The sequence below is a fragment of the Cyprinus carpio genome, chromosome A15 (genome assembly GCF_018340385.1).
Source record: "Cyprinus carpio isolate SPL01 chromosome A15, ASM1834038v1, whole genome shotgun sequence".
Taxonomy (NCBI): domain Eukaryota; kingdom Metazoa; phylum Chordata; class Actinopteri; order Cypriniformes; family Cyprinidae; genus Cyprinus; species Cyprinus carpio.
Window position 1 is genome coordinate 27,693,849 of NC_056586.1, and position 256,831 is coordinate 27,950,679.

Here is a 256,831-nt window from a genome sequence, read left to right on the forward strand (position 1 = left end):
ATGCTTGTTAAAAACTTGCTATTATGTTCAATTATATGCAATCTTATGCAATAGTTCAATGTAATCCAGTATTATAAATTTCAAGTGTATCCTGGGCACTAGTATGCTTGTGAAATGAGTTTAACAGCAGTTAGCACATGTTCGTCAATTCTGCACCAGCTGGCACAGACTTTTGAAAATGTCATGTAGTTCCCAATGAACATTTCTGTTTTCAAATAAATTTGTTTCATTTTCTATTCTTTTTGTATATATTTCTATTACAAAAAAAGACTTTCCATCTTAACTAGCACAATCACACTGTATAATGGTCTGTAACTGTTATTTTTGACCTAAAACTCTATACTTACTAAAATTTCTTAAAATATTTTGTCTGTGTATTTACTGTGGCCCAACTCAAAGCCTTATACTGTGCCTGTGCCTGCAAGCTTCTGAAAACAAATATTTTCTCCAGAAATGAAAGTGAAAGCATAAAAGTTCATTAAAAATTATTTCCAGTCAACTGAGGCTAATTTCATGGTGAAATTCTGACTAAATCAGATCTCCAAAATTCCAAATTGTGTAATATAAGCAGCACATAAAGCATGAGTCATAATTTCCTGAGCCTTCCTTGTAATTATTAAAACTAATAAAAGTAATATATATATATATTTAAAAAATCCCCTATGGCATATATCTATGCAAACTGAATGAAAACTGACTAAGTTCAAGTTCAAGTTGAGCTTTATTGTCATTCTACTACATGCGTGGACATACAGTGGAATGAAATGTCGTGCCTCACAGGACCACGATGCTACATAAATACAGACATACAAGAATGGAAGTAAACACTAACCTACTGACAGATTTTGACTATAAATATACTATATATAAATGTTTATCTATACTTAAGATAAAAAAGACTATACGAATGCTTCACATAATACTATACCTATACACAACTATCCTACTGACAGATTTTGACTTTGAATACTATACAGTACATACTGTAAATGTTTACCTATACATAAACTAAAAAAAATACAAACTATACAAATGCTACACATAAACTTTACCTATACACAACTAACCTACTGACAGATTTTGACTTTGAATACTATACAGTACATACTGTAAATGTTTGCCTATACATAAACTAAAAAAAAAATAAAAAATACAAACTATACAAATGCTACACATAAACTTTACCTATACACAACTAACATACTGACAGATTTTGAATATGAATATACTATATTAAATGTTTACCCATACATAGACTGAAAAGGAAAAAATATATAGACTGTACGAATGCTTCACATAATACTGTACAGGTGCAAAGAGAAACATCGTACATCAAGCAGCTGGCTGGGGAACAGTGCAAGATGATTTGTAGTGCACGAGCATGTAAACACATATTTGAGTCTTTGTAGGATTATGTACACAGCAGTGTGTGTGAAAAATGTCTAGTGCGCATAGAGGAGAATTTCGCAAAAAAAAAAAAACAATGTATCACACAGTTTTTCTGTAATGTGGTAAGGCTGGGGTGTGGAGGAGGTGAGATGGTCCATGTTTCTGGAGGTATGTGGTTTGTGTGGGGTTTCAGAGGAGGGTGGGGTGATTTGAGTTCAGGGCTCTCACAGCCTGGGGGAAAAAGCTGTTGAGCAGTCTGGCGGACCGCGCTCTGATGCTCCGGTACCATCTTCCTGATGGTAGGAGCTGGAAGAGACTGTGGGAGGGATGGGTGACACAGGAAATGGGTGGGTCCTTCACGATACTGTTGGCTTTGCTGAAGCATTGTGTAAGGAAAATGTCCAGGATGGAGGGGAGAGGGGCACCAATTATCTTTGCAGCTGTGTTTACTGTCCGCTGGAGGGTCTTGTGGTCTGCTGCACTACAGTTCCCGTGCCAGACAGTGATGCATCTGGTCAGCATGCTCTCTATGGTTCCCCTGTAGAATGTGGTGAGGATGGGTGGAGGGAGACTTGCTTTTTTTTTAGCCGGCAGAGAAAGTGTAGCCACTGTTGTGCCTTCTTGGAGAGTGACATGGTGTTGGTGGTCCAGGTGAAATCCTTTTGTGATGTGCACCCCCAGGAATTTAGTGCAGAGCTGTTGATGGTCAGTGGGGGGTGGTCAACAGAGTTTCTCTTGAAGTCCATCACAACCTCCTTTGTCTTCTCCACATTGAGGGAAAGATTGTTAGTGCCACATCATTCAGCCAGCTGTGCCATTTCCTCTCTGTAGTGCGTTTCATCGCTGTTGCTGATGAGACCTACCAGAGTTGTGTCATCCGCAAACTTGATGATGTGTTTGGAGCTGAACTTGACAGTGCAGTCATGGATCAACAGTGTGAAGAACAGTGGGCTTAGCACACCACCTTGTGGGGCACCTGTGCTCAGTGTGGTAGTGCTTGAGGTGTTGTGGCCACCACGGACTGACTGAGGTCTTCCAGTCAGAAAATCCAGGATCCAATTACAGAGGGAATAGTTAAGGCCCAGCAGGTTTAGTTTATTAATGAGCTGTTGTGGGATTATTGTGTTGAATGCTGAGCTGAAGTCGATGACTATTCTGACATAGGAGTTTTTATTTTCTAGGGGTGGAGGAAATTGCACCGTCTGTAGAGCGGTTTGGACGGTATGCAAACTGGAACGGATCAATTGTGTTAGGGAGACTGGTTTTGATGTTGTGCACGACTAACCTCTCAAAGCACTTTATCATGATTTACAGTAAGTCAGCGCTATGGGACGATAGTCATTTAGACAGGACACAGGTGATTTTTATGGGACGATGTTTGTTTGTTGTTGATTTGGGTGATTTTTGGAAGATTGAATAGATAAGTTTTGTTTTGTTGTTGTATGTTAGTATATATTTTTGCTGTTCAGCACAGTCTTTCAGTACACAGCCAGGTTTGTCGTCAGGACCCGCAGCCTTGCGTGGGTTAATCCTAGATAGGGTCTTCCTTACGTCGACTGGAGACAGACAGAGTGCCTGGTCATTGGGAGGTATGGGCAGTTTTTCTGCAGGTGTGTCATTCTGCATATCCAACCGTGAATAAAAGTGGTTGAGTGCATACGGGAGGGATTTGTCATCATCACAAGCCTGTGAGCAGGGCCTTGTAGTCTCTGATGGTCTTAATGGCTTGCCACAGGCTTTGTGATATTTTCTTGGCACACTTTGGGCCCCTTGGTACCAATTGAGCATCGTTTAAATGCCACAGCCTACCTGAGTATTGTTGCTGACCATGTCCATCCCTTTATGACTACAGTGTACCCATCTTTTGATGGCTACTTCCAGTAGGATGTCACAAAGCTCAGATCATCTCAGACTGGTTTCTTGAACATGACAACGAGTTCACTTTACTCAAATGGCCTCCACAGTCACCAAATCTCAATCCAATAGAGAAGCTTTGGGATGTGGCGGAATGGGAGATTTGCATCATGGATGTGCAGCCGACAAATCTGCAGCAACTGCGTGATGCTATCATGTCATTATGGACCAAAATCTCTGAGGAATGTTTCCAACACCTTGTTGAATCTATGCCACAAAGAATTAAGGCAGTTCTGAAGGTCCAACCCGGTACTAGCAAGGTGTAACTAATAAAGTGGCCAGTGAGTGTGTATATATATCATTTTTATTTTATTTCTTCTTCCTCTTCTTCTTCTTCTCTAAACAGGAGATTGCTAGCTCTAATATTGTGCATTGTGCATTTTTTGGTCCCCCAGGGAAATCGGGAAATGGCCTGATATTAACTTGAAATGGATGTTCTGATTGGTATATTTAAATTCTCTGCAAATATGGTGCACTGTAAAAGACTCTTTTGACTTTTTTACTCGGGTGCATATACTCAGGTAACAGTACGCTGTATGTAGTCTGCAGTATGGGATTGGCTAATGAACGGTCAGATGAAAAACAGGAAACCGTCCCACCCAGTCAAAAGCTGCCTTGGTCATTTGGCACTTCATCAGTGTATTGTTTAAGGAAGGGTTTTTAGTGTTACTTGAGTATATGCACTCAAGTAAAAAGTCAGAATAGTATTTTACAGTGCACCATATATCCAGATAATTTAAATATTAAATAGATATTCAATCATAAATAAACTGAATTAAAAGAATACAAAAAAAAAAATCTCAAAATACATTTTGGTAAAAATGCAAAATCTTGGTATGTATTTGATCATGGTATAATAATCAGAGGTGTCATGCACATTCAAACAGAGCGGGCACTATGGAAGGCCAAAAGGCCCAAGAACACGTGAATTTTAACACATCAACAACACGTTAATACGTGTATTGAAAAATCAGCTCGCGTATTTAACATGTATATAACGTGTTAAATTTGCATGAAATATGCTTTAAAAACCGGTTGAATGGGTCAGTGTCATTGGCTGCTGAAGACTTGGGTCAAACCATTTCTATGAGCTTAGGGTGGTGTACCATTCATAGACTAGGCTACCACTATTTACCATACAATAGATCAGCTTATTCAGCCTATTTATTTAGTCCTTTTTTGTCTTTTTTGTATAGCCTACATAAATAATATATTTAAATTGCAATTTTATGAAAAATTAGATAAAAAAAATAAAATTGCATAATTTTTCTCCATTTTTCTCTTTTTCTCCACCTTTTTGTAAATAAACATATTAGTGCAGTGGTTCTCAACCACATTCCTGGAGGACCCCCAACGCTGCAGATTTTCTATGTCTCCTTAATCAAACACACCTGATTCAGATCATCAGCTCATTAGTAGAGACTCCAAGACCTGAAATTGGTGTGTCAGACAAAGGAGAGATGCAAAATGTGCAGTGTTGGGGGGCCTCCAGGAACGAGGTTGGGAACCACTGCATTAGTGGACATTCTTTAACAGTGATCAAACTTAAGTAAGCGTCAAAGCATTATCATTTGTGTGGTGAAATCAGGTAAGCAATCAATGCAGGTTTAAGATACTGAACATTGTAGTCAATATCTGTCATTGGAAAACAACATGAGCTTTTATTGTGCCTACATTTACAGCTATCGCCAGCAGGTGGCACTTATTTAAAACCTCTTTTTGTTCAGAGATTATGCACTCATCAGACAAACAGTTATTAGGTGCACTGGTGATGTTATCCATTTAAATGAGTTTAAAGACTTAAAGTATTTAAATATGGTATTTAAGACTTTATATAAGAATTTCGGGAATAGAATGAGAGCTTGTACTTAGGTGAGGACAGGTATAAAAACTTGATTTGGCTTTACTGACAAGATAAGTATTCTACTGTACTAAAGTCCTAGGCCACCCTGAAAATTGTTGTTAAATCAATTTATCTGTGAAATGATGAGGTAATCTGTTAAAGCACTTCATGACATTTAAGTTAACAAATAAACATAAAAATACTAAGTAGCTCTGTTTTTTTTTTTTTTTTTTTTGAAAAACACATATATAGTCTATTTGTAAGTAATCTACTGGCTATGGCAGAATACTAATTGTACTGCAAACTGCTCAATGATGTATACCATCAAGGTAGCTGAACAAACTCAGGGTTACAAGAATAGTTTTGAATTGACAAAACCAATGCAATCAGGCTTTGTTGATACCATGAAGCAGCTCATGAACTTTCTCTGTCAACTTTGACCTTAAAGCTATTAACCAAACCCCTGAAACAACTCAGTGTTATTGGCAGCAGATCAAGAGAAAATATAATTTACACCCCTGCAACAACTCAGTGTTGCCTTTGTTGACCCGCCACCCTAACCGGCAGTTTACTCACATGAGACTGTGCTATTTATGCTAACTCATTTTTTTCAGTTCCCCACTTACTTTACCTTCCTCAAGCACTGACAAAACACAGACTCTGACTGAGCCAGGCCAGTTGACCTCCAAGCTTGTGATCATACTTCATACAAATCATCTATTGTTCTTATGACTTTATGGGGAGGGATGTAAAACTCTGTTCCTGGAGGGCCACTCTCCTGAAGAGCTTGATTAGCTGGTTCAGGTGTGTTGGAGCTGGTCTAAAATTATATTTTAAAGGGGTCATATGATGCAATTTGTCCTTTCTCTTTAGAGTGTTACAAGCTCTTGGTGCATAAAGAATATCTGTAAAGTTGCAAAGACTTAAGTCTCAAATCCAAAGAGATATTCTTTATAAAAGTTAAGACTTGTCCACGCCCTCCTAAAACACCTCCTTTAAACATGCCCCCACATGTTTACATCACTGTGTGGGAAGATTTGCATAACACCGTCCAAATGTTTACACAAAGAAAGAAGGCGTAACTTTTATTCTCGCTGTAGTATTGTTGTTGCCGCTGCTACTTTGTTTAGCTTTCCAAAAAAGGACAATATCCACTTTGTCATGCCTAGAGCTGATCCATGCTGGTCGCTGAGGAAATACATCAACTTTGCACTGTGGATCACCGGATCGGCTTTCACCGTGGACAAAACAGAGTCCAGACTGGGGTTGTCACATGTGGTTGCTGCAAGCCCGCCGGCCGCGCCATTTTCTAGCCCGCCAGCCATTCCTCACTCAAGCCCGCAGTGTGTGAAGCTGTGTGACGCATTTTATGGAGGACTGTTTCCTGACCCTGCAGAGTAGCTTACAATGGGTCTGTGCTCAAAGGCTGTTTAATATAGTGGAGCAGTTCCAAATTTGCAAGGACAGTCTGGTGCTTCTGACTCACAGCCTATAAGTAATTTTTTTTTTATATTTAAAGAATTTGCCACTGATGATTAGAGTAGCGCTTGTTGTTTGTCATTTCTCTGATCACAAATGCAGACATGGTTTTATGTTTACGTGGCACGATACACAACGCAACGCATAAAAACGCAGTATAAGTATTATAATCAGTAATTATGTCCCCACTGGATGTCAGTCACACGCTTGAGGTATTCAAGCAATCAAAGCACACTGGATAGCTGGCCAATCAGCATACAACTCGCTTCTCAGAATGATGAGCATAGGGGATCAACAATAATGTACACTGTGTGGAAAATAATGTTTTTTTTAACCTTAAACCGCATAAAAACTGCATTACACCAAATACACAACATAATGTTCTTTTTAGCAACGTCATATGACCCCTTTAACAGTATAACCATTTTTGCTTACCTCCACTGTAACTGATTTCTCCACAAAAATGTTAATGCTTTGATGCTAACTTTATTGCTAAACACTAATGCGTTTATTTACAAAAGGGCATGAGTGTAGAAAAATTAGGTAATTTTATTTTTATCAAATTTTCCATAAAACTACTGTTTTAATATATTATTATACTATAGGCTATACAAAAAAGGACAAACTAAAATAAGCTAAATAAGCTGATCTATTGCATGGTAAGTGGTGGTTATGTGGTCTATGAATGGTACACCCCCCTAAGCTCACAGAAATTGTTTGCAGCAACCAATGACACGGACCCGGTCAAAGTGATTTTTAAGGGTATTTCACACGTATTTAACTCATATTACACACATATTTAACACATTATATACATGTTGAACACGCGCAAACAACATGTATTTAACGTGAAATATGCATATTTAACGTGTTGTTGACATGTTAAAATTCAGTGTTTTGTCCCTTTTGGCCTTCCATAGGTCAAATCTGCGTTCGCGTTTTGGCCAGAGACAGCCACGTTTTTACATAGCTGTGCAGTAAAACCAATCACACACGATTCTTTTGAGCTTATGAATTCAATGGCTAATCAAAGACATTCAGATGAGACATCGATGAAACGCCAGTGTTTTGTTCAGTGCGCACTCTCACTGATTAAATTCTGCTCTCTGGTGAATTCTCTCATCAGAAACAACAATGTGCAGATGTGTACAATGTAAGCAAGATATCAATTTCACAATGTAAACAGCTTAATTTTAGTGGGAGTTTCTGAGAGTGCTTGAACTTCAGCTAGACTGAAGTCAATAATAATGTTCTTTGATAATGTAAATGATATTTGCTATCTTTCTGCAGAATAAAAGTGTTATAATTAGTCACTTAATGTATTTATTTATTAATAATTGCCATTAATAGTATTCATCATCTGTTTGATTACGTCTTTGATAGATTTTTACTTAAATTTATTGAACTTGTAAATTGATTTAAAGTTGGTGTAGTGAATCATATACTAAATATATTGTAGAAACATAATTTTCTGTAAAGTTGCTTTGCAACAATTTGTATCGTGAAAAGCGCTATACAAATAAACTTGAATTGAACTGAACTGAACTGAAATTTATTAAATTCACATTAAAAGAAAAAGTCATTCATATTAAAAATATTTTATTATGTGATACCCATATCTGGTAGGCCTACTTATGTAAAAAGAGTTTTATTATTTTTTTGCATAGTTAATAGATTTCACTAACATTTGGCTACTTAACCTTTTGTCATTTCCACTTCAAACTGTCAAACTAGTATGAAAATAAATTAATGGGAGCCATCTAGTGACCGATTGCAAAAGTTTATTTAAAAAGGCCTAACTATGTTTTGAATCATTTTTCAATCATTAAATTAATTAAGGATTTAAATATTTTTAGGGTAATGAACAATTAAAGGGAAAAGCACAAAAAATGTATTTAAAAATATATTTTTGTAATCAAATTATAATGACTGTAATATTTTTTATAAAGATTTTTATAATGATGAAAGCAATATTTTTATTAAAAATATGCAGCAAAAAAAAAAAAAAAAAAAAAAAAGTTGTATGCACTTGATATTACTTTTTGCCATTTAACATTTCTGTCATAAAACAGTGGTCAAATATGAAATATTTAACGTTTCGATCGCCCCAGGTGGCTGGCCCCAGTATAGGTCATAAACCCCAACCTCTTCATGTAATCTAATGGGATGTGAGACAAACTAAATAGTCAAATTACACTTCAAATATTTTTTTTTTCAAAGATTGTTTATATTATTTTAGGTAGTTCTTATCATACTGTCATGTATGTTCAAGGGTTATTTTTTCTAATAAGTTTTTTTTTTTAATCAGTTATTTGATGTTATAAAAACGGGGTGTGGTGTCATGACTGTGATCTTGCAATTGGGTCTGTTTGATACCACGGCTCCACCTCACGATCAATACTGTGCAGACTCGGGCTCCAAATGATGTCATTTTCGCAAGATGAGAGCGGCCATACTGAGACCCTGTCCCAAACTGCACATTTCATGTGCACTTGCAGTCTTGTGGTCTTAATGGACGCCGCATGCACATGTCTGTTAAGTCTACGAGACCGTAGGGTGCCCCATTCCTCATTTTAGCTTTTCGCATTGATTTCATTCATTTTCGCAGCAAACTTCTACCTGACAGTCAAAGCAGCATTACGTCACGAAAGTTTCAAGACTCAGAGGAAGACTGCAAGGGTTTAGGGTGTGATTTGGGACAGGGCCTGAGAATGTTTTGGCTTTACTTTTTATCGTGGAAGGAATATATTGCACTTGCACCCATCTGTTCTGAAAACAAGGTTATTGGCGCGTTGCTATTTTGAGGCAACTGAAAATGATTGCACCACTGACCAACTAAAACCTGGTCTAAAGTCAATGGTGCAATATTTTATTTTATTTATTTAGAGGTCGCGTTAGTGATAAGCGCTTATAGGCAGATGCACAACGAGTGTACACTCTGCTTATTACACACACAGGGACGTGGAGCATCACACAAACGTGCCAAATATTAAAAATTAACGGATTACAATGTAAGAGATTATTATTGTGCCCTGTAGATGGTAGATGGTGCACTTTCACCTTGCGCATGAACAGAACCGTTTCCTCTCTGGAGAAGCGTTCAGTCTTTGCTCTTGCAAATTCTGCCATGTAAATAGCGAATTTGAGTTTTTGCTATTTTAACTGGCTTTTAAAGGGAGATGAAACTCTTATTGGTTTATTGCACGTTACGCTCATCCAATTAGCAGCTACACTCAGGAAAGAAAGAAAAGAGAGAGAGAGAGAAAAGAAAAAAAGAGAGAGAGAGAAAGCAGGGGCTGGTTACACAGGACTTTTTTTTAATATAACTCAAATTGTATTAATCTAAAAGAAAGTCATATATACCTAGGATGGCTTGAGGGTGAGTAAATCATGCATGGAGTAATTTTCATTTTTGGGTGAACTATCCCTTTAACCCTAACACTTATTTGTCTTTAGTTCTTTACTTCTAAGTTCATTATAAGCAGCTGACATTCTGCAATCTTTTACTTGGTCTCGTTCTAGTGGTGACAAAATGTGCAGTTTCATTATCAATATTAATATGAGCTTGCATGATTGCTGAATCTTTGCTCGACAAGATTCTATCTTTCCTTTTCCCCAGATGAAATGGAGGCTAAATCCAGAGTTTACATGCTTTTCCAATTTCTTGTTTTAATTGTTTTATTATCTAAACTTATTGTGTTTATATTTATGACTTCGGTCACACTTTTTTCTCCTCATTAAATCTCACTGTTTTTTTTGTTTACTCTGTGCAAGGCAAGTTTAATTATATAGCACATTTCATAAACACAATGGTGATTCAATTGCTTAAACTGGCAATTAAGAGAGAAAAATATTATTTAAAATATATGCTGTCAAATTTTAAATAGTTTAACAATAAAAATGAGTAAGGGATAAAAGGTAGTAAATATATAAATAAATGTAAAATGTTACATTTAAAAATTATTAAAAGAAATGCGAAAGAAACTGTATATACAGTACTATTCAAAAGTTTTTCACTTGATCAAAAGTGACAGTGAAGACTTTTACATTGTTACATGTAAATATTCTCTATTCATCAAGGAATCCTGCAAAGAAATTATCACCGTTTCCACAAAAATATTAAACAGCACAACTGTTTTCAACATTGATAATAATAAAAATGTTTCTTAAGCAGCAAATCAGCATATTAGAATGATTTCTGAAGGATCATGTGGAAGATCTGAATCATTTTGGTCGTATTAGCTCCCACACGGTGCTGTACCCGGGTCTTTAGACGACCAGCAATGGCTACATTCATTTCACAAGAAAATGTTTCCTGTTAAGTTGTACCAGTGATGACAGAAGTAAATAATTGTTTTCCAACATAAAATGCACTTGTGTACCACCTTCGTTTGAGGTCTGATATTAATACTGAAATCCGTGGTCCTACTTCATATGGCATAATCGCTAAAAGGAGACGATTGTAGTTCAGTCACCAACAGATTTGTTAAACTTTAATTAGAAGCTGTCAGTGACAAAAAAAAAAAAAAAAGAAAACCTTTGCTGACATACAGTAGGCGTTTACTGCATACAAATCAATGGAAATGGGCATAGAGAATATTCTTAATTTTTTCTTATGTCTCATTTTTTCATCAGCTGTGGGATGTTGAATATTATGTTCCATTATATTATAAATATGATTATTATTACACTCGTTATCAACCTAATCCAACACTGTGGGTTCAAACATATAAGTTGTGGTTAAACAAAATGATAGTGTGTATTTAATTTAATGCATAATGGAATAGTTCACCCAAAAATGAAAATTAGCTGAAGATTTACTCACCCTCTGGCCATCCAGAGTTTTTTCTTCAATTTAGCATTACATCACTTGCTCTCAAACAGCTCTGCATAGTTCTAAACGTACATGCTGGTGGATTTTGAAGTGAGAGGACAACAGGGCATGGACTTTGTCCCTGGATGAAGTGTTATGAATTATGTACTATTTTGGCCAGAAGAAGTTAAAGCACGTTTAATGATGAATTTGTTTCTCACAAAAACGCCACTTAAACCTTTTCCTACTCACCACATGGGGGAGACATTGACCTTTATGGCCACAGCGGTTTCAGCTCCAGGGCCTTGAGATAAGCCTTGAGAGAGAGAGTGAGTGAGTGAGTGAGTGAGTGAGTGAGTGAGGGTGTTAGGCTTAACAAAATCTTTATTAGACCTTTCTCCTTTTACATCAATACAATTTTCTTACAAAAAATTCCATGTCATAAATCACATTTCTATTTATATCTACACATTTAAAACCAACATTTCATTTTCTCCAATTTGACAAAGTGCTCCCCCTACCGACCACATTTCGGAAAACATTACAATGTCACTGACCAATTTGTAATATGTATACTCTATCTTGATTCTAGCAGTTATCATCCCTCTTAGTACCATTTCCGCATTAACTGGACCTATACCTAACATTTTATTTTTTCTTGTTTTCCATATGGACAACTTAGCTGAGCCCATCAGAAAATTCAGTAAACATTTCTTCCTCCTTTCTTGAAAATTATAAATTGGACCACTTATAAACTTCTGATAAGAAAAATTCTCCCCAAACTTTATAAACACTTGTGTTAAAAAATTAAACATTCCCTTCAACCTAAAACAATCAATAAATAAATGATTAACCGTTTCTTCTAAGCCACAAAATAAACACTCTATCCCCACTGCCGGATTGAGGTTTGCAAATTTGTTGTTTGTATTTTTTGTCTTGATTATAGGTGTTATCTGCAAGTCTGCAGTACGCTTCTCCACAGGCAACTTATACAGAGACCTCCAACATGCCTTAAACTCTGTCCCAAACACTTCTGACCACCTCCAAGTCTTCACTCCTCTTAGTACAGTCTGATGCATAACTTTTACACACGTTACATAGATTTCCTTCTTCTTAATATCTTGAAAACTCCCCAACTCGGGGTACTCAAAAGATAAAATTGAATGTCCAGTTTCCTCCATCTCCTCTTGCACAGCAGCAGATACTTTGATGGGTGGAAATGTATAGAGCCCATCCCAGTCCTGTGACAGTGCCTCTCTGCAGGCCCCCGGTAGAGCTGCCCACACGTCCTCCATTATTCGTCTCATGAGTCGAAGAGATCTCAACCCTGTAACACTCTGCAAAGACTCAGCTGTTTTCCAAGTCATCACCACTTCTCAGATCTCCCAACTTGACATACCCAGCCTTCACAAAGAAGCTTTCCACAGATTTAGAGGACAAAATCCTTGTTCTTATTAATGGGTTGTGGAACAGCGGTTCTCCCCAGATCCAGTCCTCAGGTTGTAAAATATCTCTGTGTATAATAAATGTCTTTTTCCAACCTTTTATCATTGACTTATAAAAAGGTGTCAACTCTTTCAAATCCACTTCATCACTTTTCAGTAAAAAAAGCTGTTTATCATACAATAATCCAGATGTTTTCCGCAGAAGAGCACAAGCAACATTAATCCACCCACCATTCTCCTCGTACAATAGTCTCTGGGCTGCTTGCAATCGAAAAGCATTTATGCGGCTTCGTACATCTATTAGGCCTTGCCCTCCTTCAATCACTGGTAGATAAAGTGCCTGCCGAGGAATCCACTTTTGACCAGACCAGAAAAAGTCCACCAGTTTCCTCTGAATCTCCTTAATAAGGTCATCTGGTGGCTCAAGCACATTCAGTTTGTGCCATAACATAGAGGCCGTCAGGTTGTTTGTAATTAGGACTCTGCCTCTATAAGATAGTTCGGGCAATAGCCAGTTCCACTTAGACAACTTAGCAACAACCTTTCCAAGCAGACCCTCCCAGTTCTTTTCTTTATACTTATCAGTGCCTAGATACACCCCTAAAACTTTAAAACCTTCCTTTCCCCATTTCAATCCTTCAGGAAGTTGAGGTGGTCCCTTACCATCCCAAGACCCCACAGCAAACCCATCACACTTTGCCCAGTTTACCTTGGCTGAAGAAGACTTTTCATAAAGGTTTAAATTTTTACAAAGTATCTGAATATCATTTTGACCAGAAATAAAAATATTTACATCATCTGCATAAGCAGACACAGAATACCTTAGACCTGAATTATCTCCTGGTATCATTAAACCTTGCAACTCATTTCTTAGCTTACACAGTAAGGGTTCTATAGCTAAACTATAAAGTTGTCCTGATAGAGGACATCCCTGCCTAATTCCTCTTTTAACAGGGATTGGACAACTCAGGCCACCTCCTATCTTAAGCATAACTGAAGCATCTTCATACAGTATTTTTATCCAAGAAATAATATTCTCCCCAAATCCAAAGGTTTTTAAAACAGTAAAAAGGTATTCATGACCTACCCGGTCAAAAGCTTTCTCTTGGTCAATAGATAAAAAACCCACATCAAGATTGTTTCTAATAGATAAATCAATCACATCTCTCATAAGAAACATATTGTCCATTATTGTCCGACCAGGAATACAGTAAGTTTGTTCACTTTTCACCACAACATGCAAAATATTTTTTAGTCTGTTTCCTAAACATTTAGACAAAATTTTATAATCGAGACACAATAAAGACACTGGTCGCCAATTCTTCAACAAGCCTAGGTCTCCACTTTTTGGCAGAAGTGATAACACAGCTCTTTGACAGCTGTTTGGTAGACAACCTCTTTTAAAACATTCACAAAATACATCATACAAATCTTCTCCTAAGACACCCCAAAAAGCTTTATAAAATTCTGCTGGCAACCCATCAATTCCTGGTGACTTTCCTGTAGAGAGCTCTTTGACCGCCTTCGAAAGTTCATCAAAAGAAATCATTACGTCCACTGAATTTTTTTCCTCAGGCCTTAATTTAGGAAGATCTCTTAAGAACTGGTCCATAGATTCAACATCACAGCCCATATTTCCAAACAGTTCTTTATAAAATTCAATGCCCATTGTTCTCATTTCTGTTGGGTCTGAAGTAATAGTTCCATTTCTTCTTTTAAGATGAAGCATACATTTCTTTTGTGCTTCCTTTCAAGTCCAAAAAAATAAGCAGTTGGAGCATCCATTTCTTTAATTGATGATATTCTAGCTCGAACTAGTGCACCTTTCACTCTTTGTTCCAACAATGACTTCAATTCAATTTTTTTCTTTTTTAAAATATTCACTGAACCATCATTAACAACATCAATCATTCTTTTTTCCATTTCATTAATCTCAAACTCCAACATTTTCACATTTCTCTTCATTGTAGCAGTAGCATTATAAGAAAATTGTTGACAAAAAACTTTAATCTGCGCTTTTCCCACCTCCCACCATTGAGTCAGATTTTCAAAATTATTTTTCCTCTGTCTCCAAATTTCCCAAAAACTACAGAATTTCTCATAAAAATCTGTATCCTGTAATAGTTTTACATTAAAATGCCAATAAAATTTTGGTCTTGACATTTTCACAACATTATAATCTAAAGTAACCATATGATGGTCCGAAAAACCATTTGGTAAAATATTAGTGTTAGTTACTCTATTTTATTTCTGACTTACTTATATATAACCTATCCAGTCTTGCTCCTGTCATAACAGAATATAATATCTTTATCCAGGTATATTGCTTCACTAACTCATTTCTACTTCTCCACACATCCACCAACTTTAAATTATTTGTTATATCAAGTAATAACTTACTAGATTTTGAGTGAGGCTCATCCCCATTCCTATCTAATACGAAATTTGTTGTACAATTCCAGTCACCCCCTATAACAACACATATATTGCCATCATCATATTGTTTTATTGCATCATTTAATTTTTTATATGTTATTTCACGATGCCATCCTATATTAGGAGCATACACATTAACAAAAAGGAATTTAACACTTTTAATTTCTGCTATAACTAATAACACTCTACCTTTTTCTACCTCTATTGTGGTCACAATTTTTAAATCCAAATGTTTTGAGAAGAGAACTGCAACACCCATACTTAAATTTGTTCCATGACTTAATTTACACTCTCCTTCCCACCATCTATACCACTCCAATTCATTATTACTATCGGAATGTGTTTCTTGTAAAAAAGTTACTTTGACATCATTTAATATAATAAATTCAGAAATCAGTGCTCTTTTGACCCTATCTCTTCCTCCATTGATGTTTAAGGATCCTACTCTTATAGACTCCATAATAAGGTTCCAATGGAGGAAAAAGAAAGACAGAGAACAAAGAAGAAATAGAAACACCCTTAGTGAATAATACATCATTTAAATTTCCTTTTTTTCGGGGCTTTCCCCCTTCTTATTTTCGTGACAAACTTTCTCAATCGATACCTCTTCCTCCTACTCAGTTTGTCCTCTCCAACTCGTTTCATCCAGTATAATGCAGAACTTTCAAATTTCTTAGTGTCAGTAAAGTAATCCTTCACTTCTGCTACCTTCCCGAAAGTCTCATCCAGAAAAGCATCTATTTCCTCCAAAGTGTAAAACTGGTCACCTCCCATCTGAGATAAATTTGACACATCTGATACATCTGACAAATCATCATCACTTTCTTCCTCTCCTTCATTTTCAATTCTCTCTTCTGAATTCTTACCCTCTGAATTCACAATGCTATTACTTGATTGATCTCTATCAACTGACATCACTTCCTCACCATGCTCTACCTTCTCCACTTGCTCTGTATTCTTCTCAGTTTCCTTCATCACCATCTCCTCAATCAGCTCTATCTCACCATTCACATTCTCTACCACTTCAGTAGACACTTCAGTATTATTAGACTCGCTCTCAGCACCAACACTACCTAAATCCTTGTTATTAAGCACATTTTGATCTTCATTTTCCAATTTTTCTTCCACGGTTTGCTCTGCACTACCATTCGTATCTGTCTCATTCGTCACTTCTTCTCTTTGCGGGCATGTCAATCTTACGTGTCCTACAGCCCCGCAACCATAACAGCGCAATTCCCCAGCGTTCGCATACAACATGTACGATTTTCCTTCGTACACGCAACGAAAAGACACGTTTAATGTTGGGGCATTCAAAAACATAAACACCTGCCGTGTGAAAGACAACACATGCTTCAAAGACTCATTTTTACATCCAAGCGGTATCATCTTAATTCCACTTGCAAATTTCCCATACCTCAAAAGCTCACGCTGTATATCTTCATCAGGAATAAATGGCGGCACATTTGAAATTACTACTTTCACAGTTGGAGACATTAAAGGTTGAACAATGACAAACGCTCCACTTACCACTATGCCGCTCTCAACCAAACGATTGACTAGTAGTTCCTCCTTCAAAAAGACCACCACGGCCTTGTTCATTCGAGACGCGGAAATGATGTTTTCATGTCCCACTTACTCAGCTACATCCAGCAACACATCCTCCACTGTTATACCAACTTGAGTGATGCATCTAATTCCGTGACGAAGCGACAGCGACGGCGTTCGCACACCCAGGTGCGACGCCATCTCTGCACTTGCCACGTGAATACTGATTCCACAATGCGTCAACTAACCTCAAACTAAACTCAAACTAATAATCGATTTAATATTAGACTTAAACCTCTAATTTACCCGAAAAAATAGTAAGAAAAACAATAGAAAAGTTTAGCGACTCTCCATAAAACCCCTCACCACCACCCCAAACGCTCGCAGCCTCCACCGGAAGTGAGAGAGAGAGAGAGAGAGAGAGAGAGAGAGAGAGAGATCTTTAAGTCATATGACAGGGAGGAGGGGTGTGCTCACTATCAAAACACTTTCTCGTTCTTCTAAAATGAGCTTTCGAATACACCGCCGAGGACTCACGACAACTTCAATGCCTGAGAGAAAGAGTATTCAAAGGATTTGACAAAATGCTCGCATCTTGTGATGAATCACATGTAGAAGGGAAAGATAAAAACCATCTGGACTGTTATGGACCCGTTGGGAAGTTGAAGGGAATGAAGTGCAGCGTCTGTCAGTCCGTCGCACCTGTGATCTCACCTGAGTCTGCCTGCGCGAGCATGTCGCTGCCAGGCGTGATGGACGCAGAGGGGCGAGTGGACGAATCCAGGCTCAGGATGCATATTTTTAAAAACGGTAATACCTAAAGAACCGGTATCATGACATAAGCAGGTTAAGCCATTAGAAGCCGGTTTTGGGTTACAGATGCACTTTGCAAAATATATTGATTGGTTATATATAAAATAATATTGGCACAACAAATGTCTGGATAAAATTAATTCTATGGAATTTTCATCAAAATTTGTAACCAGTTCTGCTATGGATTCTATTAGAATCACAAAGTATGAATTATGAAAGATTATAAACGATGTATATATATACAATATATATATACAATATATATATATATATATATATATATATATATATATATATATATATATATATATATATATATATATATATATATATAAATTGTATTTCCAGTAGAATCTTGTCTTGTTTGGTGCCTGTAGGGCTGTAGGGTTGATTTCAAAGTATGACATTTTTGTTGCCAAATTTTTTTAAACGGCTTAAAATTTAATTAAATGTGTCTTAATGAAAATGTGAAAATGCAGAAGGGACTTTGTGAGTTTTATGTATAGGGGTATAGAATAAAAAAATAAATAATAATAATTATGATATAATACAATAACTAGGTCAACATAAAAACAACAGATGTCCATAATCCCTACTATTGTAAACAAATGTGTGTATTTTCTGATACTGTTATCTCTAGCAATCAATTTCAATAGCATTTTATTGTATTCAAAGGGAAGTCATTAACATTTAAAACAGCTGGATGACTGTCTGGAATTACTGTCTTACTCAAAGGTCCTCCTCTTGTCAAGAGATTTGTTTTCCTACAAACAGATGAATAATGGCTTTTTAGTAATCCTGAGAGCTATAGAATCTGTGCTGTGTAGAACTATATGATTCATGCTAACAGGATTAGTCATACTTTAGACAACAGACAGCATGGTTGCTAGCTGAATTCAATGCTCTTTTAGAGTCAAACAAGACTCTAGATACAGTAGGTCTAAAATGTACTAGCAGCTCACCCTCAGGCCACCCAGGATGTAGATGAGTTTGTTTCTTTATCAGAACAGATTTGGTGAAATTTAGCATTACATCATTTGCTCACTAATGGATACTCTGCAAGTGAATGGGTGCCGTCAGAGTGAGAGTCCAAACACCAGTGCTTGATCTTTGCATGTTTCTCTCCTGATTTAGACAAAATGACTTTTTTACAGGAGCTTTCAGATAGAGGGCTTGTATTTTGGCTGGAAGCAATGGTTTGAAGTTAAAAACATCTTAATGATGGATCTGTTTCTTAAAAACATGCAGCTTTTCACTTCATGTGACGTTAATTGATGGACAGGAGTCATGTGGATTACTTGTGGTTTATTGTGATGATCCTGACGGCACCCATTCACTGCTTTCACTGGATTCATTTATGAGCAGGTGATATAATGCTAAATTTCTCCAAGTCTGTTCTGATGAAGAAACAATTTTGTCTACATCTTGGATGGGTTGAGCGTAAATAAATGTACATTTTCGGGTGAACTGCTTTGTTTTTCAACATTTTTATGGATGGAATTCTTTGGTATAGATTTGGCTATTTCAATTAATCTTGTTTAATCAGCTTATTTTAGCAGCTTTGTTTTTTTGTTTTTTGTTTTCGAGATAAGTGATTTGATTTTTCTTGATGGCCTTGTAGTAATCTATTCAGTGGGTTTCTAAAGTAACTCAGATCTGCACCTATTAGCATTCATGAGATCCGGTCACATTTGAAACTTAATATTCACACCCTAATCCTACAACACAAGTATGTGGCACGAGAGTGTGATGCAAATGTGACCACATCAATATTTTTTAAACACATACAACATCCTCCTTCAGTGTATCTTCTGCTGTGCATGTGAAGGTCTCTCATTTACAAAACACAATCCTCTTATTCGATGAATTTAGAATTTGTAGTGAACAAATTACATAATCAGCTCTGTAAGAAGAGGATAAAGCTGATGTAGAAGGGCATTAGAGGTTGTTTTGTTCTGTGTGGACCCTCAAACTCTCTCTTGGCTGACTGTGCCAGCTCATTGTGAAATGCTGAATTGCTAATGCGATGCGGACGCTGAGGTTTGTCTTGCTCTCTTTGGTGTAACACATTCCTTTAAGGTGATGCAATTAAAAGTTGGTATCTTAAAAGTGATGACGCTCTGTTTGTTTAGTCAGTACATTTGTTTGGACTGTGTATATGTTTAATACTAATGTATTGGCTTTCCAATCAATTGTACAGTATTTAAGGACACTGACAATATCAGCTGACATTCCTTTGTAAGCAAGTTATCAGTTAGCAGCTTTAAATGGAGATGTGACTGGGGGTGTTTAAAAAAAAAAAAAAAAAAAAAAATAGACTTACTTCCAGTGTTATTTTAGAAACATTAAGATACGACCATAGTTCTTCTTAATATTTTGATTCAGTTTTTGTTTTTACATTTTTATTTTAGTTACGATGTTAGTAATTTTATATTGGTTCTAATATTTTGTGTGGTTTTGTAAATATATATGTCTGTATAGTTTTTATTTCAGTTTTAGTTTTAGTTGTTTTAGCAGGCCTATCATTTAACTAAATTAAAGTGAGAAATGTTGCCTTGTCAACTAGCTGGAATAAAAATGTTTGTATATTTTATTTCAAGTAACATTTTATTTAAATGTTTTATTGTTTTAGTTAACTATAATAACCCTGCTTACTTCAATAGAAAAGGACATTTTCAATTTTATTTTATTATTAATATTTTTCTCTCTTTCTGTAATGCATTTATATATATATATATATATATATATATATATATATATATATATATATATATATATATATATATATATATATATATAAATTTTCTGTAAATTACAGCTCTCAAAAATAGTCAATATTCTTGCCAATTAAAAGGAACTGTAATCAATCATTTTAACATGTCCGAGGTTCTCAGGAGAAGTTGTCAGATCTGGGTAAACTTCTATAGTGGTGAGCGAAAACTACATCAAATATAATAGAGTTTGGATTCACTCCAAAAATAGCAATAGCAAAAGAAAAAATCCACAATAATTTTTCTCTGACCTTCCAAATGATTAGTTTGATTACGTTGGTCAAAAATGAGAACGATGTCAAACTTACAGGCACTCCCTCAGCCAGTGTGTTAGAAACATTAGTGCAGCAGCGTTAACCAGTTTTCTATAAGTTATAAAGTTGAGTTATAAAATGAAGAAAGAAAAAAAAATTACAATATAAAAAACTAAATTTATGATGTTAAAAACATCATCACAGTCTGTGAAAAGGGTCCATTGTGAAAAGTGCATGTCCCAAGCCATAGTTTATAGTATATCATCTTCAGATGAAGTTGATTTGTGTCCTGTTTGTGTGATTCAGGTGGCATTTCGCCTGATGAACGTGGTCTGGTATGGCGCTTTCTGTTTGGCATGTACCCCTGCAGCTCTACGGCTCTGGAGCGCCCCCTGCTGCTGGAGCAGATGGCGGTGCGCTATCAGGTCATGAAGAGGAAGTGGCAACAGCTGCTTCCTGGAGCCATTCATCTGCGTCTTAATGGCACTGATGGTAAATTATATTTCTGAGCAGAACAAACACTTTTAATATGTAATGGTTATCCCATATCAACTCTTACTTCCTGCAATAAAAGTCAGTGTTGATATTGAAAACCTAATAATAAATAAATATTCTTTTTTCTCTCTATTTCTGCCTGTTTTTTTTTTCAGCTGAACTGCTGACAGCAGTGAAGTTTTTTGAGCAGAGGCAGGACAGAGAGCAGAATAAACAGCAGTATGATTCAGAAGAGGCCGGAGAGAAGATGTCCTTTTTGCAACTGCAGGCTCAGGTAAAAGAACCTGCTTAAAATGATAGCTCAGCCAAAAATGAAAATTCTGTCATTATTTATTCCCCCTCATGTTGTTCCAAACATGTATGAGTGTATGACTTTGTTTCTTCTGTGGAACACAAAAGAAGATACTTTGAAGAATGTTGGTAACCAAACAGTTTTGGTTCCCATTGACTTCCATAGTATGGACCAAAAAAATACTATAAAAGTCAAATAGAAACAAAACTGTTTGGCAGAATATCTTGTTTTATGTTCCACAGAAAAAGAAATGCATACAGTTTTGAAACTCATGACAATGGTTAGAGGAGCTAAAAAATAAAAGGGCTTTTGATTTCATTTGTATTCATTTTTTTAAGTTATTACAAAGAGAAAAAATCACAATAAGACCAAGAAAGTGTATTAAGAAGTTGGATCCATGTTGATTTCATGCTGACTTTAATGTGCAGGTGCTATTTAAACGGGTAACCTTTGACCTGGAAGAGCTTCAGGAGGCTGTACGCATCATTGACAAAGATGTTCCTCGAACAGACCGAGATCTTCCATACTACCGGTGAGAACTTGTTTTATTTGTGCATTTTAATAAAGAAGATGCCGGTCGTGGAATAGTGGAAAAGCACTTAGGGTCACAATCCTTTAAGAACCTTTTTAGAAAAATAATCTATTTTTTAAAGTTGTATATTGACAAATCCTTATGGCAAGAGGGTGATGAAAATATATTTTGTTGGCTCTTATTATTAACATGACTTTTTATTGCGCTCATTATCCACCCTGCAGTCCTCATTTATGCCTGTTTAATTTCTTATATCTGCTCATTTCCTTTCAGGAAAGATTTCCTTGTTCCTTGTTCCTTGTTCAGATTTCTGTGTTTAATTATTCATCTCTATGGCTACATAAATCATTTCTTTGGATCTTTATCTACAACCCATGTTGTTTTCTCTTTCAAACTTTCTTTTGTCAAAAAGCAGAGTTCCTCAGTGATCTTCATTTCTGCTGAAGAAAGTAGAAAGTCAGTTCGCTCTCATGTTTGTTTAAACAAACCATAAGGAGTTGCCTCATGTATTTGCATCACTCATGTGAGTTGCCAGCTCAAAGTAAACATGTCATTGTCACACCAATTTATCAAACAATCTTGGAGCTCAACGTAAATAACATGCAGGAGTCTGTCTCATCATTTTACTGTGGTTAAACAGTAACTAGATTTGAGTATGGTCAACACGGCTCACTTTGAAAGCATACTTCAGTATCCAAGTACACAGAGAATCCACAGAAAGAGCAGAAATGTATAATAAACTGCAATTATAGGCATGCAGAATAATTACTCATAAAACATAAAGACATTTAAAAAGTATAAATGATGTTTTAGAAGGAATATGGTCGCGTAATGCTTTTCCTATTAAGTATTGTAAACTTTTTTTATTAAAATAATGCTACTCTTATTTAAAATAACAAATGATAATTATATAAACTTATATAACATTAGCCTATTTTGCTGCTGCAACATCAAACACAAACTTTCAACATACCAATCATATTTTTCCTGATAACAATAGACCAAATTTTAAAATACCAGCAGACATGAAATGATAAAGGACTAATTTGATTTAATTTGAGTGTTTTAATAGACTAAAAGCAGATTTGGTATCAAAGTTGTTTTTACTTTGTTAAAATGCTCCTAAATTAAATTAAATTAGTCCTTTGAAGAATAAAGTATTGGCTGGAGAAAGACTTTCTAATCACTTGTGTTTCACCACAGGAATGAAGGTTTGGGTAACCTGCTTGTGTTGAGGGATATCCTAATCACATATGCTGCTTTTCACCCAGGTATGTGGTTGTAAATACACTTTTTGGTCAGTATTTTTTTTTTTTAAGAAATTAATACTTGAATTTAGCAAAGACACATTAAATCGTTTACAATTAACAATAAAGATAAATGCTGTTCTTTTTGTTATCAATAATCCTGAAAAAAGAGATCACTTTATCGCAAAGATATAAAGCAGTGCAACAGTTTTCATTATTGATGATAATAAGAAGAAATATTTCTTGAGCAGCATATTAAAATGATTTCTGAAGGATCATATGACACTGAAGACTAAAGTAATAGCTGCTGAATATTCAGCTTTAACATCACAAGAATAAATAAAAATTTACAATATATTAAAAAAATATATTTATAATTGTAATAATTTTTCATAATATTGCTGTTTTACTGTATTTTTTTTTTTTTTTTTTTATTTTTTTTGAGCAAATGAATGCAGACATATTATGAAATCTTGCTGACCCCAAACTTTTTAAATGTAGTGTTTATTTACACTTCTTTATTTGGCTGTATATGATCTGATTTTTGGGCGACATCTAGTGGTTAAACTGTGAAGCACTGTGTTCGCAAATTCATTGGCTAACTTAAAGGGATACTTCACCCCAGAATGAAAATTTTGTCATTAATCACTTACCCCCATGTTGTTCCAAACTCGTAAAAGCTTAGTTTGTCTTCAGAACACAATTTAAGATATTTTGGATGGGACATTCACGGTCACAAGCCTCCAGGTTTTCATCCAAAATATCTTAAATTGTGTTCCGAAGACGAACAGAGCTTTTACGGGTTTGGAACGACATGGGGGTAAGTGGTTAATGACAAAATTTTCATTTTGGGGTAGAGTAACCCTTTATTGAAACGACATGGGGGTAAGTGGTTAATGACAAAATTTTAATTTTGGGGTATGAATGATCTGTGTAGTCGCTTTCTGGAGGTGCTGGACTCAGAAGTGGACACTTACTGGAGCTTCTCCTGCTACATGGAGAAGTTTTCCAAAGACTTCCGTGCTGATGGACTGTATCGCAAAATGGGTGAGTTTCCTTTGTTTTTCCGAACCATTTAGATCTGTTATTAGCACTAATAATTGCACAATTTCTCACTGGATCTATTGGTAATGATGGTCAAATGCTGTTTCTGTTGTGGTGTTTATCAGAGTTGGAAGCTGCTTTACTAAAAGAGCTGGATCCTCAATTACACTCCCATCTGGTCACAGACAACATGGAAAAAATCACTTTTTGTCACAGGTGGGTTTTGATTTTCTTTTTCTTTTTTTCTTCTCTTTCTGTCACTTCATAAATCTTTCTCTCGTCTTCCATTCAGGTGGCTTCTGTTGGGTTTCCAGCGGGAGTTTGAGCACAGCGATGCTCTGCGTCTGTTTGAGATTTTCAGCTGTGATCATCTGGAGCTCATCTCACAGCAGGTGGATCGGGCTCGATATCAGGAGAGACTGGCACGCAAATACAGCCTGGGTAAAAGTTCTTTCAACTTGCTTTTTAAGAAACCTTTTTCCTAGGTCTTAAGCATTTAATGCCTTTCAAACACTGTTTATCATAAACACTAATATATTTCAAATGATTTTGATTTATGACTGTGATCTCCAGAGGATGAACCTGTGAAGGAGCTCCAGGCCGTAAACACAGACTTCACTTTTGAACTCTTCATGTGTGCCACCATCTTGCTGGAGAACCGAGAAGCTTTACTCAGCTGCAGGAACGAGGCTCAGCTCATACAGTTTACCAGCAGGTGTGTGTGTGTGTGTGGTGTAGACTGGTTAGTAGATTGGTAGATTGGGATGGTTCATTGTAATGTAGATTAAATTGATCTCTACAAGTAGAGTTATTAGTTAACTAAAACTAAAACAAGCAATTTCATTATTTGAAATGAACATGAACTGAAATAAAATACTTGTAAATACAAATACTTGCTAGTTGCAAAGGCAATATTTCTTATTTTTGTTTAGTTAAGGTTATGTAAATGAAATGCTAAAACTTAATAAAAACTTTTGAAGTAGTATGGACAAAGAATACATTTCTTCGTGAAACTGCACTTAACATTCTAAATTGCATTGCATTAAATACAAAATTTCAAACCAAGTGACTTATAGGAGTTGATCAAAGTTAAAAAATTAATAAAAAAAAAAAAAAAAAAAATATATATATATATATATATACACACACATACAGTATATATGTGTGTGTGTGTGTGTTATATATATATATATATATATATATATTACAAAAGGTGTTTTTTTTTTATCTAATGCAATGCCTTAAGTGTCTATATAAGTGCAATTTGGTTTGGGGCTACTATATAATACACAGTCTTAATTCATTGAGCACAAGGATCTAATCATGCTGTCCATGGTCAGTCTGCAGGGCAAGCTGGACTTGAACAGCACCCTGAAAAAAACTGAGGAAAATTTTTACAACTACTGCAAACGCTCAGCCTGGGACTATTTGAGAGGTCGCTGTTGCATGCGCAAGAGCAAAGAGGACCACTTTTTATATCAACTCCGTAACCTTTTCTCCTGAAACCAAAAGGCATGCAAGGAATTTTCCAGAAAACAGTTTTGTTGACAGAAACTCGGTAAAAAAAATGTGACATTATGTCCCAGCGGGACTTTCGTTTTATTCTAAAGAATGATGCTGCTTTTAACCAGGGTTTTGTGGGAACCAGCTGATCTCCTTCCAGACAGTTCATTCAGTATTTGATCTTAATTTATAAGGCTTCTATTATTGTGCCAGAATTTTTGTGAGAACAGCTCAAAATACTAATTTATTCACTCTAAGATAATCAAATAAGTATTTTATATCACTTTTACCCTGATTGTGCTTGAACAGATATTTAATAGTACTGAGGACTTGATTAAAGGAATAGTTCACTCTAAAATTGAAATATTCTGAAAATGTACTCACCTTCAGGCCATCCGAGATGTAGATGAGTTTGTTTCTTCATCAGAACAGATTTGGAGAAATTTAGCATTTGTTCACTAATGGATCCTCTGCAGTGAATGGGTTCCATCAGAATGAGAGTCCAAAAAGCTGATAAAAATATCACAATAATCTACAAGTGATCCACACGACTCCAGTCCATCAATTAATGTCATGTGATGTAAAAAAAAATGCCTGTTTATAAGAAACAAAGCCATCGTTAATGCATTTTAACTTTAAATTATTGGTAAGTACTGTAAGTGATACTTAATTTCTCCAAATCTGTTCCCACAAAGAAACAAACATCTTGGATGGCCTGAGGATGAGTACATTTTCAGCAAATTTTCGTCAAACTATTCCTTTAAGCCTATTGACTGCAGAGATGCATTGCATGTTAAGGTGAAGCATGCAATGTCAAAATTCACTTCATTTTGAACAGAATTTTGTACTGCGTTACAGCTGTGCAAAACAGAAAGCGGAAATCCTTATTGCTGATCTAAGCAAGATCTGACAGTCTCAGAAACATCTTGTGTCTGCGTATTGGTCACATTAGAGCACAATATAATAATAAAATCATAGTCTCTGTTCTGAGAAGCTCTAGAAGACCCTCAGTGGTGTTGTCTTACTAATGTCTTACTGATCAGAAATAGTACGTCGAACCAGGACACCCTTCACTGTGAGACCACACTGCATTAGTTTTATTATGTAAGAGGCATAAGAATATGGAATATTGCACATTTGGTTATTATTTATCAGAAACTGACACACTATGACACGATTAGTGAGGGAATGCTGTTAAAGTTGTTTTCTAAGAATATGAAATCACTGACCAACACACTTTGGGGAATGGGTACTGTAATTTTGATGCTGTTTACTGATGTTTGAATTATATTTAGAAATTTGCACAGCATGTTTATTGTGTTTTAATTAATGTAGCAATAATGAAAAGACATTGCAATGTCAAACCGAATCAATGAATTTATCTGCACATTTTAAATGAGTTGAGTGTTCATGTCATGCATGAGCTTTGTGTGTGTGTGTGTGTGTGTGTGTGTGTGTGTGCGAGAGAAAGAGAGAGAGAGAGAGAGAGAGAGAGAGAGAGAGATAATGAGAGTGAGTTTTATTTTAATATTACTGTGTGACTTATAAGCAGTCAGTTTCTAGCGAGTCACTTCATAAAGAATACTCATGCATGCTAGCCCAGTCTACTGCTACAGAGACTACTGTTGTATTAAATGTTTTTGTGAAATAAAGTGTGGCAATTTTAAATATGTGAATGACTCTTATTTTTTTTTTTCTCTCTAAATAAATATTTTTACTGTTGAAGCTGATCATCTTCTATGATGCATGGCTCTTTCCTCTAATTACAAACCAAAAATCCTAGTATTAGCCATGCAACCCTGTTTCCACATAATTTATTAATTTATTCATAATTATTTTTTTTCCTAAAAATTCTGACACATAGTGACCGACATCCTTTGGGCCTTTCCTAAAGTATGATGTGAAGACAAGTAGATAGTCTTATTCCATGTCATTTTTACAAATATTGTTGTTTTTGACAGCATTCGCCAAGTTTTTTTTTATTTTTTTTATTTTTTTTATTTTTTTTTTTTATACACCAAAGTTATTCTAAGAAATTCTCAAATAAATATTTTCTTTAATTTATATGAAATATAAAATATTTAATTTATTCAGTTATTTTAATTAATTTGAGCTAAATTTGCAACACTTTTGCTCTAATAAATTTTTATGTTGATTTTAAAATAAATTACCACAGTTATTGTTAAAAATTCTCAAATATTTTTTCTTTAATTAATAGGAAATATTTATTTAGTTATATCAATTAATTTAGATTAAAATTGGCAATTAAATTGCGACCCTGTCACCCAGTAATTGTAATGTTTTTGTTTTTGTATTATTGTTATTATTATTGTGTTATTTATTTATTTTTTACTCTATTTATGGAAAGTGTCACATTTTAGGATACAGGGTTAGATGCACATACACTGAGGGCACTGTTTTGGATTCACTTTGTTTATGACGGACACATCCCTTCAAGAATGTCTTATCCATAAGTTTTTCAATGCTTAACACTGTCTGGTGAACTTATCTTGTGAGAGCATGCTTTTATCTAGCATGCTACAGCACCCCAGGGCATTTTGAGGCAAAAAGCACCATAAAAAGAAAAGGTGAGGACACTGCACTTATTGAGTTTGTGTCATACTTAATGAAGGCTGAATGACCCCATGAATGAAAACAAGTGCCTTCTGTGTTAAATTTCTCTGGTGTTAGCAGTAGGTTGTTAATTTGAGTGCTTGCTCTGAATGGCAAACGTTGGCGAGGCAGGAGCAGATGAGATCTGCAGACTGGAACTTTCTCCGCACTGTGAGGTCAGGTGACTTCATGCTGGAATCCCTCCGGCCACCATGGCTATATACACACAAGAGTTCAGGGCTACTGCCTCTGAGTCCAGCAGTGCAAGACTGCAAAAGGCACCAGGACAAGCTCTAGCAGGGCTTTGGCCGAGGGCAGACCCCATGCTGAGTAAAAGGACAAACATTACACTTCATTACCTCTCAAGTACAACTTTTACTTTGAAAAGTAACATTTTTCTTTGAAGCATTGCATGCAGGATGGCCTGGTGTTCTGTTCTGTCTGCTTGTGTTTGTTTTAGATTTGGACTGTTTTGAAAGTCCTGCGTTAATATTTTTAAGTTTATTATTAGAAACGTGTCATCCATATGGATAAGGGAGACATCCAAAATGTTCTGGGGAAATGTTCTTTCTAAAGCAGCTGACAGCTTGACTGCATGACTGCAGAACAAATGTGGATGTAGCTGGAAACGTGCTCCATTCAGTCTACACATATTTTATTTAGAGACTAACTAATATTATTCTGATACTGATTATTTTTGTTCAGGTTGAATATGCAATATTTTTTATTCTTTAAAAAAATAAGTAAAATAAGAAAAATTGTGACCCTGTCTGTGCAATCCATGCTAAAGCCTCAAAATCTAATTATGAGATAACAAGCATCAAAGTTTGATTTTAACCATTAATTTCACTATAATTTCAGTCTTTGACATGGCCTTACTCAGTATTAAAGATATCAAGATTACATATTCACAGAATGTAATTTACGTTATGGAGGATGATTTTATCCAAAAAAACAGGCAGTCACATTTTTTTAAAATACAAAATATTAAATTATAAAATCAAATTATAAAAATTATAAAATCGAATCATTATTGTTGTTGTTGCTGTTGTTAATGCCATCATATTAATGCAAAGTATTGAGATCATTTACTAAGTTATTTTTTACACTGTGCTTAACAACCCCCCCTTAACACCCCCCCCCCAAATTAGGTTATGAATACACGTGATTAATTTTTGAATTACAGTATGACCAATGTGAAACGTGAAACAAGATAACCTAGGATTCCTTTAAAACCCTGAGTTTAGAATGATCCAGGGTTAACTATTTAAAGTGTGAAAAGCCCTTTTGTAGTTTGTCTAACTGTTAATTTTAAAATATGCGTTTCTCACTTGAGAATGAATGTTTTGTAAAAAGTTGTGCAATTTATGCAAACAATAAGTTAAATTACTTATAAACGCAGTCGTGTAATAACTGTTGGATGCTATATACACTGTTGGATGAAATATACACACAATGAAGGTGTGATTTGTAAACTTAGATATTCAAGAATTAAATTCTTTCCATGTCATTGTCAGTAAAACAGCTAAAAATTATTTATTCTGATACCTAAATTACCATTGGTCATCTGGTCCAGGCAAGATGTCAAAAGGTCCTGCAGTGGGTATTGATTTGGGCACCACCTTCTCCTGTGTGGGAATCTTCCAACATGGAAAGATGGAAATCATTGCCAGTGACCAGGGGAACGGAACAACCCCCAGCTATGTCACTTTCACAGACACCTAAAGACTGATCGGGGACGCAGCCAAGAACCAAGTATCCATGAACCCCAACAACACAGTGTTCAAGCAGCTCATAATTTGCCAGAACATGATGCATTTTAGTTGAGAGAATCAACAAAAGATTCACATTGACACTTGTTGATGCTACTGTTCTCCATTAGATGGCAGTGCAGTTAATATAAATATAAAACTAAAAATGAAGACATACTGTACATACTGTAAAGTCTTTGTTAGCAGCAACCAACAGCAGTTTTTGAAGCAATGCTTCTGTTTGTTGTCGTCTTTTATTGGTTCAACAGATGCCAAGCGCCTGATTGGTCGACGCTTTGATGACCCAGTGGTTTAGTCTGACATGAAGCACTGGCCCTTTAAGGTAATCAATGATGGTAGTAAGCCCAAGGTGGAAGTGGAGTACAAAGGCGAGATAAAGACCTTCTACCCTGAAGAGGTGTCCTCTGTAGTCTTCACTAACATGAAGGAGATCTATGAGGCTTACCTGGGCAAGGTGAAAGAAAACTATGCAAAAGCACTGTAAATGAGCACTTTTAAATCTTTTACATTTTTTTAGGACCCTTCATGGCCTATTTGTTTCACATATAATGTGCATTCAAGCATACCGGAAAAAGATGGCAAAGCTGAAGAGAGCAAATCTTCTTAGAGATCACATCATTTTTTAACTTTGTGAGAAAATGTGTGATGTGTTCACATTCAGAATCAATTTGTGACTTCTGGCTATGAGGATGTGGTAGAAATTCTGAAAATACTGGAAATATTGTGTACTCTGTTTATTAAGTAACATCCTTTGTTTTGAAATGATACATATTTTTGGACTGCCGTATTTGTTTGTACAACATTTGAAGTCTTTCCCTGAACTTTGAAAAACTGCAAACTGAGTTGAGTTGTGCGTGATTATAATGGATATAAAGCCTTTATCACATACTGTAGTAGTAAATGTCAAACCAAAACAGAGAAACACACATATTGTGGTGAACAGTAACATTTCTCTGCAGCACAACTTCAAAGTTCTGCAAACACAGCTTCACACATCGTATCTTAGTTACATCTGTAGTTAAAGTGGTTTTGAAAAATTCATCACAGATTAATATCTGATTCTGCAGCACACGTTCAATGTTTTCAAATATGTCTAGTACAGACTGAAATTTGTTTTGTGCATGTTATGTGCAGAATTATACCTCCACTTTGTAGGAGAGATATTTGGAGATAACGCTGGTTACAGGAAGTATGTGAACTTGATTGCAATCGTTAGTGTCAGCAATAGGCTTTTTTTTTTTCATTTAACTGTGCTGCTTCCAAATTTGCAAGAAATGTTCCTGAAAGCATGTATTGTTACTTCATGAGCAAAGCTAAACTGAACAAAGAACAGTAATAATTAATGCAAAGACTCTTTCATTAATAGTCACAAAAATCACTTCACTAAAAACCTCGTCTGAACCCTTTATATATGCTAAACAGGATCATGCTAATGAGGATTTGATCTTGTTATTTCAGGCTGTGTCAAATGCAGTCATTACAGTGCCTGCTTACTTTAATGACTCAGCGCCAAGCCACCAAGGATGCTGGAACCATTGCTGGCCTTAACGTCCTCCGCATTATCAATGAGCCAACAGCAGCTGCCATCACATATGGATTGGACAAAAAGGTACAGAGATATCCTAAACTATATTTTACCTAGGGTAATATCTGAGGGTAGTAAACTTGCTTAACTGTCTTGTAATGATGTCTGGATGAAGTTCCATCTAGTTTCTGCTGTCCAGTATCTTCAACTGAACTTTTAGCACAGCAAGTTTAAAGAGTTAGTAGGGTTAAACTGCTGCTTTATGGTAACAATTCACTACAGGTAGGTGGTGAGCGCAATGTCCTCATCTTTGATTTGGGTGGTGGAACCTTTGACGTGTCCATTCTAACAATTGAGGATGGTATTTTTGAAGTCAAGGCTACTGCTGCTGACACCCATCTGGGTGGTGAAGACTACGACAACCGAATGGTCAACCACTTCATTGCAGAGTTCAAGCGCAAGTTCAAGAAAGACATAACTGGCAATAAACGTGCAGTCCGTCGCCTGCGGAGAGCATGTGAGCACGCCAAGTGCACCCTTTCCTCCAGTACACAGGCCAGCATTGAGATCGACTCTCTGTATGAAGGTGCCAACTTCTACACTTCCATCACCAGAGCGCGTTTTGAGGAGCTCAATGCCGACCTTTTCCGTGGTACACTGGAGCCAGTGGAAAAGTCTCTGCGGGATGCCAAGATGGACAAGGTGCAGATCCATGACATTGTGATGGTTGGTGGCTCCACTTGCATTCCCAAGAACCAAAAGCTGCTTCAGGACTTCTTTAATGGCCGGGATCTTAACAAAAGCATCAACTCTGATGAAGTAGTAGCTTATGGAGCAGGTAAGAGGTTTCATTTCATCTCTAGATGGATTAGTAATTACTTTTGCTTTATGACATACTAATCTTTCCTCAAATTTCACCAGCTGTCCAGGCATGCCATCTTAGTAGGTGATAAATCGGAGAACGTCCAAGACCTTTTGCTGCTGGACGTCACTCCTCTCTCTCTGGGCATTGAGACAGCTGGTGGTGTCATGACTGTGTTAATTAAGAGGAACACCACCATTCCCACCAAGCAAACCCAGACTTTCACCACCTATTCGGACAACCAGCCCGGCGTACTGATCCAGCTAGGTTGAAAGTTGTTGTTGTAGACCCTTACTTGGTTTTCTTACCCTGCTTAAAGGCCAATTTCAGACGCATGAATTTCAATTTCCAGGCTGGCTTGTTGCAGGTCTAACTGGTGGACCATCAAAATCTTCTTGTTCAACAGCAAAAAAAAATATAGTGAATTAATGAAACTGCTTGACCAAGGAAAGCCTGGTAGGGGGACCAACAAACCAGCATCCAAAGCACAACATATGCTGGTGTTAGAGTATTCAGGAAAGTCATTGAAATCACTGAGATGTTGACATCAGTTTATCCAGAATCCATGGAGGCATGTGTTACCAACTGGAGTCTGTTTTAATGATCCAGTTTTTCTTATCTTTAGGTATACGAGGGGGAGAGAGCCATGACAAAGGATAACAACTTTCTAGGCAAATTTGAGTTGACTGGCATCCCTCCCGCTTCTCGTGGTGTGCCACAAATTGAAGTGACCTTCGACACTGACACCAATGGCATTCTCAATGTGTGACAAAAGCACTGGCAAAGAGAACAAGATTACTATCACCAATGACAAAGGTAAAATAATTTGCCCTGGCTTTGGATAAAGAGTTGGCTTTATACATATTGGCTTATTGATTCTGGAATTCAAAAACTGTTTTTCAAAGTGAGCTTCTTACTAATCTTTTCTTTCAGGTCGTTTGAGCAAGGAAGAAATTGAATGTATGGTACAGGAAGCCGACCACTACCGAGCAGAGGATGAAGCCCAGATGGAGAAAGTCACTGCCAAGAACACTTTGGAGTCCCTGGGCTTTAACATGAAGAGCACTGTGGAGGATGACAAGCTGAAGGACAAGATCAGTGCAGAGGACAAAAAAACTATTACTGACAAATGCAATGAGGTCATAGCCTAGCTGGACTGGAACCAGGTAGGTAACAACTGTAAAACTTGCATGCCAATCTTCAGGTTACATTTGTTTACGGAATTAAGGCTATCCCTTTCAGTTATTATTATGTCATTGAAGGAACTTATTCGATATTCTCACCTGAGGAAGTCAAACCTGTTTATGTAGCCACCCAGAGGGTTTCACCCAATAACAAAGAGATCATTAAGCCAGTGTTTTCCAACCCTGTTCCTAGAGGCACACCAACAGAACACATTTGGCACATCTCTTTTATCTGACGCATCAATTTCTGGTCTTGGAGTCTCTACAAATGAGCTGAGTTGAATCAGATGTGCTTAGTTAGGAAACGTTAGAAAATATGTACTGTTGCTGTGCCTTCAGGAAAAGGGTTGGGAAACACTGAATTAAGCAATGAGATACCTCACAGAACAAAGAGAATCTTCTAAGAAACTTCTTCTGATGTCTTGTACCACAGACCACAGAAAAGGTTGAGTACGAGCACCAACAGAAAGAGCTGAAAAAAGTGTGCAACCCCATTATCACCAATCTCTATCAGGGTGATGGTGGCATGCCTGGGGGATTTCATGCAGAGGCAGGAAGTAGTTCCTCCTCTGGTCCTACCATCTTGATCAACCAATCTCGACACTAGAACATCTAGGTTCACACATAGACAAAAACCAACGCAAAATTAGATTTACGTCAACTTGCTGCATCTCAAACAGGCTTCTTACTAATTCACATTGGTCAGATGTGCCAGATGAGACCAACTTCTAGCTTGTGAACAAAACAATATGGCACTTACAAAAAACAGCATTAGCATATTAACTTATCTAAGCATCATGTTTCTGAATCTGTAATTCTATCTGTAAGCTATTATTTAATAGTTACAAGGTTATAATTACAACAAAATACCTAGCTGAGGTGAGGCCTGGTAACTTGTTCAGTTAGCAGTTACACTCATTATTGATAATTATTCTACAGGGAGGGTTGTTTACACCTATGCTAGACAGTTCATTCATTCATTCATTCATTCATTCATTCAGTGTTTCCTGTATAATCCAATTAAAAATGAAGCATTTTATTTCCTTAATATATCATCTCATCTTTTATCATGTCTCATCTCATGCTAGAATGAATGTAATGGTCTGTTAGAATTGTTCAGAAAATTCCAGAACAGCCTACTTTAAATGCAACATTCTCATTTGTGCAATTGGATGCATTCATGGAGAAAGAAAGGTAGTTAGAAAGAAAAATAGTTTGTTTTCAGAAAGGTAGGTGATATTCCTTTTTTTTTTTTTTTGGCTGACCCACCTATTTCAGTCAATTGCGTAAGGAAAAGAATAATATTTTTTTTCCTCATATGACAAATACAGACATTCCTGAGCTCCTCCTAACTATATGGAAACACCTGTATGAATTGCGAAATTTAACAGGTCCTAGAGAGAATATAAAGCAGGAGAGAGACCTAAAGGGAACAACAGCAACATATTAGGTGCCTGTGTACATCATGATCTGGATCATTAGCTTCTTGGCTTTGGTGTCTTCCACTCTGGGTGAGTTTTTATGAGGATAAAAAATTATAGGTTTCAGACACGCGCACACACACACACACACACACACACACACACACACACACACACACACACACACACACACATATACTTTTCTAATTTGTTTCTTTATGAACTATGGTAATAGGATGTGGGGTGCGTCAGTTTATGGTGCGTCAGCCGGCAGGTGAAATTGCCAAAAGATCTATACGCATTAAGGATGAGCCAGTCCCAAGTATTGTTGGGGGACATAATGCAGGTATAATTAATGGAAATGAGGCAACCCCTTGGCCCTGGCAGGTCTCTATCCAGGTAGTGTTATACGTTTTAATGACACAATCTTTGTTTATACTAGTGGATCCATTTCTCCTTGTGGTGGTGGGCCTCATTCTCTGCATAATGTTGTACTTGTGAAATTCTTTATATATAATACAGACATCCAGAGGTGAGCACTTCTGTGGTGGTTCCCTGATCAGCACAAACTGGGTCCTCACTGCTGCCCACTGTTCAGTTCAGTAAGAACCTATCCGTCCGTCCATCCATCCATCCATCCATCCAGGTATTTTTATACATCTGTTTTTAAGATTTTTATGCCTTTCCCTGTCACTGTCTTTCTAGGACTGGATATCACTATGTAGTCCTTGGACAGTATGACCGTGGATCTAATGAACTTGTTCAAGTCAAGAAAATTGCAAAGGTATCATGTTTAAAATCTAAAATGAAATCTTATAATTTTATTTCTATTTGAATATACTTTAAAATGTAATTTATTTCTGAGATACAAAGCTGAATTTTCAGTCTCATTACTCCAGTCTTCAGTGTCATATGATCCTTCAGAAATCATTCTGATATATTGATTTGCTGCGTAAGAAACATTATTATCACTGTGATCTATTTTTTTTTTTTCAGGATTCTTTCAAAGTTAAATGAATATATTTCTTTACTGTCAGTTTTGATCAGTTTAATATATCCTTGTTGAATAAATGTATTCATTTTTTCCTATTTAGGTCATCACACATCCTATCTACAACACACAGACTGATTACAACGATATTGCACTACTGAAATTGTCCAGTGCAGTAGAGATGACTTCCCGTATCTCTCCTATATGTCTGCCTAGCTCCTTAACTAACATCCTTCCTGGGACTCGTTGTGTCACCACTGGCTGGGGCGTAACTGAAAATGACTGTAAGTCCATTCTTATCACCTGTGTCAAATATAACAGAATGTTTTCATTTGTGCCTCTGTCTCCTGGATTTGCCTGAAAAAAGAAACAAAAAAAAACAGTTGGTCCTTGCTCAACCATTCAGTTACTTAATGTCTCATGTTATTCTTTTGCATTTAGTGAATCCTCGATTCCTGCAGCAGGCCACTCTGCCGATAGTGAGTCAGGCTCAGTGTAGGCGGTTTTGGGGTAAGAACACTATCACAGATGCCATGATCTGTGCTGGAGCCTCTGGAGCCTCGTCTTGCGAGGTATAAAGACAGATGCATGAACACATTTTACACACAAGCTATTAATTAAAAAAAAAATCAAACTAAATTAATTAAAATATGTGAAATAGCAGCTCACTGACAGTACAAAAGGGTCTAAACTTGAAATGTTAATCGCTGATGTCTGTGTGTCCACTGCAGGGTGATTCTGGTGGTCCTCTGATGTGTGAGAGTTCAGGTGTTTGGTATCAAGTGGGCATCGTTTCCTGGGGCCACAAATCCTGCAGCACTGACCGTCCAGTCGCCTACACCCGTGTCTCTTACTTTCGAAAATGGATCGATGAAATCATTCGAGTCAACTAAAGCACCAGCATGTCTCAGTTTCAGGTTCTCCTGTATCTGAACATTCAGTCATCAGTCCAGTGATCAAACTTCATAACACTGTTATGCTACGTCTTGGAATACTGAAAATACCTCATGACATAATGCCAACAGAATTATTAAAAGCACTTAATAACTTTATATATCAACAGTGTATTCATTTTAATTAACCAGTGATTATGCTAAACTTATGAATGCACATATACTTGTGGCTGAATAAATATTAAATAAAGCATTTTGGGTCTTCCTGGTATGCCTTGACTTTTTGTGACAACATACAAGCATAATAATTTGGGTTCAGTAGAAGAAATCAAACTGAGTGGCACCTTTTACCAATTTGGAATGACTTGGATGTTTTTGAGTAGATGTATTACATCAATTCCCTAACCCTGCGCTAGGTTTTACATTTAAATTACATAGTGCGTTAACTGAATTTCTCAGGATCAAATCCAACTAAACCAGAAGAGCTTGTCTGTTCATGCAGTTCTGTACATTGCCAATATTGTTTTAAAAGCTATTCGTCATATGCATTGATTGAGAAAATAAATTTTACACTTGTCTACTTGTCTGTGTTATCCTTGAGCATGATCAGGGTTCCAATACAAAACCTGTGCAGACCATGAGCATTCCCAGGGTGTCAGCATTACAATGATTAACTTATAGACATTTCCCTATAGAAACCACAGGGGTTAAATATCTTTTCATATTGTTTTAGTGTCAAACAACCACAAAACATCCTGCACAATAATAAAAAAAAATGTAAAAGATTATTTAACGTATAAGAAAGAAGTGTGTGTGTGTGTGTGTGTGTGTGTGTGTGTGTGTGTGTGTGTGTGTGTGTGTGTGTGTGTGTGTGTGTGTGTGTGTGTGTGTGTGTGTGTGTGTGTGTGTGTGTGTGTGTGTGTGTGTGTGCATTTTCTTTCTTTTATCTGTTGCTGAAAGATTATATGCGGTCAACAAGAACTTCAGGTTATATATTTACTAGGGCTGTCAGTTGATTACAGTTTTAATCTAATTAATTGCATGATGTTTCGATTAATTAATCCAATTAATCGCAAAATAAATTTGACAGTGAACATATCAACAAAAAATAATTTAAAGCTATTTTTTGTGTTAAATGTTAAAGTATCAAGTAGACATTACAAATTGTAGCTTTAAGAATATTTTATTTGGTTCAATATAAAATTGATCACACATAAACATTTAGGCTACAACAACAACATAAACTATGGAACATAGTTAAAAGAAGATAATTTGAGAAACATCTCAGTATTTTTTGTTCATACACTAAAAGTCATTGGTAACCAGAACAGCTTTGTTACCAACAGTCTTCAAAATAGACTACCTTCTTTCATGTTACACAAAGAAAGTAAGTCATTCAGGTTTGAGTAGCCTAAATGATGACAGAATTGAAATTACTTTGGGTGAACTATCCCTTTAATGTTATTATTATTTATTTATTTCTATTTTTATTTATTTATTTATTTTATGAAATAATACTCTAAATAAGAAACTAAATCTGCCAGCAGGTGGCTGTAAATATATTTATGACTCATTCATTTATTCGAACGGCTGATTCATTCAGGAATTCAGTAAACGGCTCTCTTTATGAATGGACCTTTGAATCATTAGTTCACCCGATTTGTTCAAAACATGGATTCATTTAGAAACTAAACACCACTGTGTTGCTTGGAGACGCACACCAATTCTGCCATGGCTTATGTTCTTTGCAAAACTGAGCAAAAACACATAATATTGCATTTAAAATATAACACAATATCAACTTCTTATTAACTGAACTATTGTATAGAATCCCATTTAAACTTGTGATATTCGGGACAAACAGCACTCCTGTGATATCGCTTATTATATCATGATATAAATATGAGACAAAACACATAGAGGGGCATTTTTGTACCAATATCTTGAATTTTAGGGCATGACTGTATTTATGGAGTTGTTGCTCCGCATCATATTTGTCAACAGTAAACTTTATAGACTGTATGACTGTACAGGTTTGGTGGTGGGGGCAGTGTGTTAACCATGTTAAAATATTTTAATTGCGTTATTTTTTCATAACTAATTAAGTTAACGCATTAAACTGACAGCCCTAATATTAACAGGTGAAAGAATAACATCTCAGGTGCCTCATTACTCAAACTGAATGCATTCAGAAAAAAAAAAAAAAAAAATGTTTCAACAAAGGTGGAAAGCTGACCTTTTTTCTCAGTCGACCCATTTGTTCTTGTCAATATTTCAACATACTTTTTGTCACATGACTGTACTGAACAAGATATGAACGTTCCTGAGCTCTGGGATTGTGCCAGCTGCATGGAAGCACCTTGAAGAATTCCCAGTTTATCAGATGATGTAGAGAATATAAAGCATGAGAGACACAGCAGCAGAACTTAAAGCGCTTGTCTTCACCATGCTCTGGATCATCAGCTGTTTTGCCTTGGTGGCCTCCACTCTGGGTGAGTTTTTACAATTTGCAAAGAGGGTAATAGAAGCCAGAAGATAAGTACTCTAAAACCAATTTCACAGCATTTTATGTTAATCCTATATTCTTTTTATTTTTAATAATTATTATTATTATAATTATTATTATTATTATTATTTAGAACTGCATATACAAGGAATATGTGTTCGTATATAAACTAAAATAAATTAGAAGGTGATTAAAAATTGTTAATATAACTACATTTTGATATTATATATTCTATATGCCAGCAGCTGCAGGTAGTTTTTTTTTTTTAGTGTATTATACATATGCTTCACTATTTATATTTAAACAATACATCATATATCAATATAGTATATACAATACAATACATCATATATCAATATAGTTTTAATATAAATAGTGAAGAAAATGTATAATACACTACAGTATAACAATAAAAAAAAAGCCAACCTCCAACTGCTTGCATAAAAAAAAATATCAGAGGACTTTCTGAGGTTCAAAATAATATATTATTATACTAAAAAAAAAAAAAAAGGATTAAGACCTGACTAATAACCCATAATTGTATGTTTTTGGATGTGTTTATTTTCCTTACCATAGGCTGTGGAGTGCCTGCCATTAAGCCAGTAATCAGCGGCCACAAAATTGTTAATGGAGAGAATGCAGTGTCTGGTTCCTGGCCCTGGCAGGTCTCTCTCCAGGTAACTTTTACTAGACTTAATTACACCTTTTAAGGGTCTTTATAATATAAAATGAGATGCATGGTAAATTTAATATTTACAATGATGTACTCATCATACCCAAAGTTCTATTATTTATTTTTGATAATGTATGAACCAGCAATCCAATGGCTTCCATTTTTGCGGAGGATCCCTGCTCAACCAGTACTGGGTGGTCACTGCTGCCCACTGCCGTGTCCAGTAAGAACCTCTTACCCAGTTTTCCTTTAAAAACATACCCTGCCTGATTCTTTTCCATGCTTCAATTTTCAACGCTTCCTGTTTCTTCCTCCTACCCCAGGGCTGGATATCACTATGTTATTCTTGGAGAGCATGACCGCGGCTCCAGCGCTGAGTCAGTTCAAGTCAAAAGCATCGCTAAGGTATCAGCTTTAATGATATCAGTCGAGCATCCCTTTACTTTGAGTCACTGTCTGCTGATAACCTTGCAGTGATTCTATGATATCTTTAGCATTACCTCAGGAGCCACAGGGTTTTGCCACAGTTAAAAATGTTGGTTGCTTACTTAGAACCAGACTACATGACAAATGCTCGTGTCAAACAGACTCTTTTAGCAATTGCGTCATCTTACTCTTTTTTTTCCAGTTTGTAACTAGATTTTTATTGTTTCTGTAAGTGTTTTTAGTATTGCGAGTAATTGACTATTATCACTTAAGTCTGTGAAAAAGCCTAGTTTTTAGTTTCCTTCTCTCTATTTTGTGTTTGAGTTCAGTAATATGTTGGGTTAAATAGTTTTCTATAAGAATTACAGTACCATTCAAAAGTTTGGGGTCAGTAAGAAGTTGTTAAAATTTTTATTCAGCAGTAGATTAAAAGTGACAGTAAAGATATTTCTAATGTTTACAAAATATTTCAGTTTCAAATATATAATTTTTTTTTTAACTTTCTATTCACTATCAGTTTCCACAAAAATATTAAGCAGCACAATTGTTTTTAACGCTGATAATAATTAGAGATGTTTTTGTGCAGCAAATCAGTATTATTAATTGTATTTTAAATTGTAATAACATTTCACAATATTACTTTTTGTGTTTCTACTGCATTTCTGATCACATAAATGCAGCCTTTCCAGATATATATATATATATATATATATATATATATATATATATATATATATATATATATATATATATATATATATATAAATCTTACCAACTTTTTGCAAACTTTTGAAAAGAACAACCCTACTGAGCAGCTTGTCTATATCTTCTCCTCACAATTTACAAATATAAACTTTTAATCGTCAAATTAAACAGACCATCTACTCTACATCTACATCTAAATCTATAAAGTAACTTTTAAAAGACATCTCATACATCAATATTCCTCCCACTGTAGGCCATCACGCATCCTTACTACAACAGCAATACCTTCAACAATGACATCACCCTGCTGAAACTGTCCTCTCCAGCCCAGCTGACGTCCCGTATCTCTCCTGTTTGTCTGGCTTCCTCCTCCACCAGCATCCCCTCTGGCACTATTTGTGTCACCACTGGATGGGGCAAAACAGGAACTACCTGTAAATTTATCATTATCATCACTCAAAACATTCAAATGACTTCTAAAAGGACAAAAGTGGTTTGATTTTCTTCTATTTGCTTTGTTTTTTACAGCAAGTCCTCGTATCCTGCAGCAGACTGCGCTGCCCCTTTTGAGTCCTGCTCAGTGCAAGCAATACTGGGGCCAGAGCAGAATCACAGATGCCATGATCTGTGCTGGAGCCTCCGGTGTCTCCTCTTGCCAGGTATATGAAGACAGAAGCCTAAATATTTGTATGCATTTATAGAGTGCTTTAGTCCTGATGTGTCTATATGGGCTTATCTGTCTACTACAGGGTGATTCTGGTGGTCCTCTGGTGTGTGAGAGCTCAGGTGTTTGGTATCAGGTGGGCATCGTGTCCTGGGGCACCAGCGACTGCAATGTTCGCACCCCAGCCGTCTACGCTCGCGTCTCTTACCTCCGCCAATGGATTGACCAGACTGTCGCCTACAACTAGAGTTCCAACTCTCTGAACACAGTCCCAATAAAAGTACTTAAAAAAACATACATACATTTCAAAGATGATGCTTAATGAGTCAAGCAATTAAAATAAAACAGTTTAAAGGTGCATATATATGTATGAGTTAATGTCAAAAAAATGTATTGATCATAACATGTGGTTATGGTGATGTAAGACCGTTTCAGGAAACCATGACCAAAACAAAATCTGTTTGTTAATAACAGTAAGGGTAATAAACAACAAAAACTAGCATTGAATAAATGACTGATAACTAATAACAATATACATTACTCTTCAAAAGTTGGTTGGTGAGGTTTTAATGTTTTTGAAAGAAGTCTTATCAAGGCTGCATTTATTTGATAAAAAAAAACAGTTCAAACAGTAATAATTTGAAATATTATAATAATTTAAAATAACTTTTTAATATTTATAAAATTATTTTTTATCATTATCAATGTTGAAAACATTTGTGCTGCTTCATATCTTTGTGGATTTCAATCATTGTGCCATGATTGGGGTTCCAGTTCTGTCTGATTTATTTCAAACGAATCATTCCTAAAGTGATTATCAAAAGTAGACGTTTAACTTCTTTACGTTTTAGAAGTTACTGTCTGCCATCTGTGTTTCTGAACGCGATGTCTTAATCATAAGCTCTGAGACCACAGGACTGTGTGGAAAAAAGTATGTCATGCAGAAAAGAGGAACATTTAAGTTGTTTTTCTCTAAATAACTTCCCTTCTGATGAAACGATTGCACTAACTTCATATACAGCAAGATTCATCATGCCAGGTGTGATATTTGCCGAGAAATTACATAGGAAAGAACCAATAATATTTTACACCACTGCAGTCAGGCATGGCATGATGCATATAAAAAGTTTTATATCTGATTGTAGGAGACACTCGTCGGCCACTTTATTGCACACACCTTTTTATCTGCTCGTTAGCACAAATATTTAATCAGCCATGGCAGCAACGCAATGCATTTAGGCATGTAGACATATGCTTCCATTTACCTCGGATGTTGGAGCTGGGAATGACATCACACCACACAAATATTGTACCATGTTCCAGTAGAGAAGCCAGAAAACCAAGACAGACACATCCATTGTTAGCAATACCAGTCGATTAAAAACACATAAAAAGCTGTATTTTGCACAGATAATGCCATAGTATTATGTCCACAAATAGAGGTTGGGTAGTATTGTGTGCAACACTGAGTTTATTGAGACACAGACAAACATTAGTGCTAATAAACAAAACATTACTACTGTTTATCTTCTGTTGATGCACTGAGCAGCCATATTGGATTCTAAAAATGAGATTCTTAAGAGTTGTTGAAATTCCTCCAAGATTCCGAGTCAGAACTCCGACTTGGGTGGGCGTTCCAGTTAAAAGTTCCTCCTGGGAGCTAGGAATTTCCAACTTCCGAGTTCAAATGGAATTGTACAAATTGGTGCGTGCCAATAGTCAAGATGATTTGCTGAAGGTTAAACCGAGCATCAGAATTAGGAAGAAAAGTGATTTCAGTAAACCTGAAATTGGACAAAAGAAGATTGGAAAAGGGTTGCCTGATCTGATAAGTCTCGATTTCTGCTCCAACGTTTAGGTAGTACACTCTAAAAAATGCTGGGCTGAAAACAACCCAAGTTAAATATGGACAAATCCAGCGATGGGGTTGTTGTGATGTAGCGGTTGGGGTTAAATGTTTGACCAACCTGCTGGGCAGTTTTATTTAACTCAGCTATTGTTTAAAAATTATTATATGACTGGCTTACAATGAACCCAAAATAGGTTGAAAAATAAAAATCAGACATAATTACTAGAGGCATCAGCAATAATCAAAAGGTGAATATTTATGAATAAGCAATTTATTAAATGTTTATTATTTAATTATTATTTATTAAACTTATTGATAAATTTTAATTTATTAAACATATTAATATTAATTTCCAAAATATTTTGGGTTCATTTTAAGCCAGCCATATAGTAATTTTTAAACAATAGTTGAGTTAAAACTACACAGCAGGTTGGGTTAAACATTTAACCCAAAATCCAAATTTAACCCTACTTGGGTTGTTTTTAACCCAGCAGTTTTTAGAGTGTAAGGTCAGAATTTGGAATAAACAATATGAAAGCATGGATCCATTCTGCCTTGTACCAATGGTTCAGGCTGCTGGTGGCAGGGACGTGCACAGACATTTTGAGGGGCAGGGGCTCAAGTGGAAAAAAGGGCACTTCTCATATTTATATATATATTTTTTTTAAACAAATGTTAAATATATTAGAGGTGTGTGATATTGACAAAAAAAATATCTCAATATTTTCTGGGATTTTATCGATAACAATAATTGGACAATATTTTGCTGAGTGTGTTATTGTGCTAATATCTTAAGGACTACCGTGGACAGCTGACTCCTTCAGTTTTTGATATTCTTCATATTCTGTGTGGTGATCAGTTCACAGCAGTGATAGAAAATCATAGTTTACTTTTTTTTTTTTTTTACCTTTTGGGCATTTTTACATTTATAAAGCAATTTTTATAAAAGTGTACATCATTTTTTTTTTTCAGTCAGATTATTACATTTAATCAGTCAATTAAAATAATAAGTCATTTGGGCTGCTACCAAGCAAATGAAATCAGTATTGACAAAATTAATCTTTGCAGAAAAAACACAGACGCTGCATTACAAGGGACATGAATGTATTTAACCTGCAGTTAAAAATGCATTAATACTCTTTTGATATTTTTAACATAAAACGTTGAATACTGATATTTGAAATTATATAAAAAAAATGACCAGATACTTTAAATGTGAAATTAAAACTGTCAGTAGATGGCAACAAGTCACTGTTAATAAGTGAGTCATTGCGACTGAATTGAATCATTTAAACGGTTGATTCATTCAGGAACAAAACACCATCATGTTGCTCAGAGACGCAAAATGAGCAAAAACAGTCAATATTGTGTTTAAACCGTAAACGTCTTAATATTAAATTCTTGTTTATTGAACTGCTGTATAAAATCAATAGGCCTATCACATTTGTAATCATGCTGCTTTTTGGTGGAAAAAAAAAAAAAAAAAAAAACGTTAACTTTCGCGTGATAGGCTACTGATTAACTATATGAAACGATATAAATATATACATTTCTGCCCCATATCATGAATTTTGTGTTCATTCTAAATGCATTTTAATAAACTGAAATATGCAGTGAAAGAACGCTCACGCGTCTAAGCTAACTTCCTATTTATGGGATGAAATTAGACTCAAAATGATTAATAGATGCACGTAAAATTATCCATACTGCATACATTTTATACACGTATCTTACTAATCACAAACAAATGCCTTTCAGTTTGATTCGGGATTAAATGATTGTGCAGTGATTTGTAAAAATACAGACAAGTTTGCGAATAAAAATGTTCTGTTCTGCATTAATATATCATAAATTGCTCATGCAAAAAGGAATCCATGCATATGTGGATCAGGTGACATGCGTGCATTAATTGACGTCTTGTTCGAGTCGATCTTGTTCGGTTCATTTGGATTTTGAGACTTAATTTTCGCAGTTTACAGCATTTTTACGTCCCACACACACACAACTACCAACGAACAAGGCCCAATGCAATTCATGAACGTGTACACGGTTTGAAAAATGTGCAAATGTGCGTCACTACACTGAAACAAATGCTTTTCATCCGGTGTCTGCAGAGTTAAGAATTACATTATGTGCAGCATTTTGTTCAAATAGAGACATATTTGTGAATGCAACTGTTATAGTTGTATTAAATTATCATAATTATCAAAACTCCCTTGTAAAAAGGAAGCAGGTGCTCAAGCCCCATTTGATGTCTATGAGTGCACGTGCCTGGTTGGCTGTGTAATAGTGTGGGGAATATTTACAGTCTAGGCCTATGCAGTTTTTTTTAGTAAATCAACCACAATATGCCCACAAAGTGCACATGCAACATCCTCAATCCACCCACGCACTTTTCATATAAGTAGAGGAGATCCTGTTATCAGCTTTTAATTATTTGACCAAGATGTGAGAATTGACAGTAAAAACCCAGATACAGAAAATATTTAAGAGTCTCATCTGTGCAATATTCCTATGATTTAATATGGTTGTTTATTATGGTTGTTTATAATTATTATTATTATTATTATTAATATTATTAATTACTAAATTAGGCACTTAAATGATAACTGTAGCCAGCTATGAGTCCGCGACGTCCGCGAGGTCCGGACCACTATACATTTTTCATGTTCAAAAATAAAACTTGTTATCTGGATGAATAATTTGCTGCTTAAAACTCCTCTTATGAGTGTCTGCATGTATAATTCAGTTTAGACCGTTTGCAAGGATGTTTAGCATCCATGATATGAAAATGATCACTGAGAGTCGCTGGCAGAGTGAACTTGAGAGAGTTGTGAGGGCGCGGGCACCAGATCCAGCTAATATAGGAGTCTTTGGCACTTTAGAAAGTTAATAAAGTGAGAATGTGGAGTTTAGGTTAATCGATTAACTTTATCTTATCTTATTTACAAAAGATTAACTAATTTCAGTTTATTTTTTATTTGTTGTTTTATTTTTCATAACAATATCTGGTAACACTGCATCGCCGGCAAACTGACAGTAATCAAAAAAGCCCACGGATATATTATTGTTGACAGGATACCACATTTGGTAAGGCAAATGAAAAAAACAACATGATATCATCTGTCAGAAACGTTATCAACATTATCAAAAACAGCAGCATAACACTAGTAGGCCTACACAGATCAGTAGAAAAAGTAGGTTACAAAATGAAAGGAAATATGCAAACACCAACCATTAAGAAGTCTATGCTATTTCATTCAGTATAGTAGTTACATTTTCAAGTAATGCAAAAAAAAAAAAAAAAAAAAAAAACTACTTTGGCTGAATATGTTAGATAAAGTGGACCTGTGGGGTTCAGGTAAAGTGGGCCGACCTTTAAGATTCAATAATTATACTCAAATTCATTAAGTAAATTAACATTCACTGATTATTTTATAGTTGACATGTATAATTTACTTTTTTTTTAGGAAACAGTGAGAGTGCAGTCAGGAAATTCAAGTCAGAGATGGAAGAAAGGAAAGAGAATAAAAATGAAGGAAGACATTTGGAGGGAACATTTACAACTCCTTATCTTCGAGCATGGTTTTTTGCATATGTAACTGGATTGTGTGTTGATGCAAAACTATTAGAGATTAGAAACACTATTAGAACACTAAGATGTGTTCTAATAGTTCAAACATGCTATAGGTGAGGTCATATATTAACTACAGATTCTATTATAAGCTTGCATAAAACAGTATACAATACAAAAGAAAATATACAAGAACAGCAATAATATAAACAATGACCTGGGGATATGCATCATATAGGAAGGACATAAAAAGGTTTGTCCATGAATTAATATGAGAGAGTCCATTTTTATGGGCATTATGTGTCTTTCCTATGGGTAAATGTAGTGACAGTTGCTCTGCCCGTATTCCTTTGTGCAATAAATCAGATGATAGCGTTATCAGATGATCTGTCTTTGGTTGTCATGGAACCTGAGGCCTGTTCTGCCTTTTTGAGGGGCAAGGTCCATAGACCCTCATAGTTGGCGTGTTGGTTTGGTGAGGGGGTGTTATGTTCAGAATAAATGAACCCCCCCCCCCCATTAAATGCAGAGAAGAATAAGCAGAAAGTCAGTGTAAGACAAGTAATATCTGAAACAACACATTTTGTGGTTTGCTTGGTTTTTCTAATCAGCTGTCTAAACCCCATTCTGTATGTGTTCATGTGCGAGGAGGTTAAACAGTCTCTGCTGCTGGAAACGACTTTTGCTGAAGAACATCTGGACTTTCTGGATCACAAAGACAAGAAAAGACACCAGTGCTTCCTTGACCAGCTGCAAAGACAAGAAAACAATAATAAAATCAGTCTCTAAGTAGCTAAAGTAGCTTATTGTTTTACAATGATTGATCTGATTTGTGTTGCAAATAGAAGTGTGACAAAGGTCTGATTTCTAGATAAGTCAATGTCCCAAACATAAATCTCTGGATATTACCTGTACAGTGAAAGTTGTCCCGTGTCACTGGATAGTGTCTTTCAATAACGCGTCACCTAGTAGGGAACACACTTTTCTCTGCACTCAAAATTCATTGGTTGATTTTCAGATTGCAGAAATAAAACTTAAAATTGCACAATTAGATTTCTGTAGAAGCATATTTCTCTTCCTACTCCATCACACTTAAGGGGAAATTATCATTAGTTGTTCACTGTCAATTGAAAAGAGAACATGCAAAGAGATTTTATGGCCTTTTACGCAAGAGAAAATAGAGAAAACACATAGAGAAAATGGGTAAGAGTTTAATTTGTGTATTTTATGCATAATTGATGTGTGCTGGAAGAATAATATTATTGTATCATTCTCTGTAAGTGGGTGAAAATGTCAATGTCGATTTATTTCTAGAGCACAGTTTAAAACAACTTAGAGTTGACCAAAGTGTTTTACAATTACACACTTAGAACAACATTCATACAAAACAAAGCAAAACAATTAAAAAGCGATTAAATTAGTCTCTACAATACATTAAAAGCCAGAGAAAACAGATGAGTTTTTAAATTTTGCCTTGAAGTCTGACAATGTTTTAGCAGTTCTGATACACATTTATATAACACAGTTTAGGCCCATTCACAGAAAAAGCCAATTAAAAAAAAAAAAAAAAAAAAAAAAAAAAGATTCAGAAGTTTTCAGAAGTTATTTTTCATATAAAACTGCAGCCAATGTCCCAATGGTTGGTTTTAGATTTTTTATTTTTATTTTGTTTTGTTTTATAAGGTTGCATTTATTTTCATTTTTATACTTTTTTTACTTATTTATTTGCTTGTTTATTGCTTGATTTTGTTTATGCTTTTTATTGCCTTCTGTACATAGATATTACTGTCTCAGACCCAGACCCTTCACTTCAAAATATAAATATCCACCATAAATAACTTAAAAATGAATTTCCAAACTATGATTATCTACACAAAGTGAAATTTTCATACAACATTTAATATGCATGAAAATTAGGTAAATATCACATTTAATTTTCAAAATGTCATCATGTTTTTATTTTTTCCTAATGCAAAAAGTGTGAGAATATTATTTAAATGGATGTACAATAACTACATTTACAAAATACTATTGCAGTTTGAAATCTGGTTAAAATGCACACTTTCCGATGAAAATGACAGGATCTTTCTTTAAATAAATAAATAAAAAGAAAGAAAGAAAGAAAAAGAAAGAAAGAAAGAAAGAAAAAGAAAGACAATTAAATGTGAAGTGCGAGTGTGAAACTATGCTTCACATAAGATGTTGTCCTGGGGAAAAAAAAAATTTTTGCATGTGAAATGTGGCATAAAAATATTCAGACTCCACAGACCTGTTTTGTGTAGCAGACACTATTTTTGGACCTCAAAATGTGACCAGATTCATTACCGACAATTCTACCTTGCAGACCGAGGGCATGAACGGCTTCAAAACCAGAATCATCTGCGAGATTGTGTGGGTTTTATCCATTGGCTGCAGAATCCCCGCTGGCATCCGTCACTCAACAGCAGAGTCTGAAGGAATCTGTAACTATCCAACTTCTATACAATCCTACAAGTCCTTGGTCACATATGGGTTCATAATGGGCTTCATCATCCGCTTCTTGTTCATTGCATCTTCATATATAGCTATCGTAGTGCGAGTCAAAAGCCTCAAAAAGGTGGTGCAGCTCAGGTCATTCCGGGATATTATAGCTGTGGTCCTGGCCTTTTTCATATGCTGGCTTCCTTATCATATCCACAAGTTTTATCACATACGTGCACAGGAGAATCAATGGAGTTAGTCGGCTAAAGAGGTTTTATTAACAACTGAAGCTGTAGTAAACTGCCTGGAATTTTTTAAACTGCTGTCGGAACCCCATTGTGTTCATGTGTGATGAGTATAAGAAGAAGCTTAAACAGTCTCTGCTGCTGGTGCTGGAGACGGCTTTCGCCGAGGATCATCTGGACTCAAAGCAAGCAAAAGACGTTACTATCTCTACACCTGCCAGCTGCCAGGATAAAAAAACCAAGCCATTAAAATTATCTACCTTGATGGCCGCACTGTTATGACATATACCAGTGGTTCCCAATCCTGGTCCTGGAGAACCCCCAAAACTGTACGTTTTTGGTGTCTCTCTTGTCTGTCCCAGTCCCGCCCACTCCTACAAACATTCTAATATTGCATATAATTTTCGCAATCACACACGCTCTGTGTAAAGAAGATCAGATATTTGTCAGTGAGCTCAGGATCTGTTGAGCAGCAAATCCTCCAACATGGTCTGTCAGCCATGTATCTCTCCTCTCAACCTGTGATCAATCAAATCTGACTCCTGCAGCTCGTGTTGGATGCAGGGTTGTCAACTCTGCATTTATATATATATATATATATATATATATATATATATATATATATATATATATATATATATATTTTTTTTTTTTTTTATATATATTTTTTGATGGAATTGGGCTACTTTTAAACTGTTGGCATGGCTTGATTTTCCACTGAAATGCTTGTATTGAAACATTTTACATTCTACCTATGATAACTTCTTACATGTTAAGTTTTGTGATGAACAGCCACTGGTAGGAAGCTTTTTAGCTGTGTTTATGATAAACATGCTTAACAGTGACCATAAAATATGTATATTAGGTTTGGAAATTACATATTTTGAGTTTTGATATTTGAGATTGTGCTACTTTGGGCGCTTTGGGCATTACTTTAACCACCAACCAACCACACCCCAGCCCCCCCACCGCCCGCACCCACTGTCCTCTTTTTGGAAAACTAAAATATGGTCACCCTAAATTCAACAGAATAAATTAATTGCATTACACAAGTGAAAATGTTGAAACTGCTGAATTTGTTCTGGGGGGGAAATATTTAGAAACTCTGGCTAAAATAATCTCACTTCATACATTTTATGGCATAAAGGTATGAAAAAGCATAAAAAATATTCTTTTTTTTCCCATATACGAAAGACATAAAGAAATGATGGGCCCTATTACACTGGAAAAAAAGAAAAAAAAAAAAAAAAAAACTCTGAAATAATTAGTAATTTCACAATTAATTACAAAGAAATATAAAGTCACACATTGAATTAAAAGTTACATTTTCAAGTAGACAGACTGAAATAGTATTTTCCTGTAAAAAATACTCAAGTAACCGTTGTTGTTTTTTTTCCCCAGAGGTAAAACAGTGCAAAACATGAGTGTATATATATATATATATATATATATATATATATATATATATATATATATATATATATATATATATATATATATAAAAGAGGAAACTAGTAAGGATATTACTAATTTTACTCATTCAAGAATGAGTCAGGGATGTACAGTACCAAACTGTGTGTTCCGAACACTGAGTTAGAACACTGGAAATGTTTAAACAATAAAAAAATGAAATTCTTAAAAGCAACTTATTAAATATATGTATGATGTTTAAGGATATTAAACCTAGTAGGCGGAGTAGGCAGAGCTATGTTCTGGTGCAACTTTGGCATTATTTTCCTGAGATTTGTTTGATTAAAATCCCATCCAATGATGAAGAACCCCTCGGGGTGTCTGTTCTGTGTACAGCTGATAATATTGTGCTGTTCTGCTAACGCATTATTCGCGTTCACACTCAGTGGCATGTACACAGCAGCGATAATGAAGACAGTGAACTGTCTTGGTAGATAGTGCGGCTGATATTTGATCAACAGATATTCAATGTTTGTAGAGCAGTAGCTTTTGATGATCTTAGTGTTGGTGCACCAACCTGTCGTCACATACATGCACAGGACTATTAGTGAGCCATATGGAGCCATTAAGGTGCTTTTTGTCCATTTTGAAAATGGATAGATGACAAACTGCCCTGAATGGCTTAAAAGATCTACCTTTTTATAGGTCCACATTTATTATTTAGCAGATGCTTTTATCCAAATTGAGTTATAAATAAGGAGAAAGAAAATAAAGGCCTCTAGATGGCGCCATCTGTACTGCTTTTAAACACTCAAAAGGAAAGATAAATTATATTATAAATAGAATGTGGCCAGTCAAATTTGCATTTCAGGCTCAAAACACCAATGCCAAAATGCATAATGAATTATCTACTGTCCCCTTCATTTTTGGTAGCTGTTGTTATAAGTATTTTGATTTTTGATTTTTCTTTTTTTTTTTTCTTTTTTCTTGATTATGTTATAAATCTGTTATAATCATGGTTCTGTTTTGGGTTTCCAGGGAAGACTTTCTCCTTTGAAAGCTGATATTCAAAATAGTTTTCTACAGAAGCATAGTTCCCTTGTTGCATCATCACTCCACCCCACTCTCTCTTTCAATAAGTAAAAGGGAAATAACCACCAATTGTTCATGCAAAGACGTTGTTAGAAGCTTTGATAACACACTTGAAGGAAGGACAGACAGGAAGGACTAAAAATGGGTAAGAACCTTGCAATATTCCTGTTTGATACACTTTTTAAACCTATATACCAGGCAAATTTGTGTTTTACTGAGACAGATGTGATGCTCTTTGAAAAGAACCGGGTGATGTGGGCATTTTATATTTGTTTTAAAGCTGTTTTTCAAAATCGCATGCATCTTTTGATTCCTCCACCCCTTTGATTGGGTTTCTTTATCTCAACTTCTTCTGAATGGTTGATTTGATCAAGATTAAGCAGCATCAAGACTGGAGTTGAAAGCTTAGACTTTAATCCAACAGACATCTAAAAATCATCTCACCATCTGTACCTGTTGTTGTTCCTTAGTGTAAAACCCTATTTTAAGATGAAATGACAAACAAAATATAAAAAAATATTGTGCAAAGTTTCTGAAACATCAGTAACGTGCAGTGCGTGTCATGAAAGTCAGTGGTGGTTAAAAAGCTATGGTCATACAGGATGCAACATTTGGCAACTGTATTAATGCAAAAATTATTTGCTTAAATGCAAAACTGGCTGCAAGTAGTATTGCACACAGAACAACAATAAAATATTGTTTATGAGTTACAGCCTTGCCTGTTCTATACTGGCTAGTGTTTTTTGGTCTTATGGTTAATGTGAATTGTGCAACAAGATTTTGCTGACGGTCTTTTTTAATCTAACAGCCGTAATTTAAGCTGTAGACAGCAAAAAATACTTAGTTGGGTTAAAAGTAAAAGGTTTAATAAAAAGTTTAATTTTGTGTTAAAACAAAATAATTTACAATATACAGTACACTATGTATTTATATGTAATATAATTAATATAATTAAATAGGACATGATGCCCCCTGGTGTAAGAATAAGTTACTCCTCGTACTATAACCTCTCAATTTGGAAACATTTGTTCCCCATAATTTTGACATATAGATGATTTTATCTTGAGCATGATTTACAACGACTGGAAATGTGTAAAAGTTCTGAACGATAATAAAGTGTAAAACTGAACAATAATAAGATTTGTACTAAAAATCAAGGCTGTAATAATAATAATAATAATAATAATAATAATAATAATAATTAAATTGAAAACATATTTTGAAGACATACAACAGAATTTATGCGGAACTGAAAATCATTACTAACAATTTTTCCTTCCAGTGAGCTGTTAACAATGGTAGCTTGTTTCTGCCACAGGATAAAAATGAAATGAAAAGGGCATTGCAACTTTTTTAATCGCACAATTCTGGCTTTTGTCCTTTGCAATATTGAGAAAAAAATAATAAATTGTTGTGTGTTATTTGTTGATAGTAGTATGTTATAAACTAATAATTATTAATGAAAAAAAAAAAGAAATGTGGGACGTTAACAAAGTCAGAGAAAAAAGTCACAATTGTAATAAAAAAAAAATTACAAATTTTGAGATCAAATTTATTAGATTGCAATTGTATTGTTTTTTATTCTGTGGCAGAAAAAAAATCTGAATTACAATATGTAAACTCAGAATTTTGTTTTTATATCTTGCAGATCTGAGTTTTTATCTCATAATACTGTATCAGAATTGCAAGAAAAACAAGTCAATAAACAAATTGTCAGATTAAAAAGTCGCAATTATTTTTATTTTATTTGGTGGCGGAAACAGGCCTCCATAGTTAACCACTAACAGGATCATTGAGTGAGCTCAGTGAGTTGAACTTGTAAACTATATCATTTGGATTTGTCAACAAATCATTCTAGTAGACTAAATTTTCAGTTCAAAACTCAAAGGAAAGAATCAGAAATGTTAACTCTCTCATAAACCATTGTCTTTCTCTTTTTTTGTATAGCCAACAACAGTTCGGGATGTCAAAATATCACAGGTCAACAGTTGAACAGCTCAGAGTTTTCAAGCATGGAAATTTTCAAAATATTCATATATTTTGTTGTCTTTGCTCTGGGTTTTGTTGGAAATGGGCTCGTCATATATGTGACTGGCTACAAAATGAAGACGACCGTCAACTCCATTTGGTTTCTCAGCTTGGCGATTGCAGACTTCATCTTCATCTTAGTCCTCATCCTCTACATTGTTCATGCCTTTAACAAGGCGGTTTGGCCCTTTGGTGACTTCATGTGCAAGTTTGTATCCTTCGTGACAGTGCTAAACATGTTTGCCAGCATTTTTTTGCTCACTGCTATCAGTCTGGACCGATGCCTGTCCACCTGGGTGATTGTTTGGGCTCAAAACAAACGAACTCTGGTCAAAGCCAGGATCATCTGTACACTCATGTGGGTTTTATCCATTGGCTGCAGCATCCCATTTGTCATGTGCCGTTCAGGAGAGAATAAAAAATGTGCCTATGTTTGCCCTATAAACATCACAAAGTCTCTGTTCATATACAGGTTTATAGTGGGCTTTCTCATCCCCTTCCTGATCATTGCATCTTCATACATTGCTATCGGAGTGCGGGCCAAACGTCTCAAAAGAGGAAAGAAGCTTAAGCCTTTCCGGGTCATTATATCTGTGATCCTGGCCTTTTTCATATGCTGGTTTCCTTTTCATGTTCAACAACTGTCTCTCGTAATTGCAAAGGAAAATGAGTGGAGCAACGCTGTAAAAGTATTCATTCAAATAGGTCCATTCGTTAACTGCCTGGTTCATCTCAACAGCTGTCTGAACCCCATTCTCTATGTGTTCATGTGCGAGGAGTTTAAAAAGAAGCTTAAACAGTCTCTGCTGCTGGTGCTGGAGACGGCTTTTGCTGAAGATCATCTGCCTTTCCGAACATCTCGCGCTTCCACATGTTCACGCCTCTCAGAAACACAAGGTTTCAAGCAGACAAACGAAACAACCATCTCGTCATGTGGCAGCGGCCAGGAAAGCAATACATGCTGTTAGAATATCAGTCTCAGAGATATTCATTCCCTATGTAAGACTAAAGTGATCTGAGAAAGTGTATTAGCAAACTCTCCACATCGCTGCCTTGATGCCTGCCATCTCATTCCAGAGGTTCAAAACCATATTGTTTTAAAGACAAACTTAAGGTTTAAACGTTGCAATTAATGTGCCATCATTGTCATCAAACTAAAAACAATGATTTTCATTGTTGACTTTGACATGCCCCCATTTTCCATTGGCTGGAAAAACTGATAGCCACGCCCCAAACTCACGGCATTGGTCAGGACAGTGTTGCTGCTTCTAGTTGGGTTGAATATTGTTTGTGTTGTTTATGCTTTTAATAGAAAACCTACAAATGATTTAATTTACACTTAGCTTTCAGTTTGACATAATCTTTTCACTGACTTGTTTTACACAACCTTTTAGCCACATTGTAATACTGTTAATAAAGAGCTATTATCTATTTTGCTAATGTTTATTTAATCACCAAAAACAGAAGATATTCTGTCCGAAACATTCTGTCTTACTCAGTTTTTTATGAATACAATTTTTAAGCTAATACTGTCTGACCTTTATTATTAGGTATAAAACACAGTCACAACATTAAACCTATACCATCTTTCTGTCTCTCTGTCTGTCTGTCTGTCTGTCTGTCACTGTTTACCAGCCCTGAGCCAAAAGCACTATTACCAAGTATAACGTGTTTGTGACATCAAATCAGCAATGCATTGAGCAGTGGACATTACTGAAAAACTATTCCTTTTATGGTGATTGCAACTAAAGCAGGCACTGATAGCAATGTAAGGAGACATATATGTCTTAAATATTAAATACAGGACAGCAAACATGATGAACTCATATTGAAACGTGAGATATTCATTATAATTATATCCATAGTAAGTCATGACGACACATGGTATAAATGAGCTGAACATCTAAATGTCCCACTAATACATTTTGGATAATTGGATTGTTTCATTACAAAGTGACCTTGAACAGACTCCAGAAAGCATTACTTCTGCAAATAATTATTTCCTGTCAATTTGAATAAGTCATCATCTACCCTTAAGAAGATATGGTAAGATTATTGACCTTTTACTTAAAGCTCTTTTTAATTTAAATATTTTGCAGGTTTAACATTTCTTGCAGTATCTATTTAATCATTTATTCACTTTTATTATTTCTTTTTTTTTCTTAAAGTGTTTGTTTTGTTTCTTACATAGCTTCTTTAGTTTTCACACATATATTTGAAAGTGTAAAAGTGAAAGTCGTGACAATTGCCAAGTATGGTAACCCATACTCAGAATTGGTGCTCTGCATTTAACCCATCCCAATGCACACACACAGCAGTGAGAAGTGAACACACACCCGGAGCAGTGGGCAGCAATATCCAGCGCCCGGGAAGCAACTGGGGGTTCAGTGCCTTGCTCAAGGACACTTCAGCCATGGGTATTAAGGGGGGAGGAGAGCACTGTTCATTAACTCCCCCCCACCTACAACTCCTGCCAGCACCGAGACTCGAACCTGCGACCTTCGGGTTACAAGTCCAACTCTCTCACCATTAGGCCACAGCTGCCCCATGATACTTTCCAAATGAATTAAATTGGTTATAATCTGTGCCTGAAGCACCTTATGTATGTTGAAAATGATTCAGATTTAAGCTGAAATGTTGATTATATTCAGTTACAGATAGAGATTTTCGTTGATAATTTTTGTGTATATTTTTTCAGCCTCTTCAACAAACAAAGACCAAAATGAGCAAGTAGCTGTTTTTCTGACTAAAATGACATAGCAGTTTCATTAAACAACATTGTGAAAGCTTCTTTAGCAATCCTCCAAATTTCTAATGAAATATCTAGATAAACAATGAATATGCATACTCGTTTTTTTTTTTTTTTTTTTTTTTTTTTTTTTTTTTTTTTTTTTTTTTTTTTTTTTTTTTTTTTTTTTTCTGTCATCGATTTTCAGTTATTTTGTCTAGGCAAGGTCCACACGTACACGGGTATTTTTATAAACTGAGTTTTTCCTTCTTCCCTTTTAAAAAAAGATCTCTGTCCACTTGAAAATGCAACAGCATGCTATGAAGCATTGTCAAGAGCATGCCAAGCCAACAGGTGGTGATATAATCTCAACTGTAAAGCTATGTTGCCCAATCAGAAGCCTGAAAAAGTTTCCAGTAGACAGAGATAACAGCGCATGCTCCGACGTCACAAGCCAAAATCTCTGGTTTTGTTGTCTACACGATAACACTGCAACCGGAGTTTTTGAAAATCTTCACCCTGGCAGCAGTTTTAAAAAAATGTTCGGTTTCAGTGAACTGGTGTGGATGAATGGCCAAACCGAATAGAAAAAGCTGGGGTTTTGATACCCGCATTCGTGTGGACAGGGCCTTAGCTTCTGTTTTCATGGACTACTAATTTGTTCTCATTAGTACATAATGTCCTTTGTATTCACATTTGCCCTGTATTTAAGTTGCTCTATTTCACCTTTCAGATGTCAGTTGTTGTTTGTGGCTAGTTCACACTGTTATGCCGTTTTTTTTTTTTGTTGTTGTTGTTGTTGTTTGTTTGTTTGTTTTTTTCCCTTGTTTGTATTTTTAATCAGCTTTCATCTTTGGACTGACCATGACTGTTTCTAGCTGTTTTATTTTTAATTTTTTCCTTTAGATCAAACCATCAACCAACAGCACAGCTGCCACAGTGAAATACTTAAAGAAGATCAATATTTTCCTCCACTGTATAATATGTGTGCTTGGTGTTGCTGGCAATGGAATGGTCATCTACATCACAGGCCTCAAAATGAAAAGGACAGTCAATACCATCTGGTTTCTGAACCTGGCGGTAGCTGACTTCCTGTTTTCATTTTTCTTGATCTTTAATGTAATTTACAAATGTTGTGATTTGGATTGGCCTTTTGGTGACTTCGGGTGCATGTTGAGTAGCCTGGTGACTGTGCTGAATAAGTTTGCCATCACTTTTCTGCTGACAGTGATCAATCTGGACCGCTGCCTGTCCATCTGGGTGGTGGTGTGGGCCCGGACTAAACGAACCATCCTGAAAGCAAGGATAATTTGCCTGCTTATTTGGTTAGCAGCAGTTGCTTGCACCCTGCCTTGTGTCATCTTTTGAAAAACGCTTTGCATTTCTCCACAACAAACATTGTGCATACTTTGTTTTTCAGGACTGGAAGCCTACAAGAGGGTGGTTGTGTTCCATTTTGTAGTGTTTTTCTTCATCCTGTTTGTCATAATCTTGATTTCTTATGTGGTGATTGGAGTACAAGTTTTTTTCAGTTATTTGAGATTTAAATAGTATTTTTAAGAGTTGAAATTACCTTATCTAATTTGATTTTACAGGTGCATCTCAATAAATTAGAATGTCGTGGAAAAGTTCATTTATTTCAGTAATTCAACTCAAATTGTGAAACTTGTCTATTAAATAAATCCAATGCACACAGACTGAAGTAGTTTAAGTCTTTGTTTCTTTAATTGTGATGATTTGGCTCACATTTAACAAAAACCCCTTGGTACATGTTGCCCCTTGGTAATATCATTAGAAAATACCGGATTAGTTTCCACTGTTATGCTGATGATACTCAGCTATATATCTCAACGAGACCAGATGAAACTTCTAAATTATCTAAGCTAACAGAGTGTGTTAAAAATGTAAAAGATTGGATGACCAATAATTTTATCCTATTAAATTCAGATAAGACATAGATATTACTTATTGGACCAAAAAACATTACACAGAATCTTTTAGATTACAATTTGCAACTAGACGGATGTACTGTTACTTCCTCTACTGTCAAAAATCTGGGTGTTATATTAGACAGTAACTTGTCTTTTGAAAATCATATTTCCCATGTTACAAAAACAGCATTCTTCCATGTTAGAAACATTGCCAAGCTACGAAACATTTTACCTGTTTCTGATGCAGAAAAGCTAGTTCATGCATTCATGACCTCTAGACTGGACTATTGCAATGCACTGCTAGCTGGTTGTCCTGCATCCTCAATAAACAAGCTACAGGTAGTCCAAAATGCAGTGGCTAGAGTCCTTACCAGGTCAAGAAAATATGATCATATTACCCCCAATACTACAGTCTCTGCACTGGCTACCTATTAAGTTCCGTATCAGTTACAAAATATTATTACTTACTTATAAGGCCCTTAATGGCTTAGCTCCTGCGTACCTAACTAGTCTTCTACCATGCTACAACCCATCACGCTCCCTAAGGTCACAAAATGCTGGATTTTTGGTAGAACCTAGGATAGCAAAGTCCACTAAAGGAGGTAGAGCTTTTTCGCATTTGGCTCCCAAACTCTGGATTAGCCTTCCTGATAATTTTCGGAGTTCAGACACACTTTCTCTGTTTAAATCTAGAGCAGCTATGCTAATTGTGTCTCTATTTGTTTCTGTGTTTTGGATTTATACAAGCTCAAGTCTGGATCCAGAACACCTGAGAAGAGATGATGCCAACCCCTCAGAGGACCTCAGATGATGCTAACCCTGAGACAACATACAGAACTACCACATTTTGCTATAAGATTGATTGCATAATTGCTGTTAATACTGTTAATCGTCTGTTTGTTTACGTCTTTTATTGATTTTCCGAACATTTCTTCCATATGCACATAAACTGACAGTCACCACTGATAAGCTACTACTAAATATTGTAGAAACTTAATTTACTGTAAAGTTGCTTTGCAATGATTTGTATCGTAAAAAGTGCTAAACAAATAAATTTGAGTTGAATTGAATTGAATTGAATTGAATTGAATAAGCACTCTGTGAACAGCCAGCTTCTTTGGCAATGAATGTTTGTCTATCCAAGCATGTTAACAGAAAGTTGAGTGGAAAGAAAAAGTGTGGAAGAAAAAGATGCATAATCAACCGAGAGAACCGCAGCCTTATGAGGATTGTCAAGCAAAATCGATTCAATAATTTGAGTGAACTTCACAAGGAATGGACTGAGGCTGGGGTCAAGGCATCAAGAGCCACCACACACTGACGTGTCAAGAAATTTGACTACAGTTGTCATATTCCTCTTGCTAAGCCACTCCTGAACCACAGACAACGTCAGAGGCATCTTACCTGGGCTAATGAGAAGAAGAACTCGACTGTTGCCCAGTGATCCAAAGTCCTCTTTTCAGATAAGAGCAAGTTTTGTATTTCATTTGGAAACCAAGGTCCTAGAGTCTGGAGGAAGGGTGGAGAAGCTCATAGCCCAAGTTGCTTGAAGTCCAGTGTTAAGTTTCCACAGTCTGTGATGATTTGGGGTTCAATGTCATCTGCTGGTGTTGGTCCATTGTTTTTGAAAACCAAAGTCACTGCACCCATTTGCCAAGAAATTTTGGAGCACTTCATGCTTCCTTCTGCTGACCAGCTTTATGAAGATGCTGATTTCATTTTCCAGCATGATTTGGCACCTGCCCACACTGCCAAAAGCACCAAAAGTTGGTTAATGACCATGGTGCTGGTGTGTTTGACTGGCCAGCAAACTCACCAGACCTGAACCCCATAGAGAATCTGTGGGGTATTGTCAAGAGGAAAATGAGAAATAAGAGACCCAAAAATGCAGATGAGCTGAAGGCCACTGTCAAAGAAACCTGGGCTTCCATACCATCTCAGCAGTGCCAACAAACTGATCAACTCCATGCCACGCTGAATTGAGGGAGTAATTAAAGCAAAAGGAGCCCCTACCAAGTATTGAGCACATGTACAGTAATTGAACATACTTTCCAGAAGGCCAACAATTCACTAAAAAGGTTTTTTTTTTTTTTTTTTTTTTTTTTAATTGGTGTTTTTTTTTTTTTTTTTTTTTGAGATGGTTGGTAGGTTGTTGTTAAATGTGAGCCAGAATCATCAAAATTAAAAGAACCAAAGACTTAAACTACTTCAGTCTGTTCACTGAATTTATTTAATACACGACATTCACAATTTGAGTTGAATTACTGAAATGAACTTTTCCACGACATTCTAATTTATTGAGATGCACCTGTACTCAAACAATTAGGGCAGCAACTGAATTTATATATATATATATATATATATATATATATATATATATATATATATATATATATATATATATATATATATAAACATTCACATAATCAATATAATATAATTTTTCAAGTGTTGTTAAAAATGTAAAAAAAAAAAAAGAACAATGTAACATTTTTATCATAATTGAAGATGCATATTACTCTTAAAATAAATGAAACTGGACATATTATGGATTAGAAAGGTATTAAATAAACTTTTGGTATCAACGCCAGACACTAGGGGAATTTGCCCAAATACAGTCTTTAAAATATAAGCGGACAAAACTGAACACATTTCGGTGTGGGGTACTGCACACAACAATTATTTTGCACATGAGAAACACTACAATGATAAGCTGGTGCTCATCAGCCATCACATGTTTTCTTTGGCTTTCTTTCTGTAGAAAACACCAGTTTTGAAGCTGAAAACATGACCGCAGACACAGCGCATAACAACACTATGCAGCATGATGATTTCACAAGCTTTAATATCTTTCAAATATGCATTTTCTTTGCTATTGGAGTACGAATCAAACGCCTCAAAAGGGTGAAGCAGCTCAGGTCATACCGGGTCGTTATAACTGTAACTATGACATTTTTCATATGTTGGTTTCCATATATGCTATAAATTTTTGTATAATAACTGCAGTAGAAAATGACTGGCGTGCCAGTGATCGACAAGTAATTGGGACAGCAAGGACTTTCAGTACCTACCTTTTATCTAAACAGCTGTCTGAACCCCATTCTCTATGTGTTCATGTGTGATGAGTATAAGAAGAAGCCTAAACAGTCTCTGCTGCTGGTGCTGGAGACGGCTTTTGCTGAAGATCATCTGGACTTTAAGGCAGACGCAAATGAACAAGCAGGACATGAAAATCCAGTTGAATTGTTAGATATGTAGAAAACTGTTCCCTAAATAATAAACATGGATCTAATCCAGTATGTTTATACTCTTTATCTAGCAACTTTCATTGCAAAATTCATGTTAGGAGCATGACTGTGAATAATGTGTGTTGTAAAACCAAACAGCGAAAATCTCTTAAAGTATAGGCTAATGAACATTATATATGTTTGTGAAACTTTTCATGAATCTAAATATGCTAAAGCTCATTTTGTTCTGCTGATTTCTGTTTGAACTTTATTCTGAATAAAACCACAGTGTATCATAAAATGTTACCTCCATTGTGTTAAACACACTGGTAAGGGACAGGTGTATTGAGGTCTCACCCCACTGAGTAAAACACTACACAGACAATTCAAAATTAACATTCCCATAGTGTTTACAAAATTATAAAATGGAATGTTTCCTTAAAGTTCGCAAAAAAATATATATTTTGAATATTCAGAGAACATTCAGCAGTAAAATTTTAATGGGAACTTAATGGTAATGTTAGCAAAATGTCAGCTGACTGGTACTGAGTTTTCATCATAAGATGTTGTAAAATAACAGCTGCAATGCAGCAAGACAAATAACAAATAAATGACAAATAAAAAAGTTTCATAGAGTTGTGTATCTCCCCCAGATTAGTCAGAATAACTCGCTGCTCTGTCTTGTCTGTCAGTGGTTGTCAGTGTCCTCTTTGTGCCGCAATGTTTTTTCACTGCTTGAGAAAATGGACATGTGACATGATAAAAATCTATTGCATGAGTCTCACGCTAACTGCATGAGAGTTGGCAGCCTTTATCATTAAAGATATCTTTCATGGTGTGAATGGGCCTTTACTTTGAATGAGAAGACTGATATACACAATGTAGAAATGAGAAAACAAGACCATTGGATGCTGCTATTGACCCATCAGAATGTAAAAAAATTACATGTTGAACGTGTTATGAAACCATATTTCAAAGTAGCTGTAGTAAAATAAGATACCAAGTAGTCTGCACCAGTAAACCACAATATATATATATATATATATATATATATATATATATATATATATATATATATATATATATATATATATATTGGCTTTTCAACCCTCTGCTGCAGGTAGATGCCCACTACCCACTGATGATGTCTGATAGCTGCAGTTACATTAAGTTTGCTAATGACACTACATTTTAGGCCCTTATCACAACAAATCAGCCTTTATTGATGTAATACCAGACTTTGCTGTATAAAACCAACAGGACCAAGAAGACAGTGCAAGATCAAAACTCGACTTGTTCCAGTGAATCAACAGCTCAAAAAATGGGCATATGTATTATTCATGTTTTATATATAGAACTCTCAGGGTGTAGTAAATGCTAAATTGTTTAAGATACAATCAATGCAAACATACAGAGCAATTTAAAAATGATATGAACAAGTCATGGCAAAACATGTTTTTTTTTATTTGTTTGTTTTTTCATTGCTTAACACTTTAAAAAAATAAATAAACCAATTTCAGCTTCATTGTTTAAGTTGAATCAAGATTCAAATAGGCAAGATTTTTTACAAATTAGTTGAAATGACTCTTTACAATTTGATTATACTCTAACACAGTGGTTCTCAAACTTTTTAGCCAGCGACCCCTAAACTAACATCGACGAGAACTCGCGACCCACTACCACAGAATACACAAACAATAAACAAAAAAAAGTTGTTTTAAATCCAAATCCACTTCCTATGGAAGCTTGTTTCCACCACAGAATAAAAAATAAAAAAGGTAATTGCGACTTTATATCATTTTAACTTTATAACTCACACTGCAAGTTTATATTTCACAATTATGAGAAAACAAGTCAGAATAGAGAGATGTAAACTTGCAATTTTTAAATAAATTATCTTTTCAAATATTTTCTTACGTGGTGGAAACAAACTTCCATAATATTTACTGTATTTAGGCTAACCGTTCAGTGGGGTGCACTTGTTTTTCGGTGCACAAAAGCGCAATCTGTGGCCTGATGTTGGATACGGCTACTCGCAGATCATCCTCAACATCAAGACGTGATCTGTATTTATTTTTCATGTATGTAACAGTGGAAAAAGGCTTCATACTTTCATGGGCAAGCACTTCTGAACAGATTACACACTGAGGATGGTCCACATCGTTTACAGTAGAGCAAGTGAATCCATACTTCATGAATTCCTCTTGATATTTCCGACGTTTCCTACATTGGTCAGAAGGGGTCTTGCTCTTGTGTTTTGTAGAGGTACACGGTTCAGATGATTCAGGCAGACTGTCCACAATTTCATCAGCATTTTTAACCTTGCGAATTACAAATTTATCCATTCTTGCAGTTGCAGTTTCCCCGTGCATTTGCGTGCATTATTGATAACTAGTGATCAGTCGCCGCACGGTGACGTCATATCTTAGAGTCACGAAATATTATTTAATTTTTTTTTAAACCTTCTAATCAATTCTGTCTTTAGAAATCAAAAAATATTTGTTTCTAATCTTAATTTTTTAGTATTGAAAATTATTTTTTGTAATCAGAAAATACAGAATTTTTTCAAACCAACTTGCGACCCCTTGAAATCATTCAGTTTGAGCCCCAGTTTGAGAACCACTGCTCTAACATAATATAATATAATATAATATAATATAATATAATATAATATAATATAATATAATATAATATAATATAATATAATATAATATAATATATTTGTCACAGATTCACAAGCCACATCTACCACACCAGCCACCTACACCTGTTCACAATCACCAGTGTACTGATTACGAACACCTGATGTCACTTACCTGAGTACCATATCCATTCACTCACCTCAGTATCTCAATGATTGGTCTCAAGGTTTCATACCTCACCACATGTCTTTCCACACCATGTTGGATCTCTTTGTCTCCCGCCGTCTTGCTGGATCTTTCTAAAGAGGATTAAGATAAGGACTGTTTCTCTTCAGTTTCAAGAGCCTAAAGTTATGTTTCAGTTCTAAAACTTACCGTTTGAAGTACTCCTTCAGTTTGTGTAAATAAAGAAGCTCTGAATTGTTCTTCCTGTGTATGCCTCTCAATCCAGCCATGACAGAAGATCAGTCCCTAAAACAGAAATAAAATTAACGGATTTAACCTTGCTATGAAGGCAAAGAGACCACTCACCCCAGATCCCTTCACCAAACTGGTTCACTCCACAAATCCCTTCAGCCTCCTCCCGTCAGGTCATCAGCCTCTGCATGTCCCATGGCCAAACCCGCAACTTACTCCGGTGATGCAGCCACCTGCAGCGTTTTTTTTTTTTTTTTTTTTTACTCCAGTGTTCACTATACTGCAAATTACTGCCCCATCAGTTTGTGAATGATCAAGCAAAGATAACATTCATCATGTCACTACTGTCTGGAAGGGTGCTGCAGTGGGCCGAGGCTCTCTGGAATTCGGGGCGTCCCCTAGTGCGCACCTATGATGCCTTCGTTGATCATTTCCTCGAGGTGTTTGGCAAAACTACCTTGACAGTGTCCGTGCACGATGTGTCCATCCATGACTATACAATTTGATTCCGTACCCTCACTGCAAGCAGTGGATGGAACGAAATGGCTCTTCTATCAGCGTTCCGACGTGGTCTAAACCCTTCAGTTAAACAGCAAATGTCCATCTATGAAGACACCGTGGGTCTAGAGAGCTTTATGCAAAGAGCACTACGCATCTCCCAACATCTAACTGCCTGCACCCAGAGGATTTCTCATCCACTGCCGCCTCACTGAGTGATGCTCCTCCAGCACCCGAGCCGATTCAAACTAACCATTATCATCTATCAACCACAGAGCAGGCTCACTGAGTCACTCAAGGGCTCTGTCTGTACTGTTGGTCCCAAAAGCACCTTCTGCCCTCCTGGCCTATTCACCCCACACGCTTAGCGGTTAGTACGGTCCATATTCATCCTGACATCTCAAGTATGCCTCACATTGATGCCCTTCTAATGTTCATGAACCATTCTTTTCCAGTGAAGGTCTTGGTGGATTCTGGAGTTTCAGGAAATTACATCTCCTCATCAGTCTCATTCAAATCAAGCTGTTTGAGGTAGAGGTGAACAACCTCTGGAGTCTAAGGGTATTTTTGGGGCCTGGAGAAGTTTTGTCTTGCCCTGACATTTGTGCTTTTTTCAGTTTCTTATAAATATCTAAATGGCTAAAGTCTAATCTCACTGTAATCAGCACAAACTAGGCTATAATAATATGTGAGCAGCATGTATGTACATGATTGTGTTTTTGAGAAAAAAAATGTTATGCGTTGTTTATTGAAAAACTAAAAATGTTAAATCACTTGAATAAGGCCAATAAAACACATACAGAAAATTGGTTCCCAGATATTTTGAGAACTGGAGCTTGTAGCCTAGAAATTTTTTTTTTCTAAATGATGTGAAAATCATCTTGTTTACTCACTTACAGAAAACAATATATTGATTTAAATTTTCTAAGACACTTTTTGTTGGTAAAAGTCATATGCGAGTAGGCGTCAACTATCATGAATTCACACCTGAGAAGACAAAGGCCTGCATAATGAGCTGCATAATGAGCCATTCAGTCAGCTGTGTCACTGAGAGGGATGAGTTACAAGAAAGAATGTGAGGAAACCAAATAAATCTATATAATTTTATGTTTGTTTATTTAGAATATATTTAATTATCCCACAACATAATTTAATATTCACTTGTGAGTGCAGTTAAACAGTTTATTAGGAAAAATCAAAGCTGACTTTCAAACTGAATTTTTTGCATCATTACTCCAGTGACACAATCCTTCAGAAATCCTTTTAACAATCTTATTTTCTACAAAAAAACATTTATTGTTATTATTATCATCATCATCATTATTATTATTATTATTATTATTATTATTATTAATGTTGAAAAGAGCTGAGAATTTTTTTTTTTAGGTTTTTTAGGGGGGATAAATTGAAAGAACAGCAATGATTGTTACATTTGTTACAGTTACATTTATTGGTACATTTATATTATTTACATCAATCTTTTGAATGGTATAGTAGTGTATATTGTTATTGAAACTTCATAATATTTCACTTGATTATACATTTAGTCAGGAATTATAGTTTGGAAAAAGTCTTTGGAAAAAGTCTAACTAGTAAAATGTTTACACGTTATGTGAAAACTAGTACAAGTATATAAATCAATAAAAAAGAGACTTACTCATGTTTATGATCTCTGCTGAATAAAGTGCTTCATTCTTTTTTCTGAGGAAATCCAAATCTCAAATCCTCAACCACATCACATCTTTTTGGGGTGAATTATGTCTTATTCCTCTCATCGCGAAAGCAAACAGTAAAATAATTAAAAACTTGAAGAACAGTCTCGCCGCGTTGTCTTCTGTTGTGTGGGCGTATTCAAAAGCCGCGCGCTTCAGTGAAACATTTGAATCTCAAAAGCGCGCTCGGCGCGGGGGCGTGGTCGCATTACAAGATAATGAAGGGAGACGTGAAAAAAGGGACATCGCGTTGTTTTCATATGGATTACTTTATCACAGAATATTTGTTTTCAGCAGCACTTGTTTAGTTTTAAAAGTAGACATGTCAGGCTTTCTATAGATATCTCTCTCATGTCTCTTCGTTGAGTATTCACTGAGTTACAGTTCATTTTAATGACGCATTTGTATCTGAAGATCAGCGCAGACAAAGGCTGCAGACAGCACTCCTTGTTTGTTATCTTTATTTTATAAGTGCACAAAGTTTTTGTTGTTATTATGTCTGTATACAAAAAAAAAAGTAGACCCTTTACAGATTCGATTGATGTATTGCACTTATCTGTACGATCAAAACTGAAAGTGTAATTTAAGTTCTTTTCGGGGTTATCAGGAGAAAATACCCCAAAACGCGTATACGCGTTAATCGACTCCAGAGGGTTAACACTAAATCTGTTTGCATGTATTTTTTTCTTGTAGTCATCAGTCTGTACCGATGCCTGTGCACATGGATGGTTGTTTGGGCTCAATATGAACTTCTCTTAAAGCCAAAATCATTTGCATAATTGTATGGGTTTCATCCATCGGCTGCAGCATTCCTTTCTTTAAAGTTTATATGTTTACATACCTGATACATATGAATTTACAGTGGGCTTCCTCATCCCTTTTCTGATCATTGCATCTTCATACATAGCTATTGGAGTACGAATTAGATGCCTCAAAAGGGTGAAGCAGCTCAGGTCATTCTAACCATAATCCTGGCTTTTTTCTTATGTTGGTTTCCATACCATGCTTTCAATTTTTGTACAATAACTGCAGTAAAAAGGGATCAAACAGTTACTGTGATAGCAACGACAGCCAGTATCTACCTGGTTTATCTAAACAGATGTCTGAACCCCATTCTCTATGTGTTCATGTGTGGTGAGTATAAAAAGAAGCTTAAACAGTCTCTGCTGCTGGTGCTGGAGACGGCTTTTGCTGAGGATCATCTAGACTTTAAGGCAGACGCAAAAGGACATGCAGGACATGAAAACGAAACTTGAATTATAAGATATGTAGAAAAGTATTTTGTAGAAATATGTAGTTTCTGTTTAAACTTTATTCTGAATAAAACCACAGTGTATCAAAACATGTTACCTGCATTTGATGGTTATTGACTTAAGGATATTGCTCTCACAGTAGCAAGTTCTTATTGAAGCATTTAATTTCCCAAAAAAGTTAAATAACAAATAATAAGAATCAAATTAAATAAAAAGGATTTCTACTACATAAGCCTATTCAAATTTAGCAAAATTAAAAAGATAATGGTTAAAAATGTAATAATATATGAGACAAAAAAGTAATGACTATGGTTTTTTGGCAAACAAAAGAGCTTGAGTCAACTGTGATACAAAAGGAATAAAATTAATGCCATAAAGTTTTAAAAACTGTAACTCTAAAGGTGCGATGACATTTACCATTGAATTTTCGTGGGCTAAAGTGATTACAAAGAATAAACGCAATCGAAAATTTTGCATGAAGACAAACGATTTCCACACAGATTTCATATATGGTTCAGTTGGTCACACAAATTCATACATTTGACACGCGTTTAGAATAAACATGACGTTATCTTCCGAAGATGTGGAGATTATCATACCCCTTGCACCTCTTATCAATACCGATTGCACCTCTCTTTTGTGTTTTTGTTTATTTTTACTAATCTTTATAACATTTTTGTTAAAAATGTCAGAATCTTGAATGGGATTCTTTGGTGTTAAAGTGTGGCTTGGAAATACATCTCAAGCATTTAATAGATACACACTGCATTTACCTATAAATGTTTCTCATTGGTTGTACAGTTCCACAGTGTGTTAAATCAGAGCCAGATGGTTACTCATGCATAGTTAGATACTAGACAAATATTGAGTGTTGCAAGTTGGAAATGGCTGAGAACTATCATAAAGCATTCATTAATGCAGTTTTATTCAATAAACACATCAAATTAATTTTCAGTACTGCAGATTTATTTGTTCTTGTGAGTATGCATTTAAAGAGAAAAAGACATTACAAAATCATTTAGTTCAGCTCTCAATTCAAAATTTTGGATTATTTCACTCTCCTTGAAGGCTTCATGCCTGGACATCTTTGTTTCATTCCCAAAGCAGATTTTCTTCAGATGCACTAGTGATGTATGTGAACTAACGTTCATACATTTCCTTGAGGATTTTTATATTCTCGCTGTATCTCAGTTGGTTCTTACTGGAGGCTTCCTTCCACCTTTAACATATATGAAAAAAATTATAAATATCATATACATGATGTAATTTGTATCCCCCTCCCCCTGTAATTATATTTGAAATGATAGAATGATGAAAAATTATACTTCTGTCTAATTTTCTTCCAGCGTTTGATGTGACTGAAGATAAGAGGTGAGGTGCCTGCTGCAGCATCTACAGACTGAAAAAAGAAAAAAGAATCTTACAAAAACCAACTGGACATGACCAAACAAAGCACACAATTCAGCTATGTTAGTATTACAAACTTAAAGGATGACAAGACCAAAAAATTCAGTATGCAAACAGGTTTACTTACCACATTCCTAACAACAACTGGTTAAGAGTTAAGAGGAGGTGTTTGACGGAAACTATCTTTTCTGTCACTAAGCAGTTTGCTTAAATGCAAATCTTTAAAGAAAGATTAGTGCTTCCTGTAGACTGTGTGTGGCACAACAGTTGCAATAGCTCACCTGGCTCTCTGTAGGTTTCTCTACAGGTGGAATTCTGAGATTGACAGGTTCACCAGTTGCACCTACTGGACATGAAACAGGTGGAGGAAGTCTGTACACGTTCTGTCCTTTGCCGTTCAGCATGTCAGTCATCTGAAACAATAAGAATCAAAGAGCAGTTTCCTCCAAGTTTAATGTTTGTTTTTGGCACATATACATAAAGCCAAAGATAATTCTATTTTAGTATCACTGAGATACTATTATAGTTTTGATCAATTTTTAATTTTAACTTTCAGTTTAATTTAGTTTAATTTAATTTAGTTTTTAGTTTTCATAAATTTGTTGTGTTTTTGTCATTTTGGTAGTTTTTTGTGTATATATACATATGTTTTTTTTATTTGTTTTTTTTTATCAATTCTTATTTCAATTTTAGTTTTAGTTATTTTGTATATCAAGTTAACTAAATTAAAATGAGAAATTTAGCCTTGGTGACTATCTGAAATATATTATTCAGTTAGTGTTTATAATTTATTTTTATTTTTTTAATGGTTTACATTTAATTTTTGTTGTTCTAGTTAAAGGGTGAGTTCACCCAAAAATGAAAATTAACCCATGAATTACTCACCCTCAAGGCACCCTAGGTGCATATGACTTTCTTCTTTCAGACGAATCCAATCAGAGTTATATTAATAAACAAGCTAGCTAGATTAAATTGATTATTACGGTTTAAATATGTTTTTTTTTTTTTTCTTGAATGCATCGATTCTCTACAGGAGGTCTTTGTTCACCCCCCGGAGCCATGTGAGGAACTTTTTATTATGGATGGATGCACTTTATTTCACTTCTTTTGGACTGATGCACTGCAACACCTGCTGACTGCCATTAAACAGCTTGGCAGATTAAAGAAAATTTTTAATAATAATAATAATGGGCAAATTTTCATTTTTGGGTGAACTAATCCTTTAACTTTAATAAGCCTGGCCTATAGTGCAACAAGCACTGGAATAAACATTAAAATAAACATATGTAAGGGTTCTTGACATAACTATCTGTTTACATCAGGGGTCCCACAGAATTTGTTAAAAATTATTTTATAAAGATCTACCTGAAGAACCACTGAGCCTATCTACAAAAATTGCATATTGACTGTAGAAATTTAAATGACTATTCCAGGTCTGGAAATCACACAATTGAAATTCCCTGGTATTTCTAGGACTGTGAAAACTCTTTTACGAGGAATTCCATTGCCAGAATTATATAAACAGAGGCTCATCCACCAACAAAAATAGTCCCAATTCCAAAATATTATTTAGAAAACTGTAAACATTTTAAACAAATAAAATTTTAATGCACAATGTATGTGCTGTGCTCTAACAAAAATAGAATAGTGGCCAAACTGACTTCCATTTTAAGTACATTACAGGAAGCATGTTTTCGTTTGCCATTTTCTGAGGCAAACGGCAATGTGAGAGAGAGTTTATCTTGTGTTTAACTTGGAACACATCCATCTTTGAAAATCAACACTAGATTTCCAAGTGCAGCTATATAGACTGTGAAACAACTGTGTTACTCTGAGTAGTTCATCGATCTGAACGGGATGAGTATTTAAAATGATTGCAAAGTGAACGCTGGGTGTGACCTCGTCCTCCCCGGAGCTGTGAGGGGGGCTGGGCTCCGTTCTCTCTTGCAATGATGGGTTGTTTCTCATCCATGCCCGACAAATAGGATAGAGCGGCGTGGTGGTGCTGAACTGAGCCAAGTCCACACTGCGATCAAATAACTTGATAATATAAGCATCTGATGGAGAAAATGAGATGTGGAGCACGTAAGAAAACAGGAAACGGTTCTTATGAGATCAAGATTAAAAAAAAAAAACATGTATTTATTTTTCTAAATCTTGGCTTGAAAAAAAAAAAAAAAAAAAAAAAAAAAATTCACCACACATGTTGAATGATATGAAAACCCAATGGTGTTTCTCAGAAATGATAAAACATTTTACTGATCTGTCAGATACAAAGTTGCCTATATGGACAGGGAGAATTCAAATTCTGCACTTCTTGTCATTAATTTCAAATTTACTTGAATTCAAAGTATACATCACTATTTTTGACCTTTCCCTTACTTGGTTACTTAAATACACACAATTTTAAAATAAAACAAAGACCAATGAAATTAGCTGCCTGCCACAACATCTGATAGTAGATCAGGTAAAATAACCTGCCACTGTGAAAACAAAATATCCAAATTTGGCTGGTGCTGAGTGTTAATTTCATGAAATGAGAGAGGCAGACAAGGCGTTTTGGGATCTAGCTCTTACTTTGTTTGTGCTGGTTGGTATCTGCCAGACTGTCATCCATCTCTTTACGCTTCTTCCTTCTGTGTTGTGGGAATCGTGATGATGGTCTGTGAAAGGCAGAAAGAGGCTCTTAAAGCAAACTCTTCCAAACCATTTAGGAATAAATATTAGCTATTTTGTTAAAATTACTATTGTAAATATTTACAAAGCACACTTCGAATGTTAAAGACCATTAATAAGTGTAGTAATGCAGTTAGGATAGTTGAATAATTGTGATATTTGCAACTGTATTTGCAATGATTTTTCAGATTTGGAGAAATTTAGCAGTACATCATTTGTTTAGCCATGGAACCTCTGCAGTGAATGGGTGCCGTCAGAATGAGAATCCAAACAGCCGAGAAAAACATCACAATAATCCACAAGTAATCCACACCACTCCACTCCAGTCCATCAGTTAATGTCTTGTGAAGTGAAAAGCTGCGTATTTCTAAGATAATCCATCATTAAGATGTTTTAACTATAAAGCATTGCTTCTGGCAAAACTACTCGACCATAATCCATAATAAATAAAATATAATCCACCAGCATATTTAATTAGTGTTGATCTATGAATATTTCTGACCTGATTCAGACTTTTCTCTGGAGAAACAATATTACGGATGGAGAACTTTTTGAAGTTAAAAAAATGTCTTGATGAATTTGTTTCTTACAAACACAACATTTCGCATCACAAGACGTTAATTAAAGGGGTGGTTGATTGCGATTTCACCTTTTTAACGTTAGTTAGTGTGTAATGTTGTTGTTTAAACAAACAATATTTGCAAAGTTGCAGCGCTGAAAGTTCATTGCAAATGGAGATATCGTCTTTTAAAATACTGGCAGTTTAATGCCTACAAAAACGGTTGGTAAGGGAATACAACAAGCTTCTTCCCGGGTCCGTTACGTCAAGAACCCAGATAAACCCCGCCCCGGGAACATGCAACAAAGGGGTAGAGGCCATGTTGTGCTGCTTTAGAGAAGAGGAAGAGAAAACTAGGGGTGCATGTAAAAATCTGTTCATATATGAAATCGCGATTCTGTTTTCTAACGATTCTAATGGATTCACAAGTTTCAAAACCAATGTTCTAAAGCAGCAGTTCTCAATCCTGTTCCTTGCGTCGCCCTGCTCTGCATCTCTCTCTTTCTCCTTCTCTCTCTCTCGGTGTACATGTTGGGAGTGAGAAGGGTTTGTGTTTGAGAGAGGTTTGCTGTCGTGCACTTTTTCTATTATTTTCTTTCTTCAGTATGTGTTTTTTCTTTTTAGTTGTTTTTTTATAGTTTGTGTGTGAAGATTAATATAGGGTTCAATTTAGTAGGGTGCCGTGCTTTGCACGGTTTGCCTAGGTATGGTGTCCACAGGTGGAAGGACGCCATTATCTCTCCGTCATGGTTTCAGGTGTGTGCCAGAGGCTAGTGCTACAGTTGAAGATGTATTGTTGGCGGTTGGTGAGCAGATAGGCTATGAAAATATTGTTTCGGCTTCGAGAATCAATAAAGCCATAGTTGTGTTTCTTAAAACGGAAGCGTTGGTTAATAAGGTTATTGAAAATGGTTTGTGGGTGAAAGAAATTTTCATTACCATTACGCCGCTGTTTGCACCAGCAACAAAAGTGATTATTTCAAACATCCCTCCATTCATTGAAAATGAAGTCATAGTGAGAGAACCTGCGAGATTCAGAAAAGTTGTAAGTGAGGTCAAAGTGGTTTCTTTAGGATATAAAAAATATTGCTCTTAAAAATCTGATGTCTTTTAGGAGACAAGTGTTCATGTTTCTGAATTCTCCGGATAAATTATTGGATGTATCATTTGGGGTGAATTATGGCGATAGCTCGTACATGATTTTTGCTAGTACGGAGAGTTTGCGATGCTTTGAATGTTGGGAGTACGGACATAAAAGACTTTCATGCCCTCAAGAGAAAACCTTGGATGAACCCAGGATTAGTGAGACAGAAGAAACATTGGCGTGCAAGAATGTGGAGGTAAAACAGAAGCCGGGAGAGGAAAAATCAGACTCAGAAGAAGGTCCTGTGGCTGAGACGAGTAAAGACAATGGATTGGAGGTGAATAAAAGCATTGTGAGTAACTGACTTAATATTGACAACAAAAAGCCTAGTTGTAGCAGTGTAAATGGTACTGCAGTTGTAAAAGAGAAATTTGTAGATAGTCATGTAGGCTTACACGTCAGTAAAGAACTGTGCGCGAGTATGGAGAAGGATGATGTTGTTGTTGATATTATGACGCAGAGTCAGGATTACATGATGGATGATGAGAGTTTGTCTGTTTTGTCAGATCTCTATAAAGTTGATGATTATTTGTACTCTGTAGAACAGATAAATGCTTTTTTTGGACGAGACTAAAGGGAAAAAGGTAGAGATAGGAGATATTTTCCCTGATAAGGAAAAGTTTGTTGCTTCTGTAGTGTGGGCACATAAAACATACAATCATACTGTGTTATCCCAACAGAAATGGTATAGACTTAAGAAGTACATAACGACAAAAAGACAGGATAAAAAGAATGTGAATGAAAAAAGGATTCAAGGTAAAGCTAAATAGACCTTATGGCTTTATGTATGCTTCTGTGTATCTTTTTTCTTCTGTCCGGCTTTTCTTTTGATGGAATATCTTAAAATAGGTTCTTTAAATGTGAATGGTTTGAGGGATAGGAAAAAGCAGGCTTTAGTTTCGGAATACTTTAATATTAAGAATATTGCAGAGTAATGAGTCTGAATGGGGTTTGTGGTGGAAGGGAGAATATGTTTTAAGTCATGGCTCTAATGTTAGTGCAGGAGTTGCGATCTAGATATGATGTAGAACCTGGAAGATTACTTTTAGTAAGAGTTGAAATACATAATTATAATTTTCTTTTTGTTAATATGTATACTCCTAATGGGGTAACGGAAAGGGTTCTTTTATTTGATTAATTAAGTCGTGTTTTAAAAACTCTTAATTAAGGAGATGCAATTATAATGGCAGGAATTACACTTTCAATTTTAACATAGATAGAAATGCTGAAGAACCTCACCATAAATCAGCACGTGTATTATCTAATATAAAATTTTAAATCTTGAAGATATTTGGAGAATAAAAAACCCATTGCTTAAACAATACACTTGGGTAAAAGTAATGTTAATATTATTCCAAATATCATTTCAGACCACAAAATGATAACAATGGACTTTGTCATTTAAAAAAAAAAAAACTAAAAGGAGTTTGTATTGGTATTTTAATAATAAACTTTTACAAGAAAATTTTTAATTATTTTGGGAAATATCGTAAATGCAAAAAGGGATTTATGGTGATATTAAACAATGGTGGGACTTCAGAAAAGTGCAAATTAGAGCTTTCTATCAGCAATATTCATCATATTCAAAAAGGGCATGAAAGATCAGGATACGGGACTTGGAGAATGAGATTTCTGACAGAGGAGAAAATGATGGCGAGGAATGGACTTCAGTTGGAAACTGCCCTTTCAGAGAAAAAGCTTCAGTTTAACAATTTATTGTATGATAAAGTTAAAGGTGCCCTTGTTAGAATAATAGCTACGAATGATCAATAGGGCACATATTGATCCAACAGTAAGGGATGAATGTCCTTTTTGTTTTGAGCATGAAGATGCGTATCATTTATTTTTGCATTGTGAAAGATTGAAGCCAATGTTTTTATTGTTGGAAGAATGGAGTAAGAAATTGAATTTTGAATTTACATTAAATGGGTTTATTTATGGCCCAAAGTATAAGTATCAAAATAGAAAAATGTATGTGTAAATTAATTTTTTTTATACGGTCAAGCAAAGTTAGCTATGTGTCTAACAAGGAAAGAAAGGATGAATGGGGGTGTTTCTACTGATGTTAATATGACTTTAAAAGGTCTGATATCTGCCCGGCTTACTGTTGATTTCACATACTTTAAAATTGTTGGAGATCCTGATACTTTTAAACTTACTTGAGGTTTGAATGATGTTTAATGTGAATTAGAAGATGGAATTTTACAAATGAATGTATAAGGTTTTTTGTATAGTGATGTTAACTTATGTATTTTGCAAATATTGATTTACTTGTAACGTAATAATTGTTAAAAAAGAAAGACTAAAAGTCTCTCTCTCTCTCTCTCTCCCTCATTCAGATCGTCAGATCAGCTCCAACAAACTGTTCCATTTATACACTTATATTCACATAGCAATGAGAAGGGTTATACATGGACGCGTTTACAAACAACAGCATATCTAAAAGTATGAGACAACAACAAACAAACATACCATTAAGAGCCATGCTTGCACAAGTTCCTCTTCCTTAATATTCTCTGCGTCTCAATCGGGCTCAAATTGATAAGCAATATAGAAGATGTCATTGTTTACAATACAACCAGAGAACATTCTGAGATTGAGGAGCGGGATGTTCAGACGCGCTCTAGAGGCAGTTTAGCAAATCACAACACACTGAGCCAGCTGACCAATCTCAGCCCATGGCGTATTTCTGAGAGCGGGGCTTCATAATAATAAGAAATAATCTAGGCGTTTGTCAGAGAATGGACAGATCAGTGTGGAATAAAGGTAAATTTTGTGAAAAATAATGCGTTTTTAAAAAAAAACAAAGCATGAACATCCTAGACTGCACCCAATAAACACAATCAAGCCAGTCATTACAGTTTGGACTTTCATTCTGACGGCACCCATTCACTGCAGAGGATCCATTGGTAAGCAAGTTAATAATGCTAAATTTCTCTAAATCTGTTCCGATGAAGAAACAAACTCATCTACATCTTGGGTGGCCTGTGGGTGAGTACATTTTCAGCAACTGTTTATTTTTAGGTGAACTATTCCTTTAAAACAGGGTTTCCCAAAGTGGGGTCCGCGAACCCCTGGTGGTTCGTGAGGAAATTGTAGGGGATTCGTGAGTTGGTACATGGTTAGGGTGACCACCCATCCTGCTTTGCGTTGTAGGCCTACCGCACAGATTTTTACCCTTTGTCCTGCACGTCACATATGACCCGCATTTTCATCAGTCTGTTGATTTTTAATTGTCATATTAAGAAAACGCACATACGCTATTCTGCTTTTTTAAGAAAGCTTTTTATTCTCCATTAATTTTAACCAATTAAAAAAAATCGATACAATTTTCTTCTTATTTTAATAGTTTGTTTGAGGTGGTTTCTATGGCGTTATTTTAATGACAAATGACCCTCGCAGGTGGATTCTCTTCACTCTCACACAAAACGGACGTGCTTTCTCTCGCTTATTTCTGCGCGCTCAGAAACATAAATAAGCGCATATGACAACGGATGTAAATCAGTATTTACATAGCATAACAGTAGTAAATGTTTCCCACGTGTCCCACAAAATCAAATCCCGAAGTCAGATCTATTGACAGGTGGTCACCCTATACATGGTATGCCTTTGAGTGTATACCATTAGTGAATTAATAAAATAAAGAAAAATAAAAAAAAGAATTAAATTAAAAAGTTTTTGCAAAGAAATGTTACAGATTTATACAAATGTCATAAAAAATGTAAAATCTTAAATGTATAAAAATAATATTTTTCAGAAACCCTTTATTAAAAAAAAAATATTGTGAAAAAAAATGTTATACATTTTAAGTTACAGTAATATGAATTTTTATAATTTGTTGAGTATAATAACAATAGCTATGTAAATATTACTGAAACTTTAAAACTGATAAAAAAATAAATGTTTTAAAAGTTATTGAAATATTTAATTAAAATCTCAGGGGGTACTTCAAGTAAATAATTTAGGTCAAAGAGGTTCAGCTGACAAAAAAAGTTTGAAAACCCCTGCTTTAAAATAAAGGTCAGATAAGATTCTGCTTGCCTTTTCCCTGCAGAAGAAGGTGACAAATCCCTGTAAAAACAAAACATTTCATGTGCATTACATATGACTGTTAAATAAATCTTAATCATTTTACATCTTAAACCTTTTTCCTGGTCAAGAGAAGACAATGTTTATATCACTCATATGAAAATACTGTATGTGCATACTTGCTCAAAGAGTCTGCCACCATTTTCCCAGAATCCTCTTCATTCTGCTCCCTATGCAGAAAAAGAAAGAAAGAGCAGAAAGGATTATGCAAATGGCAATTTTCCCTAAACAACTGCTCTACTATATAAAAGTAATTTATTGCCAGTATTCTTTTCCTGAATTGTCATTTATTTGGATACTTTAAAAGGTTTTCAGGAAACAAATTAAAACATTACTGAAAAAAAAAACAAGTAAGTATTTCCAGAAACGGATCAGTAAATAATTTCAGATCATCAGGGTGGCAATTATTCAGACAGCTGAAATATAAATGGATTGTAACAAACAAAGCTATTAATCAATACTACACTAAATATTTTTCTGAGCTCAGTGGAAACAAAATCTTTGAGAAGCCATAAATGGTCATTATGTTCAGAGAACCTAGTCATTCAGATTTCCTAATAACGTCCTGTTGTCCTAGATGTTTGGTTCTCACATTCTGTGGAAAATCCAAAAATCAACAGATTACAAATACTAGGGATGTAGGAATGTGACATCCCTGTTAAGTTTTACCAGAATACAGAACGAGAGTAAAATGTTATTTATAGGGGATTCATTATATAAAAAAAAGTGTTAAAAATATGATTATTATAACAGACATTACAAATTTTATGCTCAAACTGTGAAGTCAATTCAGTTTTACTTGTACAGCACTTTTCACAATGCACAGAAAAAGATCACCCCCCTTTAAAATAACACCTCACACCTGACTGATCGGAGTCTGTCAGGAAATGACATAGGAGACTCAGGTGGGAAGCTACTTCCAAGAGTACTGGAAAATCCATGCAAAGAGGAAACTCTCTGGTAAGATCTCATCTCTGTTAATAAAATTAATACAATTTTCTATATTTTCAAATGGGCAATGATAAAGTTTCCATTTTGCGATGGTACGTTTAAGTAAATCACTGTGTCACTAACCAGTCCCTCCAGGATTTCATGGGACTTTTTTCTGATTTTTGCTGGCTAAAATGACTGATTTTGCTGCTGCTTTTCTTATTGTTTTGCAGTAAAAATATACCAAAGACAACATTTTTCTAACATTGTTTTGACTTTTCTGAAATCGACTACCATTGTAGGGCTCCAGACTAACATTTGAGGACACCAGCACACGTGCCATTAAGTTCTACAGAAGGTGGCACCAGCACCTGACAGTAAAGCACTCACTCTAATCGCACATGTACATCTCGGAGATGTCTATTTGATGTCTGCATTTACATATGCAAGATGTATTTTTAAGAGTGCTTGTTCATCTGCAGTACGTCTCCAAGATGTTTCCTGTCTTATTCAAATAGACATTTATTAGAATGCATGTAAAACTGCTTCTAAGACGTTTATCAAATTACACAGTAGATGTTTCCCAGATTTTTAGCAGACATCTTACAGATGTACTTGTGCTATCTAGGTAGTTGAGATGTAGATAAAATGAACTTATTACTGTCATTCATAATGTCTAAATATAATTTAATAAATACCAAAAAAAAAAAAAAGAATTCAGAATTTGTGCTCTGCATTTAACCCATCCAAAGTGCACACACACAGCAGTGAACACACACACACCGTGAACACACACCCGGAGCAGTGGGCAGCCATTTATGCTGCGGCGCCCGGGGAGCAGTTGGGGGTTCTGTGCCTTGTTCAAGGGCACCTCAGTCGTGTTATTGCCGGCCCGAGACTCGAACCCACAACCTTAGGGTTAGGAGTCAAATAGAATTATTGATTTATTGATTCTGTGGCGAATTTGACTGCTTTTTTTCCACTGTAGGCCTATCTCCCAGCGCTGTGTATAACGGTGCCGCGTCGCGTGATTGAGATAAGCCCATGGCTCCGGGCCGAGCAGATAAACTGTCTGCGCTGCGTAGCCCAAAGGAGTAACTTGGATTCGTTCCACTTTTGGTTTGTTTGTCTAATGTAGCTCTTGTAAATCGGTCATGAAATGAACGCAAAGCTGTTCATTTCATTTTTGGAAAATTTCTTTGATTGAATGAGCATGCGATGACGTCACGGGACGCATCTAAGCACAAAATTTGGGGAAAATCTGCGGCAATTACGAAAATTTGCGAGCTCTTGTGAAAATTGCAGAGTTTGCTTGATTTTGCCATAAATTCAGTGATCGCAGAACCGCAAAATCCTAGAGGGATTGACTAACACTATATATCATACATCAATCTTGTTTTCTCACAGAGTGTTATTTTACATCTCGCAGCACTTTCACTTACAGTGACAGACAAATTGGAAAACACGACAACTTTTAGCAAGCCAAGGCAAGAAAGCAATGCTTTCCTTGCTAAGGTTTGTTCGTAAACATAAAATTAGCTGCAATCAGTCTTTGTATTTGTTTGATCATATAATTGAACCTATACTTTATTATGGATCTGAAATATGGGGTTTTGAACCAGTGGAGTGTATTGAAAATGTTCAGCTATCTTTTTGCGTATCAGTACAAGTGTGAGCAATGTGGCTATCTTGGGTGATCTGGGTAGATTTGTATTGTCCACTTCTTATATGAAAAGATGTATAATGTATTGGATAAAACTGGTGTCTATGTCCAATTATCGTTATCCAAAAAAAATTGTATAATATGCTTTATCAATTGGATGATTAGGTAGAAAAACATGGGTTACTCGTATTAGAGTTCTGCTATATTTTTATGGTTTTTCTAGTGCCTGGGAAGCTCAAAGTGTAGGTAATATAAGAACATTTACAGCTATTCTTAACCAAAGATTAAAAGAAAAAGCACATGAGGCATGGTATACATCAGTTTTGGAAGTCAGTGCAAGTCTTTGTTGATACAAGAGAGCTGCATTACGTCCATGTCTAACATGCAACTGGTACGATCATTATTCCTTTTTAGATGTTCAAGTCATCATCTTGTTATAGAAACAGGCAGATGGAGTAATACACCAATAGCAGAGAGAATCTGTAGTTATTGTAAGTTTACATCAAATATTTCTGTGATAGAAGATGAGAAGCATTTTTTTGTATGATTGCTCTTTATATGATGAATTGCGCAAGAAATACTTAAGTGATCTTGCTCTTGTTGGTAATGTTTGTATTGATGTGTCAAGTGTTTGTGATTCAGGGTATGCATGGAGATTGGCAGTGTATGTATATCATGGAATGAAGAAAAGACTATCTGCCATGTCATTATGATTTGTAGAACTATGGGCCGAGAGGCCATGTATTCCTGGAACAAATTTGAAACTTGACAGACAAATTATTTTACAGTAAGATATTACATTGAGACATACTGACAATCTCCTAAAGTGGACCTATCACTAATGAGCTCTAATTGCTTGAGGTCCGTTTGCATCTTCGCTGTTACAGTCTAAAGCTTTCACTAACCTCTCACCGTCACTCCTCTCAACCAGACCTTGTAACACTGCATCAAGGCGGTTTCGAGCCCCAGCATCTGCAAAAGAACATTTTGTTAACCACATAAAACACTCCACGTACTAAAACAGTAATGCAAAAAGAAGCTTATGTTTGCAGCCTCACCCGTTTTCTCAGTCTTGATTTTACAGTGAAGCATTGTACCTCCTGATTTTTTTCCTGTAATTTTATTCAGATGAAGATTTGTTAATTACCATATGACTAATATAAAAGAAAGAGCTCAAACAGATTTAATGTAAAATTAAGTTGATTTGCTGCAGTTTGATATACTTTTATCTTTATGAGGGCATATAATATATATGCATTTACAGTGTATTCATTGTATTGTCAATCTGTATCTACTAACATGGTTACTACTACTACATATTTACTACTACTACGTGTGTGTGTGTGTGTACTGCATTTACAATTATAACTTACAATCTGAATCTACAAATATAATTATTACTACTTTTATTATTACTACACACATATACATACACACAGCTGGGTACATAATCAGGATTCCAACATAATCAGATTCCAAAAATCAAGTACTCATTATTACTAGAAATAATTACATTTTATAATGCTCATAATAAGATTACAATTACTTACTTTTTTATGGATTACCTGATTACATATTCACACAATGGCAGTAAATCATTGATAATTTATTCATTCTGAAAGACTTTTAGTGTGTGATGTCATTGCTGTTTTCATTAACGTTTGTTCATGTAATACAGGGATCACCAAATGTTTTTGCCCAGCTTGCTCTCTATGTGTGTGTGTGTGTGTGTGTGTGTGTGTGTGTGTGTGTGTGTGTGTGTGTGTGTGGACATACTTAGCCATATTTTGGGAACAAATTTGTACTCAAAGGTGAGCAACACCTGACAAAATCGCCAAAAACCTCCATTTAGTGACGTCCTCATTTGTAAAACTTAAAGTAAAGTAAACAAAGTTTTTTTGAAATTGTAAAAATGCATAAAGTTTTCTGTGAGGGGTAGGGGTGGGTTTAGGTTAAAAAGTGTAGAACTATCTGTATATTGAAACAGAAGTCTACGTAATGTCCCCATTTAGATAGCTAAGTAAAGGTGTGTGTGTGTGTGTGTGTGTGTGTGTATATATATATATATATATATATATATATATATATATATATATATATATATATATGGTAAATCAGTACAAACGTATGCAAAAGAGAACGCACAGGGAGTATGAAAAACAAGTAAAAACAATAACATTATTTTGCTAATCAGCTACAATGATATAAACGGCTGACGTTAGCTAGCTTGAAAACCAATTAAATTCATCTTTAACTCTTCGCCGACTTCATAAATCCCTGAACAATAACATAATATTTTAAATAACACTATTTAGGAGCGGAAAACACTATATAAATAGAAACCAACACGATATTCACCTTTCAATCCTTAGCTGAAAGACTGACGACCATAGACTGAGCCGCACAATCCGACATTCCTCTTCCGCGCGCAATGAGATTCCTGGCTCCTCATTGGCTTCAGTGGATGAGACTGCTGCGCTCTTATTGGTTCTATTTGCTGTCGATCACAAAATACGAAACTCTATTGGCTGGTCAACTGTCTTCGACAACAATGTAAACAACAGTTGTCGGACTACATATCCCAAGGTACAACACAGTCATAGAATTCGAAAAGTAAGCAGAGATCATTTTTTGACAAACATTTTTTTTAAAGAATTTGAATTATGATTTTGGATTATTGTTGGTTGTGGTTTGTTTTTGAGAGTTTAAATAGCGTATAGCTTGTTAATAGTGAGCTAAAATACCGTTTAATCCACTGATCTATATATGACATTTCATATTAAAATTTCAAATAGAAAACAATTATTTGAAATTCTAATTTTATTTCACAGTATTACTGTTTTGAATGTATAGTTTATAAATAAGTACAATTAAAATCTTGGCCATGGGAGGTCTGTTGTAAAATGAAAAACTGACTGAGATTTACATCTGGAAGTGGACCATTTCACTCACCATTTGCTACGCAGTGAACCATTCATTTGAAATATCACCAGATCTTCCTTTCTTTAAAGGAAAGCTGAAGTAATGTTGCCACATGTAGTGACACATTATTATATATATTATATATAGATGAGCAGGTCCAGGGTATTTAATTCAAGCTTTATGTTTGCCTTGAAAGGGTTTGTTGTTGCTTGTTAATTATATGACATCCTTTTGTTGTTATTTAATTCTTAAGTGCATTGAACGCTTCCGCTTTGGAAATCCACACAGTCGAGAAGAAAGATGCCTTCAGGTAAATGAGGGAGAAGATGACCATCTGTTTTGGTGGATGCGCACATCCCCTCCATCCAGTTCAACACCAACACAACCATCAGAGAAATATAGCAGAGGTGTGCTTTGAAGAATAATAATAATAATAATAATGTTTCAGTGTGGGTTGATAATATAAAGTATTTCAGTTCATAATTCACACTTTTCAATTTAATTCAAGTTTATTTGTATAGCGCTTTTTACGATACAAATCATTGTAAAGCAACTTTACAGAAAATTAAGTTTCTACAATATTTAGTAGTATCTTATCAGTGATGACTGTCAGTTTATGTGCATATGGCAGAAATGTTCGGAAAAATCAATAAAAGACGTAAACAAACAGACGATTAACACTATTAACAGCAATTATGCAATCAAACTTATAGCAAAATGTGGTAGTCCTGTACAGTATGTTGTCTCTGGGTTAGCATCATCTGAGGTCCTCTGAGGGGTTGGCATCATCTCTTCTCAGGTGTTCTGGATCCAGACTGAAGCTAAATCCTAGTTACCACGGGATGTAAATCCCGTGGCAAACCAGAGAAACAAATAGAGACATAATTAGCGTAGCTGCTGTTCCAGCCAAGTAAAATTAATTAGTTTTACCCAAGCTAAAGAATAATAATGCACATTTGATCAGATATAACTGCAGTCCAAAATGATGAGATGCATTATTTGAATGCTTGGCTAAAGAGGTGTGTTTTTAATCTAGATTTAAACAGAGGAAGTGTGTCTGAACCCCGAACATTATCAGGAGGGCTATTCCAGAGTTTGGGAGCCAAATGTGAAAAAGCTCTACCTCCTTTAGTGGACTTTGCTATCCTAGGGACTACCAAAAGTCCAGCGTTTTGTGACCTTAGGGAGCATGATGGATTGTAGCGTGGTAGAAGACTAGTTAGGTACACAGGAGCTAAACCATTAAGGGCCTTATAGGTAAGTAATAATATTTTGTGACTGATACGGAACTTAATATGTAGCCAGTGCAAAGACTGTAAAATTGGGGTAATATGATCATATTTTCTTGACCTGGTAAGGACATTTTGGACTACCTGTAGCTTGTTTATTGAAGATGCAGGACAACCAGCTAGCAGTGCATTACAATTGTCCAGTCTAGAGGTCATGATTGCATGAACTAGCTTTTCTGCATCAGGAACAGGTAACATGTTTCGTAGCTTGGCAATGTTTCTAAGATGGAAGAATGCTGTTTTTGTAACATGGGAAATATGATTTCCAAAAGACAAGTTGCTGTCTAATATAACGCCCAGATTTTTGACTGTAGAGGAAGTAACAGTACATCCGTCTGGTTGCAAATTTTAATCTACGAGATTCTGTGTAATTTTTTTTTTTTACTTTTCATTTATAATTAGAGTCATTTTTGTGTATGTATGTCCTGTTTATAGAAGCACTTGACCTCATGAACGATGGCCCGGTCAGCACCCAGAGAACATCTCAAAGCCACAGCATGATGAAACCACGCTGTCTCCAGCTATTCACAAGCTTGACATCAGTATGCTGCTGAGTTTTGCATAAAACTGAACAACTGATTTGCCTAAAAGAGCTCAATGCATTTTGACCATATTTTAAAGATTATGACAAATAATGAACAGTTTGTTATATTACTGTATGTCTTTTGTATGAAGTAAAAAAAAATGAGAGAATTAGACATACTGTATTTTCTCAAGATGCCGGATGTTCTGCAGTGTGGTGGTTGACTGTTGCCGTCTAGTGGTGCTAGCTGGGAAATCTTCCTCCATGAGGTTCTTTATTTACAATATATACACTTCTGTTTTTAGAGTTTGGGGTCAGTAAGATTTTGTTTTGGATAGATATCAATACTTTTATTTAGCAAGGATTAAATTGATCAAAAGTCACATTAAAGACAGTTATAATGTTACAAAAGGTTATGCTCTTTTGAACTTTTTTCAAAGATTCCTGATAAAATGTTTCCTTAAGTATATTACGGAATTAATATATATCTGTATATAATACACAGCTGTTACCGGAAGGGATAATAATAAATATTTACTAATATTAGAATGATTTCTGAAGATCATGTGACACTGAAGACTGGAGTAATGATGCTGAAAATTCAGCTTTGATCCCAGAAGTAAATTACATTTTAAAATATATTAAAATACAAATCAGTTCTTCTAAATTGTAATAATATTTCACAATATTACTGTTTTTACTGTATTTTTGATCAAATACATACAGCCTATAAAGCCCCAAACTTTTGAACGGTGTGTGTAATTTATATTTTATTTATTATATAATAAATAGATAAACTGAATAAATACCTAATAATAAACAAAATGAAAAAAACTGCTTAGATCAGCAGGGGCAATATTGTGATGCTTTGCTTAACTTTCTGTCTTCCATGTTGATGGAAACGGCTCTAGAATGCATTAAAGGAAGAAGAACTCACTCAAATATAATCAGACCAGCTGATATTAAGTGTACTCTGTTGAGCATCAAATGTTGTGTATTTATAAATTCCCCACAACAGAGAGTTGTTATGCAACCCTTGGCTCAGATTCTCTGTTTTGAATTGCAGGATGTCACTGTCCTCTCCTCAGGATGATTTAATGTGCCTGGTGGAAAATATCTCAGGCTGTCTTTAAATGTCAGTGCCCGATCATAACACTGCATGTACAGTATAGTGACCGTTATTGCTAGTGACAGTATTATTGTAGTTCATAATCTCATGGATGTCCACCACAAATTTCCTTTCAGATATTATCTGAATCATCCCACTGTGATCAAGAAGAACCAGAGATACTGCAGCTACAAGAGAGGCCCAGCCGTTTACTGCAGAGGAGGTGAGACGTACTGTAAACACACACTCACTCAAGAGGGGAAACGTCATTTCACAATGATAGATGACCACCAGCATAGACAGCTTCCTGTCTGAATGTCAGGGCTGAATGTTCAAGTGTGAAAGTCTATACGGGAGTTTCACAATCAAGCAAGATTGATTACTTTTATTCAGCAAGGACACATTAAATTGATCAAAAGTGACAGTAATGACATTTACAACATTACGAAAGATTTCTATTTCAAAAAGAAAAATGCTGTATCACAGTTTCCACAAAAACATTGAGCAGCACAACTGTTTTCAACATTGATAAAAAATATATATTAAGCAGCAAATCAGCATATTAGAATGATTTCTGAAGGATCATGTGACATTGAAGACTGGAGTAATGATGCTCCTAAAAATGAATGTTAGAAGGAATTTAAATCACTTCATAGCAGGGTTAAAGTCCTGATTGTTTAATAAAGGTTCCTAGGTGTTGACAAATTTTCTTAAACATTATGACTATCAAAAATGTTTGTTATTGCATTATGACTGCACATTCCACCTTGGTATTTCACTTTAGAGTCATTAGGTTTGAACAGTTTAGATGATCTTTGTGTTTTTAGTGAGCATTCACTCAGCAGTGGCTCTGTGCCAGATCTGGGGGTCTGGGCTGCTCTGATTTCTCTTCCCCCGTAAGCACCGATGAGCCGGTCCGAAGACCGTGTCCACCTTAATGGTCTCAACCAACAGTAAGTAATAGGTGTAACACATAAATTACTGTACATATTTACTGTACATCTTGTAACACACACACACCCTATTTATCTTTTCCTGAACATCTTTGTGTTTCCGATTTCAAAAAACACACCCTTATCAGATTAAAGTGTACCCACACCTCTGACCTCAAATGCAAAAAAAAAGCAAAAATGGTTGTGTAAACATTCTCCATTAACTAAAACCAAACAGAAAAGGATATAAATGCCATTTTGGCTTGCTAGGTAATTATAATAGTGCAATAAAAGTGCATTAGAGCATTTTGTTTGTTTGTTTTTGTGTCTTTAAGTGTTTCTAGAGCCTAGTTTGTGTGAGGAAATGTCTTTTATTCTTCTTGCGGTTGGTTCTGAGGGGTCCGGTGTCTGGTGTGAAGATGACATCCTGTTTTAGTGGCGACTAAGAAGGAAGATGGAACAGGCCAGACAATGGTGTCAGGAGGCCCCTTTCCATAATTCTGTTCTCCATATACCTCTATCACACAGTGTCAGACAAAACCAGGTGAACCAACACCACAGTGCACATCAGGGTTATTCCTTTTTGATTAATATGTGCCCAAAAGTTAAATGTTTCAGAATATATAAAATAATATTATATTATATCCTATGATATAATATAATTTTCAAACGTTTGGATCACTAAGATTTTTTATGTTTTTGAAAGAATTTATGCTCAGCAAGGCTGCGCTTATTTGATCAAAAAATTATGTAAAACACAGCGGTATTATGAAATATTATTGTTAACTAAAATAACTAATTTCTATTTTAATATATTTTCAAATATAATTTATTCATGTGATGCAAAGCTGAATTTTCAGCATCATTACTCCAGACTTGTCACATGATCTTTCATAAATCTTTCTAATATGCTGATTTGCTGCTCAATAACATTTCTTATTATTATCAATGTTAAAAACAGTTGTGATGTTTAATATTTTTGTAAATTCTGTGGTACATTTTTAAGGATTATTAGTTAAAAAGTTTTACTGTCACTTTTGATCAATTTTATTGATCAGTTATATAAAAGCTGAATCTTCAAGATTTGGTTGAATATAGTGTTCAAAAGAACAACCTTTATTTGTAATAAAAAAATGTTGTCACTTCTGGTAAATTTTATGCATTTTGCATTAATTTTTTTTTTATTAATTTACAATAAATCTTACTGACCCCAAATTTTTGAATGGTAATGGTAAGGACTTTGGGCAGGAGTTTGAAGACGATCCTTTGTTGCAAGTCCTCAGACAGCAGAGGAAATGGGAAAAGGAACAACTTTGGTGAGAATATCTACAATTTATCTGTTAACAACATATATTTAACACAAATCTTCACTAATGAATTAGACTTTTTGCTTGATCAGTTTTTTTTTTTTTTTTTTTTTAGTGTGGTTTTTATGATGTTCTAGAGGATATGTGGAGCATGTTTTTTATATATGTGTTGTGCAATACATTTCACATTATCATGTTTATTTTTGCTACTGTTTATTTATGCTATTTTATGTTGTGGATTCAAACATGTATGAATGTATTTCTAAATAAAGACCTTTGCAAATAAACAAGGGTGTTTCATTATATTTATTGATATTCAATCTGTACATCACACAAATATTAGAACTAAATTAACACTTACGTAATTATTTCATTTTGTAAAAATATGTACAATCCTAACATAGCCTATCAAGGTGAACTGAATAATCTGTGCAATTTTGTAAATAAGCAAATGTGATCTAACACAAAAATAAGTCCTTTCTGAATGGTTCCCATACTAAATTCAGTATGACTGTGGGTTTGGGAGAGGAGACCCTGTTAATGCGAGGACAGATTTGTCGCTCTTACAGGCTGTATGCTAAACCAACAGCAAATGTGAAGAAAATGTGATATGATCTTGTTGGCTTGAAATCAAGTATGTTTGGAGTAGTCCACCGCCACAAGGGGGAGTGAGAGTCTGTTTTGGTCTTTACCATTGCTTAACGTGAGAAACCCAGAAGATGGGGAATTTTAATCAAGAACTAAAACAGTGAAGAAGAGCAAAAAATAAATCTAAACATGAGTGGAGGAAACTGCATGTGTGTGTGCGCATCATGGTCTGCTGTGATTTAAGTCTGGAATTGTCTCTATGTCAGAGGTGCTGAGATTACTAGCATGCTTCTGTTGACATGGCTGATTCCAGTGCCATGATGTCCACTTCGTTTGGGATCCGGTATCGCCGGTTAAACTTACGTGTCACCAGTCCTGAACCATCCTAGAATTGAACAAAGTTTAACATCTGATAATCCTAATGCACATTAATATAGGAGTCAGCATCAGAAAGAAGAAGCCATTGGGTGTTTTACCTTATTTTGTTCGTGTTTTCCCTCAACCACAACATAATCTCCAACAACTTTAACCAGCAGGTCCTCAGGACTGAAATGTTTCACATCAACCTGCACAGTAAATCCTTTATGATCACAGGCAACCTGTAGAGAAAGTGAATTTAATTAATTTGCCAGTACATAATCCATTTCTAACTCTACTACAGAGAAAATTTCAGATTTTATTTTTTTATTGGTCATTATTATAATTATGTATTTTATTCTGTGCCTAAAATATCATTTTTATTTATTAAATATTTAATAGATTTTATAGAATTTATTTAGCTTTATATTTTCATGATTACTACTTGTTCTTATGCACTTGCTACTAATTCTTCATATCAAGTAATTATAATTTAATCATTTAAATATTTAATTTATAATTACTTTAAAAGGCTGTAAATTTGTTGCACTGAAAAATAAATGTTTTTTTTTTTTTTAATAGCATTTAATAGTGACAAGTTACATCAGAGAATAAAAAAAAAAAAAAAAAAAAAAAAACTATTACTCCACCTGTGCTGCTCCGGTGGCCTTGGAGACTGGGATTAAAAGTTTGGTCGGAGTCCATGAATAAGGTCCAATTGTCCCGTTCCACCGGGGGAATAAGGGTGGGAGAATCCTTTCCCATGGGATACTGCTCACCGGGAGAGGAGGCGGCAAGTCGAAGTCCATTCTTCTGGGATAAATGTTAAACTTGCTGAAGATAATCTGGACTTTACGGGAGACGCAAAAGAACGATCAGGAAATGAAAACCCAACTGAATTGTTAGATATGTAGAAAACTGTTCTCTAAATGATAAACCTGGATCTAATCCAGTATGTTTATAGTCCTTATCTAGCAACTTGTAAAACACAGAAACTCCAAATTTCATGTTTGAAGCTTGACTGTGTATAATGTGTGTTGTAAAACCAAACAAAGAAAATCTCTTCAAGTATAGGCTAATGAACATTATATATGTTTGTGAAACTTCTCATGAATCTAAATATGCAAAAGCTCATTTTGTTCTGCTGATTTATGTTTGAACTTTATTCTGAATAAAACCACAGTGTATTAAAAATCTTTACCTGCATTTGATGCCAATTTCCTAAAGGATATTTATACTCTCGCAGTAGCAAATTCCTATTGAATGGTTTTCCCTAAAAAGCAACAAAATATATAAAAATTACAAAGTAACACAGTTTATCTAATGACATATGGGACAAAACGGGAAAAAATACCATCTGGTCATTATTACAAAATATTAGCACAAAAACATTTTTGGAACATTTTGTTTCTGAATTGTTCTAGTTGGACGTTCAGCCAATGTTTTTTAAATATGTAATGGTATGTTTTCTTAATATGATATGCTTATTGAATATTGCATTATGTTTGTATTTTCTGCATTGCTTAGAGTCACATGCTTCATTGCTGATTTAACAGAACAAAGAACAGCTATTGATCTTTAAGATGTGTGTGACAGTAAAAGAGCACACACAATCCTTATTCTCATATGGAATTGGAATGGAATGGTAAAAGGGTGTTGGTACATGACAGGAGGGTCTCCAAGGATAGAATATGATAAGTCTTCAAAAAGTCTAAGAATGTGGTTGAAAATACCATCATTAGCCCAGAGAGATAACATTCTGAGAGATGAGACTATAAGAGAGGAAGGATGCCCTCCCTTCACTGTCACACTCTGCGGCGCACTTTGACTGACTGACTGTATGACTGTAGGCCTTTTCTTTCCAGAAAATAAAACTCAAAGACAATTGGTATATTTGTCTCTTATTCAGAATTGTTTTGTTTGTTTGTTTGTTTTTGCCACAAGAAGTTACTACTTGTTGCAGAATGTTCAGAGAACATGCAAAAGTAATATTCCCATAGTTTTTGCAAAATTATAAAATGGAATGTTTCTTTATAGTTTGCATAACCAAAAAAAATTTACATAAAAAAAAAGTAACATTTTAATAGAAACAATGGCAACATTAGCAAAATGTCAGCTGACGAGTACTGTGTTTTTATCATAAAATGTTGTAAAATAACAGCTGCAATGCAGCAAGACAAATAACAAATAAATGACAAATAAAAAAAGTTTCATAGAGTTGTGTATCTCCCCCAGATTAGTAAGAATAACTCGCTGCTCTGTCTTGTCTGTCAGCGGTTGTCAGTGTCCTTTTTGTGCCGCAATGTTTTTTCACTGCATGAGAAAAATCTATTGCATGAGTCTCACACTAACTGTATTGGCAGCCTTTATCATTATAGTTATCATTCATGGTGTGAACGGGCCTTTACTTTAAATACACAACATGAAATGAGGAAAATAAGGCTATTGGATGCTGTGATTGACCAATCAGAACGTAAAAAATAAAAATGTTGAATGTGTTTGTCACATGTATGTTTCTGTTTAGTCCCTCCCTGCGTTCCATTCGGAAGGGTTCATCCCTAAGCCTTAATCCCTTCATAGAGTTTACTCTTCGGAGTGAGAGCTTCGCAGGGTTGAAGGGTGTAGGGGACCAAACAACTGTTTCTTGAAGTGCCCTTCTGTGTCATCATCACGTGCCCACACGGAGGCGCCGTCATCATGCACAGAATCTGCGCAAAGGATCATGGGAACCCAAAGTGTCCATCAGTTGTACCCTTTGAAATCCTTCATTCCGAATGGCCCTTTGAAGTGGCCAGTTTTGAGCACTTCATTTTGGAACGACCCTTCAATATGGCTGTCATGATTGTTTTCACTCCAAAGTGCCCTTCGGAGAGCGATATATCCCGATTGGAATGCACCGCCTGTCTGCCCTAATTTGGTTTAATTCCTGTTTCCTGTTCTCGTTATTATTTAATCATTGTTCATTCTGTTCACCTGTTATGTTTCATTATCCCTTTTGTCTTCACTTCATTTAAGCTCTGTGTTTTGAGTTTCTTTGTCTTGGTTTAATGTTATTTTCAATGGTCTACGTGTGTTGATGTTCATTAAAGATTCCTTTACTTCTATTCCTTCGTCCTGCGCCTTTACTACAGCCACGACCGCATGACAGTGTAAGGAAACCATTTCAAAGTAGCTGTAGTGAAGTAAGATACCAAGTAGTCTACACCACTAAACCACCGGTAAAAAAAAAATCAGTCTCTTCTTTAAAGTATGCATCATGGGAAAGAAAACACCACAAAATTGGCTTCTCAACCATCTTCTGCAGGTGGATGCCCACTACCCACTGATGATGTCTGATAGCTGCAGTTTTTCAACGGTCTACGTGTGTTAATGTTCATGAAAGATTCCTTTACTTCTACTCCTTCGTTGTGTGCCTTTACTACAGCCATGATGGCATGACAGTGTTATGAAACCATTTCAAAGTAGCTGTAGTGAAGTAAAATACCAAGTATTCTACACCACTAAACCACCGGTAAAAAAAAAAAATCAGTCTCTTCTTTAAAGTATGCATCATGGGAAAGAAAACACCACAAAATTGGCTTCTCAACCATCTTCTGCAGGTGGATGCCCACTACCCACTGATGATGTCTGATAGCTGCAGTTACATTAAGTTTGCTAATGACACCACATTTTAGGCCCTTATCACAACAAATCAACCTTTATTGATGAAATACCAGACTTTACTGTCTAGTATAAAACCAACAGGACCAAGTAGACAGTGCAAGTTCAAGACTCGACTTGTTCCAGTGAATCAACAGCTCAAAAAATGGGTATGTGTATTATTCATATTACATGTTTTTTTTTAATATAACTCTCAGAGTGTAGTAAAGGCAAAATTGTGTAAGATACAATCAATGCACACATACAGAGCAATGTAAAAACTATATGAACAAGTCACGGCAAAACATTTTTTCATTACTTAACATGTTAAATAAATAAACCAATTTCAGCTTCATTGTTTAAGTTTAATCGAGATTCAGATAGGCAAGATTTTTTACAAATTAGCTGAAATTACTTTTTCAAATTTGATTATACTCAAACATTAATATAATATGATATAATATAATATAAAGTGTTGTTGAATATATAAAAAACAATGTAACATTTTTATCATAATTGAAGATGGATATTATTCTTCAAATGAGTAAAACCGCACAGATTACAGATTAGGAAGGTATTAAATAAACTTTTGGTATGAACGATAGACACTAGGGGAATTTGTCGAAATGCCGTCTTCAAAATATAACAGTTAACTGCTGGCATGACAGCAGTGCAGTATTGGTATACTGAATTTTACTTGGTCTTCTTTCCTATATGCATTCTGAATTTTGATTGGTCTTTTTATTGAATCTAACCACATTTTCACAGCAAAAACAAGTCTTGAGTTTTTTTTTTTTTCTTTTCAGTAACTAGTTTTCCAAAATCAGCAGTTTCTGTGCATTATTGCTTTTATTCACAGTTCATTCAGAAACGCATCTTTCACAATTAGTAATATTTTCTCCGTAAAAATCAAGCGATGAAATTAAATCTGTTTGTTCAACACTCTTAAAAATAAAGGAGCTTCAAAAGTTTCTTCACAGCGATGCAATAGAAGAACCATTTTTGGTTCAAAAATAACCATTCAGTCAAAGGTTCTTTAAAGAACCATCTCTTTCTTACCTTTTTATAATCTGAAGAACCTTCTTTCGGCCCAAATAACCTTTTGTGAAACAGAAAGGTTCTTCAGATGTTAAAGGTTCTTTATGGAACCATTTAGACAAAAAGGTTCTTCTATGGCATCATGAAGCACCTTTATTTTTAAGAGTGATATCAGGTAGGCTACATCTACATTGATTGCCAAAGCAGTGGCCATAAAGCATGAGGTCAGTGCCAAAAGTTTCATACTCAATAGTATATAAAAAGACAGTCAAATGGTCATAAAAAAAAAAATAATAAAACTTGTCAGTTTATTGAAAAAGAAAACATTTTTGTTCCTTCTCTCCTCCATGCTATTTGTATTTGATATCAAGATTATTCTGTATGAATTGAGGATTAATCTGTATGAATTTTGATTTTAGGTTTATTTGTTTTTTTTTTTAGATTGAAGATTAAACAAAATGGCATTTTGGTTTGTGGTACTGCATGCAAGTGTTATTTTTTATTTTAGCACACGAAAACCACAGGATAAGCTGATGCTTATGAGATGGTGCTTATGAAATGGGCCCTAGATGTGTTTTCTCTGTTCCTTCTTTGTGTAGAAAACACCGGTTCTGAAGATGTGAACGGAGGCACAGCACAGAACACCACTATGCAGCAAGAGGAATTTACAAGCTTTAATATCTTTGTATTATGCATTTTCATTGCCACCATTGTAGTGGGTCTCATTGGAAATGGGCTTGTAATATTTCTGACTGGCTGCAGAATGAAAAGGACTGTCAACTCCATTTGGTTTCTCAACTTGGCGATTGCAGACTTCACCTTCATGTTGTCTACAGTCTTAAATTTTCTCTTAGTTTTGGGCCGGTGGCAGAGTCAATTACAAGAAATGGCTAGCATTTTCTTTATCTTTATGTTAAGACTAAATCTGTTTGCTAGTATTTTTTTTCTTGTAGTTATCAGTCTGGACCGATGCCTGTGCACATGGATGGTTGTTTGGGCTAAAAATAAACGAACTTTACTTAAAGCCAAGATCATCTGCATAATTGGGTGGGTTTCATGCATCGGATACAGCATTCCTTTCTTTACATTTGAACTGTTTACTCCTGTGTTTCTGATCACATATAATTTTACATTGGGCTTCCTCATCCCCTTTCTGATCATTGCATCTTCATACACAGCTATTGGAGTACGAATCAAACGCCTCAAAAGGGTGAAGCAGCTCAGGTCGTACCGGGTCATTATAACTGTAACTCTGGCTTTTTTCATATGTTGGTTTCCATCCCATGTTTGCCTTTTTTATTCAGTAACTGCAGAAGGAAATAACTGGAGTGATAAAGTATTTTTGACAGCAATGATTGTCAGTATCTACCTGGTTTGTCTAAACAGCTGTCTGAACCCCATTCTCTATGTGTTCATGTGTGATGAGTATAAGAAGAAGCTTAAACAGTCTCTGCTGCTGGTGCTGGAGACGGCTTTCACTGAAGATCATCTGGACTTTACGGGAGACGCAAAAGAACATGCAGGACATGAAAACCCAACTGAATTGTTAGATATGTAGAAAACTGGTCCCTAAATGATGAACCTGGATCTAATCCAGTATGTTTATAGTCCTTACATAGCAAAGAAAATTTCTTCAAGTAGGCTAATGAACATTGTATATGTTTATGAAACTTGCTGTGAATCCAAATATGCAAAAGCTCATTTTGTTCTGCTGATTTCTGTTGGAACTCTATTCTGAATAAAACCACAGTGTAACAAAAAATGTTACCTGCATTTGATGGCAATTTCCTAAAGGATTTTTATGCTTTCACAGTAGCGAATTCTTATTGAAGATTTTCCCTAAAAAGCAACAAAATAAATGACAAATAACAAGATAATAAATAAAATATGATTTAGGGTACAAATACAAATCAATAGAGATATTGGTTAACAATTTAATCAGTTTAAGAGTTAAGCAGATGTTTTTGACGGAAACTTTATCTTCTGTCACTTAGCAGTTTACTTAAATGCAGATCTTCAAAGAAAGATTAGTGCTTCCTGTAGACTGTGTGTGGCACAACAGTTGCAATAGCTCACCTGGCTCTCTGTAGGTTTCTCTACAGGTGGAATTCTGAGATTGACAGGTTCACCAGCTGCACCTACTGGACAGGAAACAGGTGGAGGAAGTCTGTACACATTCTGTCCTTTGCCATTCAGCATGTCAGTCATCTGAAACAATAAGAATCAAAGAGCAGTTTCCTCCAAGTTTAATGTTTGTTTTTGGCACAAATTACTCATTATATAATTTTTAATTAAACAAGTAAAGCCATGGACAATTCTCAGTGGTGCAAGGATGAAAAAATTCAGAGGAAAAAGATGAATTTATTTCTCCACTGGGTAACTGAATTCAGATGGGAAATTAAAGCCGGATGTAGCACCATTATTAACCACAACAGCGGTTGATAGCTTTACTATTAAAAGGATACTGGACAGTTATATAATATATCATACTACAGTGGGCCAAGACGTGCGTTTTTATTCTTCTTTTGATTCAAGGTCAAACTACAACTAGAGAAAAATAAAGTAAGCCAACCAAACCTTAAATGAGCATGTCAAGTTGAATAAAACTCTCTAACATGATTTACAAAGATAATGATTTTGGGGGGGAAAGGTGCTTTTACAGCAATTCACTTGCAAAGGAAGACTATAGCAGTGCTATTTTAGTATCACTGAGATACTATTATAGTTTTGATCAATTATTTAAAATGTGAATATATGGAATTTTTTATTTCAGTTAACGTTTAGAATTTTTTTATTTATTTATTTTATTTTATTTTTATTTATGGTTTTCCTTTAATTTTTGTTGTTTTAGTTAACTTTAAAAAGCCTGATCTATAGTGCAACAAGCACTGGAATGAACATTAAAAAAAAAAAAAAAACATATGTAAGGGTTCTCTACATAAATATCTGTTTACAACAGGGGTCCCACACTTGACTTTTAAAGTCATTTGATCCAATGACAATGTAGAATAGGGCCTTGAATATGGAGCTTGAGTTGGAGGGCGTGCGAGGGAAGGATACAATGAACTGCTCTGACACTGTGTATCTTGTGAAATGGGGTTAGTTCTTATATCCCCTCGGTCAGGTCTGAGTGACGGATTCTGGAATGAGTTTACACAGGCTGGAACATAATGTGCATAGTAGGGCTGTGCTACTGCTCTCTCCACAGCTAATTCCACTGGGTTTGAGTAACTGATAAAAGTAGCATAACTGACTGGGAATTCACGCTCTTCCCTAGCTCTGTATGGTGCATCATCACATACAGAAGGTGGTGGTTCAGGCCATGACTCGTCCTCCTGAGGAGGTGGATTTACTTCCAATGTTGTTCTGAGTCTCTGTGGTGTTAGGTGGGTAACTGAATGGGACTCGCCTGAGGACACAGCTGATACTTGGGACTGGAGTGATGAGACTTGGTATGAGGCTGAGAAGGAGGCTGGTGAGGATAAGTGAGCCAGGGGCTGCCTGGTTGCAGGCGAAGAAACTCTGTCATCTCTCAGTAATGGGCGTGTATCTGCATGTGGGATTTCCCCCCCACAGCATTTGGTTAATACATGCTGGCACACTCTATATCTCGTAAACTCCGTATGAGCTGGGTGTCCTGGCCAAGCTGAGCTTGAATGTCCTCTAATTCAGCATAAAAGGTTCCCCACTCATCTCTTGTCGAATACTGACTTCCAGGTCTGACCGATGCTGAACCAGCTGGAGACATCTTCCTAGCAGTTCCATCACTCTCTGCACTGCACTCCTCTTCTCGTCTAAATGTAGTCTGTGCTGCAGTATCTGCTGTATAAGAGGAAGCCAGTTCTCTGTGGCTGGTTGCATTTACTTGGTAGTCTGACAAATAGGCTGGCAGTCGGACTTGACGTCTCGGCCGCACAGATTCTGGAAGGGCTTCACTCTTGTCTTTAGAAGTAGCCATCTTTAACCAAGGTAAGCACTGGTATCCGGCTCGAAGGACCAAATTTGTTTGAGAGAAAGGACCACAGGTGCTTAGGAGGTTATAGTTCTCGCCTTGGAGCGTCTGTCAGAACGCAGGACAGGAGGCAGGAATCAGTTTGAACAGTTTACTGAACTTTCTTCAGCAGCACAGACATCCATTAGACAGCAACGTTGCCACACTTTACAATGTAGGTACAAAGTTGGATACAGCCGTTGGCACTCAGCTTAGGTTTATGGAGATGGTAGATTTAAATCATAATCATAAGCATGTTGGTTGTGTGTGTGGCTGCAAATAAACAAAACAGTAATCAATATTACTTAAAGCATAATTATTGATATTGATTAGCTAAGCATCATGTCTAGCACAATACAACAGCTTAACCAGGCTGAATCATAACTTATAAGTCACAATTTCTTCACTTATTAATTTGTACATAACAAATGATAAGGTATGTGTTTCAATAATCCAAGAGCAACACTTCAATCTCTAACAAACAACGTGCATGAACAGTTTACAATGACGTTCATCCTATACTAACAACATGGCATGACTCATCAATTCTATCGAGTGGATGTATTACCCAAATACTCGATTATTTCTAGATATTCACATATATAATAAATCTTAAACAAATGATGAAAAGGTAGAGACTCACTTTTCTCAAATGGACGCACACACTTATTAATAATTAACCCCAACACTGCATCGAGACTTCAGGAACAGTTTTCCTGTGGCGCAGCTGTTATTTTAATGTGTGATGAATTCCAGCACAGCTACTAATAGCCACTAGATGGCGCTTTTGCGCTACCTTTGTTTGTCATTTTCTGTTTATTACAGGGGTTCTACTATTGACTTTTAAAGTCATTTGATCCAATTCTACAAAAATGCATATTGACTGTAGAAATTTAAATGACTATTCCAGGTCTGGAAATCACACATTCGAAATTCCCTGGTATTTATAGGACTGTGGAAACTCTTTTATAAGGAATTCCATTGCCAGAATTATATAAACAGTGTCTCATTTGTGGGGAAGTCGTGGCCTAATGGTTAGAGAGTTTGACTCCTAGCCCTAAGGTTGTGGGCTCAAGTCTTGGGCTTGCAATACCACTACTGAGATGCCCTTGAGCAAAGCAGCAAGCCCCCAACTGCTCCCTGGGCACCGCAGCATAAATGGCTGCCCACTGCTTTGGGTGTGTGTTCACATTGTGTGTGTGTTCAGTGCTGTGTGTGTGCACTTTGGATGGGTTAAATGCAGAGCACGAATTCTGAGTATGGGTCACCATACTTGGCTGTATGTCACTTCACTTCATCCACCAACAAAAATAGTCCCACTTCCAAAATATTATTTAAAAAAAAATGTAAACATTCTAAACAAATTAAACTTTAATGCACAATGTATGTGCTGTGCTCTAACAAAAATATAATAGTCGCCAAACTGACTTCCATTTTAAGTACTGTACTGGATGCATGTTTTCGTTTGTCATTTTCTGTGGCAAACAGCAATTTGAGAGAGAGTTTATCTTGTGTTTAACTTGGAACACTTCCTTCTTTAAAAAAACTACACTAGATTTCCAAGTGCAGCTATATAGACTGTGAAACAACTGTGATACTCTGAGTAGCTCATCGATCTGAACGGGATGAGTATTTAAAATGATTGCAAAGTGAACAATGGGTGTGACCTCGTCCTCCCCCGAGCTGTGAGGGGGGCTGGGCTTTGTTCTCTCTTGCATTGATGGGTTGTTTCTCATCCATGCCCGACAAATAGGATAGAGCGGCGTGGTGGTGCTGAACTGAGCCAAGTCCACACTGCGGTCAAACAACTTCATAATATAAGCATCTGATGGAGAAAATGAGACGTGGAGCACATAAGAAAACAGGAAACGGGTCTTATGAGATCAAGATAAAAAAAAAAATTATAATAAAAAAAAATTATTTCTCTAAACCTTGGCTTGAAAAAAAAAAAAAAAAACTCCCTTAATCACCAGACATGTTGAATGAAATGAAAACCCAGTGGTGTTTCTCAGAAATGATAAAACATTTTACTGATCTGTCAGATACAAAATTGCTTATATACACAGGGAGAATTCAATTTCTGCACTTTGTGTCATTCATTTCAAATTTACATGAATTTAAAGTATATATCACTATTTGCGTTTTCCCTTACTTGGTTACTTAAATACACACAATTTTAAAATAAAACAAAGACCAATGAAATTAGCTGCCTGCCACAACAGCTGATAGTAGATCAGGTAAAACAACCTGCCACTGTGAAAACAAAATATCCAAATTTGGCTGGTGCTGGGTGTTAATTTCCCGAAATGAGAGGGGCAGACAAGGGGAAAAAAAACTGTGGCTTTCAGGGATCTAGCTCTTACTTCGTTTGTGCTGGGCTGAGTTTCCCAAAAGCTTCGTATAAGCCTAAGAAGTTCGTAAAAACTATTGTACAACTGATCTTAATATTACGGTCTGTTTCCCAAAAGCATTGTAACTTAAGTAGTACTTGAAAATCATTGTAGATCTACAAAACTCTGGAGTAATTGTAAAGCCCTAAGTGCATCGTAAGAAGACAGATTTATGCGGTCACCTGCAGGACAATCGGCAGATTACACCTTTAAGTTTATTCAAGTGCAATGTGATTACAATATAAGGATTTGATTGTACTTTATTACTCTGTTTTTATTGTTGTTGTTGTTGTTTAAATAAATATATAAATGAACTAATTAAAAAGGGCAGTAAAAAAGGCAATGACTTGCTGACGTGCACGAAAACCACTGTAGTACTATAATATAACGATATACTGTAGTACTATAATATAACTATATATTTATATAAAGTATATTATTATGTTAATTATAATTTAATATAATAGTATTGTATTATAATAACATTGTATTATAGTTATTATTTCCGAGTTGTCTACGCAGCATTAGGTTTACATTTCAATAAATGAGGGTGTAGTAGGCTACTACAATTACAAGCCATTCTATTAGGTGACATTTCAGCACTTGACTAACGGATAGCGACTCCTAAGTAGCACTTAAAGCACAGCTACGTGCGACAGTGTTAAATGCATTTTTGGGAAACGCACGTGAAACAATAATGAATGATCGTAAAATGACTTGTAGAAACACTCTTAAGCACTAAGATCAATCATTATCGGGAAACCCGGCCCTGGTTGGTGTCTGCCAGACTGTCATCCATCTCTTTACGCTTCTTCCTTCTGTGTTGCGGGAATCATGATGATGGTCTGTGAAAGGCAGAAAGAGGCTTTTAAAGCAAACTCTTCCAAACCATTTAGGAATGAATATTAGCTGTTTTTTTAGAATTACTGTTGTAAATATTTACAAAGCACACTTTGAATGTTAAAGAGCATTAATGTAGTAATGTAGTAAGGCTAGTTGACATATTGAATAATTGTGATTAGGGCTGGGCAAAAAATCGAATGCGATCGAAGCCGTAGTTCACTGACAAGCTACACAAAATCATGTTCAAAATCGGCAATGAATCGGCAGCGATTTTGTGTAGCTTGCCAGTGAACTATAGCTCTGTGTTGTAAATGCCACTTCCAGTGCCGCATTTACATTTACTGGGAGTGGAGTGATTATTAAATGCTCAGAGCGCGGAGGGGAAATTGTTGCCGCTCCACTCCGCTCACATACTCTGATCTGAACGCACGTGCAGGAGATTACCTACTTATTACAGGATCGGCTTTACTGATGAGACAGCCCTAATTGTGATATATTTGCAATGATTTTTCAGATTTGGAGAAATTTAGCATTACATCACTTGCTCGGCAATGGATCCTCTGTAGTGAATGGGTGCCGTCAGAATGAGAGTCCAAACAGCTAAGAAAATCATCACAATAATCCACAAGTAAACCACACCACTCCAGTCCTTCAGTTAAAGAGTAACTAAACCCTAAACCAACTTTTTTTAGTTAATAATCTGTATGAATGGGGCTTTATTAGTGCTGTTCATTGATTCAAGTAACTTTTTTGACATTTGTGTATAAAGTGTTTTAATTCTACAATATATGGTATAAAAACGTCTGAGTGCTGCCCTCTTCAGGTTGAACGGTGGCTACTGCAGTTGATTTTTCCTATTGGATGTTTGGGGTGGTACGTGACGTAAGCGGTGGCAGGTGACGTATACTGTTGCAAAGCTACTTGCGTCACTACAGTCACTCTCCATTTTTAGCGACTCTGACAGCAGCTGTCAATCAATCCGTTACTGCGGGTCTCAGGTTCATGCCCCACCCGCTCAGCCCCGCCCTCGGTTGTCCCCTCTATCTCCGCTGTGCTCTGCCCACTTTTCAGCATTTTTCAAATATTGCCAGTGGGTGGAGTCAGGCTCTGACCAGGGGTTTAGTTACCCTTTAATGTCTGAGTCTGAGTAAAGTCTAAAAGCTGCGTATTTATAATAAACTAATCCATCATTAAGATGTTTTAACTATAAAGCATTGCTTCTGGCCAAAATACGAGACCATAATCCATAATGAATAAAATATAATCCACAAGCATATTTGTTTTGTGTTGATCTATGCATATTTCTCACCTGATTCAGACTTTTCTCTGGAGAAACAATATTATGGATGGAGAACTTTTTGAAGTTAAAAAATGTCTTGATGAATTTGTTTCATACAAAGCATTTCATTACAAGCATTTCACATCACGAGACATTAATTAATGGATTGGAGTCGTGTCAATTACTGTTTGGACTTTTATTCTGACGGCACCCATTCACTGCAGAAGATCCATTGGTGAGCAAGTGATGTAATGCTAAATTTCTCTAAATCTGTTCCGATGAAGAAACAAACCAATCTACATCTTGGGTGGCCTGAGGGTGAGTACATTTTCAGCAACTGTTTATTTTTAGGTGAACTATTCCTTTAAAATAAAGGTCAGAGAATATTCTGCTTGCCTTTTCCCTGCAAATCCCTGTAAAAACAAAACATTTAATGTACATTACATATGACTGTTAAATAAATCTTAATCATTTTACGTCTTAAACCTTTTTCCTGGTCAAGAGAAGACAATGTTTATAAATAAATAATGTTTATATCACTCATACGAAAATACTGTATGTGCATACTTGCTCAAAGAGTTTGCCACCATTTTCACAGAATCCTCTTCATTCTGCTCTCTATGCAGGAAAAGGAAGAAAGAGCACAAAGGATTATACAAATCCTTGTCCATCTGAGTCCATAGGGCTAACGATCCGGCATGACAGTCCTGGCTCACCACCAGTCAAAGATTCAAAGATTTGTGCAATCTTAAAAAGTCCCTTCCAGTGGCGTGCCAGCTTCATGCGGCTCTCCACTGGATTATTGAGCCACACCATGGCACTGACTACATAGGGCTGGTGTCTGTGGCCAGAACCGTGATACAGTTTCTGGCAATCATGAGCCACTTCAGTGTACATTCTAGCACTCCTGAAAGCATCCTGTATATTTGCAAGCAAAGTGGACACGAATGCAGCATGAGATGTAGAAATGTTCTGGTCCAGTGTATGCTTGGCTAGTAACAAGTCAGTGGGCATCCTTGGTTTTCGTCCATGAACCAGAAGTAAGGTGAGAACTTGGTGCTAGAAATAGGTGAAGAATTGTATGCAATTGCAACCTGTTTGATATAATTGTCCCACTCACCCCCACATGACAACAGTATCTTAGCCATCTGATCAGTCAGTGTTCTGTTAAAACGCTCCACCATGCTGTCGGACACTGGGTGGTAGGGAGTGATACACGTTTTCTTTATATTTAGCAAACGACAAAGTGTCGAGACCACTTCTGATTCAAACTGGCGGCCCTGATCCGAGTGCAAAGATTCAGGAATGTCGTGTATCAAAATGTAGTCCTCAAACAAGCAGTGAGCGACAGTATGTGCAGATTGGTTAGGCAGGGCATACAGGTTAACAAACTTTGTGAAATAATCCTCAACTACCAGAACATACCGATTTCCTTTGGTTATTATTGGTAGTTCCAAAATGTCCATTGCGACTCTTTCAAAGGGTCATGTTGTAAGGGACCCATCCATAGGTGCTTGATGATTTGGGACCGGCTTACGGCGAATTTGACATGCTGTGCATTGCTTGCACCACATCTTAATGTCCTTAAACATAGATGGCCAGTAGCAAAAATGCCTCACCCGTTCCCACACCCGTTCTGAAGAAAAATGAGCAGCAGTTGGGTCCCGTGGAGCTGCAAAAGTATGTCATTTTTAAGAGCAGGAGGAACTGCCACCTGAGCAACAGAGTTGTCTGTGGTAGAACAGGAAACTGAGCAACTCAACAGCCCATTTATTATGAACAGACGATTAAATTTACGTAAATTCCTAGATACCTGCCAGCTATCTCCTAGGAGGCCTTTGTGATTGCTTTACCCAGTGCCACACTGTGTCGATATCTGGATCATTCTGCTGCATAGAAACAACATCTGCTAGATCATGTGACAAATCAAAAATGCTCAAAATGTTGTCTGGACTTAAGGACAAGTTAGATACAGCCTCCTTTTCAGGCACCTCAGCAGTCTCAGTAGTACAAGACATGTCATTATCCGACTGGTCAGTAATCACCACGTTCACGTCCCTCACCACTTTAACTGCCGTCTCACTGTCCTTCATGTCTGGTGTCACCGGGCATGTTTATGTTGATTGCCCTGTTTGTGCAGAATGACCCAATTCAGCGGGTCCAATTCCAAAAGCCATCTAGCCCTTCTGCCCGTTGGGTCATCCTCAAGGGACATATGTCGTAGCACTAGAAGTGAGCGATGAGCCGTAATTATAGTAAATGAAGAAAGTCCGAGAAAGTTTCTCAATTCTCTCACTGCCCACAAAATAGCCCATAACTCCCGGTCAAAAGTAGACCGACGTCTCTGTGTAACATTCAAGGCACGGCTGGCATATACTACTACGTGCTTTAGTCCATCTTTTTCCTTTGCAATTACAGCACCAACAGCCCACTTGGAGGCATCCGCATGAACTTTGAAAGGCACTTTGAAATCAGGATGTGTCACGATGGGAGCTGAAGACAGCACTTCCTCCATGTAGTTAAATTTGTTGTCACACTCGGTATTCCATACAAAAGGCACGTTTTTGCCCACCAGCTGATTCGGCAGGGCTGCATGTTTTGAAAAGTCCTTTACCAGCATTAATAGTATGAGCACAGTCCCACAAATGCTCTAACCTCAGAGGGAGACTGTGGAACTGGCCAATTACAAACCTTGTCCGTGTTTCTTGGGGCAGGCTGGAGACCTTTCTCTGAAACAACATGACCCAGCAATATCACATGATCTCTGGCAAAGTTGCATTTCCTGGGGTTCAATTTCAAACCTGCCGAACATATTCTGGAAAACACTTCTTTCAGATGTTGGACTATAAATCAAAATATCGTCCAGGTACACCATGCAAATGTGCCATGGGAGCCCTCTCAGAACTAACTCCATCATCCGCTGAAAAGTGGCGAGGAAGTTAGAAAGCCCCATTGGCATGCAGCGACACTGATATAGACCCTGACCTCTAGTAAAAGCTGTTTTTTCTCTGTCTTGGTCGGCCACCTCTAACTGCCAGTATCCACTAGAAAAATCCAACGTGCTGAACCATCTGGAGCCTGCTAATGAATCCAGCGTGTCATCCACACATCGCAGAGAATGAGAGTCCTGGACTGTTATACTGTTCAAGCGTCTATAATCAACGCAGAAGCGCCTGGCACCACATTTCTTTTTTACAAGTACGACTGGAGACGCCCAGGGGCTACAGATTTCTTCGATGATTCTTCGATGATAATATGTTTATATGTCTTATATGTCTTTTAAGTTTATGTATGTTTTGAGTGTTTCTTAATAGGGCCATGTTCCCCCATCCTGAAATGATGCTGCACCAACGTGCATTTTCCTGTATTTTTCCCTGAGAAGTTAAAGATGTCACTGTACTCCTGCAACAGTGCCACCAGTTTTGCCCTATCAGATGTTGAAATTGGTGATTCACTTAAAGATATTGGAGGAGTTGTGTTGCATGGGCTAGGAACAACACCTTCCCCTGCATCCTGCTGAAAGGGATACTTAGTTGTGATGGGTATTAAATGTTACAATTGGTTCTGTTGGGGGGGGAAGTGTCATGTCTGTGGCCAGAGACACATTGCAGCATGTAGGGACAAAATCTGAGCTAGTAAGAAGTGGAATGGAAATGTCCCATAAGTGTAACTTAGCATGACTAATATGCAGCAGGGCATGATTTTTTACTAAAAAGTCCCATCCCAGCAACACAAACTACATTGTTTCTCTCACTATATGAAAAACATATGGCCAGATTTCAATACCCAGCTGTAGTGTCACTGTAAGTGTGCCCAGTGTGTCCAACATCGGTCCATTTACAGCATAAGCCACAATATAGTCTTTCTTTAGAGGTTGACTGCTAAGTGCAGGGATTGACATGCGAAAATCAGAGCTCATCAGTGATACACAAGAACCAGAGTCAATTAGGATAGGAAGCTTGATGCCCTCAATTGTGCCTTTCAGATATGATACCAGAGGCCCCTGGTCAGTGTTTGTGTCCAATAAGGTTCTGTCATCAGGTTTTGTGCCCCTGTGTAATACAGCTGGTGTTTGGGCCACAACATCAGCTAACATCAGGTCATGAAGTCATTTGAAAAACTGGTGCTGGGCCGCCTGAAGGACATTACTGGACCCTTACTGGACCCTTACTGGATCCTCTTCAGTTTGCCTACAGAGCAAACAGGTCTGTGGATGATGCAGTAAACATTGGACTGCGTTATGTTCTGCAACATCTAGACAGACCAGGGACTTATGTGAGGATCCTGTTTGTGGACTTTAACACTATCATCCCAAACCTTTTCCTGCCCAAACTAACTCAGCTCTCCGTGCCCAGCTCCGTCTGTCAGTGGATCAACAGCTTCCTGACAGACAGGCAGCAGTTAGTGAGGCTTGGAAAACTCAAATCCAGCACGTATAATCAGCACTGGAGCTCCTCAGGGCTGGGTTCTCTCCCCACTGCTCGTCTCCCTGTACACCAACGACTGCACATCTAAAGACCCCTCTGTCAAGCTCCTGAAGTTTGCAAACGACACCACACTCATTGGCCTCATCCAGGACGGTGACGAGTCTGCTTACAGACAGGAGGTTAAAGAGCTGGCTGTCTGGTGCAGTCTCAACAACCTGGAGTGCAACATGCTCAAAACAGTGGAGATGATAGTGGACTTCAGGAGAAACCCCCCTGCTCTCCCCCACTCACCATCATGAACAGCACTGTGACTGCAGTGGAGTCATTCAGGTTCCTGGGCACCACAATCTCTCAGGACCTGTAGTGGGACATTCACATTGACTCCATTGTGAAAAAGGCCCAGCAGAGGTTGTACTTCCTTCGCCAGCTGAGTAAATTCAACCTACCACAAGAGCTGCTGAAACAGTTCTACTCTGCCATCATTGATTCCGTCCTCTGCACTTCATTAACTGTCTGGTTCAGCTCATCTACCAAATCTGAAACATTGGTACAACCCTCCCTTCTATTAAAGAACTGTACTCATCCAGAGTGAGCAAAAGGGCTGGCAAAATCACTCCGTACCCCTCACATCCAGCACAATTCCTCTTTGAACTGTTGCCATCTGGTCAACGCTACAGAGCTCTGAGCACCAGAATGACCAGACACAGGAACAGTTTCTTCCCCCAGGCAATCCATCTAATGAACACTTGACAATAACTGTGGAACGCACAACACTATTTATACACACATACACTTATTTAAATAACACACATACTTAGTCTACACTTCAAATTTGCACATACCTGTACATACAAAACTGTCTATTGTAATATACCTACACATACAATTGTCAATTTGTATATTGTTATTCCTTACTTGTTTGTATTTTATTCTTTTATTATGTGTTTTTGTTCTGTCACTGTCATTCTGTTGCACTGCAGAAGCTTCTGTCACAAAAACAAAATCTTCGTATGTGTAAACATACCTGGCAATAAAGCTCATTCTGATTATGATTTTTTCAGAAGAGCGGCCTCTCTGCATCTCATATGCCTGCATACAGCAAACACACCCCTGACAGCAGCACTGTCCTGACTCACGTGATGGGGATCACGCTCTACTCCACTCATCTCTGCCGCTCCTAATCATTCTCTCTTTCAGTCATTTTCGTCCTCTAAATGGTTAAGAGCGACTTTCATGTCTCTCACCTCACTAGTTAACCTATCAATTGCTTTGTACAGTTCCCCACTGTCCGACACAGAGTTTACACTGGCGCCAGCTCCGTCGGCCATCAAATTATGCCTGACATTAGCAGTCACATATCCCACATCCATAGCATTTCTGGTGTTCTCGCACCAACCTGCAATTATTACGGCTTTCTCCATGTCTGTCGCTCCTTGCTCATAAAATTTCATCCTCAGCACTGGGTCTAGACCCGCCACAAAACGGCGAAACTTTTCCTCCCTCTGGGCTCTGTCGCAGTACTCTGGGAAAGCCTCATCCACTAGCCAGCTTATTTCTGCTGCATACACCTCTAGGCTCTCCCATGCTACGTGAGGGCGGGCAGATAAACTGGACCTTAATCGCTCCATGAACCGTCTCCTTACAAAAGCTTCTTTTAGCTTTTCTTTTACTTTGTCATAGTCCGATTTAACAGGATCAGGGAGACAGCCCCATAGAGAGAAAGCTGCGTTTTTTTAAACTCTTGTCAGTTCATAGTTGTATGATGCAGTTCCATTCCCTTTAGTGAGCGCTCTTGCCCAGCACACAAAACTTTGTTTCTCCTCCCCGAAGAATGGAGGTGGCAATTCAGTTAGCACACTCCTATTGCCCCTGTCACGGTCCAGCAAAACACTAAAACTGTCTTCCTCCTTGAACCACATACTGACGATGCGTAGACTGCACGTGCTACTAACTATAAACTTTTGAATTTAAGCTAACTAATTTAACACCCGTCGGAACACTTTACAACACTAACTAAACTCACCAAAAACAACACCGCTGCCACCAATGTGACCGAGCTTATGCCTCGGGTTCGCCTAAACACTTTTAAAATAATAAAACAAAGAAAGCGAAACACAGGTATTATATGAATGAAGTACTTTTTATTCTTCTTAACTCCAAAAGCAACTCACATGGCACAACTGGGTGCTCTCGTTAACATGCGGGTGTCCAAACCTTGCCTACGGCAAGTCCCGAGGGACAGAAAAGCATTACACACACAATCACAACCCTACATCCTTAACATCAACTTCAAAATGTGTTTATATTTATGTATGTTTAAATGTATGTATGTTATATATATTGTCTTTGTTAATCGGTAAAAACGTTTGCAAAAGAGAACACACAGCAAGTATGAATAACAAGTAAAAACAATAACAGTATTATTTTGCTAATCAGCTACAATGATATAAACACCTGAAGTTAGCTAGCTAGAAAACCAATTAAATTCATGATTAACTCTTCACCGACTCCATAAATCTCTGAACAATAACATAATATTTTCAATAAAACTATTTAGGAGCGGAAAACACTTTATAAATAGAAATCAACACGCTATTCACCTTTCAATCCTTAGCTGAAAGACTTACAACGAGCCGCACAATCCGACATTCATCTTCTGCGCGCAATAAGATTCCTAGCTCGTCATTGGCTTCAGCGGATGAGAGCGCTGCGCTCTTGTTGGTTCAATTTGCTGTGGATCACAACATACAAAACTCTATTGGCTGGTCAACTGTCTTCGACAACAATGTAAACAACAGTTGTCAGACTACATATTCCAAGACACAACACAGTCACAGAATTCGAAAAGTAAGCAAACTAAACAACAAATTTGCAGTGAGCTTGTGGTTATATTCTGGTCTGGTTTGTTTTTGTGAGTTTAAATAGCGTATAGCTTGTTAATAGTGATCTAAAAGACCGTTTAATCCCATAGTAACGTAACCATGCGACGGTTAAGATAAGTTACACCCCTGCAACACAGAAACAGTCATTTGGATCATGTAGTTTCGTTGAACTGTTGTGTCTTTTTTTAGACATTCATGGATCCTACATTATGACGAAATTCCACTTGCATCCTGTGTTTTTATCAAGGAGAAAAGGTTTGCAAAAATGCTATGAGATCAAGGTGGGTTGGTTGTCAAATCTTTTCAAATCAAACATGATTACATCAGGCTGATGTGAAACACTTTGACACTTTTCTTAGTGGCACAGCTGTTTTCAGAAACAGAATCCATTTCCTCCGGTTCCCTCTTTATCCAGGAGCCACTACAGTCCATCTAGATCCAGAAAAATCCCAAAGTAACAAAAAAAGAATAGTGAGAGTAGTGTCTTTCTTCTGCACTTCATGTATCTTTATATTTTGTGACTTTCGTGGTTTGCACTGGATACAGTTTCAATGTTTTTTTGTTTTTTTCACAGTTCTCACATCTTGAATTTTAAACAAATTGATTTTTAAAGTACAAAAACGGCAATATAGAAAGTCTTGCTGCTTGAAACGTTCACCATTGGATAGTACATTTTATTTCAAATATTATTTTTTAAATAGTATTCATGTACTGTGAACTACTTAACCCTCTGGGGCCTGAAGGTGTTTTAGGGGACTAGAGAAGTTTTGACATGCACAGATATTTGTGTTTTTTTTTCAGTTGCTTACAAACACATAAATGGCTAAAGTCTAATAACACTGTAATCAGCACAAACTGATTGTCTAGTTTCTAGTCTAGTCCTTATCTGAACTGCATTAACAAATGATTGGCGTCTCAATGTAATGAAAATTAGCAATTGAAAGGGCTGAGATTGGAAAAAATAAAGCTTTAACTTGCAAAAAATGCATGGTGATGTTGTCTTATTTGGATTGCACATTGCAGGCCTTGAATCCTGTCCGGTTTACTGAGCCACCCAGTCCTTCAGATCCTTCTACTCAGGCGTCACCTTTGAGGACCGAGGACCAGGTCTGCCATGAAAGATCACGTATTGTCCTGCTCTGCCCTCCTACTACTGAACATGTAACGGTGTGACAGAGACGTGAGACGTGCGGATCCACATGCAAGCTTTTATTCCATGGCATGGTCTAAACACAGACAGGGTCGAAACAGGAGCAAACAGGTATGGTATGGGCAAGACACAAGAAAAATCCAAGGGCAAGCAAGGGTCTCCGATCAGCGAACAATATCCAGAGAGCCAGAATCCAGAATCCAGAGCAAAGGGTCAAAACATGAGTAACAGGGCAAAGCAAGAAAATGACTAAACTATGAAAACTATGAACTGAAAAAAGACTATGAAAATGATAAACTTAAACAAGACTATGAAAACTAATGAAAACTAGAAACAGAGACAAGACTAAGAAAACAAACACGGAATGGCCTGGTATCGCAGCTATCACTAGGGGAGAAATATGTGCAGAACAATACTCCACAGTGTGTGAAAGGAAGTCCAATGCTTATAAAGTGTGTCTGATGATTGTGCTGTGTGTGATTGTATTCAGGTGAATGTGATTGGTGCAATGGAGCATGGGAAATGTAGTCCAGAGTGTACTGTGTAGTGTGAGAGTCTGTGTTGTGGATGATGATCTCTGGTGGTGAATTAACGGAAGTTCAGTGACTGGATCATGACAGAACACCAGCTGAGCTACTTTGAGTCTTGGCCTTCTACTGACCTGATTTGCTCTACAGACAACACTAACACTTCTGCCTGCTCTGAAGCTCAGATGCAAGCCACGAGAAGCATGGTTGTGGCAATGACAACTGAGGCAAAGGAACCTTTAGTTCTTGCAAAGTAAAAGAGATCATTGTGCTCTAATGGCAATATCACTTTTGATTATAAATAAACCTTTTGATTCAAAACAATAGAATGTTGTACAATTGGTAAACAAGGCTCATCTGAACTACTCACCCCATGAAGCAACGATGGAAAAACTTTTTTATTCAGTTAACTCTTTTGGAGAGATTTTTAACAGAGTTTAGCCAAATACAGTTTTAGAGTTTTTAGCAAAAATAAATTGTAAAAACCTGATATAATTTAGCCATAAATCTTTCTCGCAATGAAAATAGCCACAGAAACTGAAAGAAAGAAAATAAATAATAATTAATAAATAATAATTAGAAAGAAAGAAAGAAACCTTCAGGAAAATAAGGGAGAAGTTGGCTAGCCGTTTTGGTGGATGCCCACATCCCCTCCATCCAGTTCAACACCAAAACAACCATCAGAGAAATATATATGTATATAATAATGTTTCAGTGTGGGTTGATAATATAAAGTATTTCAGTTAGAGTCATTCTTGTGTATGTATGTCCTGTTTATAGAACCACTTGACCTCATGAATGATGGCCCCACCAGCACCCTGAAAACCATCTCAAAGCCACTGCATGATGAAACCACGCTGTCTCTAGCTAGACTCATGACAAGAGCTCAATGCATTTTGACCATATTTTAAAGAGTATGACAAACAATGAAGATTTTGTTGTATTACTGTGTCTTTTATATGTTGCAGTTGCAGTTGAATTGTGTTCATGAAGTAAAAAAATGATAGAATTAGACATACTGTTTTTTCTCAAGGTGCTGGATATTATGCAGTGTGGTGGTTGACTGTTGCCATCTAGTGGTGGTAGCTGGGAAATCTTCCTCCATAAGTTTCTTCATTTACAAAATAAACACTTCTGTTCTTAGAGTTTGGGGTCAGTAAGATTTTGTTTTGGATAGAAATCAATACTTTTATTTAGCAAGGATTAAATTGATCAAAAGTGACAGTAAAGACTGTCAAATAAATTATGTTCTTTTGAACTTTTTTGAAAGATTCCTGATTAAATGTTTCCTTAAATATATTACGGAACTAATATATGTGTGTATATAATGCACAAGTGTTTTCAGAATGGATAATAATAAATATTTCCTTCAGCATATTAGAATGATTTCTTATGCATCATGTGACACTGAAGACTGGAGCAATGATGCTGACAATTCAGCTTTGATCACAGAAGTAAATTACATTTTAAAATATTAAAAATAGAAATCACTTCTTTGTAATAATATTTCACAATATTACTGTTTTTACTGTATTTTTAATCAAATACATACAGCCTATAAAGCCCCAAACTTTTGAATGGTGTGTGTAATTTATAATTAATTTATTATATAATAAATAGATAAACTGACAAAATACCTAATAATAAACAAAATTAAACAAACTACATGACTTCTTATTTGTAATGTTGCCATGTTGCACAGATCAGCAGGGCCAATATTGTGATGCTTTGCTTAACTTTCTGTCTTACATGTTGATGGAAACGGCTCTAGAATGCCTCAGCATTAAAGGAAGAAGAACTCACTCAAATTTAATCAGACCAGCTGATATTAAGTGGTCTCTGTTGAGCATCAAATGTTGTGTATTTATAAATTCCCCACAACAGAGAGTTGTTATGCAACCCTTGTCTCAGATTCTGTATTTTGAATTGCAGGACGTCACTGTCCTCTCCTCACGACGATTGAATGTGCCTGGTGGAAAATATCTCAGGCTGTCTTTAAATGTCAGTGCCCGATCATAACACTGCATGTATAGTGACCGTTATTGTTAGGGGACAGTATTATTGTAGTTCATAATCTCATGGATGTCCACCACAAATTTCCTTCCAGATATTATCTGAATCATCCCACTGTGATCAAGAAGAACCAGAGATACTGCAGCTACAGGAGAGGGCCAGCCGTTAACCGCAGAGGAGGTGAGACGTACTGTAAACACACACTCACTCAAGGGGGTAAACGTCATTTCACAATGATAGATGACCACCAGCATAGTCAACTTACTGTTTAAATGTCAGGACTGAATGGCATACAAAGTGTGAAAGTCTATACAGGAGTTTCACAATCAAACAAGATGCATCACTTTTATTCAGCAAGGACACATTAAATTTATCAAAAGGGGCAGTAATGACATTTACAACGTTACAAAAGATTTCTATTTCAAAAAGAAAAATGCTGTATCAGTTTCCACAAAAAACACTGAGCAGCATAACATTGATATAAAAATATATATTGAGCAGCGAATCAGTATAATAGAATGATTTCTGAAGGATCATGTCACATTGAAGACTGGAGTAATGATCCAATTCTGCAGTCCGGGCTCGCCCATCTTCTCCAGTAAACACTTTTGTTACTTGTCCAACTGGCCATAGAGCTTGTGGTAATTGATGATCTACAATCATAACAACTCTGCCTGGCTGTAGATTTTCTTCGTCTCTGTGCCACTTCGGGGAAGTCGTGGCCTAGTGATTAGAGAGTTTAACTCCTAAGGGGATGTCCTGTTACTACTGTAAGGGGAAGTTGTGGTCTAGTGGTTCTTGTAGTGCTCTCTTGCCACCTCTGAAGTTTGTACCTTGGTCAGAGATGATCTCAAATGGCTTGCCTCTGCGGGAGATGAATCCTTGGAGGGCCATTAAGAATGAATCTGTGTCCATCTGATAGAGCAGATCAAGGTATACAGCTCTCGTTGTCAGACACTTAAATATAATACCCCATCGTTTCTCATGTCTGCGCCCAATCTTGATGAGGTAAGGGCCGAAACAATCCACTCCAGTGGAGTAGAAGGCTGGTTGAAGTAAGCGCAGTCTTGAAGGAGGCAAGTCGGCCATCATGGGAATGCTGGGCTGGCCTCTCCACTGTTTAAAGCCTAAGCACGTTCTTCTCGGCCTCTCAGTATCCAGTACTTTTGACATACTTCAGCAAACACCCTCTCTGTTCCTGGATGGTGTAGAATTTCATTGAAGTCCTGGATGATGAGTCTGCTTGGGGGATGCTTAGGGTCGAGGACTATAGGGTGAATGGCAGATTCGTCTAGCTGCTCTCCTCGTCTGAGACGACCACCAACTCTGATGAGGTGGGTAGTGCTGTCATACTCTGCGGCAAGGCACAAGAGATGACTGCTAATCGGTAGAGGTTTTCCTGACTTAAGATTAGCCATTTCGAGTGGGAAACTACGGATTTGTGCTTGATGGAGGGCTAGTTCTGCTTCTCTATAATCCTCAGATGTTAGCACTTTCGTAGGGGTAGCCGCCCCATGCAAGGCTCTAGGTGTAGCTGCTAGTAGTTTCTTATAAGATCCAAATTGATTGCAATCAGGCAAGGCTGAGTTGGTGACAGGAACTGTAAGTCCACAGAACGTGACCTGTTTCAGCTCTGCATCTTCAGTAGGTAGCTGTAGGAGAGGACTCTGAGGCCACTGATCTGCAAGCAGGAGAAGGAATGATGGGCCTTGACTCCATCCGCTTGTTTTGGCTAACTCAGCCAAGGTCTTGCTCCTAGTGATGTCATAAGAAGGATAAGACTTGGAATCAACATAACACCAGTCCTTGGGGTCTGTTAACTCCTGTATCTCTGCTATTCTTGTTCCGATAAAGACTTTTTATCGACAAGAGTCAGCTTGAATCCATGCCAGCACATTGGTGGAATCTGACCATAGTGTGACCTGACGTATGGGAACACTGAGCTCTGACTTCAGTAATTTGGGTAGTTGTGCTCCTGTCATAGCGGCACACAACTCAAGACGAGGTATGGACTGATGTTTCTTTGGTGAAAATCTGGAACGAGCAGTCAAGAAAGCTATCTCAATGTCTCCTTGAGGACTGAGTGTTTGGATGTAGGCTACTGAGCTGTAAGCTCACTCTGAAGCGTCACAGAAAATGTTTAGGTTTCTGATTCTCTTGGGGGTTATCCAACTCTAAAGTGACGTAACATCTGGGAATGGACATGCGCTTAATGTGTGGTAACTCTTGCTCCCATGTTCGCCAGGCTTAGAGCAGTTTGTCTGGAAGTTGATGGTCATCCCATTCCCTCTTCTTGTCCCACAGACACTGGACTAGAACTTTAGGTTCGTGGTGTAAGGGACGATGTACCCCAGGGGATCATACTGACTGGCTAGAACCTTGTAAATATGATGCATAATAGGGCCAGAGCTTTCAATGGGATGATACTTGTGTGACAGTGTGTCAGAGGTACAGTGCCAGATTAGTCCAAGTGTGGACTTTTGTGCTTCTGGTTGTTCTTGGGTCAGCCACAATACCAGGTTACTTGACTTTGCTTCAGATGGGATAGAGTTTAGTACTTGAGGAGCATTGCTGGCCCACTGTCTCAGATCAAATCCTCATGTGGCTAGGAGGTCTCGTAACATAGATGCCCATGCCCTGGCTTCTTCTTGTGAATGGAAACTCGACATAGAAGTACTTCTGTATACTTTCTCAGACATCTTTGCCTGGCCGACTATGGTCAATGACATGCTTTTGGAGGGCAAAAGTCGCGCAGCAAGGGCTGCATGTTGTCCCAAACGGGAAAACTTGAAACTCGTAAACTTGGGGTGACTGATCTCAGTTGATCTGCCTCCTTCAACTTGTTCATCTCCACCTGGTAGGCTGTTGCTTGTGCTGGATCTCTGACTAATCACCTCTCAATTCCTCTGAGACAAGTCAGAGTGGTATCTGGGGAAGCTCACAGGAGAGGCATATCTTTCACTCTTAATAAGGGTGTGGCATATCTGGCTACCCCATCTACTGTAACTCTAGTAGCCTTGGACTCGAGCAGTGAAAGGGCGTCTTGATCTTGCTTAGAGCGAGTAATGAGCTTCTCACTGCGGTACCGGAGCACGTCCAGTTGCCACAATTTCTCAACTTGTCTGTACAGGTTGATAAATGAGCTTGAAGTAGCCGTAAAGAGACACTGCTGGCTGGGAAGGCAATGCTTGATCTCTTGAGTGGGACCTTGCAGGGTCCAACCTAGTCTGATCTTGATAGCAGCAGGACCGTTAGGCGGGCCTAGACGAACTGGCTCTACTGGGGTAATGATGTGAGGGTAATCTGATCCTATAAGGAGTGGTTGAACGGATTCAACAGGTGGCAACTGTAGACCTTGTAGGTGGCTATACTTGCATTGTAACTCATCTACTGGATATATGCTCAGCTAATCCCAATGTCTCGGCTGTAAAGGCTTGATGAATCCTGAATAAAGTCTTGGGTTGGGACGCTGGTGACACTGTAAAGTTAACTGAAGCATCATGCAGGATGTGAAGGTCTTGTCTGACTGTACGTAGAACAAGCTCTTCGGGTCGACCAGTCAATCCAAGCTGCTGGGCCGCTGAATTAAGGAGGATGGTGCGTTCTGACCCATCATCCAAGAGGGCGTATGTCTCTTGGCATTGACTGCCATTTCTGAGGAGTACTTTACAGATCTTTAGTAAGACACATCGACTGTCGGTGGGCCGATCTAGATACAATGTCTCTGTGGTCGTGTTCACCAAGCAATTCTCTGAGGGTCCGACCTTGGGTGTCTCAGGCATTTTCACAAAGAATTGATCGTTAACCTCATGGAGGATGTACAGATGGTGGCGATTACAACTCTTGCAGGGTGTCTTGAGGTTACACTGTGCGGCTTGATGGGTTCTCCCACAACGCCAACATCTCTTGTGTGATTGTATCCAGTTAACTTTCTGATCTCTGTTAAGTCTCTGGAAACTGGCACACCCATTCAAGTAGTGGTCTTGAGCATCATATTATTGGCAGAACATCTTCCTCTCTCTGGGCTTAGGGTTTGAAGCTGGCCTGTCACTGCTGTCTGTCTCTGTACCGAGGAAGATACTTGTGGCCTTCATTGGCTGTCTTGTGTCTCTCTGGTGTCCCCTCTTGTATATGGGCATTGGCCTACTCATTGAAGGATAGAACCTGGTACTGTCTTCTTGAACTTCCAGCTCAAACTCTAACCATGCTGAGAGATCGAGCAAGGTAGGGATGGGAACTTGTTGGGGACAGACCATCTAAAACTAGTCTGCAGATCATGTGGAAGCTTACACAACAGTCTTGATACATGGGAACTGAACTCTAACTCCATGTAGCCTTTAGGACCGTCCATAAGCTTGGTTATTCTCTGAAGGGCCAACTGGTGAGGCTGTCCGTACTTTTGACTTTTGACTGCTGCACTCTCAGTCTCGGAGGTAGGTAGGTAGTTGGGATGGGCCTGGCATCTGTAGTGATAGGCAGAATATTGGTGCGGGGTTGAGGAACAGGGGAAGATGTACTCTGTGTATAATGACTGTGCCGATCACTCACTGCAAGTAGGCTCAACTGAGTTTCCAGGGCCTCATTCTACTCTTTCAGTCTCCTTATCTACTTATAGGAATGCCGTCACAGTTCCTCTGTCTCTTTCCGCAACTGCTGGAACTCTGCTAGAACTTCTGATGACAGCTCAGGGAGGGGTGAAGTATGTGCTTGCTGTTGTTCATACTCTCTACTGGGACTCCACTCTGTCAGCGGCTGCCATGGCTGTATACCTGTTCCATACTCAGAGGAGGTGTTTGTTTGCTTTTTTTCATTCGCTCCTTGCAATTCTGAATCATCACTCATTTCAGAATAAGTATCTACTCTGTGTCTTGACTGAAACCTTTGTTGATGATCAGTGAGCTTGAAATCTGACAGGTAACTAGGGACCCGCACCACTCGTCTGGGTCTGACTTCAGATTCAGGAAGGTAAAGTCTAGGATCTGGATCACTCTGATGCATCATTCTTACGATAGCTCTTATATCCAGCGCGAAGGACCATTTGTGAGGTAGACTATTGTGGGTGCTGGTGGACATTGAGCAGACATAAGTCGTCCGGTCAAAAAAAAAAGGGTTTACAGTTCTTGAATTTGGTAGAGTACAGATTGTAGTACAGGCAGCAGAGAGTATGGCAGAGTAGTACAGAGTAGATTGGAGTGTAGATGGTATGAGTGGTTCTAAACAAACAGAAATAACAATAACCAATTATTAATGAAACCAAAAGTAACTCACTCTATTAGGGTGGACTTACACTATTAGGGTGACCAAACGTGCCATTTTCACAGAACACGTCAATGACCAGGATTTCTATATTGCGTAAAATATCCACGTTTTGGCTTTGTTTGCGCTGTGCAGACCAATTGTTGTATGACAAAGTACCGTGAGAGCTCTAGAGAGCAGACGCTTTCTTGTGCTTTTGAATCACTCTCACAGTACTTTGATGTCATACACCGATTGGTATGCTCAGTGCTGCTTCAAGTCGAACACTAATATGTACATATTGCATCGCTTTGACCGTTCTCTGTAGATCCCACCTTCTCATGATTGGTCGATTACGTACAATGTTTGCATGTTATTGGTCAAAAGATCATTACCTTCATTAAGTATGTAAACAGGAAACCAAAGCCAAAACCTGGATATTTTAGGCAATATAGAAATCCTGGCCAGGACGTGTCCTTGGAAAATGTCACATTTGGTTACCCTATAAATATGGCTTAAATACCACAAACAATCTCACTTATTCAGAAAATAATAATATACACATACTCAAAGTGACTAAGTTTACAATATTATACACCACTATCGCTATTTAACCATATCTCATATGCATTCACTAGTGCCGTAAATGGATGATGCAATACACCAGGTTTATACATATTCAGTGTTGCTGTGCCGCTGTCCTGCAGAGTTTAGCTCTAACCTTAACAAATAAACCTGAAGAAGCTAATCAAGGTCTTCATGATTTCTAAGGCTACAGACAAGTGAGTTTTTTTTCAGGGTTGGAGCTAAACTCTGCAGGACATCGGCAATCCAGGACTGACGTTGCCTACCCCTGCAATACACAATGTTTGTGGCGCACATACACAATTATAATTAGCAACTAGCGATAACACAAACTTATGCCTTCAAATACAGCAATTTAAAGATAATGAATAACATAAACACAATCACTCACTTGTATATGAACGCACTCTAGGATGACCAAACGTGCCATTTTCCCAGGACACTTCCTGGCCAGGATTTCTATATTGCCTAAAATATCCAGGTTTTGGCTTTGGTTTCCTGTTTTCATACTTAATGAAGGTAATGATCGTTTGACCAATAACATGTAGACATTGTACGTAATCGACCAATCGTGGTGCGCGAGAAGGTGGGATCTACAGAGAATGGTCAAAGTGATGCAAATACGTGTACATATTAGAGTTCGACTTGAAGCAGCACCGAGCATACCGATCGGTGTATGAAATCAAAGAACCATGAGAGTGGTTCAAAAGAACAAGCAGCCGTCTGCTCTCTAGAACTCTCACAGTACTTTGTCATACAACAATTGGTCTGCACAGTGCAAACAAAGCCAAAACGTGGATATTTTAAGCAATATAGAAATCCTGGGGATGTGTCCTGTGAAAATGGCATGTTTGGTCACCCTAACGCACTCAGTAGAAAACAACAACAGCTTGAACAACAGCAAAAAATGTCCAGGCTCTGAACTGCGTCCTGTTAATACTGTTAAAGGGAAATGCTGAGTCATCAGCGCAATACCTCTTAAAGTCAAAAGGGGGGACTAATGGCTCTATACATAGCCGCCCTTTTTTACAATGACTGCACATTCCACCTTGGGATTTCACTTTAGAGTCATTAGGTTTGACCAGTTTAGATGATCTTTGTGTTTTCAGTGAGCATTCACTCAGCAGTGGCTCTGTGCCTATCAGTTCTGGGGGTCTGGGCTGCTCTGATTTATCTTCCCCCATAAGCACTGATGAGCCGGTCTGAAGACCAGTCATGTCCACCTTAATGAGCTCAACCATCAGTAAGTAATAGGTGTGACACATAAATGAGTGTACACATTTAGTGTACATCCTGTAACACATACACACTTTTTATCTTTTCCTGAACATCTTTGTGTTTCCGATTTCAAAAACACACCATTATCAGATTAAAATGTACCCACACCTCCACAAATGTGGTGAAAAAGCAGAAATGGTTGAGTAAATATTCTCCATTAACTAAAAACAAACAGAAAAGGATATAAATGCCTTTTTGACCTGCTAGGTATTTATATTAGTTATTTATATTATGTTTGTTTTTGTGTCTTTAAGGTTTTCTGGAGCCCAGATTGTGTGAGGGAACGTCTTTTACTCCTTGGTTCTGAGGGGTCCGGTGTCCGTTGTGAAGATTACATCCTGTTTCAATGGTGACTAAGGAAGATGGAACAGGCCAGACAATGGTGTCAAGGGGCCCCTCCCCACAATTCTGTTCTCCATATACCTACATATATCACACAGTGTCAGACCAAACCAGGTAAACCAACACGACAGTGCACATCAGGGTTATTCCTTTTTTATTAATATGTGCCCAAAGGTAAAATGTTTCAGAATATATAATATAATATAATATAATATAATATAATATAATATAATATAATATAATATAATATAATCAAAAGTTTGGGATCGCTAAGATGTTTTAATGCTTTTGAAAGAAATGCTCAGCAAGGCTGCACTTATTTAATCAAAAATTCTGTAAAACACAGCGATATTATGAAACATTGTTATCTAAAATAACTATTTTCTATTTTAATATGTTTTAAAATATAATTTATTCATGTGATGTAAAGCTGAATTTTAAGCTGAATTACGTCTTCAGTGTCACACGATCCTTCAGAAATCATTCTAACATTCATCCATTTGCTCCTCAAGAAATTATTCTTAATTATTAACTCTTATTTCAAAGGATTATAAGTTTTAAAAAAAGAACAGAATTTATCTGAAATGGAAATATTTTTTTTAACATTGTAAATATCTTTAATGTCACTTTTGATCAGTTTTATTTGTCCTTGCCGAATAGTATGAGGTATTGTTTTTTTCTTTTTTCTAAAACTTACTGGACTAATTTGAACTATTAATACAATAACTTCTACAGGAGGCATTTTTAATTATTCATATCTTTTGAAAATATTGTGTATGATATTCATCTCATTCATACTGAAAAAAAAAGTTTTTTATTTTTTATTATATCCATCAGATGAATTTGTGCCATAATAATATTTCATTGAATGCACTTCCATGACATCAACAATAAAACATGACAATTGTTTTAAATGTTAAATGGTTATAAGGGTAGCTGCATTATGTATTTTACATACAGCATTGTTTTTTTCTCCTAAACAGTGACCCAGCAGTTTTATATTTTCACATTTACTTAACTTTTCTAATTAATACATTCTCCTTCTTTGTTTCCTTTTAGAAGGCACACTATAGCACTTTAAACCGCACACCTCATCAGAGAACAGACCTCTCATTCACACTGGTCACCCTCGCTAGCCTCGATCCTCCAGTCGCTGAGTCTCCTCTCCCTGTGTCATGCCTCACCGTCTCCAGACTCCGGCCGATGTCACCCACGAGCAACCAGACCCTGTTATCCAACCCAAACCCCTTCCCCAGCAGAGACTGTCCTCGAGGAAAGCTGTCACAAAGAGTCTGGAAACCCCTTGTGCCCAACCACAACATGACAAGCCAATCACAACACAAGTCAGCATACCAGAGACCACAGCAGATTACAAGTCTCCGAGGAAGCAAGTCTGTTTTGGTCTTTAGTACCATTGCCTAATGTGAGAAACCCAGAAGATGGGAATTTTCTGCTCCTTGCATTAACATGTCAAGAACTAAAACAGTGAAGAAGAGAAAAAAAATCTAAACATGAGTTGAGGAAACTGCATGTGTGTTTGCGCATGAAGGTCTGCTGTGATGTCTTGTTGTGTCAGAGGTGCTGAGATTACTAGCATGCCTTCTGTTGACATGGCTGATTCCAGTGCCATAATGTCCACTTCGTTTGGGATATGGTCTTGTATATCTGACATGTCTAATCTGACGTGTTACCAGTCCTGAACCATCCTAGGACTGAACAAGGTTTAACATCTGATAATTATACTGCACATTAATACAGGAGTCAGCATCAGAAAGAAGAAGCCATTGAGTGTCTTACCTTTTTTGTTCGTGTTTTCCCTCAACCACAACATAATCTCCAACAACTTTAACCAGCAGGTCCTCGGGACTGAAATGTTTCACATCAACCTGCACAGTAAATCTATTATGATCACAGGCAATCTGTAGAGAAAGTGAATTTAATTCATTTGAAAGTACAAAATCCATTTCTAACTCTACTACAGAGAAAATTAAAGATTTTTTTTTTATTGGTCATTATTATTATGTATTTTGTTCTATGCCTAAAATATATATTTTTATTTATTAAATATTTAATAGATTTTATAGATTTTTTTTAGCTTTATATTTTCATTGTTACTACTTGTTCTCATGCACTTGATACTAATTTTTCAGATCAAGTAATTATAATTTAATCCTTTAAATATTTAATTTAGAATTACTTTAAAAGGCAGTTCAGGAAGAGCAACATAAGTTTCATATTGTCAACAAGTAGGCTACCCCTGTAAATTTGTTATACTGAAAAACTATTTTTCCATAGTATGTACATGTACTATTACCACTGTAAAACTCAAAATATTATGAGAACTAAGAGACTTTTTATAATTTAGATTAATAAAATAATTATATGTTTCATAATTATTATATATATAATAATTATTTATTTATTATAAAAAAATAAATAAAAAAGCATTTAATAGTGACAAGTTACATCAGAGAATTTTTGAATAAAATGTATTGCTCCACCTGTGCTACTCCGGTGTGCTCGGAAACCAGGATTAAAAGTTCAGTCAGAGTCCATGAATAAGGTCCAATTGTCCCATTCCACCAGGGGAATAAGGGTGGGAGAATCCTTTCCCATGGGATACTGCTCACCTGGAGAGAAGGAGGCAAGTCAAAGTCCATTCTTCTGGGATAAATATGTAAAAGTAACCACCAAATAGACTAATAATGCTTCAGAAAAATTCAGAGTGTATGACTAGTTGGTTATTATGATGAGAGTCTATCCTGTTACGCAACAGAAAGCAGGAAAATTGTTGCTCTTCAGGTTAGTAGGAGGTTTAAATAGCTTGAAGAAAACACCACCCCTTTACATGAGCCCTTCCTCTAAACAAATTTCATTAGTAAGTGGACTGATGGTGCTGCCAGAGATCTGAGATACTTCATCATGGAGCACGGTGCCAAAAGTGTTATTAAGGCTGCATTAGTTGTTATGAAATGCCAGTGACAGGAGTGGGATTTAACCCCTCCCTTTATTCCCATAATGAAAGCATCCCCTTATGTAATAATTCAATGAGGAACACGATTCAAATTGTCCCAATCCCTGTCACCACCTCTGCTATTTTATATATATATTTTTTGTAATCAACTTTTTATTAGTTTTTTTCACAAATAACATCCATTCAGGATAAAAACGCAAAAACAACAACAGACATATAATCAATTTACATATTCCAATGAGAGAAAAAGGGAGGGGAAAAAACAATTATTCTTTTATATAATCCAGTATTAAAAAAAAAAAAATAAATAAAAAAAACTACGTTTGGCTTTATTAATTTGTGCTGTTGTACATTCACACGCCACTATTTTAAGAAGACCATGGATATAGTGTAAACCAGTTCTGTATTACTGACTATTTTTGCAGCTGTAAAACCATCAAACAACATTCTTTTTTTTGTATTGAGCTTATACAGAAGCCAGAATCACCAAGAAGACAAACTTGGCTTAACCATGTAATCAATTTGTAATAAAGCAAGTTTACATGTGTTCACAGATTATTGACAATAGGACACTCCCAAAACATATGCAGAAAAGTACCTGATGACACAGTATTACAGACATGGCAGCTGTAATTTGGTTGTAGTTTCAATTTGAATCTTTTGTAAGGAGTTATATATAGTTTATGAATAACTTTGAAATGTATAAGACGATGAGCCAAGATTCTAGAGATTAAACTGAGGTTACGACAGATAAATTAAAGACAGATAGTTCCCGATTCCAAACAGATTTGATAGAAAGAGGTTTTGTAATGTGGTCAATAATTTACTTTATATTAAGGAAACCGATGGTTGACCAGAAGATCGGGCAATCCAATCTCACATAGGATGAGAGGAAATAGGAGATGTCCAAAGAACTCTATATGCTTTGAGAGCAGAACGTAACTGAAAAAAAAAGACAAAATGTGATGATGCTGGTAAACAAAACTTAATTCTTAATGCTTGAAATGAACAAAGGCCTTGGTCATCATATAAATCACCGCTCGTGTTTATGCCTAAAGAAGACCAAGATGATTGGACAAATGAACGATTTCCACATTAAAAAATGAGACTGTGCCATAACGTTGCACTGTTACAAAATTTGAAGGGTCCTCCTCAGACGTTCAACCGTTTTCCAGGTTCTAATATAATTAGCTATAACCGGGCCGAATTTGTAATCATCACTTTTTTCCTGTGCCAGTGAATAAAATATCTTGAAGTCTGTTTGGTTTAAACTTGTCAGCTTCAACCACTCTCTATGAAACTTTAGATTGAGGTTCAACCCAATTATGAAGAGCCTCAAGTTGGAATGACCAATAATACAATTCAAAATCTGGTACAGCCAGTGCTCCTGCGCATATAGGATACTGTAATGTGGTAAGTTTGATTCTGGTGTGCTTACCATTCCATATAAAATGGGAAAGTATAGAGTTTATCTCCTTAAAGTAACCTGGAGGGGGAGAGAGTATCAGCATAGAGAAAAGAAAGTTAAGCCGAGGTAACAAATTCATTTTAACTCTGGAGATTTTACGTTGAAGAGAAACTTTAAGATTATTCCTTCTTTGAATGTCACTTTTGATATTATTATTTGATATTAAGTAGAATATTATTAAAATTGTATCTGGTAATCTTATGTATGTATTTATATATGTATTCTCGTCGCTTCATAACGTTACGGTTGAACCACTGATGGCAGATGGACTATTCTGACGATGTCTTTCATACTTTTCTGGACCTTGATAGTGTAATTTACTTGGCAGTCTATGGGACAGTCACAGTCCTCCCGGTTTTCATCCAACATATCTTAAATTGTGTTCCGAAGATGAACAAAGCTTATATGGCTTTGGAACGACATGGGGGTAAGTGATTAATAACAACATTTTCATTTTGGGCTGGAGTATCCCTTTAATCGATGCTACTTCAGACTTCCTGATGGCTTGTGCTAGTGGTTCAAGATATAAACAAAACAATAAAAGGGAAAGTTGACATCCCTGCCTCGTTCCCCGTTGTAGAAGGAATGGGGGATAAATAATATTGCCAGTCAAGACTGATGTCACAGGTGAGTGGTATAAAGTCTTAATCATAGAAATGAAATGTTCACCGAAGCCAAAACATTGCAGAACTGCCTACATATAGTTCCACTCTAGCCTGTCAAAGGCTTTTTCTGCATCAAGTGAAAAAAAAAACGTGCATGGGCTCTGATAAGAGTCTGCAAAATCAAGTATATGGAAGAGTCGGCACATATTGTCAGATGCGTGGAAATGCTATTCTCCAGTCTCAGACAGTGGATGTGTGTAAAGCTGGTGTGGTTGTCAATGCGTCCTTGAAGTACCTGAAGGCAATTCGAAGAGATGAGTTTCAGACATGTGGTGATGATGTACACCCTTCCAAGAGAAGAAGAACACTAAATAAACAACTAGATGACAGTGTTGTGTTGTCCACAGTGGGCCATTCTGATTGTGAAAATCCTACAATACCCCCCAGTCAGTCTCTGAAGAGGTCTTTGCTTTTCATTCTTGACAGGGCCACAAAAAAATGTTGACTTGATGAAAGCAGTATCTTGTTTTGTGCCCACATCTAGATTTCTAGATGCCACATTGTTGAGCCCTCTATATTTGCTTGCTGGCACTGCAGATAGTGTAAATCTGGAAAAAGAAATTCTTGTTGCCAAACCTATGCTTGCTAAAAAATTTCCTGGTGAAACAGACTTGTCAACTTTGTGCAAACACTTGCAAATGTACAAAGAAGCCTTTCCAGAGCTACATAAATTGTATGTAACTGCCCTGGTCATTTGAGTGTCCTCAGCATCATGTGAGAGCTCCTTTTTAACTCTGTCACGGGTTCCACTCAGAAAACAGAAGGCTGCCAATTTATGATATTTGTTCTGGAAACATGCCACATCAGATTGTTTTAGATGTGTCTCTTGTATTAGTGCACAGGAAATCGATTTACAGTGTAAATATTCTAATATACGGGTTCATTTGATAGCAGAATTTAGGCCATTTAAATTCAGTGATAGAATATTTAGTACATGCATTGTATATTTGTAATCCCAAAATTGTATCTAGTAAATGAAGAAAAACAAAAGCAATTCCATCCTGTAAATGACATGTAAACGCTGAGATGTACTCTATATACCAAACCACCTGAATGAGTAATCCTTTTAAAAATAAAATTAAATAAATATAGATATTGATTTCTTTTGTAGAAAATAAAAATAACCCTGAAAAGGGAATAAAGAACAACTTTGAACAAGAACCAAAACAGACCGCACATTACCGAGAATATAGGCCTGACTAAGAAACAGAAAAATGTTTTGATACGTGACCAGTCCACTCCAATGCAAAACATGTCCCCGAAAGGCCCTCAGTGTCAAGAACTAGTAATCAAACCATAGTATGCGGGCAGCAGCGATCTGTGTTCAGTTGTCCAGCTTTTAAGTGTTGCCAAATACACTTTTGGTTTGGTTTGTTTTCACCATATCTGCTGTGACAGGCAGACCTTCAGTTTACATTTACATTTACATTTAATCATTTAGCAGACGCTTTTATCCAAAGCGACTTACAAATGAGAACAGTAGAAACAATCAGATCAACAAGAGAACAACAACGGAATACAAGTGCTATGACAAGTCTCAGTTAGTCTAGTACAGAACACGTAGCCAGGGTTTTTTTTTTTTTTTAATGAATATGATAGACAAGAAAAAGAAGAGGTGAGTACTAGTATTAGTTGGTTAAGTGCAGGTGAAAAAGATGAGTCTTTAGATGTTTGGCTTTTGGTTTGGTTTGTTTTCACCATAGCTGCTGTGACAGGGAGACCTTCAGTTTCTGATGGCAAACTAGACAGTCCATCTGCATTAGCATAACATGCAGTGCATTTATATTCAAACTTGTAATGATGACCACACAAAAACAATGCCCAGCGTTGCATACGAGCAGCTGCTGTGGCGGGGATTCTTTTCTGCGGGCTGAAGATAGAATTGTTGATGATCTGTAACAAGGGTAAATTCCCTGCCGAAGAGATTTTTTGACACCCCACACCAAACTCAATGCCTCTCTGTCAATTTGGCATAATTCTTCTCAGCTGCAGACAAGGACCGTGATGCAAAAGCAATGGGCCTCTCGCTACCATCTTCCATTAGATGTGACATAACTGCCCCAATCCCATAAGGAGAAGCATCACATGCCAGCTTCACTGGGAGGGATGGATTGTAAAGTGTCAGGACCATGTCGGATGTTACCAGCCTCTTTGCTTCCTGAAAGGCACATTCACACTCCTTATTCCATTTCCACTGCCTGCCTGACTGAAGTAACGCATTGAGGGGATGAAGGATAGTTGATTGGTTGATTTGGGTTTATTTTTTATTGTGGGTGGAATTTGTATTGGGCATTCGGGATAACAGATGCACACAATATACATATAACACAACATACATCCCCTACACATAATTACCACCAACCCACACCCCTTATTTGTTCTTATTCAATATTTTAATAGAAAGTGGTACAAATGAAAATTTAAACCTATTCAGTCTACAGTTTGGTAACCTGTACCTTCTACCTGAGGGCATCATCTCATACTCACTGTAGAGGACATGATTCGGATCGTTAGTAATTTTTAAACTTTGTTTCCTCACCACCTCCTCAAAAAGCTCATTAAGAGTGGTCGGTGGCAGTCGTCCAATTATTTTTCCCGCCCTTTTTATCAACGTTTGAAGCTGTGATTTTAGTTTAACTGACAGGTTACCAAACCAAGCTACCATACCATATCGGACAATAGACTCAATAGCTGCCTTATAAAATAATAACATAATATCCTTGTCAAAACCATGAACTCTTAGTTTCCTCAAGAAATATAGATGCTGACATACTCTTGAGGAAACATACTCCAGTTGACAGGTTGGGTAAAAACCTGTTGTAATAGTTCCTTAACCCTAAGAAGGATCTGAGCTGGGAGACACCTTGTGGCTTTGAAGCATTCAGCTCTGCCTGCGTTTTGTCTTGACACTTGTTTGGTATGTTATTCTGTTTTTTGTGTGCTAAATATATGTGACACTGGGCTTGAAAAATTCGCATTTGTCCCGCCTGGCTCTGAGTCCATATTCCTCTAGTCGTTTAAGGGCAGCTTTCAGGTTTTCTATGTGCTCGTAATCTGTCTAGATAGCACTGTGTTCCAGGCACCCCTTGAAGAACTTGATCCATTGCACGTTGCCAGAGGGCTAGGACTGAAGCTACTCCAAACACCAGCCTGTTGTAACGATAAAGACCCTTAATCGTGTCGATGGTCAGGTAGGGTTTCGAATCATCTTCCTTTTCCATCTGGAAGTAGGCACCTACTAAATCCACCTTTGAAAACCACTGTCCACCTGCCAAACTGGCAAAAATGTCCTCAATCTGAGGTAGAGGGTACTGCTCTGCTTGTAGTACAGGATTAATAGAGACCTTAAAGTCCCCACATAATCTCATTGTGCCATTTTTATTTTTTATTTTTTTACTACAGTGATGACAGGTGTTGCCCATGGACTCCAGTCCACCTTGGACAGCACACCATTTTCCTCTAGCCCAGTGGTTTTCAAACCGGTTCTGCAAGCACCCCTAGCACCTCACATTTTGTAGTTCTCCCTATATCTGACACACCCATTTCAGGTCTTGCAGTCTCTACTAATGAGCTGATGAGTTGAATCAGGTGTGATAGATAAGGGAGACACAGAAAATGTGCAGTGCTGGGGGTGCTCGCAGGACCGGTTTGAAAACCAACCGATCCAGCTCATTTGCGACCACTGGGTCAGATGGCATATGGAAGTGGACGTGCTTTGTGAAACCATGGAGTCGCACCATCTTTAAGCACAATTTTTCCTTTTATGGATTTAAGGGTGCCAATTCCACTCTGAAAATACGGGGCAGCATCTCTCAAGATCAGTTCCAGTTTTTCCTTAGTAGTTTGTGCAACAACAGACAGTGACTTGAGGTTTTGATCTCATTCCAGCCCATCTGAAACATTCTTAACCACTCCCGACCCCACAACAGTGCACCTCCATTTAGTAGTATGTACAAATTGAGAATTTCCTTCTGACCGTTATATTCTACTGTAACAGGCAGCACACCCCATGGTCTCACTTTTTCACCAGTATATGTTTTGAGAACTGAGGGAGATTCTACATTTCTACAGATTCTACATTTTTGAATCTGCTCTGAGAGGGGAGTTTGAAATGATTGACAATGAAAACAGGGGGTCTGGTTTGTTCTGTTTACTGTTGACAGTTTATTTACATTTCCAGCCTTTACGTCACTTTGTAACTTGAAAGCATCTTTGGCTGCAGTTTCCACTGATCGTTTAAACGTCAGATCTGGCTCCATCAACAGTCTCTTTTGAATTCCTTCATGATGAATTCCACATACTTAACGATCACATAACGCATCTTTAACGCGTCTGTGATGGCCACAGCCAGTAGTGTTGTTGTTGTTAGTCCTACCCTGTGTGTTAAAATTGGTCTGATCAGCCAATATATAAGTCCCTGTTGTTTCTTTTGTAGGAGGTCAGTTGTATTTTTGAATTTGTTTAGAGCTTTAGTTAGTTTGTTTATTTGACCTTTATTTTCGGGCCCAACCCTTTATTTTCATTCTGTTGTTATGACTATTGGGAAATAAAAATCCTTATTTTTGAACTTTCCTTGCGACTCCTCTTGCTTAACTGCTTGGTCCCTGACAGCGTCCCCAAATTGGCAATGCTCCGTTAACTTCTTTAATTTGGCCACATGGATGGAAATGCTCTCTCCCCGTCCTGATTTCCTTTATAGAATCGGAAACGTTCAGTAATCAGTAACAGTGTAGGTGATAAATGCTCTCGCCTTACTTGAACAAGTTCTGTAAAAGTCTTCTCTGCAGGTCTGCGTGGGGCATTCAGGCTACACAAGAGACTGTATGTTTTTCCGCCCATTGCATTAAGGAGTACAGCGACATGTTGTATCTTCCCCTATATCATTCGCGGCGAAATACTGTTGCAGTCTTTCAACATGCATGTTCCAATCCTCCGTGAAGCTGTCAAATGCGTCAACTTTGCCATGCTCACTGATCACAGTACTCACACGAACTGCTCTCTTGTACCGCATAACTTTCGTCCTTTGCTTTTCTTTAATGCGAATTCAGTTCACTGCAGGGCATCAGCGTTTACAGTCAAACCCATCCTCGTCGCCACTGTTATGTCTGTGATATGATACTTGAACACAACACAAGAAGAGGTGTATACGTGAACTTACTTTAACTTTTACTTAACAGGATCACCACATGCAAAACAGGCATGAGCAAACAATCCTGCATGTGTTGAATAATAGAAATACATAATAGAACAACGATGTCTGTCATGCTGGTGATATACAACAGCAGTGAGCTGTTAAAATCCTCCGCTTGCTGAGGAGAGTCGAACATCATCTGCTCACCGTTTTTGTGTAATTTTGTTGTTGTTTGATACATGATTTTAGTGTGCAGACCCAGTGTCATCATCTTCAGGACTGGGCTGAAGCTCTTTCTTTTGACCGTTGTGACTGGACTAAAATCAGGAAAAAATAGTAGCGTGACATTGTGCTGCATGTATTTCACCGGCTATGCCAGCTGTGCACCCCTCAGGATCGCTGATCTGTCCTGCCATCTTAGTGCTCGAAAGATGAGAGTACGTGGCCGATCGGAATTACTTTTTCTTCCATCATAAACGCGATGGATGCAATCAATCTCTATGACATGGCCTTTAAGTGCAGGAATCCACTTGGAAACATTAGCTGTGAGAAAGCCGGCTGCGTTGGAGCCCTCCACCCCTCTCTGGTAACCCCACCAGTCATACGTTATTTCTCCTGCTTCTGTCCTTAATGTCTGTCATGTTATTGTCACAGGTCGGGGGGGCCAAGCCGGACTGCACCCGCCCCTGAAACCCAGGATCACCTCAGAGAGCGTACCAGAAGAACCAGACGGACTAAAGTATAAAAAAATTGAACAAGGTTTTATTTGGTTAAAAGCAATTTAAAAGTTCAGTGTTCCTTCCGTGTCTCCCGACCAGAACGAAGCCAGACCTCGGACGCCGGGGAGGCGTGGAGTCGTCGGCAGTTCGTGCCTGTACGGGGCCGGCAAGAGCCAGGATAGTCTGTCACCCGTCCCGGAATGAGGGGGGGATATCCGGGTAAGTAGAGCTCGTGGATGTTTCGGTCGAGACCGGGAAAAGGAATATTTCTCGTGTCCACCTCCTTTTACAGGGACATCACATGCAGCGTCCAGCCCAGAGGATCCTGCAATCTCTTTTCATAGGGACATCACATGCAGCATTCGTCCCAGGGGATCCTACGATCTGCACAGCAGAGTAAGCAATCGACAGCAGGTATGTAGTGTTTAATGGGTGATGGGCTTACGGCTGGGAGATGCTTCAGTTAAGACCGAGAAAGGAATAATTCGTGTGTCCACCTCCTTTCATAGGGACATCACATGCGGCGTTTAGCCCAGAGGATCCTGCGATCTGCACAGCAGAGTAAGTAACCAACAGTAAGTATGTGTTCTTGAATAAGTAATGGGGCTTACGGCTGGGAAATGCTTCGGTTGTAACGGGGAAAAGAATAATTCTTGTGTCCACCTCCTTTCATAGGGACATCACATGCGGCGTTCAGCCCAGAGGATCCTGCGATCTGCACAGCAGAGTAAGTAATCAACAGTAAGTATGCCTTCTTGAATAAGTAATGGGGCTTACGGCTGGGAGATGCTTCGGTTGTAACCATTAAAAGAATAATTCTTGTGTCCACCTCCTTTCATAGGGACATCACATGCGGCGTTCAGCCCAGAGGATCCTGCGATCTGCACAGCGAAGTAAGTAATCAACAGTAAGTAGGTGTTCTTGAATAAGTAATGGGGCTTACGGCTGGGAGATGCTTCGGTTGTAACCGGGAAAAGAATAATTCTTGTGTCCACCTCCTTTCATAGGGACATCACATGCGGCGTTCAGCCCAGAGGATCCTGCGATCTGCGCAGCGGAGTAAGTAATCAACAGTAAGTATATGTTCTTGAATAAGTAATGGGGCTTACGGCTGGGAGATGCTTCGGTTGTAACCGGGAAAAGAATAATTCTTGTGTCCACCTCCTTTCATAGGGACATCACATGCGGCGTTCAGCCCAGAGAATCCTGCGATCTGCACAGCAGAGTACGTAATCAACAGTAAGTATGCGTTCTTGAATAAGTAGTGGGGCTTACGGCTGGGGGATGCTTCGGTTGTAACCAGGAAAAGAATAATTCTTGTGTCCACCTCCTTTCATAGGGACATCACATGCGGCGTTCAGCCCAGAGGATCCTGCGATCTGCACAGCAGAGTAAGTAATCAACAGTAAGTAGGTGTTCTTGAATAAGTAATGGGGCTTACGGCTGGGAGATGCTTCGGTCAGTGCCTGGGTGTGGATTACTGTGACGGTGGTGGGCTCTCGGGGTGGTGAGCGTCCGGCATTAACTCTACATATCTTCCCCACACTCTGTAACTTTACTTCAAACGATTTATTGTGCAGACACACCACTTCAGACACGGCACACCCACTCTTAGTGCAAATAGAGCCAGCACTCACCCAACGATGGCTCCGTCCACTTCACAACGTTATCACTCCCAGTCCAGATGTATACAATTGATCGAAGTCCCAGATCAGGTCTCTTAACTTCCCTCCGATAGTGATGGCGCGGCCTGGTCTCCACTTGCTTTCCAGAACTCACACTCTTTCTGTCCTTAATATCTCCACTTGATCGCTGATATAACTGTTGCACAGCCAGATAGCCGAAACCCCACAATAGTCCTCGAATACCTCCACACGCCAGCCCAAACGTCCCAGAAATTCACCTCCCCTTTTGGTCTCTGCACTTCTCTTTTTATGTGGTTACTCCGCCTCCATAATCCTCTCACAGATCGCCACGTCAAACTCCCCACACCAGATGTCAATCTATCATTAGCGTTGTTATTGTGACATCGGGGGCGCAACCCGGAAGTGGACCGGTGTTACCGCGACACCGTCCCGGGGGGAACACAATTCCAACGGGACTTAGTTCCGCTTCTCTTTCGTCACCCCGTGACATACCCCCCTGCCAAACCGTTCTAGTCCCTAGAACGCCTTTCAGTCGCCCATTCTCCATAGCGTGCCGGGGGCCGACCTCGGTTCTCCCTCTGGGACCGTCGTGGTGGCGAGGCAGGGTCGATGTCCGCAGGCATATCCATCGGGTCTCTGGGGGCCATTTCTGCGGGGACATTTCCCCGTTCTCCTGGAATCACGGCCCATCCTGCTATCCACGGGGCTACAGCTTCAGGCTCCTTTGGCGCCTCTTCTACGGGGCTGGGATAGTTCGGACAGGGGCGGATCATGTTCCGATGGATCACTCTAGCGGGCCCGGCTTTTCCTTCGGGCCGAATTGTATATACTGGCTGTCCAGGCCGCTGCTGGCCCTCGACCACGTATGGTGCATTCTCCCATCGGTCACTGAGCTTCCCCTTCCCTTGTCGCCGGTTGTCCCTTACCAGGACCCTTTCTCCTGGGAGAAGGGGGGCTTCCCGAGCCGTCCGGTCGTACAGCCTCTTGTTTTTCTTCTCAGCCGCTCGGATCCGTCCCGAGACTTGCTCGTATGCAAAATGGAGGCGTTGGTGGTGGCGCCCTACCCATTCGGTTACGTTCCCCTCCTCCTCGGTTGCTGCCGTCCCCAGCAATAAGTCGGTGGGCATCCGCACATGCCTGCCAAACATCAAATAAGTGGGGGCATAGCCCGTGGTACTATGCGTACTATTATTGTAGGCCTGAACCAGATGTGGTAGCGCACTCACCCAGTCGCTCTGATGTTCTTGGTCTAGTGTGCCGAGCAAGTTCAATAGGGTCTGATTGAACCGCTCGCATCCGCCATTTCCCTGGGGGTGGTAAGTAGTGGTATGGGTCTTGGTGCAGCCGTACACTTTACACAGCTCTCTAATTACCCGGGACTCGAAGTTTGGCCCTTGGTCCGAGTGTAGGAACTCGGGGCAAACCGAACGGCTGGAAGACAGCTCTCCACAGAGCAGTGGCGGTGGTATTCGCCGTCTGGTCCAAAGTAGGAATGGCCCAGGAGTACTTGGTGAACAAGTCGGTAATGACAAGGATGTTCTGATAGCGGTCTGCCGGCCGACCCAAAGTCAAGAAGTCCATTGCGACTATGTGGAGAGGAGCCCTTGCCTGGATGGGGACCATCGGTGCTCGTGCCTCCTTCCTGGCTTTGAACAAGGTGCAACGAGGACAGGCCTGAACGAAAGTACGTACCGTTGCTTCTAGGTTGGGCCAGTAGAAGTGTCGCCTCAAGAGAGAGACCGTTTTCTCGTGCCCTTGGTGGCCCAGCTGATCATGGTACGCTATCAAGAGCTCCTGTACCTGGCCTTCGGGGACAACGATCTGTCGGAATTCCTCGTCCAGCCCCGGATCTCGGACAGACCTACAGAGTACTCCCTCCTTCACCTGTAGTCTGGCCCATTGTCCCAACAGCTTCCTTCCTGTTCCCCCTTGGGCCCGTTGTTCGGCCAACGTCGGTTTTCGGCCCCGTTCCAGCCATCGCATCAAGCCACTGATCTCCCCGTCAGCCTGCTGTCGCTCTTTCCAGCGGCAGGGGTCCCATCCCCAACTCACAGGCATCCCCTCCTGTTGAGTCCCCGGCGCCTCCACAATGCCCACCATATACTCCTCTCCTTCGGGGTCTAGCGTGGGCTCCGGTGGGTCCCTCGGACCTTGAGCTTCCGGGAGTCGGGACAGGGCGTCAGCGTTGGTGTTCTCCCGTCCTGGCCGGTATCGGAGCTGGTAGTTGTAATTGGCCAACTGGGCCACCCAGCGCTGTTCCACTGCCCCCAACTTCGCCGTCTGTAGATGTACTAGGGGGTTGTTGTCAGTTACTACCGTCACCTGGGCACCCCACAAGTAATCTTTAAACTTTTCGCTGAGTGCCCATTTCAGCGCCAGCAGTTCCAACTTGAAGGAGCTGTAATTGGCGTCGTTCCTCTCTGCTGGATGAAAGGCTCCGGCTTGCGTAGGCTACGACCCGCTCTACACCGTCCTGTTGCTGGGCCAGCACGGCCCCCAAACCCAGGTTGCTAGCGTCCGTATATAGGACAAAGGGCTTGGAGAAGTCAGCATACGCCAGAATCGGCGCCTGCAGCAACTCGTCTTTCAGTCGCCGGAACGCAGCCTCACACTCGGGGCTCCACAGGATAGCTGGCGATCCGCGACCTCGGGGGGGCGTCCTGTCCCAACCAGCAACTGATTTAGGGGCTTTGCGATTTTGGAGAAGTCCTTGATAAAGCGGCGGTAGTACCCCACGAAGCCCAGGAATGACCGGACCTGCTTCACCGTCTGCGGGGCAGCCCACTCTCGCACCGCCGACACCTTCTCCGGGTCGACCGAAACTCCCGCCGCGCCCACACAGTGTCCCAAGAATTTGACCTCCCGCCGTAACAGATGGCATTTGTCCGGCTGGAGCTTAACCCATATTTCTCCATGGCCCCGAAGACCTGCTCAAGGTGTTGTAAGTGGGAGTCGAAATCTGGGGAATAGACAATCACATCGTCCAAGTATACCAAGGCGGACTCCATCAACTGACCTCCCAGGCACCGCTGCATCAGCCTCTGGAAGGTGGCAGGAGCGTTGCAGAGGCCGAAGGGCATCCGGTCCCACTCAAAGAGACCGAACGGGGGTGGTAAAGGCGGTCTTCTTCTCCCGGTCGGCCTCGGCCACTTGTACCTGCCAGTAGCCACTTGCCAAGTCCAGCGTGGAGTACCATGCCGAGCGTGTCAAGCCGGCCAGGGAGTCCTCGATCCGGGGTAGGGGGAACGCGTCCTTCCTAGTGACCAGGTTCAGCTTGCGGTAGTCGACGCAAAACCTCCATGCGCCAGTCTTCTTCTGTACCAACACGATGGGAGCTGCCCACGGGCTGCTGCTTTCTCTAACAACCCCTCGATTGAGCATACCCTGCAGCAATGTACGGACCTCCGTGTACAGGGTAGGTGGGACGGGTCGGTACCTTTCTCTACTGGGCTCTGCATCTCCGGTAGGAATCCGATGTTGCACGACGTTGGTGCAGCCGTAGTCCTCTTCGTGTGCCGAGAAGACATGTTGCCACTTACTCAGCAGGTCTCGCAGCTTCCTGGCCTGTGTCGGTCCCAGCTCCTCCCCTTGCAGGGAACTTCCCTTCAAGTGGCCGGGCACCTCCTCCCCTAGACTCTGGGGCGACGAGCTCGCTTGGGTAAGGGCCACTTCCACCACCGCGGGGGTGTACTTGGCGAAAGCTCACGTCCTGGTCCTCCAGCACCTGATGGGATTCTACCGGCGTTACCTTGACCAGCCGCTGATGTTTATGTAGGTGCACAACATGGGGCGTCCCGTTCCGAACTCTCACCGGGATCCGTCCTCTTCGTGCCACGGCCAAACCTCTGGCGACTTCTACCTGCTGGCCATCCCAGTGGGGCTCCACCAACACCCATTCCTCCACTCCCACGTCCCGCTGGAGGACTCGCACCCATACTAGGGCCTCGCTGTTCGCTGGCACGGACAGGGCATAACGGCACGCTACCCGACCTGTCCCTTCGCGGCCTTGCCGGGCCCGGGACATCTGGATCCGTCGGCAGTCAGCGGCGACACGTTCCCATTCCTGTTGTTCGGCCAGCGAAATCCCTCGAGTGGGCATTGCCCGAAACAATTCTTCCCAACATGCAGATAATACATTCATACCTAGCAAGGCCCGGTGACTCCCCAGACAGTGGTCCTTTACGATGATCACTCCCTTCTGGGGCACGATCACTCCGTGGATCTCCAAGTCCGTCAGCCTGTAGCCAATGTAGGGGATGTCCAGACCATTTGCTCCTTTCAGGGAGAGCCAGGGAGCCTCCGTCCCATGCATCCTCTGATCTCCAAATAGCTCTTGCGACAGGCTCTCCGCGAATAGAGTCACCTGGGATCCGGTGTCGACGAGACAGGGCACCTTCACACCACACACCTGGACCTCCACCACTGGGCTATGCCCGACCAGCCTGTCCTTGGAGCCTGCTCCGATGGGTGGGTCATCTAAGGGGGTCCCGACCACACGACCCACTGTGGCCGGTCGACCTAAAAAACCCCCCTCCGAACCTCTTCGAGGACCACACTGTCGGCTGTAATGGCCTGGTTGGCCACAGCGGTTGCAGATAGGTCGTCCTTGCTCGTCCCATTCAAACTGGGGCCGGTTGGGCCGGTTAGGTCGCCTCCCTGCGTCCCTGTTCCCGTCCGAGTACACCCGGTCCCGCGAGATGGGGCCTCACCTCTGGCCTGATAGCCCCAGAACGCAGCTCGTCCACGAGCGTCTTGGTTAGCTCCGCCATCTGCTCCCGGACATCCCTTAGGAGTTCGAGCTTCAGAGTCTGTTTCCACTCTGCCATGTCGGGGACAGCCACTGCGGAGCTACTGACGGCCGCACACACGGGGGGTTCTTTCACCTCAACCTGATCGTTCTCCAATGCCACCGCTTCCTTCTTTAGGTCTTCGAAGGTGAGTTCCGGCTCCCTTCTGAATTGGACTCTAAGTCCCTGGCGTACCGGGCCTTCCCTTAGCCCCAGCAGGAATTGGTCCCTCAACAGAGCCTCACTATCTCCGAGACCATGGTCTGGGCGTCCCTGCAGCCTGGTAACTTGCTCCCGTAGTTGGAGGGCGAAAGCTCTGACGGATTGGCGGGGGCCCTGCTTGCTGCTGAAGAACTGGGCCCGAAGAACCGCAGTGGGAGTGGTGTCACCATACCTTTCCGTCAGGAATCTGAAACACAGACTGGGCGGTGGTTCGGACAGCTTCGGGGGCGGCTTGGACTTCCCGCCGTGCTTCCCCGTCAAGGGAGTTGAGGGCAAACTGTAGCTGTTGGGTCGCGCTCAATCCCTGTAGCCCGGCCAGATATTCGATCTGAGCCCGCCACTCGGAGAGGCGCACCTCTGACTCATTTCCTCCATATTTCTGGACCCAGGGGTTTTCCCATGAACACTGGCATGACTCGGGGTGGGGCCCCCAGTGCCTCGTCGTCGGCCATCTGAGAATCCCTGGTCGCTCAACCCGAGGTGAAACCCTGCCGACTACGCCAAATCTGTCACAGGTCGGGGGGGCCAAGCCGGACTGCACCCGCCCCTGAAACCCAGGATCACCTCAGAGAGCGTACCAGAAGAACCAGACGGACGAAAGTATAAAAAATTGAACAAGGTTTTATTTGGTTAAAAGCAATTTAAAAGTTCAGTGTTCCTTCCGTGTCTCCCGACCAGAACGAAGCCAGACCTCGGACGCCGGGGAGGCGTGGAGTCGTCGGCAGTTCGTGCCTGTACGGGGCCGGCAAGAGCCAGGATAGTCTGTCACCCGTCCCGGAATGAGGGGGGGATATCCGGGTAAGTAGAGCTCGTGGATGTTTTCGGTCGAGACCGGGAAAAGGAATAATTCTCGTGTCCACCTCCTTTTACAGGGACATCACATGCAGCGTCCAGCCCAGAGGATCCTGCAATCTCTTTTCATAGGTACATCACATGCAGCATTCGTCCCAGGGGATCCTACGATCTGCACAGCAGAGTAAGATAGGGACATCACATGCAGCATGTTTAATGGGTGATGGGCTTTACGGCTGGGAGATGCTTCAGTTAAGACCGAGAAAGGAATAATTCGTGTGTCCACCTCCTTTCATAGGGACATCACATGCGGCGTTCAGCCCAGAGGATCCTGCGATCTGCACAGCAGAGTAAGTAACCAACAGTAAGTATGTGTTCTTGAATAAGTAATGGGGCTTACGGCTAGGAGATGCTTCGGTTGTAACCGGGAAAAGAATAATTCTTGTGTCCACCTCCTTTCATAGGGACATCACATGCGGCGTTCAGCCCAGAGGATCCTGCGATCTGCACAGCAGAGTAGTAATCAACAGTAAGTATGCCTTCTTGAATAAGTAATGGGGCTTACGGCTGGGAGATGCTTCGGTTGTAACCAGGAAAAGAATAATTCTTGTGTCCACCTCCTTTCATAGGGACATCACATGCGGCGTTCAGCCCAGAGGATCCTGCGATCTGCACAGCGAAGTAAGTAATCAACAGTAAGTAGGTGTTCTTGAATAAGTAATGGGGCTTACGGCTGGGAGATGCTTCGGTTGTAAACCGGGGAAAAGAATAATTCTTGTGTCCACCTCCTTTCATAGGGACATCACATGCGGCGTTCAGCCCAGAGGATCCTGCGATCTGCGCAGCGGAGTAAGTAATCAACTGTAAGTATGTGTTCTTGAATAAGTAATGGGGCTTACGGCTGGGAGATGCTTCGGTTGTAACCGGGGAAAAGAATAATTCTTGTGTCCACCTCCTTTCATAGGGACATCACATGCGGCGTTCAGCCCAGAGAATCCTGCGATCTGCACAGCAGAGTACGTAATCAACAGTAAGTATGCGTTCTTGAATAAGTAATGGGGCTTACGGCTGGGAGATGCTTCGGTTGTAACCTGGAAAAGAATAATTCTTGTGTCCACCTCCTTTCATAGGGACATCACATGCGGCGTTCAGCCCAGAGGATCCTGCGATCTGCACAGCAGAGTAAGTAATCAACAGTAAGTAGGTGTTCTTGAATAAGTAATGGGGCTTACGGCTGGGAGATGCTTCGGTCAGTGCCTGGGTGTGGATTACGGTGACGGTGGTGGGCTCTCGGGGTGGTGAGCGTCCGGCATTAACTCTACATATCTTCCCCACACTCTGTAACTTCACTTCAAACGATTTATTGTGCAGACACACCACTTCAGACACGGCACACCCACTCTTAGTGCAAATAGAGCCAGCACTCACCCAACGATGGCTCCGTCCACTTCACAACGTTATCACTCCCAGTCCAGATGTATACAATTGATCGAAGTCCCAGATCAGGTCTCTTAACTTCCCTCCGATAGTGATGGCGCGGCCTGGTCTCCACTTGCTTTCCAGAACTCACACTCTTTCTGTCCTGAATATCTCCACTCGATCGCTGATATAACTGTTGCACAGCCAGATAGCCGAAACCCCACAATAGTCCTCGAATACCTCCACACGCCAGCCCAAACGTCCCAGAAATTCACCTGCCCTTTTGGTCTCTGCACTTCTCTTTTTATGTGGTTACTCCGCCTCCATAATCCTCTCACAGATCGCCACGTCAAACTCCCCACACCAGATGTCAATCTATCATTAGCGTTGTTATTGTGACATCGGGCGCAACCCGGAAGTGGACCGGTGTTACCGCGACACCGTCCCGGGGGGGAACACAATTCCAACGGGACTTAGTTCCGCTTCTCTTTCGTCACCCCGTGACATTATGGTAAGTTGTTCTAGTTGTTTTCTCAAGTTCGTGACTGTCCTTCTATTCTCACGTGCAGCTGCCTGGACGGAATCTACCAACCCGGTCGTGTGTCTGTTTCGCACGCTAGCTAACCTTCCAAGTTCTGCTCTTAGCTTTTTAACAGAATTGTTGGTCGCTTGTATATCCATATGTAGGTCACACAATGCTGGGGTCAGTACAGAGTCTATCGCATCTCTTACTGTTAAGGCCACAACCGAATCCAAAGTACTCTGTTGTGCTAGCTTAATACTGTTAGCAATGGCACTGTTCAGGTCCTCTCAGGAGACGGTGGAATCCTTGAATTATTTCTTTATTGGTGATCGCTCGATCTCTTTTCCAATTGTCCTAGACCGTTGAAGTACCCATGATGGGTAAGACAGAGATTGTTTCAAAATTTACTATTAGGATTATAGAATATTTGACAGAGTGAGCAAAGTGTAGGACTATGCCTGAGTGTGCAAATCGCTCTGGTCATATTTATCCACATGACACAGCACATGCGGACATTCAAGTAAATTATGTATACTTTTTTCACATTACTCTCTCTCTCTCTCTCTCTCTCTCTCTCTCTCTCTATATATATATATATATATATATATATATGTGTGTGTGTGTGTGTGCGTGTGTGTTAGTTTTTTTTTTCATATGACGTTCGCCTGATAGTGGCAACAAAAGAGAACTCGGTCGTGCAGTGATGAACTTAAACAGTTTGCACAGCAAAAAAGAACAGAAATTTCTTTAAAGTTGTAGAAAATCAAATAATAAAATCACTGCTGTAGATGACACTATTTTGTGTGAGGTAATGTTGAAAATTATTCAGATTTAAGCTGAAATGTTATGTTCAGTTACAGATAGAGATTTTGGTTAATTTTTGTGTATATTTTTTCAGCTTCTTCAACAAATAAAGCTAAAATGAGTAAGTACAGCTGTTTTTCTGACTAAAATGACATAGCAGTTTCATTGCGCAAGCTTCTTTAGCAATCCTCCAAATTTCTAATGAAATGTCTAGATAAACAATGAATATGCATACTGTTATTTTATTTTTTATTTATTTTTCTGTCACAGATTTTTTAGTTATTTTGTCTATAGCCTCAGTAACCACGGACTACTAATTTGTTTTCATTAGTTTTTCTTTAAAAAATAATATGCATAATATGTGTGCTTGGTGTTGCTGGCAGTGGAATGGTCATCTACATCGCAGGCCTCAAAATGTAAAGGTCAGTCAGTACCATCTGGTTTCTAAACCTGTCAGTAGCTGATTTCGTGTTTTAATTTCCTGATCTCTTAATGTAACTTACAAATATCGTGATTTGGATTGGCCTTTTGGTGACTCTGGGTGCATGTTGAGTAGCCTGGTGGCTGTGCTGAACATGTTTGCCAGCGCTTTCCTGCTGACAGTGATCAGTCTGGACCGCTGCCTGTCCACCTGGGTGGTGGTGTGGGCCTGGACTAAATGAACCATCCTGAAAGCAAGGATAATTTGCCTCCTTATTTGGTTACCAGCAGTTGCTACCACCTTGCCTTGTCATCTTCAGAAAAATCCTTCATTTCTCCACAACAAACAGTGTGCATACTTTGTTTTTCAGGTCTGCAAGCCTACAAGAGGGTGGTTGTGTTCCTCTTTGTAGTGTTTCTTCATCCTGTTTGTCATAATCTTGGCTTCTTGTGGTGATCGGAGTACAAGTTAAACGCCTCCAGAAAGATGAACTAAAACCCTTCCGTATTATCCTAGCTTTAATCCTGGCCATCTTCTGCTGGCTTCCCTTTTGTTTACCAGTTCCTTGAAGTGTTCCTTGAAATGAATGCGACAAACCCATCAGTTGAGCTGACCAGTTTCAAGAATGTTTTTGACCAGATCAGGCTCTTCATAGTCAGTCTTGCCTACTTGAACAGCTGCCTGAATCCTTTCTTGTATGTATTTGTTTGTGCGTGTTTTTTTTAAGATGAAGTTGTATTTGTTTGTTGTTTTTGTTTGCAAGCGCCTTCGCAGAGAAACATCTGGCTCTCCTCTTGCAACGTTCCTAACACCAATCTCATTCCCAGAGCGTCTTGCGTTATTGGGGTTTAATTTTAAAATTTCACAAAAACAAATTTTTTTTTTAAATTATTTAGTTATTATAAAAGGAAGGGATAGTGCAATTTAGCAAAATATTAACAGGAAGTTATTTTGTTTACATTGTGAGATTGAAGCTGATGTGCCAACAATTTATTATAGATATAATATGGCAAATGTATAAATAGCTGGAATGCATGCCTCATTAACTAGATACTCAAGAAATTGGTAATTGTGTGGCAGGAAAGACCATAGTATTTGCCCACTACCCCCTGGAAACCAGTTACAGCTGTAACTATTTCAATCAGTATGCTTATAGTCCTTATCTAGCAACTTGTAAAAATAAAAACATCAGTGTGCTGATGCTGCCACATTTTAGCCCTTTATCAGTAATGACAAATCAGCCTTTATAAGAATCAGAAAGAGCTTTATTGCCAAGTATGCTTGTGCATACAAGGAATTTGTTTTAGTTCCATAAGCTTCCAGTACACGGAGAAAAAAGACAAATATTGCAAAATCAAAAAATAAACCACTTGTATGAACAGTTGTTCTATAGATGATAATGGAATAGAATAGAGTGAGATGCAGGGATGTACTAGGATGGAGGGGTTACAAATAAATAAGGATATTGCACATTTTTATTACATAAGTGGGGAACATTTAACTGTTCATGTGGTAGATTGCCTGGGGGAAGAAACTGTTCTTGTGCCTGACTGTCCTGGTATTTGCGGCTCTGAAGCGCCGGCCAGATGGCAAAAGTTCAGAAAGGGGTAACTTGGATGTGAGGGATCCAGAGTGATTTTATGAGCCCTTTTCCTCACTCTGGATGTATACAGTATTTGAAGGGTGGGCAGGGGAGCACCAATAATTCTTTCAGCAGTCCGAACCATTCTCAGTAGTCTTCTGATGTGTGTTGGTTTTTTTTTGTTTTCATGTTTTTTTTTTTTTTTTTTTTTTTTTGTAGCTGAACCAGACAGTTATTGAAGTACACAGGATAGACTCAATGACGGCTGAGTAGAAGTTTTTCAGCAGCTCCTGTGGCTTTAGTGACGTAATACCAGGCTTTGCTGTCTGGTATAAAACCAACAGTTTGTGAACAAGACCGAGAAAGATCAAGACTCACTTGTCCCAGTACATCAACAGCTCAAAAAATGGGTATGTGTATTCATATTACTGTGTGTGGTTTTTTATTTATTTATTTTTTAAATAAACAAACATGTTAACTCTCAGAGTGTAGTAAATGCAAAACTGTGTAAGATGCATTCAATGCAGACATAGTGTATTGTAAAAATGATATGAACAAGTCATGGCAAAACAATTTTTTTTTTTTTTTTTATTGCTTGTCCAAAAATATAAACCAATTACATCTTAATCTCAGTTATTGCTTGTAAATGAATTTTTATATATTTTTTATTTATAATAAGTTATTTGTGAGTTTTGAGTATTGGTTTTTATTGTAGAATATTTGCAAGTAGGAATGACTTTCTAGTAATTGAAGATGGATATTATTCTTTTTTTTATAGATTATGCCAGACACTAGGGGAATTTTTCTAAATGCAATCTTCCAAAATAACTTTTGTATTGATATCAGTCTTTATGTTATTTTCCAAAATAACCGATAACTGGTATAATGACAACATGAACCTGAAGATACTGCTCCTGAAGACACTGATTGGCATGCTGCTAAACTCTGCAGGAAAGTGGATCTCGTGGGCCAGATTTGAGGATCCCTGCTATAGAATATCAAGATTAATCAGTATGACTTTAGAATAAAACTGAACACATTTTTATTTTAGGTTTTTAATCACCAGAAGGTTAAACAAAATGGCATTTTGGTGTGTGTGCAAATTATTTTGCACACGAAAAACCCCACAATAGAAAATGGAAATGGGCTTGTCATATTTCTGACTGGCTGCAGAATGAAGACGACTGTCAACTCCATTTGGTTTCTCAACCTGGCGATTGCAGACTTCACCTTCATGTTGTCTTCAATCATAGATCTTCTCTCAGTTTTGGGCCATTGGCATCTTTACTTAATGAGACGCATTCTCTTGATCATGTTAAGACAAAATCTATTTGCTAGTATTTTGTTTCTTGTAGTTATCAGTCTTGACCGATGCCTGTGCACATGGATGGTTGTTTGGGCTAAAAATGCACGAACTTTACTTAAAGCCAAGATCATCTGCATAACTGTGTGGGTTTCATCCATTGGCTGCAGCATTCCTTTCTATGAAACTTATATGTTTACTTTGACATTTCTGACAACATGTGAATTTATAGTGGGCTTCCTCATCCCCTTTCTGATCATTGCATCTTCATACACAGCTATTGGAGTAAGAATCAAACGCCTCAAAAGGGTAAAGCAGCTCCGGTCGTTCCGGGTCATTATAATTGTAATCCTGTCTTTTTTCATATGTTGGTTTCCATACCATGTTTGCAATATTTATTTAATAACTGCAATACATAACCGGAGTTACGAAATATATAAGACAGCTAAGATTGTCATTATCTGCCTGGTTCATCTTAACAGCTGTCTGAACCCCATTCTCTATGTGTTCATGTGTGATGAGTATAAGAAGAAGCTTAAACAGTCTCTGCTGCTGGTGCTGGAGACGGCTTTCGCTGAAGATCATCTGGACTTCAGGGCAGACGCAAAAGAACGAGCAGGACATGAAAACCCAACTGAATTGTTAGATATGTAGAAAACTGGTCCCTAAATGATTAACCTGGATCTAATCCATTATGTTTGTAGTCCTAATCTAGCAACTTGTACAAAACAGCAACCATAAATTTCATGTTTGGAGCATGATTCTATATGTGTTGTTAAACCAAACAGAGAAAATCTCAAGTATAGTCTAATAAACATTGGCGAAACTTTTCATGACTCTAAATATGCAAAAGCTCACTTTGTTCTGCTGATTTCTGTTGGAACTTTATTCTGAATAAAACCAGTGTATCACAAATGTACCTGCATTTGATGGCAGTTTCCTAAAGGGTTTTTACGCTCACAATAGCAAATTCCAGTTGAATGGTTTTCCCTAAAAAGCAACAAAATAAATGAAAACAACAAGTAGTAAGATAATAAAATGATTTCTGGTACAAATACAAAATTATAAAGATATTGGTTACCAATTTAATCAGTTTATCTGATGACATATGGGACAAAACATGGTAAAAAATACCATCTGGTCATTATTACAAAATGTTAGCACAAAAACATTTTTGGAACAATTTATTTTTGAATTGCTCTAGTTGGACGTTCATCCAAGGTTTTTTTTTTTTTAAATATGTAATGGTATGTTTTCTTAGTATGATATGCTTATTGAATATCGTGTTATGTTTGTATTTTCTGCATTGCTTAGTCACATGCTTCTTTGCTGATTTAACAGAACAAAGAACAGCTATTGATCTTTAAGATGTGTGTGACAGTAAAAGAGCACACACAATCCTTATTCTAATATGGAATTGGAATGGAATGGTAAAAAGGTGTTGGTACGTGACAGGAGGGCCTCCAAGGAAAAATTATAAGTAAGTCTAAGAATGTGTTTGAAAATACCATCATTGGCCTAGAGAGATACCATTCTGAGAGATGAGACTATAAGAGAGAAAGGATACCCTCCCTTCACTGTCACACTCTACTGCACACTTTGACTGACTGTACGACTGCTGGCCTTTTCTTGCAAGAAAAATAAAACTCAAAGACAATTGGTATATTTGTCTCTTATTCAGAAGTTTTTTTTTGTTTTTTTTTTTGTTTTTTTGCCATAAGTTATTACTTGTTTCAGAATGTTCAGAGGACATTCAAAAGTAATGTTCCCATAGTGTTTGCAAAATTATAAAAATTGAATGTTTCCTTATAGTTTGCATAACCAAAAAAATATTTATAAAAAAACATTCAGAAGTAACATTTTAACAGCTGCAATGCAGCAAGACAAATAATAAATAAATGACAAATAAAAAAGTTTCATAGAGTTGTGTATCTCCCCCAGATTAGTGAGAATAACTCGCTGCTCTGTCTTGTCTGTCAGTGGTTGTCAGTGTCCTCTTTGTGCTGCAATGTTTTTTCACTGCATGAGAAAATGGACATGTGACATGAGAAAAATCTATTGCATGAGTCTCACACTAACTGCATTGGCAGTCTTTATCATTATAGTTATCGTTCATGATGTGAACGGGCCTTTACTTTGAATGAGTGGACTTATATACACAATGTAGAAATGAGGAAAATAAGGTTGTTGTATGCTGCAATTGACCAATCAGAATGTAAAAAATAATAATGTTGAACATTTTTGTCACATGTATGTTTCTGTTTAGCCCCCCTTGTGTGTTCCAAATGGGATATATCGCTCTCCGAAGGGCACTTCAGAGTGAAAACAATCATGGCCGCCGTATTGAAGGGTCATTCCAAACCGAGGTGCTCAAAAGTGGCCACTTCAAAGGGCCCTTCGGAATGAAGGATTTCGAAGGGTAGAACTGATGGACACTCCCATGGGCTCCCATGATCCTTTGTGCAGATTCTTAGCATGATGACGGCCCCTCTGTGTGGGCACGTGATGAAGACACAGAAGGGCACTTCAAGAAACAGTTGTTTGGTCCCACTCCGCTCTCACTCCGAAGGTGAAACCTGTTGAAGGGATTAGGGCATAGAGATGAGCCCTTCCGAATGGACCGCAGGGCCTGTCTGCCCTAATTTGGTTTAATTCCTGTTTCCTGTTCTCGTTATTAGTTAATCATTGTTCATTCGGTTTGCCTGTTATGTTTCACTATCCCTTTTGTCTTCACTCCATTTAAGCTCTGTGTTCTGAGATTCTTTGTCTTGGTTAAATGTTATTTTCAACGGTCTACGTGTGTTGATGTTCATTAAAGATTCCTTTACTTCTGTTTGTCGTGCGCCTTTACCACAACCGCATGACAGTGTTATGAAACCATTTCAAAGTAGCTGTAGTGAAGTAAGATACCAAGTAGACTACACCACTAAACCACTGGTTAAAAAAAATAAAAAAATAAAAAATAAATAAAATCAGTCTCTTCATAAAAATATTCATCACGGGAAAGAAATCAACACAAAATTGGCTTCTCAGCCATTTTCTGCAGGTGGATGCCCACTAACCACTGATGATGTCTGCAGTTACATTAAGTTTGCTAATGACACCACATTTTAACAACAAATCAGCCTTTACTAATCTAATGCCAGACTTTGCTGTTAACCAACAGGACCAAGAAGATGGTATGTGTATTATTCATATTACATGTTTTTTGTATAACTCTCAGAGTGTAGTAAATGCAACAACCCGGTATCAGGCCGAAGCGGAGAGAGGGCAAGCAGAACTCCTGGCAGCGGCAAGTCACAGCGCCACTTCTGGTGGCATCCCTAGACGCCACTAGTAGTTTCTGGCAGCTGCCACGGTCTTTCTCACCGTTTCTGCCGTTTGCTCGGTAAAAACGAAATTGTGTATATCCTTATAACCTTACTGTTGTCACATTTCCCTGGTTAAATAAAACATTACTTAAAAAAAGGCTAAAACAATTATATTTTGTATTTTTACACTATGTAACATTGTTTATCAAACATCTAATCAAGTTAGTGTTTTTACGTATTTTACATTCCTTTCAAAATAATAACAAAAGGCAGTAACAATACAAACAATATATTTTATGTTTTTTTGTTTTGTAGGATTGTTTGCTTAGCAACAGCGTCCCGGACTGCACTATTCAGCTCGATCAGCTGACGTGCTATCGAGCAGACAGAGCTCTTGTCGCGGGAGGAAAAACCTGCGGCGGCGGGGCTTTGTGTTTACATCAATGACACGTGGTGCCGCGATGCTGTTGTGATCTGCAAACACTGCTCACCCCTGGTGGAGTTTATGATTATTAAGTGCCGGCCGTTCTATCTGCCGAGGGAATATACTGCCATACTGCTCGTTTTCGGTTTACATTCCCCCGAATAACAACAACAGCAACAGGAACGATGCACTAAATGAACTGTACCAGCACATCAGCGAGCAGCAGACAGCACACCCTGATGCTTTTCTCATCATAGCTGGGGATTTCAACCACGCAGACTTAAAGAGTGTGTTTCCAAAAATACAACAACACATTAACTTTCCAACAAGAGGTAATAACATTTTAGACTTTGTTTACACCACACAGAGAGGAGTTTACAAAGCCTCCCCCTCCCCTGCATTCCTCCCTCAGACCACATCACTGTCATGCTAATGCCTGCATACAGACCGCTCGTTAAAGTCGCCAAACCAGTTCAGAAACAGATTCAAGTGTGGCCGGAAGGGTCGTCAGACGCTCTTCAAGACTGCTTTGATACAACTGACTGGAATATGTTTAAGCAGGCTGCCACTTACAATAACACCACTGACGTCCAGGAGTACTCAGAGACTGTCACTGCCTACATCAACAAGTGTATTGAGGATGTAACAGTCACAAAAACCATCACTGTCCGGGCTAACCAGAAGCCGTGGATGACAGGGGAGGTCTACAGACTCCTGGAGAAGCGGAACGCTGCATTCAGAGCTGGAGATAAGGTGGGCCTGAGAACAGCCAGGGCCAACCTATCCCGCGGCATCAGAGAGGCTAAGAGACAGTACTCCAGGAGGATAGCCCATCGTTTCAGTAACAGCAGAGACTCTCGTAGCCTGTGGCAGGGGATACAGACCATTACAGACTACAAGCCCCCACCACAGACCTGTGACAGCAACATCTCTCTGCTGAACGAGCTGAAACACCTTCTTCGCTCGCTTTGAGGAACAAAACGGCACCACTGCACAGAAGACTCCACCTCCTCCCGGTGACCAGGTGATGACGCAGACCCTGGACAGCGTGAGGAGATCCTTCAGCAGGATCAAATGCACGCAAAGCTCCGGGTCCTGACAACATTCCTGGGCGTGTACTGAGAGACTGTGCAGCAGAAGTCACTGATGTCTTCAAGGACATTTTCAACATCTCACTTAGTCAGGCTGTTGTTCCCACATGCTTCAAAGCTACCACCATCATTCCAGTCCTGAAGAAGCCATCTCCATCCTGCTTCAATGACTACCGTCCTGTTGCACTTACTCCCATCCTCATGAAGTGCTTTGAACGGCTAGTCATGCACCACATCAAGTCTGCCCTCCCCCCCTCCCTGGACCCATTCCAGTTTTGCATATCAGTCCAAACCGGTCGACCGATGATGCCATCTCAACTACCCTACACTGAGCACTCACACATCTAGAGAAAAAAGACTCATACGTCAGAATGCTGTTCATAGACTTCAGTTCAGCATTCAACACAATCATCCCTCAACAGCTCATTCACAAACTGATCGAGCTGGGGCTCAACACTTCGCTGTGCAACTGGCTGTTGGACTTTCTGACTGGAAGACCTCAGGCAGTACGGGTCGGCAGCAACACATCCAGCACCATCACCCTGAACACTGGGGCCCCCCAAGGATGTGTGCTGAGCCCCCTCCTCTTCACTCTGCTGATCCACGACTGCACACCGTCACACAACTCCAACCTCTTCATTAAGTTTGCAGATGACATGACTGTGGTGGGTCTCATTAGCAACAGAGATGAGACAAACTACAGGAGCGAGGTGAGCCGTCTGGCCGGGTGGTGCAGTGACAACAATCTCTCTCTGAACGTGGAGAAGACGAAGGAGATTGTTGTTGACTTCAGGAGAGTGCACACTCAGCATGTTCCTATGACCATCAACGGTGTGACTGTGGAGAGAGTGAGCAGCACCAAGTTCCTGGATGTGCACATCACAGAGGACCTCTCCTGGACCGACAACACCGCAGCACTGGCCAAGAAATCACAAACAGCGTCTCTATTTCCTCCGCAAACTGAGAAGAGCCAAAGCCCCGGCCCCCATCATGTACACATTCTACAGAGGCACCATCGAGAGCATTCTGACGAGCTGCATCACTGTGTGGTATGGCGCCTGCACAGTGATGCAGCTCGTCCTGCCGGAAGACTCTGCAACACATAGTTGAGAGCAGCTGAGAAGATCATTGGGGTCTCTCTCCCCTTCCTCCAGGACATTTACGGAACCCGTCTCACTCGTAAAGCCCTCTGCATTGCAGGTGACCCCACTCACCCGTCACATAGTTTCTTCAGTGAGTTTTCGTCATGGAGGAGACTGCGGAGTCTCCACGCCAGGACCAACAGACTGAAGGACAGCTTCATCCATCAGGCTGTCAGGAAGCTGAACTCGCTCCCGAACTTGCCCCCCTGTCCCTCTTCTGCCCCAGGCACCACTGAACTATGAAAGCTCTACTGTTAGTGCTATCTGTATGCACCGGGGGTCTGAGAGTAACGCAATTTTGATTCTCTGTATGTATGTACTGTACATGTGGAAGAATTGACAATAAAGCAGACTTGACTTTTATTTGTCAACTGATGTTCAGCTGTTCTTTTTAACTTTACCAGAGGGTGTCGCTGTTGGACAGTTATTTTATAAAAACTAATGACTTTTACACTTTTTATTGTCACATTTTGTTTATTTTTGTAATATCGTTAACTTTCTCATCCAGTTGTTTTTTTTTCTCTAAAGAGACTCTGCCTCCCTTGCCTTGGCTGATGGCAGGCAACGACTGATGGCAGTAGCCATACAACAAACAAATGTCATAAATTTATTCATCTTAAATTATAATCCTTGCGGCTTTGAGGTTGTCAATTTTGGCAGGTTATTTTACATTCATTTCATGCATGCAAATTAATAAAGTGATGAATGGAAACTGGGCAGTTCAATTAAGTATAGAATTAAAATTAAAATGGGCAAATGTGGGATCACATTTTTTTTTAATTACAATTTGTATACCTATGATTTTACTACAAATACAATGCTTGAACTATGGTGAGTGTAGCAAAATGTTTTAACTGTAATAACCTTTTTTATTTGTTTGCAAAAACGTGTAATTTTCGTAAGTTTTTTGTTGCCAAACAATATTTACTGTTATTTTATAATCAAAAACAGTAGTAATATATTTATATTTATAGAAAGCATTCAATGTTAGAAAAGATCATGTATGTCATGTACTGTTAATTCTCTACAAGTTTGAGGCATTAATTGTAATATTAGTATATATATTTCATGTACTGACCATACTTTCCTCTTTCACAGCAGGAATTTTTTTTTTTTTTTTTTTTTTGAGAGACACCAGGACTACCGCTGACTGGTGTGGTAACAGAAATTGAAATTGATATTTTTTACTTTTTTTTGTTATTTTTTTTTTTTTTTTTTTTTTTTGAAACTGATTTTTTTTAATTATTATTATTTATTTATTTTTAAATTGATGTTGCATAAAAGCTGCATGGGCAGAAAAGTTGTCCAGCAGGACTGTTCACTTTTGTATTTGAAAAAAAAAAAAAAGATGAGTGTTATGAGGTTTTTTGAGCAGAAATGTTTGATTTTGTTTTTTGGAAAAAAGTAAAAAATATATAAAAAAATATACTGTATCTTCAGGATCATAAATAAAAAATAAAAAAAATCAATCAATGATAAAAAATATAATTGTGAGGTTAACCTGATGCAGCAATAAATTTGTTTTTTTTTTCCAACACAGGCATAATGCATGGTTTCCATTGTAAACATTGTTTACACTGATATTAATGAATGTACAATCTTTAAACTCAAAAGTTTGCATATACTAAGTGAGAAATAACAGATAAAATTGAAAATGCTTCATTTCCTTACCATAAAAAACAACATAATAAATATTCAAATGCAGTATTTTTCTATTCAAATTTGCTTCTCTAACATTTACATTGCATTTATAGTGCATTAAAGGAAATGAACCCTACAACACTGGCATTATAGCTCTGCCAACTAAGTGTATATATATATATATGTATATACAGTAGGTGGACAACCAAAACGTTGCTTCTACCGCCGCTTGTACCGCCGCGGCGTCTGCAAAGTGCATTTGCAGCTTTTTGACCGCTGGGTGGCGCTTTAATCACAAGTTTTCAAACAAGCGCATCAAAGCAAAAAGCACAAAATGAAAGAAAAACACTATAGTTAAAATATTTAATATTCACAGATGAAAGTTTGGTAATTATGAAGTTATGTGCATTTCTTAGAACAAATTCAAGCAGGATAAATGTCAAGCCTGTGCCTGTGCTTATATTTTCTCTAAGCTACAAAGTATTACACCATATTTTAGATTTGACACATTTAATAGGTGTACAGTATTATTTATATAATATGAATTATGTGTTATATTATTCAAAATAAATTGTGGTTTACTTTGCATCAGAGCATTAAAAGTGGTAGCCTATTTTAGTGAGCTTGGCTACATGGATTTATATGCAAAATGTCAATATTCTCATATATTAGACCTATTTTTAATTTATATTTTAAAATTCCTTTAATAAAACAACATGCATTTGTCGTTATTCGTTACCTGTCCTTTATTTTGACAGACAACTTCTTGGGAAAATATATTTGTCTGTACACTGATTAAGAAATTGTTGCGTGTTTTATAAATTATTTTCTTTATTTTAGTAAAACGTGAGGCACTGTATAATTTCGTTCCCATTATTTAGGCCTAATTAAAACAAGAAACGAATAAATTAAACCTGCAAGATTTAGCTAAATCATTGAAAGTCTAAAGAATGGACGGATTAATAAAACGTTCTCATGTTTAAACTCAAGTTCTCTCTTTATAATCAACAAAATACACACAATGTAAATAAGAGCTTCATTAATTGATCAACTTCAGTGATTTTAAAGGGAGCCTTCTTTACTTACTTTCATATAATTTAAGTAAAAAAAAATAAAATTGCAGCCGCATTTAAATTTAAATGCAGGTGTGTAAATTTGTCTGCGTGCAAGATTTGCGCGGCGCGAGTGATGCTGAGTGCTCGCGCAGCATTTATTCTTATTTGTTTTATCTTCATTACAAATCTTGTTTGGTTTTTATTTTGGATAATTGTATGTAAAAAATAATTTACGTTGTAATGCATATGCAAAATGTGAATTATTATTAATATTCAAGTGTTTGTGCGAAAATTATTAATGCGCATGCAGGACAGGGAGGCGCCCTCTAGATCACTTGAATTTTTCCTGATAATGAATTAAATTAAAATTGTGGTGTCTCACATACATGAGAAATATATCTACAGAAAGCTTGAAATGTCTTTCAAACGAATCAATTCAAAACGAAAGCATTATGTAATCTGTGAAGGTTGTATTTCTCTTTAAAGGTGAGTCCATGTGGATAAAGTCAGCACTGTGGATTTCATCTTGCAGCCGACAAGAAAAAATTTGTTTATTAATAAATAATTAAAATGTCTCCTTTTTTACAATTATTGGGCTACTTCTGCCTGTGCTTTGTGGCAAACTTAATGCATGTGCTTGAGTGCAGAATATATTAAGGTTCATTATGGATTATAGTTGTAAATTTAATATAAACCTCTGATTAGTTGAATAATGACAAATGAAGGACTAGTATACTGTCCACGTCCAGAAAGGTAATAAAAACATCATCAAAGTAGTCCATGTGACATCAGAGGGTCTGTTAGAATTTACTGAAGCATCGAAAATACATTTTGCTCCAAAAATAACAAAAATTATGACTTTATTCATCATTGTCTTTCTCTTCCGGGTCTGTTGTGAACGCGACTGCTGTGACTGTTGATGTACAACGCTGCTGACGTGTGTTCTCTGGTGCGCCCAATAACAAAGATAACACGTCAGCAGCGTCATCTGTTCACCGTCAGCGGCGTCACTGCAGTGTTGTGAACGCACTCATAACAGACCCGGAAGAGAAGAAAATGATGAATAAAGTCGTCATTTTTGTTATTTTTGGAGCAAAATGTATTTTCGATGCTTCAATAAATTCTAACGGACCCTCTGATATCACATGGACTACTTTGATGATGTTTTTATTACCTTTCTGGACGTGGACAGTATACCGTACCATACATTTTCAATGGAGGGACAGAAAGCTCTAGGACTAAATCTAAAATATCTTAAACTGTGTTCCAAAGATGAACGGAGGTCTTACGGGTTTGGAACGACATGAGGGTGAGTCATTAATGACATAATTTTAATTTTTGGCTGAACTAACCCTTTAACTGTCTTCGACAACAATGTAAACAACAGTTGTCGGACTACATATCCCAGGATACAACACAGTCAAAAGTAACCAGAGATCATTTTTTGACAAGCATCAAACTAAACAAATTTGCAATATGCTCGTGGTTATATTCGGGTCTGGTTTGTTTTTGAGAGTTTCAATAGCGTGGGAAGTCGTGGCCTAATGGGTAGAGAGTCGGACTCCCAATCGAAGGGTTGTGAGTTCGAGTCTCGGGCCGGCAGGAATTGTGGGTGGGGAGAGTGCATGTACAGTTCTCTCTCCACCTTCAATACCATTACTTAGGTGCCCTTGAGCAAGGCATCGAACCCCCAACTGCTCCCCGGGTGCTGCAGCATAAAATGGCTGCCCACTGCTCCGGGTGTGTGTTCACAGTGTGTGTGTGTGTTCACTGCTCTGTGTGTGTGCACTTTGGATGGGTTAAATGCAGAGCACGAATTCTGAGTATGGGTCACCATACTTGGCTGAATGTCACTTTCACTTTCACTTCACGTGAGCTAAAATACCGTTTTAATCCCATAGAAACGTAACCACGCGACGGTAAATACATTCAAAACAGAATCCATTTCCTCCGGGTGCCCCTTTATCCAGGAGCCACTACAGTCCATCTAGATCCAGAAAAATCCTAAGCAACAAAAAAGATTAGTGAGAGTAACGTTAGTTTCTTTCCTCTGCACTTCGTGTACCTTTAAATTTTGTGACTTTCGTGGTTTGCATTGCATACAGTTTCAATGTTTTTGTTTTATTATTATTCTGCACATTTCTTTCACAGTTCTCACATCTTGAATTTTAAACAAATTGATTTTAAAGTACAAAAACGGCAATACAGAAAGTATTGCTGCTTGAAACGTTCACCATCGCATAGTGCTTTTTGTTTCAAATACTATTTTTTAAATGGTATTCATGTACTGTGCACCATTTTTTAGTAAATTGTTTTGTTTTTTGTATTCTGGTTTTTATGTGATGTGTTTTAAAATGTTTGTTGTGTCTGTGTAATGATAACTAGCAATTGAAAGGGCTGAGATTGGAAAAACAAAGATTTAACTTGAAAAAACAAATAGTTATGTTGTCTTTTTTGGATTGCACATTGCAGGCCTTGAATCCTCTCCGGTTTACTGAGCCACCCAGTCCTTCAGATCCTCCTACTCAGGTGTCACCTATGAGGACCGAGGACAAGGTCTGCCATGATAGATCACGTGTTCTCTTGCTCTGCCCTCCTACTACTGAACACCAGCTGAGCTACTTCGAGTCTTGGCCTTCTACTGACATGAGTTGCTCTACAGACAACAATAACACTTCTGCTGCTCTGAAGCTCAGATGCAAGCCATGAGAAGCATGGTTGTTGCTGAGACAATTGAGGCAAAGAAACCCTCAGTTCTTGCAAAGTAAGGGAGATCATTGTGCTCTAATGGCAATATCACTTTTGATTCAAAACAATAGAATGTTGTAAAATTGGTAAACAAGGCTCTACTGAACTACTCACCCCCTGAAGCAACGATGGAAAAACTGTTTTATTCAGTTAACTCTTTTGAAGAGAGTTTTAACAGAGTTTAGCCAAATACAGTTTTAGAGTTTTTAGCAAAAATAAATTGTAAAAACCTGATAAAACAAACAAAGCAACGATGGTATCATGTCCAACTATTGTTTAGAGTTAGTGAGATTTCTTTAAAGATATTATTACTTTTATTTAGCAATGACGCATTAAATTGACTAAAAAATACAGAAAAAAAATTCCTTTTTACAAAATATTTCTGTTTCAAATGCTGTTCTTTTGAACTTTCTGTTCATCAAAGACTTATGAAAAAAAAAGATAATGATTTTGAAAAAATTTATCTTGATTTTCACTAATGTTTTAAGCATCACAACTGTTTGCAAAGATTTCTGATGAGAAGTGTATCATGATTTTAGAATGCTTTCAAAACTGACAGAGATTTAAATCTGGTGGTGGACCTTGTTGTCTAAAATACAGTAATTTCACTCACCATTTGCTACGCAGTGAACCATTCATTTGAAATATCACCAGTATCTTTTCTTTTCTTTAAAGGAAAGCTGAAGTAATGTTGCCACATGTAGTGACACATTATTATATATATTATATATAGATGAACAGGTCCAGGGTATTTAATGCAAGCTTTATGTTTGCCTTGAAATGGTTTATTGTTGCTTGTTAATATGACATCCTTTTGCAATTAAATCCTTCAAGGTACATTGAATGCTTCCACTTCGGAAAGCCATAGAGTAGAGAAGAAAGACGCCTTCAGGTAAATGAGCGAGAAGATGACAAGCCATGTTTTGGTGGATGCGCACATCCCCTCCATCCAGTTCAACACCAACACAACCATCAGAGAAATATAGCAGAGGTGTGCTTTGATGAATACATCTGTCATTAATAATAATGTTTCAGTGTGGGTTGATAATATAAAGTATTGAAATATATCAGAGGTGTGCTTTGAAGAACACATCTGTCATTAATAATAATGTTTCAGTGTGGGTTTCAAAAGCCACTGCATGATGAAACCACGCTGTCTCCAGCTAGACTCATGCTTGACCTCAGCATGCTGCTGAGTTTTGCATAAAACTGAACAACTGATTTGCCTAAAAGAGCTCAATGCATTTTGACCATATTTTAAAGATTATGACAAACAATGAACAGTTTGTTATATTACTGTATGTCTTTTGTATGTTGCAGTTGAATTGTGTTTATGAAGTAAAAAAAAGAGAGAATTAGACGTACTGTATTTTCTCAAGATGCCGGATGTTAAGCAGTGTGGTGGTTGACTGTTGCCGTCTAGTGGTGCTAGCTGGAAAATCTTCCTCCATGAGGTTCTTTATTTACAATATATACACTTCTGTTTTTAGAGTTTGGGGTCAGTAAGATTTAGTTTTGGGTAGAAATCAGTACTTTTATTTAGCAAGGATTAAATTGATCGAAAGTGACAGTAAAGACAGTTATAATGTTACAAAATGTTTATTTTTCAAATTAATTATGTTCTTTTGAACTTTTTTCAAAGATTCCTGATAAAATGTTTCCTTAAGTATATTACTGAATTAATATATATATATCTGTATATAATAAACATCTGTTTTCAGAATGGATAATAATAAATATTTCCTTCAGCATATTAGAATGATTTCTTAAGCATCATGTGACACTGAAGACTGGAGTAATGATGCTGAAAATTCACCTTTGATCACAGAAGTAAATTACATTTTAAAATATATTAAAATAGAAATCAGTTCTTCTAATTGTAATATTTCACAATATTACTGTTTTTACTGTATTTTTGTTTAAATACTTACAGCCTGTAAAGCCCCAAACTTTTGAACGGTGTGTGTAATTTATAATTAATTATATAATAAATAGATAAACTGACTAAATACCTTATAAAAAACTAAATGAAACAAACTACTTGACTTCTTATTTATGATGTTGCCATGCTCAACAGATCAGCAGGGACAATATTGTGATGCTTTGCTTAACTTTCTGTCTTCCATGTTGATGGAAACGGCTCTAGAATGCCTCAGCATTAAAGGAAGAAGAACTCACTCAAATATAATCAGACCAGCTGATATTAAGTGGTGTATGTTAAGCATCAAATGTTGTGTATTTATAAATTCCCCACAACAGAGAGTTGTTATGCAACCCTTGGCTCAGATTCTCTGTTTTGAATTGCAGAATGTCACTGTCCTCTCCTCAGGATGATTTAATGTGCCTGGTGGAAAATATCTCAGGCTGTGCTTAAATGTCAGTGCCCGATCATAACACTGCATGTATAGTGACCGTTATTGCTAGTGACAGTATTATTGTAGTTGATAATCTCATGGATGTCCACCACAAATTTCCTTTCAGATATTATCTGAATCATCCCACTGTGATCAAGAAGAACCAGAGATACTGCAGCTACAGGAGAGGGCCAGCCGTTTTCTGCAGAGGAGGTGAGACGTACTGTAAACACACACTCACTCAAGAGGGGAAACGTCATTTCACAATGATAGATGACCACCAGCATAGACAGCTTGCTGTCTGAATGTCAGGACTGAATGTTCAAGTGTGAAAGTCTGTACATGAGTTTCACAATTAAACAAGGTTTATTAATTTTATTCAGCAAGGACACATTCAGTTGATCAAAAGTGACAGTAATGATATTTATAATTTATAAAGATTTCTATTTCAAAAAGAAACATGCTGTATCACAGTTTCAACAAAAACACTGAGCAGCAAAACTGTTTTCAACATTGATAAAAAAATTATATATGAGCAGCAAATCAGCATATTAGAATGATTTCTGAAGGATCATGTGACATTGAAGACTGGAGACATGATGCTGAAAATTCATGCATGAAAAATGTTTGTTATTGCATTATGACTGCACATTTCACCTTGGTATTTCACTTTAGAGTCATTAGGTTTGAACAGTTTAGATGATCTTTGTGTTTTCATGTGAGCATTCAACTCAGCAGTGGCTCTGCGCCTGTCAGTTCTGGTGGTCTGAGCTTCTCTGATTTATCTCTGATTTATCTTCCCCCATAAGCACTGATGAGTCGTGTCCACCTTAATGGTCTCAACCAACAGTAAGTAATAGGTGTAACACATAAATTACTGTACATATTTAGTGTACATCTTTGTCAACAGTGTGAATACAAATACACACCACACACACAATATTTATCTTTTCCTGAACATCTTTGTGTTTCCGATTCAAACACACCCCCCTTATCAGATTAAAATGTACCCACACTTCTGACCTCAAATGCAAAAAAAAAAGCAGAAATGGTTGTGTAAACATTCTCCATTAACTAAAAACAAACAGAAAAGGATATAAATGCCATTTTGGCTTGCTAGGTAATTATAATAGTGCAATAAAAGTGCATTAGAGCATTTTGTTTGATTGTTTTTGTGAAGTGTTTCTAGAAGCCCATTTTGTGTGAGGAAACGGTCTTTTCCCTCTTCTTGCGGTTGGTTCTGAGGGGGTCCCCAGTGTCCGTTTTGAAGATGAAATCCTTGTTTTCAGTGGCGACTAAGAAGGGAGATGAAACATGCCAGACAAATGGTGTCAGGAGGCCCCTTCCCCACAATTCTGTTCTCCAAATACCTCTATCACACAGTGTCAGACAAAACCAGGTGAACCAACACCACACTGCACATCAGGGTTATTCTTTTTTTTATTAATATGTGCTCAACAGTTCATTGTTTCAGAAATATATAATATAATATTATATTATAAAAATCCTATAATATAAAATAACTTTCAAAAGTTTGGATCTATCGCTACGATTTTTCAATGCTTTTGAAAGAATGTATTTGACAGCACTTATTTGATCAAAAATTCTGTAAAACAGCAATATTATGAAATATAATTGTAATCTAAAATAACTATTTTCTACTTTTTAATATGTTTTTAAAAATAATTTATTCATGTGATGCAAAGCTGACTTTTCAGCATCATTACTCCAGTCTTTCAGTGTCACATGATCTTTCATAAATCTTTCTAATATGCTGAGTTTGCTGCTCAATAACATTTCTTATTATTATCAATGTTAAAAACAGTTGTGATGTTTAATATTTTTGTGGTACATTTTTAAGGATTATTAGATAAAGTTAAAGAACAGAATTTATTTGAAATAGAAATATTTTTTTAACATTGTAAATGTTAGATAAAGTTAAAGAACCAGGTAGATCCAATTTGCAGTATGTTTTATTAGGATAATCCAAATCTCATGGTCAGCCAGGCAAAGGTCACAATCCAGGTAAGCAGTCCAGAAAACAAGAAAACATAAACAACATCCGAGAACCACGACAAACCAGGTGACATTCAAAACAAGGACTCCGTGACAATGACAGAACAAACCGGGTATTTATACACAGGGAAATGACAATGCTAACGGGGGGGATGGGCTGAGTGCAATGATTGATAACCACGGACAGCTGAGTGCAATGAGCAGGGAAGAAAACAGACAAGACTATGGGAAATGCAGTTCTAAAGTGGGGGGTGACGATAAGGGGAAGTGAGACCTCTTAGTGTGGCCACCCAGGGAGACACAGAACAGACACTGTGACACTACCCCCCCCTCTAAGGAGCAGCTACCAGATGCTCCTCAGAACAAAATAACCACAAACAAGAGACCAGAGACCAGAGGGAGGTGGACTGGTGGAGGCAGAAAGAAAGGGGGAGGGATGTCGTTCCAGGCCCCGTGTAGGGGAACTGGGACCTTCGGCATTGATGGCTCCCCTGGTAGCCCAGGTGGCTCGGTCAGTTCGATCAGGGGGCCATGGTGGGACCCGAAAGTTCAGGGGACCACGAGGGACCAGGCAGTTTCAGGTAGGCCACGGTGGACCCGATAAAGTTCAGGGGACCACGACGTGGGCCAGGCAGTTCAGGTGGCCACGGTGGACCCGAAAGTTTCAGGGGACCACGAGTGGCACCAGGCAGTTTCAGGTGGCCACGGTGGATCAGGTCCATTCTCGTTGTGCAGACGGCCAGGGAGGAATTCGCCATTTGAGTGGCCCCCGAACGGGAACCTGCCAATCGGGGAGCCAGTAAGGGAGCGAGGCTGTGGCGATGGCCCAGGTCACGGCATTTGGGAACGGCATCGGGAACCGGCCTCAGGACAAGGGCAAAACCCTCGCTTTTTCTTCCTAGGGAACGGCAGGCCTTGGACACGGGTATCGCCCCCGCTCTTGTAACAACCATCTCGGGCCCCGCCTCGGCCTCCGGAACACCAGCATCGGGCACTTGCTCGGTAATGGCCTCAGGAACGGCATCGGAACACACCGCCTCAACCGACGACTCAGGCAACAGGGCACTCGCCTCGGAATGACCTCGGCAATCGGACATTACCGCCTCGGGAACTACCACTCCTGAACTGGCATCGTGCAATGGCCTCAGGAACGGGCATTGGGACAAGACCCCCGCCTCGGAACGACCCTCGGCAATCGGGCACCGCCTCGGGAATGGCCTTCAGGAACGGCAATCGGACAAGGACAACGCGCTCAGGAACCGGCCTCGGAATCGGGCGACACGTCTCTGGGAACGGTCTCAGGAACGGCCTCTCGGGAATGGCCTCGGGAACTGCTTTGGACAAGTTGGGAGACAACACCGCATCGGGACGCCCGATCGGGAAAGACCTAGTGAATTGGGCCCTCGACACGACGGCCTTGTGCATCAGACACCGCCTCGGGAACATCCTCGGCTTCTCATCGTGGCCACCGCCTCGGGCAACGGCCACGGGAAACGGCTTTGGTTCAAGCAGACTTCGCATCGGACACCTCCTCGTGCACCGGGCCGACCTGCCGTAACAGCACTCCGCAGGAACTGCCTGTCGACCAAGGTAACGGCATCTGGAACGACGCCTCGGCATCGGGCACAGCCTCGGTCTGCGGGCAGTACGTCGGGAACCGTCTCTGGCACCGTCCTCGGCAATAGTGCCCCGCCTCGTCGCGACTTGCATCGGGAACCGTCTCTCGCCACGTTCTGGCACAGAATCGGAGCACCGCCTCGGCATCGACAGCACACGCATCGGGAACCGCCTCGGCATCAGTCGCCCCCCGCCATCGGCAATCGGGCATTGCATCGTTACCGCCTCGTGCACCGCTCGACGGCACGGGACCGCCTCGGCATCGGGCCATTGCTCGTGAACCAGTCTCTGGCACCTCTCTGGCACCGCCATCGGGCAACGCCTCGGCCCCGGCTCGGCACCGCCTTGGCATCGGCACCGCCTTGGCATCGGACATATATCGTGGTCGGCGCTCGTGCCCCGCCTCGGCATCGGGCACCTCTCGGTATCGGGGCACTCGCCCTCTGGGAACCGCCTCGGCATCGTGCCCGCCCACATCGGCATCGTGGGCCACCTCTTTCTTTTTTTTTTTTTGGACCGCCGTCGGCATCGGCACAAAGCCCTCGGCATCGGGCACCGCATCGTCATCGGGCACCGCATCGGCATCGTGCATCTGCAATCGGGAACGCTCGGGCCCCGCCTCGGCATCGTGGGGCCCGCCATCGGCATCGGGCCCCGCCTCGGCATCGGCCACCGCATTCGGCATCGGACACATTGCATCTTGCCACGCCTCGTGCCACCGCACTCGGCATCGGCACCGTCCTCTGCATCGGGCACCGCTCCTCGGGCACCGCCTCTGCATCGGGCCCCGCCTCGGCATCGGACATTGCATCGCGGCACCGCCTCGGCATCCGGCCACAGCCTCTGAATCGGCATTGCATCGGGCAACGTCCTCGGCACCGCTCTGGCATCGGCATCCCGAGGACTGCATCGGTCACCGCCTCGGGCACCGCCTCGGCATCGGTCATTGCATCGGGAACCGCCTCGACACCGTCCCTCGGCATCGAGCCCTGCCTCTGCATCGGGAAACGGCCTCGGGCACCGCCTCGGCATCCGGGCACTCCCTCGGCATCGGCGCACCGCAATCGGCATCGCACCGCTCGCCATCGGCATGCATCGGGAACCGCCTCGGGCACCGCCTCGGCAGCCGTGCACCGCCTCGGCATCGGGCACCGCCTCGTCATCGGGCACCGCCCCCTCGCATCGGACATTGCATCCGGACCGCCTCGGGCAGCCGCGCCTCGGCATCGGGCACCGCCTCTGCATCGGGCACCGCCTCGGCACCGCCTCGTCATCGGTTCCCGCCTCGCATCGCATGCATCGGGCCCGGGGCCTCTTCAGCGGGCCCTGCCTCGGGCACCGCCTCGGCATCGGACATTGCATAGGGCACACGCCAGAGCCTCGGGTGCACACGCCTCGGCATCACCGCCTAGGCCCTCTGTCTCGGCACCGCCTAGGGCACCGCCTCGGCCATCAGGTCGACCGCTCGGGGGACCGCCTCGGGCACCGCCTCGGATTGGGCAAAGCCGGAACCGCCCTCGGGCATCGTACTTCTCGGGAACCGCCTCGGCACCGCCTCGGCATCGGTTCCGCCACGGGCACCGCCTCGGCATCGGGGCACGCCCTCGGTCATACGGGCACCGCACTCGTGCATCGCACCTAGCCGTGGGCGGCATCGGGCCCAGTCCTCGGCATCGGCACCGGCCTCGGCAATCAGAACACAACATCGTGCACCGCCTCGGCATCGGTAACAACATCGGGCACCTCCTCGGAACGGCCACTCTGATCGGCACCACCTCGGGAACCTTGACCCTCCACCTGGACGGACCGCGGCCTGGCTCGGTAAAGAATCCTGGATTGCAGCGGGCTCGTCTCGGGAACGTCATCCTGGTACCGCGCGCTTTGGCCTTAGCTAGGGAACGTTCCTCACGGGCTTTTGAGGACGGGCTGACGCCTGTCTCTCCTCTCCTCCGCGCCTCTATGCTGACGTGCCGGTGGCTCCTGTGACGGAAGTATCCTCAGGTTTTTCGTTTGATGCGCACACCACATCTTGTCTGCCAACACAGGCTGTAGATTCGACCCTTGCCTGTGCACAGTGGTGCTGGGGGGTGGCTGTCATCTCGTGCTGTGGTGCTGTGCTGGCGGCCATCTTGTGCGGTAGCTGGGCCGGGCGGCATCGTGTGCTGTTGGTTCTGGCTGGTGGCATTCTTGCTGCTGTGGTGCTGAAACTGTGCGAGCCTCTTGTGCGTGGCCCGGCCTGGCGGCATCTTGTGCTGTGGCGCTGGTTGGCGGCCATCTTGGTGCTGTGGCTCTGGCTGGTCGGCCCTCGTCTCTGGAGCACAGGTGTGGTCGAAGTATTCCCATTGAGCACTATGGCTACAGTAGATGTAAACCCCCAAAAGTCGTAGGAGCCTCAAGCTTTCGTTTCATCTTTCCCACTGCATGTATTTTAAAGGGTCTCATCCTAGGACAGTTGTTAAAAAACGCCGTCCTTCAATCATGCTGCAATCAATTATAACCCCAATCCGAGCGCCCCCGACCCTATGGTCCAAAAACATTCATTTATGACGCCAGGCCAACCCAACCTCACCTCCCCGTGTGACGCCGGTTGTGGTGTCTAAGTGTCCGGAATATCTCCCTCACTCGGATTCCTCCTCATGGTTCTCTGGGACCCGATTCGAAATCCCACACCCGCCTGGATCTAGGCATGGACGGAGTCCTTCTGTCACGACCACGACACACAAACAGGTAGATCCCATGTGCAGGATGTTTTATTAGGAAATCCCCTCTATGGCAGCCAGGCACCAGGATCACACATCCGGTACCAGCATTCCCGCCTACCAGCCCTCCTCAACCCACCTCCAGAACCACGGTACACCCCGACGGTGGCCATTCCGCAAGGCCCTCGTTGACACCGACAGCCCACCGGTGGGCATTGAGCACACAGGCCTGCACCCTGCCCTCCCGGGGGAATGGCTGAGTGCAACTGATTGATAACCCCGGCCAGCTGAGTGCAATGAGCAGGAAGCCGCCCAGCCAAGGACTCTGGGCCCTGCGTTTCTACCGTGGCGGTGATCGATCATGGGCCGTGAGACCTCTAGTGGCCCCCCAGGGCGCCCGCATACGCCCCGTGACAGTACATGCCCTTTACTGTCCCGCTTGAACAATTTTATGTGTCCTTGCCTAAATAAAAGTATAAGTTTTTTTTTTCCCCCTACAACCATCCTGGCCTTATTTGAACTATCCTTCCCCCCCCCCTACGCTTTTTTCTTGCCCCCGTGCCATTTTTCCTCCTCATATCCTTTGCACACTCGCTGTGTGATGTGTATCTTATATTCTCACCTTGTCTCACGGGCGGGCAACTCTCTTTTAGTGTTTTCCACGCATTTGACCATTCCATCAGCTGCATGCTCGCGTCTATGCCCATATTTCCTGTACTTTGGAATGTACTACATGAGCCACATCCAATAAAGCCCTTTGGGAATTACAGTTGTTGCCTTGATTTAAATGGTCCCCCTGGTTCTCCTGCAGTGCTTCATGCATATTTTATCATACACACCATAGCTTTTTCTCCCTCCGCTCCAGGTGGTCCCCCGTTTTTCGATGGTTTCGCCTTTCCTCCTTACTGCCCCCGCAACCCGCAACTCTAGTGTGTGCCCTTTTTCATTAATACATCCATTTCTTCCTTTGCTTCCTCTTCAGCACACGCGCCGCACGGTCTCGCACTTCCAGCGCCGCCCACCCCATCAGACGCAGGCCGCATACGCACCTCATTCAGACCGATCCGGTCCCCAAAGCTCCGTTGAACCTCCACGTCCCTGAGTCTCCTCTCCATGCTGTCATGTCTCAGCACTTCCAGACTCCTGGTCTGCACACCTTAATGAGCCCCCGAGGACCCACGAGCATCAGAACCCCGACTCCAACAACCCTTCAGCAGCGGACTGTCCTTCGCGGAACGCTGCCTCCCCGAGGCTGGCTACCCCATTGTGCTCCAACCACAACATCCCAAGCCCATTCACAACACCAGTCAGCATCCCAAAGGCCCACAGCCGCAGATCACCGTAGAACGCCGCGAGGCCCCTTTCTCCATCTTCCCAGACTCTGATAGCTCCGAGGAGGCCGGTTGGCGGCCCTCATCATCGGTAAGAGACAACCACAGGCAAAAAGAAAAGCCTGCAACTGAGAGACATGAGAAGAAGCGCTGCACCTTTAAGTCCCCCGAGAAAAATCTACTTATATTTGTAAGCTTGCATACTTGTCCAAAACGAGGGCCTTGCCCAACCTACGCAAACCTGGACCGATGTTTCCTGACAAGTAACTTGTAATTATTAATTTGTATGTCAAAACATTCGCCCATTCCTTTCTTCATGTCCGTAGTCGAAGTGGTGGCCGAAGGCAGGGAGCGCTGGCCTGAGGGGTCAGGCATGCCTGGGTCATGAAGGGGGTAGTCGTCAAACCGGAGGAGCTGAGTGGAAAGTTTCAGTAGGCAAGGGTGGGAAGAGGGTCAAAGGTCCACACGAGGAGGACGTCTGGAAATCAAGCGCCCACCACCCTCACCATATACCCCATGTTCTGGGATTGGTTTGTGGGTTTGCTTTATAATGCATTACAAGTAGGGCTGTATGCTTACTTTGAACCCGCCATAACCATCGATTTGAGCATGCCCGCATTTCTAAATCAAGCTTTATAGTGCATGATTTTTCGCGGCCCCAACCTCCTCGCAGTGCTACTATCCAATCCCACAATCGAAATGCCGGGCCTAAATGGAGGCTCCTTTGCCAAGACAGACTGGCATACAGTCTAGTCACTCCAGGTTCACACACACTGGGTTCAGATGCGTTTTTTTTTTCCGAGCCCATGTTAACGGATCCGACGCGCTCACCTTGTATGTGGCCCCCGATGCCCGCCACGGACAGCCAAGGTTAGACCTAGGCACGGTGCTAAAGTACTATTTATGGAATCTATCGATTCTGCATCATATGCTTGCGAGCCAGGAGGTGCACGGGACCCGTTTGATGAAGAGGAGAAGACGCTTTTGGCGCGGGACATCCGTGCGTTTTACTTATGGCTGTTCTAGAGACATGTTAAGCAAACTTGTTGATAAAGCTCTAATTGGTTTTCTTTGAAATATGTTTCAAATTCATACTGATTGCCCAAAGCATGTCTGTGTGTGGTCAAAATCGTGATTAAAATCAAAAATCGCAAAATTGATTAAAGAAATCTCGGATAGGTTTTTTTTTGGCCATATCGCACAGCCCTAATTACAAGTGATGACCTGATGAGTGTAGGAGACTTATTTCATAAAAACACCTAAAAATCTTCCAACCCAATACATCCATTTTACTTGTGAATCAGATCAGAATAACATAAACACTGTCCTTGACATTGACAGGTTGTCTCTGAGGGTGCTTTTTGCTGGTACAGACTCACCAAGCCAGTGCAAGACTCCAAGTTCTTCAGATTCCCCAGTACATACCCCACCTTCACCCCCACAATCCCCTGTTGCCTCTTGTTCTGGTGTGCAGCAACCCTTGGAGGTCATAGGTCAGTTGATTACGACAGGATGCAGAAGGTGAGAAGGCCTCATGCGTTCATTTAAACTGGCTGTAAAACTGCCTGATGATGTGTTTTTAACAGGTCACGTAAGGGTCAAGTGTTTAAGCCTGAACGTTTTATAAGTAGCAGGATTGACCCTTTAGAGTGTGCTTAGAACAACAGAATGCATGTTACCATTAATATAGATGGAAGTTTGTATATATTGTACATTGTACATGTCTTTAAAAAAAACATTTAGTTTTATTACTAACTAAAAATGTTACATATCATTTATGTTTTTTATTATATTTTACTAGAAACAACCTTTTTTTTAATCTGTTTTAGTTTGGTAAGATTTTTTAAATGTTTTTTAAAAAAGAAATCTCTCACCAAGGATGCATTTTTTTGTCAAAAATACAGTAAAAACAGTAATATTGTGAAATATTATTACAAGTTTTCTATTTGAATATATATTTTTAATGTTATTTGTTCCTGTTATATAAAAGCTGAATCTTCAAGATTTGGTTGAATATAATGTTCAGAAGAACAGCCTTTTATATTTGTAATACAAAATTGTAACAGTAAAAATCTTTACTGTCACTTCTGGTAAATTTAATGCATTGTTGCATTAATTTTTGTTTTTATTAATTTACAATAAATCTTACTGACCCCAAATTTTTGAATGGTAATGGCAAGGAAACACTGATTTTTTCCCCTTATCCTGATACCACAATCTGACATACAGACTCAGATGGGCAGAAGTTTACCAGACGCATCCTTTGTTGCCGGTCCCTCCTTGCCCGCAGCGCCCTGGGCGCCGGCCCCCCTTTGGTGAGAATCTCTGCTATTTCTGCTGTTCCCAACATTTTTAACAACAAATCTTCACTCCTGAATTACTCCATGCGAGTTATCCTTTTGCTTGAATCCAGTTTTTATTTTTATATTTTGCAGTGTGAGGTTGAATAAGATGCTCCCAGCAGACCTCTTGGCCCGCCCTGTTTAATATCTCAGTAATGCAACTCCCAATTTCACATTATAATGTTTAATTTGCTACTGTTTATTTATGCTCTTTTATGTTGTGGCTTGCAAACATGTCTGAATGTCTTTCTCAAATACATACTGTGCCCCCTCAAACGAAGGGTGTTTTTAGTATAATTATTGCTCCTCAATCTGTACATCATACACACATCATAGAACCCATTTAACACTTACCTAATCCTTTTCTTCTATTTCGGTTTAAAAAATCCTGCCTAATCCTAACCGAGCTCTATCCGGCGCGGATTAAATTGCAACATCTGTTGCAAGTTTTGGAAATAAGCAGGCGTGATGCAACAACAAAAAATATCGTACTTTCGTGGGTTCCTGGTACTATACTAAATTCAGTCCCGATGACTGTGGATGTGGGAGAGGAGAGACCTCGCTGTTAATCGCGAGGAACAATTTGCGCTCTTACAGGCTGTCTGCTAAACCAACAGCAAATGAAGAAACATGATCTTGCCCTTGGTTGGCTTTTGAAATCCATTATTTTTTGGAGTTGGCATTTGCGTTGAGTAGTCCACCGCCACAAGGTGTGAGTGAGAGGAAGTGAGTCTGTTTTGGTCTTCTACTTCACTGCCTAATGTGAGAAACCCAGAAGATCGTGAATTTTAAGCGCTTTGCTTAACAATGTCAATAACTAAAACAGTGAAGAAGAGCCAAAAACAAAAAAAAAATTCTTAAAACATCCTGTTACGTGAGGAGGACCAGCGTGTTGTGTGCAATGAATCTAGGTCTGCTGTGATTTAACAGTCTGGAATTGTCTCCTTGTGTCATTACTTAGCATGCCTTCTGGGTTGACATGGCTGATCCTCAGTGCCATTCGTAGCTGTCCACTGCGCTTGGGATACATGGAGTCTGCTGGGTTAATGTGACTTGGTCACCAGTCCTGAACCATCCTAGGACTGAACAAGGGTTAACATCTGATAATCCTAATGCACATTAATACAGGAGTCAGCTTTCAGAAAGAAGAAGCCATTGGGGTGTCTTACCTTTTTTTTTTTGTTCATGTTTTCCCTCAACCACAACATAATCTCCAAACAACTTTAACCAGCAGGGTCCTAGGCCGGGACTAAAAATGTTCAACACCTCGAACTGCACAGTAAATCTATTATGATCACAGGTAACCTGTAGAGAAAGTGAATTTAATTCATTTTCCCAGTACATAATCCATTTCTAACGCCACTACAGAGAATATATATTATTATGTTATTGTTGTGTGTCTGTGTATTTTGTTGCCTTGCCTAAAATAGTATTAAACATTTAATAGATTTTATAGAATTTATTTAAGCTTTTATATTTTCATGATTACTACTAGTTCTTATGCACTTGCTTTACTATATAATTACTTTAAAAGGCTGCAAATTTGTTCTCCTGCCACATGCAATCTTCCATCCTCTGGTGAGCTATGTGCTGTTACCATAATAGAACCTTCCCCTATGTATGAGAAGTACCGAGACTGTTCGTAAATTCCTCCTACCCTAATATGCTTTAATTGATTTCGCTCTATTTTCCAAACACCACCAACAAACGGCATTTAATCGGCACAGGTTGCCGTTCTTTGATCCTCTATATACATAAAACACAGTTACTCACCCCTGTGCCTGCTCTGGTGGGTGGCCTTTCGAGGAAACAGTGGCGTACCGCATCTTAAAAGGTACCCGCCAGACATAAACATGAGATGGGGCCTCTACCCACGCCAGCAGTGATGTCATGTGTACGAAAAGATGTTGCTGCCGGCAAGCAAGATATACTCACTGCCGCCGCCCTCTCCCATTTACATAACTGAATTATCAGTCATGAATGTGATGAATTATCATTGCATTGATATATTTCATGCTTAGCGTACTGGCCCGGCTTTGCGTTGTCGTTCAAAAACCGCATCCTACCTGAACTTCGCTAGGTGTGTATCTCTATATCTTCTGTCTATAATATAAGTTATATATATATATATATATATATTCTTATAGTGCGTGTGTGTGTAGTTATATACCTCTACTCTTTTGGTTTTTTTACGTATATAGCTATATATATCTATATAAGACGATATATACGAATACTACATCTTTCGCACCCCATAGTATATATATATATATCCCGGTTGCTGGACAGGCCAGGATGCTCGGATAGCGCACGGTACCAGTACGCCCACTTCCAAATATAGGTCTTGAGCATTTTGCGCCACCTCTCCGTTGCGCCCCAGAGCGTGCTTTTAGCGTACCGGTACGTCATTTGGTTATGTTGTTTTAATGAGGTGTTAATCAGCTTTGCCTGCGCTGCGGGCTTTTGCCCTTCCGCGCCGACCCGTCATCACCCGACCCTTCCCATCACTCGTCCGTCGCGTCAGAGATACCACTACCCTCACCTTGGTTTACAAAGTGGAAAAAGCGCATTGCGTCGCTTTTGCTTTCCCGTCGTCACACCCGTCGGCCGGAGCGGGCTGGTGCTGCACAACCGCGCTACATCGGCTCGGTAAAATACATACCCGGCCACAACACTTACTATGATTCTCCTGGCTTCAGGACTCTTGCCCCCGTCCTAAACAGAACCACGGTCAGAAATTCAGATGACTCGCTGAGCTGAACACCCGGGTTTACTTTCTAATGGTTAGTGTTATGTTTTATACTGATTTTATTACAGTTTTGTTAAACAACAATTCAAGACCCTTTTGCAAATAGGTATTTATGTTCAGTAGCTTCTTTCAATTTTGGTGTATTGTTGTTTTTGCAAAGCTGCTTGTGTGCAAAATAGTTATTAGTTAGTCGCTCTTTCTGGATGTATCCAGAGCAAAACCACAAAAAATACTAAAACAGAGCTTTAGTATTTTTAGTAAGGTCGGTACGTGTGACTGCTGTATATATAAACCCCTCAACATAGTTGTTGTACCGTCAGGGAATGAAAGGGGAGCATCATAATAAAATAAACCCGCAAGAAAAAAAATGTAACTCTTATATATACAACTCTATATTATTATATATATATATATTCTGATATAAACTATATCTTATATATATATATATATATCTATAGATGATAGGATAGAGACTAGGGAGTGGCATCCTCGTTTGTGCCAACTCTTAAAGTTAACGCACTGTTCATAATAATACATTATGCGCAGTGGCCTTTGACTGCACAGTTTTCAATGTTGCGACGCGTCGCGGGTGGGTCGTAATACTTAGAGGCTAAACTGGGCAGAGGCTTCGTTCTGTGCAACATTGTGCCCCCCCCGCAACCTGATGAAATGTAGTGCATCACTTGCCGTCACCTGAGACCCCTGACGTCACTGCCTACCTTGCAAACTGACTCCACCATATGGTGGCCAAGTCCCACATAGCCAACTTCGCGTAACGCGGCTCTGGCACCATTGCCACCAGAAGAAGAGCAAAGCACGCCGGATCAGGGCACAGAACCGTCTCATACTATATATAAAGTCAGAGTATTCTTATATTTCATTATTTACTTTCTATGTGATTTTCACTTTCAGTTACATTGTATCTGCAACATGGACTTTACCAGTAGCTGACTTTGCTGTCTTGTTGTCTCTTCCTCTACTGACCAACCCACCGCCCCCTCGGGCTCTTCATGACTACATTCCGAAAGTTTTGTGATAACACCAACTTGGCGCAAAACAATGCCGTTGACCGCAATGGCGCCTCCCTGCCGACGCACATAGCATATCATTTCTGCTCCCTTGGACCCATCTCAGCCTGCTCATTATCCAAATCAAAAACAATGCGCATCAAAGAAAATATCTAAACAGTTACAACGCTCCATTGAAAATAGTCCGTTGTTGCGTTTTACAGACTGTTCCCCCACGCTCATCACTGCGCCTGCAGCTAGCACTTGTGAAGGACTGTTGCTTTACAGTAGCCCTAGATAACCCCGTAATTGCGAGCTAAGTGTCAAACACCCGAGAGCCCTATGTAATTAAAACTATTAGATGAGCATTCAACTATATTGCGCATCTGGAAACATTTGCATCTAGTGCACAAAACACCCGAGAGTAGCTTCCAGTTCCAGTGCATCAGTTTTGGGCTTGACCGTTTATATAGCCTAGCATACCGGTGCTGTTTAAAATCGGGACCATTTGTTGTGGAGGGAAGGGAAATATAATATCCGCCCCCTTGGTCTTTTTCTCATAAGATTCGTCAAACACCTATTAGGGATAGACCCACCCGGTAGCACCCCCCTTTAGCTTACAGGTATTCTGAAATGTCAGTAATAAAATGTGACATATTATATTTTTTGTTCCCCTCTATAAACACACAAGTTATATTACAAGTGAGCGTTTTTTTTTTTATCCATGCAGCAACCATTTTTAGATATCTTGCAAAAATGCTTAAGTTCTTTTTAAAACTTTTACCGTTTTTACGTGTGAAGCTGGCCAAAAATCTAGAAAAACAAACAAACAAAACAAAGGGGGGGGGGGGGGGGGGGGGGGGGGATTTGTGATGTGGCTAGATGGACTAAGTGCAATTTGACTGTCGTATTTTTTGACGAAATGACGCTAACCATTTTTTCTACTCAAACCGGTTTCAGAGCAGTATCCTAATAATACAGAGAAACGCTCATCCTCATGAACAGAAACGGTAAAATAACAGACTTGGCTAAGAGAGAAACAGATTCTCTCTCTCTCTACTCTCTCTCTCTTCTCTCTCACTCTATCTCTCTATATATCTCTCTCTCTCTTCTCTCTCTCTCTCTATCGTTTTTGAGCCCCGGCAAACTGCAGGAACAAAAAAAATAATAATCATAGATATTTACCGTCTTTTTCTTTTGTGAGCACGAACTTGTTTCTACTCCTAAATTCGGGTACCGATAGGTGATATATACTAAATATTGGCCAGAATTGGTGGAATCAAAATCAACGAAACGAATTATTATATCGTGCGCACAATTTATTTAAAAGGAGGGAACAAGTTAGTAAGTTGTGTGCATGATTTAGTAAAACGAGGGAACGAGTTATAGGCTAATGTGCGCACGCTGTACATTTTTTTCCCCCTGCATGCCAAACGTGGGGCTCCGTAGGCTACATGAGCCACTTCCACTTTCGATTAAGGTGCGGTTGTTTTAGAAGTTTATGACAAGTGCAATGCTAAGTAAGACAAAGCAAAAAAAAAAAAAAAGAGATTCTTCCCCGGTTGTTTTAGAACATTAATCCGCTCCACATGAAACACTACCTATTTGCGCTCATGGTGCTCGCATTATTTGCAGTCGAAGCACTGCCTTTAAGAAGCGCTGTATCCAAGACGATGGGGCCCCACATACATTAAGCAGGCTGGGGCCACCCCCACGCAGCGTGGGGGCTGCGGGGGTGTCCAGTACACCACTGCGTCGGATATGAATACAAGTCGATCGGGGTCCAAACTGTCCCGTTCCCTCGGGGGAATAAGGGGTGGGAGAACCCTTTCCCATGGGTACTGCTCACGGGAGAGGGAGGCGGCAAGTCGAAAGTCCATTCTTCTGGGATAATGTGTAAAAGTAACACCAAATTAGCCACCTAAATCTGCTTCAGAAAATTTCAGTGTAGTCGAGTTACTTATTATGATGAGAGTCTATGTCCTGTTACGCAACATGAAAGCCAGGAAAAAATGTTGCAGGTAAAAATGTTTAGGAGGGAGGTTTAAAAATCGCTTGAAGACAACACCTCCCCTTAACGGAACCACGTCCGCTAAACAAATTCCATTAAGTAAGTGGATGATGGGTGCTGTGCCAGAGACGCTGAGATACTTCATTCATGCGAGCACGTGTGCCACAAAGTGCTTAAGGCTGTGGTGTGTGTGCAGGAGTGGGACTTTTACCCCTCTTTCTTTTATTCCCTAATGAAAATCGTCCCCGTAAGTAATAAGTCAATGAGGAACACGATTCATATCTATATAGGATATATAGATATATATATCTATGAGTGGGTAGTGTGTGTGTGTGATGTCTGTGTGTGTGTGTGTGTGTGTGTGTGTGTTCACATGACGTTCGCCTGATAATGGCGACACAAAGAGAAGCTCGCTCGTGCGGTGATGATCCTTAGTCTGCACCAGCGACACATTCTTTTGACAGAAATTTCTTTTAACAAGTGTAGAAAATCAAATAACTAAACCACTGCTGTAAATAACACTTTTTTTGTGTGTGTGAGGTTATGTTGAAAATTATTCAGAGTAATCTGAAATGTTGATTATGTTCGTTAGACTACCTACAGCGAGATAATTTTTGTGTACGGCTATTTTTTCAGCCATCTCTTCAACAAATAAAGCTATAAAATGAGTAAGCAGCTGTTTCCTGACTAAAATGACACAAGCCCGTTTCATTTAACAACATTGTGAAAACTTCTCTTCAAGCAATCCTCCAACTTTCTAAGAAATATCTAGATAAACAATGAAATATTGCAATGAGGCCTATAGGCTACTTCTGCTTTTTTTTTTTTTTCTGTCACCGATTTTCAGTTATTTTGTCTACAGTATAGCTTCAGTTTTCATGGACTACTAATGTGTTTTTATTAGTTCCTATTGTCCTTTGTATTAGTTGTCATGGACATTCATGGTTATAATCAAACGGTCTGTTTCTCATTCGTTCCCCTCATTTGCTCTGTATTTAAGTTGTTCTTTTTCAAATCTTTCAGATTGTTGGTGTTGTGTTTGTAGCTAGTTCACACTGGTAAACACCTGTTTTTTTTCCTCATCCTTTTTCTTTCTCCCCCCTTGTTTTGTATTTTTAAACCAGCTTTCTATCTTTGGCCTGACCATAACAGTTTCTATCTATTCTTTTTTTTTTTTCTTTCCTTCCTTAGCCCAAACCATAGGCCCCATCAAAACACAGCACAGCTGCATATAGCCACATGAAGTACTTAAAGAACATTAATATTTTCCTGACACTGTATAATATGTGTGCTTGGTGTTGCTGCAATGGAATGGTCATTACATAACAGGCCCTCAAAATGAAAAGGTCAGTCAATACCATCTGGTTTCTGAACCTGTCAGTAGCTGACTTCCTGTTTTAATTTTTCTTGATTTTTACGCTGTTATTTACAAAATATTGTGATTTGAATTGGCCTCCTTCTTGGTGACTTCGGGTGCATTGTTTGAGTGAGCCTGGTGACTGTGCGAATTGGTTTGACATCACTTTCCTGCTGACAGTGATCAGTCTGGACTGCTGCCTGTCCATCTGGGTGGTGGTGTGGGCCTGGACTAAACAAACTGTCCTGAAACCAAGGATAATTTTGCCTGCTTATTTGTTAGCAGGCAGTTGCTTGCACCTTGCCTTATGTCATCTTTCGAAAAATGCTATGCATTTCTCCACAACAAAACAGTGTTGCCTACTTGATTTTTAAGGACTGGAAGGATTTCTCCCCCCCCCCCACACACCCTTTACACCCCCCCCCCCCCCCAGGCGGGGGAGTTTCCCTGTTCCGTTGTGTCAGTTTTGTAGTGTGGTTGCATGACCAAAAGAATGCGGCAAGACAAAACCCACTCAGATGACTGACGCTGACCAGCTCAAGAATGTTTTTGGACCAGATACCCCGGGCTCTTGCTCTACTTTGAACAAGGTTGCCTGAATCCTTTCTTGTCAGGTGTATTATTCATGTGAGATTACCAGATGGACTTTTTCAGAAACTTAAAGCTCAAGCGCGGTCTTTGGTGATTGATGTGATCTCGAGAGTGCCAGGGGAACAACTGGCTCTCCTCCTTGCAACATTCCCAGTCCCAGCACAAATCTCCATTTCCAGAGTTGGAACGGACAAGTCTGTAACACTTGAGAGCGTTAAATTAAAACACGTCACAAACACCCAAATGGTGTATTTTAAAGTAAATAACATACAAAACGAGGTAAAAGCAAATGCAATTCATCAAAATATTAACCAGTGTTCTTAATTTGTCGTTGTTTTTACAGTTGTGAGATGGACTGCTGCATTGTGGCCAAACATTAAAAATTATAGATATAATGTGCCATAAATACAGTATATAAATAGCTGGAATGCTTTTTTCTTTTGGTGTAAGACTGTTCGAATAAATCTCATATAAATGTTTACATTTCTTTTTTAACTTAAACCATAAAACAATGAAAGAAAACATTATATTGATATAATTAATATATATTATGTCAGTGTAATTTATTGTATTTATTATTTATTTGTGTGTGTAGACATATAGACATTGTGTTATAACAGGTATCCAGACAACAAGAAAAATTAAGCCTTGATATAGTCAAAAATAAGTACAACACTGTGGTCTTAGAATGACAGCCATTTCAGTGAACTACTTTTAAAATATCCAAGGTAGCAATTCTCTGGTATTGCTACTGAAATATCAAGATAAACAATGAACATATATCTTTGTGCTTCTAGCCATTGATGTTTACTTTTTACTTCATAGCCCATCCAATGACAGCATCAAACAGCAAGAACATTCTAGTGTGGCAGGGAAGACTGTAGATATGCCACTACCCCCTTGAAAGCAGTTATAGCTGTAACCTATTTCATCAGTATGTTTATCAGTCCTTATCTAGCAACTTGTAAAAAAAAAAAAAAAAATACCCAGGTGTGCTGATGCTGCCCACCCTTTTAGGCCATGAATCCGAGTAATAAGTCCAAATCAGCTTTAGTGATGTAATACCAGGCTTTGCTGTGCTGGTATAAAACCACACAGTTTGTGCAACAGGACGCGCAGAAGACAGAGAAAGATCAAGACTCACTTGTTCCCAGTACCATCAACAGCTCAAGAAATGGGTCTGTGCACCTATTATATAGTACATTTTTGTTTGTTTGTTTTTTTACATTGTTTAAACTCTCAAAGGGTAGTAAATGCAAAACTGTGTAAGCTACAATCAAAATGCACACATAGAGTGTATGGTCAAAAAATGATATGAACAAGTCATGGTAAAACATGTTTTTGAGTTACTTAACATGTCAAAAAATATAAACGAATTTATAAACTCACAAAATTATAATCTTCCCAGTTATTTGAGATTTAAAATAGGTAGTGTTTTTTAATGAGTTGAAATGACTTTTTTCTAGTCCTGCTTATACTCAAAACAAGATTTAAGGCAGCAAACTGAATTAAAAAAAAGTATATAAAAAAAACATTCACATCATCAATATAATAATTTTTTTTTTTTTTTTACAATAGTTTTCCAAACTCGGCTGTGTTCTGTGCATTATTGCTTCTATTCACAATTCAATCACCACCCTCTCTCACAATTAGTAAATATTTTTTCAGTAAAAATCAGTGATGAAATTGATCTGGTCCAATATCTGGTACATTTACACTGATCACCACAGCAAATGGACACAAAGCCTGAGGTCAGTGCAAAAGTTTCATACTCAAAATACAAAATTAAATACAAAACCTGACCCCTCATACATGACAAGACAAAACAAATGTGAAATCAGACAGCAGAAATTATATTAAAATACTGTAATCCATGTTAATATCCTTCTTACATTGTTCATCCATGCACTGCTAGGGTCATAAAATGACGAACTTGTCTGTTTATTGAAAACGAGAGCATCATCCTCCTCTCCTCCATGTATTTGATTGTAACAGAAGGTATCAAACATTACACTATGACTTGAGAACAAAACTGAACACATTTCAATGTGGGTTAATACCACCAACAATTATTTTGCACACAAGAACACCACAATGATAAGCTGGTGCTCATCAGCCATCACACGGTTTTCTTTCTTTTTCTTCTTTGTGTCGAAAACACCAGTTTGCAAGCTGAAAAAATGAACGGAGGCACAGCACAGAACACCACTATGCAGCAAGAGGGATTTACAAGCTTTAAGATCTTTCAAATATGCATTTTCATTGCACCATTGTAGTGGGTCTCATTGGAAATGGGCTTGTAATATTTCTGACTGGCTGCAGAATGAGGGTCTCATTGGAAAACTCCACTTGGTTTCCTCAACGTGGGCGATTGCAGACGATCCTCTTCATGTTGTCTTTCAATCATATAATAATCGTTTCAGTTTTTTGGGCCGGTGGCACCTTTTACTTCATGAGTAATATTCTCCAGACCATGTTTAAACTAAAATTCGTTGTGCTAGTATTTTTTTCTTGTAGTTATCAGTCTGGACCGATGCCTGTGCAACATGGATGGTTGTTTGGGCTCTAAATAAACGAACTACACTTAAAAGCCAAGATTCATCTGCCTATTGTCTGGGTTTCATCCATTGGCTGCAGCTTTCCTTACTTTGAAAGTTTTTAAGTTTTACTTTTACATTTCTGGACAACATATGACTTATAGTGGGCTTCTTCATCCCTTTCTGATCATGCTCTTCATACACAGCTATTGGAGTACGAATCAAACGCCTCAAAGGGGTGAAGCAGCTCAGGTCGTACCAAGTCATTATAACTTTAACTCTGGCTTTTTTTCATATGTTGGTTTCCATACCATGCTATAAATTTTTATCAAATAATTGCAGGATAAAAAATAACTGGAGCGCCAGTGATAGACAAGTAATTGGGACAGCAATGATTGTCAGTCCCCCCTACCTGGTTTCTCTCAAACGCTGTCTGAACCCCATTCTCTATGTGTTCATGTGTGATGAGGATAAGAAGAAGCTTAAACAGTCCTCTGCTGCTGGTGCTGGAGACGGCTTTTGCTGAAGATCATCTGGACTTTGATTGCAGACACAAACGACCGAGCAGGGACATGTAAACACAACTGAATTGTTAGATATATAGAGAAACTGTTCTCTAAATGGATACCCCCTGGATCGAAATCCAGTTGTTTATAGTCCTTATCTAGCAACTTGTAAAAAACAGCCAACTGCAAAATTCATGTTTGGAGCATGACTGTGAATAATGTGTGTTGTAAAACCAAACAGAAAATCTCTTCAAGTACAGGCTAATGAACATTATATATGTTTGTAAATTTTTCATGAATCTAAATCCGCAAAGCTCGTTTTTTTGATTTTGTGATTTCTGTTTGAACTTTATTCTGAATAAAACCACACTGTAATCATAAAATGTTACATCCACTGTTGTTAAATACACTGGTAAGGGACAGGTGTATTGAGGTCATCACCCCATGCTGAGTAAACAATTCACAAGACAATTCAAATTAACATTCCATAGTGGTTACAAAATTATAAAACTGAATGTTTCCTTAAACAGATTTTTTTCAGAGAACATTCACGGCACCCCAGTAACATTTTAATTGGGAACTTAATGGTAATGTTAGCAAAATGTCAGCTGACTGGTACTGAGATTTTTTTACATCATAAAGTTTTGTAAACCAGCTGTGTAAGGATCCCCCCCTGCCAGTCCAAAAAGCAGAATCCAGCGGCCTGGTTGAAGGTTTCTGCATGTATGTCTTATGTGGTGCTTCTGCAAGAAATTATCTTAAATCATTCAAAATTTGGTTTCCAATCAAAATTCTGAATCCAGTGAATAATTTAATATGACTCAAATTGTAGATGAATTCTTTCAATTTTGATTTTGTGTTTTAATTAAAAAACTGATCACAGTTTATAGGTTGTGTAATAATTTAAATATTTGAAAATTCTGGAAAATCCATACTTTCAATTCTTCGTTCATTAGGGACCTGGTATCGCACAGGAATTGCACTCGGCCAATAGTGAACCCACAAACACAAACTCGTCAGTTCTCAACTCACTCAAAGGATGCAGAGTGGTTATAATACCTTTAAGTGAGCTGCACCCTGCATGCTCATAACAAAAAGTGTATTTTCTTATAACCACGAGAGCTACACCGTGTTAAGTCAGCAACAGTCAGAAATCTGAAGCACCTAATGGTGTTCCCCATGGTTCATCCATTGGTGCTGCAGAATGATCTGTTTCTGAACGCAGATTTGCGGAAATACCTCTACACATTAATCTACTTGAAAAATGATTTCTAGAAAACCCAGAATAAATCAAAACGAACATTTATTTTTGCCAGGCATAATCACCAACAACAAGAATAAAAAAATAAAAAAATAAAGAAGAAATTCAATCAATTCAAAATGAGAATACATCAGTTTACAGGTAATGCATTAAAATTTGGCTGCACAACTAATCAGCATGAATCACAAACCTAGACTACTAAAATAATTTAAAGAGTCTTACCTAGCATATAGCAAATAGAGAGACACACGGCGGCAATAGTGTGGGAAGATCTGTTTACAGATGCTTCTTTGAATGGTTTCACCAATCCTCTTAAATACTCAAATCAAAACAAAACAATCATATATTTAGCATAATAAAAGCTTCAAAGGACCTTTTGCTGGCATATGAAATGACCTGAAATCCATATCTAACCTGGGGTAGAAAAAATTCTGGTTTCAAAGTGAATTATCAGGGGCGCAACCCATACCATAAAAAACAGAATTTTATTTTTATAATTTTTTTTTGGTCTGTTCAACTGAAATGGGACTGGAATCATATTTCCAATCTCACGAGACTGTAAGTTTGATACCAAACATGAAAAGTTTACAATCACGAATTCTGAAGATATAGTAAATGTTTTATATGAGCCCTTGCAACTTGAGTTCTTGGCATTTCTCTGTCAACTTCTAGTGACCTGGACCATGTGCCCAGTGGGGGAAGGATGGTTGAAGAGACTGACAAGCAAATGGCCTTTTTTACAGATCTTCCTATTAGAGAGTTTATTGTTTTGTGGCATGGCATTTGCATTGCAAGAGTTCCTGAGTGTTTGGCTTCACGAGGAGGTCAAAGTCCCACTACAGCTGCAATTTTTCACTGCATGAGAAAATGGATGTGTGACATGAGAAAAAAATCTATTGCATGAGTTGGCAGCCTTTATCATTAAAGATGTCTTTAATGGTGTGAACGGGCCTTTACTTTGAATGAGCGGACTGATATACACAATAAGGCTATTGGATGCTGCGACTGACCAATCAGAATGTAAAAGATAAAAAATGTTTAATTGTGTTATGAAACGTCTCGGTTACGTATGGTAACCCTCGTTCCCTGAAGGAGGGAACGGAGATGCCACGTCCCGTTGCCACGGTTGCTGTACCATCGCTGGGCTGCCGGGTCTCTTGCCAATGTGCATTGGCTCATTTAGTTTACACTCGAAGTAGATTGGTCTATCGAAGTGATAATCTCTTTTTGTCGGTCACCGACATGGCGTCGAGAGTGACCGACTGAAAGGGAACTATATTTCAAAGTAGCTGTAGTAAAGTAAGATACCAAGTAGTCTGCTCCACTAAACCACCAGTAAAAAAATATAAATAAAAATTCAGTCTCTTCTTTAAAGAATGCATCATGGGAAAAATGCTGCAGGCAGATGCCCACTAACCACTGATGATGTCTGATAGCTGCAGTAACATCAAGTTTGCTAATGACACCACATTTTAGGCCCTTATCACAACAAATCAGCCCTTATTCATGAAATACCAGACTTTTCTGTCTAGTATAAAACCAACAGGACCAATACTTAATATGTAAAATATAAATAAACCAATTTCAGCTTCATTTTTTTTTTTAAGTTTAATCGAAAAGATTCAAACAGGCAAGATTTTTAGTTGAAATTACTTTTTCCAGTTTGAATTTACTCAAACATTTTCAATATCTTGTGTAGTGTAGTGATATCGCGAGAACAGGGGAGAGTGATCGCGAGAGTTGAGAGAGCGGTCATGTAGTTGAGAGTGTGTTAATGTGGAACACACGACTCCTAACGCCTAATGCTTCACAAGATAATATAACAACTGTTGCTCCTGTTTTAGCACATGTATATTGTATCTATTCTTGAATATAATCTTCTAGTCTAAATATGTTTTAACTATTATTTTTGTTTTTGTTTTTTACAAAGGGGGTTCAAACTGAACACGTTTAACTAACACCTCATTCAAGCGCTGTAGACCTTCAGATCAGGGAACTACAATACCCAGCATACACCTCAGACTTCAAACATGGCCGTCGGGGATCCATATCCCAAAATACTCATACATGGCAGCGCTCTAAATCATTGGACTTCTGATTAATCGCATGCTCAGATAACCTATATCAAAAAAAGACGCACATTTCCACACTTTTTGTGAAGTATACGCTCTGTCCATGTTGTGATGTGTACAAATCCCTTTTTTGTGATCCGTTTTAGTGATGCAAAGTCTGATTCACTTCTGCAAAACGATTCATTTGGACAGTTTGGTTCAATGAACCGATTAATAGGCTCCTTAAGTCATCTCGCATTTATGTCAGTACACATTTTTTCTTCTAACAACTCAGTGTCATTTTATATCAGTGAATCATTTAAATAAAGTTAACTGTGTGAACGCATATCGGTGGTTATTGTCTTTTGCTCATTTAAGTTAATGATGTTTGTGGTCACAGTTTTATGCACCGATCCTTTGTTGTTTGTTTAGCTTAAATATCAGTTTTTAGTCAGTTACAAAAGTGTCAGGCGTTTATTTTATATGTATTTTTAACTATTTACGATAGAGTTACAGGTTTCGGGTATTTGGGTGCGTGTAAGCGGTGAAAACTTAAATGTGACAGTAAATGTGACAGACGAGTGCGTTAGCTACTCAAACAGTCCACCGCGTCATCTTTTAATAAAATATTCCATCGAAAGACACTAAGACAAATTATGTAAGTGTTCATTAAGATGCTGAAATGAAAATAAGTGTACAAATATTCAGAATGACAATAAGTACAATATACCCTAACAACAAAATAGACTTGCTAAGTAGGCTACGCCTAAAATTGCTAGAGGTGTGAGATATATAAACCTCAGTGTGTTTTTTTTCGGTAGCGTTACACTTTGAAACCAGAATGATATGTTTCCATAACTTTGTTAGCTCTTTCTGTTTGAATTTGTTTACCGCAGTTTCTCCATTCTTGTCTTATTTTCCCACCTAATTGTAATTCTTTGGTCTTACGCTTAGGGCCTTATACGTTTTGTTTCCTAGTTTTTGCTGTCACGTTAGCGGGCCTCTTTGTTAATACAAGTCAAAATTTCTGTGAATTTGGTTATTAAAATATTGCTTTAAACCTCATCTTCATTCAAGACGTTTACTTAACATCATTACATTAGCCTAGTTTATATCAGATATAAGATGCAAGATTGTTTCTTATTAATTATTAATTATATTAATAATGATCACTGTTATGTGGTGAATCTGGCCAATCGTGAAACAGCTGTGTCGTCATCAGCGCTCCTGCACTAGGTGTGTTCGACTTCATGCAGCGTCTCGCAAACCGATCGCAATCTGACTTGAAGCAGTGCATGCCGGTTAGAAATTTTGTCCGACTTGAGACGGCGCCGATGCCACATGACTGGGCCATCCTGGGCAGACCAGTCGAAGACTGTGACAGGTTCATCTTTACAGCTGTCTGAACCCCATTCTCTATGTGTTCATGTGTGATGAGTATAAGAAGAAGCTTAAACAGTCTCTGCTGCTGGTGCTGGAGACGGCTTTTGCTGAAGATCATCTGGACTTTAACAGAGACGCAAAAGAACGATCAGGACATGAAAACATGAAAAACTGAATCGCTAGATATGTAGAAAACTGGTCTCTAAATGATAAACCTGGATCTAATATATGTATGTTTATACATCCTTATCTAGCAACTTATAAAAAACAGAAACTGCAAAATTCATGTTTGGAGCATGACTGTGTATAATGTGTGTTGTAAAACCAAACAGAGAAAATCTCTTCAAATATAGGCTAATGAACATTATATATGTTTGTGAAACTTTTCATGAATCTAAATATGTGCAAAAGCTCATTTTGTTCTGCTGATTTCTGTTTGAACTTTATTCTGAATAAAACCACACTGTATCATAAAATGTTACATCCACTGTGTTAAATACACTGGTAAGGGACAGGTGTATTGAGGTCATACCCCACTGAGTAAAACAATTCACAGACATCATTCCCATAGTGTTTTCAAAATTATAAAATGGAATGGAATGTTTCCTTAAAGAAGGAAAATAGATTTTTTTCAAAAGATTTTAAAAACAATGTTTTGAATATTCAGAGAACATTCAGAAGTTACAATGGGAACTTAATGGTAATGTTAGCAAAATGTCAGCTGACTGGTACTGAGGTTTCATCATAAGATGTTGTAAAAAAAACACCTGCAATGCAGCAAGACAAATAACAAATAAATGACAAATAAAAAAAGTCTCATAGAGTTGTGTATCTCCCCCAGATTAGTCAGAATAAATCGCTGCTCTGTCTTGTCTGTTAACGGTTGTCAGTGTCTTCTTTGTGCAGCAATGTTTTTTCACTGCATGAGAAAATGGACGTGTGACATGAGAAAAATCTATTGCATGAGTCTCACGCTAACTGCATGAGTTGGCAGCCTTTATCATTAAAGATATCTTTCATGGTGTGAATGGGCCTTTACTTTGAATGAGCAGACTGATATACACAACTTAGAAATTAGAAAATAAGGCTATTGGATGCCAATCAGAAAGTAAAAAAATAAAAATGTTGAACATGTTATGAAACCATATTTAAAAGTAGCTGTAGGAAAGTAAGATACCAAGTAGTCTGCACCACTAAACCACCGTAAAAAAAAAAAAAAATCTGCAGGCATACAGATGCTCACTACCTACGATGATGTCTGATAGCTGCAGTTACATCAAGTTTGCTAATGACACCACATTTTAGACCCTTATCACAACAAATCAGCCTTTATTGATGTAATACCAGACTTTGCTGTCTGGTATAAAACCAACAGAACCAAGAAGACAGTGCAAGTTCAAGACTCGACTTGTTCCAGTGAACCAACAGCTTAAAAATGGGTATGTGTATTATTCATATTACATGTTTTTAATAACTCTCAGAGAGTAAATGCAGAATTGTGTAAGATACAATCAATGCACACATGCAAAGCAATGTAAAAATGATATGAACAAGTCATGGCAAAACATGTTTTTCATTACTTAACGTTAAATAAATAAACCAATTTCAGCTTCATTGTTTAAGTTTAATTGAGATTCAAATAGGCAAGATTGTTTTACAAATTAGCTGAAATAACTTTTTCCAATTTGATTACACTCAAACATTATAATATAATATAATATAATATAGTTAATATAATATAATACAAAAAGTCGTTGAAAATATATAAAAAAACAATGTAATATTTTTATCTTAATTGAAGATGGATATTATTCTTCAAATGAGTAAAACTGCACAGATTACAGATTAGGACGGTATTAAAGGGGTCATATGAGGCAATTTCTAGTTTTTCTTTCTCTTTGGAGTGTTACAAGCTGTTCATTAATAGATAAGATTCCTAAAGTTGCAAAGACTAAAGTCTCAAACCCAAAGAGATATTCGGTAACACTTTCTTTGAAGCCCGTATTTATAAAACATTACGAGGGTATTCTTAAGCCATTATAATGAATGCATAATGCATTATAAAAAAAAAAACGTATAATATGTTGTATCATCTCATGAATATTCATAAGAACAGTTTTTAATATATTATAATATTTACTTATTTGTGGTTATAGATTTTAAGAGTATGAAGATTTTTAACACAATGAACATGTTACAAATCCACTTTTAATGGATTATATTTCTCGTAGTTATAAAGTATTATAAGTCACATATCTTGTCATTTTTCTGATGCTACTTTACTTAAAGCGGTCAAAGACCACTTATAAGTAGTAATAATAATAATAAAAAAAAAAATTTATATGACACATTTGCTTTGAACTATTTTTATTGTAATGTCAGTTTTATTATTTTTATGGTATTAGACAGCTGTTGCTAAGTAATTCTGACTGCAACTACATATCAACTAGTGGTCACTGGAGTATTAGTATGGAGTATTAGTATGGTTAGATGCTATAACTGCATTTTGTTACCTTGTACCTTACATGTGCAATGACAATAAAGTTGAATCTAATCTAATCTTATCTAATCTGATTATTGCTTTTATTCACAGTTAATTGAGAAACGCATATTTCAAAATTAGTAATATTTTCTCAGTAAAAATCAAGTGATGAGATTGAATCTGTTTGCAAACTCTGGTCAATATCTGGTACATCTATTGGTTGCCACAGCAATGGCCATAAAGAGTGAGGTCATTGCCAAAAGTTTCATACTCAATAGTATAAAATTACGTTGTCATGTGGTCATAAAAAAATAATAAAACTAGTCAGTTTATTGATTTTTTTTTTTTTTTTTTTTTTTTTTTTGCTCTTCCTCTCCTCAATCTTAAGTTTATTTAAAAAAATTATATTTTTTGTTCATCCTGTTCTTAACAAAACTGAACACAATTTAAACTTAAGGTTTATTTTAGGTTTTTAATCATCAGAAGGTTAAACAAAATGTAATTTTGGTGTGATGTACCGCATGCAAAAAAATATTTTTGCAATGATAAGATGATGCTTCCAAAACAGACCCAAAATCAGCCTTGCTGTGTTTTCTTTCTCTTTCTTCTTTGTGTAGAAAACACCAGTTCTGAAGCTGGAAACATGACCGGAGGCACAGCACAGAACATCACTATGCTGCAAGAGGGATTTACAAGCTTTGAGATATTTTCATTATGCATTTTTATTCCCACCTTTGTAGTGGGTCTCATTGGAAATGGGCTTGTTATATTTCTGACTGGCTGCAGAATGAAGAAGACCATCAACTCCATTTGGTTTCTCAACTTGGCGATTGCAGACTTCATCTTCATGTTGTCTTCAATCAGTTATTCGGTTATTCTCTCAGTTTTGGGACGACAGCAGAGTAAATTAATGATTCACTATTTCTTCATGGTTTTACCACTGAATCAGTTTTCTAGTATTTTTTTTCTTGTAGTTATCAGTCTGGACCGATGCTTGTGCACATGGATGGTTGTTTGGGCTAAAAATAAACGAACTTTACTTAAAGCCAGGATCATCTGCATAATTGTGTGGGTTTCATCCATCAGCTGCAGCATTCCTTTCTATAAAGACAATATGCCTCTGATCAAATTTGAATTTACACTGGGCTTCCTCATCCCCTTTCTGATCATTGCATCTTCATATATAGCTATTGGAGTACGAATCAAACGCCTGAAGAGGGGAAAGCAGCTCAGGTCGTACCGGGTCATTATAACTGTAACTCTGGCTTTTTTCATATGTTGGTTTCCATACTATGTTTGTGTTTGTTATTCAATAACTCCAGAAGGAAATAAAAGGAGTTCCAGTGATCAAGACATATTTAAGATTGTCAGTATCTACCTGGTTTGTCTAAACAGCTGTCTGAACCCCATTCTCTATGTGTTCATGTGTGATGAGTATAAGAAGAAGCTTAAACAGTCTCTGCTGCTGGTACTGGAGATTACTTTTGCTGAAGAATATCTGGACTTTAAGGCAGACGCAAAGGAACGATTAGGACATGAAAACCCAACTGAATTGTTAGATATGTAGAAAACTGGTCCCTAAATGATAAACCTGAATATAATCCAGTATGTTTACAGTCCTTATCTAGCAACTACAACATTCATGTCTGATGTATAACTGTGTGTAATGTGTGTTGTGAAACCAATCAGAGAAACTCTCTTCAAGTAGGCTAATGCCCATTATACTGTATATGTTTGTAAAACTTTTCATGAATCCAAATATTGCAAAAATCTAATTTTGTTCTGCTGATTTCTGTTTGAACTTTATTCTGAAAAAAGAATAAATAAAAAATAAAATAAAAAATAACTAGACAATCAATTATTTCTGGGACAAAAATTCAAAATATAAAAATACTGGTTAACAATTTAATCAGTTTAAATTATTATTTATACTGTAGGACAAAAAAACAGAGGAAAAAATACCAGTTAATCATTATTACAAAATATTAGCACCCAAAACAATTATGAAATGTTTTATTTCTAAATTTTTTTTTAGTTAGACGTTCATCTAATAATAATAATGTTACTACTTGTTTCAGAACATTTTTGAATTAATGTTCCCATGTTGTTGTAAAATGGAGTCTTTAAAGTTTGCATAACCAACAACAACAGCAAAAAAAAAACAAAAAAACAAAACAAAACAAAAAAAAAAAACAGAAGTAACATTTTAATGGGAACTTACTTAGAAATGTTAGCAAAATATTAGCTGACTGGTACTGTGTTTTCATCATAAAATCTTGTGAGATTTTTATTAGGAGGAGTGGTATAGTAATTATATATCCAGTGTTTTCAGTGTGATATTTAAATTTGGAATTATATATAGTATTATATTATAAATATATATATTTATCTTGTGTAACGAGGAGTCAAAGACATTCGGATCTATGTGCAATGTTTATTATGAACTCGTAGTGACAACAGCCAGGGTTCAGACAACAGCGTCAGAGATTTCAGAGACAGTCAATATCAAGGTCGGTTACCAGGCTTGAATCGGGGCAGGCGGTAGACAGTAGACAGGTCGTAGACAAAGCAGAGGATCATCAGAATCAGAACAGTTCAAGGTACTGCACTGCTGTTTTGCTTATGGGCATTTTTGTTTCTTTTGGGTAGTTTGTGTTTCTTTTACAAACCGTGTTAATTAACTTGTTAGTTTTATTATTATTTTTGTTCTCCAGGAGTCAGTGAGGACTTGGTGTTGAGCAGTGGAGGCTAGGCGCTTTTCTTTGGTGTGTGCTTCACAGGGTGCCGTGTATGTTTGTACGGACTCTCTACAGGGTGTGGTGTTTGATTTGGTGTGAATTTAGGTGGGTTCAGATGATCTCCCGAGTTGCAGCCGGCCTGCCCTGTTCCCACTAAGCCCGGCCCCTGGAGAACTATTTTTCTAATCTTGTATGTCAGGACAACACTTTCTCATGCTTTCGAGAAAATCAGACTCACAATTTTCTTTGCAACATACTGCTTATTACAGTGCACCTCTGTGTAACTTGCTTTTTTTGTTCATTTTGACATCTTTTATTCTGAATAAAAATGTCAGAAACCTTGAATGGGTTGTTTTGTTGTTAAAGTGTGGCTTGGGTGAGACCGTTATGGGTAAAACACTCTGAATGCTTTACTTCACATAACCATTGTATCAAAACATGCTATTGTTTTGAATTTCAGTTTAATCACTGAAACATAATAAAATTATGCATTTAAAATTTTGCAGAAAATTGTCCAAATGCATCTTTATTAGTTAATGCATTTGAATTTAGTCCTAGCACCATGCTTTACTGTTACAGGAATATTCTAGTTTAGCAGGAAAGACTCTATTGCAGGTACATGCCCACTGTGGTACCAGACACAGATTCAAGATACCAGATAGAGAGTCAATCATTTCATCAAGTGTGCTGATGATGCCATATTTTTGCCCCTTATCAGTAAAAACTTCAAATCACCCTATAGGGATGTAGAGCCAGGCATTGCTGTCTGGTATAAACACAATAATCTGTCAACAGGACTGAGAAGACTGTCTTAGTACATCAAAAACTCAAAAAATGGGTAAGAACTGAATATGCGTCTTAATCATATCAAATGTTTTTAACATCTCTCTCAGAAGTAAAATACTTACTCACTTAAAAGGCTAAGAAATTTAGTAAGAAATCAAGGTTTAAATCCTATCTCTGTGACAGTATATTTATGGTGGAGGTTGGAAATGTTTCTTACTGTTCTGATCCTTTAATTTGTGGTGTGCCTCATGGATCAATATTGTGCTTCGGTTTTCACTTTCTCTGCTCCCTTTAGGTCTTATTTTTCAGGAGCATAACATACCTTACTATTTTTATGCTTATGATACTCAGATCTATCTCCCTTTGAAACATAATGATAATTATGACATATATCCCTTTTCAACTCTCTGGCGGAGGTTAGATCTTGGCTGGCTGCCAATTTTTATTACAGTAAATTATTCTAAACCTGAAACTGTTTTTTTATTATTTTATTTTATTTTTTTTGGCCACCAGCCTAATTACGCTGATTAATAATCAATTGGGCTCTTTATCTGTGAATTCTCATGCACATGTAAAAAATCTAGGAGTGATTATTGACAATGGCCTTAAATTTGATAAATTAATGCAGTAGTGAAGAAGTTTTTATCTTCTCAGTTCTATTGTGAAGTTAAAGGCGCTTTTATTGGTAGAAAAATTGAGGTGAAGGACATGGAGATTGTAATCCATGCTTTTATTACCTCCAGGCTCGACTGTTGTAACTCACTGTTACATCCCATCTGCAGTTGGTACAAAGTGCTGCTGTCAGGTTTCTTACTGGGGCTAGAAATAGGGAACATATTTCGTCTGTTCTGGCTTCACTTTATTGGTTGCCAGTTGAATATCGCATTCAATTTAATGTTTTATTGTTCTACAAGGGATTAAACGGTCAGGCTCCTGAAAACATTAAAGATCTTCTTCTCCATCAGACTTGCCTTAGACCCTTAAGGTCTTCTAACAGTTTGATGTTGTCTGTGCCTCGGTCTTATCTAAGGTTAAAAGGAAATCGTGCCTTTTCAATTGCTGCTCCTCGACTGTGGAATGAGTTACCAGCGCATATTAGGTTGTGTCCTGATGCTGGAAGTTTTAAATCATCATTGGAGACGTAGCTCTTCTTTCTGGCTTTTCAAACATTGTAATTATCTTTAATATGTATATTTATGTAATTGTGCTTAACTGTTTCGTTTAACAATTTTCAGATTGTACAGCACATTGGTCAGCAGCTGCTGTTTTAAATGTGCTCTAGAAATAAAGTTGCCTTGCCTTGCCTAAAATCTGTTTGCATTCTGAATTGTGACTGGAATTCTTTATTGCACCTAACCACGTTTACACTGCAAACACATTAGAAAAGTCTTGATTTGGTACAGCTAATAAGTGCTTTTTGTCCAATATTCAGCCATTTCTGAGGACCTTACAGTGCATCATTACATTGATTCATATTTCACTCATAAAAACACATTTCACAAATTTCTCTCATAAAAAAAATCAAGTGATAAAATTTAAATGTGACCCTGTACCACAAAACCAGTCATAAGTCATTAGGATCATTTATCATTAGAATATCAAGTAAAGATCATATTCAATGAAGATATTTTGTAAATTTCCAAACCTTAAATATATCAAAATAATTATTTTCATTAGTAATATGCATTGTGACACCATTTTGATAACTTTAAAGGCAATTTTCTCAATATTTTTTTTTTGTTTTGTTTGTGTTTTCTCTCTTTTTTCTCTGTGTAGAGGACACAGCACATAACAGCACTATGCAGCATGAGGGCTTTATGAGCTTTAATATCTTTTTTTACATTTTTATTGCCACCTTTGTAGTGGGTCTCATTGTTATGTTTGTCATATTTCTGACTGGCTGCAGAGTGAAGACGACCGTCAACTCCATTTGGTTTCTCAACTTGGCGATTGCAGACTTCCTCTTCATGTTGTCTTCAATCATAAATCTTCTCTCTGCTTTGGGCCAGTGGCAGAGTCAATAAATGACTCACTTTTTCTTCATGACATTAACACTAAATCTGTTTGCTAGTATTTTCTTTCTTCTAGTTATCAGTCTGGACCGATGCCTGTGCACATGGATGGTTGTTTGGGCTCAAAATAAACAAACTTCTCTTAAAGCCAGGATCATCTGCATAATTGTGGTTTCATCCATCGTTTGCAGCATTCCTTTCTTTACAGTTTATTTGTTTACTCATGTGTCTCTGACCACATATGAATTTACAGTGGCCTTCCTCATCCTCTTTCTGATCATTGCATCTTCATACATAGCTATTGGAGTACAAATCAAATGACTCAAAAGTGTAAAGCAGCTCAGGATGTACCGAGTCATTATAACCATAATCCTGGCTTTTTTCTAATGTTGGTTTCTATACCTTGCTTGGAATTTTTGTACAATAACTGCAGTAAAAAGTGATCAAACAGTTATTGTGATAGCAAGGACTGTCAGCATATACCTGGTTTATCTAAACAGCTGTCTGAACCCCATTCTCTATGTGTTCATGTGTGATGAGTATAAGAAGAAGCTTAAACAGTCTCTGCTGCTGGTGCTGGAGACGGCTTTTGCTGAGGATCATCTAGATTTTAAGGAAGATGCAAAAGGTCATGCAGGACATGAAACGTGAATCGTTGGATTTGTAGAAAACTTGTCTCAATGATTGTGACCGGCATCACTATATGTTTATCACCATTACAACAACCTGCATCTAATCCAGTATTTTTTATAGTCCTTACCTAGCTTGTCAAAAAATAGTTTTTAAAAAGACGTTTGAGGCATGACTGCGTATAATTTAGGACTGTGCGATATGGACAAAAAAACTATCACGATTTCTTTGATCAATTTTGCGATTTCGATTTTAATTACAATTTTGACACACACAGGCATGCTTTACAGTCATAAATGCATTCAGTATGAATTTGAAACATATTTCCAAAAGAAAACCAATAAGAGCTTTATCAAAAAGTTGTAACATGTCTCTAGAACAGACATCAAAATAAGTCAAAATAATGTGAAGGTGTGACAAAATGTCTATATATGGCTTGGAACTAAACTCTACAGGACATTGGCACTCCAGGCCCGACACTGCCTACCCCAGCTGTAGACCGTGTGTGGCACAACAGTTGCAATAGCTCACCTGGCTCTCTGTAGGTTTCTCTACAGGTGGAATTCTGAGATTGGCAGGTTCACCAGCTGCACCTACTGGACATGAAACAGGTGGAGGAAGTCTGTACACGTTCTGTCCTTTGCCATTCAGCATGTCAGTCATCTGAAACAATAAGAATCAAAGAGCAGTTTCCCCCAATTTTAATGCTTGTTTTGGCACATATTACTTATTATATATATATATATATATATATATATATATATATATATATTTATAGATATACAGGTCCTTCTCAAAAAATTAGCATATTGTGAAAAAGTTCATTATTTTCCATAATGTAATGATAAAAATTAAACTTTCATATATTTTAGATTCATTGCACACCAACTGAAATATTCAGGTCTTTTATTGTTTTAATACTGATGATTTTGGCATACAGCTCATGAAAACCCCAAAATTTCAAAAAATTTGCATATTTCATCCGACCAATAAAAGAAAAGTGTTTTTAATACAAAAAAAGTCAACCTTCAAATAATTATGTTCAGTTATGCACTCAATACTTGGTCGGGAATCCTTTTGAAGAAATGACTGCTTCAATGCGGCGTGGCATGGAGGCAATCAGCCTGTGGCACTGCTGAGGTGTTATGGAGGCCCAGGATGCTTCGATAGCGGCCTTAAGCTCATCCAGAGTGTTGGGTCTTGCGTCTCTCAACTTTCTCTTCACAATATCCCACAGATTCTCTATGGGGTTCAGGTCAGGAGAGTTGGCAGGCCAATTGAGCACAGTAATACCATGGTCAGTAAACCATTTACCAGTGGTTTTGGCACTGTGAGCAGGTGCCAGGTCGTGCTGAAAAACAAAATCTTCATCTCCATAAAGCTTTTCAGCAGATGGAAGCATGAAGTGCTCTAAAATCTCCTGATAGCTAGCTGCATTGATCCTGCCCTTGATAAAACACAGTGGACCAACACCAGCAGCTGACATGGCACCCCAGACCATCACTGACTGTGGGTACTTGACACTGGACTTCAGGCATTTTGGCATTTCCTTCTCCCCAGTCTTCCTCCAGACTCTGGCACCTTGATTTCTGATTGACATGCAAAATTTGCTTTCATCCGAAAAAAGTACTTTGGACCACTGAGCAACAGTCCAGTGCTGCTTCTCTGTAGCCCAGGTCATGCCGCTGTTTCTGGTTCAAAAGCACACGCCTGTGCACGGTGGCTCTGGATGTTTCTACTCCAGACTCAGTCCACTGCTTCCACAGGTCCCCCAAGGTCTGGAATCGGTCCTTCTCCACAATCTTCCTCAGGGTCCGGTCACCTCTTCTTGTTGTTCAGCGTTTTTTTGCCACACTTTTTCCTTCCCACAGACTTCCCACTGAGGTGCCTTGATACAGCACTCTGGGAAGACCTATTCGTTCAGAAATTTATTTCTGTGTCTTACCTTCTCGCTTGAGGGTGTCAATGATGGCCTTCTGGACAGCAGTCAGGTTGGCAGTCTTACCCATGATTGCGGTTTTGAGTAATGAACCAGGCTGGGAGTTTTAAAAAAAGCCTCAGGAATCTTTTGCAGGTGTTTAGAGTTAATTAGTTGATTCAGATGATTAGGTTAATAGCTCGTTTAAAGAACCTTTTCATGATATGCTAATTTTTTGAGATAGGAATTTTGGGTTTCATGAGCTGTATGCCAAAATCATCAGTATTAAAACAATAAAAGACCTGAAATATTTCAGTTGGTGTGCAATGAATCTAAAATATATGAAAGTTTTAATTTTTATCATTACATTATGGAAAATAATGAACTTTTTCACAATATGCTAATTTTTTGAGAAGGACCTATATATATATATTCATATTCATATGATATATATATATATTAGTTAATATATATATATAGATAGATAGATAGATATGTATTTTTTTTTAAAGGAGTATTGTCAGTTAGTGTTATGAGTTAGTGATTGGGAGGAAAAATATGAATTTATTTCTCCACTGGGTAATTTAATTCAGATGGGAAACTGAAGCCGGATGTAGCAGCACTATTAACAACATCAGTTTACTATTAAAAGGTTACTGGACAGTTATATAATATATTATGCTACAGTGGGCCAAAACATGCGGTTTTATCCTTCTTCATCTTCTGCATCTTTTGATTTAAGGTCAAACTATGACTAGAAAAAAAATTAAGTGAGCCAAGCAAACCTTAAATGAAGGTATTTTTGATGCATTCCGAGATATCTTTGACCCTCCCATAGACAGCAAGGGTACTACCACGATCAAGATCCAGAAACGTAGTAAGGACATCAGTAAAATAGTCCATGTTACATCAGTTATAATATATATATATATATATATAGATATATATATATATATATATATATATATATATATATATATATATATATATATATATATATATATATATATTTATTCAGATGGGCAATAATATAGTTTAAATTTTGCAATGGTATGTTTAATTAAAACAATGTGTCACTAACACTATACAGCATATCATACATCAATCTTGTTCTAGCCTGTTATTTTACATCTTGTAGCACTTTCACTTTCAGTGACAGAAAAAAAAAATATTTCACAGTAAGATATTACATTGAGACATACTCACAATCTTCTAAAGTGGACCCATCACTAATGAGCTCTAATTGCTTGAGGTCCAATTGAAACTTCACTGTTACAGTCTGAGGCTTTCAAAGCTCAAGACACAATAATGCACTAACTGTAACACAATAACAATAACCTCTCACTGTCACTCCTCTCAACCAGACCTTGCAAAACTGCATCAAGGCGGTTTCAAGCCCCAGCATCTGCAAAGAACATTTTTTTACCTTGCAAAAATTCATCATGGTGGTTTAGTGATGTAGAATGTGGTTAGTATGTTTTTTTACTAAATTATTTTCTCAGTCTTGATTTTACAGTGAAGCATTGTACCTCCTGATTTTTTTTTTCCTGTAATTTTATTCAGATGAGGATATGTTAATTAATATATGACTGATATATATATATATATATATATATATATATATATATATATATATATATATATATAAGAGGTCAAACAGATTTCATGTAAAAATAAGTTGATTTGATGAAGTTTGATATACTTTTATCTTTATGAGGGCATATATATATATATATATATATATATATATATATATATATATATATATATATATATATATATATATATATTATATATATATATATATATATATAATAATAATAATAATGTTAATGTCCTGGCAGTGAGAAATAGCTTGTTTTATATTTAATTAAAGTTAAGAAATATTTTAACTGCCACTATGTAAAAGGAATATTGCTGTAAAAAGCACCTTATTTTGTGTTTGCAAACCAAATGTTATTGCACTTTTGTTCATATAGCAGTACTTTTAAATGAAAAAAAAAGTGCACAATACACTACCTTTGAATACATTATTAATTTTGTGCATAACCATGCGATTAACTGTGATTAATCGCAGACAATCATGCGATGAATTTAATTTAATCGTTGCCCAGCACTAATATATACAGTGGGTACGGAAAGTATTCAGACCCCCTTACATTTTTCACTCTTTGTTATATTGCAGCCATTTGCTAAAATCATTTTCATTCAAGTTCATTTTTTTCCTCATTAATGTGCACACAGCACCCCATATTGACAGAAAAACACAGAATTGTTGACATTTTTGCAGATTTATTAAAAAAGAAAAACTGAAATATCACATGGTCCTAAGTATTCAGACCCTTTGCTGTGACACTCATATATTTTACTCAGGTGCTGTCCATTTCTTCTGGTCATCCTTGAGATGGTTCTACACCTTCATTTTAGTCCAGCTGTGTTTGATTATACTGATTGGACTTGATTAGGAAAGCCACACACCTGTCTATATAAGACCTTACAGCTCACAGTGCATGTCAGAGAAAAAGGAGAATCATGAGGTCAAAGGTGATGTCTGAAGAGCTCAGAGACAGAATTGTGGCAAGTCACAGATCTGGCCAAGGTTACAAAAAAAATTCTGCTGCACTTAAGGTTCCTAAGAGCACAGTGGCCTCCATAATCCTTAAATGGAAGACATTTGGGACGACCAGAACCCTTCCTAGAGCTGGCCGTCCGGCCAAACTGAGCTGAGATGCAGTCGGGAGATGGGAAAAAGTTGTAGAAAGTCAACCATCACTGCAGCCCTCCACCAGTCCAAACTGGCTTTATGGCAGAGTGGCCCGACGGAAGCCTCTCCTCAGTGCAAGACACTAAATATCATAAATGACATCATAACTGCTATTGACCAAAGACATTATTGTGTAGCAGTCTTCATTGACCTGGCCAAGGCCTTCGATTCAGTCAATCATAACATCCTCATTGAAAGATTAAAAAACCTTGGCTTGCCTGGTTCACAAATTATTTTTCAGACAGATTTTAGTGTGTTAAGTCGGAAGGCCTCCTCTCCAGATCTTTGGCTGTTTCAATGGGGGTGCCTCAGGGTTCAATTCTCAGGCAGACTCTATTTTCTGTATACATCAATGATGTTGCTCTTGCTGCAGATGACTCTATGATCCACCTCTATGCAGACGACACCATTTTATATGTCTGGCCCGACATTGGACACTTTAATAACATACAACATTCCTTCCGTTGCCTTCAATTACTTCTAAATTCTAGTAAAACTAAATGTATGCTTTTCAATCGATCACACACTGCACCTGCCTGCCCAACAAGCATTACCGCACTAGATGGGTCTGTATTAGAATATGTAGACAAATACAAATATTTAGTCTGGTTAGACTCTTCACTCTCCTTCCAGAGCCACATCAACCGGCTCCAATCTAAAATTAAATCTAGGATTGGCTTTCTTTTCCATAATAAAGCCACCTTCACCTTTAATGCAAATATTGCCCTCGTGAAAATGACCATCCTCCCAATATTGGACTTCAGTGATGTAATTTATAGAATCGCATCTAACCAACTCCTTAGGAAATTAGATGTCGTATACCATAGTGCCATCCGCTTTGTTACCAATGCGCCATATAACACCCACCATTGCAACCCTTACAGTCAAATTGGATGGCCTTCACTACACACCCGGCATCAATCACACTGGTATCATCTCATTTATAAATGTCTACTGGGCAAAACCCCTCCTTGCCTAAGATCATTAATCTCCAGAGCAACAACTTCTCTAAATCTGTGCTCAAGCAGGTATATCACTTTGATTGCCACTAAAGCCTGCACCTCCTTTGGCTGTTTTTCCTTCCAGTTCTCCGCTGCTATTGATTGGAACACACTACAAAAATCCCTGAAGCTTGAATCTATTGTTCTGTTATCCACTTTCAAAGCACTACTATCGAATTTATTATCTGACCGTTGTACATGCTAATCCAAATCACTTTTTTATGCCATTAACAAATTCTTACACACTCTAATCAGTAGAGCTCTATATTTTGCACAATCCCTCTCCCACAGCCCTGGTCATTATGCCACCCACTACAGTTTTTTTTTTTTTTTTTTTTATCAAACATCTACCTTCGTATATTGACATCTGTTGAACTATTTGTACAAATTCCTAACTGTTTGATCTGATGACCTGCACATTATATTCTTGTCTTATTATTTTTTATTGTGCATTTCTTTGTCTTGTAATTACATGTGTAATATTATGTTTTCTGTACCTCAATGCTTTTATCTTGGCCAGGTCTCCGTTGCAAATGAGAAAGTGTTCCCAAGTACTCACCTGGTTAAATTAAAGGTTAAATAAAAAAATTATATACATTGATTTAAAACTATGAAATGTCTCCTGAGCAGCAAATCAGCATATTAGAATGATTTCTGAAGGATCATGTGACACTGTGATCATGGAATGATGGCGAAAATTCAGCTTTACGTCACAGGAATAAATTTCATATTCAAATTTCAAATAGAAAACAATTATTTGAAATTCTAATTATATTTCACACTATTACTATTTTGGATGTATTTTAAATAAGTACATTAAAATACATTAAAAATCTTGGCCATGGGAGGTCTGTTGTAAAATGAAAAACTGAATTCAGCATCGCGTTAGTTCAGGCTTGCATCAGCCGACAGTCAGCTGTTCCTCACGTGTACCAATCCAGTGTTGTTGACACCCATCACATGCGGTCCTCATTCTTCAGCGTCTCTTCCATCGCATCGCTGCTTGGAATTAACTCCCTCCTACAACCCCAACTCCACCAACTGAACCTGTAATCCAATCTAACTTTGTTCTTTCTTTACAGTCACTTCATTGGAAGCAATCTTGATCACGTTTCTTTTACAACTCATGTAATTGTGAATTTTAATTATGTATGCATATGATGGTTCTGTTCTGTACCCCAGGGGGGTTTGTCTTGCTGCTCTGCCGGCTCTGTCCAAGCATGGCTGCATGGACAGGCGTGTGGAGTCTTGCCCAGAACATAACCATACCACCAACACTAACTGTATGCAATATAATTGTAATAAATATACTTGATAGAAATGTGGTCCTGATTGAACTTTACATCTGGAAGTGGACCTTGTCTAAAATACAGTAATTTCTCTCACCATTTGCAGTGAGCCATTCGTTTGAAATATAACCAGTATCTTCGTTTCTTTATAGGAAAGCTGAAGTATTATTATACATTATTCTCAGATGAACAGGTCTAGGGTATTTAATGCAAGTTTTATGTTTGCCTTGAAAGGGTTTGTTGTTGCTTGTTAATTATATGACATCCTTTTGCAATTAAATCCTTCAAGGTACATTGAACGCTTCCGCTTCGGAAAGCCACAGAGACGAGAAGAAAGATGAGGGAGAAGATGACCAGCCGTTTTGGTGGATGCCCACATCCCCTCCATCCAGTTCAACACCAACACAAACATCAGAGAAATATATCAGTGGTGTGCTTTAAAGAATACATCTGTCATTAATAATAATGTTTCAGTGTGGGTTGATAGAAGTTTATAGAAGCACTTGACCTCATGAACGATGGCCCCGCCAACACCCAGAGAACCATCTCAAAGCCACTGCATGATGAAACCACGCTGTCTCCAGCTAGACTCATGCTTGACCTCAGCATGCTGCTGAGTTTTGCATAAAGCTGAACAACTGATTTGCCTAAAAAAACTCAATGCATTTTGACCATATTTTAAATGGTTTTTGAAATGTTTGACAGATTTTTTATATTTTTTTATGTTTTTTATATGTTGCAGTTGAATTGTGTTCACAAAGTAAAAAAAAAAAAAAAAAAAAAAAAAAAAAAAATAAAAAAAAAAAAAAAGAGAGAGAATTAGACACTGTATTTTCTCAAGACGCGAGATGTTATGCAGTGTGGTGGTTGACTGTTGCCGTCTAGTGGTGGTAGCTGGGAAATCTTCCTCCATGAGGTTCTTCATTTACAATGTATTGTTTGTGGTGATATTGTTAGAATGTCATCAGTAGGTTGATTTATTTCACTAATTCCATTCAAAATGTGAAACTTGTATATTATATTCATTCATTACACACAGACTGATATATTTCAAATTATTATTTCTTTTAATTTTGATGATTATAACTGACAACTAAGGAAAATCCCAAATTCAGTATCTAAGAAAATTAGAATATTGTGAAAAGGTTCAATATTGAAGACACCTGGTGCCACACTCTAATCAGCTAATTAACTCAAAACACCTGCAAAGACCTTTAAATGTTCTCTCAGTCTAGTTCTGTAGGCTACACAATTACGGGGTTCAGTTGTCCAAAAGACGACCATTGACACCTTGAACAAGGAGGACAAGACACAAAAGGTCATTGCAAAAGAGGCAGGCTGTTCACAGAGCTCTGTGTCCAAGCACATTAATAGAGAGGCGAAGGGAAGGAAAATATGTGATAGAAAAAAAGTGTACAAGCAATAGGGATAACCGCACCCTGGAGAGGATTGTGAAACAAAACTCATTCAAAAATGTGGGGGAGATTCACAAAGAGTGGGCTGCAGCTGGAGTCAGTGCTTCAAGAACCACTACACACAGACGTATGCAAGACATGGGTTTCAGCTGTCGCGTTCCTTGTGTCAAGCCACTCTTGAACAACAGACAGCGTCTGAAGCGTCTCGCTTCAAAAAGGACTGGACTGCTGCTGAGTGGTCCAAAGTTAGGTTCTCTGATGAAAGTAAATTTTACATTTCCTTTGGAAATCAGGGTCCCAGAGTCTGGAGGAGGAGAGGAGAGACACACAATCCATGTTGCTTGAGGTCCAGTGTCCAGACGTTTGTATTGGTCTTAAGTTATATTCTAATTTTCTGATATACTGAATTTGGGATTTTTCTTAGTTGTCAGTTATAATCATCAAAATTAATGTAAATAAACATTTGGAAATATATCAGTATGTGTGTAATGAATGAATATAATATACAAGTTTCACTTTTTGAATGGAATTAGTGAAATAAATCAACTTTTTGATGATATTCTAATTATATGACCAGCACCTGTATATTGTAAATGAAGAACCTCATGGAGGAAGATTTTCCCAGCTAGCACCACTAGACGGCAACAGTCAACCACCACACTGCATAACATCTCGCTTCTTGAGAAAATACAGTATGTCTAATTCTCTCTTTTTTTTTTCTTTTTTTTTGATGATATTCTAATTATATGACCAGCACCTGTACACTTCTTCTATACAATATATCCTTTTTAGAGTTTGGGGTCAGTAAGATTTTGTTTTGGATAGAAATCAAAACTTTTATTTAGAAAGGATTAAATTGATCCAAAGTGACATTAAAGACCGTTTTAATGTTTCAAAAGGTTTATTTTTCAAATAAATTCTGTTCTTTTTAACTTTTTTCAAAGATTCCTGATAAATGTTTCATTAAGTATATTATGGAATTAATATATATCTGTATATAATAGACAACTGTTTTCAGAATGGATAATAATAAATATTTCCTAATATTAGAATGATTTCTAATATTTAGATCTAGAATTTATTGCTAGTGTGACAGTATTATTGTAGTTGATAAATCTCATGGATGTCCACCACAAATTTCCTTCCAGACGTTATCTGAATCATCCCACTGTGATCAAGAAGAACCATAGATAGTGCAGCTACAACCGTTTACTGCAGAGGAGGAGAGATGTACTGTAAATACACACTCACTCAAGAGGGGAAATGTCATTTCACAATGATAGATGATCACCAGTATAGTCAGCTTCCTGTCTGAATGTCAGGACTGAATGTCAAGTATTAAAGTTTATACAGGAGTTTTACAATCAAACACAAGATTTATTAATTTTATTTAGCAAGGACATATTGATCAGAAATTGATCAGAAGTGACAGTAATGGCATTTACAATGTTACAATTGAATCAAAAAGAAAAATGCTGTATCACAGTTTCCACAAAAACATTGAGCAGCACAACATTGATAAAAAGATATATTGAGCAGCAAATCAGCATATTAGAATGATTTCTGAAGGATCATGTGACATTGAAGACTGGAGTAATGATGCTCCTAAGAATGAATGTTAGAAGGAATTTAAATCACTTGATTGCAGAGTTAAAGTTTCCTGATTGTTTAATAGAGGTTCCTAGGAGCTGATAAATTTTATATAACTTCATGACTATAGTATGTTTTTTATTTAATTATGACTGCACATTTCACCTTGGTATTTCACTTTAGAGTCATTAGGTTTGAACAGTTTAGATGATCTTTGTGTTTTCAGTGAGCATTCACTCAGCAGTGGCTCTGTGCCGATCAGTTCTGGGGGTCTGCTGCTCTGATTTCTCTTCCCCCGTAAGCACCGATGAGCCGGTCTGAAAAACAGTTGTATCCATCTTAATAGACTCAACCGACAATAAGAAAAATTTGTAACATATAAATGAGTGTTCATCTTGTAACACACACACTCTATTTATCTTTTCCTGAACATCTTTGTGTTTCCGATTTCAAAAATGCAGCGTTATCAGATTAAAGTGTACCCACACTCCCACAAATGTGGTAAAAAAGCAGAAATGGTTGTGTAAACATTCTCTGATAACTAAAACCGAACAAAAAAGGATATAAATGCCATTTTTTCTTGCTTGGTATTTATATTAGTTTAATAAAAGTGCATTAGACCATTTTGTTTGTTTGTGTGTGTGTGTGTCTTTAAGCAGTTCTAGAGCCCAGTTTGTGTGAGGAAACATCTTTTCTTCTTCTTGTGGTTGGTTCTGAGGGGTCCGGTGTCTGTTGTGAAGATGACATCCTGTTTTAGTGGTGACTAAGAAGGGAGATGAAACAGGCCAGACAATGGTGTCAGGAGGCCCCTTCCCATAATTCTGTTCTCCATATACCTCTGTCACACAGTGTCAGACAAAACCAGGTGAATAAACACCACACTGCACATCAGGGTTATTCCTTTCTGATTAATATGTGCTCAAAAGTTAAATGTTTCCGTATAATATAATATAATTTTCTAACGTTTGGGATCACTAAGATTTTTTTAACGTTTTTGAAAGAATTTATGCTCAGCAAGGCTGCATTTATTTTATCAAAAATTCTGTAAAACAGCAATGTTATGAAATATCATTGTTATCTAAAATAACTATTTTTCTATTTTAATGTTTTAAAATATAATTTATTCATGTGATGGATTGTCTGAAAGCTGAATTGTCAGCATCATTACTCCAGTCTTCAGTGTCACATGATCCTTCAGAAATCATTCGGATATACTGATTTGCAGCTCAAGAACATTTATTTTTATTATCAATGTTAAAAACGGTTGTGATGTTTAATATTTTTGTAAAAACTGTGGTACATGTTTAAGGATTATTAGTTAATCTAGTGATCAGTTGTATTTGTCCTTGCTGAATAAATGTATTTATGATAAAAGTTTTTTTTTTCCTCTTACTGGACTAATTTGAACTATAATACAATACATTTTACAGGTGGTATTTTAATTATTAATATCTTTAGAAAATATTGTGTATGTTATTATATCATCTCATTCATACTGAAAAAGAGGTTTTTGGTTTTTTTTAATTATTACATCCATCAGATGAATTTGTGCCATAATAATATTTCATTGAATGCACTGCCATGACATAAACAATAAAACATGAGAATTGTTTTAAATGTTAAATGGTTATAAGGTTAGTTGCATTATGTATTTTACATATAACATTGTTTTTTTTTCTCCTAAACAGTGACCCACTGGTTTTAGATTTTGACATTTACTTGGTGCAAAGAAAATTGTATGCGAACATTTCTAATTAATACATTCTCCTTCTTTGCTTCCTTTTAGAAGGACACAGAGGAGCGGTGGCCGGCCCCTCATCGTAAGAAAGACACATGCAAACAGGCAAAAGAAAAAGACTGAAAATGAGAGACATGAGAAGATTGCACCTTTAAGCTCAAAAGAAAAAATCTGAACGGTAATGTCCAAATCAGAGTTTGACCAAACCAAGCAAAATAGGTAATTGTAATATAAATTTTTAATGTTAAACATTTGCACATTCTTTTCTTCATGTCCGTGTAGACATGGTGGTGAGTGAGGCAGCGGTGTAATGAGGGTCAGGCATGCCCGGGGTCATGAAGGGGTCAGTCTCAAACCTGAGGAGCGGAGTGGAAACAGTAGATGGCAGGACGAGGGTCAAAGGTCGATATGAGGGGGACGGTCTGGAAATCAAGCACTTAATAAGTGTAAGAGACTTATTTAAAAAAAAAATCATAAATTTTTTTTTTTTTTAAACCCATTACATCTTTTTTTACTTGTGAATCAGAACAGAAGAATGTAAACACTGTCCTTGACATTGACAGGTTGTCTCTGAGGTGCTTTTTGCTGGTACAGACTCAACAAGCCAGTTCTTCAGATTCCCCAGTATATACCCCACCTCCACCCCCACAATCCCCTGTTGCCTCTTGTTCCGGTGTGCAGCAACCCTTGGAGGTCATAGGTCAGCTCATGCAGGATGCAGAGGGTGAGAAGGCCTCATGCGTTCATTTAAACTGGCTGTAAAACTGCCTGATGATGTGTTTTTAACAGGTCACGTAAGGGTCAAGTGTTTAAGCCTGAACCTGTTATAAATAGCAGGATTGACCCTTTAGAGTGTGCTTAGAAACAACAGAATGGATGTTACCATTAATATAGATGGAAATTATACAAATTGTATATATTGTACATTATACTTCTTTTTTTCTCAAAACATTTGTGTAATTACTAACTAAATATGTTACATATTATTTTATTATTTTATTAATTTTTTTACTAGAAATAACCTTTTTTAAATCTGTTTGCGTTTGGTAATATATTTTTTTTTTTTTAATCTCTCACCAAGGATGCATTTATTTGTGAAAAATACAGTAAAAACTGTAATATTGTGAAATATTACGATTTAAAAAAATAACTGGTTTCTATTTGAATATATATTTTTAATGTAATTTGTTCCTGTTATACAGGTACATCTAAAAAAATTAGAATATTGTGGAAAAGTTCTTTATTTTTTGTAATTTAATTTTAAAAAGCAAACTTTCTTATATTCTAGATAAATTGCACACAAACTGAAATATTTCAATAGTGTTTTTTTTTTTTTTTTTAATACTGAGGGTTATGACTTGCAGCTTAGGAAAATGTAAAATTCAGTAGCTCAAAAAAAATTGAATATTTTCTCAAAGATCAATCAAAAAAAGATTTACAAAACAGAAATGTTCAAGATCTCCAACACAGGTTCAATTATGCACTCAATACTTGGTTGGGGCTCCTTTTGGATGAATTACTGCTTCAATGCGACGTGGCATGAAGGCGATCAGCCTGTGGCACTGCTGATACGTTACTGAAGCCCAGGTTGCTTTGATAGTGGCCTTCAGCTCCTCTGTATTGTTTGTCAGATGTTACTTATCTTCCTCTTCACAATACCCCATAGATTCTCTGTGAGGTTCAGGTCAGGTGAGTTTGGCTGGCTAGTCAAGCACAGTAATATCATGGGGTCAGCAAACCACTTGGTAGTGGTTTTGGTACTGTGGGCAGGTACTAAAGTCCTGCTGCAAGAAGGAAATCAGCACCTCCATAAAGCTTGCCAGCAGATGGAGAATAAAGTGCTCCAAAATCTCCTTGTAGATAGCTGCATTGATAACACCAGCCCAAATCATCACTGACTTCAGAAACTTCACACTGGACTTTGGATTCTTTGCCTCTCTAGCCTTCCTCCAGACTCCAGACCTTGATTTCCAAATTAAATGCTAAATTTAGGTGTGGACCACTGAGCAACGGTCCAGTTCTTTTTCTCCTTACCCCAGGTGAAATGCTTCAGGACGTTTTTTTTTTTTTTTTTTTTTCTGGTTCAGGAATGGCTTGGTTCTGGGAATGTGACAGCTGTAGCCCTTTTCCTGAAGACGTCTGAGTGTGGTGACTCTTGATGCACTGACTCCAGCTTCAGTCCACTTCTTGAATCTGCTTTTCCTGACAATCTTATTAGAATTAAATTAACACATAATTACTTCATTTTGTAAAAAGACGTACAATCCTAACGTACCATATCAAGATTAACTGTATAATCTGTGCAATTTTGTGAATAAGCAAATGTGATACAACACAAAAATAAGTCATTTCTGAATGGGGAGAGGAGATCCCCCCCCCCCCCCCCCCCCACCCCCCCCTGTTATTGCGATGATAAAATGTGTCGCTCTTACAGGCTGTATGCTCAACTGACAGCAAATGTGAAGAAAATGTGATGTGATCTAGGGGTCTAGCGACGCCCCTGGCCTCGTCCCTTGAGTGAGTTGTAATGAGGACGAGGGCTCTGCCTCAGTCGTGTTGCCAGATACACGTATTATAAGCGTCTATGGACTTTTTTTTCACTTAATTTAGGAAGTGAATAAAGTGGGAGGTTGCAAGTTAGGGACATCGATATCTTTATATTATTTCCATAACTCCAGATTTGGACTCATTGCGGTTTATTTATTTTTATATTGTTTTGTTTGTTTTTCAGTATCTGGCAATGCCGGCATTTAAACTGAAAGTAATCAAAAAACGAGGGTTATCTTGACAGGATGCAATTTGGTAACACAAACGTAGTGATCATCTTGATATATCATCTTTAAGACAGATGCTCTGAAGACGACACAAAAGAGGAGAGAATAGTCACGCAAGCAGAAAAAATCGCTACACATGTACAAATGATGATACTTTAATACAAACTATAACATTTGTATTCACAAATATATCTCCATTTGAACAAAATGCTGCACATTAATGTAATTCTTAATTCTACAGAGACTGGTTTGAAAAGCATTTGTTTTAGTGTAGTGATGCACATTTGCAAATTTTTCAAACCATGTACACGTTCATGAATTGCACTGGGCCTTGTGTGTGTGTGAGTTTAGTGTTGTTCTTTTGCAAATTTTTCAAACCATGTACACGTTCATGAAAATGATGTAAACTGCAAAAATGAAGTCTCAAAATCCAAATGAACCGAACAAAATCGACTCGAACTAGACGTCAATTAATGCACGCGTGTAACCTGATCCACATATGCATGGATTCCTTTTTGCATGAGCAATTTATGATATATTAATGCAGGACAGAACTTTTTTTTTTATTCCCAAACGTGTCTGTATTTGTACAAATCACTGCACAATCATTTAATCCTGAATTCCACAGATTCAAATTGAAAGGCATTTGTTTCTGGTTAGTAAGATACAGTACATGTACCAAATTTATGCAGTACATGTATTTGTGCAGTGTGCTTGCATCTATTAATCATTTTGAGTCTAATTTCATCCCATAAATGAACCAGGAAACGCTGCTAGTGTGTTTATAAGCCTCACCTGCTGTCAGAGATTGAATTTGCATTTCATCAAAAATCAGGAAAGAGCTTTATTGCCAAGTGTATTCAAAGTGTATATGCCCACACAAGGAATTCTTCTTGGTGTCAGGAACTTCCAGTACAGAAGTAGGCCTACAGACATAGTGCAGACATACATATAATTAAGGTATTACCACACTAATAATAAAGAGTAATAATAAAATACCCATTCAGCCCATCTGATGTTTTTGTTTTGTGCAGTTGCTTCATGTTTGCATATATATATTATATAGATATATATATATATTATATATCATATATATATATATATATATATCAGATATATATATATATATATATATATATATATATATATGTATGTTATTTATAATTATATTTTTTATTTTTTCAAGGTTAGTTTTGGCCATCAACAGTTTTATTTTTTTTAAAACATTTAGTTTAAATGTAATAACAGAGCAAAATAACATTTAATAAAAAAATAAAATAAATAAAAGTAAATATAAAAACAAAAATAAACAAGCAAACAAGTTTGGGAATCGCCTCATTTGATTGTAAAAAAAAAAAAAAAATCCATTCGGAATCGGTCACGAAAAAATCCTTATCAAGTGCATCCTTAACTGCAATAGAGTTAGACCTACCTGAAAGACCTGAAAAAGCATGGTTCATTTCAGTTTTCTCTTTGAACTATTGGACCTATTTGTGCAAGTGGGGTTATCATTTATTACAATACAATGTTACAGTCAACAATAAAAACAATAAGTCTTATTTGTTGATTTATTGGTTGATTCATTGTGGCAAGGCCTATGAAAATTTTGCCAGGGCAAGTAAAAAAACTTTAAAACCACTGGCCAAAACGGGCCAATAGAAAATTTCTTTAGTGTTGAGCCGTTCAAAATCAGTATCATAAAACTTGTAACACAGATCTGTAGAACATGTACTGATAGGTTATGTCATGATATTTTCAAATTAAAAACTTAAAATATGTACTGAAAAAGAAAAACAGGCTGACTTGAGTAGCATCATTGTGAAATTGTTAGAAAGAGCTGAGCAAGTCTTGCACATCTATTTCCTGGTCTGAGAGTGACTTCCTGCTTAAACAGGAAGTCAAGTCAAGTCAAGTCACTTTTATTGTTGTATTTCTTTGTAGTATGTTGTTTGTTGAGTAGTATATCTAGTCAAGTCAGGTCACATCACCATCACAGCACATATGCCTTGGTGAGTGAAATTCTTGGGAGCCAGGGTGAATATGTGCAATATGCACATACTCATAGTCAGTACACACAGTGTACTATTATGTGACATACTTACAGTTAGCACTACACAATATTACATTATACACTAGCATACACAGAATGTACACATTCTACATTATGGTAAACCATATATACGCATGAAAATATGCTAAGGTGCAAACAGACGGTGTACGTGGGCTGGATACAGACATGTCATGGATGTGCCATCGGATGGTATCCAGTGGTAGCAGGTAGATGTCTAGTTGTGTTAAATGCAGGTGTGTATGTATAGTTCGGTGTTTGAATTGTTAAAGTTAAAGTGCAGTTGTGTGGTGGCATACCATATTGTGGGAGTATGCTGTAGTAGGGTGTATTAGTTCTGACTGTTCATAAGTCTGATAGCCTGAGGGAAAAATAGCTATCCTCCTGGCAGTTGGCTAGTCGCGGGATCGGATGCTGCGGAGACGTCTTCCTGAGGGCAGCAGAGAGAGCAGTCTGTGGGAAGGGATGGCTGGAGTCACTGATGATCCTCCGGGATTTCCTTATACACCGCCTGGTTGTAGATGTGCTGGAGGGAGGGAAGCTCACCTCCAACAATGTGGGCTGGCAGTTTCGCACGACCTTTTCAGAGCTTTGCGGTTGCCAGCGGTGCTGTGGTTCCAAACCAGGCAGTGATGCAGCCCGTCAGGATGCTCTCTATAGTGCAAGTGTAGAATGATTCTGAGGATGCGTGGGGCTCATTCCAAACTTCCTCAGCCGTTCAGGAAGAAGAGGCATTGATGTGCCTTCTTCAGCACTGCGTCGTCAGTGTGTGTAGACCAGGTGAGATCTTCACTGATTGTTAACGCAGAGGAACTTGAAAAAGCTGCTTACCCCCGCTCCACAGGTGTTTTGTCGATGGTGATGGGTTGTGTTCTCTGCTCTGTCTCCTGAAATCCACCCCACGCATCACAAAATTGGGTTCTCAACCCCTCTGCTGCAGGCGGATGGCCACTACCCACTGATGACATTCTGATAAGCTGCAAGTTACATCAAGTTTTCTAATATGACACCACATTTTAGGCTCTTATCACCACAAATCAGCCTTTATTGATGTTACATCAGACTTTTCTGTCCTAGTATAAAACCCACAGGACCAAGAAGACAGTGAAAGATCAAGACTCGATTGTTCCAGTGAATCAAACAGCTCAAAAAATGGGTATGTGTATATTCATATTACGTTTTTTATATATATATATAATAACTCTCAGAGTGTAAGTAAATGCAAAATTGTGTAAGAAACAATCAATGCAGATATACAGAGCAATGTAAAAATGATATAAACTGTGTAAGACAAAAAGTTTTTTTTTTTTTTTTTTTTTGCTTAACACATAAATAATACACCAATTTCAGATTCATTGTTTAAGTTTAATCGAGATTCAAAGTAGGCAAGATTTTTTACAAATTAGCTGAAATTACAATTTGATTTATACTCAAATATAATGTAACAATGTAATTATTCTAATAAGTGTCGTTGAATATATATAAAAACAATGTAACATTTTATCATAATTGAAAGATGGAGATAATATATATATATATATATATATATAGCATATATATTATATATATATATATATATATATGTATATATAGTGGCGGGTGTGAAGTAGGACACGAACTCGAGGATGAAGGTAAGTTTCCACGAAGGGTGGATTTTATTGACAAGAAAAGGGGGGTGGAAAGCGTTGCTGTGAGGCGGTTTGGTGCTCGGTGCTCGGACCGTCTGGGCTTATCGGTGCGCTGGTGCAGTGTGGGTGCGTGCTCTCCCGTGGGTGTTGGGGCTGGCGGTCACACGCTGCTCTCTGCGGGGCAAAGGGAAAAGACAAGTGTTTAGCCGAGTCTTGCGGCGACATCTCTCACCTCTGTTTCCGTTTGCAGGGTTTATAACGCCAGCGGCTGATGGGGCAGGGTGACGCTGATGAGAGCTCGGGACAATTGTCACCATATATATATTATATATATATATATATATATATAGTATATATATACTGCACAGAATTACAGATTTAGGAATGTATTTAAATAAACGTTTTGGTATCAACTCATATCAAATTAGGAGAATTTGTCAAAATGCATTCTTCAAAATATAACCAATAACTGCTGGCATGACAGCATTGTAATATTGGCATACTGAATTTTGATTGGTCTTCTTTATTGAATCTAACCACGTTTTCCAAACGAGGGGGGGACAAACAAATCTTGAGTTTTTTCCTCAATAGTATAAAAAGACCCCTGACCCCTCACACATGACAGGACAAAAACATTTAATTAAATGGGAAATCAGAAAGCAGAAAGAAATTAAATACTGTAGGTTCATGTTAAATATCCTTCTTACATCATCCATCCATGCTCTGCATCCTCTATGTCATTAAAATGAAATTGATGGCATTTCGGTGTGTGTACTGCATGCAAAAATTTATTTTGCATACACGAGAAACACACAAAGATTAGATGATGCTTCAAAAACAGACCTTTAATCAGCCCTCGCTGTGTTTTCTCTTTCTTTCTTTGTGTAGAGAACACCAGTTTTGAAGCTGAAAACATGACCGAAGCCACAGCATTTAACATCACTATTCAGCCTGAGGGACCTGAAAGCATTGGGATCTTTTCATTGTGCATTTTTATTGCCACCATTGTAGTAGGTCTCATTGGAAATGGGCTTGTATATTTCTGACTGGCTGCAGAATGAAGACGACCATCAACTCCATTGGTTTATTAATTTGGCGATTGCAGACCTTTCATCTTCCATGTTGTCTTCAATCATAGATCTTCTCTCAGCTTTGGGCCGTTTGCATCCTTACTTAATGAAAGGAATTCTCCAGATAACGTTAACACCTAAATCTGTTTTCTAGTATTTTTTTTTCTTGTAGTTATCAGTCTGGGACCGATGCTGGTGCAACATGGATGGCTGTTTGGGCTAAAAATAAACGAATTTACTTAACGCAAGGATCATCTGCATAATTATCTGGGTTTCATCTATCGGCTGCAGCTTTCCTTACCTTTACAGTTAATATGTTTACTCGTGCGTCTCTGATACCATCTGACTTTATAGTGGGATTCCTCATCCCGTTTCTGATCATTGCATTCTTCCTACACAGCTATTGGAGTACGAAATCAAACGCCTCAAAAGGTGTAAAGCAGATCAGCGATTGGTACCGAGTCATTATAACTGTAACTCTGACTCTTTTCATGTTGTTTCCATACCATGTGTTTCCAGCATTTATTTTATAACTGCAGCAAAAAGCAGGAACGATAAACAAAGCATTTTTGGACAGCAATGACGGTCAGTATCTACTGGTGTTCTCTTAAACAGCTTGTCTGAACCCCATTCTCGATGTGTTCATGTGTTGATGAGTATAAGAAGCAGCTTAAAACAGTCTCTGCTGCTGGTGCTGGAGACAGCTTTTGCTGAAGATTCATCTGGACTTTAAGGCAGAGAGCAAAAGAGAACGAGCCGGACCATGAAAAAAACCCAACTGACTAGTTCGATATGTAGAAAACTGTTCTCTAAATGTTGAAACCCATGGATCTAAATAAAGTATGTTTATAGTCCTTATCTAGCCAACTTGTAAAAAAAACAGCAAACTGCAAAATTCATGTTGTCTGCCGAGCATTGGACTGTGTAGTATGTGTGTGTGTGTAAAACAAACAAGAAACAATCTTCAAGCTAATGGCCCATTATATATGTTTGTGAAAACTTCCATTGATCTCAATATGCAAAAAGCTGATTTTGGTTCTCTGATGATTTGTGTTGAAACTTTATTCTGAATAAATACCACAATGTATCAATAAAATTTACTCTATTTGATGGCAATGTTCCTAAAACATTTCCTATATTTATGCTTTCGCAAGTAGACAAATCTTATTGAATGGTTTTCCCTACAAAAAAAAACTAAATACATAAATTAATAATAATAAGATTAAAACAAAACTGGGTTTCTGCTACAAATACAAAAGGCTACAGTGCTGCCAAAACAAAAAATGTTAAAATTAGAAGTAAAAATATCTTAAATCTAATAAAGTGCAAAAAAAACTATAATTTACGAAAAATTTTCATTAAAAAAACAAGAACCAAAAAAAACACTTGTTTTAACAGGTTTTTCCTTGTTGAACTTAAGATTATTTTACTTTTAATTTGACGGTTTGACCGGTTTTAATTATAATTTTTCGTTTACAGGGTAAAAACTTATTTATGGATTTTTCCTAAATAAAAGGACCAACCACCTTCAATAAAGTGATGGCGCTGTAATAGTTGTTATGGAGCAGAAAAACACTGTTATGTACAGGTATTTCTTAAAATTAGTACAGTCAAAACACCTTCAGTAAAGTGATGGCCAAACTAATAGTTTCTGGAGAAAAGCTGTTATGAACAGTGTTTCTCAGAAGAAAACACATATAAAACATTAAATATTTGTAACTGTGTATGGGTTTTTGGGTTGGTGAGTTTTGTGACGCAACAATTGTTGGAATCGCCTCATTGGGTTGTAAATAGGTGGTTTCCATCGGAATTGTTTGTGGTCAACGAAAATCCTTATCAGTGCATCCTGAACTGCAATAGAGTTAGACCTACCTGAAAGACCTGAAAAAGCATGGTTCAATTTCAGTTTTCTCTTGGAACTATTGGACTATTTTGGCAAAAAAATTGGTGATAATTTCTTTACAATAACAATTGTTCAGTCAAACACAAAAAACAAATAAATAAGTCTTATATTGAGTATGGTTTGAGTCATTGTGGCTAAGGCCGATGAAAAACTTTTGCCAGGGCAAGTTAACAACTTAAACCATGGCCAAAAATGGGCCAATAGGAAAAAATTCTTTTCGTTGTGTGAGGCCCTAGACGACAAAAACAGTTATCAGAAACACTTGTACACACCGCCCATACCGCCCTGCTTGAACATGTACTGTAGGTTATGTCATGATATTTTTCAATTAAAAACTTTAACTATGTATATTGAAAAGAAAAACCACAGGATGACCTTTGAGTAGCATACATTGTTATGAAATTGTTAGCAAGAAGCTGAGCAAAGTCTTGACAATCTATTTCCTGGTCATAAGAGTGAACTTCCTGCCTAAACAGGAAAAAGTCAAGTAAGTCAAGTCACTTTTATTGTCACATCACCACAGCAACATGTGCCCTTGGTGAGTGAAATTCTTGGGAGCGTGCTCCCCCCAGAAATTGCAGAAACAGTACTTATACAAACCATACAGACTTCAACAGGTGAATATGTTGCAATATGCACATACCATATAGTCAGTACACACAGTGTACTATTAGACCATACTTACAGTTAGCACTACACATTATACACTATACACCGAATGTACACATTCTACATTATGTAAACATATATACGCATGAAAATACAGCTAAGGTGCAACAGAGTGTACGTGGGCTGGATACAGGAAATGTCATGGATGTGCATCGGATGGTATCCAGTGGTAGCAGGTAGATTATTGTGTTAAATGCAGGTGTGTATGTATAGTTCGGTGTTGAATTGTTAAAGTTAAAGTGCAGTGTGTGGCATACCATATTGTGGGAGTATGCTGTAGTAGGGTGTATTAGTTCTGACTGTTCATAAGTCTGATAGCCTGAGGGAAAAAGCTATCCCTCAGTTGGCTAGTGCGGTGATCGGATGCTGCGGGGAGACGTCTTCCTGAGGGCAGCAGAGAGAGCAGTCTGTGGGACGGATGGCTGGAGTCACTGATGATCCTCCGGGATTTCCTTATACACCGCCTGGTGTAGATGTGCTGGAGGGAGGGAAGCTCACCTCCAACAATGTGGCTGGCAGTTCGCACGACCCTTTTCAGAGCTTTGCGGTTGCCAGCGGTGCTGTTTCCAAACCAGGCAGTGATGCAGCCCGTCAGGATGCTCTCTATAGTGCAAGTGTAGAATGTTCTGAGGATGCTGGGGCTCATTCCAAACTTCCTCAGCCGTCTCAGGAAGAAGAGGCATTGATGTGCCTTCTTCAGCACTGCGTCAGTGTGTGTAGACCAGGTGAGATCTTCACTGATGTTAACGCCGAGGAACTTGAAGCTGCTTACCCGCTCCACAGGTGTTTTGTCGATGGTGATGGGTTTGTGTTCTCTGCTCTGTCTCCTGAAATCCACCCCCAGCATCACAAAATTGGGTTCTCAACCCTCTGCTGCAGGCGGATGGCCACTAGCCCACTGATGACATCTGATAGCTGCAGTTACATCAAGTTTTCTATATGACACCACATTTTAGGCTCTTATCACAACAAATCAGCCTTTATGTGATGTTACATCAGAATTTTCTGTCTAGTATAAAAACAACAGGACCAAGAAGACAGTGCAAGATCAAGACCGACTTGTTCCAGTGAATCAACAGCTCAAAAAAATAGGTATGTGTATTATTCATATTACGTTTTTTTATATATATATAATAACTCTCAGAGTGTAGTAAATGCAAAATTGTGTAAGAAACAATCAATGCAGATATACAGAGCAATGTAAAAATGATATAAACAAGTCATGGCAAAAAGTTTTTTTTTTTTTTTTTTTTTTTTTTTGCTTAACACATTAAATAATACACCAATTTCAGATTCATTGTTTAAGTTTAATCGAGATTCAAGTAGGCAAGATTTTTTACAAATTAGCTGAAATTACAATTTGATTATACTCAAATATAATGTAACAATTCAATATATCTAATAAGTGTTGTTGAATATATAAAAAACAATGTAACATTTTATCATAATTGAAGATGGAGATATATATATATATATATTTAACATTTTATCATAATTGAAGATGGAGATATATATATATATATCGTATATATAGTGGCGGGGTGAAGTAGGACACGACTCGAGGATGAAGGTAAGTTCCACGAAGGGTGGATTTTATTGACAGAAAGGGGGGTGGAAGGCGTTGCTGTGAGGCGGTTTGGTGCTCGGTGCTTGGGGGTCTTGGCTTGTCGGTGCGCTGGTGCAGTGTGGGTGCGTGCTCTCTCGTGGTTGGTGGGGCTGGCGGTCACACGCTGCTCTCTGCGGGCAAAGGGAAAGACAAGTTTAGCCGAGTCTTGCGGCGACATCTCTCACCTCTGTTTCCGTTTGCAGGGTTTATAACGCCAGCGGCTGATGGGGCAGGGTGACGCTGATGAGAGCTCGGGACAATTGTCACAATATATATATATATATATATATATATATATATATATATATATATATTTTATTTTTTATTTTTTTAAAACTGTATTGATTAAAGTTTTGGTATGTATTAAATACAGACTTTTGGTATATTTTTCAGAATTTAGTGTTATTTATATAACCAATAACTGCTGGCATGACAGCATTGTAATATTGGCATACTGAATTTTGATTGGTCTTCTTTATTGAATCTAACCACGTTTTCACAGGGGGGGAAACAAATCTTGAGTTTTTCTCAATAGTATAAAAAGACCCTGACCCCTCACACATGACAGGACAAAAACATTTAATTAAATGGGAAATCAGAAAGCAGAAATTAAATACTGTAGTTCATGTTAAATATCCTTCTTACATCATCCATCCATGCTCTGCATCTCTATGGTCATAAAATGAAATTGATGGCATTTCGGTGTGTGGTACTGCATGCAAAAATTATTTTGCATACAAGAAACACCACAAAGATTAGATGATGCTTCAAAAACAGACCTTTAATCAGCCCTCGCTGTGTTTTCTCTCTTTCTTTGTTTAGAAAACACCAGTTTTGAAGCTGAAAACATGCCTGGAGTCACAAAATTAAACATCACTATTCAGCCTGAGGGACCTGAAAGCATTGGGATCTTTTCATTGTGCATTTTTATTGCCACCATTGTAGTAGGTCTCATTGGAAATGGGCTTGTAATATTTCTGACTGGCTGCAGAATGAAGACGACCATCAACTCCATTTGGTTTATTAATTTGGCGATTGCAGACTTCATCTTCATGTTGTCTTCAATCATAGATCTTCTCTCAGCTTTGGGCCATTGGCATCCTTACTTAATGAAAGGCATTCTCCAGATAACGTTAACACTAAATCTGTTTTCTAGTATTTTTTTTCTTGTAGTTATCAGTCTGGACCGATGCCTGTGCACATGGATGGCTGTTTGGGCTAAAAATAAACGAACTTTACTTAAAGCCAGGATCATCTGCATAATTATCTGGGTTTCATCTATCGGCTGCAGCTTTCCTTCCTTTACAGTTAATATGTTTACTCGTGCGTCTCTGATCACATATGACTTTATAGTGGGCTTCCTCATCCCGTTTCTGATCATTGCATCTTCATACACAGCTATTGGAGTAAGAATCAAACGCCTCAAAAGGGTAAAGCAGCTCAGGATGTACCGAGTCATTATAACTGTAACTCTGGCTTTTTTCATATGTTGGTTTCCATACCATGTTTGCCAGATTTATTTTATAACTGCAGCAAAAAGCAGGAATGATAACAAAGCATTTTTTTTGGCAGTGATTGTTGTTAGTATATACCTGGTTTGTCTAAACAGCTGTCTGAACCCCATTCTCTATGTGTTCATGTGTGATGAGTATAAGAAGAAGCTTAAACAGTCTCTGCTGCTGGTGCTTGAGACAGCTTTTGCTGAAGATCATCTGGACTTTAAGGCAGATGCAAAAGAACGAGCAGGACATGAAAACCCAACTGAATAGTTAGATATGTAGAAAACTGTTCTCTAAATGATGAACCTGGATCTAATAAAGTATGTTTATAGTCCTTATCTAGCAACTTGTAAAAAACAGCAACTGCAAAATTCATGTTTGGAGCATGACTGTGTATAATGTGTGTTGTAAAACCAAACAGAAAAAATCTTCAAGCTAATGACCATTATATATGTTTGTGAAACTTCTCATGAATCTAAATATGCAAAAGCTGATTTTGTTCTACTGATTTCTGTTTGAACTTTATTCTGAATAAAACCACACTGTATCAATAAAATTTACCTCCATTTGATGGCAATTTCCTAAACATTTCCTATATTTATGCTTTCGCAGTAGAAAATTCTTATTGAATGGTTTTCCCTAAAAAAAAAAAAAAAATAAATAATAATAATAAGATTAAACAAAAATGGTTTCTGCTACAAATACAAAAGCTACAGCTGCCAAACAAAAAATGTAAAATTAAAGTAAAATATCTTAAATCTAATAAAGTGCAAAAACTATAATTTTACGAAAATTTTCATTAAAAAAACAAAACAAAAAAAACACTTGTTTTACAGGTTTTTCCTTGTTTGAATTAAGATATTTTACTTTAATTTGACGGTTTGACCGGTTTTTAATTATAATTTTTTTTACAGTGTAAAACTTATTTTATGGATTTTTCCTAAATTAAAATGACCAAACACCTTCAATAAAGTGATGGCGCTAATAGTTTTATGGTGAAACACTGTTATTTTACAGGTATTTCTTAAATTATTACAGTCAAACACCTTCAGTAAAGTGATGGCACTAATAGTTTTATGGAGAAACGCTGTTATTTAACAGTGTTTCTCAGAAGAAAACAATATATAAAACATAAATTATTTGCTAAACATGTAATCTAAATAAAATGGAATGATTCAGTTGATAAATTACAGTATATATCTTAAATTAAATACAACATTTTAACTACTAGTAGTTATCAGTAGAACAGTTATCAAATTCTTTAGTGAAATTTTCTAAACATACTGAACACAAAACTGATACATTTACAAGATTTCACACCACTATTGATTCTAAACATTAAACAATTTAAATTTAAAGGGACAATCCACTTTTTTGGAAATAGGCTCATTTTACAACTCCCCCAGAGTTAACCAGTTGAGTTTTACCATTTTCGAATCCATTCAGCCGATCTCCGGGTCTGGCGGTACCACTTTTAGCATAGCTTAGGATAGATCATTGAATCTGATTAGACCATTAGCATCTCTCAAAAAAAAATAAATAAATAAATAAAAAATAAAAGACCAAAGAGTTCCTATTTTTTTTTCCTATTTAAAACTTTAATGAAGTTACATCGTGTACTTAGACCGACGGAAAATGAAAAGTTGCGATTTCCATACTCTCATTCCTGTGTAATAATCAAGGAACAGTCAAATCGGCCTAGAAAATCTCAACTTTTCATTTTCCGTAGATCTTAGTACACAATGTAACTACAGTTTACAAGTTACAAGTTTTAAATAGGAAAAATATAGAAACTATTTGGTCTTTTTTTTTTTTTTGTTTGTTTTTGTTTTTGAGAGATGCTAACGTTCTAATCAGATTCAATGATCTATGCTACGCTATGTTAAAAGTGGTACCGCCAGACCCGGAGATTGGCTGAATGGATTTGAAAATGGTGAAACTGTTTAACTCTGGGGAAGTTGTAAAATTAGCCTATTTCCAACAAAAGTGGAGTTTTCCTTTACATTTTTAGTATTCAGATGTAAATGAACATTATAAACCAATTCTTCTCAAACAGCTCTTCAGAGCCCCCAGGAGCAGAGGCGTGTCTACATGGTGGCCAGGGGTGGCACCGGCCCCCCCTGAAATTTGGCTGGCCACCCCAGGTGCCCCCCCACCCACCAGATGTCTTGCGATAGACTTGTTTTTAGTAAATTTCTAACTGCATCTGGCAGTGGCGGATCCTGGCATGTGTAGCTGCCTAGGGCCGCTTTCTTCTCCTCTTTATAGCCTACTTAATTTTAGGCGGTTTCTATAGCGTGATATTTGACAGATATCGAGAGCGCATAATGTTACGTGATCCATGTAATGCGCGAGCACGAATCTCCACTCGCAAGTGGATTTCCTTCACTCACACAAAACTGGATGTGTGCTTTTAAATATACATTGTTCTTCTGTGAATTGGCTCTGCTTTTGCTCAGAGATGTATGCTCAAACGTTCTTGCATCACTGAAGACTAGAAGCGCTTTTTTTCTAATTCAGATGAGGAGTAGGCTTATCTCATTAAATGGAAGCAAGCTGATTATAGTCAGCCTTCTCTAGTTATTTATTTTATTAATAGCCTACTTAGTTAAGTGCTTAACTTATAAATATGCATTTATTCAATTGTTTTATTAAGTGCATTTGTATTTTGTTGTTTTTGTATATAGTTTTGCAATAAAAGCGTATTAACCAGGTTCCAGAAATAATCACTGAGATTGCTTCTAAAATTAGTGAGGGTGCTCTAGTCTTAATGCCCATTTTCAAATATTTTCTCCCATCTATTGCTTTGGTCATCATTGTGTCAATCACTGCTACTTCGAGAGTGAATCCCACATAAATATGCAGATGTCATTCCCAAACAAAGTGTGTGTGGCTGAAAAACAAAGTACTACATTTTAAATGGATCATAGGCTAGAAAGCTTGCAAAGAGTGCTCATTACCACTAAAATTACCACTCTTTGTTTAGTGAATGTATACACGATGTATTTTAACCATGGTTTTGCTAAACTAACCAAATGGTAATACATTATTGTAATCAATCCACCATAAAAACATGGTTTCTACACTTTTACTATAATAAAAACCATGGTTAATTAGAAAAGGACCATGGGAACATGTCCTTAAAAGAAACAGCTCATCCTACCCTCCCCCCCCTTAAAAGAACAGCTCATCCAAAAATTTGTTCTCTCATTATTTTCTCACCCTCAAGTTGTTCCAAAACTGTATGAATTTCTTATGTGAATCCTTAATTAAGATATCTTGAGAAAAGCCTTCATTGTTTTGTTTTTTCCATACAATGGGTTCCAATGTTGTTTTATTGCCAACGTTCTCGGGTTTCACAGAAGTCATACAGGTTTGAAAATACTTTCATTTTGAAAGGACATTTAATTTTGGGTCAGCTAGACCTGTAAACTCAAGAAGACAGGTAAAATATTGTCAGGAGGGTTTGAATCAGTGTGCCTTTCAGCAGAGTTTACATGTTCTGCCTCTATTTCATGTGTATTTTACTATAGCAATACTCACGCATCTGAAGATCGTGTGGCTGGATAATATTTGTTCCCAAAATTCCTGGATCAGGAGGTTTACAAAAGCTTGCAAAATTTTACTCACCAGCTCCAAAACATATTATGATGACTCATCATTTTGACTGATCGGTAGGCCTATATCCCACGATCAACAGTAGATTCTAAAGAATAGTTTTTTGATTATTCTTGTGTAGAGGAGTGTGGTTCGAGTTCTTCTCTATCTAAAAATACAAGTTCTCAATTCACTCATTGTAAAGCTCCTATGCTGAGTTTTTAAATGTAAATTAGCTGACAATTTTTACACATGCCAGCAGCACATAACATTAGCCTAATACATTGAAATACGTAATCGCATTCAGATTCTCAATGTAACACACTATATTTTGATGTAACTTTAGCAGATTTTTTTATAAAATAAAAAGTTACTTACCTTCCACAGATTGCATTATGTCCGTTACGCGTTGTTAAAATTCGTTGTCCATATTCCGTGTTTGTTCTTCATTTACATCCCGCAACTCTCTCAAAATAAAAATGTAGTAGTCCGATGTAAAACAATCCATGTTTAAGGGTTAAGGTTAACCCTAACCCTTGTCTACAGACTTTTATTTAACAGCATGGATACTCTAAGGTGTTGACTGCAGTGGTTATGCCTTTAGCATTTAAACAGGACAAAGATCTTCTCACTATGACAGTTTGTAATGTATTTTAGCAAAGATTGTTTGTATGGTTTGTCCCTATAAGATAAAGCTATTGGTGCATTCAAGTCATGCCATAAAGATTGTATTTACGAGTTGGACACACATGAATGCCCAGCACAATGATGAAAAATATTAGTAGGAAGCTGAGGATTTTTGATTGTGTCAGTGAGAAAACATGTGTTGAATAATAGGTATTTTTTAGCAGTGACCATTATCAGGCTTTTCTATTTAAAATAAAGTAAGCTAATGGTTGTACAAAATATGATAGCATTATAATACAACCATATAATATTTAATGATAAAGATCATGTGGGCTGAGCTCCAGAGATGGCAGTCGGTCTATACTGGGAAAAAAGTTGTTAGAGAGTCCAACCCTCACTGCACCCTCCACCAGTCCCGTGGCTTTAGTCAGAGTGTCCCTACGGGGAAGCCTCCTCGTCAGTGCAAGACACATGAAAGCACAACCGAAAGACTCCAAGAATGGTGGATAAATTCTAGAGATTCTCTGGTCTGATTGAAACCAAGATATAACCGTTTTGGCCTTAATCTAAGCGGTATGTGTGAAGAAAACCAGGCACTGCGCATCACCTGTCGTAAACAGTCCAACAGGGAAGCATGGTGGTGGCAATCATCTATGCTGTGGGGCCTGTTTTTTCTCAGCTGCAGGGACAGGCGACGACTAGTTTGCAAAAAGTAACAGGGATTATCGCTGGAACGAAAACCTTCTCCCAGAGTGCTCAGGACCTCAGACTGGGTCGAAGGTTTCAACTTCGACCAAAGACAGTGACCCTAAGCACACAGCTAAAATGATGAGGAAGTGGCTTCACAACAACTCGAGAATCTCTGGAAAGTCATGCTCAATTGAGCATCTCTGGAGAGACTGAAACATGGCTGTCCACCAACGTTTACCATCCACATCTGGCAGAGGAATCCCCAAATCCAGGTGTGCAAAACTTGGTTGCCTACTTTCCCAAAAAGACCTCATGGCTGTATTAGAGCAAAAGGGTGGCTGTCTACTACATCCTGAGCAAAGGGTCCTGAATACTTAGGACCAGGTTATATTTCAGTTTTTTAATTTTTTAATAAATGTGCAAAATGTCAACAATTCTGTGTTTTTTTCTGTCAATAATGGGTTGCTGTGGTAACATTAAGGAGGAAAAAATTAACTTAAATGATTGTAAGCAAATTGCGACAATAATACCAAAGAGTTGAAAAAAATTTAAGGGGGTCTGAATACTTTCCGTACCCACTGTATATGGATGAGTGTGTTTTTGAATGTGGATTTTTTTTTCGCGAATTTCTAGTTTGTAAAGACTTTCTGATCTCGGGTTGAAAATATTGTTACCACTGTTGTTGAAAAAGCTATAGCTTCATTTGACTTAATAGAAGGAAAAAAATCAACGTTTACTTAATTTTCTAATGTGAAAAACTTTGTAGGTCAAAACATTGTAAATTTATTCTGTTAACCCCCTCGTACGTTTAGTTTTCCATAGAATTCGAATTCAATCGTGGTGAACTGGCCGCTGTGGCCGGCACTGTTCACACACCACTGGCCAAAACACGGTCAACGCACACATCTTCTGCAACAGACAAACGCAGTTTTTTGCAGTCGACATTCGAGACTTTTTCCATCAATTTCTTGTGTATTTACAAGTGGATACCAGGTAGAAACATAATATAGATTCGTCTTATTCTATCGAATGCTATAACCGTTTTTATTGATGGTGGTTTCAGAATCATCTCATTTTGGCTATGGCATTGTGTTAGTTATTTTTAGATTAAATTTGCATATATTACTTGGTTTACCTCACCGATTTTCACGGCAGTGATAATACATTTTATGTTGTCCCCTAATTTGTTTGCTGCATTTTAACTTGCATACAAACTAATTAAATGGTTTTTTAAAATTTAATATATTTATATATATGTGTTTTCAACTGGCTAGGGTTGAGAATATTAACTAGGGCCGAAAGTACGCATCTCTCTTCAGAAACACAACCAAACCGGTGCCCAGTCGACGCCGAAACAAAACAGCCTTTTTTATATGTCACAATCTCACATAGCAACCTTAGCTTGAGGCATGAAGTGGCCCCCCTTTTTAAAAACAATGGCATATGTTTTATGGCAAAAGTTTACATGCCACTTAGTAGCCACTTCATGTGGTATGTTACCTGAAAAGTTATAAAAAAAGCGATGTTAATCTCATCAGATTTTGCATAAGACATGAAAGCTAATGTTTAATTTTTTTCCATTTGTGCTTTTTGCAGACTGCAAAAAAAAAAAAAAAAAAAAAAAAATCATAAGTACACTGCTTTAAAAGCCGATGTTCCTCTAACCGCTTTCCACAACAGCCCATGTTTTCACACAGTTAGTTTGACACACAAAGGTCTTTGTCTGTGATGATGTAAATTGTAAGAAGCAATGCACAGATCTCCAGAGATCTTACTGCCACCCTCAAGTGGTACGATTTGAGTAAGCATGAGCTTAGTACATTGCCCATTCACCAATTGGTAACAAAGCATTTAAAGTGAAGTCGTCATTACACTCCCACCCAATGTTTCAAGAACCACATAAACATGAAACTGATGCTAATTCTAGAGTCAACTCACCTATGTGTCTTCCTCCCCCTCAAATTGATCCTCAATCAAAACGGATCCTCAAGTGAAACTGAAATTGAACCAAAGTGAAAATCAGTCTCAGGTTACTGATATTAGGTCTTTGTACATGAGAAAATCTAGATGCCTGTTTTTCATGCAACTCCAGGCCAAAATATCTTGTTCCATCATCAAGTCAAGTCAAACCTTTATTTATATAGTGCTTTAACAAAACAAAAAAAAAATTGCGTTCAAAGCAACTGAAACAACATTATGTTAGAGGAAAAACAGTGTGTCAATAAAATGCAAATGACAGTTTAAAGGCCGTTCATCATTGACATTCCAGTGATGTGCATCCATGCAGCTTGGCAGTTCAGTTTAAATAGTAATCTTTGCAATAAATTTGCAATCCAAGTCAACAATAAAATCGCTCTAAAATGAAGTGTCCCCCCCCAACTAGTCACAGCCAGAGGCGACACGTCGCAAGGAACCAAAACTCCATCTGTGGACGAGAATGGAGAAAAACCCTTTGGGAGAAACCAGGGCTCAGAGTCGTGTGGGGGGGGGGCCAGTCTTCCTCTGACCATAACGAAACCAGCAGTTCAATTCCCGGGGGCTGCAAGCACAGTCATATCGTGCAGAAGAATCAAGCTTTGTCCTATTGGTCTTTGTCCCGTGGTCCCCAGTCTGAGGACAAGGTCTGTTACAGGGATCTGTCTCTGCTCTAATTGTCCCTGGCTCCCGCTGTTCTTTCACAGGGCCTGTAGAGGGTCCTTTCTTCTAGGTGGCTGATCCACCATCTTGGCTGGATACGTTACTGGGATCCGGGTGGCTGCAGTGAACCCTCTGACTTGGAAAACACAACTGGATCTGGTTGCCTACGGTGACCGGCCTCGGAATAAGTAGGAGAAACAGACTAATCTTGAGCGTAGATGCCATTCTTCTAACTATGTAGCAAAGTAGAATTGGGTGTTATGGGAAGTTGTTCCCGGTTTTCCGGTTTACCTAATTAGATGCAGCCAAAAAATCCTTTTAAACGGATTTGTATAGTAGAAGTGCTCTAGTATGTTTTTTTATGTGTAAAAGCCAGGATTTTAAAGAGATGGGTCTTTAATCTGAGATTTAAACTGCAAGAGTTGTTTCTGTCCCTCCCGAAACACAATGTTTAGGTAGGTTATTCACCAGAGTTTGGGGCGCTAAATAGGAAAAAGGATCTGCCCACCCGCAGTTGACTTTGATATTCTATATTATCAAATTGCCAGAGTTTTGAGAATGCAGCAGAACATGTGAGGACTTAATGTAACAAGAGCTCGTTCAAATACTGAGGTGCTAAAAAACCATTCAGGGCGTTATAAGTAATAAGGAAGATTTTTAAAATCGATACGATGTTTGATAGAGAGCCATGCAGTGTTTTGACAGGACCGGGGCTAATATGATCATACTTCCTGGGTTCTAGTAAGAAACTCTAGCTGCTGCATTTTGGACTAACTGGCGAGTTTTCTTGTACTAAGCGGCAGAACAACCACCCAATAGAGCATTATAATAGTCTAACCTTGAGGTCATAAAACGCATGGATTAACATTTCTGCATTGACATTGAGAGCATAGGCCGTAACTTTAGATATATTTTTGAGATGGAAAAAAGCAGTTTTACAAATGCTAGAAACGTTGGCTTTCTAAGGAAAGGTTGCTATCACAATAGCCACACTTAGGTTCCTAACTGATGATGAAGAATTGAAAGAGCAGCCATCAAATCTTAGACAGGTGTTCTAGGTCATTACATTGCAGATGCTTTTAGGTCCAGATAGTTTTTTTATATGGACTTATGCATTTCCGTTTAGTTTTTTTTCAAATTGGTATGTTTTCGCCGGGCCGCAAAGAAATATAGAGTTTGAGATATCATCAACATAACAGTGAAAGTTAACACCATGTTTTCCTGATGATATTTCATGAACAACTCAAAATTGATAGCTGCAGAGATAAATGGTTTTGAAATGACATTTTTGTCAATCAATGACAACCAAAAGACCAAGTTAAAGAGACACTAACAGTAAATACGAACATGTCAGATACCTGGAGATTCATTTTCAGTTTTTTCGGAGTCTTCAGGAAACTGATTGTGTAATGCTGCTTGTAGCTGTCACTTTTTCTACAGAATATACCAGAAGGCAGTGTTGTAGTTCGAGGTCCCACCCCAAGTGTTCGAGTCCGAAAAGGTCCCCCCTAAGGGTCTCCGAGTCACCAAAGAAGAGGTCCGAGTCGAGGTCCCAAGTCGAGTCACCATTTACCAATTACGTTTTGAAGTCCGAGTCGAGTCTCGAGTTCCCCAGAGTTTGAGTCCGAGTCGCTTTTCTCGGTCCGCCAGAGTTTGAGCTCCGAGTCCGAGTCTCGAGTCCCCCCGTGGTTCGAGTTCCGGAGTCCGAGTCTCGGAGTCCTGTATTCGAGTCTGAGTCGAGTCTCACAGCTCCCAAATGCCTGACAATGTCTCCACTCTGGGAACCTTTCAAAGAGAACTGAGTGATTAGGAAATTTTGTTTTCATTTTTTGTGTGAAACTAAAATTCCTCTTAACAACACTGTATTTCAGAAATACACCTCAGCGAAAAAAAAAAGAAACATGCATTTTACAGGACACTGTATTTTAAAGATACTTAAAACCTGAAAAAAAAAATACGATATGCCGAGAGAGAGAGAGAGAGAGAGAGAGAGAGCGTTTGTGGTGTGAGTGACCGCGTGATTTAGCGTGAAGTGCGTTTGTATGGTGTCAACAAGTGAATGTGTGGTGTTTAGACGTGCACGTTCCATGCCAACCACAGTATTTTAGGAGTCAAAACTGCGTCATCCCATCTGACCACAGTTACGCCATTGCAACAGGACAAAAAAATTTGTGTAATCTCGACACACAGTGACTATCGCAACAGACAAAAAAAAAATCATTGTAATCTGATCTGACACTGGGACAGTAATGTTATCACACAGACAAAAAAATTGTGTAATCTGAACCAGACATTAAGACATTGTCGACGTCTGATGCCAAATTGTCAAACAAATCGCCAACCCTAGCTTCTTCCTGTTTATTATCATATATGCAATAGTCCAATAAATAGTTTTTTTTAAAAGCTAATCGTTTAGCCAGGATGGAAAGCATTTTACCTTAACCTTACTTTTCCCCTGGGTGAGTACTTCCGTGACCGTTGTCCTGTTAAACGTTTTGAAGTTGTCCCCAGTCTTTTTCCTCAACTTGTGCGATTAATCACAAACCAACACAATATTTTTTTTTTTTTTTTTTTTTTTTTTTAGCACTGTTTTTTTTTCAGCATTAGAGCAAAATTTGTAGTATGCTAAGTTCACAATCCTGGTAGAAAATAATCTTGGATCCCTACAAGTAAAGGGCCTAAGGGTATTTTGGGAGGGGCATTTTAATATTATAATCCTGCATCCAAAATGTGATGAAATTAGAATTTTGGCTAATTGGTTCCAATATTGATTATTTGTAGCATAGGTGAAACATGGTTTGCATGATAAAATTTCCACCCTCATTGATAGAATGTGGCCTGGATATAAGTGCTATTGAAAGGACAAGGGTTTACTGGTATAGGAGAGGAGGTTTTGCCATTGGTTTTACATTAAAGACTCCTTTTGAGACCAAAGAAGTCCAACTAGATGACTCTCTATCAATTGAAAGTCTATGTGTAAATGTGGCTCTATCCTCGCGCATGTGATGTTTTAACATCCTTGGAGTGTCTAACCCCACCACCATCTAGCTGCTTATACAAATTTTTTATCAAAATTTTGGAAAAAATTTAATCTTTTAAAACCGAACAGTGAGGTGCGGTTATTATATGCGATACTAAATGTAGATTGGTGTAAATAACTCCAGTAGGAAACAACTCAAAGAACTAACAATCCAAATAGGACTTTTCATTAATTATTAATCCCAGAAAACTTTCGAAAAAAACGTCTAAATGAATTAAAGTATGACCGAAAGGCAACCAAGTTAATAATCCCCCCCCCGCAAGGGATCTTATTAAATTTTGAGAGAATGAGTTAGCAAACACTAATTGGGATGAGGTCTCAACAAACATAGTCGAAGTGAAGCGCGAAGTGTTGTGACATATTTACTTTCTACAGTGAGTAAACATTTTTTAAATAAGTCCTTAAAACAATGTAAAAGGCCACAAAGAAAAGTACAAGCTTTCCATGAGTAGTGATGCAGTATGACAGTTAATTAAAAAAGAGATTTTGCTTTAAAAAACCTAATCTTAAAAACCAGATATGACCACAGATCTGATGTTATTTAAAGGTTTACGAAACATCAAGTAGTGAAAGAATTGCGCAACTTAAAAGCCAAACTATTATATGAAAATTCTAAACTGAAGCTAAAGGAAATTGTAAAGGTAATGTGGAAACAAATTAATATGTCTAATTAGACCCTACTGCAAAATACAAATAACTCAGTATATGAACTAAAATGTGAATAAAAAACATATCAGACCCCCCTGTCCAAGTTTGCTAAATGCTTTTAATCAATTTTTTTTTTTTTTTTTTTATTACAATCAGTACAGGATCGTTGCTTCTAACTTTTGAGGATTGATGAGCCCAATTAGTGTCAATTTAAAACATACTACTGCCCTCAGCAAAATGAGAACTTCCTTTTGTTAAAATTAGAGAAGTGAATCAGGCAGTGGTAATGAAAAGCTATTTTCAGATCTGAATACCTAATTTATTCCACAGACCAACTATAACATAGACACAACTTTTCCTCAAAAAATATTCTCAAATTATTATTTCAACTTTGACCTACATTTATAAATGTCTCGATTAAAACTGGAATATTTCCAGAGGCGTGGGAAAAAGGCACTGGTTAAAAAAAACCCATCGTTAAGTCCGGGAAATAACCACAGACGTTAGTAACTATTGACCCATAAGTCTAGTTCCCGTAATGTCAAAATACTAGAAAAAATTGTTTTTCAGAACAGCTAAAACAATATTTAGACTATCACTCAGTATATACACACTCAACAGTATGGTTTTCAGAACAGAACCCATTCCACTGAATCACAGCTTAATATTCGCATTTTTTGGAAAATACCTGTGCAGCCGCTTGTGAATAGAGGAAACAATCGTGTGTGGGGTATTTCTAGACCTTACAAGAGTTGCATTCGATACAGTAAACCATGCCCGTCTTATTTCAAAACTGTCATCCCTTAAAAATATGTCACACCCCAAGCATTATCATGGTTTGAGTCATACTTTGGCAGGGCCACGAGAACAAGTGTATTATTGCTCATGTCAAATAAGCTGCCCCATGTAACAATAAGACCGGAAGTTTCCCCCTCAGGGAACCATATTGGGCCCTGTTCTCTTAGAGGCCTGTATGTGAAACGAGCTGCCTGAAGTGTGTTCCTGGAAGTTGGCCTTCAGATGTCTAATGCCGCTGACACTGGGGTAGTTTATTGTGTCCTGGCAAGAGGCCCTGTTGTTATTGGCAATACACTGACCAAAAGTCCTTGAGAAAGTGTCTAATTGGCTAAATAAATCATGTTTAACACTTAATCGAGGAAAAACTAAATCATGTGTTTCTTCTATAACAAAGAACCGAGGATAATAAATGCCCTTGACGTTAAAATGAATGGTGAAACTCATTGATCAAGGTAGAGACAAGAAAAATATTTAGTGGTGTGATATTTAGATTCTCATTTAAAAATTTTAAAAGTCAATTTAAAAATATCCTCAAGAATAATGAAGGTCAGTATGAACTGTTTCAGAATGAATCAGGACAGTCCTAACTTTGGTGAATGTTACCTCATGTCGTTGCTGAACACTATGATCATGTCCCCACTTGTCGTACGGCAAACCACTGTTTGTCCCAGAACTATCCAAACGACTCCTAAAGCCTAGTTGAGAGGCTTTTTATAAACTTGTGCCTTAACATTTTAGATAAAAAGCCCATTCGATTCCAGCACTGTTCCATTTGAATAAATGCATAAATCTTTAATTTTGGTAATTTTGTTTATTTTAAGACACATAAAGGTTGGTTTTAAATGTTGACTGGACGTGCACCTGAGCCAACTTTGTAAATTTGTGAACAGATGGATACTTCCAGATCCAACACTATGCGGCTAACAGGTGGAGACGTAAAGTCCCCGTTTTGTAAAACATCTTTTGCCCAAAATGTTTTTTTCTGTAGAAAGGAGCCAATTTTGTGGAACTGCCTTCCTACAAATATAAAGACTTTAACTAAACTGTCCACCTTTAAAAAAACTTACAAAAGACTGGCTCATAGAGCAGCAGCAGTGTGATCATGCCATATGAGATGTGTAGCTGGGTGTATGTGAGGTGTGCATCTGTGTGAGTTCGAGTAAATGTATTTATTTATAATACTTATCTTTATTGGGGCTAACTGTTTTTTGGGACATTTCTTTGTATTTTGCTGTAATATTATTTTTATTTTTATTTATTTTATTTTTTCCTTTTCTCCTTATCTTGACTGTTAAAAGCTCTTTAAAGGGAACAGGTGTTATTTGAATTAGCCATGGCTATACACACTGTGATACATGCATTCCGATTGATTTCTTTATGTAATATTCTATGTTTAATTTTGTATCTGTCCCTATTTAAATAAACAACAAATAAATAAATAAATAAATCTTTCTGCATTTTCCAATATGAACATTTAGCCCGCATGAATCATGCCACGAAGCGTAAAGTGAGTGACGTCAGTGAGTGTGTTGTCAAGCAAAGACAGCGAGCGGTAGCAGTGTCTGTGAGGGAAAAAAATAGATCCGGCCGGTCTTGGGCACGAAACAGGAAAAGTGTAACACCTTACATATTTTTTTTTTATAACATATTTAGTCAAAAACAACGTGATGAATGCTCAAGTCCGATTTTATATATCCTCGAGTCCGAGTCCAAGTACGAGTCATCAGTCCGCGAGTCCAAGTCGAGTCACGAGGTCCAGAGAATGGAGTCTCGAGTGGGGACTCGAGTCCAAAGAATAGTGACTCCGAGGTCGGGACTCCATCACTGCCAGAAGGCAGTATTTTCAGAAGAACTTTGCCTATGTGCAGCCACAAGATGTTTACTTGGGCACCAATGAACATAGAAGAGACTGTTATGCACAATACATACCCCTGCCTGTGCCCTGACACTTTAAGACAGGATCTCAACCCCCCCTTGTCCTGGAGAGCTACCATCCTGCAGACTTCAGTTCCAACCCTGCTCCAAAACACCTGTCTGCAATTATCAAGTAGCCCTGAACACCTTGATTAGCTGGTTCAGGTGTGTTTGATTGGGATTGGAGCTGAAATCGGCAGGACAGTAGCTCTCCAGGAGCAGGGTTGGAGACCCCTGCTTTAAGAGCTATTCTAAAAGATCCTGTTGTGTGGCATGAGTGTGTTGAGTCTCAGAATCGTCTTGTTTCTGATGGCATCTTAATGGATGTTTGTAATGGCTCAGTCTTTAAATCCAATGAGCTATTTCTGCAAGCAGGTGAAATAATCTTAAAACTGATCTTGTATCAAGGGATGCTTTGTGAAGTGGTCAACCCACTTGGGTCATCGAGAAAAACACATAAGCTTGTTGGGTATACTTCACCACGCTGACTTCTAGAATGTTGTCAGACACTGAGACAGCTCGAAGAACACAGAATTGTTACCACGTCTGAGTCATGTGGTTAGAGCAACACTATTATCTATTGTAGGTGACAATTTGGGGTCACACTGCATTGGTGGTTACACACAAGAAATTTCAGCACTTCAAATCGTCTGCAGGTACTGTGAGGTGCAAAGAGACCAACTTGAGACTGTAAGTCAGTGTTTTACTGTCCAGACAGTTGATATCTACAAAGAAGCAGTGCAGTTATTGCAGCAGAGTAATGTTGATGAAGTTAAAGGAATATATTGTGACTCAGTCTTTAACTTCCGTGAAACATTTCCATGTATGTCAGCCAGGCCTTCCTCCCATGCATAGGGCATGATTTGTTTGAGGGAGTTGTAGCTTATGACTTAGCTATTACCTGCGCTACTTCATAAAAGGTTAAAAGCACTGGTTCACACACACTCAGCTAAACAGGCTGTATCACACAATTTGCCTACAAGGACTCTGATTGCAACTCATGTCCAGCTCTGGTGAGTGGAAAAAGCCAAAAACAATCGTGGTCAAGCAGCTGAGAACTGGTGTCTCCTTAGACTTCTGCCTGTCATTATTGGGGACAATGTTGATCCTCATGACCCAGTGTGGCAACTAGTGATCGCTTTGAAAGAACTTGTTGAACTAGTGTGTGCTCCCTCAATCACCACTGCCCAGATTGCTTACCTCCAACATTGTTGTGTCTGAATATCTAGAAACAGAGAGGCAGTGTTTCCTTCTGATACGTTTAAAATCCAAAAGCACCACTATCTTCTCCATTATGCATCATTGATCCTCAAACTTGGCCCCTAATACAAAAATATGGACAATAAGGTTTGAGAGTAAACACTCCTACTTCAAGAGGGTGTGTAAGAAGAACTCAAAACTTTAAAAATGTATCCCAGTCACTCACAAACCAGCACCAACTACTCCAAGCGACCCTCAACTCAAACTCCTTTTTTGCACCAGTGCTGAGGGCAAAAAACTCAACTCCATATCATGCTCACCTGTATAGTGATGCAGTGTGCAATGCAGTTCAAGCCCACATGGTTACAGAACCAGATTCTGTATCCCATGGGGGTAAACTTTAAAGGTAACCCTTTACAAAAAGGGATCTTTTCTCTGCCTAAAACGGGAGTCTGATGAGTCAATCAAGTTTGGTCAGATTGAGCTTGCTTTGATCAAACAGGAGAAAGAGGTGTGCTTTTTGGTGACACCTTACACTTCAATGTATTTGGCAGAGTATGGACTTTATGAAGTCAAACAAGCAGATGAGGATATGCACTGCATAAATGCAGAGCACTGCATGGATTTCTACCCATTGCCTCTGTACAGTCTGAAGAGATGTAGCGTCATATCTCTTAGGCACAGTGTTGTTAGTAGGGTTGAGGTCTGCTGTTATTTTCAGTGCTAGTCTGATATTCACTAAGTGGACAATAAGCAGTCTGATATTCATTCAACAATAACCCATTTTTTCCTCCTTCTTGCAGTCATGGATGAATGGGTGAAGCAACCCTAACCTCATCCTCAGTTCCATATTCAGCCCAGGAGGATGTTATACAAGCGAGTGGTCAAGGTGATTAAAGACCTTGGAGTTTTTTCAGCTGCGGACCTGAAGTTTTTGGAGGCAGATATTTCGCCTTGCGAGGGAGTCCTTAGGCCAATAGAAACAAGAAAAGTCATTTCCCACTTTAAATGTAAATAAATTAATAATCCATGAGTAACTTTGTAAGAAAGTTTCAGTTTCATATTGTGTATAAAGTTCTAAGCAGCATAATCTGACAAGTTGTAAGAGACTTACAGAATACATGAATCCATGTCTCTTATTGGAGTCTACTTGATTTAGGTTGTGTCGTGTGGCATCTTTATTTCAAGTAAAAAATTCTCAAAGTGCTGAGACCATTTAATGTGTTATTGCAACAAGGATCATGATTCTCACAAGCGAGCGCAAAACTAAGGCACTTTTATCACGAATCATATTGCCTTATATGAGAGGTCTATTGTTTTGGTTCATCCTCAGTTATGGGAATGTTGAATGATTCCTCCTCTCAAGCTACTACTCCAACTGAAGAGTCAAGCACTTGTGGAGATTCATTCATTAGTGACATTGAGAATTACGTCACCAGCAATAACTTCACACTAAAAAACCCTGCGCAAGGAGCTTAGCTTTGGTCATGTCAAAGATAAGTCAAGTCTCACCATTATGCCAAGTCAAAGCCTCACTCATTATGCCAAGTCAAGGCTCACTTGTCTTCACCCAGTGTGTCAAGTCAAGCCCCAAGCAGTGTGTCACGTAACCCTAGTCAAGACTCACCCAGTTTGTCCAAGTTGAGCATTATTTTCTGCATCAGAGAGTGGGTCCTCCCCTTTAGCCAGGGAAAATAATAGCTGGCATTACAGCTTTGATATACCATGGAGTAAGTGCCTCAAGTACAAGACAGGTGATAGATAATGAGCAGAGGCCATCTGCAGCACAGAGAAGAGGGATTGTAAGGATTGTGGTGGCTGAAGTTGTCACAGTGTGCAAGAAACCAGGAAAGAAGCACCTTGCTGATATAGCAAGGAAGATGGTTATTTTCAGTACCCAAAATCCTTGAGAGATTATGATCGAGGGGCTAGGTTAATCGGCACTGGGTCACATTGACTCCCTTGTGGGGAAACAGTTAATGTGTCTCGTATCGATAATTTCAGACAACTCCAAGCTCTACCAAGAAAATGTTTTTCTGAGCGTGGCAGCCCTGAGAACATAAAGAAAGTGCATAAAGATGCATATGGCTGCATTAATCCTGACCCAGAGCTTCCTACTGGTGAAACAAAACATTTGCAAGAGCTCAAAAAACAAGAAGAGCTCATTAATATGTTTAAAACCAAAGATAAAGGTGAAAAGAAAAATGGAAAAATTTATATTTGGAGACATTTCCATTACAGAGAAGAGATATATTATCTGGACTGAAGGGAGACCCGAAGAGATATTTAAGGTGTGGCCTTTCCTGTTCAGGAATTTGGAATGAGGCCTCATTTCAGAGAGGCTCTAACAGGCATCAGATTGATGACACCTTTGAAGAGTCCTTGTTGGTACTTTCAGTTTGCCCAAACTGATCCATCAAGCAGAGTAGGCACTGTTCTTAACCAAACTCTGGAAGGAGGTGATGAAACTTGTGCAGGTATTCTGATGCTTCTAGCCCATTTTCAAGAGCAACAAGACAAGATGTTTCTAATTGGCGATGACACTGCCATTGCAACTGATGTCGACACCACTAAGCTTCCTTGGAACCCCTGCGTGGTTTGTGATTGGTTGTGCAAATACTTTAATTGTTGGTTCAGTAATTATTTTAAATTGTTACACAAGTAACAGGTCAAGAAGAGTGTATGTACATGCTAAACAATGTCTGACGAAGAACATTCATGTAAACAATTTAAAATTCAGTTTTAATGTTACATCGCACAGTCTTTTGTTTGCCAGTATATATACACAATATGGGGCTGTTCAAGAGTGAGCTAACTAAGCAGTATGCCGAACGCTTCTGGCTTGCATAATGTGTTGAATCCATATACTTGAAGCAAGATATTTACTGGCCATTTTAATCAACCAACTCTGATTGAACGAATTTGCTGGGAAAAGATGCCAAACTGCAGCTGAGGGCTGTATCTCTGCAAAGGTTCGACATATTTACACCAAACTTTGTATGTGCCATTGTTAGCCATTGACACCTCAACATTTGACAACAAGCACATCACAATTTGAAGAAAACATCTGTCCAAAAATTGGGCAAAGAGTTTAAGAACCCTTTCATTACCACCTTAATTATGACATTTCCAAAAATGCCTAATAACTTTTGATTGCATTAGGCTATTGTAATGAAAACTGGTCTCAAAAATATTCCTTGGAATCGTGCCGACAAACAGACATATTTTTTTTTAGTAGGAAATCTGAACTCCCTGTCCGCCATTTTTGATTTCTGTTAAAATCCTACTTTTTTAACTCTCCTCAAACTTGTGGTCCTGATTTTCACCAAAATCGAGTCAGATCATCTTCAGACTGTGCTGACATAAAAAGTTATGTATTGCGTGCGATTGAAAAAAACGTTTTCTGTACAGCACCGTAACAAATTTTCGGCATGGTGCAAAATGATTCTGAGGCCTATCTCTTCAAAGGTTTGGACATATTTGCACCAAACTTTTGTATGTGTCATTGTCACCTTTACACTGACCAGACACATCAACTTTGGTAAACAACGCCCAACTATTGGTCAATGGTGTGGAGTAATCTAAACCAATCATTAACCATTAAATGTCAGCTATATTTGTTCAAGTATACTTATATATATATATATATATATATATATATATATATATAATATAAACCAAGTAACATTTTTTATCATAATTGAAGATGGATATATTCTTCAAATGATAAAACTGGATATATTACAGATAGGAAGGTATTAAATAAACTTTTGGTATATCAATGCCAGACACTAGGGGAATTTGTCAAATACAGTCTTTAAAGATTAACTGCTAACTGCTGGATTGACTGCATTATAATATTTGCATCTGAATTTTGATTGGTTTTCTTTATTGAATGTAACCAGATTTACATTTATTTAATTTTTTACAATAGTTTTCCAAACTCAGCAGTTTCTGTGCATTATTGCTTTTTATTCACGAGTTCATTCACACACATCTCTTATAATTAGTAATATTATTTCAGTGTAAAAAAAACAAGTGATGAAAATTGAATCTTTTCATAAACTCCTGGTCAATATCTGGTACATCTACTACACTGATCCCCACAGCAATGGAAACAGAAGTCTGAGGTCAGTGGCAAACGTTTCATACTCAATTAAAAAAAAAGAACTACCCCTGAACCCACATAAGTGCCAACGCAAACATTTTGTTAAAATGTGAAAATCAGACAACAGAAATTATGTTAAATACTGTAATTCATGTGAAATCCTTCTTTACATCATTCATCCATGCATTGCTACTTTACGGTCATTAAAATGAGAACCTTGTCAGTATATTGCAAAGATAAGCATTTTTTTTGTTCCATCCTTCCTCCATCCATTTGATGTCACCAAAACATATCAATTACCACTATGACTTCAGGAACAAAAAATGGAACACATTTCCGTGTGTGTACTGTACACACAATACCTATTTTGCACGTGAGAAATACAACCCAATGCTCAGCTGGTGCTCATCCAAGCCATCGATGTTTTCCTCTCTTGCTTCTTTTGTGTAGCCACCCAGTTATAAAAACCTGAAAATCCAGGGATTATACGCAGCTTCTATTATCATTTCAAATATGCATTTTCTTTGCTACCTTTGGTGTGGTTTCATTGGAAATGGGCTTGTAATATTTCTGCTGGCTGCGAATGAAGACAACCATCAACTCCATTTGGTTTCTCAACTTGGCAATTGCAGACTTCATCTTTATGTTGTCTTAAATCATAGATCATCTTTCAGTTTTGGCCGGTGGCACCTTTTTCATGAGATACATTCTCCAGATAATGTTAACTCTGATCTGTTTGCTTTATATTTTCTCTCTTGTATTATCGTCTGGACCGATGAATGTGCCCATGGAGGGTTGTTGGGCTAAAAATCTTACTAAAGTAGAAATGAAGCAGTCAGGTCAAGTATGCATTATTTAGGAAAACAGCTTCAATTAAAAAAAATAATAATAATAAAAAAAATATATATATATATATAAACAAACGTGATAATGTAGCATTTTAAAGAAAAAGGGATGTTTTGTTATAGCTTTTGGAGCAAGGGCGCCGCCATCTAGCAGTACCATCTAGCAGTACCACCACGTGTGACGTCACTGGGTTGGTTCCCTCCGATGGCCAGTGCAGTAATATAAGCATTTCCTTACATTTTGAACACTCACTTGTTTTGAAATGGAGGAAGATGGCATTGAAAGCACTGTTAAGTCCATAATAAGTGCAATAGCCTATGCATTAGAGCATAAAAGGCGATGGGGCCGAAAGTAGACCTATGGGTTACAGTCAACCCAGCAAGTTCCTATTGAAATATATTCTGTGCTGTCTCATGATTGAATGGCTAAAAACACTTAATATTTAAACTGAAATCGACTTAAACACGTGAGGAATGATGAAAACTTATTATGTTACCGTCCATTGTTCAGACAGGTGATTAGTTAAACACTCACGCCCTGTTAACAGCAGAAAAGCTAATTGTATTCGCAGGTGAACCTAAAATATGATACATACAACTAATGAACCAATCAATGTAATGGCGTCTTAATGGTCTGATATAGAACAAATGGACATAATGATATTGTAAGTTAGCTTTGTTTATTTACATCATGTAATGCCTGCCATTACTTAAACAATGTTTGATACCACAATCAAAACCTAGTACATAGACAATGATGTTTAAATGACCATCCAAATTATCGGTGAAGTCCCAAATATCTGTGTGTTAAAATAACATTCGTGATTTCCAAATGTAAAAGAAATGCATATATTACTGCACTGTTCACTTCCGGAGGGAACCAACCCTCAGACGCCAGCTAATAATGGTGGGTACTTCAGTAAGTTACATTTAGCCCTTGCCCTAAAAGCTATAACAAAAAAAACATACCTCTTTTTTTTTCTTAAAATGCTTACATTAACTGCTTTATTTGTTATATATTTTTTAACTAAAGTGGACATCTCTTTATTTCAAATAATGCGAAATTAACTGACTGTCACAAATACTTTTTAGAAAGCCAAGATCATCTGCATAATTGTGTGTGTTTAGTCCATTGCTGCAGCATTCCTTTAAAGTTTATATGTTTATTTTTACAATCTCCCCTGGACAACATATGACTCTTACACTGGGCTTCTTTATCCTCTTCTGATCATTACATCTTCTAAACACAGCTGGAGTAAGAATCGTATCGCTCCTCAAAGCAGCCTAGGATACCGAGTCATTATAACTGTAACTCTGGCTTTTTTTCATATGTTGGTTTCCGTACCATGATATAATTTTTTGTATGATAACTGCAAAAGAAAATAACTGGAGTTCCAGTGATAGACAAGTAATTGGGACAGCATCGATTGTCAGTACCTAGCTGGTTTATCTTAACAGCTTTCTGAACCCCATTCTTTATGTGTTCATGTGTGATGAGTATAAGAAGCTTAAACAGTCTCTGCTGCTGGTGCTGGAGACGGCTTTTGCTGAAGATCATCTGGACTTTAAGGCAGATGCAAAAGAACGACCAGGACATGAAAACCAAACGTGAATTGCTGGATATGTAGAAAACTGTTCTCTAAATGATACACCTGGATCTAATCCAGTATGTTTATAGTCCTTATCTAGCAACTTGTAAAAAACAGAAACTGTAAAACCAAACAGAGAACATCTCTTCAAGTACAGGCTAATGAACATTATATATGTTTGTGAAACTTTTTCATGAATCCAAATATGCAAAAGCTCATTTATAAAAAAAAAAAAAAATGTTTTGAATATTCAGAGAACATTCAGAAGTAACATTTAATCATAAAATGTTGTAAATAAACAAATACCATATACATAAATAAATAAAAAAAGGTTCATAGGGTTATTGTATCTCCCCAGATTAATTGAGATAACTTCGGCTGCTCTGTCTTTGTCTGTCGGTTTATCAGAATGTCATAATTGTGTGCTGCAATGTTTTTCACTGCATAAGAAAATGGGCTGATGTGACATGATGAAATCATGCATGAGTCATATGCTCACTGCATTAGCGGCGCTATCATTATAGTTATGAGTTCGCGGTGTGAGGCCTTTACTTTGAATGACAGACTGATGTACACAATGTAGAAATTAGGGAAAATAAGGCTATTTGATGCTGTGATTAACCAATCAGGGAGATGTAAAAAAAATACAAACGTTATGAAACCATATTTCAAAGTAGCTGTGATGAAAAGATACCAAGTAGTCACCTTACTAAACCACGGTACAAAAAAAAAAAAAAAAAGAATTGATCTCTTCGGTAAAATTACGTATCATGGAAGGAAAACTAACCACAGTGAAAGCCTCCTTGCACCTGGTGAGTACTCACAGTAGCTGCAGTAACATCAAGTTTACTAAAGACATCACATTTTTAGGCCCTACTTATCACAACAAAATCGTGCCTTTTTATTCCATGAAATACTCAGACTTTGCTGTCTAGTTTAACTTAAATAAAGAAATAGAAATAGATTAAGTTATACACTCTGTGGTTTCAACACACTACTGGTGACTCACTTTTTAGAGTCTGAACTCTTGACGAACTTAGCTATTTTAACTTTGCACCACCAACAAGAAAACACAGGTCTGGAGTGCAAGGGAGAGGTAGGCCTCCCTCAAGCAGTGTTCAGCTCTGCTCTTTTTGAGCAGCACTGTCTGCCGCACACCTTTTACTCTGATAAGCACCTCACCAGTGGGTAATTTGAAAACTCAAGCAATCAAGGGCAGAGTGTGAAATCTAGGAGAAGAGAGAGGCTTTGAACGAGAATGGTATACTTTCATTTACTGCTTACTGCCCAGTACACAGTGTATACTGCCTACTATTTTTTAAAGAATAGTGTATTGAAACAGCATACAACATGCAACAAATGTTTCAGAGTAGTATGCTAAAAGTGTTGTTATCACATGACAAAAATATTAATTCAGCACTGCTGTTGGGGTTTAGTGGCTCAGCCAGAATTTTTTTTTTACTAACCATTCTTTTTACAAAGGCTTTAGTGAGTGGAAGTTCATGCTACTATTCGACAATGCTATATATTGCAGGTCAGACTCATTTCATAATTAATGGACTTTGCATATACCGAAGAGCAGAACTAATGTGTATTGTGTAGCAAAGTAATAGTAGTTAGGTGGTAGATGTTTATATTTCAATTACTGTAGAACTTGTTATAAAACATTACACAATAGCATAGTGCTTTGACTATCTCATACTTAAAAATCGTGTCTTAGAAGTGTCATGCCAATTTGTTGGACCAAAAAACACTCCTACACATGCTGCTAACCACCTTATAGCACTGTATTATTAATGGGATGTTTTATTTCCAATTTTTAAATAAGCTCTTTAATTTATTGAAATATTGCGCTGATCTGATATGTGATGGGAAAAAGGTATTTCAGAGCAAGTTTTGGTAAAGGGTCACTTTCGTGTCAAAATCTCTCATTGCATCATTTATCCTCATCTGATATTTGCAATTCGTGGACTTTACTTTGCAGTGCTGTTTTATCGCAGCAAGGCTTTGGTGAGTGGAGGTGTTGTAAGTAGTCTCTGCTAACAAATTATATATATATATTATATTACTTCAATATTTTGTATTATCTAAATATCGTTAAAAAATAATCTGTACTGTATAAAGCAATATGTAGAATAAAATGTGACATGTATTTGACTTTGATCTTAAGTGCGCTGTAGAGATTAGAAAGCATAATTGCGTCCTACTTGTGATATTGTTTTTAGACACACAGCTTATAGCTGTAGTTTACAGTAACATCTACCTAAAAAAGTGTTTTATATAATTACCTTTCCCCTGCCCTCAGTTCACACTCCATGCATTTGAAGATGAAACATTACATGCGGTACGTTGTGTTCCCTGGGTAAACATTGTCTCTCATGCGGTGTCTTCAGATGAATACATCATATTTCAGCAAATGCAGGGAGGTAATCTGGGCATTCCATTTATATATAGAACATTTGTCTCTACTAGTGTCGCAGTATACTTTGCAGCACAATATACAATAGTAGGTGTGTATTGTTATGCCATTCCAAACACAGCTTCTGTAATTGATGTAAGGGTACTTGAGTTATATTTTGCAGATTCTGAGTAAATATAGTAGATTCATCCGGGCATTTTGATGCAAACAGAAGAATTTGCACACTATGCATAGCATACATACTGGATACTGCAGAAATAATAAGAGTAGTATGATAGCATGGCATTTCGAACACAGCAACAGAGAGCACACTAATAATACGGGATATATATAACCACACCCAAAAAGGGCGGTAGAAAACATACCTCAGCACTAATATTTAAAAAACATACATCCTAGGGATGTAACATCCTACTACTCAAGAATACAAAACCAAGGTTTGTAGTTACCACTTTCACTCTGGAATACTCATTTACACTTGTAAAGAGGATACAAGTGTCAGCAAAGGAACAATTTCATACTCTGGAGAGAGCATCAGCCATAACATTTTCGGTGCCCTTCTTATGATGGATGTACAGATTATAACCTTGGACAGCGAGAGACAACCATAGTAATCGCTGGTTGAAACCTGACATTCGGGAAAGGAACACCAAAGGGTTATGGTCAGTGTACACAATGATAGGATTTGGTTTTCTCTGTACATATACATCAAAATGCTGAAGAGCAAGTAATAATGCCAGAGCTTCCTTTTCAATTACACTATAGTTCTGTTGTACTCTTGAGAACTTTTTAGAAAAGTAGGAAACAGGATGTTCAATATTGTACTCATCCTCCTGTAGTAGGACCGCACCAGGAAGCTGTGGGCAGGCGTTCAAAAACCTTTTTGATGGTCTTCAAGTGGTCTGTCCTGTTATCTGAATAGACTACAATATCATCCAGATACACTTCACTGTTTGTTACATCTAACAATATTTGACTCATGCGCTGAAACGTGAGCAGGCGATTGCATCCCAAAAGCCAGGACCCTGTATTGCAGAAAACTATCAGGTGACGCAAAGCAGAAACTTCAGAGGCACGATGTGTGAGGTACCCTGCTGCCAGCCTTTTAACAGATCTAATTTGGTAACATATTTCGCTAAACCAATTTATCTACGAAGTCTTCCATTCCAGGAAGGGGAAAGAGTCGGTTTTGTTACACTGTTGACCTCCGATAATCAGTGCAAAACCGAAAAGGTATTATCAGGCTTTGGAACAAGCAAGCAGGGGAGCTGACTCTGGCTGGGCGAAAGTAATTCCATGATGGCATGTACTCAACTTCTGTCTGCATGATCGCGACGCTTTCTGTGGATTAACCCCGTAAGGATGTTGTTTTATAGGGATTACATCACCAAAATCAATGTCGCATGCCACACGGGTTGTTCTACTCTGGGCATCACTAAACTGGTAAGCAAGCATACAGCAATTTGATTAAATCTTAAAGGCCTGTTCACCAGACACAGTTGATAAAGGAAAAATGAAAGATTTTTGCAGAACAGCAGAATTTCTTCAGACAAGTAGAGGAAACTGGCATGTCATAGCGCTCATCAAGCCATCCTCCTCCAAGGAGTATACTTGCCACTACACCTACAGTGGCAATATCTGCAGGCAGCAGTGAACACTCTGATCTGTTTGATCTCGCAGTCACTCCAAAGTGAGTTCTGTCTACATAAGTTTTAAGTTGGCTTTACATGACACACACTGCTCTTACATTTCTACTTCATCAGGAGTAGCTACAAGAAAGCTGGTTTCATTTAACTTTATGCGGTACAAACACAAGTTCAGAGGGGCTAAAGCCAATAGACTCTTGCACTGACTCTCTTATCGCAAAACATCAGGAAAGGAAGACCTCGACGCCACTCTCTCCCAGTTTTCACACAATAACGACACAGCAGGTTTTTCAGGGTTTGATGAAATCTTTCAAGTGCCCCTGGGACTATTGCTGATATGCAGTGGACATTTGGTGACTTATGCCAACTGTTTCGAGAGCCCGTTTAAAAACTCTACAAGTAAAATTTGACCCTTGGTCACTCTGAATTACTTTTGGCAATCCAAAAGTGGTACAGAATTTGAGCAAACCCCTTTACAACAACCTTGGATTTCAATGTAACGTGCATTTGAACAGCCTCAGGGAAATGGGCTACAGCAATACCATAATGGTCAATATATATAAGGCTGGGTGTCCTGATTTGGCCTCTGGGCAACGGTGCAACACAGTCAACAATTACATCTGAGAGGGGATCACCCCTAGGGTGGAATAGGGCACAGGGGTGCTGGTGGAATCTTCTTCACTCCCTCCCACCTGATTGGGATTACCTGCCATCTGGCATACATGACTTACAGAATCAGGACACTGGCTGACTTTAAGACCAGACCAGAAAGTACCTGTTAATGCGCTGGTAGGTTTTTGTTATACCCCACATAACCAGACAATGTGTTTTAATGGGCAAGTTTCAAGACTTGTTGCCTATAACCAGCAGGTAAGCACAATCTGCTGCACTTCCTGCCAGCCTAAATCTCCCTGCTGGGCTTCCATCATTAACCAGGAAAGAATCTGAGATTCAGATCTACTCACCCCAAATTTCTTTGCATCAGCACCGGTAACGGTACAAGCGGGAAATGCAGAGGGGAAATTCACTGCCAAATCAGGCTGCCTGTAGGCGGGCCTAGGCTATAGGATACCACTGGCCCAGGGAAAGACCTGTGCCACCTGCCAGGGTCATTCCCCCAGAGCTTTCAGATCAACTCCCCCTGAAATTCAGAGCAAGCTTTTGACTCGGACTGTGGCCTGCTACAATGTCAGAGTCTCAGACACACAGTGTGAAGTGGGCCCATCCACACAGTGCATTATCACCACAAATTAAAAATATTGTTACCACATAAAAACGAGTTTCGGGGCTGAAAAAGGCAAGACATCTGCAGACATGAAGGATCGGCTGTGCTGCACCCGGGTCAGCGCAAGATTGTGCCACTGATTCTACAACTAGAATCGGGAGAGAGAGAAACTGTGCCTCAAACAAGAAAGGCTGGATAATTGCTTCACTAGAAGAGTTCAACACATTACCAGGGTTTGTACCCAGTGCTACACATTCTTGGGCTTGGAAGCCACTCTTTTCTGTTTCCAAGCCCCGTCTGCAATCAAATGTTTTGATCAAGGCAGAAGAAACAGACGCCACTTTCATCACCGCTCACAAACTTACAGCTAATTTAGATGGCATCTCACTTTTAGATCTAAGGCACAACAGTATGGGCAAACCAAGTTTTCCGCGATGCATCATCTGAAGTTTGCAGATGTGTGCTGAGAAGACATTTCCTGTGTGTCAGCACAAACTCATCTGCCAAACTGCAGCACTAGCTAGCATCGACATTTTTGTTCATTTAAGTGTACAACAATCTTGTAGGAACACAATTTGCAAGTCCTCCAGGGAAGTAACCTTTGCTAGCCAGGCTTCACTCTTTCAAAGAACCCTTTTCTCTCTTACAAATTCCAGCATAAGTTTGGTTGAGCTGGTTTTTGAATGAGTCACGGAATTTCTGTCTATAGGCCTCTAGGACAAGTTCATATGCTGTAAAACTGCAGACTTGATGTCATAGTCAAGAGGGAGAAAAAACTGCTACAGGAAGGGCAGAGCAAGAGCTTCCAGTGCTTTTTCCTGTTAGGCTACCACCTGCACTGGGTAACAGAGCCCACGTATCTCTTTAGCCCATCTTAACTTTACCAGCGGCACGCTCCAAATGCAACATAGTTAGGAATCGACTTCTGTCTCTCTGAAAGGAGTGCACAAGTCTTATATACCCACAACATCTCCAGCATCACTGAGGCTAATGAGAAAAAATCCCATGGTTCTGTACTACCAGAAGATTACAAGGGTGATGAGACTGATGGAGGTCTAGTATGTGGGGCATGGGACTGGCTTTTGAGCCAACCGGCTGGCTTTGAGATCCAACCACGATTTGGATATCTCGGGTCAGCCCAAGGCCTACATCACCTAAGCCTAATCATTTCCGCCTCACATTCCTGTTTTTTAATTAAAAGCTCCATTTCCTTTAACTTAAGGCCAACTTAGGATCATATGAGACACCATACAGAGCCAGAGCTGAGATTCACATTTCAGCTGCAGTTTCTACTGCCGCCTCAGAATGAACCTCAACACCCCCCCCTCAGACTCTTCTGGTAAAATACCCACATCTACAAATTTCCCAAACAGGTCATCCCTTAAGCACTTGTTTTGTAACATCTTTTCGAATGTCAATATGGAAGAATTCTGCCACCAAAATAAGTTATTTTTTCTGACAATGATTAAGGGCCCAGTTGTAGGACAAAGAGTAACCTATAGTAAGTGTCAGAGACTTCCATACGCCTATGCCTTGCTTAACACCCTGTTATACTTCCGCCACGACATACAGTCAAAAAGAAGTTCAATCAGCAACTTGAGGAAGAAAAAAAGATAACTACCACGATAGCAGATAGTGAAGAGCATGTGACGGTGGACGACAGTGGACGAGCCCCCACTCTGCTTTATGAAGTCCCACTTTCGCCAGTCTAGGGGTGGGCAGTGGGAGTAACAGGTTTAACCTGAAAATTATAAGGAAGAAAATATATTTATAAGAAAAAAAAAAAACTTGTGGTGGGGTGGAATCACCCAGTCCGTCTGCTCCAAGAAAATGCAACCACCACTAGGTTTACCCACTTAAAACAATTTATTTAGAAAACGAACGATAGAAGCAAATAAATGTTCTTCAGGAGAAGGCCTGGCCCAAACACCACAAAAACAACAAGTCAAAACAGCAGCCGGAACTATACAGGAGGCGTACTCTAAAATAATCTATAAAAGGTTAAAATAAAAGGAAATCAACAAACAAAAGCTTTCCTCAATTCGCACACTAACACAAAAACAGAGGCGAAATATAAATAACACATGAGTCCAAATAAATGGGCACCCTTCTCCCAACTTCCAAAACTAACACTACACATTAACTCTTCTTTGAAAAATGGATTTCAAGTAGAAAACCCAGAATAAATCAAAATGAACATTTATTTTTGCTAGGGCATAATCAAACAACAATACATAATAATAAAAAAACAAAAAAAGAAGAAATTCAATCAATCAAAATGAGAATACATCAGTGTTTTACAGGGAAATGCATTAAGATTTGGGCAACACAACTGATCAGCAGGAATCACAATCTAGAATACTAAAATAATTTTTAGGAGTCATACCTAGCATATAGCAAATAGAGAGACGTTGTGGCAAGTCATGTGTGAAGTTCTGTTTTACAGATGCTTCTTTGAATGTTTCGCGCATATCCTCTGTTAAATACTCAAATCAAAACCAAACAATCATATATTTAGCATTCAATTACAAAGCTGGCTTCAAAGGAGCCCTTTTGCTGGGGCATATCGAAAATGACCTGAAATCCATACTGCTAAACCTGGTGGTAGAAAAAAAAAAAAACAACATCTGGCAAAAGACATCATCAGGGGCAACAATTCAATAACCAGAATGGGTTCCTTGTAGTGTTTGACTTCATGAGGGGAGATCAAAAGTACCCACTACCAGCTGTTGGTGGCAATTTTTTTCACTGCATTGAGGGGAAAATGCGAGTGCGACATGAGTGAAACGAGGGGGGGGGGGGGAAGAAGTTGGCAACAGTTTATGCACGAGGTTGGCGAATTATGCAGTACAGTGTATTACACTGGCGATTGTCTTGTGAAGAATTCCCCCCACCCCCCCAGATGGTGGAAGTCTAAGCCTTGCTTAGATTTTGAATACCGAGCAGGACTGATTATATACACAACACAGAAACTGAGAAAAAATAAGACCACTGGATTTGCAGCGATTGGCCAATCAGAATGACTAAAATAAATGAAATATGTTGAACGTGTTATGAAACCAAATTTCAAAGTAGCCCTGCTCCGTAAAGTAAGCGATACCAAGTTAGTACCTTTCCGTTGCCCCACCACATCACCCAAACACACCAGTAAAAAGTCGTCAAATAAAATAAAAACAAACAAAACAAAAAAAATTTAGGTCTCTTCTTTTAAAACAACGTATGCATCATGGCAAAGACAATGTAGATGCTGCCCAGAGGTAGATGCCCACCTACCCCACTCGATGATGCGTCTGATAGCTGCAGTAACATCAAGTTTGCTAATGACACCACATTTTAGGCCCTTATCACAACAAATCAGCCCTTATTCATGAAGTACCAGACTTTACTATCTAGTATAAAACCAACAGGACCAAGAAGACAGTGCAAGATCAAGACTCGACTTGTTCCAGTGAACAAACAGCTCAAAAAATGGGTATGTGTATTATTCATATTATATGTTTTTATATATGACTATTAGAGTGTAGTAAATGCAAATTTGTGTAAAATACAATCAATACACACATACAGAGCAATGTAAAAATGATATGAACAAGTCCATATGCTCAAAATATGTTTTTTCAATACTTAATAGGTAAAATATAAATAAACCAATTTCAGCCTCATTTTTTTTTTTAAGTTTTTTAAGTTCGAAAACGAAAAGATTCAAACAGGCAAGATTTTTTAGATTTTTAGATTTCAGCCCATTACTTTTTTCCAATTTGATTATACTCAAACATTTTCAATATCTAGTTTTTTCAAACTCAGCAGTTTCTGTGCATTATTTTTTTAGTTTTTTATCACAGTTCATTCAGAAACACATCTTTCACAGTGTGTAACAATAATTTCTCAGTAAAAAATCCAAGTGATGAAAGTGAATCTGTTTGTAAACTCTGGTCAATATCTAGTACATTCATTGATTGCCACAGCAATGGCCATAAAGTGAGAGGTCAGTACCAAAGGTTTCTATACTCAGTAGTATAAAAAACTTTTTTTTTTTGTTCCTCTCACTCTGTACTTCCAGATGCTATAGAACATCAAGATTAATCAGCATGACTTGAGAACAAAATTGAACACAATTTACCTTTAAGGTTTTTTATTTTAGGTTTTTAATCACCAGAAGGATAAAAAAAATGGCATTTTGGTGTATGATATACTGCGTAAAAAAATTATTTTGCACACGAGAAACACCACAATGATAAGATGATGCTTCTGAAACAGACCTTAAATCAGCCCTCACTGTGTTTTCTCTCTCTTTCTTCTTTGTGTAGAAAACACCAGTTCTGAAGCTAGAAAACATGGCCGGAGGCACAGCACATACCTGCTATATGCAGCAGGAGGGGATTTACAAGCTTTGGGATCTTTGTATTATGCATTTTCATTGCCACCATTGTAGTGGGTCTCATTGAAATGGGCTTGTCATATTTCTGACTGGCTGGAGAATGACAGACGACCTGTCAACTCCATTTGGTTTCTCAACTTGGCGATTGCAGACTTCCTCTTCATGTTGTTCTCCAATCTTATTTCTTCTCTCCAGTTTTGGGTTCTCCCGTGGAACCTTAACTTACTGATATACATTTTCCAGATCAGCATTTAACACTAAATCTGTCTGCTAAGTATATTTTTTTTTCTTGTAGTTATCAGTCTGGACATCGATGCCTGTGTGCATGGATGGTTGTTTGGGCTAAAATAAAATAAAGGAACTTTACTTCAAGCCAAGATCATCTGCATAATTGGGTGGGTTTCATGCATTGGATATAGCATTCCTTTCTTTACATTTGAACTGTTTACTCCTGTGTCTCTGATCATATAATTTTACATTGGGCTTCCTCATCCCCTTTCTGATCATTTTGCATCTTCATACACACAGCTATTGGAGTACGAATCAAACTTCAAAAGGGTGAAGCAGCTCAGGTCGTACCGGGTCATTATAACTGTAACTCTGGCTTTTTTCATATGTTGGTTTTCATACCATGTTTGCAGTTTTTATGCATTAACTGTAGTAGGAAAATAACTGGAGCTGATTATGTAATGATAACAAAAGTATGTTTGATAGCTCTTGACTGTCAGCATATACCCTGGTTTTATCTAAACAGCTGTCTGGAGAGACCCCATTCTCTATGTGTTCATGTGTGACCCCATCGCACGCTATACAGAAGAAGCTCTAACAACAAGTACTCCCCTGCTGCTGGTGACGTGGAGACAGCTATTTGCTGAAGATCATAACTGGACTCTTAAGGCAGACGCAGAAAGAAGCGATCGCTTTATGGACGAAATACGTAAACACAATACGGCTGTTGTTAGATATGTAGAAAGGAAGCCCCCGGGGCCTCCACCATGTTTCCTATAAATGATAAACCTTGGATCTAATCCCGCATAGTTTGTATAGTCCGATTGGATCTAGCAGAGGCGTTGTAATAAACAGCAACTGCCTCATAATTTACTGTTTGCAGCATGACTGTGTTATAGCGGGTGTTTTTTTTTTTTTTTTGTTTTTTGCACCCTGTGTTCGTAAACCAAACTAGATGACTTTAAATACTCATTCACAGCTAGACCGTGAACGCATTATATATGTAATTCCGTCGTTTCAGTGTGAGGATCGTAAATAAAAAGCTCATCTTGGGGGGGGAAACTCTCGGTCAGGGCATATGGATCTCTCTAGTTGCCGAACTTCTATTCTGAATAAAACCACACCTGTATCAACATTTTTAGCCCTATTTGTGTGACAACTTTACTAAACATTTCATATATTTATGCTCTCGCGGGAGTGAGCAAGAGGATTCGTGGTATTCGAATGGGGTTATTCCTACAATACGCAAATAAATAAACTAACAAATAACAACACACTAACTAGGATTGTTTAATCAAGTTTTAACGTGATGGACATATATAGGACAAAACATCAGGGGGAAATATAGCCGAGTCTGCACAAAAACATTTTTTGGAACATTTTATTTCTTGGGCCGAATGGTTCAGTTCTTAGTTACATGGAGGCGGTCAATCCAACATTTTTTTTTTAAATATGTAATGGTTAGGGTTTAACCCTTACATATGATACACTTATTCGAACATTGTGTTATATTTGTAATTTCTGCATTGCTTAGACGTTGTCACTCGGCTTCTCTGCTGATTTAACAGAAGAAAGAACAGCTACTGATCTTTAAGATGCTGATGTGACAGTAAAAGAGCACACACAACTTTATTCTAATATGGAAGCATACCTTGAATGGTAAAAAGGAAGTTGGTACGTGACAGGATGGCCTCCAAGCCAAGGTAGGATAGAATATGATAAGTAAGAAGACTGTAGGCAAGGTAAGCAGGAGAAGGGGAGGGTGATTGGGGCGGCACAACCAATCGGAAATGCAGATTACATAGGTGGCCAAATGTCGTGCCTTCGGCAATGTGACACCCGCTGGGGTCCTTTGTAGAGACCAGATATGATGCAAGCTTAGGCACGTCCGTAGCCAGTGTGTGTGTTGGGTATCCCTGTGAAATAGCCACTTCACGCCAAGTGAAGATAAGCCTGTTTTTTTGTAGGTGTACTACTACAATAGGACTGTTAGGATTGATGCTGATGCAACTTCACTGTCAGCACCAGTATAGATTTAATTGTTTTTTAATTGCGGGGTATTTGAACTCATTGGGACCCGAGGCACTGGGGTATAAGTTTGTAATGATGGTAATATGTTTCTTGTATTACATTTTAGAACTGTTTGCCGGATGGAATAAATTCAGGACCATCATGTATTTGTTTCATTGTGCACCTTGTAAAAGGTATGGTTGGCTAATTTTGCCAGTTTATTTTTATTGCCAGTTTATTTTTTTTTTTTGTTATTTGGATGGACTGACACTCATGAAAACAGGTCCTGCTTTTGTATATGGTGTTGATGGTGATTGCTATCCAGCTGTTCTGCAGATATTATACAATTTTTTATGTTTGTTTGTTTGGTTGGTTTTATGCGAGGCCAGGGAACAGTGCACTGCTCCCTCGGGACTTATTTGAACAAAAACATCAGATTTCTAGCCAGCTTTACGGTGCTGTGTCAGTTGTTTGTCCAGCACATCTTTTGTTTGCATGCATTGGTGGCTGAGCTAGTGGAATTGTTGGGTTTGCCCGTTTTTTTTACTTTTTTTTTTTTTTTTTTGAAAAAGCCTTGCTGTACTTCCCTTTTAATTTCAATTTAAGGATGCCTCTCTACCCTGGATCAAGCAGCAGAGGGTATTTTCGAGCATAATTGATCGTGGAGAGACTTAGAAAATACAATGTAACGCACGCCGGGAGTCCCCTCATAGGTCTTAGTGGGATGGATTTTGGTGTTTACAAACTCGTGTGGTGTATCACATACTGCTTCTAGTTTGTAGTGAAGGGCATATGGGGGACTTACTTTGGTTTTCCTGCTAATGCAGTGAAATGTCTTCCTGTAGCAGGGAGCTCAGGTTTCTTTTTGTAGCTCCTAGTTGGTCAATCTAAGAAACTGTTCCCCTGTTAGCTGACTCAGCTATGTCCTGAATAATTTTATGGTATTGCTTAATAGCAGAATTTTGTTTTTTTTTCTAAGGACTTTTGATAGATCTCTTTTTTTTTTTTTTTTTTTTTTTTTTTTTTTTTTTTTTTTCTGTTTTATTTGGCCCTCTTTGTGGGTGCTACACTAAGAATGTGTTTGAAAATATTCACCGGCCACACTCTGTAGAACTTTGACTGACTGTACAACTGCTGGCCTTTTCTTTCCAGAAATAAAACTAAAAAGACAATTGGTGACATTTGTCTATTCAGAATTATTTATTTTGTTTATTTTGCCACAACAAGTTAGGATACTTTGTTTCTTAGAAATGTCTCAGGGAACATTCAAAAGTAATGTTCCCATAGTGTTTGGTAAAATTATAAAATGCAAACGTTTCTTTTATAAAGTCAACATTTTAAAACCTTTATGAAAAAAAACATTCAGACGTGAATATTTAATAGAAACAATAGCAACATTAGCTGCAAAAGTCTGCTGCACAAAGGAATGGGCCCACCTTTGCAAGTGAAAAAGACACAGAAAATGGGAATAATTCTACAAATTTCCTCTGTAACAACATTTGAGCTATATTCCCTACGTGCATTTTGAGGAGTTGTAGTTAAGGCTGTGAACAAGTCACCCCCTCCGTGGTGGGCAGGCAGATCGAGGCTCGTGGAAGCAATGAAACAGCTGAAAGCAAATGCGCCATATTGTGTCGAGGCTTCGAATCACATCCGACACTCACGTGCGTCAACTGTGACCACCTCCAGTGGTCACTTCTGCAGGTGTTGATCTTGAAACGAGTAGTCTTGACAAATTGAGCCATTAAAACAATGTCCCGGGGGTTGTTTTTCTTATAGTGTATTTTTCTAATTATGTGATCAGCTTGCTACAGCCTGTAGGCGTTCTGGTCTTACGTGCTATACTGCTAATTTTGGTCATGAAAGAGGGGGATGCAATATCCCCCACATTAATTTACACATGCGAATAACCAAGGTGCGCACGTAATGTGGCTCACTTTCTTGTAGAGATTTTTTTTATTAAAAAATATTAATTTCTCTCAACGCTGTGGATAAGGACTTAGCCTACTTTTTTTTTTTTTTTACAGGAATTTGCACTGCCGAGCCTTTTGAAAAAATCCTCTCACAAAAACCCACGAGGTCAAGATGCTGGTTTCTCGCTTTTATACAGATGTGTGATTGTGTGGTCTGTACCCATCGCGGTCAATCAAATGTTGATTCGGTGGACCATGCCACCTGTCGAAACACTTCTTGTGAAACACTTCAAGGCTTCATTTTCTAGCCGTAGTCACGTGACATGGGTGTATTGAATCGCGCTTGGGATCAGTGTTTCGAAACATCACAACCGGGATCTTGCAAAGCTTCGAACATCTGTTTCACGTCAGCCATCCCTAGCTGGCCTTGAACCCGTGGTCTCTCTCGTGCTGAGCCAATACTGTCATCTGTGTCAACTACCTTTTTAGTAGTTATCTATGACATGTAAGTATATTGATATCTATTATTTTGTGTAGGCCTATATTATGGGCTGTGGATAGTTCATGGGGATGCGCAATATATATTGCATACACATACACACACACACACACTATAGCGGGAGGCTGGCGAGGCAGCACAGACATGCTGAGATCCATATGCTAGCTTTTATTGGACAGAAGTTTATGATCGCATGGCACTGGGCATGGGTTAGGCACTGGCAAACAGGTATATAGAGGGGCAAGCAAGGAAGCGTATCCCCTAGGGCATGTGTGGTCTTTGGAGTGCACAATATCCAGAGGCTTAAAGCAAGAGGGGAGTGACTCAGAATCCAGAGCAAAGGGGTCAAAACACCACGCATATGGGGCAAAGCAAGAAAAGACTAAACTATGAAAACTGTAACAAGACTATGAAAACTATGAACTGAAACAAGACTATGAGAAAACCAACATGGAATAGCTTTTGTATCGTAGCCATAGCTTAGCAGGGATATGTGCAGAACAATACCGGCGGTGTGCGAAAGGAGATAGTCCAATGCTTATAAAGCATGTCTGATGATTGTGCTGTGTGTGTGTAAGTGGTTGCAGCTGTGTTATTGTTTTTCAGGTGAATGTGATTGGTGCAATGGAGCATGGGAAATGTATTCCAGGGTGTACTGTGTAGTGTGAGAGTCTTGTTGTGGAAGATGACCTCTGGTGGTGATTTAATGGAAGTTCAGTGATCGGATCATGACACACAACTTCAAACTTGCAAAATTTTAACCATGCACATACAAAAAAAAAAAAAAAAAAAAAAACATGCACACATTCACTCACAGTAGTAATGACGACTGTATCAGTGATACAGCTACATTTCACATTATTATGTTTATTTTTGCTACTGTATATTTATGCTATTTTATGTTATTGGATTCAAACATGTATTAATGAACCAAGACCTCTGCAAATAAACAAGGTGTGTTTGCATTATATTTTGTATTATTCAATCTGTACATCACACAAATCTTCAGAACTAAATTAACACTTTTATAAATATTTCATTTTGTAAAAAAAAAATTCTACAATCCTAACATAGCCTATCAAGGTGAACTGAATAATCTGTGCAATTCTGTGAAAAAAGCAAGTGATAAAATAATTCATTTCTGAATGGTTCCAGTATACTATATTCAGTATGACCGTGAGTTTGGGGAGAGGAGACCCTGTTAATGCGCGAGGACAGATTTGTTGCTCTTACCACACGGGTGCCCGAGAGATATGGTCGTCCATTTAGCTTTGTCGCGGCCACAACATAATAACTCTGTGGAGAGTGATACTGGCGTCATGCAGCCAATG

The 256,831-nt window shown here is 38.2% G+C and overlaps 9 protein-coding genes, 3 long non-coding RNA genes and 4 pseudogenes across 14 annotated transcripts; 11 read left to right on the forward strand and 5 right to left on the reverse strand.

Annotated features, from left to right (window-relative positions):
• The first annotated feature begins 17,396 nt into the window (after positions 1–17,396).
• On the forward strand, positions 17,397–24,744 carry LOC109088773. Its single transcript, XM_042771644.1, has 8 exons — positions 17,397–17,674; positions 21,009–21,194; positions 21,353–21,471; positions 21,918–22,021; positions 23,225–23,292; positions 24,206–24,315; positions 24,438–24,528; positions 24,605–24,744. Exons 1-7 carry the CDS (start codon positions 17,449–17,451, stop codon positions 24,456–24,458), a joined length of 834 nt encoding a protein of 277 aa, XP_042627578.1. The 5' UTR covers positions 17,397–17,448; the 3' UTR covers positions 24,459–24,528; positions 24,605–24,744.
• A 5,742-nt stretch (positions 24,745–30,486) lies between these two features.
• Positions 30,487–34,702, forward strand: LOC109088748 (annotated as a pseudogene).
• A 135-nt stretch (positions 34,703–34,837) lies between these two features.
• Positions 34,838–37,627, forward strand: LOC109088749 (chymotrypsin B-like). Its single transcript, XM_042771645.1, has 7 exons — positions 34,838–35,282; positions 35,428–35,591; positions 35,715–35,794; positions 35,898–35,976; positions 36,287–36,467; positions 36,625–36,755; positions 36,915–37,627. The coding sequence occupies exons 1-7, from the start codon at positions 35,237–35,239 to the stop codon at positions 37,074–37,076; spliced, it is 843 nt and encodes a 280-aa protein (XP_042627579.1). The 5' UTR covers positions 34,838–35,236; the 3' UTR covers positions 37,077–37,627.
• A 1,788-nt stretch (positions 37,628–39,415) lies between these two features.
• On the forward strand, positions 39,416–42,347 carry LOC109088335 (chymotrypsin-like protease CTRL-1). Its single transcript, XM_042771646.1, has 7 exons — positions 39,416–39,568; positions 40,159–40,259; positions 40,399–40,478; positions 40,579–40,660; positions 41,640–41,820; positions 41,915–42,045; positions 42,136–42,347. Exons 1-7 carry the CDS (start codon positions 39,481–39,483, stop codon positions 42,295–42,297), a joined length of 825 nt encoding a protein of 274 aa, XP_042627580.1. The 5' UTR covers positions 39,416–39,480; the 3' UTR covers positions 42,298–42,347.
• Positions 42,348–48,571: 6,224 nt separating this feature from the next.
• LOC109068471 (C3a anaphylatoxin chemotactic receptor-like) lies at positions 48,572–56,139 on the forward strand. The gene is made up of 4 exons (XM_042771647.1): positions 48,572–48,676; positions 49,818–50,507; positions 52,627–52,825; positions 54,628–56,139. Exons 3-4 carry the CDS (start codon positions 52,822–52,824, stop codon positions 55,674–55,676), a joined length of 1,053 nt encoding a protein of 350 aa, XP_042627581.1. The 5' UTR covers positions 48,572–48,676; positions 49,818–50,507; positions 52,627–52,821; the 3' UTR covers positions 55,677–56,139.
• A 1,636-nt stretch (positions 56,140–57,775) lies between these two features.
• LOC109068469 lies at positions 57,776–59,113 on the forward strand (annotated as a pseudogene).
• Positions 59,114–70,060: 10,947 nt separating this feature from the next.
• On the reverse strand, positions 70,061–84,073 carry LOC109063051 (protein lin-37 homolog). The gene is made up of 10 exons (XM_019080128.2): positions 83,943–84,073; positions 82,643–82,696; positions 82,490–82,556; positions 79,111–79,161; positions 78,944–78,973; positions 73,101–73,186; positions 72,423–72,580; positions 70,805–70,936; positions 70,442–70,515; positions 70,061–70,335 (listed from the first exon to the last, which is right to left on the reverse strand). Exons 2-10 carry the CDS (start codon positions 82,674–82,676, stop codon positions 70,257–70,259), a joined length of 711 nt encoding a protein of 236 aa, XP_018935673.2. The 5' UTR covers positions 82,677–82,696; positions 83,943–84,073; the 3' UTR covers positions 70,061–70,256.
• A 684-nt stretch (positions 84,074–84,757) lies between these two features.
• Positions 84,758–89,033, forward strand: LOC122147761. Of its 2 annotated transcripts, XR_006161832.1 has the most exons (4): positions 84,758–84,913; positions 87,564–87,649; positions 88,254–88,379; positions 88,694–89,033. It is a non-coding gene; the product is annotated as an uncharacterized LOC122147761 (long non-coding RNA). The 2 variants fall into 2 exon arrangements; XR_006161831.1 differs by having other exon boundaries at positions 88,254–89,033.
• Positions 89,034–90,498: 1,465 nt separating this feature from the next.
• LOC109063073 (alpha-crystallin A chain-like) lies at positions 90,499–91,776 on the reverse strand. Its single transcript, XM_019080149.2, has 3 exons — positions 91,261–91,776; positions 90,730–90,852; positions 90,499–90,638 (listed from the first exon to the last, which is right to left on the reverse strand). The coding sequence occupies exons 1-3, from the start codon at positions 91,417–91,419 to the stop codon at positions 90,534–90,536; spliced, it is 387 nt and encodes a 128-aa protein (XP_018935694.1). The 5' UTR covers positions 91,420–91,776; the 3' UTR covers positions 90,499–90,533.
• Positions 91,777–95,917: 4,141 nt separating this feature from the next.
• On the forward strand, positions 95,918–96,837 carry LOC109077124 (annotated as a pseudogene).
• A 48-nt stretch (positions 96,838–96,885) lies between these two features.
• Positions 96,886–198,016, reverse strand: LOC122147758 (annotated as a pseudogene).
• Positions 123,911–125,307, reverse strand: LOC122147759 (alpha-crystallin A chain-like). Its single transcript, XM_042771649.1, has 3 exons — positions 124,731–125,307; positions 124,027–124,115; positions 123,911–123,941 (listed from the first exon to the last, which is right to left on the reverse strand). Exons 1-3 carry the CDS (start codon positions 124,887–124,889, stop codon positions 123,917–123,919), a joined length of 273 nt encoding a protein of 90 aa, XP_042627583.1. The 5' UTR covers positions 124,890–125,307; the 3' UTR covers positions 123,911–123,916.
• Positions 132,893–134,570, forward strand: LOC122147760. The gene is made up of 2 exons (XR_006161830.1): positions 132,893–133,600; positions 134,360–134,570. It is a non-coding gene; the product is annotated as an uncharacterized LOC122147760 (long non-coding RNA).
• On the reverse strand, positions 134,448–142,477 carry LOC109096468. Of its 2 annotated transcripts, XR_006161829.1 has the most exons (3): positions 142,062–142,477; positions 141,752–141,803; positions 134,448–134,565 (listed from the first exon to the last, which is right to left on the reverse strand). It is a non-coding gene; the product is annotated as an uncharacterized LOC109096468 (long non-coding RNA). The 2 variants fall into 2 exon arrangements; XR_006161828.1 differs by lacking the exons at positions 141,752–141,803; positions 142,062–142,477 and adding an exon at positions 134,824–135,218.
• Positions 198,017–218,838: 20,822 nt separating the features above from the next.
• Positions 218,839–220,024, forward strand: LOC122147829 (C3a anaphylatoxin chemotactic receptor-like). The gene has a single exon (XM_042771766.1). The coding sequence runs from the start codon at positions 218,839–218,841 to the stop codon at positions 219,757–219,759; it is 921 nt and encodes a 306-aa protein (XP_042627700.1). The 3' UTR covers positions 219,760–220,024.
• Positions 220,025–239,261: 19,237 nt separating this feature from the next.
• Positions 239,262–241,221, forward strand: LOC122147830 (C5a anaphylatoxin chemotactic receptor 1). The gene is given in 5 exon segments (XM_042771767.1): positions 239,262–239,326; positions 239,328–239,396; positions 240,844–240,901; positions 241,035–241,156; positions 241,158–241,221. Coding segments are annotated over 5 exon segments (378 nt in total).
• The last annotated feature ends 15,610 nt before the right edge of the window (positions 241,222–256,831 follow it).

Excerpts from the sequence above, each read along its gene's own strand:
- LOC109088773 (XM_042771644.1), top strand. The coding sequence starts at position 17,449 with ATGCTCGCATCTTGTGATGAATCACATGTAGAAGGGAAAGATAAAAAC. Across the intron at positions 21,195-21,352 it reads GCGTCTTAATGGCACTGATG|CTGAACTGCTGACAGCAGTG; the intron begins GTAAATTATATT and ends TTTTTTTTTCAG. Across the intron at positions 24,316-24,437 it reads TGGACTGTATCGCAAAATGG|AGTTGGAAGCTGCTTTACTA; the intron begins GTGAGTTTCCTT and ends GGTGTTTATCAG.
- LOC109063073 (XM_019080149.2), bottom strand. The coding sequence starts at position 91,419 with ATGGACTTCGACTTGCCGCCTCCTCTCCCGGTGAGCAGTATCCCATGG. Across the intron at positions 90,853-91,260 it reads AGGCCACCGGAGCAGCACAG|GTTGCCTGTGATCATAAAGG; the intron begins GTGGAGTAATAG and ends CTTTCTCTACAG. Across the intron at positions 90,639-90,729 it reads GAAAACACGAACAAAATAAG|GATGGTTCAGGACTGGTGAC; the intron begins GTAAAACACCCA and ends GTTCAATTCTAG.
- LOC109088749 (XM_042771645.1), top strand. The coding sequence starts at position 35,237 with ATGATCTGGATCATTAGCTTCTTGGCTTTGGTGTCTTCCACTCTGG. Across the intron at positions 35,795-35,897 it reads GCTGCCCACTGTTCAGTTCA|GACTGGATATCACTATGTAG; the intron begins GTAAGAACCTAT and ends CTGTCTTTCTAG. Across the intron at positions 35,977-36,286 it reads AAGTCAAGAAAATTGCAAAG|GTCATCACACATCCTATCTA; the intron begins GTATCATGTTTA and ends TTTCCTATTTAG.
- LOC122147829 (XM_042771766.1), top strand. The coding sequence starts at position 218,839 with ATGCCTGGAGTCACAAAATTAAACATCACTATTCAGCCTGAGGGACCT.
- LOC122147759 (XM_042771649.1), bottom strand. The coding sequence starts at position 124,889 with ATGGACTTTGACTTGCCTCCTTCTCTCCAGGTGAGCAGTATCCCATGG. Across the intron at positions 124,116-124,730 it reads AGCACACCGGAGTAGCACAG|GTTGATGTGAAACATTTCAG; the intron begins GTGGAGCAATAC and ends TTTACTGTGCAG. Across the intron at positions 123,942-124,026 it reads GGAAAACACGAACAAAAAAG|TCCTAGGATGGTTCAGGACT; the intron begins GTAAGACACTCA and ends AACCTTGTTCAG.
- LOC109088335 (XM_042771646.1), top strand. The coding sequence starts at position 39,481 with ATGAGAGACACAGCAGCAGAACTTAAAGCGCTTGTCTTCACCATGCTC. Across the intron at positions 39,569-40,158 it reads CTTGGTGGCCTCCACTCTGG|GCTGTGGAGTGCCTGCCATT; the intron begins GTGAGTTTTTAC and ends TCCTTACCATAG. Across the intron at positions 40,479-40,578 it reads GCTGCCCACTGCCGTGTCCA|GGCTGGATATCACTATGTTA; the intron begins GTAAGAACCTCT and ends CTCCTACCCCAG.
- LOC109063051 (XM_019080128.2), bottom strand. The coding sequence starts at position 82,676 with ATGCTTCACTGTAAAATCAAGACTGAGAAAACGG. Across the intron at positions 79,162-82,489 it reads GAGAGGAGTGACGGTGAGAG|GGAGCAGAATGAAGAGGATT; the intron begins GTTAGTGAAAGC and ends TTTTCTGCATAG. Across the intron at positions 72,581-73,100 it reads TACCAACCAGCACAAACAAA|ATGCTTATATTATCAAGTTA; the intron begins GTAAGAGCTAGA and ends TTTCTCCATCAG.